Raw genomic sequence first — 276,456 nt, forward strand, 5'->3', positions numbered from 1 at the left:
ACGAAAAGCAAATACAATACAGACTTTTTGATGCACAGTCTCGACTCCACACAAATATCTTGACCTGGTAGGTTAGATGTGTACAATGAGAGATTTCGGGATATGTCAATAGTTTGACTTGTATAGACTATTATCATTATTATGAGAAAATTTGATTTCGAGGGGAAAGGCAATACCTAATTGGTAAAAAAAAAAAATTAAAAATGGGGGTCTTTTCAAAAGAGCAAATGTACCTCTCCATCAGGTCCTTTTTCAATGCCTAATTTTCCATCTGAAAGTGATCAAGGAAAATTCTCTCTTTAAGAAGGGGAACAATGACCATGAAAGACCCTCTGAAGAAATGGTTAAAAGGGGTTCATTACTTGCCCCTTTTCTTGCCCTGTCCCTTTTCTTGCCCTGACTTTTGGGGCATGAGTGGCAAAAAGTCAAATAGCTTTTGTCACTCAAAATGAATAGTTGATTGATGATGGGGAATCAAAATAAACATAGGGAAGAAAAGGAACCTGGGATCAACATTACATGGACCACATATTTTGGAGAATATTCAAATAGTACGTTTATTGTTGGTGTGAAAAATCCCATTTCTGTGAATACAACCAAATGTTAGCACATATAATGGCTTTATAATTCAGATCTTAGTCTGAAATTAGATAGCTTTTCCACATGGTCACCTCTTCAAAGGTGAGAGAAAGAAAAGATGGATTGATATTTCTTGACAAAGGACTCCATCTGACAGAAAAATTTATATGCAACATTATGCACAGATAATATACCTTTTGAATACTTTTTATAGCACCAAATATCTATTCGATCTCTACTTATTTTACTTAAAAAACTATGAACTTGTCGAGGCTCATTTCTGACAAGCAGGGGAGGGATCATTTGGGTGAAGAAACAAAATCAGAGAAAGGGAAAAAATTGAAGTGAGGAGGTGACATAGCCTTTCAGTTCTTCAATATCCTTAAATTTGAACAGTCAAGGGTTCAAGGAAGTCCCATGTTTGGATGCTAATTCATTAGAAGCCTGTCAAAACTCAAGCCTAACTTAAGCAATTAGTTTTTCCCTCTAAATGTATGCAGGATGGATTAACAGAGCAATAGAAAGCATTTTGTCTTATCCTCTATTTTCCCAAAGGATAATCACACAAGATCAAGATCAGATCATTGACCAATTAACTTTTTTGGTTTGGTTGGGGAAGTACTCAAAGAGGGAGCAAATAGAAGACTTAAGATTCTTAGGGAGTTGAAAGGACCAAGGAGTTACTCCTTTAAAGAACCTACAACAATAGGGAAGAGAATAGAGGCTTTTTACCATCATATTCCTGTTGTCCCAATATATTTGTTCAGGAGAACAACTTGGCATTTACTGCTGGGTTATCCTTAAGATGGGATGATAGCGTCTCAAACAAGTTCACACTATTTGAGCTGTGGTTACTTGATCTTTTCAGTTGAAAGTTAAACCTGAAGTTTAGGTATTGTGATGGCATTTTGTGATTTCCGTTGTCTTATCGGGGAACAATAGCTCACATTGGGTGGTAGTATATCTCAACAGTAAATAGTCTTTTGAAAAAAAATAATCAATTTTGGAGTGGGATGAGTTGCATTTGAGGGAAAAACTTGACAACAATGTATACCTCGACTTACTGTGATGGTTTTGACAATCATGGTTTTTCCTTTTGTTAAAACTGAAATTGGATCTTTGTTCTCAACAATAATAAGGTACAACAACCTGGTTATCTTGTTTTTGTCATTTTCAAATTAGGTTAATACACAAAAAGTGCTCTAAAAGATATACCAGGGATTAAAATGATCTTGGAAAACATTTATTATGCACCGTTTTATTGATGATATGAATGGAATTTCTGATAAAGATTGAATGAGATTTATTCCGGTCACGAAATTGCAGAAATGGTAGTTGTTAGTGCTGTAACATCACGGATATCTCCAATTCCGTTTAACCGCCTGTCAAAACCGGACGGTTTTCGGTTAAACGATTTATTTAAAAAAAAAAAAAAAAAAAAAAAAAAAAAAAAAAAAAAAAAAAAAAAATCAAATCATTTTTTTTTTTTTTTTTTTTTTTTGGCCGTGTGAAAAAGCAGGAAGGTGATTTAACTGAAGGTGCCGATTTGTGCTTGTGAACTTGTCACAAATAATAGAAATAATAGTAACAATGTCGTTTTAGAATAATGTGTAAGATCATTAAAGTAAATTAAAAAGAGTAGAGGACCTAGGATAGAACATTGTGGTACACCATGTGTTAAACTTGGATGAATATATATTGAGATCTATTACAAAGATTACTTACAAACCAAGATGACAGACAAATTGGAGTGTTGTTCTAGTTTCCAAGTGGTAAGTCATCACACCGATTACTGAGCTGGGAGACATTGCCAGGCATAGTGCCAGGCGGAGGGGCATAAATCGAAACTTTAAAAAAATAAAAAAAAAAAAAAAAAAAAATTATAAAAAAAAAAAAAAATTAATAAAAAAAAAAAAAAAAAAAAAAAAAAAAAAAAAACGGGATAACGAAACCGTCCAATTGAAAACGGAATCCGCCATGGGCGGTCGGATACCGGACGGTTAAACGTTTGACTACAGCACTAGTAGTTGTTCCACATATAATCACCAAACTCATGAAAATAGGTCAGTTCTTTTTTCACAACCCTGCCCAATAGCCTCTCCCTATCCTAAAATACACTGCAACAAGGAAGCATTAATTTACAGGTTGAACAATTGTCGCATGCTCAAAAGGCATTTCTCCTATTTTTCATGCAACATAATCGATGGTAATCCTTGAAAGCGCTATTTGCAGTATGGATTTGGCTGCTGTTTCACAAGAGCATGTAAGCATGTAATTCTGAAATTGTGGACATGAGCACAGTGATGAAAGGTAGATGAACTCTAACTTATTCTTTAAGCAGGGACAACTTACTTTCCTTAGATTTTCAAGCACCAAGCCTTTTACTGGCCTTTGTTTCATGGCCTCTTTTGCATGAGAAATATGTTGAATATGTTTATAAACTCTCCTTTTAAATTTAGAATCGGTTTTGAACAGAAAAACTAATTTTCATATCCACTTGGAAAACCTTGAAGGGGCTCTTCAGAACAGGTATGAAACTATGTTGAAACCATGAAAGGGACCCACAACTTCTTGTTTTTCGAATGCACTGTACAAGAGGCAATGTGAATGAACCATCTTTTATGGCAGCAGTCATTACCAATAATCTGGCCGTGGGGACAGCTCCCCATGGCATGTGGCCTCATTTCCCCATTCAAGAATGTGTAAATAGTGACACAAGAACATCTAGCGGATATGTTTGCACAGACAAACGATGACATGATGATGACCAGGGATGACCATCGGAGCAATGTCTGGTCACTCGATCAAGGCCTAATATCATATGACTGTTTGCCATCCCTTCTTCCACTCAAGTAATTGTAGCCTTAATCTCAGGCAACTTTTGACCCACCCTGTTCAACCTATTAATTCAAATTGGGTTGGGTCAAAATTTATCCATAATCGTTGATTGTTCAGTCATTTTTATGATCAATCATCCAAAATTGTGTCATAAAATTTAATCGTAATTTAAAACCCGATGGTCAAATTTTGCTGGAGTCCAAAAAGAAACATAGGGCATTAGCTTTGAAACCAGGCTGCCTTGATTATCTGTGAAGCCCAGGTCATCTTGTTAGATGTGTTGATGCGTCCTTGTCTATTGTCACAGCATCACTGATAGAGGCGATGAGGAGGGTTTGGGAGGAGATGAGAGGAGACAAGATAACTGGCTTAATTCCTCAACAAGGTTATTATTGGGTCTTAAGAGCTACAAACCCTTGGATAACAGATAACAAATTAGATACAGGCATTCACAATTTATATTTAAGTCGTACCTTCAGCTAAATATTTTGCCTAATCTGTTTTCATTTCTATTTACTTTTTTTTGTCCCTCTTGAATTTTAATGAGTAATTTTGATTTGATGGATGAACTGAAAAATGGGTCGCATTATTTTAGGTCTTTTAAAATAAATTAAGATTAATTCATTCTTTCTACTAATAAATGATTGAGGTGTTTAAATATAAACAGCTCAGTATCTGCAGGTAGCTATTGAAAAATGATATGTTATCCTCACTTCATTTCCTCCCAGTCTCAACTTGTTCTATGTGTGTCATCAGCCAGAGAGCATGTCTTTGATGACCCTAGAAAGATTTGTTTGACATTCTAAAAAAATGAGATGCAGATGATTTGGCATTGTTTCAAAGAAAGAGAGAGAGATAAAAACTCCAGACCAACCTACGTAGTCCCACAGCATCGCAATCCGCATTCTCAACTCCAAGTTTGTTTTTGTGGATTGCATCCCCGGCTGCGGTATGCATTTGTTTGAACAGCATGATTTATCGCCGCTGACGATATGAATGATTCCTAGCTCTTGTCCCAAAGTAAATTGGTGACAGTTAGAGGGAGGGCATTTCTTTTAGCTTGACAGAACCATTTTTACCCCTATCTCAATGCCCTTCTGCCGTTGACCCTGAGTCGATTGGAGACAAGCGAAGAGAGATGTCTGCCGACTAATTGTGATCAAGTCCATTTAGAAAATGCAGTTGTTTGTTTTCGAAAGGCTTCCCCCCTTTTCCTGCGCCTCCTGATAGGTGTATGAAGTCAAAGGTCGTTTAAAGATGATTTCATACCGAGGTCATGTCTCTAGTCTAAACAAACCCTGCCTCTGCCTATCTCCTGATCTTCTTTACTGTCATCTTCTAAGTTAAAGGTAGATAAAGATTCTGATTATTCATATCAAGTTGTTTCACAAGCTAAAGACATTGTCTCAGAGATCCGTTTCAATATATGACATACATGTACCACATTAAAAGCTAAAAAGACTAAATTCAGCCTATATTCCCCAAATACAAAGCTCATTGTTCAAAGATTTCAGGTGTATATTGCAGAGTACTTTAATGCACACGAACCTGTTATTAACAGCAACTTCAAGTTTGTGTTTAGCTTTCCACAAAAGGGGAACCAATATGATTGAATTATTACTATGCAATAAACACGCGATTGAACTATGAACTTGAAATCCTTTTTATCCACTTTTTTGCGGAAAGGGAATTGATTCAGGGGGTTATTATAAATCTTGTGGAACTGGGAGATAAATGGTAGGACGATTGTAGTCGGAGTGAAAAGGTGATTCAAGTGTTTGGTCTTTGTAGGGTAGGAGCTTAGCTAGTTAGTAGAACAATTTATGTGCACTTCCCCCTTGTTTTGCTTTCAAGCTTATGCCAAAACATTGGGGCTAAAGCATGTTACATCAAAGTGTGGGGTCACACAAAGTAAATACTTGTTAATTCTTTCTCAATTTTGAAGTAAATGGTTAACTAGATCCCATTATTTATATAGCTGTAATATACATGTATAGTGGGTGGTACTTTTTCTAATGCCTTTATCTGATTTCTGCAAAGAGGATAGTACACCATACCTTCTAGAAGATCAATTCAATGAGTTTATGAATGAAGTTGACTCAAAGACTTCATTATCATTTATACATTTTAACTGTCGTAGCCTAAGGAAGAATTATGAAAATATATTTGATTATATAACTTCTCTGTCAGTCACATTTGATGTGATAGGTCTAACTGAAACTTGGATAAATCAGGATGAAAATTTTTCATTATTTGTTCCTCCAAATTATTCTTATGTAAACTGTGGCAGAGTTGAAGGTCGTGGAGGAGGTGTAGGAATTCTGATACACGATAATTTAAAATATTTTCATCGTTCTGATCTTACTGTGGTAAACAAACAATATGAGATGATCTTTATTGAAATTCCAAGAGAGAGTGACAAAAATATTTTAATCGGAGCTATGTATAGACCGCCTAATCAATCGGTTGGAATGTTCATCAATGATATCTATACAGTGTTATCCAACCTCCAAAAAGAAAATAAAGACTGTTATCTTATGGGCGATTACAATATTGATTTAATGAAAATGGATGTGTGCCTTTATGTAAATGACTTTGCCGAACTAATGGCATCTCATTGTTTTTTCCCAATTATTTATAATCCGACTAGAATTACTAAGGAAAGTGCAACTCTTATCGATAATATTTTTTCAAATACAGTACATGAATTTTTAAAAATTGGTATTCTATTGACTGATATAACAGACCATTTACCTATATTTGCCACTCTCTCTTGGAATAAACCAGTGAATTCCGAAAGAGTATTTTATAAACGCAATATAACTGACTCTGGTTTTCAATTATTTAATAGAAATTTCAGTACCTTGAATTTTCAAAATATGTATAATACATCTGATGTTGATATGAAGTATAATCTATTCATGAATGCTTTTAAAAACATATATGATTCCTGTTTTCCACTTAAAAAGATTACAATTAAGGAAAGGAAAAGTGTTAAACTATGGATTACTAACGAAATTAAAAAACGGTGTAAGAAGAAGAATAGATTGTATAAAAAATATCTTTCCAAACCATCACTAGAGAGAGAACGTAATTTTAAAACATTTCGGAATAAGCTGAATAAAGATATAAGATATGTGAAAAAAGAATATTATTTAAATAAGTTTCAGTCCGTGAGAGGCAATATGCAAAAGACTTGGAAGTACATTAATGAAATAATAAGGAGGAAACCCCAGGGTGTCCGTCCTGAATTTATTTTAAATGAAGGTGACAAAATTTATGACAATATAAGAATTACAGAGTTGTTCAATGACTATTTTGTTTCTATTGGAGCCTCACTAGGCAATCAATGCTCTTCCATAAATGACTTTAATTGTTTTTTACAAGGTAATTATTCCAATTCTTTTTTCTTAAAACCTATTACTGAGGGAGAAATTGTCGAGATTGTTCGTAGTTTTAAAGCAAATAAAAGTGCCGGACATGATGATATTGAACCAGAGATTGTTAAGAAAACTATACATGTTTATGCCAAACACCTTTGTCATATTTTTAATGAGTCTTTTATTTCAGGACAACTTCCAGATCAATTAAAGTTAGCAAAAGTAATACCCCTTTATAAGAATCTTTGTAAAGAAAAAATAGAAAATTATCGACCTATTTCTATCTTGCCAATCTTTTCAAAAATATTAGAAAAATTGGTCTATAAACGTCTCATTAACTACTTGAATAAGAATGATATTTTATATGCTAAACAATTTGGATTTCATGAAAAACACTCAACATCCATGGCTCTAATTGAATTTTTAAATCTTGTTACTCAGGCATTGGAAAATAAGCTAATTCCAGTTGGTATATTCCTTGATTTATCTAAAGCGTTCGACTGTATTAACCATTCTATTTTGTTACAAAAGCTATCATTTTATGGCATACGGGGAACTCCTCTCAAATGGTTCAAAAATTACCTTTTGAATAGGAAACAGTTTGTTAAATTTAATAATGTTTGTTCTCAATCACAGATCCTTTCAACAGGAGTACCCCAAGGCAGTGTTCTTGGTCCTTTATTGTTTTTGTTGTTTATAAATGATCTTCACTTTGTGTCTGACAAGCTTAATTTTGTTTTATTTGCTGATGACACCAATATATTATTATCAGGTAAAACTGTGCAAAATTTAAATGAGGTTTTAAACCAAGAACTGAGTAGAGTTTGCAAATGGTTCACTGCTAATAAACTTGTTGTTAATATGAAAAAAACTAATTATATTGTATTCAGGAGAAGAAAGGTTGGAGGTGATTTTAATGAATTGAATGTAAAATTTGATAATGTGTTGCTCACCAGAGTTAATTCAACTAAATTTTTAGGAGTTTACATAGATGAGTACCTTACTTGGAAAAGTCATGTCAGTTACATATCTTCAAAAATTGCCAGTGTACTGGGAGTTATTTATAGTGTAAATAAACTGCTCCCCCCAAAAATATTAATGAATTTATACAATACTCTAATCTTGCCACATTTTTCATATGCCGTCTTAGCTTGGGGTGGATGTTTAATTACCTTAATGAACCGTTTGCAGATTTTACAGAAAAAGGCTGTTCGTGCAATAACAAACTCTACTTATCTTGCACATACTGCACCTTTGTTTAAACGCCTGAATATTTTGAATGTGAAATCTCTATATTATATGCAACTTGCTCAATTTATGTTTCTTTTCAAGAAAAATCAGCTACCATGTATTTTTAATGAGATGTTCATTGTTAATGCTGAAATTCACTCTTATGAAACAAGAAGTTCAAATAAATTTCATTTGCCCTCTGTTAAAACAACTTTTCTTCAAAGGAACATTTATTTTAGTGGACCATCACTATGGAATTTACTTCCCAATGATATTGTCAGCTGCTCATCACTTTATTCTTTCAAGTCAAAGTTGAAACAATATTTGATCTCGTATCCAACTCTTAAGATATAGTTTGTACGGTGTTTCTTTCTATTGTTCTCAATATTTCTTTCCTGTATATCATTCATTTCCTCTTTATATTGTATTTCTTGGTACCACCAACCCACTACTACTCACCCCACGCATAGATTTGCATGTAATATCTATATATGTTTTTGTACATGTATGTGTTATTGTTTAATTTAAAAAAACTATTGTATTTTTATATTGTAATTTTAAGCAGGGGATGATCCCCGATAAACCTCTGTGGTTTTTGATCACCCCCTCTGCAGGTTCATCTTTTGTTGTAATACTTTTATATTTGATTGTAATTTACATTGTCTTTTATGAATCTGTGGAAATAAATGAAATTGAAATTGAAGTATATTTTTTTTGGTGAGGATGAGAGGCCATTAAGGATGTTTTTGACATCCTTGTCTCATTATTATTGGTTGCTCTCTCATTGAGGCACCACATTATCAAACCCTAAACCCAATGACCCATACTCTGGGCAGGTTACTCAGGGATTAAAGGGGTGATTAACCTTCGATTCTAAAGGATTAAATAATAAATGACCTTATCTCCTGCCTAATCCGCTGTTCAGATATAAGAGCATGACCCCCCATGGTGGTAATTGTTCAACTCTCACTATAAGAGCATTGCTGAAGATGTGACCATTTCGTTCAGGAAGGACCTATGTGTCTAAAATAATAATTTGATGATTGTTGATGTCTTTACACCATCGTCCAAATTAGGTTGATTAAGATTTCTGTTTCAGATGTTATCAGTTCACAGGTTATCACAAGATGATCATCTAATTCTAGGCTTATATACCCATAAATATTGCTCCCAAAAGGAGAAGAAAAAACCCTCAGTTGTTGAGGGTAGAGTGTATTCCTTCAGGGTTCATTCCAAGATCAAGGTCAAGTAGTAAGAATAGGTTTACAAGATCTCCTGTGCTCATTTCCATATCAAGTCACTGGCGGTATGCAACCTTCTTTCTTTCCCTTCCCCCATGGAGACATCACAACCTTGAAAGATGCTGTCAAGTGAAGCAGTGTTTAGGATGACAAGCCAGAGTTCATCAAAATGTTTATATTAACAGGACATCCCACTTGAGTAATATCCTCACAAACTGATCCATCTCTTCATAAAGAACTACGAATTGATGAAGAAGCTTATATTTTTGTCCACAGAAGTCATGATAATTATATCATGTGGTCAGAATAATGGTAGTTAATGATGAGAAAATCACAGTTTATTTGGATAAAACAAAGAAAACGTGGACAATTGTCTTGTTTGAACATTTGTTCATGTCTCCAGGAAGTCTGATTGTCAGTGAACCAGTAAAACATATAGATTGTTCTCATATCTCATGGTTCCGTCAAGGGTGTGTATGTTGACTCATGATGTGGAAATATGGTTCAGTTACCAGTCTCCCACTCTCTCTCTCTCTCTCTCTCTCTCTCTCTCTCTCTCTCTCTCTCTCTCTTGTCTACATGGGTGACCTGTGCATTCGGTGAACTACTTGCCACATAATGCTCAGCATGTAAGCAGTAGACAGAACTTCCTCTTCATAGGTAGTACTCCTATGAGAGGGATAATTTTTCTAATGGACGTGATGGGCAGATAATCTTCGGAGATGGTACTGAGTTTAGCTAGTTGATAGGAACAGTTTGTTGACTTGAAGGAATCTGTTCTACTTAATTCTGATCTTTTCTTCATTAATCTTCATTAATCTACAAATGCTCAACAATTCTGGTCAATTGTGAAAGAGAGCCTTATATGCAACTGGTGTCAGAATCTCAGACAATAAAAGTACACCAATAATTGCTCAGTTTTCTCTCCCTCCAATTAGAGGATAATCAACACGTTATTAGTTATATACACCAGTTTAGCTAGATATTATTCATGCTTACACCACGTTGGTCACATCAAACCAAAAACCTAATTTCTTATCCGTTCCGTGATCTTAAAATTGGACAGGATTCACAAGATTTGGGTGTATGTGAAGACTGTATAAGGAGGGCAATTACGTTCTTAAGTTTAATTTTCTGCATGAGAGTTTCGGAGATAAGTTGTAAGACTTCGAAGTAACCCCCCTCTCCATCCAGTGAATGAACAAGGCAAAGATTGTTGAAATGTGTCGCTATAATATGTGGTTTCTTTTTTCTCAGCTTAAGTATTCATGATTTCTCAAAGGAGAAGAAAGATACAAAAGTGCACAAGAGGACATTTATAAACACATCCACATTGCACCAAACCTTTTTTTCACTTGAAGCTCTGCATGATAAAAGATGGCCAGAACATATCGAGAGAAGGCTTCACAGACTGTAATACTGTATTAAGTGAATCCTTATGTTTTTTTCTCTCCAGAATACTACTAATATTGGACAATGTATTCTGACCCTGAATGTTTGACCCATGTGGATAGAAGTTAATAAGATTATCTTATTTGCAAATGTGACCCGAAGATGTGATCCCCATGATTAATGAGACATTTGAAGAAACAAATTTCAGTAAAGAATACACCTTCCCCTTGTGACCAACATGTCATACTATTAAAAGACTGTCCATAATGTTTACAGTCATGTAGGGACTTGATGCAATATAGCCCTCCTTATATACATGGGTAATAGAACATACAACATGTATTACCAGTCTTGCGGATCTATCCAATGAGGTTGATATTATTATGGTTTGAACATAATATCAGCCAGCTAGGGTAAATAGAAATGATCTGTTTCATATCTCTCCGCTCCATTGAGCCTAGCTACGACCATGGCGGTGTTTTGCCAGTGCCCTCGTTGACCGGAATTCAGTTAAGCCGTTAAGACTTTATGGGATTAGATTGATATATGCTGAATGCCCAGCTGCCAGTGAATCCCTGAGATTCGTTACCAAGAAGATTCGGGATGAGTTTGGTAGTCTATCCTGTGGTTCCAATGGAAATTGATGCTTTTTCATGTGTTCCTTTGGGGGGGGGGGTGGAATGAAGGGGTCCTGGAGGCATCTCAAAATTATTAATGAAACTAATTACAGTGCATCACTGTTCCATGCCAGTAGACTCTGGCTTAAGAGCCTGAAAGAATATAATAGACAGTGACTCAAACAGGGTACATAAGTACCGCCATTCTAAAACCCAGGAAAGTAAAAAGGAGACTGGTAGACAGACCGGTATTTTGTGGTTATCCCTTTTTGTTTCCAGGTAGCAAGTATGTGCCAATTCTGGCACTTGTTTAGGGGATGACAATGGATAAAGAAACAATTGTTGATGGTGGATTTGGGCTTTTTCTTCTGGAAACCAAGGATATTAAAGTGCTTTAAACTTTGGACTTCTACAGAGCACCAATGCAGCAAATTGGTTTTGGGGTATTGTTTGGGTGGATTAAAAATGGACAGATTTCAGTTGTGGTTTGGGATATTCTCTTAAGATTATGAAGCTTGAAAGCTGCCGGTAATGTTCATTGTGGTGAAGTGATGGTTTATGATGCTTATTGAGTCCTAGCAATGGCCAGCTTTCTTCGAACCAAACAAGAGGTTGTCCAAAACACCAAAACAACATTAAAACATCCTTCATCTCGTGCAATATAAAGGATTCCCAACAAAACAACAACTAAAAAACAAAAAATTGGGGGGTGTTTTTTGAGATATTTACCTTTCTATTGGTTACCTGTCAAAATAATGTGCAAGATGGTGCCTTTTCTATCTTTGCACGAAGCTCTGGTTATAATTATGTTGGTTGATATATTGCATTTTAAGTGGTATTCAGATTACCATTACGTCCACCTAGATATCTTTATAGAGGCATTACAAAAGCATGCAAACTTTCAATTGGAGAAAATACAAAGTGAATTGTCAGATCTCATGATTGAGTTGAGAAGGGGAAGCTATATATGTGTCTGTTCGGAACCCAGAAGGGTGTTAACCAGTTGTTAATGAATACAAGATAATGCCTTTCTGCCTCCAAACAGACAAATTATCATTCTACATGTACTGTACATACACTATGTGCATTTAGAGAAATTCCCGTTGTCCTTCAAAGAGATAAAGAGTGTGCAGTGTTTGGAGAGTTTCCCCATTGAAAATAACAGTTGGATCACTTCAGAGTCCTCAGAGCCTTAGTCCCTAATGATGTCCTTTATGTCGGGTGACAGCTAATATTCCTATCAATAGATGTGGGATCTATGCGAGATAAACATGTTACATGCCTCGTTTGCAATCAGTGTTTCAAAGCTAGAAAGATAACCCAAACATATTTTGTTTGTTTATTGGTTGTTGTAAGATGGAGATGATTGATAGCTTTTTAATGTTTTTAAATTTTTCACCTTGGATGACTGATTTGCCTATACCAACTTGATAAATTATTCCCCACTTTTCAATTAGTTTCACAAGTTTTGAAGGTCATATGGATTTTCACAAAAATCCCTCAGAAGACCATATGAAAAGATCCACAATCCACTAACTAATCTTATAATTTCATGCAATGTTCACAACTCCGGCCCTCACCTCCTGCCCACTGCAAAAGAATTTTTGGATTGCCAGCCTGAAAGCAAAACCTGCAATGCTCCTGGATGATTACTGGTAGCCAAGAGCAGCATATCAAATCAAATAAAATCATTGCCTAATCAGGCTACATGGCTACAGCTACCTACACAAATCTGAACCAGCTGGGACTGTAGGGGTTCAACTCCATCTCGGTCACATTGACATTTAGGAGAGTGGGCTCCTGGTTGGATACATTAGAATTCAAGATCAATTTTTTTTTATAGAAAAAAAAGCCAGCACACCCTAATTTCAGACCTTTTTTAGAACCATATTTCTGTAGAGTGAAAGTATCAGGTGTTTCTAATAATCCAAATAACCTGTTACTCCGCACAGAAGTCGTGCAGGAAACACAGCTGAGACCTTGACTTTGACCATGGCAGGTGTTGTTCAGTTCCTTTGTCCCATATGTGATTGTTTTCTGTTGGCAGGTGGGGGTTCAAAACCTCAGTCCCACATGGGATTGTTTATGTAATTGATAGCACCTTTATTGATACTTGCACCAGATACTGCACCAATAGATATGTCTTTAGTTGAGTTGATGAACTTTGAAGGTATTCGGTGACAGGTGACTTTGAGTTGAGGAGGATGTGAAGTTATATTATTGATATATTAGAAGCCTATAATAACTATTCTATATAGCTTGTAACTATTCCCTGCCAATTCATGCTGGCCTTCTGTTGTTGTGTACAAATGTATGTACCCCTATGGCTCTACCTTATGTGCATACATTCTCTAGCACATGCCAACAGTGAACAGTCAAGTCAGAACAATTAAGCAGTTACATCCTTAGTGGGGCCACAGCATCCACAAGAGCACTCTAAAACATATGAACATATAGCCCCAGGGCTAGTTTGCACTAGCTGCAGCTTGAGAAAGAACATGTTCCGCTAAGGACATTTCTTCTGCAGCCTATGAAAGAAAACACTTGTCACACTGTTTGATCAGGAATCCACAGTTTCCGAAGTTGTTCTTGAGGAACTGTTCCAGCTGCCGATGCCTGCATAGAATCAGTCATTCTTTCTCAGGGTGCGATTGCTGGCTGAGACCCCACAAAGGTGTTAACTCTGCGGACATTCTGTTTGACTTAACACCTTTCTATCTTGAGGATGTGTCATGTATAGTCATTCGGTGGTGGCAGTATCCGTCTTTAAATTGAGGGAATTTTGTTGTTGTAAGGGCTTTAATATGAATTTTAACTTCGTAAACTTAAATAAGCACCATGATGTACATAGTAAAACATTAAATCACAAGGCTTCATACACGAATTGACATTGTGAGTTCATGTCAAACCTTTTTGTCCATATTAGGGAGCATTCAGCTAGAATTCCAGACACTGACTAAGAGCCTCATGACAGTGATGCATCCCTGAGGAGAGAAAAAAAGAGGGACTTAGACGGAATCCTAGATAATCAGGATCATTACCCTCGTCAAAGTCTTCTTCATCTTGTATTTAAACTTCCCATTTCATGCTCTGGTGATACCATTGTCCCAACTTATAATGGGTTGACACACAGGTAGTGTTGCCTTAAAGAGTGAAAGGGTTAAGTATAAAGGAGGATTCATGCTTGTGTGACTCAATTCCTGCTTGGAATAGAAGATCATTGGGGGAGGAAAAATAATCGGTATAAGAACACCGTATTTTGGCAGGAAAGTCAGCAGACAGATCCATGGAGGCAGAGTTTGTGAAATCACAGATATTGCCTTGCCCCAGGTTGATGATATCAACTCTGATGTAACAAGGCAATTTACAAAGCTTTGCTTGCAACCATGTTACACAATTACTTGCAAAACTAGCAGGACCCGCGGAAATCCGCGGGATCCTAGAGGGGGGCGGGGGTGTAAATAGATATATAGAGACTGTCTAAATTAAAACCACCAAGAATTTTATTTGCCATTCAGGCCATTAAGAAATTTACATGTTAAGCGTCCCCGCCCGCTTCCTTTTTGGGGGCCGCCTCCTATTTTTTTTTTTGAAATTTTTTGATTTTTTTTTTTTTTTTTTTTTTTTTTTTTTTTTTTTTTTTTTTTGAAAGAAAAAAAAACAGCGTCCCCCGCCTGCTTCCTTTTTGGGGGCCGCTTCCTGTTTTTTTTTTTTTTTTTTTTTTATTTATTTTTTTTTGAAAGAAAAAAAACATGAAAAGCACTGCTAAAATGTATTTCTGATTTTAAAAAAGAAAAAAAAAAATTGTCGGCCGCCATCTTGAAAAATAGCCTGAATGTCAGGAAAAATGTACGGAGCGACCATTTTGAAAGAAAATAAAAAGAAAAAAAAAGGGCCTCCTCCTTCCCATTTTTCAAAAAAACAGGAAGCTAAACATGTTTTTTTTTTAATTTGGCCTTATATAAAAATTTAAAAAACGATCCAACTGTACCGGTAGTTATTCTTTAAGCCACTGGAACTGCGTAAAGTTCCGTAGTGTTGCGTACCGACTACGCAGAAATTAGGCTGCGTATTAATGGGGAAATAGTCCCTGCGTAGGTTATGCGTAGGCTGGCGAAAAAAATTAAACAGGTTGAATTGTTTTCGTTCATCTTGCGTATCCCTTTCCGTCCCTCAGCATATAGTAACGTAGGCCAGCGTAGTTGTTACGCAACACTACGCAACTCTACGTATTGACCACACGCCAATTAGTGACCCGCAAGTGTCACAAATAAAGTATTAAAAATATGCTCATCTGACCCTATACGCCTAAAACCCCCGAGCTTTCGGGGGTTTATGGCCCCTTGAAACCCGTGGACCCCACGCCTATATTATATATACACTCAACTCGCTGCGATCTGATCTCGATCTCCCACACCCCCCCCCCAACTTTGAAGAACGTAACCCCCGAGCTTTTGGGGTTTTTATGGCCCCTTGAAACCCGTGGACCCCACGCCTATATTATATATACACTCAACTCAGGACCCGCGGAAATCCGAGGGATTCTAGAGGGGGGCGCAGGCAAAAAATTAAGTTTTTCATTTCGGGGGCTCCATTTCAAATTTTTGGGAAATTTTCGGGGACTACTTTTTCCAACTTTCGGGGGCTCTTTTTTCTGGGGCTACTTTTTCATTAATTCATAAAAGGATAGGCCTACACTTTCTTTAGATTTGTTTAGTAGGCTCAGGACAGGTTTCAGGCTTCCTATACTTCATAATTGCCTATTTAAAAAAAAAACATTTTTCTAGTTCAATAACTAAGTTTTCATGCATTGATTTGATGCAAGAACTGTAACATAATAGACCCTAGATTGTGATTATTTCTGACCATGAATTTCGATAATCATTTTTCAAAGTAAAATTTTCACAAGAAAATCAGACAGTCGTTTAAAAACGTAAACATTAGTAATACTTTTACTAATTCTAAGATCAGGTTTCGTAAATCTATTCACGAAACTATATTGAAATCGCGGCAATAATGATGCAAACCAACAGATAACAATTTCAAAGTGTCAAATCTATTCGACTCGAGCTCAGCTCAGCTGAACTCAAACACACACACACAGTGTAACTCCAGAAAGCTCGAACACCGGCGCCGCAGGCCTCGGACGCCTGCGGTGCGCGGAGCCGGTGTTGGAGCTTGCTGGAGTTAAATTGCAGCTCACACACACTGCACAGCAGCACTGCACTGACTGAAGGCAGCTTGCGACTGAATTGTCAGTCCAATGATTTTCTTGTGAAAACTTTCCTTTAGAAAATGATAATCAAAATTTAGTAGCATGGCCGTAATAATCACAAAATAAGCTTTCATTTCATACCTCCATTCACGACACCTATATAAAAATCGCGGCAATAATGATGGAAATAGGTCCCTAAGTTTGGACGTGGACGGGAAGCTTCGTGTGTATCTCTGTGGCTCGTGCAGCTACTATACAATGGATATCCTATAGAAAGATGCTTCACTCGGGTAAGCCCGACCCTGTGCGTCGTGCATTTAATACGCAACTTAATGTGAGTGGACAGTCATCGGTCGTGTGTCTACGGATGTCATGTTGAATATCCATGAGGTATCTCTGTCGTCACGCATATCCTGCATTATGCATGTCGCGTCTGTTTTCGCCCTGGACGTCGACACGGAGGAGGACCTCGGGCGGAGTATAGCCAATTCGCTAGAGTAGACTCTCCCGCGGACGACGGCACCGGTCACGGGTACCCCGAGGGGAGGGTTCAGGAGGAGATAGCCGCACCAACTTGGGTCGGCGATCTCATTAAAAAACAATAGAATACAAAGGCTCGCCGAGACGTCGCGCCCCCCGCGGAGCCTTAGCGTATTACTATTATAGATGTGTTAATAATCTAATCCAATGGAAGAGCTCATGTAGGGGTGACATCATGCCCTCACAGATTGTGTTGGATGAATGTATTGTGCAGAGCCTATAGCTCCGCAAATTGAGTTACAGGTTGAGGAAAAGAAACTACCAGATAACATCTCTTTAGGCTTTGGGTATACATTAATACCTCAGTATAGTGTTAATTCTTGAAGACAGCTCGTTCTGCGTAAGCATGGGAATGGATCATTATCTGTCAGTTTAGATGATAGTAGTTGAAACATTATGGCTCAAAACATGTGTTCACCCCCACCATGTTATGCACAAGGCTTCAGTATTTGATACAGACATTGTACTGTCAATGTGAAGTCTATAGTGGCAGAAAGCTTTGCAGTATCTTAATTGAACATGGCCTCTCTTCAGACGCCTTCTGACATGATAGCCGCCAGAGCCTTCCTGTCTTGTCCAAGCTCATTGTTGCCAATTTACATCATTTTGTTAGAAAAAATATCCCAACTTTGCCATGTCTGCTTCATGTTTGACTTTGAGATGCTCTATAGGCTTCTTGAAAATTATTCTTGAGTTTTACCAGAGGATGTATTTGGGAAGATTTGGTGAATGATGCCATTACTGTCATCATTGAGGTCAAAAGTCACAGTTGATTATACTTCACTTGTTGAAGCTCACCATCTTTACACATGTTCTCTGTCTACACTTGTCTCCATGTTCAGTCTTTGCTTCTGACTACCTGATGAATACTTCTTCTAAACAAATCAATCTTGAGCTGCAAAACTGATATTTCACCAAGCCCCCCCCCCCCCCCCCCCCACAAAGGGTGGAAAAGTAGAAGAACGATGATAGATCACAAAGAGAAAACTAGGAGCATGGATGGATGGTCTAGTTTTCAGTGTTGGCATGTGAAGTCCTGGAGAGCTTGCTATCTCCAAAGGAAACCAGTTTGTCAAGTTATTCTGGTGATGCCTGCCCTTGGTGGTCTGGGGATACTATCTGTACAGGGGAAGACGTCCTTGTTTATGTCTTAGGTTTGTTCCTCCTCACTTTCGATTAGCATCAGCTATACCTATCAGTCACAAGAACTGTTGTCCTGGGAGAGTACTCACTGGTTTAGTTTACCTCTTGCCCCTTCCTGCTAAAGCTGCCCTACTTTCCTTTAAATCATCTAGGGAAAAGGGAGATAAAAAAGGAAAAAAAATGTCCTAAGATGTCATATGTGTAGAACATAAACCAGGAATACATGATTAGTTAATAGGAAGCATAATCTAAGGATATTTACCAGAAATAGACTGTAAAGTAATTCACTTTTACTGACCTGCGTTAGCCGATAAATAATTCTAAATTCTTATATACTTCAAATATTTGAAGGAAATTCAAAGCACAACTGTTCTTCTTTGATAGAAAAGAGTTCTACTTATGCCTGGAAGTAGTTGAGCATCAATTGAAAGAAGGAAAACAAAATAAATCCCTGACAGAAATAACAACTGTCCTATTTCCTTGGATTGAGGAATGACGTTGCAGTTGTCATTTTCTGCAATATTCATAATAATTAAACTATAGTAAGCAAAGATTTAAACAATTTCAAGTAATTTCCTAATAGGAAAGAGTCCTAATTGTGCCTGGAAGTAACGAAGAAGCAAAAAAAAAGAAGGAAAAACTGAACAATAACTGGAAAGGAGGCACAATGATTGTGCTGAATTGCTCATTAACTCAAAGACGTATCATTTCATTAGAGTATCCTGGTAGCAATTTATCAACTGATACAAAACACATGTCCCTCCCTGACCTCCACTGATTTGGTAATTGTGGCAGGTTCATAATTCTGGGCTAAAAAAAGTAAAATGTAACCCGGCACGTCAAACCTCATTCTTCATTTTGCGTCTTCGTCTATCAAACCTAAGCCTAGATGGCATGAGTTGAAGCCCTTCTGTATTTAACAAGCTACTCGATATGCCCCTCTGTCACTGGAACTACAGAAAGACCTGTCTGGGAACCGGGAATGGGGACATTTTGGGTTAAACTTGATAGGGGATCTTGTCGGGGCGTAACGCAAGCCACATGGATGTTGTAGTGAGGTAAAGGGACAAAGAGCGCAGAGTGCGTCTCACTGCCGTTGACCTTAAACTACCCAATTCACCATGGCAACAACATTCAGAGTTTGTTGATATTTGCAGTGATTATGGAAGAATAGTGATGTCCTAGAAATACATTTGGTAGCTATTTCTGCCCGCCCGCATCTGGAAGAGTTCTTGCATCAAGGTTTTATTTCTTTCTGGTTGTGTTACTGGTTTTATTCATTTTGAAAGTATGTACAGGAATTCTTGTTATCAGTCATACATGTATATCAACATGTTGTTCAAATCTTAATGGATTGCCATGAAAACTTTCCATAGCTTTAACTTTTTACGAAAATGTACTGAAATACAACCCTTAAATTTATAGAATTAGGCATGATGATATTTTTAGATAGAATATAAAAAAAGGTAGAAGGAGAAAATTGTTACTGCTTTCAACTTCCATCCCTCAGATTAATTAGGAAGTTGAAACCCCCTGTTTGTCAGATGTAGTCTAGACCAGATGTGAACTTAGCATAATTAGTTGATATCCTATTCATTACATGGATTCAGCCATTAAATCTATGGGGGGAAGGCTATGCAATGAGATTATTATGCTGTATTTCTATTTCAGGCATGAATCACCAATGAAAACTAAATGTAATCACTCTGACTTTTTGAACTACAGGTAGATGATTCCTTTTGAGGAGTATAAAATTCCAGCTTTGGAAAGAAAAAAAAATCTCTTCTATTTGAGCATGGAAATATATGAATGAGACAGAAGTTGGATTAGAGGGGAGAGAGAAAGAGGAGTAATTTGAAAAAAATTGTAAAAATTGGATTTGATTCAATGTCTGGAGTTGATTATGTTATGATTTATGGATCAATTTTCCACACACTACCCCTGAGGAATAGTCTCAGTATGGTAGTGCCGAGGAGACAAAAGATAAAAGAATCCAGGTAAATTATAGTCTGGGGAATAAGAATGAAATGATGGATTCCCCTTTACTATGATGGTGAATTGAGAAAAGATACAGTTGATATGTCCAATTTTCCTTCATTGTAAGCTTTCTTCATTGAAATGAGCGTACAGATCATGTACAAAATACTACAAATACATTTCTGAAGAATCCAGAGGCCACCATGGTTGTGAGCATGTAGTGATAAAACATGGCATCAATGTACCTACATCTAATAAATGTTAGGACAAGGGTAAGAGTTCAATTATGAAGTAATATAAGGTTATTATTAGAGATAATTGATCATCCTTGGTATTTTCATATTTACAAAGCAGTAATCCGTTTCAAAATCCAATGTTCAGACAGGAGGATGTTATTTGATATCTGTTGATGAGAGCCACAACTGTGTTAACTCTTTGTAAAAGTAATTTTTAACAGATTTAATTTCCTTCTGGCTCTCCAGAGACAACATCATCTATTAACAAAACAGCAACAACAAGAAAAAAAGACACTTGTTCGCTTTCGATGAATCTGCACCACTCAACCTTTCTGACTCACACTGCATGGGAGCCGATACCTGTCTTTAGTCAGTAGTCAGACTCGGTAGTAAACATTAATCAGCTCACCTTTCTCTCAAAATGGCGAACATCCCCCCTAAGTGAGGGGCTCAGGAGGAAGTTACTTGATAGATTTCCCCTCCTCTGTAATTCCCCACGCCCTTGACATTTATCGGTTTCCCTGGCTGTCAACCAGAGATGATATTAAATCAGAAATAAAAACTGATGTTAAGTCAGAAAAGAGGATGTTGTTGCCTTCCATCTGCTTCAACGTCTTCCATGTCGCTTATTTTCTGTATAACGTGATTATGAATACCACCTACGAATTTCTTTGATTTTAGTATTTTTACTTATCAAATTTATGATGTGATTATTCAAGTGGCCCCCATATATATATATATAGTTATTTCCTTTTGTAAATCTTGAACTCAAATACCCCTCCAAATCTTTATGCAATAATCTAACTATTGATATCATAATGTGATCATTTATTAAAGGGGCCTACCGGGTATGTAAATTTACTCATAACATAATGTGAAATTTGAATTTCAATGAACATATTTTCAATATTTTGTTGTTCCTTAAAAGCAATCTCCATCAGGGAAAGCCTGAGCCTTGCTAAGTATGTGATCACACAAATCTTCAAGGACCTTGTTTGTCATTTTAAAAGTTTCATATCCATACGCGAACACCAATCCTAAACACTTAGTTACCCAATATACCCCCTTCCCAATCCCTTTTTGTCCAACTTGTTAACATGTTTTATTCACACTATTGTTGCAATTCTCAATAAGCAGGGGTATTATTCCATCTAATTGTCCCCTAAACTCATTCTAAATTTGCCCAAGCCCCCTCTCTGGGCAAACAAATCAGGACAAACATGGCCTTATGCAAGTCAAACCAGTTAGAAAGAGCAGGAATTATTTGGAAAGTGTAAAGAGAAGAAAGAACAACTTGGTACTTTGTGTGCATTTCTGTGAAACTTGGCTCACATCTGCCTGCAGTTGTGTATTACAAGCCATTTAAAAAATGATGGACACAAGAGTTGTAAATAAAGGGGAAAAAACTGGGCTCTTTCTTTCTAAAAATAGAACTTTCTTTAAACACAATTGAAGGTTGTCTTGTGTTGTGGTAAACTATGAGAAATTTTAAAGAGTACATGTGGTTGTCCAGGTACAAGTTACTCCTGAGGATACAGAAAATGGCAACAATTTTTTTTTAAAAATGTTTATTACTTTGAAAATTGTCCTAGGGGGGAAGGGGGTTGCCCCTTAAATTGCCTCATGGGAGTTGTCCCGAAATTCCGCCATTGATTTCTGCGTACTCCCCTTTTTTCAGATTCCTCATTTTCCTGCTGATCTGTCCAACTAATTTAATGATTATCAGCATATATATCAAATCCATGTCTTTTGCAATTTTAATGGGAGATTTTCTTTTATGCAAAGAAAACCATCTAACTGAATGCAACTTTAAAAGGAGATGCATGTTATATAATTAGATCCATCTTATATAATTAGATCCAATCTTTTATATCTCCAATAGATCTATTTTTAAAAGGTATTCAGCTGAAGTAAGTAGTGCTATTTGTCACAAAATAGAGTATACGGGTGAGTTTTTTAAAGAGGGTTAAGAGAGGACTAGGAGGATATTGTTGTGCTAGGTGCTCTTTTAGAACCCTATTTGTATTGTTTGAATGTTTAGGATTGTAATGGGGGGTATACAACATGTGGTTGCTAAGCGAAAGGGGTATTAAGTGCACTATTGGTCCTGCCTGCCTCCAAAGCCTGAAGCAGTACTTGATGATGATGATGATGATGATGACTGTTTCGAGATTAGTTCTTGATATGTGATAGCTTGTAGAACCTTACAAGTGAAAGAGACTTGTAATGCTGGCTAATATATGAGATTTGTTGTGTACCAGCTATCGCAATAGTTAATCATGATACTATTCAATTACACAATGGCACATGTGAATGTACGTCACACCAGTTCATCAGGATTCCCGCAAGAAAGGGAAAAGATCAACAAAACGCAAAATGGAGGATTACGGTGTCTTAGAGTGTTGGTTTTATACTGCACTATTAGACAATGTACAAATGAAAAGTTGGGGCTCTCAATAGAGGCTAAGTTTAGATATGACTGGGCGTCAATGGGAAAGGATTTGTGATTACATCAGTTGTATGAGATCTGCAAGTGGCTAATTGATTTGTTCTGCTGGCAATACAGTTGACCAGTTATCTTTACTTTCTTTTTACTCCTGTTCCTAATTCTAAGAACCCTTTGCCTCCCTCTCTCTCCCTCCCTCTCTCTATTTCTTTCCTCACTATATCCCCATCTTTCCCTATTTCTATCGCTCACTATTTCCCCCATTATCTCAAGTTGTCCTTCTGTCTTTGTGTACCTTTATTTCCTCAATCTACTTATCTTTCTTTCTTTCTGTTGCTCTTCATTTCTCTCTCCTTCCACAAATATCTACCTTATTCCTTTTCTTTAAATTCTGTCTTTCCTGAAGTAGAATTGACGTAGGGGGTGAAAGGCGTGTCACTATTTGAGTATCAGCTTTTTCCCCAAGTCCTTGAGTTTTCTCAACAAGCTCTGACCATGTTTGTTGATAGCTTACGTAAGAATTGAAAGGTCTGGCCTTGGTTGATATAGGCCTAGACCCGATTAATGTAGCCCTACATTCAAAAGCTGATATTTAAGACTCCATATGCATTGCTGTGGTAAATACAGTACTCCTATTTGAATAAAACAGTGTTATTTATTTAGAGTAACTTACCTGGGTAAAATGAAAATCTTGAAATGTTTAAACATTGTATCTAGGGAAGATTTTACCCGAGACGGAATGTTTTTATGTGGAAATGGGGAATGAATACCGGTAAGCATTTTGATAGAAACAAAATTACCTGGTATCTCAAATATTGACATTTGCCCATCAAACCTATTGCTGTGTACATTCATCTCCAACCTAAAAACCCTATTTTTGTGATGATAATAGACACAAGAAGTCTGATCTAGATATAGCACAAGTATTGAAATAAGTAGTAAAGTAAGAAAGGAACTTACAGATATATATGCAAGTAAGAAAGTTAATTAAAAATGGGTTCAAATATTGTTTCCTTGATACTTATACCTCTGATATTTGGAATTTCTTCAAGGTTCCCACAATGTACGGTCTACTGCAAGGATAAAGATATCCACATATCTATTTCAAGCTATTAGAGGGAGGGTCAATTGTATAATATGACGGCTACCTACACATGCATCAATTGACCATAATCTACTTATAAATTGATTTATATGATATGGTGATATGATTTGTATCCCTTCTACAAACAAGCAATTTCATCCCCTTGTTTTGATATTCCTTAATTTGTCCTCTTGGTCACTTTTATTGGCTCCATATGGGCTTTTCTGCTGTCATGACCCATCCGCAACGCACCGTAATATAAACAGGGAGTCGCCACTGAAATGCTCCAAATAGTACCGGTCACTTCTCCGGCCAATCCCGGCCGGGGCGGCAGTGTCCTTCCGTCCACTTAACTTTCCGACCAGAGACATGTCATCGCTATCATGAGATAAGGGATAAACCTTGGAGAAAGAAATCAAATAAGTTCAGTTTCTCTCCAGTCTGTCCTCGTGTTAAATGAGAGTTTCTGTGCTCTAGATAGCTTCCAGATGTACGCAGGTCAGTCGACCATTTTAGACCAGATATCATTGTCATCATTGTTTCTAAAAAACAACAATAAGAGAACGGAGAGTGAAAAAGTAGCGGTTGGTATTGAGGAAGTCCTGAGATGGAGTTTAAGAAATTGATGTTGAAGGACTTTACAGTGTGTCTAGAGCGGCTGATATCCATGTAATATCTGTTGAAGTATGAAAGATATTAAAAGGAATTTTAATGTGTAACTCTATAGTTACATGAAAGATTCGAACTATATAGTAACTATAAAAACAATCGAAAAATGCTGATTAGCTGAAGTAAGTTCTGAGTGCTTCAATCTTCAAACAGTGCACATTTTTTTCTATGAGCAGGTAGGCCTATAGGACAACTCCATTTGTATAGGTCGAAGTGGAGAGAAAAACCAATATAGAGTTTTATGCCTATCACAAACCTGATCTTGCTCTCAATTCATACATGAAATATGAAATACAGATGAGGAATAACTCGGAACCCCTTTGTGGTTCCTTCCCCATCTATATCTTCACCCTCAACCACTTAGCCTACCTGTCTACACCCGGACTAACAAGTTGTTACTGTACTAGAACCGACTGTGGTCTCAAGTGGAGTCGGTAATTGCTTACACTTGAACCTCTTTGGGACACAGTTTGACCCCGGCTGGACACTAGAGGGGGTCAAGATGACCACCGGACACGAGATGGACAGAATGACCTTAACCTAGGGATGACCATCTACATGTGTACTTCCAAAATGTTTTACAAGTTTTTAAAATATTTTCAGATATAAAATGTTTTCAAATCGTTCAACTACAAATTATTTTGGGATATTTCAGAATGTTTTGTCTTACCAGTAAAAAATTGCATGTCCTGATATTTAATGGTTTTGGATTTGTACTTTCAGCTCCATCCATTATATTTATGTTTTTAAAAATGTTACAACTGTTCTAGATAAGACTAGTTTTATGGCATTGCGTTGATTTTTCAAGACCATTTCAGTAACCCTTCCCCTCATTGGTCAATTCCATTGCAGGCGGCAACACCTTGGCCAATCAGCCATTCCGTCTTAACTGGTCATGGATCTCACTGGAGAGGGAGTACTACGAAGTGAACGAGACCGAGCGATACCTCAACATCAAGCTCGTCCGACGTGGATACCTGGGAGAAACCTCATTTGTTGGTAAGTTATATTAAAAACATTTTTACGATAAATTTGATTACCGGTAAGATGGGCAGATGTAAAACAACAACTCAATGTCTGTGACACACTAAGCTTTACACTGAGACAATTGTTTGATGAATCAAATTGAATCAAAATCAAAATCATTCTAAACAGGAAAATCAAGAGGAACTGTAAATACATATTTTTGTGTATCATTGGAACATACATTAATCTTGCATTATAATGTATCCGTACAGGCATCCAGACCGCTGACGCTACCGCCGTCGCTGATGAAGATTTCCGTGGCAAGTCCGCCCGCCAGGTGCAGTTCAACCCCGGCCAGACCGAAGGATTCTGGCGAGTCCGTATCCTCAATGACCGTCTCTTCGAGCAAGCCGAGGTGTTTGAGATCATCCTCCACGACCCTGTGATGGGCGCCCTGGAGTATCCCTACAATGCAGTTGTGACGATCTTTGATGCTGAAGATGGTAAGTGATGGTGGTGACGATGATGATAATGATTAGGATGATGATGATTAGGGTGGTGATGATGAGGGTGATATTGATAATGATGAGGGTGATGATTATAAGGATGAAGATATTGATGAGAAGAATGAAGGAAAATGATAATAGCTTTATCTGAAGTAATTATCAGATTTACTCTCGAGTATGTAGAGGTGGACATATAGACTCAGATATTGATGAGACGAAGGGAAGGTATGGAGGGGTGGAGGCAGTTGGTTCTATGCAATATTCAGTAGATTTATGAAAAGGCTTGATGCTTTTCTAAAGGCTGTTTGTAATTTGTCTTGGTGCATTACATTCATAGAAGTTAACAACAATGTACAGAAAATGGAAACCCATCTACGTTTTGGCTTTTTGTATGTGAAGTGTTTCAAATCCCATTTGGATAAGCCTTCCATTCTGGCTTCCTGCTACAGTAGCAGCCTCGGTGTTAAGTCCTGTGATTTATGCAGGCCGAGCTGTCGGCCCAGTGTAAAGTCAAGAGTCAGATAGGATTAAACCCATGCAAATGCAGCCGAAAGGGAATGGGAGTATTAGGGGGAGAATTCTCAGTATTTGAAAATGCTGTGGCATTCTGTACCTTGATTTAGTGAAAAAATACAGAGATGTCCCAAAGGAAGGAATATTGAAATGAAGATATGTAGGATAAAGAAAGAGCAAGAGAGAGAAAGAGAGAGAGATAGAGGGGAGGGAGCTGGAGGGGGAGGGGGATCAGGATTGAAATGGTATTGAAACAATGCAAGTCCGATATTATTTGATTTCAATTGCCTTCAAAAGGTGCCATGGACATGAATATGACAAACATAGAATAAAACACCCTTTGCTTGAAAAGAAAGCGAAATAGTGAGGCAAAGATGTTTGAAAGTAATAGGCTTACTGTGTAAGATTACATTATAAAATACCTCGGAAACTCTCAGGTATGTAAGCAATCCAGATTGGACTCTTTGAATAGCTACATTTCTAATAATCAGCTGCCAAAAGTGCAGGTTTGGGAGGGGGAGAAAGTAATTCTTAAGCTGTAATGGGCCTTTTTATTAACTTCTGACAAAGGTAATTGTAAATAGAACTGGACTACCATCTCATGCATGATGGAGCCAGTATGGATTCAATAAGCAAAGCTGAACCATCTTAACGGTTCTTGGTCTAAAAGACAATCCAAATCCTGGCCCCAAGGAGGTAATTGATTACTATTAAAATAAGACCATCTTTCTGAATAGAGGGATAGATGCAGAGAATTAAAGAAGATGAAAAGACTTGTTGGTCCTGTTGTGGATGCAAAGATATTGAGACCGAATTTATTAATCACCTTTTAGGTACTGATGGACAGATGAAAGAGAGAATTAAAAGGAATTTTAGTGCATCACTGGATGTATTGATGGTGGTTATCTTTGGTGGATTGGGGCCTTATGAATGGAAGATGAGATTTAAGCCCCAGTCCCATATAAAGCTGGACCAGCACGGACGAGCACGGACCACTCCGGACCATCCCGGACCATGGTCTGGGGTGATCCGGGATGGTCCGGGATGTTTTGTTAAAAAAAGTGTGATGCTTTAAAGCTACAGTCCCATATACGTCCCGGACCGTCCCGGACCATCCCGGACCCCATCCGGGGTGATCCGGGATTCGGTCCGTGTTGACACCGTGTTGGCACCGGGGTGGTCCTGGATGGTCCTGGATGGTCCTGGATGGTCCTGGGCGGTCAATAACTCACTCCCGGACTGCCACGGATCAACACGGACCGCCCCGGCGCCACTACGGATGACCCCGGACCCAGCACGGTGGCTACACGGATCACCCCGGATCAAACTATTGTCCCAGACCGTCCCGGACCACCCCGGCAGTTTTTGACCGTCAAAAACATCCGGGGTCGACTCCCGGACCGCCCAGGACCATCCAGGACCATCCAGGACCATCCAGGACCACCCCGGTGCCAACACGGTGTCAACACGGACCGAATCCCGGATCACCCCGGATGGGGTCCGGGATGGTCCGGGACGGTCCGGGACGTATATGGGACTGTAGCTTAAGAGGAGTGGTGGTGATGGTGACTTGATACTTGTGGTGTTAATGATGATGATGATTTTGGTGTTATAGGACATGATGGTGATTATCGTATTGATGGTAATGATGGTATTGGTATTGGTATTGAGGTGGTGAAGTGATGAAATTATTATGATGATGATGAATATGATGGTGGTGATTATGACAATTTTAGGATGACAGTGATGATTAAGATGGTGAAGATGATGATTAGGGAAGGGTAAAGAATGGTATTTGTTATTGTCATGTGGAGGAATGATAAATGATATGGAAGGGATAGTTCATGTTAATACTTAAAGAATTATGAAATGAAGAATAAACAAAAACACAGAAAACGCTTTTAAAGCAGAACTTGTCATTAAAAAAGTTTCGAAGAAACAGCTACTATATGACCCCTGGGTGACCGAGAAGGGTAACTTAGGGCAAAAACTGTCTTCATTTCTTGACTGACCTAAAATCATGAATGTGTAACATAATTCCATTGACATAGCTTCTTTATTTCAATATTGTCTGGTAATAGAAATCTGATAGGTTGGATGGCTTCTATAATAACATCACAAAAATTATTAGTCTGCAGGGAAATCAGGAAAGGATGAAATGTGGAGTCATGTGGAAAGATTGTCCCTGTTCTAGGGGTTCAGTGCCCTTTAGGTACATTTCCTATGCAAAGAGAATTGGAGTAGAAACCGGTTGAAAGCATATTAAATGTTTTATGTTCATGTACAGGCTGGGAGGAAATCAAGAACATGGTCATAAAGTCTAAAGTAGAATGTTGCCCAAGATGATGCTTGTCAAAATAGGTTAGGAAAGGGGAGGGGTTGGATTTCAGAAAGAAAAAATAGATGCCAGCTGTTATAACCTAAAACAATATTAGCTAAAATCTCATTGATTGGTGAAAGGGGAACATTAAAACAGAGTTCAAGAACCTGGTTCTAAGAAGAAAAAAGGAAAAAGGAAAAAAGAAGTTTGTTCTTGTCAAAATTTGCCTCTAGTGCATGTTTAGAGAGGGATTTTTGGATGGAGTACTTCTTTTCGGAGTAAAATTCAAATAAACAAAATGAGATGAAGGGAAATATGCAAGGAATGTCCACATTTTATGAGTGAAATGTGCATTTTTTATGGGAAAAATGTACCAGAAAATATACTATCTGAGATTTTATTTCTGAAATTCTGACAAAGGACTACTCAATGGAATTACAAAGAAGATTAAAGATTAATGAAGATATCTTAATCACCTTATACTGAGCTTTTAATCCAAATCTTTATTAGGAAGCCAGGTAGTGTAGATGTTAAATTCCTTCCAAGGTTTACAAACTGAGCTAGTTGTGTTATTTTCAAGGTGTAAGATGCTTAGTAGCAATACTTTGTGCATGTAGATGATAATACCAAATAGTGATAAATTGAGCATAAATAAGGGATTAATAGAATTAATAACCATATCAAAGTAGAAATGACTTCCTTTTAATGATAAAAAAGAGAAGACCACCACCACCCCTCTCTAAAAAAGGAGACAATCTGCCTTCCATCAAAAATAATTTGGTTGATTTATTTTGTCTCAATTATGCCAGTAGTTCTCTATGTGGCGCCCTCAGACCCTACATGCATGTATATGTCCGAGAAACAAGAAACAAAATAGACGTTTTGAGGAAACTTTTGCGGGATACCTTTTAAATATTCAAACTTCTAGAAGACCCCCACATTACTTGAAGTGCCCTCTATCTTTTGACCCCCTTTTCCAGTTCTCTTACACAAATTTTTGAGTAGCTTACCATCCCGTCTTACAAAAATTGTGCTGGATTCTCACGTCCTGAAATAATTAGGAAGTGATTTGATTTGACGAGTCGACAAGTGAGGCTCTTGTCTGTGATGAATTGGGGATTATCGCACCTAAAGTACCAAGGACTTTTTCAGAGGGGTTACAAGTTGACTGCCGATTGTCCTAATGGAATATCCAGGCTCCTTATTATACCCATCTTATATCAAGGTGGATATGCAAAAGTGATGAGAGTAGATTAGTTTAGTTTAGGACATTACGGACACAAACGTCTGTCTGATAATACAGAGAAATCGTTCAATCAGGAGCCAAATTGGCAACATTACTGCCACTTTGGTCTTCTTTGAGAGTAATGTTACAATGCCATTGCAAAAGAAAGTGAAGTAGGCATTGGCAATATGGTGTAGCAAATGAGAAAGTAGCAAACTGATGAAGTCTTACAATGTGAAAATTTGAACTTTGTACTAAATTCAGAAATATAAAGGTTTATTCATGATATTCAGTTTAAACATTGTCTTGCAAAACTATCCTTGAGGGGTCAGTTAGGAGTACATATAATGCAGCTGAACAATCAAAAGAAAAATTTATGTTAAATGTTTCAAGCTCTTTGGTTGTTGTAAATGAAGCGAATTTTACTTTCTTCTTGAGCAGTTGACATTCATAGGTGTCATTCAGAAAGGTGCAAGGATTTTGTCTAGGAAACTTTTTTGGGGGTATGATCTAGGTTAATAACGATGACCATGAACAGATGGATGAATATTGTTTGTTCAACTCCACCATTGTGACTGCTACCTTTACCAGCGTGTAACAAAGAAAGTATGAAAACTATCACGGATGATGAGTAAAATCAGTTGAGCCTAGCCATTTGGAAAACATTGTCTTTGTGCATCACTGGGTTTGGTTTATTGCTTAACTGCATATTTGTTTAAAATCTTTAAATATTCAGTGAATATGAATTCACAAGTGAAGGATTATAGAAGGCTGTTTGAAACTTTTCGGTTTTCAATGAATTTTTTCTTGAATACCATACCTTTTTCCGAAACCACATGCCAGCACTGAACTTGCACTGTCCCTACATTGGTAACCTCAATATATCTGTTTGGAGCCAGACTATTGTTCAGACTATTTTTATGTCTAAAGATTTTAAAGATAAGAACAAGGTGCGATGGTGATTCAAATGTACATAATGATCATGAAGTGACAATTGTGATGATAGTAGTAGTAGTAGTGATGATGATAGTTGTGATGATAATGGTGTTGAGGATGATGATAATGATGGTGGTGTTGATGATGACAATGACAATTATTTTTATGGTAATAGTGAGATGGTGGTAGTGGCAGTGATGATGAGAACTTAACTCCAAAATGGAGCATGCCTGATTGATTTTAAGAAAGAAAGAAATCCACAGAGAAAGAGGATTTCAAATATATCTCTCAAATATATCTTAACCTGTCCATGTTCTATTCATTTTTTTCCTCCAGAATCTGGTGTATTCATTGACCTCCCAGACAACTACGTCATCGAAGAAGACATCGGAGAGTTCCTGGTCCCCATCAGGCGTACAGGAGATCTCTCACAAGAACTAATGGCCAGCTGCTCCACCATGCCAGGTAAACAAACAAACAAACAAACAAATAAATGATGCAAATATATGTTAAAAGTAGCAATGCATCCATAATCCCATTTCTCAGGTAGTTATTGTTCAGTAAGGCACTTCTTCAAAAGTGCAGCTTGCATATACCCACAGTTTGAAACCAGTTTTATTACCACTAAATAAAGGACTAGGATAAGTAGAAATGGATTTAAAAAAAGTGATATAGGAGTTTGGTGCAGTATTTTTGGCCCTTATCACATTCCTACGACTTCAGTTAAATAATGATATGTTTACAGGTATTGTTTTTGAGCAAGTATTTTCTCTCTGCAGCCAGCATCTGCAGAACTTGGTTCAATGCACTCGCTCAACCAGTAACTCAAAGAAGTCATTCACCCCATCATTTTCTATAGAGGTGAATCTTGAAAACTGCACTGTTACATCACAATCCTATCCCAGCAAAGCAGTAAATCAGCCATTACACTCCCTTTTAATCTCCAACTCCAAATGATTAAGGGGGTTTCGTAATCACCCCCTCAATAATCACCCCCTCAATAATCCCCCCTCAAAAAGGACAGACTACTGTTTGAGATTTAAAAGCAGGAGCCCTACTAAAATCTTACATAAACAAGTCAATATCCCTTCAAAATTTCTTTAATTCAATGGTAACTTGAGTAAATGTAGCCTAAATAAACATCTAAATAAACCTATTGTGATCATGTGTTTAGTTCCTCCACTCTGAAAATCAATGTAATATATGTTTTAAGTGCTGAAAATTTCAGACCCCTTGTTTCATATTTGTGAGCACCAGGCCAGCTAAAATCTTCTTTAATAGGTCAATAGCACTCTAAATCCATCCCAATTATTGTGAAATAGAGGAAGTTTAGCTTTGCCTGCATGAACATCTTTAGAATCTGTCAATAGGAGGATAAATCTTTATTTTTGGTTTTGGACTTAGAAAATCAATTAAATGATAGGTTTAAGTACTTTAGGTGGAGTTTAACCCTACTTTACCATCTTAAACATTGATTATCAGGGTTTGTTTCCTCCAAATGAAAGCTCCTTTTTTTTCTCCATTGCACAAGCAACTTGACTTGCCAATGCCATGGTCTGTTAGTTGGGTTTTTCTTGCTCTTTTTAAGTCGGGGCTTTGATGAGCCGATATTTGGAGACTGGATGGTTTCAAAAGAACAACAATAAGCTGAAAAATGTAGATATTTGTGGGGGGGGGGGGGGGGTGCAAGGAAACTTACAATATTTTGTCATCCAAAGACTCTATTCTTCATATTCAATCTACCATAGATCTTAAGGATTCTGTATAATAAAGCGCCATATTGTTACCCTGATAATCTTCTGGCAGTATCAGAGACATGTCTTAACTGTTAAGCAAAGATCATCCCCCTTTTCACCCTTGAAAGATAAAGATGAAGGAGAAATAGCTACATATTTTGTTACATTTAAGCAAAAATAACTCTTTCATTTCTTTATCTGCTATTCTCTCTATTCCCTTCATGATTCCAGGCTCTGCCACCGGATCTGACCCATCTCCCGTCCTCACCTTCTCCGACTACATCAGTCGAATGGAGGAGGACCCCGACAACATGGTCGCCTTCGACAAGGGAGAGGACCTCGCCTACTGCCGTATCCTGATCATCGATGACTCCCTCTACGAGGAGGACGAGACCTTCCAGGTCAAGCTCAGCAACCCTATGGGCGGCAGGATCGGAAGCCCCTCATCGATCAACGTCATCATTTCCGGTGATTCCGATGATGGTAAGTACCTGCATGGAAATTTTCTACAAGTTGTGTGGTTTGAAAAATATGAATTTGATATACACCATGTAATCCCACTTTACCAATGTACATGTGGATCATGAAAACATAAATACAAACAAGAAAAACAAGTTTTACATCGATTGATATACAGACATGAAATCTCAGATACTTTATGGCAAAGAGCTTTTATTATAAATAATCACGACACAAACTGATTTGAATAAAAATTTGTGAATATAATAAACTCGTCAAGACAGAATATCTTTCCATCATTTCATTTTATTATGACACGCATCTACATAGACTTAAAAAAAAATATAAGCTTTCTACATCGAAAAAGCAATTCTTATAACATGTTCTCAACAAATGAATTCAGGTTGTTGGGAGTCAGAAATCATCACACATGTTAACATTTTCATGATGGAACATGATTCCACATTCATAGGATAAAGGTCTTCACCAAGGTGTTGAGAGATCTAGTTTAATCGCGAAAAGTGTTTTTAGGGAAAAACCATAAAAACATGGGTCTCTTTCATGGGGCAATCTTTACCCTTCCAACCTGCTCTCCAAATCAAGACCAGGCCTACATCAGGCATTGGATCCTGACTCGCCATGACAACATAACACAAGCCACATGTTGGAGGACAACATTCATGTTGTGTCGAGGCCCTCGTGTGTCACGATTCCACCTACGGCAGCCTGCAATGCTCAACGTGGGGTTGTCAAAATATGAGTCGGCCACCGCTCATGACACAGGATGGGGATAATTAGACCGACGCGCTCACAGCGTTATGAGTCCAACATGGATTTGGTTTGAGGTGCTGTGCAGCATACAGGCCCCCAATATTAATTACAAGTAGTATACACTCGGAACAAGAACATGTCTTATGGATAACAATGGATCACAAAAATGTATTAATTACATATACGTAGCTACACTGAAAAGTCCTATCTAAAGCCCCCAAAACTGAAGAAAAAAAAGAAAGGTATAATTGTAAAACTTTGATTTAGCATTTGATAGAAATAGGTCATCCATTAAAAAGAGTGCTTGGAATTTGAAAAGAACTAGCAAAAAGTTTGAATTGGAACATTTAATATGGAGTCAATAAAATTCAGATGTACTTCTGCCATTCTTTGCCCACAAGAAAAAGATTGAAAAAAAAATTGAAAAAAAATTGTAGGTTAGAGGTGATGAAAGTTTGAAACTCGTTGCCACAATCTAGCTTTCCCTGACATTCACTTATTACAGAAAGTGTTTCTAATTTGGGCTTTATGACAAAGAAGGGAATTCTACGTCGGGGATAATCCCTTGCCGCCAGTGACCCTCTAATGCTTCCCCCATCAGAAAGCCATTGTTGTTCACTCATATCAATCCGTGTGTATTTCATGGTCGGCCACAAGTCTAGGTGCATTATCAACCCCCTTCCCCCCCTGTCATGAAGTTTGATTTTGGAAGGCGAAGTTGAGTGACCGACAGTCGCAAAGAATAGAGGCCTGATATTAAAACTTATGCCCCACAAGCCTTGTGGGATTGACTTACATGATTCATAAAAAAGCAATTTGATAAATGTCCCCCTAGTATAAACAAAATTGACAATTTCCACATTTTTGTGGGTTTTAATCTGTTGGTTAATCAGTGAAATGTGATCGCTCTCACTGTATAGTGTATAAATAGGCTGAAAATATGACACTTGCCTGAAGTAAAATGATTCTATAAAAAATTCTCCAGAAAATGCTCTCATTCTTTTGATCTCAAAGGGGCATGTAACTTCTAAGAAAGGTCATTTAAGCTGATGTGGAGTAATTGATTTATAGGATGTTAAAAAACTTTTATGATCCCAAAATGTAGCATTTGTTGCTTGTTTGTAGCCAGATTACCGGCTTATGTATTTTAAACTTGAAAGAGAAAAGCCGCTGGTCATGATTAAGAGTGGCTGAGCCCCAGACACAAAATCCCAGATTTAGCCATAAAGCCCCTCCCCCCCCCCCCCATGACCTGACACAAATTGTAATGTGACAGCTATATCGAGAGTGCCCTATGAATATGGCTACAATATCTGCCGAGATTGTGAAGGGCGTTTATAGCACATTACAAAGATCCTAAGACCCTCCTAACTCTTAGCAGATAGGTAAAAAGATTTATTTATTTTAAAAAATGAACAGTGAATTCCAGCACTCTCCAAACATACTAGAAGCTATTAAAATCATTCACACAATTATCACAAATGATGAAATAAATAGGATAAAGACCCACAGCAAGAATTAAAAAAAAATAAAGGTACAAAAATGACATAAATAATCCATCCCTCCTCAAAAGTAAATGTTCAAATTGTTATTTCTATTACAAAAAAATTCATTTGGAACAGCTACAACATTTATACAGAGCCATGCACTTCCTGCGTGTACTAAGCTAAGGCAACAATATCATGGAGCTACAATAACCCACACATGTATGCTTTCTGGTCTGGGGATAACACATGAATCCATCATCAGCTCCAGCTCTGTGTATTACCTAGAGAACATGAACTCCCATACCTCTCCTTATTGTTTATTTTCATGCTGTCTATTCAGTTAATGGGCCAGACACCCTTCCCACCCTCATGGCTTGAGCCCCTCAGGTCATTCCTCAGAGGTGAAAGGTCATAGGAGGTCATTTGGTAGCTCTTCATTTTCCAGTTGGGTTCATGACATAAAAGAATATGGTGTATAAAGAATAGGCAAATATGATACAAAAGGGTATTATCTATTGAAACATTCTGATGAAAATAAATTCAGCACAAAATTAAATCAGTTAACTGTCATTTTGACACTTCGTTCATTCATTATTTGTACAAATCAGAGTTATCATCACAGCTTCACAAATAGCTGATCTTTGTTTTTGCTCCCCAAATAACTACGCTTGTCCTGACGAAAACCTCCCTGTCAAGTTGGTGACAAAAGTTGGCATCAGCGGTCGCATGCCGGTGATGACTGCATGAATAACAAGCATATGATATCCAAATCGAGTCGCAGACAGATGAAGAGAAGAAAAGAAAGGAAGAACCACAAAAGGAAAGAGCGTGTGAGCGAAAGCTAACAAATTACAAAAGGTCAAAAATGAGGAGAAAAAACGTGCATGCAGTGGTCAATAGTAAAACATCCTTGTACATTTCCCCTCCCCAAATTACCCAGTTAATTCAAGGTAAATGTATTTAACTCAGAGAGTTAATGAATAGATGAAAGGGATTGCTTGCATTTAGCCCTTTTCTTCTAAAGCCCTATTTAGGAATGGAATTACTGAATCACAGGAAGCAATAATATTTCCCTTTCGGCTTCTGGAGGTTTCTTTTGCAGACTCAAAAAGAAAATAGATCAATAAAATGAAATAATGAGTCACACTTCTTTGTAGAGAAAAACTCAAATTACCAGAACACTTAAAATAACTTAGTGTACAGATAAATGAATTTATTCATCAGTTAAAGATTTTATGATAAAAATCATGAATGTTTGAAGTGATTGATTAAGATAATTCTGCAACTGGTCAGTCACCCTTAATTTAAACTATGAAAATTCTTATCCCAGACCTATGCCAGTGTCCTTCACCTGCCAGAGGTCTTGTGATTAAATTATATTATAAAAATATGAATAAATGTGGCAGAATCTTCGTTAGAAAGGATTGAAAATATAATGATGTAAATAAGCAAAATGTATGTTACATCATAATCAAATATGTAGAGAGCCGAGTACAAACTTGTGTTGGATAAAAATATCAGCATCACATTCATTTTACATTGAAAAAAAGAACAGAATCAAAGAAAAAGAATGACAAAACAGCAACAGGAAGCTGTTGAAAAAGAGTGGACATTTAAAGGAGAGCTTCATATAAAAAAAAAAACATTGACTGAAAAACAACAAATCAGGAGCAAGAAGCTGCGGTAGCAAGTATTTCTGTCAAATTTCACATAAAAAAACACATTTTGCGAGGAACCCCTTACCAGACCTGAAAAACGGTGCATCCTTGTCCCCCGGGCATGATGTGAATTTCCTCGTCCGATTCGCTCATCTTCCCTAATCCTTTGAATGATGCTTTCCTTCCTCAAATTGACTACTTTTTGTGACATCGTCATGGTGATGGGAGCTGAAATTGACAGTTACAAATACACCCATGTCTAGCGCGGAAATTGGCAAGTTCAACTTTTCTTTAGAAGCCTCTCTCACTTTGTTGATCCATGAAGTAATCCTCATCATAGCCTTTGCAGAGAAACATCCCAAGTTAAATTGTCTTTAGGTATTTGTGAGTAGACCCATCACCATTTAGCCCTCCTACACCCTTGTCGCCCCCCCTTTGAACATCAATTAACTCTTTGGATCTGTCTGTCACACTAAATAAATTTGCTTTTCACAATATCTTTATATTTTGTCTATGCCCTGTGTATATCACCACATCCATCCTTCAATATTCAATTTGACTGATGTCTTTAACTAAAAATATCTATTATAAAAAAAAATACAATACCCTCAAATACTTGTGGTTGTCTTCGGTCTCCTAAAAGTATCACCAATCAGTCTGGGTTAAATCCTTGCACAATTCTATACCATGTCTCCCCCCTTCCAGTTATGTGGTCCCCTCCCCTCCCCTCCCCTGCCCTGCCCTGTAAGAATAAACTATGATTAACAAATTCTAGTCTTCCCTCCCCCTCTCATGAATTAATGCTTCCTCTTCCAGTCTTGTCTCATACCCCCTATCCCTCTTCCATTCATGATGTCTGCCTACCTGTTCTATGGCATCATCCATCTGCCCTTGAACGTGAAAGAGTTCACACAGAGTTATTCAGAACATGAATTCCTCCCCCCAAACCACCGAACCTCCAAAAGTGACACCTACAGACAGTAGCCCGGTGGCATAACCTTTGAGAAATCCCCCCTTTCAAGCTGGGAATCCTTGAGCACTATTTCCCCCCTCATTTTTATTTCATTCAAACATCTTAATAACTTGAAGGGAAATCTTTTGACATTTTCTGAGTTGAAGCGGGAGATATTGCACAGCAGGGGAGATAACAAGGGTCCAGACTATTCAGTTTGCGAGCTTGTTATCTAGATATAAATCCTTCTACAACAAAAGATCATGAGGAGTGCACTTGTTTACATAGTCTATTTTCATATTTTCAAAGAATTCATATGGTCTGCCCTTCTGGCCCTGAACAGATGCTTGCTTTCATGTCCTGAGTCATGAATAAAGTTTTGGAAATGTGGCATTAAACTATCAACGAAGATTACTCAAGATACTTTAGAAAGATGTGCATAAACAAAATCAACTGTGGAAGAGCCTTCAAGTGGTCTTCAATCATACACATTCTGATTGTAAAACAGACATTACAAGAGCAAAAGTAAACATACAAAGTTGGCAACCACACGGATGATCAAAAAGGGCAAAAATTTGGTAGAAAACTTTACGAAACCCTACTGAAAATGGGATTGATTCACAAGCTCTCTTCTATAATGAAATAACCACCTTACAGGTCTAAATTAGATTTCACTCAGCCCAAATTGAAGATGGCTTTTGGCTCTGACAATGAACCCATCATTCTAGGTCTGTCAGATCTATTCCAAATCAACCTCAGTGGGGGGGGGGGGGGGGGGTTTCGAGGGGCACTTTCAACCACCCAGAGTCCCAATTTAGATGTCTGGTCTGAGTATCGCATCATATTAGGAATTAGTAATGAGTTTTCGAGTCCTTTCCAATCAACTTTACGAGGGGGTGACTTGGGGTCCACAGGGGCTCATTCCCACCTTCATCACACCTACTGGTATAACCTTTGACCTAGCCAGGTGACCCCGTGTCGTATCTGGGCTCATCTGGTCCCTCAGTGATGAGATGATTTGGGTGATGAGTATTTGGGTAAGGAGTAGAAGCTAGTAAGTCGCATAGGGGCTATATCTAATGGTTATTGGATATTTAAAGTATTTAAACTTCACACAGAACATGCAAAACAATATTTGCAGATGTAATAACTCCTTAAAATTAAATGAAATTTGCATTGACAGAAACATATTAGATTCATCATGCATGAAATCCAATTACAGATAAAAAAGACACCTGTAATTTGAACATATAACCTTGTAGTGCGAAACATTATCTCTTTCTATTCCAATCAAATTACTTCAGGAAATGTTCTTTTGGATTCTCACTATCACTTTAATTTTACCTATATTTTTCCTTCTCCAAGAGTCTAAATGTTGAAGAAATAAACACTTAAGATTCATGATCCATAAAAATGTCCTCCATTTTAGGCCCTAACAGAAACCTGTTGATCAGAAAGGACACTCTTACCCTAAACTTCATATCTTAAAAGTGATTTACCACATGGAGAGAACCCTAGTGGTGCACTCTGCAGAGACACTTGTTAGATAGTTGCCAAAATGTGCAGTGACATTTTATGGAGATTCAGTTTCAGTTTTGGAATCTCTTTACCATCACACTTCAACTTTAGGTTGACTTTAGACATAAAACTTGACCCATTAGTATGGCCAATGTTTCCAGATGCTGCATGTGGATAACTGTTGAAACATCTGTAAAATAAGATCACCTTCCCATAAAAAGATACACTTATCTCTTTCTGTCTGTCTGTCTGCCCCCCCCCCCCCCCGCCCCCCCTCTCTCTCTCTCTCTCTCTGCATCTCCTCCTACCTGTACATAGCTTCACATTGTACCAAAACCTGTCCAAGCAATCTACTTCAGCAGTCGGTTTAGTCCTGTCCGTGCTACTACCGACCGACCCGCTTTGTTTGCATTTAATTTTGAGACGTGGGTTGGTGACTGCCATGCCAAGGTCAAAGTGCCATTATGATTATGACTAATTTGGCCCAAAACAAATTGGATTATTCGATGGGAAATGGGTCATAAAGCTTGTCAAAAAAAGCTTCTGAAGCAAGTGGACACAAAAATGAGCATGTAACATTTAGTTTGCCATATAGGCCTAGCTCCAACATTGTCATAACAAACTTTCATGGAGCTATATCGTTTTTGTTTTTATTTTTATGAGAATAGAGAAGAAAACCAGTTCTTGATATTTATGTTAGATCTGCCATCTCCCTACTTTCCAATAAAACTATAAGCAAAAGTCTGAGCTATTTCTTTGAAGATATTTTCTATATTCAAGATGCAAAGCAGAATCAAGACCCAAAATACATCAATATAGGCCTGGTCACAACCTCATTGTGTTATCCTAAGGCAGCATCAATGCCTGGTCACCTACACTTGTTTGTTGTTTGTTTGTTTTTGTTAGGTAGGCCTTCCTGAAGTGGTATACACTTTTCTTCAGTCTTTTTGTCTTGTTCTATAGCATACAGTAGGTGACTTTCAAAAGTAGGGTATGAATACCGAACAGTGTCGGTAGTTCAAAGTTTCATTGTGGTATTGTTTCAATACAGAAGTTGGGTTTCTTTCAAAAAATGTTTACACAGGGCAAGAGGGCAAAGGTAGCAAACAAAATTATAAAAACCTCTCAAAATAGCGGTAGCAACAATTTGACCATGCATACAAAGGTCCTATTTTATGTTTTTTGTGCACAAATCGGAAGTGTTCTGAATTGCAAAACAAGCAAGGAAAATGGCAAGCAGGTGTAAAGTGGAGCTTTACTTCAAGACAACCGAATTCTTAAAAATATGCATGAATGAGTGTTTTGTTTATACTTATTTGTTAAACAGTAAGACATATACAATATTCAAACAGTTTGATGTTTCATTCATCCTTCACACATATAAAATCTGGTACCTGTACCTGTAAAGCTTTTTCTGTATTAGTTCTTTTATTATCGAAATCCATCCCCAGTTCAACTTCTGAACATTGCACACAAATAGGCAGCACATGGGAGGTATTTTAGTAACCTGATATGATACATGTCTTTCAAATGTTGATAAAGATTGAATTTGATCAGAAGGTGGAAACACGTGTGGGGTTTCTTTTCTTGGTTTTGGGGTGAAAGAAATCAAAGAATTCCCGATAATGAAGGGTCCCCATATCTCAACCCCCCAATGGGGTTAGGTTACTGACTGGGATGTCGACAAGCTGTTTAACATTCGCTGGAATAACGGGGAACATTGTCCTCCTAAAACTGGGATGATGTAGATTTAATTGGGACCAGAACTACATAATGTTTCCCTCAGGGTTCGGGAACTCATGAGGAGAGCAAAACAGGCACATTCATCTTGGCTCTTAAAAGTGGAATAACATGTTCAGGTGTGTACTGAATGTGGTGTATAGTACTTGTCCATCCAGATTTTAGCTCTTAAAAACCACCTCTGAATAACCACCTCTGAATTTATTATGCCTATATTGTTTGTAAGGTCATGTGTGAGCCTATATCACTTTATATAAAACACATTTCTTCATAAACTCTCAATACATGTATTTACCCTAGTATGATAAAAGACATCTGCAAAGCCATCACATACAATTGAGAATATTATCTCTTTAATATGTGATACAAATGTTTTATAATGGCTTTCACAAATAGCATCATTCATGAGGGAAGGCATTTTACAAAAACACATTGGGAGAAATAAAACTACCCAACCAAATCCATAAATCATTTTCTCTAAATCCCTATGGTAGACTAAATAATGTCTCCTTTTTGACAGGTAGAGCAGAAATGACCAATTATTCTGTGGCCCATTGTCATACAAAAGCAAACATATAAAATAAAAATGCTTCCTAATGGAATACATGTCCTAATGTCTATGTTTCTCATTGCACATGTATTATAGGCAACTGCTTAAATAGACCACCTGTTACTGTTAGTGACACTTTATTTATTTCTCTCTGCCTTTTTATACAGGTTTTGACACTAACTTGAGATTAATTAAGCAATTTATTCATTTATACATCAATACAACACACCTATATCATGCCATCTATCAAGTAAAACTACATCTTATGCCTCGGTTATTCAAAGAACTCTTGGGTATCTCAGATGAGCAAATCTTAAAGTGGGTGACTTGAGTCACCCCCATGTTATCAGACGAGGGCCCCTCAATTGATGGTCAAATTGTGAATAAGCAGGAAACACTCTGTAACCAATTCAGACTTCTTTAGAGTAAACCAGTTTCCTCAATACCCCCTCTCCACCCCTCTTCCCTTTCCCCTTCCCCTCATCCTATACCAAGTAGTCTTGGCAGACATGCTCAATTCCAAAATGAGCCAGGAGAATGCACATCAACTGGTTTATACAAAAAAGTAAATGATGTACCTTGACTTCTTACCATAATGAACACCATATTATATTTAATTATTTTTTCTCATTTAATACTCTTCAGCAAGTGATGAATATTTATGTTGCACATCTTTGTGCTGAAATATTGATGACATTTGATACATTCTGGTAAAGAGACTATACCCCCTTTTCACCTGCTGAGGTCAAATCCTTAATTCACGCAATTATCGATATAGATTTTTGGGAGAGAGAGAAAAAAGGGGAGGGGGTGAAACGGATTTCACGATAATATCCTGAAATTAGAACTTTACTAAATGAGTTGAGTCAAAATTAGGTTAATTAAATTAATAGCTGAATCAGGTGCTAACTGCTCCTAAGCTGACTTGAACACATCCATTCACATATTGGTAAACAAACTGAAACCAATCACCCTCAAACACCTTAGTATTCAATTAGGGTATCAATTCTGCGTCCATTTTAACAATTTAAATGTATTCTTGCTTCCAATTTTGAATCGGGATTTTTGTAGACCCCAGAGTGCACTTTCAGTGAGAAGAGTTTACCCCTTCATGAAAAATCATATGATTTATATCAAGGTTGTGGGGATTTAAACCCTGCTGAAAATGGCCCCCTTTTCCAATTAGAAGAATGAAACTGATCCGCAGACTAAATAATTGCCTCTTGACTAGATGAATACTCCTCAAAATTGCAACTGTTACCAATTACTTACTTAGGGTTTGTTAATTTTTCAAATTAAGCTGAAGCTTTCGTCCCTGTACAACAAAAAAGAGCTGATTGCAAAATCTTTTGACTCGAATTGAAAGGAAGACCCACCAAGAATTATTCCTTTCTTTCCCCCATATAGGATTTGTTTATATCTAGGGGATAATAATAATTAGTGGTCCCTGGGGTACTATTCTGAGCTGGCCAATTTAGAAACACAAAAGTGTAGGAAGAAAATCTGTGTTGATGCAAATTAGCAACCCCTCAACAGCAAACTGAATATTTACTCAATTATGTATTTCACAGAGGGAAGCCATTTTACGGAAATGCTTACTGGTAAATGAGATAGTTCTTTGAAATATCTTGGGGGCATTTATGTGATACTATAACTATAGAGATTAGCTGTTGATGGATCTTTAAAAAAAATTGTAGTCATTGAGATAAATATGTTAGAATGATAACTGAATATCTTCAATTTCTGAAAATGCTTGGATGAATGAATGTATGCCTTATGCAAAGTGGAAAACGGGAACAAATATCGTTTATACACTTTAGAAATTAGGATTTATATATCAGACATGTACCTTGACACAATTGCAAAGTTTACATAAGTGTATGAAATAAGGATGCTGCTAAAAAAACACACTTCACAATAGCATTGAACCCTTTCATTAAATTAGTAACAGTTTGATTCACACTCCTTAACGATTTGTTGTCACCTTATTGTGTACATGAAGTTGAACGCATCAAATCAAATCATATGTAACAGAATAAACAATCGCAACAATAAAGTCCCTCACAGCTAGATAAGCAGCAGTGCACCTGTTACTTTTTTAATGACACCGTTGACATAAGATCATATCTTCTTTTGTGTTGTTCTATCAATCAAATTCTCAAGTGATGAAATGTTATAATAATTTACAAACCATGCAAATTTGGGATCACTTGCAGTTAGATGAGCAACTATGCACTTTTATGTGCTATTTTAAGCCTTTGTCCCATATTTGCCTTTTGTATGTTGCCCTTTCAATAAAAAAATCACAGGGAAAGGGGTCAGCGTCCGGTCACTGAATCTTAAGAGTGATATAAGAATAAAAGTCTGATGAGATACTTAAGAATGCATTTCAATGAATGGATTGCATCAGTGGTGCGTAGCATTCCTTCCTCTCACTTGGAGGAACTGGAGAGAGACGCTGGCACAAAAAGAAACAAAAAGACGGCCTTCAGGACCAAAATAATGTAACAAATGAAGTCACTAACAGTTCATCTTAGTATTTGATGTGATTCCAACAAAAATGAAGAAAGAATAGATACAGAGAAAGGGATACACAAACTGTGCATAGAATCAACCAAAGAGGGCGCAATCTTGAAAAGACATGTGAAGAACACTAAGATTTGTTCACAATGGTCCAAAATGTCTGTGAATCTTATGCCCCTTTGCTCCATACAGTCCACAAAGTGCATGTTTTTGTTTGTTTTTAATACAAGTTAAAAATATTACAAATTCATTTTCATAATTAACAGAAATACATATATATACGGTATATGTATTTCTAGTCTGGTATGTTACCTCTTACAATGGATAAAAGTTATATTCAATCTTCATTTGATTTTAAGGCGATAAATTGTAACTAAAACCATCTCTTTGTCTCTCTGTTTAGTTCCATCATTCTACTTCGGCGAGCCCGAGTACAAGGTTGACGAGAACACCCCATTCATCGAGGTCACAGTCTTCAGGACTGGTACCGATGTATCCAAGATGGCTTCTATCACTGTTCGATCCCGTGCCTCCAACCCCGTCTCTGCCATTGGTAAGTATTCATTCCAATAATGATGTATCATAGTTGTTCAGGTTTTAGGAACAAAGTGTTGAGGCGTTTCATCTGAAAAGCTTACACTTCTGGCTTAGTGTGAATATCCAGGGTCTTTAAACATAAGCACCAAGATTTCCCCCTCCCCTGGACAAGAAGCATCCCCCTCCCCATCTAAACCCTTCTCAAAAGTTTCCTTTTGACCTTTGCTAGTCTCCCTCATCCAGGAGTTTCTTTCACTTTTTGAATACTGTTAGACCAGAAACTTTGTGGATTTCAGAATGGCCCTTTTTCTGTAAAGATTCATGATGCAAACCATTAATAGAGCTATTACACTTCCACACATTCTCCAGACCCTCTCCATAGAAACTTCTAAATCATTTTATGGGGTGTATGTTAGCTTCGGGACTGGCTAGGGGTAATAACAGGAGCACAAACTCCGATGAAGACGCAATCCTTTTGGCTCGAGAGATCTTGGCTAGGAGATCACTTCAAATCGGGGCTGATCTAGAAGTGATTTCCTGTCTTGAGTTGAAGGGATTCTCATCCCATTATGCCATCAAAGAGAGATGTCCAAAGCACCATTTCCTTCAATTTTCAATTTCATTTTAAAATGGACACAGTTGGATCAAGGCAAAATGCTAAAATCGCTTTACCCCTTTTAATTTCAAGGCTAAGTAGGGATTGGGTGGCATGGAGAATGTGGCAAGTTATGTGCGAAATTGGAAAAATTCTAAATTCTTTTTTTTCTTCTTCAAGGTTTTGGATACTGGTTGATCATTTGAATATCAATACAAATTCCAAATTGTGTGTACATTTTACTCTAAAAAGTCTTTTTTAAATGTATATATATTCTCAAAGCTGAATACTAAAGTTACACAGGGGAAATGAAGTTTATGAAAGATCATAACTGTATTTTTTATTAAGCTGAAAATTTGAACTATCTTAGATTGTAATAAAAATCTGTTAAGGAGCAATACAGACCCAACTTTTAGTACAAAGTTTTTAATAAAGAATGAGAATATCCCCTTCAAAAATTTGGGATGACTTTTATGTTCTGTTCACTTCATATCAAATTATCTTCATGACTGAGAGCAGCACTTCCTTTATCATCTTATCCCTTGCCAGTAGTCGTAATAAAACAACACCCAGATAGCACCTGACAGTTTAGACACTTGCTAGCGTCTTGAGAAAAGGGGCCCCCTCCTCGTTGAATATTTTCATATTCTGAGTACATAACCCCCTTTCCAACTTGTATGGTAATGTTTTTTTCTGATATTTTTTCTTTAATCCTGCTTCATGGAAAGAATATTGGTAAAATATGATTATTAGATTTAAAATTGTATTGTTCGGTTTGTTATCTTTTGTTTACATTGATGTGCTGTATATTCTCAGCTATAAATATGGTTCCCTTTTTTCATTTTTACTTTTGCTTTTTAAAGAGTTATATTGAGTATTAGTAGTGTATAAAGCTTGCATGCAGTATAGTCTAGAATTTGTTGATGTTGTCTTGTTGAGTTTTGATTCAGGCATTACCAGTACATTTTCCTTAATGTTATATAAAAGTAATGGCATATATCAATGGCAGCTCGATGTGCCATCTTAAATTCAATTTGAAGATGTTTGATACAAGGAAATTTTCCAATGATTTGATAACTCGAAAGATTAGGGGAAAAACATTCCCTGGGAAACATTAGCTTATTATATGTCTAATCATCTGATGACATTGTGTCATGATGTGGTTGCACACACCTGGACCCTGTTTCACAAAACCCATTATTACTATCAAGTTCCATAATTGATATAAGCCAACAAAATCATAACATTTGATTGGTTGCAAATTTGCGGTAGAATCATGTCTGACGTTTTCTTCAATTTTTCTTAATGAAGCAAGCCCCTGGTCTTAGTGACATTGTATCAATGTAGCTGTGCAAAATAGTTGAGGTTGCATGAGTAATGCATCGTTAATTAATGAAACATGTCTAGCAGACGGTTCTATTCTTTCATCCCGATGTATAATCCAAGGAAATCATATTCTATGACAACATACCGGGAGTGTGTCATTGGATTTATCAACACCTGTTGTTTTCACCCCTAGTTGACTTTTCCTCAATTTTAAAGGTATTTTGTTTTGTTTTTGAACAAAACCAATTCAGTGCTATGATGCAAACTCCACTTTAAAACATTATGGCAAGATATAACAAAGAAAAACCAAAACTGCCTGTAATATACTTTTAAAAGTGAATATTTCATATGATATAGGGGATATCTTTCACATGTGCGTATAGATACATTTTACGCGGTGCTCTCTCGGTTATTGTACTGTTCAGAGTAGCACTGGATTGATTCTGCATTATAATTTAAGAGGCTCATTTTAAATAGTTTGCTTTGATTTTGTAGACAATTACTTATATGACCATTATATGTCTTTAAGTGTTGTATGCATCATCTGCTAAGAGCCCTAAGAATCTTGTCTGTTTTGTATCCTCTCGTTGGCTTGTCAAAAAGTTTTATTGAAAAGGTTGGAACATGATCTGATTAGAACAAATGTTCCACAGCTGATGTTCCGTCATTTAATTTCCATGTGTTTTCAGATAAAGATGCATGCCTCTATGTTTTCTTATGTCATCTTTCTTTCCTGAGGATGACAAAAGATAAGCACGTCTTCCCTGTCAGAATAATGAATGTTAGTTTCTTGAAGCTATTCAACGCAAAACTTAATGTTTTCTTGCAATTTTAAAAGCTTCTTTCTTTTAAGCATTTTGTTTCAAGAAACTTTAGTAGATGTTAATTGTGTTTTTCATTCAGTTTTGTGAATGTTTTGTATTCGTTAATCTTATTTATTTTTCCTTTTTTTGTATTTCATATCAGTTTAGTATTCACACTTGTCTTTTTCATATATACTTATCTTTTATCTTCGTATCTTTAGAATATAATCAAACAATGAATCTATAAATTATTAAACTCATTGATTCCTTGGTTTGAATGACCAACTAATTAACCTTCCACAACCTCTTTTTACTTCCAGCTGGTGAAGACTACGCTGGAATCAGCCGCAACCTGGACTTCGCTCCCGGTGTCAACCAGCAGACCGTAAAGGTTTACATCATCGATGACCGTGGTCAGCCTCGTCTTGAAGGACCAGAGACCTTTGAGCTCGTCCTCAACATGCCCATGAACGGCGTCCTCGGACTACCATCCAAGACCGTCATCACCATCAATGACACCATCTCTGACTGTAAGTGGAGTATAAGGGAGCTGGGAGAGGATTGGGGGTTGGAGGAAGGGGGGTTGGAAGAAGGGGCAAAGGGTGCAAGTGATTAGATTGGTACCTAGGGAAACTTGAAGGATGATGGCAAGTGAGAACAAAAATCTTCCATCAAAACAACATCTTTGAGGATGATTGCAGGATGGGGTAACTGAGATGGGGTTTAGGATACGCAGAATGGTGCAGGGATGGTGGGATGGGAAGGAGTAAATTGGTGCAAATCATGGCAGAAATGAAAGAAGAAGGTGGCAGGGGATTTTCCAAAACCATATCCTGACAGTTGCTCATTTCAAGTACATGTAGTTGTCCCACTTCTTGAGCAACAATCACTTGTAGAGCCAAGATAATCCAGCACACTGCTGGATCAAAACAGTCCAATTCTTAATAGGTTTGATTGCAAACATTTGAATACCTGCCAGAAATTGTCAAACTGGTACAAATTAGTTAAACACTGGCATCTGCCCTATCCTCCCCTTTCTACCTCCTAATATCCTCTCAATTGGATTATTTAATTCCACACATCAGGAAAGGCAGGTGTTATAAATGGCCAAACACCAAGAATGACAAATTTGTCTCGAATCTTTTGATGATTGCTTCAAGGATGTAGCAAGAACAGGCATTTAGTCTTCAGTAATGTATCGAATACCAGGCTTGATGTAGGAAGTGTATGTTGCACCAGATGTTGGTCTATTGAATTTGGATAGGAGGGGAGGGGAGGGAGGGAGGGGGGGTACAGAGTAGAAAGTAACTGCCGTTCAAGTGCATACATGTGATGATTCATGATTTTTATGTTACCACTTGTTGACGTGAACATGTAGATGATATCTTCAAAGAATTCCGAAGGCATCCTAGCTATGTGAAAACCAATATGGAAAAGAGAATCTGATAGCTCATCTTTATCTCAATTCCTTACTCTAATAATACTTGAAGCCCACACGCTATCTCGTGTGGTGTAATCACTACCTCCAAAACGACCCTCAGAGACAGAGAGTTCATGCAAAAAATTAACCCCACCACCTAGAATTTTGAGTGGGAGGGGGACAAACAAGACATGAGAAAATTGGTGGAGTATTTGAAACAGCTCCAAATTTCCGTCAAAAACATGCTGCAGTCACTTCTACCTTCGCAGCCACTTCTACCTTCGCAGCCAAATAGTACTTTTATTGGAAACAAATGTTTGACACCAATCATATCGTCTTGAGGTTTGGACTAAGATTTCGACAGAAGATGGATCATGATCTTGACATAAACTGTCTTTCGTGACATAAGTGTATACCTCACAATGTATCAAGGGGAATATGTGTAGACTGTATAGTAGCAGTGCAGTTAAAATGTCACATACTTGTTTTGAAATGCCGGATTTCCTTCAAACTGCAGGTGTAACTAATTCAGTTAGTTTCTGTTTTGAAGTGGAACTGGGGTATAAGAAGGGGTACATATAAGGCAAGAAGGGGGTGAACGAAAGGGACTTAAGATGAGATGGAGGGTTTTTAGGGTTAAGATTAATAATTTTGAAATAAATTTCTAGTACTGAATCCTGCCCTGGAGTTCAGTGTATTTATCCTCACAGCATAAAATTCATACATTTAAGACTATTTTTAATTAAACCCACGCTTTATCTTTCTATCTGATTTCAGTGCCCAAGGTTGAATTCAGACACCCCACTTACGAAGTCAACGAGAATGACATCAGAGTCACCGCAGAGATTGTCCGCACTGGAGATCTGTCCATCGAGAGCTCCGTCCGTTGCTACACCCGCCAAGGATCCGCTCAGGTCATGATGGACTATGATGAGAGACCCAACACAGAGGCTTCCCACATCACCTTCTTGCCTGGTGAGTAGGAGGGTTCAGGGTTCAAAGCCTTTGAGAAGTTGCTCATGTAGACATAAGGTCAAACTGGCTGGGCTTGAATATTAAATCAAAGTAAAACAGTCCTTACAAAAGTTATTACATTTCTTCAATAGAGGCACTGCACTAGTCTGGAGATCATTAGATTACAGTTTTTTTTTAAAATCCCAATTTCTCTTCATATGAAGATTTCTAAAGGAAGTGCAAAGATTGATCTAAACATTACAAACATTAAGTACCTTTGAAAATGCAAAAGCTTAAGATGAGGAGGAGATTGTTAGTTTGGTGACCATAGTTTGCTTCTTAATTGTATCATTTTGAAATGAAAACAAGCTTTAATAGCAAGCCCTTACCCTCAACATTTTAAATCTTAACTTTATCTTCCAGTAAAGACTGTGTGAACATGCATCTAGTATAGTGTGTACATGACAGGGAAAGCTATTGCATAGCCATCATTTATATTGTCCTACAGTACTACACACTACTGCGCTCATCACACATATACCAAGTATATTTTCTTGTCATTAACTCCTTCATTCTCTCTCACTTTCAGGCGAAAGGACCAAGACCTGCTCCGTCCTCCTGATGGGAGACAACATCTACGAGCCTGATGAATCTTTCCGTCTTGTCCTTGGATCACCACGTACCGCTTCAGGCGTTCCTGCCGTCATTGGCGAACAGAACGTAACCGTCATCACCGTACACGATGTTGGAGATGGTAAGTAAACTCAGAAAGATTCACTTCACTGCTGGACTGAAATATTGTTTGAAGAACTTAGTCGATCTTGTATTGTAACGCCTATGTTGAAAGATCTTTTTGTCAACTCACTGTGTGGATGAAGGAGCTATATCAGCCAGCCTTAAAGAACTTAAAAGCATTTTGGTATCCTGAGTGACAGAAAAATACACAGTACCATGTTTAATATTAGAATTTCCACTTTTGAGGTTTGGGTAATGTCAAATTGACAGTAATTAGCACAATTCACATTAGTTGAAATCTAAAAAAAAAGGGGAAGAGGATGATAAGAGCGAGATTTTAATACTGTCCTTTAGATGAGTCTTTGTTTGACGAGCAAATGGAAGTTGGAAGGTACATGAGTTTTGGAACATGTGCTCCAAATAGCACAAATATGTCATTCTCATTCTCTTTCTCATTCAAACCCACACAGCTCCAGTCATCAAGTTCCCCGAGACCAAGTTCAGCGTTGATGAGCCCACCGACCTCGACTCTGTCGCCACGGTAACCATCACTGTCATCCGCATGGGAGACTCCTCCCAGACCTCTATTGTCCGTGTCTTCACCAAGGATGGCTCAGCCAGGAGTGGTCTGGACTACAACCCCCTCTCGCAAGGTAAGAACGCCAACATTGGTGTAAGACTTACTTCATTTATCCATAAATTTTCTCTGACTCCCCCCCCCCCCCCTCCCTCTCTCTCTCTCTCTCTCTTCCTGTCTCTTTCTCCCTTTCTGTCACTTTCTGTCCCTTTTTCTTTTTCTGTCTCTCTCTTTCTCCCTTTCTTTTTTGTTGTTCCTTTGAGTTTCTTTCTATCTCTCCACCTCTTTAACTCGTGCTATATTATCTTTCTCTCTGCCTTCTTTTCTTTCTATCGCTTTTTCTTTCTGTTCGCATGTCTGGCATTTCTTCATCAACTCTTCATCAATCATTCCTTCCTTGAAATAATTCCCTTTTCAAAAGCATTTTGTTGGACATGTGCATGTAAAGGAAAGAGGCCACTCTCTGTTAGCAAAGAGCAAGAACCAGTCCTCAAGAACCCTGTCACTCCTTGAGGGCAAACCTTTGGAAGTTCATGTCAGAGTCATTGGTAATCTCTGGAGCTAATCATGTCATTGCGCAAGCCCCCCTCCCCCCCCCCCCCCCCCTCCCCTGACAGCACCATATCAATCATCTAGCTACACTTTGTTATCACCAGCCAACCATTACTCATAATTCAAAGCAATTCCAATGCTTTTTCATGGTTAATCTGCCTGGTATCTTTCTAAGAAGGGAGTTATAGTTGGGTCAGTTAAGGTCTTAGTTGTAAATTTATCACTGCGTACATCTCCAACATTTCTCTTGCCCCCAAACTATCCTTTTCCCATCCTCCACATGGTAATCGGTAAACCAAATTGGTCAAGCTGTTCTTTGCCATGTAGCTTTTATATCCTACTGCACATAGCCAATTTGAGCAGTTTATATAAAAAGATAAAATAATTTGTAAATGGACATTACCACTGACCCTCGCTGGGTCTCTCATTTTCATTAGACCCCCATTCCCACTTCCAATGTAATATGTTGAATGCCAGAAGGGCACTAAATCTGCAAAATGATGTGAGCCAACACTCTTTTTGGCTCTCAGCAATCTGTTTGGTATTTCCACATGTTTCAATTGCCTTAACCTCTCCTGCCATTATTTGAATGATCAAGCAATTTTTTTTTTCTCTCACTCTTCCTGACTATTGAGAAACAAGAAGTCACGTTTGAGGCCATTTGTCTTATATCTGCCTGAGTTGGCATCCATGTGCAGTCAATACCAAGAAAAAGAGACAGGCAAATTTAACCGTTTCCTGTCTGAAAGCGTCGCAGGAAAATGTTTGGAAGCCTTTGTCACGCAAGTTCTTGTAGAGTATTGTAGGGGATTGCGATTTACATTGTCTGAATGACGGTTGAGAGGCAGAAAGATGGAGTGGTGTTGACCAGAAAGAGAAGAAATGTAGGAAGGTAAACAACAGGAAGAAAGGGCAATTTGTGTGGGTTTACAACACAGAAATGAAATATATATAGACAGAGACACACAGACAGAGGGAGCAATGAAAAAGATAGTAATAGATAGGGGAGAATTCATAAATAAATGAATAATAGAGGGAGATAAAGTCAACAGAGACAAAAAGTCTAGCGCACAAGTATAATTAAAATGATTACATTAATATATTAATCATTCTGATTCAACTATCGAGCCTGAGTAAAGCTTTGGAGATTTGGTATGTATGTCTGAAAGAGGGGGTAACCAGGGGAGGCTAAAACTGAACTTTATTAGGTGCAGGCTGCATATTAGGGTGTGGCATTCAGGGGGATTGGCTCTTCGAATGAGTAACCAAGCTGGGAAGGTGTGGCCATGTTAGCAGCCTCTAGTATCATCAGATGTGTTAAAAATGTGTTACGGCTGTACAATTCACCCCTTTCTTTCTCCAATCCCATATATGACAAACCTGATTATTTTCTTTTTTAAATGAGGAGTTTATGATTTGAAATCAAGATACAAAGGGAATGCATATTCTGAGTAATATCAATAATTTAAAGAGAAAAAATGAGACTAGACCAACTACATATCGAATAATGAAATCAAATGTGTTTTCTTTTAAAATTCTGTAGCATTCATTTCCGCATGACCCTTAACCCTAATAGGAATATACATGCAGGATCATTTTCAAAGAGAAATTCAAAGTAGTGATTGTGACCTGAATTGTGTGTTGGAGCTGTCAAAGCATTCAAACGCTAATTGCATTCAATCTTTCAGTAGTCCCACCCCCTGATTCTTGTGTGGTGTCCGTCCATGATATCTCTGAATACAAATCTCTCATCATTTGAATTGTGAAAACTTAACAGAAATAAGAAAAAATCATAACTCTCCAGTTTGCTCCCCAACAACATTTAATGCTCTCCTCCTGTTCATGAATCTCCCAAGCCAGTAATATTACCTGCCCTGTACACTCAACACCACTGTTCTGACTTTGACCTGTCAATCAAGAGGTTGTAAGGTCACGACCCCGACAGTAGAGGTTCTGAATCCCGAGGATGAAGAGGCTTGAGAGTATCTTGCATATATCTGTCATAATGCGATAATCATTTAGATTCTTCAGAGGGGGACTTGAATTTGGAAATTGAGCAGAAGAATGTAATAATGGGTCTTTTCGAGTGCATAGGTCAAGGGTGAAATTGAGGAGTTTAGTGGGATAGCTGGGTAGAGGTCTCTGAATGATTCTAGTTCTCAAACCTCAGTCACACCATTAAGAACATTGAGATTTTTTTTTTTTTTTTTTTTTTTTTTTTTTTTTTTTTTTTTACTAAAGACTTAAAATGAAGTCTGTCTTTTATGGGTTAGCAGACTTGGCCCGATTGTGCTTGGATTCTTTTATGCAAAAGGAAAGAAGAGGAAAAAAATGAAAAGCACCTTTATAATTATGACAAACAAATGTCTGCTACATTTCAAATTATAAAAATAATGTAAGCTAAATAGCAGAGGTGTTCACAGAGTACATCTATCAATAATTGACATCTCTCATGTCATAGCACTTCCTTTTTTTCTTTCACATCTTCTGTTCAAAATATTTTGCTTCCAAAAAACTCCAGATCTATTTCTGCGATTATTACTCCGAAAATCAGATTAGATTTCCACTAATAGAATCAATTTTGATAATTCTTATGCTTTCATATTTTCCCTGCTCACTTTTGTTGACTGAAAGTTTCCTGCCCATGAAATTGAGCATGGAAAAGGGTTAAGTAAGGCCGGGATAACGCGATCCATCGTCATGGGGGAGGGGAACGGAAAAGCAGACGTTAGTTGACGATAAAATCATTGCCAGAGCTGGCTTGGGTTTGACTGGTGCGTGCACGGTTCGTTCGCTCTCTCCTCACAAATTCAATTGATCAAATCGCAGTGGGCAATTTCTAAAGCAGCCTGGTTATGAGTTTTTATAACTTCAATCAACAGTTGCATAGTGGGACCTCGTCATGCTAATTTGGTATTGAGTACATGGGAGTAAGGAAAAGCAATTTCAGAGTGGAGTTTTGTGGCGAGTTGCTAGTATTTTAGGCATAGGCAATGAAGCTTCATGAGCATTCCTAACCATCATTGACTATTTTTTAACCAAATCAGTTTCTTTAATTAACCACAACCACCACTGAAAAAAAATATGGAAGGATGGAGTCATGATTCATGTAGCTTGTCTGCAAGCTGTGGGTGTAGAGTCAAATGACTATATAGCTATTATGACTAAAGTTTTGAAAATTTGAGGGAAAATTTATGTCTCCTTTTGAATAACTTTTAGGCTTATTTAGGGGGCTTATTTTGTGAAAAGAGATCATGTGTTTGGATGAAAATGTAGGGAGAAATCAGAGTGATCTTGACCAAGAGCTTAATAATACAAACTTTGCCTCTGGGTGGAATTTTCTGGAAGAGCAGACAAAGTAGAAAAAAGGATGGTAAAATGTGGTTGCTTTGGGGCGAGGTGTCAGATTATACTTCAGAACATAACTTCCTCACTCTTTCTTCTGAAACTGAAACTGATGAGATATTTGAACTAGTTATCTGTTTGATGAGATAATGAATCCAATAAATTTCACCCTTCTGCTTTCTGCTCCAGAGAGAGACAGACAGAGAGAGAGACACACAGAAAATGAAAGGGGGGGGGGGTAAAAATAATTTAAAATAGTGAATAGGACTGTTAAAGATAAAAGATTGATAAAATGGGTGCATGCATTGATAGGTAGAAAGGAGTATAGAGAGAAAGAAAGAGATGCTTATCAGAAAGAAGGTTGAAATAGATTAGAGGAAGTTTTCCTGATAGTTACACCCCTCCCTGATACTAGCCAACAACTGAACTTCCAACAGGCTCCCCCCTCCCCTCCCCCCCCCCACACACGTTTTCTTTACCACATAATAAGATTATCAGCTTTCATTTCATGTCACCGTGTCCGCTCATTATCATATTTCATTTCCCAACACCATTCATATATTTCAAAACTAACCATCATGCAGTATACATGAGTAATACCAGGACAGCCAATCAGTGAAAGCGAGTGCTTTAACATGTCAATTCCAATAGCAGCTTGTGAGTAGAGGACACTAAACAGAAGAGGGATGCATTGATACAGTCATGTGACCGCAAGAACCTCTCAAGGTCATTCGTGAATCACAGAAGGGCTGTATGTCACTACCAATACATGTAGTGGCATGAGAAATGATATGTTTAGTGTCTTCTACTCACGAGCTTCATACACTGGTTTCTGATGTTTGTATACAAACCTACAAACCGTTGTATTTTGTAAACAAATGTGTTTTGTTGAGAAAATGATGTATTTGTAAACATAATTATGTATAATTATGTTTGGAATATATGATTCATTTGATTCAAGATTTGGTTGGTTATTTTCAAATCGTATGCATTTCACTTCACACCAAAAACAAATATAAATCTCACAGGAGACATCCCTCTTCGATAACAACAGCTTCACAAACAGAGAACCAATCATCGAGACAAGGGGGAGAAAAGATACCGAAAGGAAAATGTCTGAATTGTAAACGATGAAAAATACCCATTTCTCCTCCCTCTTTGTGTCGTCTGGTGCTGTGGGGCAAATGAAACAAGTGGAAACCCAGGTTTATGCAAACACGTACTTAAGAGCTTTCATCGTAGCGTCAGATGATGGGTAGAGAGTCTGAGGTTGACCCATGGTTAATCCAGGCTTACATCCCTTCCTGGTTTCTCGAGTCCTACATTTTCTTGGGGAAGGGATTGACTCTTGCCTTCCCCCTAGCCTTAGAAAATGGATCAAGCGACTTCCCTTATTCACAGGGTGAAGGGAAGGGAAGGAGGGCAGATTGGGTGGGGGGGGGGGGGGGGGGGGGGGAGAGATTACAATTTGACTTGTAGCGAAGCTGCCCTCCTTCTAGATGACCAAATTTAAAGGCCTTCGATTCCAATAGAAACATATAGCTAAGTATTATAGACTCCCCAGTATATTTCCAAGTTCTTTTACCATAAAAATTATGAATAGATTTGAAGACACTGGTTTATTATTATCTGTTTAAAAAATAACTCACAAAATATTTCCATTTCTATCATTCCCCCAGTGCTTGAGTTTGGCTTCAATGTGACCGAGCGTGTTGTCGAGATTGAGATCCTTCCAGATGAAGACAGGAACGAGATGAGAGAGGCTTTCACCCTTCACATCACCCCTGACCAGATGATGATTGCTGACGTACAGGTTAGTATTCCTCATAAGGTTCTAGGTTCAAGACCCAGGCTAGCTGCGGCAAATAATTCCCAGGGAATACATTGGTATATTTCTGAGGGGAGGCTTGTTTCCTCTTGACACGTTCTATCATCAGGCTCATCATTTGTTCTTTTTCTTTTAAAAATTAGATAATAGACCAATGTTGAGTTATTATTTCCATAAGGAAATTAGACAGATATGTTCTGTCAGATGTATTCTGTCTAAATTTCTCAGGGATACACTAAAATAAGACATTTAAAATCTTGTTTCATATCTTCATGCAAGAATTTAGGTCAAGTCATGTAAGAATAGCAGAACTCATCTGTACAGAAAGGTAGTCTCTATTGCCCTTAACCTTTACTCTGATAGTCTGATCTGTTTGAATCTCACTCCCGAAAGAAATGATTTTGAAAGGAAAACCCCCAAAAGTAGAACAGTAGCATCTAGAATGACATAAAAATGATCTATTCTCTCAACAGACCTACATGATTGACTTTTAACCCTTTTACCTATGAAAGTGTAGCATTACTCCCTGATTTCATACATCATTCATAAATGATCTTAGTTATCTGGGTTGATACCCAAAAAGGAAATGATTGGGACGTCTTTTGGTAACATAATCGGCATGTTAACATGAAGGGGAAACTTAATCCTTCCCCAACGATCCCTCAATGACCCCTAGAGAAGCGGATAGACAGTTCTAGTTACATCCTGCATCCATCGCAAACAGACAATGAAAAGAATGTTAGCGACCTATGGTTTTTCCAGTTGTTAGGGGGGGGGGGGGGTCATGGGTGATGAATCTTGGGGCCCTGCTAGGGCAGGGGGCGCCACATTGAATGGTTGTCAAAGAGAGGATTATTAGTTTTAAAAGACATAATAACATGTAGCTGATAGATTAATAGATCAATACCCAAGATACTTATCTGCATCATTGAGATGCTTATAAGTTTGTTGACTTGAGTTACATACATCAAGGTAATCCCCTTTCACCACCTTTCTTCCTTGTTCTCTGATCTCACTCATGCAACCCTTAGTCGCACAAAGTCCCTGAAAAATACAGAGGCATGAAAAAAGTGGATGAGAAGGGAGACATCTATTTAATCAGGCGTTAAATTCTTTTGGTAGCTGATCAAGTGACTCACTTCTTAGATTGAAATTTCATTTCTGGAAGAAACATCCATGCAGATGATCGCTATTCACTTTCTGTTGCTAATCGCCTAGTCTACTGACTACTAGAGGGTTTTAATGCAACATGTTTTGAAGGAGCCGGGGGACACTTATCACAAATTTAAATCCTCTTAATGAATCAAGTGACATTGCTTGATACCCCAAAGCTTGTTATCCTCTTTAGTAAGGATCCCAGGAAGATTAATGGTAGAATCCGTAATCAGGTTGAGCTTATGAACAGAATAATAGTACAAGGTCATATAGGACAAACGATGAAAGTGATGAGAGTTTAATACCACATGTCTAAGTAAGGCATTACAAGTCATTTAAAGCCCCACTGTCCTACCTGTAGCTACTTGCTCCCTCTATCTAAAAAACTTCCCCAATCGGTGCCTGTTGGTCCCCCATGATCCTCTTTTTCTTATGTTAGTTGAGAGCTGAGTTAATGAGATAGCCACCTGTCAGTGACCTTGCTGTGTGGTCTAATCCCTCTTGGCCCAGTAGTATTGACGGTCTTTAATGATTATTACTGGTAGAAGATGAAATCTAATGTCTTATTTCTCTTTCTTCCTCCCAGATGAACCATGCCATCATCTACATCGAACAAGAAGGCCAGGCCTCTGGAGTGACCTTCCCATCCCAGCCGGTGGTCGTGTCCCTGCTCGACTACGATGACATCTCCAACGCCAGGGATAACCCACCAAGAGGTTACCCACTCGTCTGTGTCTCTGTAAGTAGTCTGAAGTCATTCTTTGAATTCATGTCCATTCTATACTCTATCAAAATTTTGTAAGGTGTTAATTATGAGGGTGTAATGATAAGAGTATTATAGAAAAAGGAGTCCTTACAATAAAATGCTAAGATTTGGGGGTTATTTTTGTTTCCAGAGGATATAATTCCACACATAAACATTACTAGGACATCAGTATCAATTTAAAGAGAACTATCACCAAGCTACCTACCGTAATATGAATGTGGGGCCTCATTGATCAGGCAGTTGTTTGATTGTTTGTTCTAACCTGTGCTATCCCTCTCCATTCCCTACACAGCCTTGCAACCCCAAGTACCCTGACTTTGCTACCACCGGTCCTATCTGTGATTCCGAGGGTCTGAACGACACTGTAACCCAGTTCAGATGGATGGTCTCCGCACCCACCTCCGAGACTGGTGTGACCTCCCCTCTCAGGCAGGCTGATAGTGACACCTTCTTCAGCACCACTAAGAGCGTAAGTAAATCATGCATTTTTTTGTCGTCTTGTTCCACTTCATTGTGCTATTCCACCTCATGGAATCTTCTTAGTTTCAATGGTCATGTTTTATCCATTATCAATGAAGGAGAATGGTGTTGTGAGAGTATATAATCATTTTTCTATTTTGCAATTCATACAAGAAGTGTAAAACTTACAGACAGACTCTCTTAATGTTTGCCAAAAATATTTTGGATTTCCCTCGGTACTGTTCCTTGCGTTAAAATAAAATCAAATTGGTGTTTAAATGATTGAAGTGGTACCATAGAAGTGTTTGACTCGATCACCCTGAAGCAAAGTAATTGACCTCTTGACCTCTCGCACTCCCTCCCACAGATCACCCTGGACAGTATTTACTTCGGACCTGGTTCCCGCGTCCAGTGCGTAGCCCGTGCCATCGGATCAGAGGGTGATGCCGGCCGTGAACATCCCAGTCCTGCCATCATCATCAGCTCCACAGACGGCATGTGCATGCCACGAGTGGCCAACGCCATCGGAGCAGAGCCCTTCACCGCCAGGATGCGTTACACCGGACCTGCTGACCCAGACTACCCCAACAAAGTCCGTCTCACCGTCACCATGCCTCATGTCGGTCAGTATTTTTAGCTTTTTTCTCTTTCTAATGTCCACTTTGATATAACAAATGACCCTGTCCATACCCTAGGTACAGTCAAATTCTGTCATATCTTTATTAAGTTTGTAGGACTGAAAGTGACAGGTTAGGTGTGCAGACCTCCAAATTAGTTTACAATTCTAATGTATGCTTTGTAGAGCATTGAACTTGCTCCAAGAAGATGTGCCATACTAAAAGATGACTTGAGATGGAGTAATCACAGGATATTCAGTACCACACCTAACTTAACTTTTTATCTTCAATGCTCATCTTCGTTTTCTAGATGGTATGCTTCCCATCATCTCCACCCGTCAACTCTCCAACTTCGAGCTTGCCCTCAGCAAGGACGGCTACCGTGTCGGAGTCCACCGATGCTCCAACCTTCTCGACTACGATGAAGTCCCAACCGACTTTGGTTTCATCACCGAAGAGACCAAGAACCCGAACGTCGTCGGAGACACCTACGCTTACCAATACTCTCCTGAGCTCCGTGGAGAGGAGACCCTTCGATTCTACCGTAACTTGAACCTTGAGGCTTGTCTGTGGGAGTTCAACGCTTACTATGAAATGTCTGAGCTTCTGGACGAGTGCGGTGGTTTGGTCGGCACCGATGGACAGGTAAGATGGCTGACCTTTTGGCGTGTGACCCTTGACCCTAGACGTAAAGTAGACTGGATAGATGTTGTTTGGGGCTAAAGATCTGATGTGGTTGATGAAATGGAGGATGAGGATATCACAAGTTCATAAAGTGAACATAGAATCAATTCAATTGTGGGAACGATACTGATGCAGAATATTGATCTTTAGCTTGTTTTCTATTCTCCTTGGTGCTTAGTAATAGCTTACAAAGAAGTAAAGGTTGTATCATCGACAAATTTGTCAGTTTTTGATGCATGTTTCAGATTTATTGATGGTGAGACTATCATGTTTTACATTGTATATATCAAAACGTACCTATTTCAACCGTAAACATTAATGACCTGTGAACTCTGCTCTAAATATAAATGACTAAATTGCTCTTCTAATGCACCCCTACATCCACAGGTCCTCGATCTGGTCCAATCCTACGTCAGCATGAGGATCCCTCTCTTTGTCTCCTTCGTCTTCCACTCACCCGTTGCTACTGGAGGCTGGCAGCACTTTGACCAGCAGTCCACTCTGCAGCTGACCTTCGTCTACGACACATCTATCCTTTGGCAGAACGGAATCGGATCTCAGGTCACAACTGGAACCCAGTCACTCCAAGGTAAGGCAGGAAGCTATAGTAGTGGTTTTGTGATTCAACAGTTGCTCCATCAACATTTGCTTCTGGCTCTATTTTTGCCTAATGAAAAAGTGTTTGAGTAGCATTGCTGTCAGATTTTGGCTTAGGGGTAGGGTAAGATAATATATAGTGTGAGCTCTAGGGTTGAAGCCAGGGATTAGATTGGTGTTGGAATTTGATTATGGACGAATTGTTGCGGCATCATTTCTCATTCAGCTGATAGGGAAGGGAATCACTTACAATTGCACATATATCTTTGATTATCACTGAAGAACTTAATATTGGTGTTTCAAGTTACTTTGAGCGACTCACAATTGTGACCTCCTATCCCAACGATATTATCCATTTGTAGAATTATTCATGTTCAAAATCCCACCGCTGCCACCAGTTTGTAAATTTAAAGTTAAGCCTCTATTGGTTGACTCACAACAGCAAATGCCATGGGCGCTGAACTTTCACCCCTACAACAACTTTCCTTGACCATTCACTGTACATTTGTTTTGTGTTTCCAATGTCACAATGTCACATGGTAATCATAATTGTATTGTTTTCTTCTGATTGTAGGTAACCTGTACCCAACCAGCATGAGGATCGATGAGGATGGCCGTCTCGTCGTCAACTTCAGGACCGAGGCACTCTTCAATGGTCTCTTCGTCCAGGCACATCAATGTAAGTCAACTCCTTCCTGCAGACATTAGGGACTTTCAGATTTGCGTGGACTAATACGTGTGACGTCCATTCAAGGCAGTGCATTAAAAGGACGTCGGTCGTAGCAATCCCCATTGTCTTTGTGCGAATCTATAAGTCCCTATTTGTTGTCATCATCAATAGTATATTCCCTGATATGTTATTTTTTTTAATACAGCATTTTTACAGAAATATTTTCCATTATTATAAAGACAGCTGAAATTACATAACACTGCTCAGATGTTTCAATTTGTAGCTTGGTCCAATGAAGCTTCTGTTGATTGATTTAAGAATTAAAAACATTTGGTATCTTTGTAATCCTTACATTAAGTATTTTAAAAGATGGCTAATTCTAATTCCATGTTATTTTCCCTTCACAGCTACCGATGTTGTTTCCACTGTGAACTCCATCGACCATGCAGGACTCACCTACTCCCTGTCTCTCCTCAGGACTGAACCAACCTACGCTCAACCTGAACAGCTCTGGCAGTTCATCTCTGATCTATCCGTAAGTTGTCCAAACTATTCTTTTGTCTGTTCATCAGATCAGGGCTTGATATTTGTCGGTCTTTTTTTACATGAATAGAATTTCATATGTCGACGACCAACGTAAGAAACAAATTCCTTGAAAAATCAGTGTTCCTGATTTGAGATTTGCTTGGATAATATAAGCCATTCTTGAAGCTATTTTGTGGTCATTAATTGGTGTCTAATGAATCAGACTCACAAAATATGAAATTCAGCTATTAATGTAACATGTCTGAGCGATAGAACCCGTCTGAAATTATACATCTCCTATTTGTAGAGAATGCATAAATCGCCTGTGGGTGCATTGGAACCTTCATAAGGGCTTTCAAATCCTAGTGTATACACCCAAGTGTATGATAATAACTGTACCCTATGATTCTCAATTGTACCTTTTGATTTTCAAAGATCTCTATCATTTGTTCTCTCCACCATACAGGTATCCGACTACAGTGGAACCTACACCATCCAGCTGATTCCTTGCACCACCCTACCCAACACCGTCTACAGCCAGCCACCTACCTGCAACCCGGAGGACACCATCACCTTTGAGCTTCCCATCAGATTCCAACAGGTCAGTCAATCAATCTGCATTGGATCTTCTCTTCTTAACTCATTGGCCATGGGGGGAACCAAATGGTCCTGGGTTAAGAACATATGGGGAATGAGAGGATGCAGTGGTCAGTGGGTTTAAGTTAAACATCTCTTCGAGATTTATCAAATGAAACTTCTAGAAAATCTACTTGAAGCAGTATTAGTGTCTATGAGAAGGTGTGTATTGCATTGAGGTATTCCAAAGGCAGAATACAGTTGTACAATGCAACTGAGATCAGTTTTCGATCGCCTTTTAGATCATGGTTGCCTTATAATCACCAAGGGAATAATCAACAAGTGCACTTCCTTGAAACCAGGCGTCTCTCTATGGCAAGAAGCATGTCAGATACATAAACACGGAGATACTTGGTCTTCAATGAATGTCAAAATAATTGACTGTAGCTTTTAGAAATTGTCTCTTAGCACTTCTGTGTGAATGATTCTATCATAAATGATGAATGGCTGGTTTTACAGCAGATTTACAATGTATTAACTTTCCCTTGCTCTCAAATTTCAGGTCAGCGACCCAGTTCCCGAGGAGTACAGCCTCAACACCGAGTTCGTCCTTGTGGGCAAGGAATCCATCTACTTGTCTGATGGCTCCATGGGCTTCGGAGAGGGCAGTGATGTCGCCTACAACCCAGGTGATACCATCTTTGGACGTATCCATGTCGACCCCGTCCAGAGCCTTGGTGCCGGCTTCAACCTTGACATCCAGAAGGTATTCCTCTGCACCGGACGCGATGGTTACATCCCCAAGTACGACCCTGCCGCAAACGAGTACGGATGCGTGGCTGACACACCTAACCTTCTCTATGCCTTCAAGATCTTGGATCGTGGAGCACCAGATACCATCATGCAGGAGTTTAACGGAATCGCCTTCAACGCTACCCTTGCTATCGACAATACCAATGATCTGGAGCTTGTACAGCAACCAGGCGCTGATGGCTTTAGACTGGCTAGTGATGCTCTCTTTGGGGTAGGTCTCTTGACATTCTGTGCTTATTTGATCACATTGATCGTTGGTTCTTGGCCCCGTCTTATGAAAAATTGCATCTGATCCGATGTGATCGTAATTCCCCACTCAATTGCCAACTTATAATTGCAGAGTTGCAATTGATTTTAACAATGTGTTTGCTCTCGATTAATTACAACTATTTATAAGCAGATTTTGAATATTGTCCCTAATGTTGATATACATGTACATTCGCCACCAAATACTTCTTTTTGACAAGTTTAAGACCAGGTTTAAATGATTATAGAACAAAAGTCTGATTATAATAATAGTTTATATATTATTATAATATAATATTTCTTCTTGATTTGTCTTTAGGTTGACTATGGCCGCACCTGGTATCTGCACTCCATCTATTCCATGCGCTCATCTGAGACATCTGGCATCGGCAAACGAGACACCACCGAGCACCACGCCATCGCCAAGCGACAGGCAGACTCTCTGGTGGACCCTGCACAGGGTCAGGGAACCAACATGAAGCGCATTTCTCTACAGACATCGTCAAATGACTTCAATAACGAAATCGGCGGCACTTACGAGCTGGCCCCTGCTGGCACCAACGTGGTTATGATTGCTGTCATTGTAGGTGTTATTCTTATTATACTTCTGGTCGCACTTGTTATAGGAGTGGTTGTAAGGCGGCGTCAAGCCAAGCAACAGCCCGTTGTGGTGGTTAATGGCAGCGCAAAGGTTGTCTCAAATGTCCATTTTGATGACAACACAGAAGTCTAATGGATTTGCGCCACTTGGATGTAATTATTAAAAAAAGAAAAAAAAAAGAAAGTTATTAATGGCAAAAGAGGAGAAAAATTCATAGGGCTTGCATCATACATTATCACTTAATAAGAACGTTCAATTAATTTTTTGTTTTGTTACGAAAGACTTCAAAATGCTGCCGGACTTTTGATATAAGATTCCCAACTCTTTTCTCTTTCTCTATTCGCCCATATCTGTAGCGATTTGTTATTCTGATCCCTGCATTTTGGGGAGTGAGAATCTGCCATATGAATTCATTGTGTTTCCTAGACATGGTGTGACAAGTGCCCTAGAAGTTTGTTTGTAATTTATATATTTGTGTATGCTTTGATCAAATTGTTTTTTCTCTAATATATATTTACTTGATGCTATCTTTACAAATGAATGTAGAAGAAAAAACTCTTGGCTTTAGCCAGAGTAAGAGGTTGACAAGAGTCTTTTATTTTTTTTCTCTTTTTTTTAAGCAAAAAAAGAATCGTGTGTATTTCATAAAGGTGCTCATTTTGTAAAAAGATATTATAGTCTGTAATTGCGAATGAATTTGTAAGAAATAAGTAATACTAGGTCATTAACTGGTAGGCTAGTCAATAATTAATATCTTATTGATATTAGTAGATGGAATTCTCCAGTTTTTATATATCACTCTTTCTCCACAGCGATTCCACCTCTATTTTTATCTTAGCATCATAGTCTGATCTAGTGCAATTTTTTAGATTAGAAGTTGCTTTGCTTTTTTCTCACCTTCCACCAATATACAATGAGTTTGATAGACAAACAAGGTATTTTGACAATTAGTTTTACAACTAACAGGCTATTTTAATCATGTGTAGATAATTAATGTGGTATCATACAAATTCATATTTGAAATTGTCTACTTTTTTAAATGCAGCACTTCATTTGTACATTTTTATCAGAGAAAATTGTTCAAATTTCATGACATTTTTTACATTAGAGGAGTTTAGTAGCATTTTTAGAAAGCAATTTGTATAGCCATGTAAATTCAATAGCAGTGTACTTAAGCGTATATTAGTATTTTGCTAATGCATAGATTTGTTTGCGCAAAGTTGGAATTTTTCTCTCCATTTGGAGCATAAAGTATGTCATTGAAACATACATCAAATAGATAAATTCATTGTATTTACATTGTAGGTAATCTGTATTAACATCAAAATTTTGTAGCATATTTGTTGTGTATGTAGGTTGATATATGCAAAGGCATTTTTTATATATTCTATGCAAGTCTAAATTAACTTAACATGATGATATTGATCTTTATTTTTTTCTGTTCTGAATTGGTGCTTCTCTAATTAATTTTTAAGTTCTTTTTCATTCTTTTTCTTATTCTCCTAAAGATCCATATTTATCCTGATATAGTAGTCATTGACTTGTAGATAATTCATATCTTATCTTTATATGCTGTTAACAAGCATTTGAAAGTGCCTTAACCCTATTTAACATAAACATACTGTTGGTAACAGGGTTCTGTTTTTTAAGAATTTGAGGGATCATGTATTTCTTTTTTATAGAATCCCCTTATGATGTTTATAGTCCAAGCATACCGTAACCTGACACCATCAGCATTTGTATATCATATTTTCCTGTCTTATATTATTAAAGAGATTTGGTAGTCTTTGTGGTTCAGATAGTGTGTTCAGACGGCTGCATCGCGCAGCAGTCAGTCACACTCATCTGAACCACCTTGCCACTAAGATTGATATGTGTTTTTAAACCACCTCCTTCAACACATAAGTGAGTATAAGGAATAATTGCCATTGTTTCTCTTTCACATGCAAAATGCTGCAGATGTACATTGTAATGATGTACTAAACTCATCCCCCGGTTTGCCTTTTTAAAAATTATTTTCTCTTTTACTATACCATTATTGTTTTGTTTTTTACGTTGTGTGTGTAACCATTGGCTGTTTTATGTATGTCTCTGTTTTAAATTGTGTTTCAGTTTCTCTTTTTGATATGTTTGAACGAGAGCTTTTGCCCTGCTCAAGAAAGTATGTCTAAATGTGTTTGATCTTTCATAAGTTTAGAAATGACCGACTGATTTTTGTCACAATTTCAGCCTGTATCGGGCTTCCGCTGTGAAAATAAATCATTTTGTCGACTTATGAGAGTGGAAATCTTTCGACATATTTTCTCCAACCCAACGTGCACTGCTCAATGTAGACAGAATTAACCAACTTAAAAAGTATAAACAAAAATAGGATCAGTATGATAGGATCATGAACATTATGGAATCAATTGATTTCATGAAATTCTCACCGATAACAATCCTACGTCTAATTTATTAGAAAAGACACCTGTCACAATGCCTTTACAACATCAAAATCTTCCAAGTAATTCTTCCAATCCATGACATTGCAAAATGAGAGAATGCAAACTATAATTTTGTGTTGTATTTCTGTTTATTGAACCATTTTTATTTTCTTTGTTATTAACAGCTTAAGATGTATGAATTTATTATTTAATTTTTGCACAAGTTGAAACCATGAGAGACTGAGGAAATATGTACAATTCATTTATTAATACAGTTACTGATTTTTATCAACTTGTGCTCTCTGTATGTCTCTTTTGAGGTGGAGGGTACACGGTGTATTATTTACCGTATAAATGTAAACAAAACGTATTCTTTCCAAATTTCAAACCATCGTAACCTATATGAAGGGCATGCGAGACAGACAACATAAATGATTGTTTTCTTGTCTCTGTGTTATGTAATAGACTCACCTATTCCGACAGTTTGAATAGATTCTAACATAATGCTTTGAATTTGAAGATGGTTCTGAAAAATTGTCAATAAATTGTATCGGCCTGGCGGGGAAAAAAAATTGTTCATAGTCCGTGTGAGTTTTGTTGTTGCGCGTCTCCATTTCCTTTTAAGGTAGTGTACCAGGGTATCCCTTGTGCAGCTAAAATCAAATTCTGTAAGACCTTGCAGGAATTTTAATTTTAAGGATCTCATATGGAGAGATGAAGAGAGAGAGAGAGATGTATGGCAGTAGATAGATATAGAGAAGGAGAGGTCAAGTAAAAATACATGAGCTGGACAGAGGGATAAAAGAGGTTTCAGAATGCATGCACTTTGAAGAAGAGAGGATACCAGTGGTAAGAAAACATGGTAGGGGTAAAATAAGAATGCAAAGGGAAGAGCTAGAGAAAATCAAAGAACGTCCAAAGACAAAAAAAGAGGGAGAACGATTACCAGAAGCGGGAGAGACAGAGAGAGAGATGCATTCAATATTTCCAGTATTAATAAAATTTGGGTAACATTGCATATAACTGGAAAATATAAACGTCTGGCATCTAGCATCATTTCATAGAAATGAGACGATTTGATAGAAAGTTTTGGAATGGGGGTCGTGAATTTGGTTCAAATGAACATATTGGAAGCATATGCGATCCTACAATATTCAGGGATTGTTGTTGCTGTTGAAAAATTAAGCTATAAAACAATGTTTCTCGACTAAAATCAACCAATTAGCTATCCCCGTTTGGAAATTTTATATCACAACTACATATTCTGAGATTTTCAGGGTCACAGCTACCATTGTAGGCGCTATATGAAATTTATGAAATTTACCGGAAGCACATTAAATTTTTATATTCAATTTTTCTCGAAAGGAGAAGTGTTTTAGGGGCTAATTTTCTTGTGCTTATAATACATCTACAGGGGCATCCAAATATCAAAATTGTAAAGAATCACTTTCCCAAAACTTTGTATTACCTTTAATACACAGCAAGGAATCAGATTTCCCATATCCAGATTGTGGAAGACTGTCAGACACCATTGAGTATAAAACGAGCCTTAATAATAATAATAATAATAATAATGTCAATTTATATAGCGCACATATCCATTCTAAAAGACTGCTCAAGGCGCTCTTGTACAACATCAAAATAATTATACAATATTAAAACTACAACATAATTATACACTATACAAACTACGACATAATTTTACAATATTAAAACTACGACATAAACAAATGGTGCATAAGTTTCTTCTTAAATGTTTCGACTGATGATGATTGTCTTATTTCTAGTGGTAAAGTGTTCCATAGTTTGGGTGCAACGTTAGCAAAAGCCCTGTCCCCCCATTTGTTATTGGTTTTGGGTGTACATAACTGGAGCTGCGAACCTGAACGTAAATTCCGTTGTGGGGTGTACGGTTTCAAAATCTGATACAAGTAATGGGGTGAAGAATGAAGAAGTGTTTTGTAAGTAATGAGTAACAGCTTATACATAATTCTTTTTGAGACTGATAGCCAATGAAGAGATTTTAATATATCTGAAATAGTGTCTGATCTACTGCGGAGAGTGACGAGCCGAGCTGCCATGTTCTGAACTCGTTGCAGACGGGCTATTTGATTTATAGGAAGGCCAATATACAGTGAATTACACATATCCAAACGACATGTAATAAAAGAATGAACAATCTGCTCAGTGGCTTTCTGATTCAGATATTTTCTGATCCTCCAAATATTGTGAATATGGAATGATGCTGAACTAACAACATTTGAAATCTGAGATTTCATGGTCATTCCAGCATCAAACAAAACTCCAAGATTACGAACCTGATTAACACATTTTATTTCTGAGTTGCCAATCATGATCTTTTGTGCAGAAAATTTACTCAACTGCCTGGCAGATCCAATCAACATGTACTCAGTTTTGTCTTCATTTAACCTCAGAAAGTTATCATTCATCCACTGACTAACCGACCTAAGGCATGACTCAAGAGTTTTTATACCAATATCAACATTACATTGGGATGGTTTTAACCGTAAGTACAATTGAGTGTCATCTGCGTAAAAATGGTACTGTACATTGTGCTCCATTATCACATTACGCAGAGGACTCGTATACACTGTAAACAAGACTGGCCCCAAAACAGATCCTTGGGGAACAGAATAATCTTGGTACACAGGGTTAGAGATTGAGCTACCAATACGGACATACTGAGGGCGATATAATAAATATGATCTAAACCATTTCAAAGCTTGTCCATCAATTCCCAGATGACTCTTGAGACGTGAAAGGAGGAGTTTATGATCTACTGTGTCGAAAGCCGCGCTGAGATCTAGGAGCACTAGAGCTGATACTTCACCATTATCGAATGCACACATAATATCGTTGTGAACACGCAAAAGTGCTGTCTCTACGCCATGGTTTGGCTTGTATGCAGACTGGAATGCATCGCTGAGATCATGTTCACTGGCATGTTTATGAATCCTTGCACAGACAACCCGTTCAAGTGTTTTACCAAGAAATTTCAGATTAGATATTGGTCTGTAATTTCGGAGAACTTCCTCATCCAGTCCTGCTTTTTTCAGCAGAGGTCGAATGTAGGCGATTTTGAGGCTATCTGGAAATATGGCTTCAGCAAAAGATTTGTTCACCAGAGAAGTAATAAAAGGAGAAAACACATTGACACATCGTTTGATCAGAGACATCGGGACTGGATCTAGTTCACAGGACTTGCTAGGAGCCTTCATAATGACCGCTTCAATTTCTTTCTTTGTTACTGGGCAGAATGTATCCAAAGTCGGAATCTTTGTAGCTGCTGTTGAGGATAGCTGTATATCCTCCATCTTAGATTCAGCAACATGCAGTGTAAACACAGAGCGAATATCAGCAATTTTGTTTGAGAAGTATTCAGAGAAAGTGTTGACTAAGGTCTCATCAGATTCAGCTGTAGGCATTACACGTTTACTTGTAGTGTTGAGAAGCCCTTTCACTATACTGAATAACTTCTTCTGATCACCATGACTTTCATCAATTTTTGTTGAATAATGTTCGGTAATTGCATGGTTGATCAATTTATGAACAGTATCTTTTTGCAGATTGAAACTGTCCCTATTAGACGTGGTCTTGGCTTTGCGCCAATGGCGTTCACATCTTCTACAGGCCTGTCTAGCTAAACGGATATCCTCGGTAAACCAAGGGCTTGACGGCCTCGATCGAACAGTCCTGGTGCTGATCGGTGCATGTCTGTCTAGAACACCAGTGAGCTGTTCCTCGTAATATATCACAGCACAGTCTACTGAATTAAGTTCAATGTTTATCCCTGCAAGTGACATACACACATCATCTGAAAATTGTTTAATGTCCACTTGTTTCAAATTTCGAGTTTTAAGCGTAGTTGAGAGAAGAGGTATCTTAGTAAGGTTAATCGTAGCCATGATTCCATAATGATCAGAGAGTCCTGGATGAAAATTAACCTCCGAAATCAGGTCTGAAGAGCTTCGAGTAAGCAGGAGATCGAGGCAGTGGCCGCGTATATGGGTAGGCCCATTAACATATTGCACAAGGCTATGTGACTGCAGTAAGGACTTAAAGCGATTTGCATTACAATCAGTAGGATTGTCTACTTGGATGTTGAAATCACCACATATCAAAATGTCAGACGGATGAAATAAATAGTCCTCAATCATGTTTTCAAATTCTTTTAAGAACTGATCAAAAGCGACAATGTTCCCATGTTTATCACGACCAGAACGATAAACGTTTATGACCCGGGCTGATTTTGAATTACATGTTACTTCTAGGTGAATAGACTCAAAAGTGTCAAATTTCAAATGATCACTCTTTTGACGCACAGGTATGTTTGATCTGTGAAGAAATCCAACCCCGCCTCCAACTTTGTTCTGTCTAGGTACATGAAGAAATGAGTAGCCCATGGGAGTGAGTTCAGCAATCACTGCGCTGTCATATGGACGCAACCACGTTTCTGAAACGGCAACGATATCTAAATTATGCTGCAGTACGAGTTCAGTAAAGTCAATCGATTTGTTCCGTATCGACTGAGTATTTATTGAACAGAAATTCAACTTCGATTCATCATTGCATGGCAGAGATCTCAGATTGGCATGGCTTGTGTCTACATAAAGATAACCCACAGCAAATGGGACATAGTACCTTTAAAATGATTCAACAACTAACAATAGCTAGATATTCTTTCGTGCACACTCTCTCATCCTCATTTCTTTCTTTTACATTCAATCCAGAATTATAAAAAAAACATTTATTTAAAAACTAATGACGCTAAAATGTTTAATTCCAGACAAGAGTACAAGTACAAAGCAATAATTATTATTTTAAAAACACATCTAAAAACAATAAAGAGGTATTCAAACAGAGTTGGAGAAATTCACAAATACTATTAATACATAGATTGAAAAGGACCTTTGAAGAATGCAAAGTATTTCAAATTTACATTGAAGCAGTTATTTCTTCACATGCTAAAAAATTCAAAAACATTAAATGTATGGTGGTGGTGGATCACGTGCTGATGACAGCATACATTTTTTACAATTGATATTAATCAATAATACTGAGCTAATTCAAGATGGAAATCCTTACTGCACCTCCTCAATGTTGATGTAATTGGACCAAGAAACTTGATTTGCATAAAATCCCCAACACACATACGGGCCATCTTAAAAAAAAAAATTGATTGATAATATCTTAAAAACACTAATACACAACAAGGATTATCCCAATGATATTCATTGAAAATGATCAAAAGCTTGTTGCCTTTTTTTTTCTTCTTTGAGGCACCCCATATGGGACTGCACGCGTGTCCACACACAAGCTAAGAAACATTGTATAAAGAAATGTATACAGAAACTGATTTTGACGAGATCGGTTGACATAACAGCCGTCCAATCATGAGCGTGTGGTCACGTTAAGCCCCGCCCAGTTATACCATTCTAGTTTGACCATACGTCCACACACAAATTCTGTGATTGTTTATCGATTTCTAGTCAGAAACGGTGCCCAGACCCTATACCACGGCCCCCTTGAGTAAAAATAAAAGGGGGAAAAAATGGCACTTAACAACATTCCCCCCTTTTGATTAAGAAAATTGGGTAAAAATAGGGAAGAATAGAGAACATAAGGGAAAATTCTGGAAAAGAGGGAAAAAATTGGGAAGAAAAAAAAAATCATCAGGAAACCGATTTAAATCGGGTTATTATCAGGCCTGTATATGACGTATCGTTAGTAAGCGTACACACACACACACTTTCATCGTACAGCTATCCCAAAATGGGATAGCTATACAATGAATTTTGTGTGTGTGGACACGGGTGTATGTACCAATTCATTGTGTCATAGCAACAATACTAATTATTCTGTGGGATTCTCTGTGTGAAGATTTGTTGTCAGCACCAGAAGTTAGAATAGCTCTGAACCTCTGAAAACATATAATCAAATTGGCAACATACAAAAAAGCTCTGATACTTGTCAACATAATCGCACATAGTTCTCTTACCCATGGAATAAATTCATGAGAAATACTATTCACACAAAATATCAAATCCTCTCCTCAAATTGCATTTGTACAAAAGGCATTAACAGGATGAAGATTTTTTTGTCCATACATACACACAAAACATTTGCTCTTTTTTTTCTTCTTGTATAAAGAGTGCTTCTAAAAACATTTAAGAACTATACAGAGAATTTTGTACACTTACCCCCTCAAGACCCCGACCCCACACCCCCCCCCCCCCCTTTTTAAACTTTTGGCAGCACTGATCTTTTTTTATTTCTGACATGTATAAATAAGAATAAATAAACTGACCCCAAATCTTGTAGCTTTCTTGAATTTGTATGAAAAACAGTGATTTTGAACTTTTCAAAGAATTTCTCACTATGAATTATCCAATAAAAGCTGTGATGGAGCAAAAACCAGTTACCACTTCACCATTATGTGAATCTCAATTTTTACACCAAGTCATGATCAGATATATCTACAGAGAAATTTATCTACAAAAAAATTTAAGAACATTTGATTAAAAAGAAGAACAGAACTGGGGTTCAATTCCTTCAGAAATAACAAAATAAATTTGTAAAAAGCATCAATTATTTTCACAATTTAGTCCATGAGGAGTAGTAAAAAAAGAACACTAGAGCACATTAACTCCCATCAAGCACTAGTGGCCCTTATCTTCTTTCTGTGACCTGGAACCGCTAACCACTGCTTCTTGTCATAGACCTTGATGTTACAGAGGGAGGCGAGGGCGATGGGCGTAATGTCCAAAGGATTTTGGAATATGAGAAAGCACAGAGCTAGTCTTGTGCATCCAGTCTCTTAGTGGGTAAGTGATTTATAGATGGCCGATGTGTCCTTGTCTCCTAGCCCCATATTCTTTGCTCTCTTAAATTGCTGCAAAACAAAATCAATGTAAATTTGTATTAGTTATTTGCTGAAATAATATCATGCTGAAATTTCTGGCAGAATTATCAAAAAGTATTTTGCTGAACCGTCGTTTTTGTCAAAAATGTGTATTTTTTGAATTTTTCAAATTCTCCCTACCGCATACAGCGACTTCACTCTCAATAGAAATATGTGATCCTGCTGAAAATTGGAAATTTTTAAAGATTACCGACAAGTGTGCCAAATTTTTCTGAGATAATTTCTCAAAGCGCTAGTATATTACTTTAATCAATGCTAAATTTCAAAATTTGTAACTATCTAAATTATTACCATATATCGTATTACAACAATTTCATATTCACACACTTCCTAAAACCATTGTGTATTAAAATCGTCATGATCTCCAGTTTAGATAAAATTTGTCTGCTGAAAGCCACAAGGAAATTGCAAAATTTCTGGAAATAATTTTAAACTTTGAAACTTATACAGAAACCCGTTCTTAGAGCAATCTGTCTAAAAAGACCATTTTTTGTCTCTCTTAAGACGTCTTCATATACAGGTTTCACAGTAATTTAGAAATCAACAGCAGACACTCTTTAAAGACCAAAGAAGTGATTTTTTTTATGTTTTTAATTTAGGTACTATGTCCCATTTGCAGGCCAAAAAAATGAAAAGATTAAATTCCAATGGCATTTGAAAGATAATACTAATTTAGAACTTCCCTTAAAAAAAGGAGGGCCTAGTAGTTTGTTGAATCGGCGTAAGTGCTACCAAGTCAGTAAGTGATATTCTGATTTTCAGAACAGTGTACCGAATGGTCGTACGTTTTGTGCTGCACTTGTGGCTCTGATTAGATGCCTGAAAAGTGAGTGCCTTACCTCATTGACGGCTGATGCGACGGGGAGGGGTTGGTCTACCTGCTCTGACATAGCTAGGGCCAGCTTCAGATCTTTCTGTTGGTATTTCAGGGGGAAAGCTGGTGGGTACTTGTTGGCTAGGATTGCTGAAAGTCAAATAGAAAGACAAGACATTTAAGGCTTATTCAGATATGACACAGTGAAAAAAACACTTTAAAGAGACTTGTTAAGATGAGAGAAGATGGTGCTAAGGTAGTAAGACAATCTGAAAGTTTGAGTGAAAACGGACCATTATTAATGATAAACATTGAGAAAAACTGATCTGATCGATTCCAGAATTCTCCCGATCTGATCGATACCAGAATTCTCCCAACTATATTTTTATAATTTAATTAAATTTAATTTTAGATGAATGTAAATCTTCACAAAGCAATGAATTGGCTTTTTATACCATTCCAGACGTTGAAAGATTTTTAAATGCTTATTTTCACGTAAAAACAGTTGGGAAAAATTTAATGTTAGAGGGTGCCACACAGTCTTCAAAGAAAACGATATATATCTTTGTGGTTTGAGAATTTTTTCAGGAATTTTTTTTGCCTTTTAGAGGGTTAGTACAGTAGAAGGAATATAAAGTGCAACATTTCATACACAAATTACGCAGTATTTTTATCAACCTTCAACAATGTTACAGAGACACTTTAACAAAAATATATGAATGGCTTCTGGACTCAACAAATGTCCTGCATATATTCAATGAACTTATGTACTGAAGTTACAGAAATGTGAAAGGTATTGAACTTTACGCCATACCAACAATAAAATATCATCACGGTTTTGCCCCATCAAATCCTTTATGAAGGTCATAGGATTGGAGGTGGTTACAAGCTTTATCAGTTTTAGAGTATGAATAGAAAACTACAACAAACTATATGCAGCTATATAAATCATCTCGAACTGTGAATTGGCACACAACACATGCCACTAGACCACGAGATGACACAACAACTTTATATCTCTCATTCCTTTTCTGTTTGTTGGCTACGGTCATTTTCTCAACAGAGATACACTGTACCATCTTATTGCAAATAAATAAACATATATTAAACTTTCTAGACAATGAGTTTAAGAGCAGTTGACAAAATCTATATTTCACTCTCTTTGCACTTACCTTTTCCCTTTCCACTAATAAGTGGGTTTGCGATTGATCCAAGATTGAGAATGTCTAATAGAACGCTTTGACTGAGGCCTGACTTATCAGCCAGGGCCATCCCTTCTGCAAAGCAGCACATGACACCGCCTATGATCATGTTGATCACCAGTTTCATCCGAGCTGCATTGCCCGTGTCAGCTGGAGGATGACAAGAGAAGAAAACATCTTTGATAGTGGTGTTCATGAATGGTACGTTAGCCAAAAGCTTTCGTTGAAAAGGGGTGTATTTCCACGATACCATTGAAACTTTAAAAAAAAAGTTTTTATTGATGTTATTTTAACATTATTCTGGATAAGCTGGGGTAACTTTTACTTTTACATCTAGGTTAATGGAGTAACAACCCCCCCCCCCCCCCCTCCCCGGACAAGTTTACAAAGATTCATTACAATTCTCAGAGGTATGATTTACAAAAATAAAGATGAAATACACTCCTAAAAATGTTTGTAATACACCGACTGACCAACCATTAGTGTAGCTAAAGGTGATCACCGGGGTTAGATAAAGAAGGCAAAGGGGAAAGAAAAAAATAATTTTAAAACACCCTCCCACACCCTTCCCCCATTGGTAGCCTTGCTAATTCAAAGTTGATTCATAATACCAGTGCCCCGTAAATGCCCAAAACCAAGCTACACTACACCATTGTGACCAACTTCATTATCCATACTACTTCAAACATCATTTGCATGGATACAAGGTCTAAAAAAAAAAAATTAAAATGTTGTATTGCCATTTAGTGGTCAAAACTTGGGTCAGTCAGTCAAAAAAAAAAAATTCCCCTCTTTTGGCTAATATTTCTCAGTTTTTAATGCTTTAATACATATTTTCTTATATATTAAACATTTTTTTATCAAAAAAAATTAAGAGAGTTCAAGATTTTTAGGTCAATTTCAAAGGGCAATACAACATCTTTTTGTTTTACACCCTATGGCTTACAAAGATAGAACGCCTTCTTTCCCATGGCTTGAAAACATGATTCACACTCATCATAGAGCTCTTTATCTCCTGCTGCGATGATGATGAGAGAGCCTTCCATTGCTGGCTGAACGCTACCACAGACCGGGGCCTCCATGAAACGACCATCTCGTGCTTGTACAGCCTACCGGGATAGAGGGATTTTAAACAGGTCAATGACAAACAGACAGGTATTGATCAAACAAGACTTACTTCAGGCAAAGTTTAAACGCCACTTGGTGCCCCATAATTCTGTTGATTATGGTGGAAGTCCACCTTAGTACTTCTAAAGATAGTTGTAATTGTAATCAGTGAAAAATTGAGCAAATTTTGATACAATTAAAATATCATGGATCAAATACAAATTTGTATCTCTGTGAAGCATCTTTCGAGGTCCTGTCCCATTTGCTTTTTACTATAAAAAATAAAAAAATCACAATAGTACACATCACATGGGAGAAGACCTTGTGAAGTATGTCACAGAGTTGCCAATTTGTGTTTGATTACAACTTCATTTATATAAGATTTTTCTAAAAATGTAACTGACCCTTTTCTCTGATTTTATTAAAAACCAGTCAACCAGGGTGGACTTTAATTTTACTTTTAGGAATCCCAAGCCAAAACCTCTGCAGCATCGATATCAGAAAGCAAGCTGCCTGCATAAATTACTTAATCATCATTCAGGTTTATTTTTTATAACTTTTTTCTTTCTTTTAAATTTCAAATTTTATGCTATTATCCGATTAGAAGGGATTTGGGGCAATATCTTCCTTTGCTCATAATATGTTGTTTTTCCTATTTAGAACAATATCTTATTAAGTATTTTTCTTGTTCAGAACAATATTCTATTTCCTGTTCCTAGGGATGTAATCCTCAACTTAATTCTATGCTTAAATTGTCTCACCTCTGAAACTCCTGTCACTGTGCCTATATCCACCGTTGACATGTCAACAAATGCCTTTCCTTCGGTGATGCCTTCTAAAACACCATTCTCACCAAATACAATCTATTAAGGAATAAGAAAGGAATTGTTATCTTATCTGTATTATGGGAAACTTTGGTAATCTGTTAAGTACAACTAAACCAGTAATGATTATTTGAATACTTTTACCTGTATAATATAACATGTGTAATAAATAAGTTAGCAGAATTATGAAACATGGTTGAAATCCTTTGCACAAGAAATTTTTTACAGAGTGTCTTTTAGATTTTCTAGGGGTCTTTTTAATTCCTATGACAATTGTAATAAAACTTTTTTTTAGGAGGGGAGGGGGTAACAGACTTACCAAGGGTGTCACCACTTAAAAGACTATTTTTAAAGATGATTAAATTTATTAAAATACCCTTTGGGACCTAACAGACAAATATAGTTTTCACCATAGACCCCTCCATAGTTTAGCTTTCCAATTTAATGCATTCACAAAAATTTATACAATTTTTGTTAGTCTCTCAAAATAGAATGTTTATTTATGTCATTGCAAAATGTCAAAAATATATGAAACAACTAAACTATCTGCAAACGAAGAGGGTTTGGGTTGAACCATGCATGCTAAGAACACAATGCAATACTCATATTTAAAGTGAATCCCACTGCAGTCGTATACTTATCCTGGAAGGAGAGACCTGAGGATTATTTTAATGTTCACTACCAACCCCCCTCCCCCCACCCCTCCAGCACACATAAAACCATCTACATACCGCTCTGACTGCCTCTGAGTCTGATACCATTGAGAATGTGATGTCACAAGATGCTACAAGGTCTGATACCGTCTCAGCTTGTGTTGCGCCAGCCTTTACAAACTCTTCACACTGTAAGATATAACATACAACAACATGATTAGAATCAAATTCAATATAAATACTAAACTATTCTTTTTTCTTTTTTCTGAGGAGGCTGTCACAGGGGCAGATCTAAAAAAACAGAATGCAATGTCATTTCTCACTACTTATTTAACCTGTTTACTTGCCCATGGATTCCCCTAGTTCCACTAGTAAATACTAGAATAAATACACTGTATGTATATTTAGTGTGCACATTAAACTTTGTTAGTATGCTGCCCTCTCCAGGCAGGAAAATTGCAATATCAGAGAGCCAGAGTGATGGAGATTTCCAGGTGTTCATGAACAAATATCTGATTACAATACATGTTCTATAAATTATCTTTTGCTAACAAGTATTATCACTTTATAACAAAATGTATACCCTGTCAAATGTATCTAATCAACACCAACAAATATCAAGTTGATATTACCATATTGTTGAGACCCCAAAATTTATTTGCCACATTTGTAAATTCTTTTTTACTAATTCAAGACTATAGACAACACGATCACTGAAGCAGAACACAATACAACGTATGAAAATATGTCATCACAGAATCAAGTCTGTGCAACTTAACTAAAATATTCTCATAGAATGACTAGATGCTATGAAATGTAATAAATGCTAGAAATAATTATCGCTATTGAAATTCTTTGAAGAAGAAAAAAAAAAAAAGGTTTATGTGTACTGTTACATGGACTCCAAATCAACAGAAATGTTATTGTGATATCAATGAGATAAAGAAAACACTGCAACACTATATCGTGAATAGAGAAAAATATGAACAAATAATTTGTTGAAAAACAAACTGTGATTCCAATCAATTTAAAGAATATTCAAATCAGCACATAGACTAGACCTACAGTACTTATTAACAATGCTGCATTTTTTTTGCCAGAGCTCATTTTGATCTTCCTGAGTAAAATTACCCATTTTTTCTACTTGTAATTTCATCACCTAAATTTAAGGCCAGTCTGAATTTAATTTCCCTTTAATACATGTAAAATCAACCATATCATTCTTCATACAAAATCAACAATATCCAGTATCTATATGAAGATAGCAAAGTTCAATATCTTCTGCAAGTCTGAATTATTATCTCTCAAACGTTTCCACAGCAAATAAATTGTATGATAAAAATCTATATGCTTTTGTGCTGATAAAGCTCACAAGCCCAAGCCCACGCCCACCCCCTCCCCTTTTTTAAAGATAAATATTATAGATATCATCAAAAATCACAATGCAATGCCAAGAAAATTAATGATGTTGTAGGCTACAGGCTACAGACCAACAAAACTGTCTGACAGGGATGTACGTGTAGCAGAAGTCCATTAACACCAGAAGGAAAAGATGTAGACAGATATATTTTCACAGCACTCATGTTTATATATACCTCAGCATAATTTTCTGAGAAAAATTCATCAGTTTCTGGATAAAGACCATGTGATTCCTATGCAAGTCAAAGAAAATTACCAAGTTTTCAAAATTATATAAGCTACAAAACTGTTCATCGAAATAGATATCATTGCAAAGATTAAGATAGACATTTAACTTCTTTTTTTCTTCTCCTAAATACATGTAGACCCATTTACACTGTGACCCAGACATCTAGATACAATGGAAGTTGAATAGCATTGTAATGTTTTGTAGCACAACTTGTAAATGGGCCTTACAAAAGTCTGCTGTATTATGTAATTCAATTATTCAGATTCGAGGAACTTCAAACGCTCTATAATGGTATGAATTACCCTTTCTCTCCCTCTCTAGGGGTGACTGAATGAATTGTCCATTTGTAAATTGTTGTTAACTATCCTTCAGACTGAGTAATGCGAGGTACTCTTCTGTACCAGTCCAAGTATAATGGCTCTATTCTCCTCTATATATTTCCCTTAAAAGCCTTTAAATCAGCATGACTTATATAAACAGATTTTGCCGCCTGCCTTTTCTAATTATATCTTTACGTATTGGTCTTGTCTGACCTGTCTCGAACAGGTTTCTTTTTGTATATTACATGTACGTACATATTTTGCTCTTTCTATTTGTCTGACTGTCTGCATTTGCGTCTATCCATCTTTTAGCCACTTTACATGACCTTTTCTTTTGAAGAAAAATATACAGTCTTGATCATATTTCAATTCATATGGGCATATTAATCACTAGTATTTACTTTTTTTTAAAAACAATTGTGGCAGACTGAATAAAGCAAGGAGGGGATGAGAACAATTATTTGTAGGCTAAACAGCTTTGGGAATAACTGTAGAATACTCCAGTTACACAAGTGACCTTAGGGTCCAAACCTAACACTTACGTGGTGACGTATTCTGAAGCTAAATCCAGTTTGGTTATTAAAAAAAATACAGTATCAGTAACGAAAGCTTACATTCTATTGTCAACTAAATAAATGGTGACGAGGCATGAGCAAATACCCTTTGCTCTGACAAGGTTTAAAGACGAGTCTGTACCAAGCACCAGCTTGTATGACAGACAGGAGGTCCCTGGGACATCCAGGCTGCTTCATCTCCCATTAACTTGGTTCACGGTTCAAGTTTGCAAAACTTCAAGGAAATCACATTCATAACAGCAATTGTACTTTAGTTTCCTTAGGCTGAAAGTCTGCCAATCTACAAAGGAAGTGTGATTTATTGACATAAGCTCATAAAGGGTATAGTTACCTTTTCAAAAGCTATGGAAAAAGAAAGGGGGCAATTCTTCTTCATTTTTTGGTGGGTGGGGGCAGTAATATCATGGTGATCAAGGTACAAATTAAAGGACAAGGTAATTCAGATTATTGATTAAGATTACAAAACGATTGAATTTTAAACCAGTTCATTTTATTTGACAGGGACAAGTTATATAAAAGAAGCAAGCAGATGAATTTCAACAAACGAGGAACTATATACCGGTAAATAAGAAAACAGACCTATATATTTACACCACACACAATTTAAGGTGCTTTCCGATAGAGATGTTGATGAAAAGTAAGTCTGAGTAAACAATGTTATTTGATAGGATGTAGGTGCACTGTTGCAGCTAGTCTACACATATTAAACAGACTCCATTTTGCCACTATAATGATGAGATTCACTGTGGAGATTTAACTACTAAACAAAAATTGGAAGTGAGGTCTGTATGTGTCTTGGCTAAAGTTCTGGATTGGAGCCTTTGGGTGATAATTAGGGGAATGACAATTGATGGATTGCCCTTGAATAAGATCCACCTGTTGATTTCAATCTTTCCTTATACCTTGCTTGAGACTTGCTGACAATGCAGCCTGCATTCCAACTGCTGAAATACAGGTGAATGCAACACCTTAAGAAAAACTACTTTGATGAAAGTAACATACAAATATACATGAATAGGGCTTCTACTTGAATAGGCCATTTTTCGTAATGTAACCAAATTTAATGCATAAGTCTTTGTGAAGTGCCTCGATACAAATTATCTTATTCACCTGATAAGAAAATAGTATTTCAATAGTCAGAATACAAACTGCAGATATCAAGTGTTGCTAGGTAGGTCAAGCAGTAATGTTAGCCCTACCCAGCAACAACTAATGTACGCAGTTAGGATTCTGTCTATTGAAATACTATTATTCTTAATCAGGTGAATAAAATAATTTGTATTGAGGCACTTCACAAAGACTTGTGTATCAATTTTGGTTACATTACCAAAATGGCCTATTATCAGGCAAGGGTAGTGAGATTGATAGGTTACATAACATTCAAATCTGCTGATTAATATCTATTTATTCACATGACACATATTTATGCATGAAATTTGCCTCTGGGGTGTCCGTTTGCGGTACCAACTGTACAAAATGTGTATCATACTTTGGGAGGGTATATTTCTGGCATGTGCTCCATGTCCTTGTATGAGCAGTTCAGCTAACTAGGCCAGTGTATAGACAAACAGCCACCTATAATGCCATCAATAACTACACCATCATCTTAACACTACATATTGACACATTTTAACCAAAATCGATATACTGGCCCAGTTTATTATTATATTTGTGCCAGCTGTTTTCTTCTGGCATAAATCTGGTAATGCTAAGTGGGGCTGCGTTTTCAACTGGAAAACAGTTTCAAGGTTAGTTTTATTGGGGCCCAAGTTAAATATATTTAACTTTTACACCCAAAATAGGTTTTTAAAAAGAAGTCCACCCTGATATTTATAGAAGCAGAAAAATGAGAGGAACAGGTCAGTGAAATTTTTAGCAAATTCCAAACAAAAATAATTAATTTATGAACTTTTGAAGTACACGAATTGGGATGTATCTTGTGGAGTATTCTCCCATTTGCTATGTATATTAAATTTCATTTTCTTATTTATTGGTGAATTTTATATCATACAGGAGTTGCATATAAACACATTTGTTATGATCATATTTTCTAGAGGAAAAACAAACATTTCTGATTTTGTTTTAAATAGAAAAGAGCTTGCAAGACATAACTTATTTTTAATCAGAATTTGCTTAAACTTTCACTGACCTGTTCCTCTCATTGTTCTGCTTCTATTAAAACCAACTAAATACCAGGGGGAATTCCCCTTTAAATTCTCAATATAAATTTCATTTTCAAGGTGTGGGAGTGCAGGATAGAAAAAAGGCTATGCACTACAAACAAAAACAGCACCTTCACCTTGTTTTTCTTTCAAATATGCAACTGCAGAAGCTACAGAGATAGGTAATCACAAAGCATCTGGCAGGTAGCAGATGTGTGTTTATTTGTTTGTGTTGTTGCATGCTATCTTCGCATATGACGTATGTGAATGAGTGTGAAAAATTACCACGAACTACTACTAGGACTAGGTCAACAGACTTTTTTTATTTATCAATTGTCATTTTCATGTTCTGACTAAGAGTAAGAGTCTAGAGTCTGTCCCATTGTCAGAGTAGTCAGTTATTATTTCCTTTACTCTCTGACTGCCAAATGCAAAGCTTTTATCACAATATTCTAAATAGAGCAAAAAATGGATGCTACTGTATGCTGCCCCACGATTAAAAAGACTTTCTTCGTATTAAAAAAAAGTAATTGGCAATGAATTGTCTAAATATTTATCAAACATTAAACACTTTACTGTATACTTTTCATAAACTAGTTTTCATTTTGTGTGAAAAGGGATCTATCTTCTATGCTGGCAGCTCAGTTTCTGTAACAGTGTGATAAATCAGACTACAACTATATAGCATAATAAGGTCATTAAAGAAAGAAAAATGAATTCATTTCTACATCTAGATTCTTATCAAACACACTAGAAATTAATATCATGAATAATAAAAAAGCATGTTTCTTCCTCGAAGACAATTTATTCTATAAATAGATGCTAGTGTACCTTTTCTTACAGTCTGGATAAAGATAATCCCTATCCCAAATAAAACTTTTCCCAGTCTACTTTACTTTCTCCCAAATAAATACCTTCTCTATGTTTCATAATTTCTCTCATTTCTTCTCTGTACATAGCATAGGACTAAATCAGAAAGCCATTCAAATGATCCCACAATTGTCTAATTCTTATCACAAAAGTTAATAGAATACAACCTTCACCTTCCCAATCTCTTTATTTAGCCAATATTTAATAAAGCCCATCGATAACAACGCAATGAATGGTACAGGCAATCACCACTTCTATTCTTTATTCCCACCCACCCCATATTTGTACACCAAACCCTGTCTCATTTGCAAAAGAAAAGTCCCTAATTATGCATGACAATAGCTCTGGTACACATGAGTGGACCGAGCATGTGTGATGTCACTGGCTCGAGTGTATGCATTGGTAAACAATCCCTGAGTGTGTCTATGTGTGTGTGTATTTGCGTATGTGTGTATGCAGTGCATTGTGGTACCTGCGCTGTGTGTGCACAAGAGCCGTATTACCAGGAGATGGTGTAGCCTGGCACCGGATTTCAATAGCGGTTGGTCTTTTTTCCCCCACATTCACATTGGTTGCTCGTACAGCGTTACGCGGAGCTTTCGGTGTCAAAAGAGAACTGCTTCAAAGAGACCAGTCAACCAACTGTCGCGTTATAGTTAACACATGACCAGGATAGACTCATGCGGTACAGTATTATACCAGAATACATCAGTGTAGGATATTAGAAGTGAATTTACTAGCATATTGTTTCTATTTAAAAAAAAATAGAAATGGAGAGATCTAACTTACTATGATGATGGCACAATCACAACTTTGGAAGGATTCTGAAATCATGATGCTTGTTTTTAATACTGGAATGACCTCAGTTTCACATAATAGTAAGTATGCATGCCATTACAGTGTGTCTTGATTCAATATATTCATATCCATTCCTCTTACTTATTTGTAATTGAAATTATTTTTCTAATATCACATTTGCTTCTAACTAAAAAATCCTCAGAAATTTCTACACACACAAAGCTTCCCTCCACCTTTTTGCACTCAAATTTACGGGGAAAATATATTACAAATCTTTTAGCTAGCTAGTTGACCTACAGTATATGAGCATTTCACTAAAGTTTCAAATGAACAAAAATATCACAAGGCAAAAATATGATACCTCAATGCCATATTCAAAGTTTCATATACTATGCTGGGATATTTCATGATATGAATCGGGGCAAAAGCAGCAACAAACATAAAAGTATGAACATCATCCAGAGGTCTCATGAACCCTTGTGAGAAACTGATCAATACGAAACCTATACATGTAGGTTTTGTATAGATCTGTTTCTTAAGAGGCTATAGGCTATAGACATGCAAGTTAAAGGCCCACTGCACTACGGGTAGCTACTTGCGCCCTCTATATAACAAACAATGCCTAATCGGTGACCATTGGTCCCCCATGATCCTCTTTTTCTTATGTTAACTGAGAGCTGAGTTGATGAGATAACCACCTGTCCAGTGACCTTGCAGAGCGGTCTAATCCCTCCTGTAAACTACGGCAGATAAGCTCTAAAGGGTATAAAACCATAGCCAATTTTCTTTCTAATTTTTGAATGGATCAATTAAATATGTAAATAAGTTGCAACGATACAGATTGAGGGTACTGTATTAAAAATAAGAAAATCACATGTCATTTAAATCATGCTAATGACTATATTAAAACTTGATCATATAGACCTATACATACATGTACATGACCATGGAAAGCCTACATGCAAATATCCTTATAAGGACATGCGATGTAAGAACTAACATCCCTACAGGATGTTATTGAAGATAAATTGATGGTCACTGTATTTAAAAGAGGATATGATATGACAATATCAGATGAGGAAATAATGGGATTAATTTGCATATGAATGAAGCCAGGTCAACAGGTATGCAACCACAAGCAATTTTGAAAGTCACAAGCACAGATAATACATTCTGCAACACTGGCTTGATCTTGCACAATAGCCCTAAAATATAACCATCAGAATTGATCTACATGTATATATACACCTATCTATTTGATATTGACCACTACTTTGAACATCATGATTACCAAGCAATAGCAAGAAATATTTTCTGGCCACTAGCTTTTTTCTCAGATATTCAACAATCCCTCTACATATTACGTATGCCTTTTTTTTTTGCTGATAGATTCGACATTCAAAGAGATCTTACCAGTACTTGAAACTGACAGTGCACTGTCAAACACCGTGCTCCAGATAATTTGCTGGAATTCAGAATTGATAGTTTTTACAGGATTTGCCTGTTTTCCTGCATGACCTTCGTGTACTTTTGTCTAGTTCAATCAATTCCAAATCAAATGAATTAAAGGTCTGTAAAATCAGGGAATCACGTACATGTAGCTCTACAGTCTTTTTGTAGACTCAGATACAGTGCGATAAAAGAGGTGGAATTGAAAGTTTTTTAGCTATTAATATTTATATCTTTTTAAATATAACATGCAAAGGCATTTGCCAAATCTATTTGAAAGCAAATGCAATTTATGGCGCAACTATGTTAAAGAAAATTATCATACACTAGAAATCAATCAAATATTTGCCAAAGGCAAGTCAATAATGGATATGAATGAATTGGTCAAATAAACCGAAAATAACAGGGCCTCATGATATTTGTTTTGGAATTTGGTCTGACCTTTAAACTATGATTTGGCAATAATTAGTGGTCATTTGGACACAAGTTAAACAACTAAACAGAACTTGTAGGATTACCATAAAAAGTAATGCCTGTTTATGAGGCTTACACAAATATTACACTGAAGTATACTAATTTCTTGACATATTGATATCATTGATTTATAATTTAAAAAAATAATAATTCACAGAAGCAGAGAAAGATAAAGCTTTAGAACTCCAGGGGAGGGTAGGGGAGGGGAGGGTAGGGGAGGAAAGGAAAGGAGGGGGAAGAAAGAAAAGGAGGGGGAGGACAACAAAGGAAGAAATAGATCAAATGCAATGAAAGCTTCAGCCTCTGATAACCTACATGTATATCGTAAAACATTCACCAATATACATTTCTTTTTTCTCTTCACAGAGGCAACAAGACCAAGACAGCAGTGATACACCGTGATGCTGAAGCCCCAAGGATGGCCGTGGTACTCACTCTCATAGTCCTCAAGAGCATCATGCTCCTCCTTGTGTTCCATGCATACGTTACTGATGGGAGAACTCTCGATACAGCGATGCAGAGGAGAGATGAATGCCCCATCCCATGTTCTTGTTACAACCGCACCGTCATGTGCAATGATATGCACCTGAGGGAGGTGCCTTTCAACATTCCCGCAAGTACGAAAGCATTGTATCTAAACGATAACGCTATTGACAAGTTAGATTTTGGGCTTTTATCGAGACTCAGTGGGTTGGAGGAGTTGCATCTACGAGGTAATAACCTGGAGGGAATCAAGGAGAAAGACATCGAGTTCCTTCCCAGGTTGCGACATCTCGATTTGAGAGATAATCCTTTAGTGTGTGATTGCCCACTTGCCAATGTGGTGGGAAGGAAGTTGGACGATGCGATGCCTTTGGATGTCATATTGGGAGATACAAAATGTGTTACACCTATGCAAGATGAGAGACGAGCGAGTAATGTGTTACGAAGACTCGACTGCAGGCATCGCAGTAGGAGAGGCGAAATGCAATGTCATCCTCAGTACTGCCTCAATGGTGGTACTTGCAGTCTCGATGGGCCATACTGTGAATGCCCAGATTCTTTTGTGGGTCAATACTGCGAGAGACCTTATCCAGCCTTGCAACTTTTTCTAGACGATATTACTCCTAGCAGTGTGAAGGTATCGTGGAGGTCACCACATCACGCAGACAGGTACTATGTCCTTTTCCAAGAACATAGCCTTGATGCTGAACCTAAATATATCTGGACAAAAGAACATTTCTACATCTTTTACAGACTATCTCCTGGGGTATTTTACCAAGTGTGTGTTACAGGATACATAAGTGATGAAGTTAATTTAGATGAATGTTGCAAGGAATTCACCACTCAGCCTCATCCTAGCCGTCCTGAAGTCGAGCACCCGGAACCTCCACCTCCACCTCCCCCACCAGGTAACGGACCCAAAGAGAGGAAAAGTGTCATTCAAAAAGCAGCTGTTATTCTTGGATCAATCATAGGTGTCTGTGCCTTTTTCATCATCTGCCTAACTCTGGTTTACAAATTCCGCACCCTGAGAAACCCTAGGAACTGGGGTGGAAGATCCCCTTCTCCTCCGATAGATGACGAAGCTGAGGCCGCAATAGAGGCCGAAACAGAGGCCGAAACAGAGCTCTCTCAGGATCGGGGACATGACAACAATGCTAGTCACGATGTCTTTGTGGTTTCGGTTCCTGCACCGGACCAAGCAACAGCTCCACCTGAAGATGATCCAATTGAACAAATGAACAGAGTTCTGCAAGCCTTGCAACCATCAAGTTCACGAGGGCAGCATGAGACAGCCTCACCAAACCCTCTAGTATTATATCGTTCTGAACACAGGAACAGGAACACAGCGGCGGAGGACGTCACGGCTCTGTCTCGGGACAACCCCTCAGGGACCACGCCCATCTTCCTTGTGGCAGATGGGAACCACTACCCCCTAGATCCAGCTCTTTCACAAGTTTTATGCAGTGCAATGTCCAGAAGCAACGTTCCTAGGGAGCCCCTCCCCAATGAACCTCCCCCGCCCTACTCGGAGAGGGCAGAGGATGCCCATCCCACCCAGCCTCAATTTGAAACAGGATAGAGGTGGATTGTCCATCTAATGATTAGTGTGAACTAAAATTTGATGCATCTTTAGTTGAAACTCCAGATGAAAACAAATAGTACTTCTGTCACCTCATCTGGTAAAGATGAAAAGCAGAGTCATGAAAGTTTCGTAAATTTGCTTACACATTTTGTTTCAATTCATTGTAAGATTTCTAAGCAATTAATAGGGTCTTTAAAGAAGTTCATCTCAAAATACAATTCAGTTACTAAAACTCAATATCATTTTTTAGCGCATTTTTCATGCAGGATTAGTGTGCAAAGAAAAGCATCAGTAATCAAAAAGCAGACAATCCACACACACAAACTTACTTTAAAAATGAATGTATAGATTATGAAAAATGTGTACAAGTAATTTAGAAAACAAGTTGATTCTGTCAATTTCCAATTGCCTTAAGCGTTAAATGCCTAATAACTGTATGCAATTTTTCAGAACATGTATTGTTTACTGGTATGTGTATTCAAATGAATGCAGTTGGAATAATGATATAATGATACAGAGAGGGTAGAGAGCCAATTTGAAGAAATAAAAAAGAATCATAAATCAAACATAGACTGTGGGGGAGAATGGCAGAAAATAGTTAAAAAAGAGAGAAGGGGGTGGTCTCCGATATTTCCTCATCTAAATCATTTGAAAAATAACCATCAAACAAAATAATTAAGAAATTACAAATAAATTTCAGCATTGCTATGGTATTGTCAAAATTAGCAGCTTACATTTGAACAAAATTCAAGGTACTAGTGCCATGAGCACGCAAAGTCTAAAATATGAGTGTTATATTCAAGATTCAAACATTACCATTGTCATATATTGTTATCCATATCTAATAGGGATATAAGATCAAGGGATATGATATTGAGGCACAGATGCACACTCTATCTACGTCATATTCATGTAATGATATTTGAATTCCAATTTTTCCCTTTATCTAAAATAAAATGGTTATTTTAGTAATGTGAAAAACATGATTGTCGTTTTTTGACAAATTGAGAGAATTCTGCATTTTAGTTTGGTTTATTCCATATAAAATTGTAAATCAGGGTATAATTTTAGAAGAAGCAAGATACTTCACATTGTGCATACATGTACTACTTAATGCCAAAGGTTACTATAATTTGATGCGATTTCACAGGTAAGAAGAATGTATGTCTAACATATTCATGTACAAACTGTACTAAATGTGAAAAATTGACTGAGATATTTATATGCTGTGAAAATTTATATATTTTACTTCAAGAAGATTATGGGTTGTGTCGATTGGCATGTTAAATTAAAGAAACAAATCAAACGCAATATTTCAAACATGTTATTTGTATTTTTTTTATAGGGCAAAATGTGTATAAGGTGTGTTTGAGGGTACTATTTAACTGTTCAAAAAACAAACATGTATGTTCAGAAGATTATGGGAATGCAATCACTTAAGTCGATTCGACAAGTAATGGTCGTTATTCTCCCACTAAAAGCCATTTTCAAGCACCTTTTGTTTTGAGGAAAGTTCTAAATTAGTATTGTCTTTCAAATGCCGTTGGAATTTAAGCTTATCATTTTTTTTGGGCCTGCAAATGGGACATAGTACCCAACATTCACCCACTTTATCTAAATTTCCAAGGAGTTTTTTTTCCCTTCTTCTTCTTCATATGTCTTATATTCTGAGAAAGATTGATTGACAATTTCAAAATTACTTTCACAGCCATCTAAAGATAATAAATAGTACCTTCAAAGCAAAAAGAAATGTGATGTATGACCATGTAGAGAGCAGGAAGGGCAAGAGAGGGAAATAAGAAAAAGTGATAGAGAAAAGGAAATTGGGGAGAGAGATAGAGAGGGTAAAGGAAAGAGGAAGAGAGACAGAGAGAGATAGAGATGGATAGAGAGAGAGAGAGAATGAAGGAAAGAGAGAGAGAGAGAGAGACATAGAGATGGATAGAGAAAGAGAGATAGAGAGAACGAAGGAAAGAGAGAGAGAGAGAGAGAGAGAGACATAGAGATGGATAGAGAGAAAGAGAGATAGAGAGAATGAAGGAAAGAGAGAGAGAGAGAGAGAGATAGAGAGAGGTGGTGAAGGAGATAGAGGGAGAGATACATGTACATGTAGAGGGGAGGGAGAGAAAGAGAGAAAGCAAGCTCTGGGTTCAAACTACGCACTCAAGTGGGCTGTTTGGAGGAGTCATGACTTTTGCTGATAAGACATTCCTACATGTACAGCAAGAGGCGAACGTGGAAGGGCATTGGATCTACATAATTATACATCTCTGTACTGCAAGAGAATTGTCTTATAAATCTTTCTGCTCGGGCCCAGATGAAAGTAAAATATGAGTCAAATGTACTTCCTTAAAGGTAATATGTCCCATTTGCAGGCCAAAAAAATGAAAAAGTTAAATTCCAACTGCATTTGAAAGATTATACTAATTTAGAACATCCCTAAAAAGGTGGGGCTTGGAAATTTCTTCAAGTGGGAAAATAACGACTATTAGTTGTCAAATCGACTTTAGGGCTATAGAGCCCCAAAGTAATAGTCTTGATTTTCAGACAATTGTACCGAATGGTAATACGTTTTATGCTGCGCAAAGATTCAATCAGTTTAATCTTGGCCATCACAAGAAGTGGGTTATTGATGTTGACAAATGCTCATGTACCCTTTACAACTCTTTTCATGTATGTTATTACCAAAGAAAAAAACAAGCCAGTCAGTCACTCAATAGTGTCTGACAGTGAAGTCTAGCAAGTAAACAGGTTTCCTTGCATAATTTGAATATGAGGACACTGCTAACGTTTAAATTTCACAGATAGGACATACATGACATATTCATAATTCCTGCAAAGTTCTACAGAATTTGAGGTTGGCTGCAAAAGGGACATAGTACCTTTAATGCATTGGATTCAAAGCACCATTAGGGCCAGAACTAATGGGAGTAACTTCCTTCAAGCACTGGCTTCCCTACCAGGTCCCAGATTGAAGTAACATGAGATACTTCCGTCTAGCACTGGCCGATAGCGGCAGGATGTCGAGCAAGGATCTAGGTATCACTGGTTACGCTCCTGACATGGTACAACCTGGTACAGACTTCCATATCCAGTCTCGATTAATATGCGGCATGTTCACATCCAGACTTTTTACAACCTGGTACAAACCAACACAGACCTACTTTCACATCTAGATTTGATTAAAATGTGACATGTTCATAGTTAGACTTAATCATTAAATCATGTTTTGTGCTCTTGATGTGGTACATCCCTGATTAAGGCCATTATGATGTGCGAAACTTGATACAGACTATTGACCAAAAGTGATCTACTTAGATCATCTCTCTTTTAATATAAAGGGGCATATTCACATGCAGACTTGATCAAGATATAACATAATGCAGCCTGGAACAAATCGACGCTTTAAATCTACTTCAACATCCTGACTTGATTATCACCTAGGTCATGTTCTGATTTAGGCTTTATCTGAACATGTTTCAGCTCTTGACATGGTAAACACGCAGCCTCGCACAGATCAACACAGATCTACATACACATACCTACTTGATCAAGACATACAGTATTCACATCCAGACTTAATCATGATGTGAGATGATGCAAGCTGTATGGACGTCCACATCTTGACTTGATTAATGCAGGGCAAGTTCACATTTAGATTTAATCATGATATGTGATGCAAGCTGGTACAGACCAACATCATTCTCCTTCCACATCCAGTCTCAATGCATACAGTGAATGTTCACATTCAGACTTAATCAGGACATGTATGTGTATCTTCACACTTGACACGGGACATTCTTGACTGAAGTCATATTCACACTCAAGCCTTACTTACTTATGCCAATACTCGATACAACTTGGTATGGAACAATAATAATCTACCTCCATATTCATATTTGATTATCAATAATAATAATATTCTGTTTTTATATAGCGCTCAATAGATCGATCCAACGATGTGCCTAAGCGCTTTACAGATATATTCATATTATATTATGACAGATCATGTTCCGATTCAGACTTCAATCAGGAAGCCTGGTAATGACAAACGGAGATCTACTACCATATTCCTCCTTGATTAATACCGGGCATGATACAAGCTGGTACCAACTAATAATTAATTTTTTTATTTTTTATTCCAACTTGATAACAAGTTCTGTTTCGAATGTAAGGCTTCCGGGGAGTAATCTCAAATGGTAATGGACTTTCTTTTCGGCTAGCATCCAGTATTAGTTCACATCTAATTGAACTTTATTTGATTCCAATCACAGTAAAAAATGACATAATACAGTGTTGTAAAAAATAAATCTGTATAATATGTCCTTTGGAAAAACAAAAATAAAAAAGACATGGTTATATCTCCTATAAGTATAGAATGGAAAAAAGGTACATCCGTAAAAGCCACAAGGGCTTGATGAATGGGCGTACCCTGAGCTCGTCACAATATAAATTAAGAATAAAAAGCTTAGTCTGCTGAAAATGAGTAAAGGAACGAACAATGCATTCAAGATATCATTTAAGAAGAACTAAAATAAGATACAATGACAAGAAGTGCTGCTTACATTTACACTTAAATGATTTGGTGAACTGAATTGATTGAAAAGAATGAGGTAATGTGTTATCAATAACAAAATCAAGCATGCGATCTTTATTTACTGGGTGCAAACCAAAAATTTCTTGACAAAAAGTCCTGTTTCGTTTTTGATTAAATCAGAATATTCATGTTGAGCTCTTGATCTCCCTGTCACACCAACTAGACTGACACCAGACAGACAAAACAAATACAATTCCCTTATTGGCTAATGATTGGTCGGTTTGAAGTGCAGGGTTTAAAGTTGGCCTGGCGGTGTGCCTGAGGTCTGACATGGTACCCTGGTACTGACCAACACTGATGTGTTCCCACATCCGTGATACATCAATACATGGCATGTTCCCATTCAGACTAATCAGGATTCTATGTACCCTTGATGTGATACATGAACAGCCACGTGCTGCCCAACACACATCATGCTACGAGCAGTATTGCTGTCTGGCAGTGTCCTGTCCTGTTTATATCAACGAATTGCATTTCTAATGTGTATGGCATCGAGATCAGGTTTTGATGATTAAGTACTTTCAGTCTCTCATTCATTCTTTCTTTCATACAAATCTACAACAGTTCTGATTGAGGTCATGTTCACATCAAAACTAAATTAACTTCTATTGACCAACATTAATCTCCTTCCATGCTCAGGGTCAGACATGATCATGATATTTTCCTGGACGGTTCAAAAGATGACATTTTATGTCTTTCGTAGAGATCTCTGATTCCTTATTACAAGGCATGTTCACTTCAGGAGACAATAAGTTTACTCTAGCCACAATGTGTTATCATTAAGAGATTACAATTTACATCTTTTTCTAAATCCTCAAAAAACAAGAACTGTCAATCCTCTTTCATAACTTTGCTCAGATAGATTGTTTCTGTAGTATTTCACAATAATTTTTCTGAAGGTTTTCAGAGTTCATTCATTTTTTGTTTAATTCTTCGCTCATTGTATCACATTTTTATGGAGGGCCCTCAAATTGAAAATGGCATAATATTAATATTTAGCAATGTAGAGTTTTTCTTTTTATGAAATGGCTCTTTAAAGGCTGGCTGTACAACTTCAGCCAGAAGAGATTAGACCACACAGCGAGGTCACTGACAGGTGGCTATCTCATTAAATCAGCTCTCAATTAACATAAGAAAAGGAGGATCATGGGGAACCAACAGGCACCGATGGGGGAAGTTTTCTATATAGAGGAAGGAAGTAGCTACCAGTAGTATAGTCTGGCTTAAAGACCATTAGTGGCATCAAAACCAACAAAACCACAGTTACAAATACATGTCATATGTTTTACAATTTACAGCTATATAGAGATAATAATTTTCACGTAATTTTGGCTAAATGATTAAAATAATTTGTGCTAAAATTTGTCACACTCCCCCCCCCCCCCCCCCCCAAAAAATGACATCAGAAAGTCAATATTCTAGACAGCACATGAACTTAAACTTCTTGCGATATAAAAACCTGTCATACATGTACCCAAATAGAACAAGTTACATCATTCTCAAGTGCATACGTGGGAATGTCAGGCTATATTCCACCTTGCAAATATGATACGATAATCTTATCTTTAACCTGGCATGCCATTTTCCCTGATAGCAAAAATAAAGATAACCCTCTAAGTCTTATGGAGCATAAAGAAAAATACATGTATGACTCATAAGATAGTATTTGCTGACACATATGCTTTTGAATAGTAAGATATATGTTTCAAATTTCTCAAGTAGGCCTGCAGGTTTATCAACTTGAGTAGCTCAAATAACATTTCATTAAAAACTTTATTGCAATCAGTTCCTATGGTCACCCATAAACAAATTTTTTTTTCAAAAGGTGATTAACACATAGTTTTTCCCATATATATATATTTTTTTATTTTTGAACATCTGTGAAATGTGAATCCATCATAGATTTTTTTTTTTTAACAAACATTAACAAACATAACACACATTATATTGTAGCTTTTTGCTGAACATTTTTCTGTTTCCTTTTGCTGTGAAGAATATCAGGAACCTTGCAAATTCCTGTAACTTCCTAAATATATCTAATTGTGCTGAGACTTACTTCTTTCTCTTCAAATCTACAGAATTAGAAGGAAAAAAACGTTTTTACTTCAAATATTAACCATTGCACTATTTTTATCAGCCAATCTGTGATAAGCCTGATACAGTCTGCCCACATTATTTTTTTAGTGCATATTACAATGTATATTTAAGTGGATGGCAGCTCCATAAAGTTTCAACAACTGTAATCAATCTTTCCAAAGTTGTGCCACATTAATCTTATTTTATCCTACAGAGAGTAACAAATTTGGCAATGATTTTTGTGCACATTCAAAAGCAAAATCATACACGAACACAGGCACATATGGTAGACACAAACTTCCTCAAATAATATTTATGTGTATCACATTCACAGGTGCAATATAAACACAAATATTTTGACATGAAATTTCACATTCAAGATTTATTTTACCCACTTGATTTCTAGTGAAGTGGACATGATTTAAAAAGAAAGAAAAATATTGCTTGGTTTGCAAAGGGCCTTGCCCGTTGTATAAACATTACCTTGTCAATTGACAAAAGGTTTCCTCCCTCATAAAGGTGACATGCAACCTTTTCTTCCTCCTTTGTTTAGATTGGCACACTTTATTTGAACTTGGTGGTTGGAAACTTTCATGTAAAAAGATTAATGTTTGTCACTAGTGTGTAATGTCTTAAAATTGGTCTCATCCGCTACATTGAGATATAATACCGTGTGAAACTTGCTATATTTATCTTCATTTCGTAGGAAGATGTCAAAAGCAAAATGGGAAAATGTGACTTCTATAATTTATTTGTTTTCTTGGTAATATTGCTGGTAATCTTATTCTGGCCTATTGCATCATTCAAATAAAAAACTATAAATAGAATCTTTAAATCTAAATAAAGAGTGTGTATTATTCCAAGCTAAATATAAGAACTTTTACTTTGAAATAAATTAGCAGAATCTTCTTCTTCTTCTTCTTCTTCCTCCTTCTCTTCTACTTTTTCTCTTCTTCGTCCTCTTCATCCTCTTCTTAATCTTACCAACCTCGTTTCTATGCTTTCTTAACTCTACACCACCATCATGTTCTTCTTCACTTTTCTTTATCTCCCTTTTATATAAAAATGAGTTAGGGAGATCAAATACTAATAAGAAATAAGAATTTTGAAGTTAGATATTATTTTTAACAATTTATTCATTCAAGTTCAGTTCATTAATTTGATGTCATTTAATATGAATGTTTTTATATATTGTATTTTACATTTGTAAAACATTGCCCAATTCGGCCTTGTAGGCCGCGATGCATTGTTGTTCTTTTATTCTCAATAAAACCATTATCAATTCAATTCAATTCAATACGATATATGCTCGTGCTACAATAACTATGCAGCAATTGCCTACATTAACTTAATTCCATTAATCCGCCTTTGACCCAATACTATACCTAACCCTAACACTAAAACCCAACCGCAACCCTTTACCTTTAGTCTTGACTAAATAATGCCCGGAGCAATTATCACCAGAATTAATGTGCCAGCAATTGAAAAGATAAGCATTAAAAAAGATAAGCATTCGGAAAGGCCGACAAGGCAAGTCTGGGCAATGTAACATACAGCAAAGGCAAAATTTGTCTAGGCAGCTTCTATATGTACACACAGGATCATCGTAGTTTTAATGTTTGCAAAACCTTAGAAGTTTTAAACAACTATCACTCACAATGAGGGTTGACGCGGGACCGAAAACAATGAGCATTGAAAGCTGGGCGAGCAATTATGACCGTTGTGACCTTGCAGTCATCAGCAAGGCACATAACCGTGAGTGAGGATTTCCTGCGGCTCGTAGTTATTGCCCTAACCATAAGATCGCTCATGGTTAAAAACCTAAAATTAATGTAAAGTTGCAGACATTCAAAACCATGACCTAAACCATAAGTTTGTGGACCCTTCTGTTTGTACATGTACACTTCTTATAAAGATATCAGGTTGCTTAATCTCTCTCGTAATTCTTAGAAAAACAAAATGTAGTTCTTATCTATCCAATGACCAATAAAGGATGAATGGTCTTATTTGTTGAAGAAGTCGACACATTGTCATGTATTCAAACCTACAATACCTGGTTTTACAGGTCAGTGTATTATTTGGCATTCTTAAATATCATTATCATCTAGTATTGATGGGGTATGATCTACTAAATATCATTCACCCTCCTGGTCATCCATCCCTGGAAGGAATGTTTCCATGTTTGTGCCACTGTTTAAAGCCTATCTGCACTAGTTTGGCCAGGAGGGATTAGACCTCCTTGCATGGTCACTGACAGGTGGTTATCTCATCAATTAGATCTCAATTAACATATTAAGAAAAAAGGGCTTAGGTTTGCTATATAGAGGACGCAGGTAGCTATAAGTAGTGCAGTGGGGCTTTAAATGATATAGTGAAAAGAGTAAGAAATTTTGGGATACAAGATGCAAGGAAAAAGTGACATGTGCAATTTTACTAATGTAGACTAGAAATTCTGGAGCATTGTAAGTTTGAAACCACCTAAAAAGAAAGTCCTTCCAATAAGATTAATATCTTGATCTTTATCACAATGCTTGTGAAAAGAAAAGAAATTGCATGTTTAAGACTAACAGAAACAAAAAAAGGAAAGAGAAAAAATATAATTGTCTACATTGCCCAACAATCCTCGCACTCAAACATATGCTATTAATTATCCCTTGGACCAAGCTTCCTGCTACGTAAGTTATGAATGGGTCTAGTGGTAAGACCTTTGTCTTCGCCTTTGTTTATACAGACCGACTCTGACAGATCCTGGCTCAAAAATTAGTTGCGTCTTTTGGATGGGAACTTGATTCATACATTGCTCTTTCTTTCTTAACAAATTAAATTGGATCATCAAGATAGGCAGTAATCACGTGTGCCTTATTTCAAATAATGCAGATATAATGGAAATTAGATTGACATTGAGGGAGAAGCATTTTATGAGACTTATTGCATATTACACAATATCAGAAATTCTGTTGATGAGATCTAAATTCACAGGAATGTACTCAATCAAAACAGCAAACAGAGTGTAAATTATAGGTTTTAAATCCAATCAATCAATCCCCCCAAAATGTATTTTTAAACGTAACAGTGAAAAATGCCTTTCTAGCAAATTTGCATAGAGTACAATATAATCTATACGACTTGTGGTAGTCATACTTGGAAATATTTGGAGATTTGATTAATAAAACAAAAGCCAAATAAATAAGCCTATGCAAAAGCAAGATTTATTGAAGGAAGTGTTCTTATAGAAATGGGGGAGGAGGGGGAACTCAAGAGTCATTCATGGAGCACTTTCAGACGTGATTATGTTTCACTGCACAAAGTGGAACTTATTCATGTCAAAAATATAATATTATTTCTAATCATAGTAGAGTACAACCTGTTCATCAACCAATTCCCCCTGAACAAACCAACTGCAGTATAACACTTATGATCCATTATCAAGTTCAAAGTGATTCATTAAGCTCCTAGTACACTACAGGAGCAATTATTAAACAGCATACACAGCGGAATATATCTAGATGCAAAATATTTTTTTAGATATTTAGGTAATTCATGATACGTGCCATCTCTGTACATGTCTACTGTTATGTATTTCTAATCACAGTAGAGTACACTGTTCACCAATCAATCACCCATGTGAACAAAACCAACTGCAGAATTACACGTCTTGTCCATGCATAGAAGCAATTCCTGGAGCACCTAGTACTACAGAAGCAATTATTTTTCAATGCAGGGTGTGTTTAGCTCAACCTATCCATGTACACAAAATAGACAATATTTGGGGTCATATGTGAAGGAAAGATGGGTGATAGGAGAGTAGAGTCTTACTATTTCTGATATCCTTGTCTAGACAGTAAGGGGTGGGTGGAGTAAAAGGAAAATGAAGGGGTGTGTACATGGCAAGAGAAGGAAAGATGGGTGATAGGAGCATAGAGTCTTACTTTTTCAATTTTCTTTTTCTTACTTGATCCTTATCTAGACATTAAGAGGCGGGGGAGGGGGAGGGGGTAGGGGAGTAAAGGAGAAATGAGGGGGAGAGTACATCGCAAGAGAAGGAAAGATGGTGATAGGAGAGTAGAGTCTTACTTTTTCTGATGTCCTGTTCCAGACAGTGACTTTGTGACCTGCTTTGATAAGGTTCATTGCCATACCGGTACCCATCAGACCAAGACCAATGAAACCGATCCTAACAAAGATGATGGAGAAAAGAAGAGGACAAAAAAGGGTTAGATACTGTGAAACACATAACAGCACATGCATGTTGACACACAATGTACTTGGTACAATGGATTGAAATTGATAATTTCCCAAAATTATTTAGGAAATAATAATCTAGAAGAATTTACTTTACAGTCAGCAAGAATTAATAATACTCATGGCAGAGTAATACATGGTGAACAAGTCAATGAACCAAACAATAATATATCTATTTAGATAGCGCAGCTACTATATAACTATACTCTACTGCGCTTAACCCTTACTGTACTGGGCTATTTTGAGCACCTCATGACTGGGGGAGGGGGGCCTAAGAGGCCTAACAAAGATGATGGACAAAGAGGCCCCCCCTCCCTATGATATCGGCCATCGAAAGTCCGATGAACACGACAATGTGCATGTTTGTAGATATTTACGTAAGGAACAAAATGGTATAATAAGTTTTTTCCTAATATGCAAATTTTTGTTGTTATAGCCTAATTAATTATGCAAAAGAATGTTGAAAATGTATTGAATAAATGTTTCCTTCATCTCAAATTCATGAGGTTACATTATTTTTATGATATTTGAAAATGCATAGGTTAATTTGCATAAATTAGGAATACGCATTAATGAATATCAAATCTGGAAATATACAGGGAACTAGAATCATTACAAAAATTTTCAGACTCAACTTTTTGAATGTTAATTGAAACTCGTTATTCATATAAAACTTCTTTTCTAAAGGCCCGGTCACACAGAGGGGACGCATGGGGGACGCACGGCCGGTGCATTGGAAATTTGCAATTTTGGCCAGTGCGTTGTCGTTCGCTAAGTGTGCGTTACTCGTTCGTCGAGCGCGCTGGTCCAACGCTGGTCCAACGCTGGACCAACGCTATGCATTCGTCGTCATTCGCTGTGTGCGTCGGGATTTTTTGAGCATGCTCAAAAGTGTGCGCGGAGCTCAACGCATGAATGTACACGCCAAAGGCACGCCAGACATGCGTGGAGCGCGCTAGACCAGCGCCAGACATACGCAGATCACACGCCCTGTATACGCACAGCGCGCTAGCTACACGCCGTGCATTTTGTGTCAGCTCGCTAGCTTTTCCAGAATTATGACAAAAGTTAGGCACACAGCCTTTTCCGTGCGTCGTAGAACACGGTGCATGTGTGGACCATTCGTCCAGCGCGCCAGCAACACGCTGTGCATTCGTGGAAGTTGTTATCATGTGCGCTCTGTGTACGGTCTGTATGCGCACTGTATGCGCTCAGCGCGCTAGCAACACGCTATGCATTTGGTGTCAGCTCGCTGTAGCTTCGACAAAAGTTGGGCGCACGACAACGCACTGGCCAAAATTGCATATTTCCAATGCGCTGGCCGTGCGTTCCCCATGCGTCCCCTCTGTGTGACCGGGCCTTAACACAAAATAGTTATTTAGGTGTAATTAATAATGATAATTTATGCAAATTTGATGCGATTTTCAAATATTTATTTTCTTTTGTATTTTATTGTTTTATATTTCTTATTATATCTATTGTTTTATTTTTAATGTATTCTTCTGTTCTGGAAACCCCAAAAATTTGAAGGCAAAATTTCACTTAAAATGTAACATAATGTGAAAGAGGATGTCATTTAAGACACAATTTCAAGGATTTTCAAAACAAATATTGATGAAAGAATACAAAATTTAGGTTTTCTGTGCACAACAAAAAAACAAAATTATGTAATTTTTAAACAATATTTGTCTTCAAACACATTTTTTGTTTGTTTGTTTGGGGGGGGGGATCTTTGCAGAAGTGTGTTTTAAATGACATCCTCTTTCATATTATGATACAATTTAAGTGAAATTTTGCCATCACATTTTTGATGAATTTAGGGCTCCCAACTCTTTGGAGGGTCTTGAAGGTCTTGGCAAAGGACAGTAGTGCCTCAGCTGTACTCAAACTGTGAACCGTGTGATCCACAGTCCAGTGGCAAATCCCCTAGACCACGAAACTTCAATCAAATGTTATTGAAATGAATATATTGATTCATCTTTCATTATAACAATTTTTTTTTTCTTCTTCATTTTTTCGTGGAAGGGAAGGGGGGGGGTGTACTTTACAATACCGTCCATCTTTCCTAACTCACTTTTTCTCTGTAGGTTTGATGTCTTTCTTAGTTGTCTCTCCTTTCTGAGCGAGATGAGCCTGAAAACTGTTGTACAAGTTGAGGGACAGGAACGACATATCTGAACGGGACTTTTTGCCAGGAACTGCTGTACTTCCTCCCATACTCGGCTGAAGAGGAATAAAACAAAGTTTGTAATAGATTATTTCATGCAATGAAATAAAAGGCATCATCACATGGCTCAACACTAGAGGCATGGCTCACTTTGGCTAAATATTTATTTCTGGATCCCCCCCCAAAAAAAATCTAAAAGTAGATATGGGCCAAAGGCACACAAACTACAAACTGTCATTTTTTAAAAATGGATTAATCTTCAAATTCAGACTTAAAACTGTGAAATATATAACACAAAAACTGAAAACAAATAACATATTTATTAGTTTTTCCCCTTTTTTTTACATTCACACCAGAGTAATCTAAAGAAAAATCCAGCCTTAATAGCAAATTTCTCTGAAATAAAGCAGGAAAAAATTAGAGGAGCAGATTGGTGAAAGTTTGAATTAAATCCAACAAACAATAAAACGTAATGACCTTTAACATGGTTTAATCACTATCACAAGGAAATTTTAAATTGGCCAAATTAGTAATGCCACTGTGAATGTAGTGGCAGACAACTCTTCCCTTTGTTCCAAAACACACTACTCTATTCTTACTCCATTCTAACTTCATTCTTACTCCATTCTAACTTCATTCTTACTCCATTCCTACTCCATTCCTACTTCATTCTTACTCCATTCCTACTTCATTCTTACTCCATTCCTACTTCATTCCTACTTCATCTTTAATTCATTGTTACTCCATTCTTACTTCATTCTTCCTCATTTCCTCCTTCATTCTTACTCCATTCCTACTTCATTCTTACTCCATTCCTACTTAATTCTTACTCCATTCCTACTTCATTCTTTCTCCATTCCTACTTCATTCTTACTTCATTCTTACTCCATTCCTACTTAATTCTTACTCCATTCCTACTTCATTCTTTCTCCATTCCTACTTCATTCTTACTTCATTCCTACTCCATTCTTCCTCCATTCCTACTTCATTCTTCTTCCATTCTTGCTTCATTCTTATTCCAATCCTACATCAGTCTTACTTCATTCTTACTCCTTTCTGCCTCTCTACCCCTTCTCTTCTACTCTCCCCTCTCCTCCCCTCTCCTCCCCTCATCTTTTCCACCCTCCTCCTCTCCTCCTTCCCTCCCATCCCTCCTCTCTTCTACTTTTCTTACTAGTCTCCTCTCATTCCCTCCTCCCCCCCCCCCCCCCTCCGTCTCTTCTGTTTTTTCCTCCTCTTCTCCATCAGCTCTTTACCCCTCTCTCTCTTTCCTTCATCTTCTCCTCTCTTCCATCTCCCCTCTTCCTCTCTACTCTTCTCCTTTTCTCCCTTCCCTTCCTGTACTTCTTTCTCCTCCTGTTCTCCTCCTACCCTCTATTTCTCTCTCTTCCCCTACTCTACTCCTCCCTCCCTCTTTTGCTCTCCTCTCTCATTCCCTACATTAACTCCTCTTTTCTCCTTATCATGGTAGACCAACATATATGTGAAAGAGCCTTTCGAGAGGTAAACATCATGCATACTATATACAAGCTTCATACAATGTTGTATGAAATACATCGCTAAAAGTACAAAAAATTGTAGTTCTTACAGGAAGATGTTCTTTGTATGTATTGGTCACAATAAGGTGGATTCATCATTTACAGCGCCATCTAGCAACACGAGTGTTAAGTCGATTTCATGTGATGCATTGTGTGAAAAAAAGTTGTCAAATGAACCCCCATCAACAGCAGTATGGTCATTTTGGTCACTTTGGGCCAAAAATGGCCATTTGTATTTTTTTGGTCCAAAATCAGGCCAAATTTCTGTCAGAAGCAATTAACAGGTGGGTTTTGACATTCAAATTCAATATGAATCTAATGTCACAACAATAAATCCTGATGAATAAATTTCTTACAGTTCGGACAACTTTTTTCATTTTGATCTGTGGCTAGCGTTTTGCTGTGCTGCGCTGGTTGAAAGATGTCGACCCAAGAGTTGAAAAATTGGCCTATCCTCCGCAGCTTGCTGGTGAGGGAGCTGTTAATTGTGAATCCACACTATTGCATGATTAGTATGCTTACCCTCTTTTTTGGTGTGGCTTTCTTGGTCACAGTCTCTCCATCTTCCATGGGCTTGGGAGGCCTTCCTCGTTTCTTGGGGGATGCCAGGTGTGAGCTTATCTTGGTGAAGGGGGAGCTGGAATTTGACCCCTTCCCAGGTGAGCTGGGGGATGATGTCTGTGATGAATTCAACTAGGAGAAGAGAAATGGAATTTAAATCCAAAAATGAGGATTTTGCATTGTTACACTTGCTTGAATTTGCTGCAAATTAAAAGAGATTTACGCAAAATTTGAATACTTGAATAAGTAATAAAACTAATTAAGTAAAGAACATTTTAGAATGTGCAATAGGGAATATTATTTATACACTTACATTTACATGTATGAGATATATACTGTGTTTTATTGTTTTTAATTTATTATTTTTTTCATGCCATGACTTGTGATACTAGAAAGAGTAACTTCCTAATAATGTAGCTCACAAATAGATGTGCAATTCAACAGCACATATCACAATGCTACAGAAAACTATCATAGAATTCAGATTCAGTAAAAAAAGAAAAGAATGAAAGACATAAATGTGAATGTAAAGGATACACAAATGGACCAGAAGAATTGACCTATGAATAGAAACTAACAAAATATAAAGTAGATCTCTGTGACCAAAATTTCAGTTGGGGGGGGGGGGGGGGGGGGGGGAGACCCCGAAACGAAGAAAGTTTAGAGTGTCTCACCTTCTTCTTGCCTGCCATTGGTTCTCTGGAATAATCCTTGCTTGGTTTGCTGATGGACTTCAAGAAAATATCATCATCGTCATTGTCATCATCCTCATCCGAGGGAGGGTGGTATGGGGATGTGGTCTGGCCCTATGTGGGGTACAGGAATGAAAGAGAAAGTTGACTACTTGTGAAAGTTGAGAAAAAAAACTTGCTATATCTTTCTCCTTCTTTCTGTTCATGGGCATGTCTAGTGTGGTTTGTCCCATCTGTTACAGTCTACATCTCGATTCTAGTATATCCGATAATTATAATTTATACCTAATCAGTGGCCCTACTGGAGCTTGGACTGCTTGGTTCAGATCGAATATCACAGGAAATGAAAATTTAGATGTCAATTGCTGTTTGGTTTTCAATATACTTAGTAACATAACATATGGAACAACAAATGACTTGCCCTCCTCGTATTATAGGCAACTTTTTTAAACTTAATAAAACAAAATTGAGCTTGCAGAGGATATAGAGTGGTTTGTCGCAGACTCCCTATATATCATGTCTATGTCTAGCATGTGCATTCATTCATGTAGGTCTCCTTATCAATGAATATCTCCTGAATCATTTATGAGCAGGTGAGTACATAGTTTGTTTAAACTGCATAACACTCCAACAGAAGGAATGTCACATGAAAGACACTGTTCTAGAATTATTATTTGTTTAAATTTAAATATGTCTAGGAGATGTTTGTGAGTTCCCATGTTTGTGATTCTCATAAAATGCTAGTAAATATAAAATTTTGATGACTGAAAAAATTACTTAATACACAACAAATCTTGTTGACAACAATTTAAAAACTAGTAATTCAATATTAAATTCAGGTGATAGAAAAACCCAGAATAACATCTTTCTTGAATAACGGCTCCCTATTTTTTAATTTCTATTGCTTTGTCAATAGGCAAGTACAGGTACATTTTATATATCACAACAAAAATTGAAACAAACGTAACAACCAAAAACTCAATCAAACCAACATACTGTGTGTTAACAAAAAACATTTCTTCCAATAAATGAGATGCAAATATTAGATAAAAACCTTCACATGTATTTTATGGGATGTTTCTTTCCTTGTTAAGACAATTTTGTTTTCTTTCTTATTCAACCTGTTGCAACTATTGCAACTATTGCAACTATATTGGATTTTTAACAAAATTACTTTACATTCCAAAATTCCTGCAGTTATCTTCATGACAATGATAATCATGTTGACCATTCTATTTCCATAATACTACAATCACATGTCCATGAATGTCATTCTTGCTTTTGTGAGTAATTAGACAACTAATAAATTGATGCCCATCTCCCCTTAAGCTTTTATTTGGAGGGGGAGGAGGCAGGCTACAAATTCATTTAACAGATGATATTATACATATGAAATACCTTTTAAAGGTATTACAAAAGTTTGGGAAATTTTAAAAATTGGGTGGATACTGTTAAGTAAAAGAAGAAATGCAAAACACAAGATAATTAGTAAAAAAAAAAAGAACATGATAATCAGGTCTCTAAAACATTTATCAATACCATTTCATCTCAAAATGTCTTTGGTTAGTGCAAGAGAAATAGTCAAGTGTAAGAACTGGAAACTTAGTAGCCCAATAGGGCAACTAGCTGTAGTTAGTGTTAGCATCAAACACAGTAACATACACTGACCTCAGTTGGTGTCCCTACAGATTGACCATTGGCATGCGATTCCACATCAAACTATGGACATAATAAAATCTACATTTAGCATGGGTCTTCATACAACAGTTACCAAATTAAATTATTATAAGATTTACATTTATTTATTGAACTGTAACCATTGCCCTTCAAACGCTCTTCAGTAATTTACATTGTAAGTCTTTTACTTAATTGCAATTAGCAGGATATTTGGTCGAGATAATCATCCCGAGATATCTTGGGCTTGTTTGCAAAACGTCCCACTATTTGGCAAACTATCCCGCTATTTGTACGGTGCGTCTTCACCAGCCCAAAGACTCGCACTATGCGCGAACGCTGAGCAAAATATTTCGAGCTAATAAAGATGCGATTTGTAACTTCGGATGTATTTCCAAAATCAGAAATAGCTGGATATTTGGCAATCTCGAGATGATGAAGACAAACCTCATGTCATCACAAATCCTGTAGCAAACATCGCAGGTCAAATGTCGGCAGATCAAATGTAGGATCGCCTCCCCCCCCCCCCCCCCCCCGGAAAAAAATATACGAGGGTCCCGAAATGCCAAAAAGAGCCCCCCAAAAATTTGCTTAAGAGTTCAATGCCAAAAAAAATGAAAGAGCAATATTTTCATGCAATCAAGCTTGAAAAGAAGTCTCCAGAATTGTTTTAATATTTTTCCCTGAGCGCCCCATATCTTACCTTATTGGCCTGGTCCTTGACAATAGCCTCCTCGATGGCATCGATGGCCTTGGTGAACTTGGCTCCTTTCCCTGCCTTTGAGAGGGTAGCCTTGTGCTCATGGTAGTGCTTCAGACTCTCCTCCTTCACCCAGGCACTGGAGAGAAAGAAAAAGGACAAATTAATATTAGATAGTAAAAAAATTGATGTATAATTTACGCGATGAAAAGTTACTTTTCATAAGCCTTAGCTTGCGATGATGACTATGAGGAAACATTCTCATGTAATCTCTTTAAAAAGACATACAACATGAAGTAATACACTGTACATGTAAATAATATTTGTAAGGCACCAAAATCCACTCGAAATTAAATGCTCAATGAGCCCTAGAGCAAAAGATAAAATCATTTTAAAAGCATAAACACTGTACACAAAAACAGGGTAAGATAGAACACACAAAAATGAAATAACTACATGATTATCAAACAGAAACATTTTTTATATTATTTTTGAATACTTCAATAGATCTGCTATCATGAATCTCTCGAGGGAGAGCGTTCCACAGTAAAGGCCCTCTTCCTACTTAGTAGGTATTGTGGTCCAGTGGATAAGTCACCCGACTGCAGATAACAAGGTACGGGTTCAAATCCCAGCTCGACACCAATGTCCTTTGGCAAGACGTTAATCTACATTTGCCACTCTCCACCAAGGTGTTAAATGGGTACCCAGTAGGATGCGAAAGTTAATGTAGTTTGCTCAGCATTGTGAGCGTCCGTAAAATGATGACTGGCTGGAATACTCCCCAGGGAGTGGAGAATGTGCATACATTGTGTGCGGGCAAGCCTGAATCCGATGACAGGGGTAATAATATATTTGTAAAGCGCTTAGAGACATCATTGATGAATTAAAAGCTATATAACAGCAGAATATAATTATTAGTAGTCAGCTTAGGAAAAACAAGTAGATGAAAGATGAAACAATGATGGTAAGAGACAGAGAAACAAAGACAGAGAAAGAGAAGAGGGTGAAAGCAAGAAGTCAATGGAAAAAAAAGTGACAGAAGAAAGTCAAAAAGAGACAGTAAAAAAAAAAAAATTTAAAGTGAGGGGGGAGCAAATAGAGGGGTTGAAAGTTGGTCCAGGCCGACGATTACCCGTGCCAGGGAGAGCGGCGGCCGCTGGCATGGTACCGTCGGTAAAAATGTTTCCCAACCCAAGCACTGTCAAACTCACCACTCAGAAACTGGGACCAAATGTCCGGATTTCTGTTTGGACTCGGAGGATAATGGACTATTCTGCCATCTTTGGTTTTTAAAACAGCATCGTTTACTGTTATTATTATTACTAAATTGGCGCCTTCAACTGCAACTCGAATTAAAATTGCATGCGTTTTCGGCGATACTGGGATATTGCACCAGTGGTATGATGGTGGCAAAAAAAAAAAAAAAAATTGAAAAAAGAGAAAAAATAAAGAAATAAACAAATTCAAAAAATTCAAAAAAAATTATAAAAAACATGGCGTCCGAATATTTTAGTATTCACTTGTAAGCCTGGGAGTGTACTCAGGTACCTCATTACACTGTTGTGCACAGCCTTAGTACTCAGCAACTGTTACTTACTGATCCTCTGTTCCAAAGAAGAAGACGAAACGAACAGCCTTCTTGCCTGCTGGCTTCTTTACGTTCTTCCATTGCTTCACAATCTGTAAAAAAAAAAGAGAAAAATTGTGTTAAAAGGTAGTGTCAAATCATTATTCAGGAATAACCATTTGGTTTTACCGATTTGGCCTGAAAAGAGGCTCAAACCTGTTAACCCCTATACATTTTCTACAAGAACAGAACATAGGAGGAAGGACTGAAATATATAGATGACAGGGGCTAGTATCAAGCAAAAGCTGAAAACTAGTACGCCTGATAATTGAAGTGAGAATATTCTACTTTACATTACATCCTTCTCCCAGGATAGTGGATTCCAGTAGTACTCAAACCTTTTTACTTTCTACAAACATTTTGAAATTGATGACAACAACCTAAGAATATCATTACTGCTTCATACTCTCTGTCTTATGTGTGAAAGGAAGGAAAAGCAGTCACGTACAGACACTTGATGCATATGTCTTTGCTAGTGCCTCAATATGAATCATTTCATTCACCTGTTATGAACAATTGTATTTCAAGAGTCAATACCTTATGTGTTGTTGGATGGTGCAAGCATGTTTGTCTGACCTAGCAGTAACTAATGTATTCAATTTGCATTCTGACTATTGAGATACAACAGGTGAATGCTCATGGCTAGGTAATAATGTACACATTTGAATACCTTTAGAAAAGGTTCCAGTCATTCTACAAGTTTCATTCGAAATCCAGAGAGACAACGGAATGTTTATCAGTATCACAAAACACATGATCTAAAACAGACCCTAAAATTGCTTTCACATTTGTGTTCTTCGTGGATAATCACAGAAGACACAAAAGGAAATGAATACTTACTCGGCCTGGCCATGCAGGGAAGCTGCTCATCTTAGCCCTGTGAAATAAATATCAAAAGGAGAAGTAAATAAATGAAGTGGTGCATCACTTTATGCATGGCTTTTGTATGCAAAGACAATCATTTTTACTTTTGAAATTCATCCACCATAAAAAAAAAAATTCATCTCTCAAACAAACTGATTTCACATTTAATCAGAGAATAGGAAATGATTGGTATTTCTTCTTCATTTCTCTTTTTTTCAAATTTCAAAGTTGCTCTAAAAACCCATCTCTTTCTAAACAGTGCTATTTAACAGCAATGAGCAATAGCTCATGCAATAACGATATGGGAATAAGATATTTCATCATCCTACGAAGACCAAAGTAATTATGAACTTCTGGTTTAATGATGCCAGAATCGGCACAGACCACAAACAGATAGTTCTGTGAGTGTTGTTGATATATTTATGGTTAGATCGATGGGTTTCTGATCTTTTGAGCATACTGATGTGTGATGTCCGAGACAATCCCTCAAATGTGAAATTGATTAAAAGTGATCATAAATTCTTTAAAAGCAAGATTGAAAAGTATTATATTAAAAATTAACAAGGGTGATGACTAATGTCACATAAAATTGTGATCTGCTGATGTCTGACAAAGTACCACATGAAAGACTCCTGAGAAAAATAGCCTTCTTTGGTGTCCAGGGTAACCTCCTCTGTTGGATCAGAGCCTTTCTCACAGATTGTGTACAACAGGTTGTACTGGATGGAACAAGTTCTATTCCGGCAGATGTGACCTCGGGCGTACCCCAAGGGACTGTCCTCGGGCCCCCTTCTCTTCTTGGCTTACATCAATGATCTGCCAGACTGTGTCCGTTCAGAAGCTCGGATGTTTGCAGATGATTGTGTACTATACTGACACATCAACTCACAAGCCGACGCAGACACACTCCAAGAAGATCTTAACCACCTGCAAGACTGGGAAACCAAGTGGCAGATATCTTTCAACCAAGCAAGTGTGAAGTCCTCAGAGTGACCAACAAGGTGAAAAATGTCATCCGTTCACCTCACTCACTCCATGGAGTTGAGCTCCCAACTGTAGACAATGCCAAATACTTTGGAGTACACATCAACTACAAGCTAAGCTGGAAGACACATGTATACAACACATGCAAGAAGACCAACAGCACACAAGGATTCCTTCAGAGAAATCTGCATGGCTGCCCCAATAAAATAAAGGAACAAGCATAGATGACATATGTACGCCCATCCTTGACTAAGCTTCAACAGCTTTGGACCCTCACTGCCAAGATCAAATTCGAAAACTCAAAATGGTTCAGAGGCGAGCTGCTCGGTTCACTCTAGGAGACTATCGCCCGAGACACAGTGTAACCGAAATGCTCCACCTTCTAAAATGGCAGTCTCTCTCCGAAAGAAGAGCTCATCTGAAAGTTACCATGCTATATCGTATCTTGCATGGATTGATTGCCATTCCTCCTGAACCACCCTACATCTACCCAGTATTACGATCATCTGGAAGATGACAAGCTCAATACCGACAGCAACTCTGCAGGACCTCTGGGCTCTGCATGGGTATGAAACTCCTTCTTTCCCAGTGTCATCTGCTTATGGAACCAGCTCCCTACCACTGTGACAGCAGCTTCTTCTCTGGAACAGTATAGGAGGCAGCTGGTTGGGGTGACTCTGTGTCAAAACTAGCTGCAGAAGGAGTTATTTTTACTTGCACAATGAACCCTTTTTATTTTTTACTACTCAATTCTAAATCCGTTTGGGACCTCTTTTTTGGAGGCTCGCACAATGCAGCATGGCACACTCGTTCACAGTTACACAACAGAACGAAAAATACTCTACCCAGAGCGAGAAAGAGCGAAATGAGAAGACTCTAAGACAGCAAGTGGAAGAGCTAAAGAAAAAACATGACTATAAGGAACAACTTTTGGAGCAACTTAAGGGTGAGACCTGGAAGCTGAGAACCAAAATTCAACTAGAAAGTGAGATACGATCAGCAGAGCAGGCAGAGGACTGTACTTGCACTGGAAGAAGAAGAAGAGTGATGTTTTGCCCCAAAATACACTTCACTATTTTTGGAGGATGAGCGTGTTTGGCTTGAGCTCATTTAAGATCTAAAAAGACTAAATGCCAGCATTGACGGCCCCTGAGCTGCGATGGGTGCGGTTGCAGCTTTGTCTTTGAATTGACGCTGATCAAGAGTTTCCCACACCAATCACAATCCTGAAACTGGTGACAAGATGATACAATCACACAAACACACACACTATAAAACATCAGATTTTGTAGAAGTTAAAAATATATCATGACCATTAACAAACTGCAGCTGATTTTCTTAGACCTTTTTTACAAAAATGATCAAGACAAGCTAGGCCTAGACCTAGGCCTAGGCCTAATCAATCATTTTATTTATCATGTTTATCTTGATCAAAATTTCACAAATCACTCAGAAACTTCCTCATTCACACTTTCATACTGATCATTCATTAACAGATAAACAATTCTACTCCTATCCAACCTCCAAAATATGTGGTCAACAAACAACTACAGGCAAATTATTTCAGTTTGGTAATATAACTTCAGAAGAAATGAAGCCAACGTCCTAGGTCTGTCGTCTGCGCCTTGATCACAAGCCGCTAGCCGTGAGCTGAGGCAAGGCACGCGTGGGACTATTGAAAAGCAAACAAGAGACGCTACACTGTGCGGACACAAATTACAACTTCTTACCAAACCAGGTCCCCTAAATCAAAAGCCTTATCATCCTTGTTCTTCTTAGGAGTCTCAGCATCATTATCCTTGTCATTTTCAGGTGGATCTGAGCTTGGAATTTCCATTTCTTCGGTGGCTTGGGGGTCAACTTCGGCCTGTGGTTCCGCCATTTTTGTTAACTTTTCCAAATTTCGCGTGCATTTCGCGTGGGTTGATGTACCCCATCTGTTGTCAGCTACAGTACAATGTGACGACGGAATTATTATTTTTCTGATCCTGAGTTGTTCCGATTTGTATCGAGAAAAAACTTGCTTAGGGGGTCCCATACATATTAATGCACCCTGATGTCTAGAATCATTTTTAAAGAAGAAATAAATCGAGGAATACTAGACACATTTCCCCCAATTACAGATGACAAATTAGATTCACGTTGGATCAACACAACGCTTTTAAATTTAAAATAGAGAGGATATACAACCAAAACATTTGCAACATTTTGGGGATTTTTTTTTTCTTTCTTCATGTTTTGTGACTGAAAACTATTTTCACCTCTATTTCACCTTACATTAAGAATTTGTAGTGCTGAAGACGCACTGATGGTAAACAATCTTATTTGGCTGCAACTATGAGGCTTTTACAAAAAATATAGGGCTGCATTGTTGTATATCAAAATGCATGAAAATGGAGGCTAAACGAAACCCGAAATGGGTTGGATCATTTATTTACCAAGAACTATACACACCCTGTATCTCGGAATTAGCTAATTTCAAAAGAAATGCCCTTAATGAACGATATCAACATTTTCATTTGATAATAACATATTTCTACACTTCTTCAATCTTGTATGGTAACTTATAAATTGAAAATTAGATTAGTGGAGAGTCACCGTCGGGGGAAATAGCTCCGTGTTTCAATTCAAATTTATTTCATTTCGGACAGGATAAACAAATTTACTACAGATATTATTACAGAAAGTATGACAAAAAATGTATGTACATAATATTTTTGATTGGACTGACTGACTAATCTATTACAACATACTAACATTAAACGAATAATACGACTGAAACATCTAGAAAGTAAATCAGTTACAGTACGTTGCGTTAAATTAAATGATTCTCATACACTGAATCGGGGCTTGATGGCATGAACTTCCGTTACAAACAACAACAAAAACGAAAACAATTAACAACAACAGAACTTTTACACATTACACAAAAGAGAAAAATTGGAGAGAAAAAAGCTTGTATTTTTTTAATTACATAAAGGGTGTGGGTGAAATGAGATGTGTGAGTGTCAGGAGGAAAATGTATCCAGAATCATAAAGTGTTACTTTGTAGATGAGAAACATAAGAAATTAGTACAAAATTAAGATGTCTTAGGTGTCATTTCGAAACGTATACAATTTGAAATAATGTAAATTAACATTCAGAATCAGATATTTGAATCGTACATTTCCCATAATTTTTAAAACTTATCAAGAGGCTCTTTTTGAAGAATTATATCTATATGCTAGTCCTATAAATGTAATAATTATGTTTTTTCGTCTGCGCCTATAACCATAACATTCTAGTACTTCCTTTATTGATAGGTGGTTTGAAGAAAAAAAATAGGTGCAACCCATTTTTAACTGAACAATTTTGCTCGAGATATTGTTCGATTTCCTCCCATCTTTTATTTTGGAAGAGCGCCAGCATCAGTCGGAAGGCTTACAGTGTCGTCTGCTTGAATAATATTATTATGAAACCATTCTCTCTATGGGTTTTGATATTGAAAGTAGTGGTAGTTATAATTTCATAGAGGCGGCGCACCGCCCCAACAGTTTTCATGGAAACTGCCTGCGTTTTATTGGAATATGTCATTTATGTGGAAGAGCGCCAGCATTACATGGAAAGCTTACAATGTTGTCCGCTAGGGTCGTATGTAAGGGTTCAAAGGCGTGTTGGGGGAGGGGGGGGGGGGGGGGGACTTTGGGAACTGAATCCCCCTTATGCGCCATCCCTCCCCCACCCCCACCCCCCAAAAAGAAAGAAAATGAATGCTCCTTAGAGACCAACAATTGTTGTTAATAACGTTTAGAAGTTTTTAAAAATGTGAATATAATTTGTTTTAATCACTATACGGTCAGTGAATCATTATAGGCCTAAGCAAATACACAATCAATACATAAAACGAGTCAATGACTAGTTTTGTTTTAATTTATTGTTTTATTTTTTGTTATTTGGATGAGTTGAGGAATCCATTAAATATAGAGCAAACTTTTGAAAGAAGTGTCGATCACATCGGGGCGGGGGCAGGATGCCACAAACAAAAATAGGAAGCCTTTATTGTCATCATCATACTTCAGAAAAATGTAAAAATGTGATACTTTTAGATGTGGGGGGGGGGGAGGGGGTTGAGGTCACTTTTTCCCCTCCCCCGTCCCCGTGGCAGATTCCTTTGACCTCTCACTATCCAATCGCGATCTTTTCAGGTCAAGTCTGATGCATTGTGAGTTTTGTGACGTCGAAAATAGTCCCGCTCTCAAACTTTTTCTTCTGTTATCTTCTTTCCTTTCCTTTCTCTTTTTGTATAATATTAATACTCATGGGAACGGTCATTTTAATACTATTGATATTCTCGAGTTACAAGCATTCACAAAGAAGTCCAACAAAGAATTATGCTGATATTTCTCCCTTTGGGATTAACCTTTTTCAGGAAGAGTGAAAAAGTGGTTAATTGTTTGAATAACTTACTGACATTAAATGCGAAGTGCAAATTGAAAAAGGAAACCTGACATGATGGAATTGGGAATTGAAGAAAAAGTTAACACCTGCGCCATTTTTATTTGAGTTCCGAAAAGGGGCGACTTAGCACACTTTTGCTAATAATCACCAATGAAATATAAGTGTTATGACATGAAAAGGGGAGAAGTGTAAAAGAAAATATGCATTCAATTCGGCGAATCATCCAGCCTGTTTGTAGTCGGTTATTGTCTAAAAATTGGACAAAGTGTCGTTGCACCACAAAAAGCACACACATCATCGCAATCCGATTTCAACGTCTATGTAATGCCGCTTGTATGAAATTTCTATTGTTAAAACCTAAATGAACTTTCGTACTGCTGCGTTCTATGCAAATAAAACAAAGAAAGGCGACGTCACTTGAAGGCCAAATCACGTGATTGTTTGGCGATCAGATTTTTCTGTTTGATCGTGAGTACGTCCTCGAGATCCAATGCAGAGCGCAGTACTCAAACCAGATTTAATTCAAGTCTATGTTTGCTAAGTTGAAACTATGATCGCGTTGATGCGGTGTTTCAAATGAGAAGAATGCATTTTGCTCTGCTGCCATCACTTAAAAGTTTTCGTCGGCTGTTCTGTACTTAAACCAGGCACACCAGAGTACGCCGTAATGGTTCACTGGCTATGCAAGCGGAGACGAGCCGAGGTGACAAGCCGTAGCCAACCCGACGTATTGAGTCACTATATTTGACGATAAAGTCGTGGCTGTCGAGGTTACTACACAACAGCTAGCGAGTAGCGGTAAATACTATTTCTTTGTTCTTGACTGCCTAAATCGTCTTGTACATTATCAAATATTTGTGTAAAACTGTATTTAGTTGTGAAAAAGCATCGTCAAATCAACATTTTAAACGTCAAAGAGAACTTGAGGCCAATTGCTGGTTGCTTGGAGTTCGTCGGGTCACGAAGCGGAATCTAACTTTGTTTGGCAACCAGGCAGACGACAGCTGATGGTATCGCGATCGGTAGTGCTTCGCATTGAATCGGATTTGTAATTTCTCTTTTATTACATCGGCAGATGATCCTCGCACCATAATTCACTTCCATATAATTTCTTTGAGTCTTTGGAATGATGAGTTATTTCTCCTGTCCCACTTGAAAGGTCGATATTGTATACATGCAGGATTTACGACCAAATACATCGCTCGAGTATATTTTTCTTTCTACCAACAAACTCTGTACCATTGGCTTTGCACCAAGTGGAATACACGTAGGAGAAACATAGGAGGAGAAGATCATACCGTACTGTGGAATATAATCCTCATCTAGAGCCAGGATCGGAATTCGTTCCTTGCAGGTATGTGCCATTTCTTTATTGTCACTTCATTCTGATTTCATTGAAGTTCTGTGCAAAAGTTAGAAGTGGTGGTGGTGGTGGTGGTACACCCTAGTAGTCGTATTAGTAGTAGCGCATGGCGGTAAGAGGCAACAGCAGCAGCAGCAGTACAGTAATTGTTTGCACAAGACTAGTTCATGATCATATAATATTTACCTGTTGGGAGAGGATGATATAGAATGTCAAAAGTAGAAACAAAGTTTCATAGCTGAATTATAAAACGAAGTTGTGCCTTGATTTGTTCATCATGTTTCTCCGTGAAAATATCAATGAAACTCCTACATTACAAATGTGATGTAAGATTTAAACTGCTATCATGAAAATAATAATAAGGTCTCTATTGCATCCTAAAGCTACTGATGAATATATCACTCATTCTGTTTTTCAAGGTATATAGAACTTGATATCTACCTTTGGCTTGTGTTCCTTTTGTTAGACTTGGTATTTTTACTCTGTCACGTTCCAAGAAAAAAATATTGTTAAATGTCCATTGACTTTTTACATGTATAGGAGTAATGATATAGCACAGCATTTGATTTGACTCTCCTTATTTGCTAATCATTTCTTTTTATTCAGTGTATACCTTTTAGTTTTTTTTTAAATGCTCCTGCCCTATTGTGTACTATCTTTATACTTTCCGTCTCAAACTTTATCTTTCTACCTGCTACCATGTACTATTTCTTCTTACATCAGTAATAATTCCCCCTCCCTCATCTTTCTATCTCTCTTTTTTTTCTTCTCCCTATCACTCCCTCCCGGCCTATCTTCCTTTTCTCCCTTTCCTATGTCCTCAATAGCGTTTCTCATGTCCATTTTCTTTTTCACAAGAGCCCAATATTTTTTATCTCTTCATCACCCTTTCTCCCCTTCTTTCTTTTCCCATCTCCCCCTCCTCTCCCTTCTCCTCTCTCTTGCCCTTGCTCTGTAATTGGACCCTCTCTTCACACCTAATACATTATACCACTCTGTTACCCTCATTTCCAAGAAAATTTAACACATTATAAACTGATCGATATTGGTTACGAAACTTCTTATTACATAATATTGAGAAGAATGGTGAGAAAATCAATACAATCTTCCACCCAATTCATGCTATAAGTATAATAAAATTATCGATTCACGACAAATTCTGATTAAATGACCATGAAGGCGAAATTCATCTACCGTTCTTGTAATATCCAATCAAAACTCAAATCGAAACAAATTGCTTGAACATCTTATACATCTGGAAAATGTATTCTATTCAAATCCAAATAATGTATGAATAAAATACCAAATAAAGATACTTTGAACGTGAAAAATTAGCCTATGATTTTGCTAAAGAGTTGATTTGGTAAAAATACACCTTTTGAAAATCATTTGACTTCTATAGATTTGTAGAAATAAATTGAAGGCGAGGTCATAATTTAATTTGTCATTTTCATTGATATCATAGTTCACTACAGATTTAGAAGCTTAAATTTCATTTTTATTTCGTATTTTAGCTGTGACTTAAATCGCCAGTTGTGTTATTCCAAAGTCGGAGTTGAAGATCTTTGTTAAAACTTATATCATTTCGAAATGGCCGATATGAGTGAAATCGACTTCAAATGATCAAGTTGACAACCTCATTTTTCACATCTATGGTTTTGACATGCACGTGTCAATAATGATTGCTGTCAGAAACCCTTAGGCATCAACGATAATACCTTTAATCCTCATGTCTCCCAGTGAACAGCGAAGGAGAAAATAATCATTCGAGGCCTCTCAGTCACGAAATTTGTCTCGTTTGAACTCGGGATGATATTAGTCTTCACCTGACGATATAATCCTGCCCGTCAAAGGTGGAGAGTGGTCCCAGCCGGGGTCGAGGTGGGGTGATGGGGGGGGGGGGGGGGTCACCGTACTTGACCGTACTTGCTACAAGATGCAATTGATGCAAGTGAACAGGGCAATCGAGTGAAGGACACTTTATGAATGGGGGCGGGTTGGAATCATCTTCTTTTCATGATGCCAACCCCTACTTTTGTCTATTCTCTCTTAATTATTTACCTCGTACCATTTATTGAATGGGGGATATGTGCCCCTTGCCCCCGTAACCATACGCCACTGCTGCCTATCACAATCTTTAAGTGTACTGACAAGACAAATCCAGGTGGGTTCAGGAATAGCACGGCGTGCAAACAAATCGATCGATGTACATATTAATATGTATACATCGTGCTTAAACTCACCAATTTAGAAATAAGTGGTGCATGTGTTATACCCATTGTTGAAATATGATTTGATATTTGAAACAGCGGATTGGATAGAATTGAGAGGTGCAGTATATTAGAAAATAAAAGTTTTTTAAATAGTGTAAGATTTTGTCTGAATTAGAAAATTATGTAGAACGTAATATACGCTTAATTTTCTTTAGAAGAGGCATTTAATCTGCGTTATGGAATGATTGCTGGATGATATATGTGACAATGATGGAAGATATATGTTAATAATTAAGTATTTATTTGGATCATTATGAATTATTTATTTGATTTAAAAAATAAAAAAAATCTAAAGGAGGTATTCAGACGTGAGGAGACATCGAAAGGTATAATGAGAGGGACAATAAGTCAGATGACTTAGGTTAGATAATAATATGTTAGAGGGATATTAAAAGGATATATATATTACTACATCGCGATATAAATTTTAATATTTTCAGGAAGGTTTGGACCAAAGATTTAGGCCAAGCATTGAAATCTGGAATGCAAGAGCAAAATCAAATCCAAAATGGTGTATAAGGTAAAAGATAAAATGCTTGTTCGACCATGCCTCCTTTCCCAAGGGATTATCGAGTGATATTCGTCCCAGATGGGTGATGAAAACTCTCTTTGAACTTGGTCTTTACTGGTGGTTTTAGCCAAACTGACCATGATTGTTCTCTAGGGAACCCCCCCCCCCCCACCTCCTGAATATTATTTGAAGTGACCCTCTGCAAATACCATGATATTGTTGTGCGGTTTATATGTGAACAAACACTGGGGTCGGCCAGAGCTTTGAACAAAAAGCAAGTGTTTTCTCTCTCCAAAGCCTGCAGGTATAGACGTGCTAAGGGTGTATGGGTGACGGTTGTAAGCCCGTGACCTGAACAATTACAGTTTCTTACTTCACTCGTCTTTGTACTTTTTGAAACCACATTTTGTAAATATGAAATTAGCGTGTTTACTCTGTAAAATTTGTGGATTATTTGTGTCAATCACTGGCGATTATTTGAGGTCTGATTATGGATAAGGTACACGTGTATAGACTTTGTGCCCATTATAATTCCCGTGTTGATTCTTGGCAGATGTTGAAGTCTTTATACCGTATGACCCTCCATTTGTACGGCTGTGATATACACAGCAATTACTGTCGGCAATTATTATAATTATTTGAAATGTTGAATGCTGCCATTATTATTCTCACAGTAATCATCTTTATTTATTAGTAATGAGTCTAAACGGTTTTGATCGAAATTAATGTTTTGTCGTCTTCATCATACCAAGTCACTCCATTAACTGTGCATCTACTTGACCCCCCCCCCCCAAAAAAAAAAAAAAAAAAAAAATAAAAATAACAATAATAATAATAATAATAATTTAAAAAAAATAATAAAATAAAAAATAGAATAAAAGGATAATCTTCAAGTTCCATCTACTGGTATAATTTATGCTTAATGATCTAACTCATACTCAGCACCATTCTTTTTTTTTAGATGGTAACAGTATTCCCGTAACAGTGTATGACCCCTTTACATCTGTCTTCATTGTCATCATGACCACTCTTATAAAAACACAATGCTGTGAGGTGGTGGAAGGATGGGGGTTGCCCCCATTTTAATGGCAAAATGCGGAAGCAAAGGACAGAAAGGAAGGAAAGAGAGAATAGGATTCTATAACTATTCGGAAGAGGAAGAAGAAGAAGAAAAAGACGAAGAAAAAGAAGAAGAAGAAGAAGAAGAAGAAGAGGGGGGGGGGGGTGTCATGACCCCTCTCTCTTGAAGGCAAACACAAAGATTTTTACATGCGGAAACATTCAATCTCAAAGTTACAATAGGGAATCAAAATGTTCAAATTGTTGACGTCAAGCAATGTAAACCTGTCCGTTAGACAACAATGTTTGAAACAATAATTGCAAGCAGTGAACGTGCTCAGAGAGTCAACTTCCTAACTAAATTCGAATGTTGTTTATTTACGCTTTAGTGAGATCAAATAGGAACATTTGGAACTTGTGAACATTTTCCAAAAGCATATAATTTGGTGCAATAAAAAACGTGCTCAGAGACCGACGATGATACGTTTCTCCTCCCTTACAAACTTCCTGCCCATTGTGAATGTGTTTCATCGACATCGTATAATGTATGAATGTATGTTGATACATATTTATTTAGCTCATAAAGCAACATTTGCTTCTTGCAAACGTTCCCAGACCTTGTAATCGGTCGAACCATTTCGAAATCCCCTCACTGAACTTTTTAAAAGTGCATTAATTGTTTTGTGCTAAACGACACAAACAGACATTGTTTAGAAGGACAGTGTGTCGCAGTCACGAAAAGACATAATCCTATTTGCTTGCACTCTCCGAACCTTTGATTTTCTGGAAAAGGAAATCTTTTTAGTTTGGAGGTCAGTGTTTTATTCATATTAGGCGACAGGTGAGTTTAGTTAAGCTGGTATCGGTATAGATTTATCTTTGCTCCGATGGTTTTGTTACGAAACACGAAGTTTTGAGCTGTAAGTGCGATCGTTTTTGTATTTTAACCAATGAGATATAGGATTAACCAATGCAATGCTTTGAGTAAATGGACGATAAAAACAAACAGTAAGAGTTGCAGTTTTTATATTGCTTAACAGGCCTAAATCTCGTCTAGGTCGAAATGTATAGATTTGCTAATGGCTTTCATTGGGACATTTAAGACCTTTGGTAAATTTTTCTTAGAGGAATAATAACCATTTTGTGTTTTGGAAATGAATGTTCACCTTTACTTGGTATATTATTCTTCACATAGTACTATGTCAGTCACCTCAGAGAATTCAAGATTTAACCTAAATGAGAATCTTCTAACAATGCTTTATGATTACGTAGTTTTACCTCATATTAGACCTTTAGAAGGCAAAACACTATCTTGTCAATATATGACTATTTGTAAACATGATTTCCCCTCCACTGACAAGAACTGTAATAGATGAATGGGTAAGAGAAATGCTCCTGAATATACATATGTATCTGTAAAATCTAGTAACAATTTTTGCTTAAGATTTTCTATTGTTTGCCATTAAAATGGAATGTATGTTGTAAAAAAATGTCTACATCTGAAATGAAATGCACGTAGAAATGCACGCTAAGGTAAGGGGTGTCATTCATAGTTTGCTGTGTGGGGATCACCTCACACTATATTGGATTAAATATGCATTTAAAACAGTGTATACTACTTCCGATCAATGGTTTTTGCACCCCCTCCCCCAATCCTTAAAAATTGGTTTACGCCCATGTCTGCCCTACTTGATGTTGGCTCTTCGAAGGACAGAGTCTCAAGCTGTTCTGTTGTGTTTCCAAAGTGAGCGAATCGTTCCTTCCAAAACAAATTTGTATTCATCGTGTACACCCACTACCACCACACAAACACACACGGTTCAACACCATTATGTACATGCAGTTCAAATACCCTTTTTATGAGCAATAGACCAGAAATAATAATGTTAAATAGCAGTAATATACAGGTGCAAATCCACACGGCGATGCTTTGAAATCGGGAAGTCCAAAGTTCGGGGGTAAGTTTACCATGCCGCTTTACAATTCAGTTCTTTCACAGCGATTTTTGTCACCCTGATCAATACTGTTCTGTGACTACAGACACAATATTTGATATGTTGTCGCTTTAATGATTTTATTAAAAAAAGAAACGATTGATTTCGTTTGCTCAGGAAAAAATGGTGTACATGTATTTGTGTCTCGTTGGTCTAGACAGTGCTGGTTGCTTCAATTGAAAAAGAGACATAATTATGTCATTAAATTTAAAAGCACATTATGTGAAATAAACCTGCCAAAAAATTGTTCATGTCTCCCCCAAAGTCTGATATTTAAGTACTCTGTCTTATTGACATTCAGTTTTTATTTTACAACAACTTACTCAATTTTTAAACTAACAGCATCATAAATAGGAATAAACGAAACTCTTGAATATGACTTCATGAAACCATTATTATAACAATGTATATAAATACATAATCGTTGGTAATAGCAATCAGAATTGACTAATTGTAAATGTGATACTTAACAGCAGCAACAACATAGCTAAAGGGGGCCTCATCATTTACATTAATTTAACGTTTCTATATGTGGGCAACCTCTCCCCAGAGCATGAAACATACATTTCTTAATCATACCTACAATCAAATAATAATAATATTAATAATAGATATAATAATAGTACTGCTACTACTACTACTACTACACTTTTGAGAGTGCATTCTTACGAGTTTGAGTATGGATGATATTCTTAAAAGAGTGAGTTCCACTACAACAGTGTATACATTTAGAGAAAACAATGTCGGCATGTTATAAACTATAACGTGTAGTTAAATATTTCGTGTCTTCCAAAAAGAGAGCTTCACGTCCAATCCTTTTCATGAGGCATTCCTGCTCTAGCTATATTTCCACATGGCATAACACGAGTGAGATCGCTCTCAAATTAATTTCACCTTTTCAGAACTCGTCTTTCTCTTTAAAATGAAAATCAAGGTGTTGAACCAAGCTCTTGGGACCTGGTTTTAAAGCAATGAACATTACCCTCAAGATCTTGAAAGCTTTCCGTGCTACCCAGACACCTCGGAATGCAGTTAAGGACTTGTCTGCGAGTGATTTACTTGAAATGTTTAGCTAATTAGTAACGAGGAGGTAAATATGGCGACGATCTACTGTTTACACTCGCAATCGAGAGAAGCTAGACCTTCGCAACCTTGGATAAATGGCTTTCAAGTGAAGTTATGCCTCTTTCATGAGTTTGCATGTTTAAATGCATGGAAACCAAACTACTTACTCATGAACTTATTTGCTGTCATTTCGATTTCTTACTGAATCTGTAATTTGCATTTGTCAATTGATTTGTTGATTTATTATTAGTTTGTTAACTTTAATTAGTTTATTGCTTGTATTTGAAATGGTAGTAGTGAATCTTTTTGTGCGCCTTGTGTGCCATTTTAGGCAGATATATGCGCTATACAAATCTTGAATTATTATTATTATTACTTTAACAGGAAAAAGTTATTAAATCATATTTATAGTATCAAATTTTTCTTTTTCTTTTTCTATTCGACGAAGGGCAAAAATGGCTCTAAAGTGAATTTTTGCTCCAATTTGCCCCAGGTTTATTACGTGTTTGAATACATGATATGGCCATACAGAAAAGTTTATTCAGTCACTTGATTTGATTTGATTTGATTCGTCAATTACAAATACATTTGCAATAAAACAGAGAGGATAAATGAAAACTTTGGCTTCAACTTTCTACATATTATATACACTTTAACAAACACTGGAATGGTTAAATACGGAATTAATCTGTGTGTACAAAAATGTTTACTAAGTAAATTATATTTCATCAATAAGAAGCAGAAAGTAATACTGAACTGAAGAAAATCACAGAGAGGTGATTGAAAACAAAACATAAAGAAAGCTCCATAACACGGTTGAATGATTAATATAGGAATAAAGATTTATAAAAACGGCCTACCTTTTTTTATTTACTCTTTTACCGATCTTCTTTTATAACTATGATTAGATTAAGAGAACTGATATTTCATAAACATAGCGATAACTTTGTATACCTTTGATAGATATATTTGCTTTCGTGTCTATTACCGATTAATTAATGCCGATAAAACATAAGGATGTTGACTGAATATCATTGTTATCATACAGTGGCGTTTATACGGGGTAATGGGACACGTGCCCCTATCTAATGGCGGAAAATGGAAGAAGGGAAAAGGGGGAAAATAATCATAATATCTTACATCTTAGTTGATGAAATTCACTATAAAGAGATAGAAAGGGGATAGAGGAGAAGGGGGATGTAAACAGAAGACGCCACGACTGACTGTATAAATGGGAGGGAAGCTATGGTTTTCACCTTTGAACCTGGCTACCCCAATCTGGTATCGATATCGTCAATCGATGATTGATAGTTTGTTGACGTGATCTATGGGTCGTCTGCAAAGAAGATCTTTCGTCGAGAAAAGGTTCACTGACACCCAGGAATGCTAAAGCCAAATCTTCCCACAATATCATATAGCTGACGTTACCATTTTTTCTGATCGCAGAATCGTTCGTGAAGATCAGCCTGCCTTTAGAAATATTATTATAAAGTTGCTGATTTAAAGGAAACGTTGGGTGTGACTAAATTAAAAGTTTGTTTATTCATGTAAGGAAATTGCACGTTCTTACACCATATAGATGCAATCCGAGGAATTCATGATATTGCCATTACAATGCAATAATGAATGCACGAAATTATATGCTCGCATTTATTTTGCTGATTATTTTTTAATCATGCTATTTTATGATGAACAACGACTTATGGGGGCATCACTGGACCGTTTTTCATTTGGATGTCCACTCAATTCGCTAACAGGTTACCATATTACCGACAGACGATTTTGAATGTGTGAAGGAGGGGGCGGGGAGGATAGTGTCACACCCTATACCCATCTGTAGTGAAAGGCTTAGATTTATTATTTTCATAACGTTGACAAAATTGGAGCAATTGCTGGCATTCCATTTTACATTTCTGTAAACTTCAACACAGTTCGTGACCATTGAGCCAACATTAGTTTTCAAGAAGCCTCGACTGACCCAGCAAAGACAAACCAATTATATAGATTAAAAATTATTCCCACAGTTTTTTTTTACCATTGATTTTAACGTAGTGATTGTAATGCAAGTACTAATGAGATCGTTTAGGTAGCCTTTATTTAAAGGTGTGAGGTTTACACAAGGAGTCAATTCTCTTTGGGGTTTGCTAGATAAATATATAAAGTAGACCAGTAAACAAGGCACTCGAGTAAAGCTTCTTTCCTATCTGCTACAACTATATAACATGTGTGACATACGTCTTATTTATTCAACATTTAGTTAACACTTGTCCTTTGTGTTATCGCAGGAGAGATGAGAAAATCGGTTTTGTCGAATTAGAGATAATGGTCTTAAAAAGAAAATCTCATTATCAAAAGCCGAACAGCATATGGATGCTAAGATGCGGAATCAAGGCTTTGGATCCCAAAAATGGATTTGCAATTGAGGGCGCTTCGTTTTTTTTTTCTCGTGTTACACTCTCAGTCATCACATGTAATTTGCCGAATCTCAACGAGTTATTTTACATACTATACCTGTGGCTATCTATAAACATTGATAAATGGAAGGGGGGAATACATCTGGGTATTTTTAATTTTCTATCTATTCATACGGGAAAGTGGGCATAAGCCGATGCCACCCCAAAACTGGATGCACCTCAATATACAGTTAAAACGATGAAAATTTAGCACGCATGCATCTAGAAATCTATCAAGTCATCGACAGCAATCTTTGTTTTGGAGAAAAAATGAGCAGGTTTATGGAATGGTCAAAAACAAGCGGGAAAATCGTTACCACCAGCTGACGATAAAAATCGGAGCCTATCGATCGCTAACGTCCGATGACCGTCTGCGCCTCCAGGTCTTCCAAAAACAGAACAATACCAAAGACATCGGAACAATACCCGTCGGCGTCGAACCGGTATAATTGGTAGAATACCATCATTATTTGTTCGATATCATAATTACCCGTCTGCATTCATACATGTGTCTCCGATTCGATGTCTTTATCCAAGCTGGTGGGGGTTGATTGACGTTTATGTCGATCCCGTGTAGGGGCATATCAGGGCGTAGCCTTGGAGGGCTGTGTTATAAACTGGCAACATGTATCAGATGTATTCAGGACTCTTTATAATATTGTTAATGTTCCTGTAAACAAGGGTAGGTTCCATACTCCGATGAATATTTTGGAGTGGTTTAAGTTCTTTAAAGATTATAAAAATAAAGTTTATTTAGATAATTATGTAGGTCAATGCGGGAAAAAATAAGAACAATAGAATATACCAACTAAGTATCAGATGATGCTTCTTTTAATACCATGTTATCATTTATTTGCCTTTGATCTTCTCAAAGACATTTGGCTTGCATTCTTTATATTATTTGTACAATTAGTTTGCAATAACTTTTCATCAGAGAATAGCTTCTTTATCTTTCAAACTATGTTCGAATCGGTTGGCATGGGAACTCAAGATGGCGGTCGTTGTAGGTTCCCCTTGCGTGAAATATGCGATATATGGCTACGCCGCTAATGAGAGGTTGGCGGAGAAACTATTGTCCTCATCAAGAATACAAAGGGACAGTTATTGGTGTCTGTGAAGACATGCCCTTAGGGTGTACATGATTTGAGAGAAGTCAACAGTCGCTCGTTCATTCACCCCTTCTTGACATTGATTTGCAAAAGAGAATGTTTATCTGTACATTCATGATTTTTAATGGTTAAAGTGTAGTTGTGAGGTCGAGGAGATAGTGATAATGAGGGAAGAAGAGAGAAAGCTAGTGGTGGAAAGAGAGATGGGGTGGGGATGTGGAGACCGAGAGAAGGAGTGTGCGAAATGTAGAAACGAATGGGGAGAACATGGATAAGGGATATCATGAATAAAAGACAGGAAGAGGACGAGGCAGAAAGACAGAGAGAGAGAGAGAGACAAATTCAATTTGAACATTGGAAACTGATGAAAAACAAGTATTACAGGAACAGACGAGATTTAGATTTATAGAATGCTGAAAAGGTGAAAATCACAAAATGATAAGAAAGAGAGAAAGATAAAAGTTATGCAGCTATGTTAGAAAAGAGTAAAACTACATTTACTAACATTGTGGTGTATACATAGGGCAGATTAGAAAAGAATAGAAAACAGATTAGTTTGTAAAACCTCATTACTCAATTGAGAGCTTGGAAAATGGCATAACGAACTTTTTAGTAATTAAATTCTCCCAAAACTCGACTGCTTTCATAAACGTAGGATAAGGTTTATTACTGCCGCATCACATCTATGGGCAGCACGAAATTGAAAAATTAAGCCCATAAGCTCTAAATATTCCCGAACCATATTGTGTGTATACCATCTCTCTATCTATATCACCGATGGCTTAATTGATTAAAGCTATTCCGTGATGAGCATGCAGCGTTTCGCCCTTGAAATCAATTCGATAATTGATATTCTTGATGCATTAGCTACTATCTATACTTTCGACCGGGCAATTTCGTCCGATCCATGCTCATCAATTTAGACACAATGTGCTGGAAGTCACAATTAGCACGATTGAAGGATAGGGTAAAGAGAGAGAGAGAGAGAGAGAGAGTAAAACAATATGGCCAATTTGCAGAGCGCTTTTCATTTAACCACATCGTTGGGTATGTTTGTTGACATATTTTCTGAAACATTATTTTCAATCAAAAACCCTTGCTTGTTATCAGTGAAGCCATACTAATCCAACCTCTTATATTCGCACAACATAAGAAATGAAAAGAATAAAGGAAAATAAGTTATTACACACAAACAGGATTCGAAAATGAAAGCTTTTAGCATGTTCAGGGAGAGTTGGTAGAAACGATATTGTATTTTGTTTGATGAAGTTTTTTGCAAAAAATCACCGGAGCTTCGATATCAGCACCAAATTTACTTCATTCTATGTGAACTGTTAATCTAGTCATTCACAATGTATTACCTTATTAATTCCTAACTGTCAATTTGTTTCTTTACACATTTATCTTGTTCAGTCTTAACTGTCACATTGTCAAACTACAGTTGTTATGATATTCCACATACTAAGAATCTTGCTCTACGATTGGTCAAAAGTAAATCACGTGATGAAAGATAGGTCGCCCATTACTGATGGGAGAAGCAAAAAGTTCGTTACACTGTGTAGATAGTACTACTATCTACACAGTGCAACGCATTTTCACTGAAGATAGAGGTACTATTTACAAAGGGCAACGCACTTTCACTGAAGATTATCCAAAAGCGCACAAAAACAGGCGTAATTAAGCGCGCATTACTAATGAGCGCAATTAAAACAAACACAAAAAGTCATGCGCGCACCGTACCCTCAAGGGGTTGGTTTAAACTACTGTTTAACTTTTTTGGTGTGAATTTGGGCACGGTGTCTTTTATGTAGATGCATACACGTCCTTTTCTTTTTGTAGTTAAATTGCTTTAGATGTGGAATATAAAGCAAATAATCACCTTTTGGTTTCAGGCGATGGCAAACTATCACTTCCTCGTCGATCAGAATGTATACGCTATCTTTCCTCAGCTTTGCTTCGGAAAGATAGCTACATCCAGATCGCCTCGGAAGTGATAGTTTGTCCCATCACCTTCACCAACGGTAGTTATTTGCTTACCATCGCTTATTCGGCCATGACCAAATCCTTTCCAGTAACAGTCATCTGACTATTGCCTTGTTCAGTCACGGACGTCACATTGTCGGTCATTACCAATACCTTACTCAATCACAACCATTACCTTGTTCAGTTCAATTACAACCGTTTCCTTCTGTAATGTCACAACCCTCACCTTGGGTTTTTGTCATAACTGTTACCGTTTTCAGTCACATGCTTTATCCTGTCATGTATGACAGGACACATCCGTTACAGTCGTAACAGATGCAAATTTTACGTTATATGGGCACTTCTGTTACCTTGTTCAGTGGCAACTATTTCCGTGTTGAGTCATAATCGTTACGTTGTTCAGATATAAACGCTGCATCGTTTAGTCACAATTATTTTCATATTGTTTTGATACAACCGTTACCTTATTTTGTCACCTCCACAGCCTTATTCAGTCACACTGTTTGGTCTCAGTCGTTACCTTTTCAATCGCAAATGCTAGCTTGATAAACAGAATCGTCGAATACATGACGATTCATGTATTTTACACATTGACATTGTCACATGCAATTATTGAGGGCTACACACCTTTTTCTCGATATTGCTGTGATAAAAAATTCGTAATTAGGCGAGGGGAACAAAGACGTGCTCTGGAGACCAGTCCATGAGTTAAGGACCAAACCATCTATCAGGTTTGGCGCTGAATACATGTCACATAAACTTTTACAGCGAATTAATCAAGTCTACAATGCACATTCATAAATACTTCAGCTCGTAATACTGGTTCTAATTGATTTATATTGCAACATCAGCTACGAATCGTTACGCGTGCTGGTCATAATAAACGAATTTCATGTAATTTAGAATGGAGCGATTCATGTTTCAGGTCTGTTAAAAAATGTGATGTATGTATTCGGTTTGTTGACTGCTTTGTAATTTTGCCTTTATTAACATTTGATGATCCAAAGAGCGGGCATAGTTTTTGAGAGAAAAAAACACACAGGGTATATAAAAAGTTGGTCAGTAGAATTTCAATACAATTTCACAAAAATTGAATTATGTTTTTCACAACAAGTTGTTTGAATGTTCACATTTTCTCCCAGCCTGTGTTATATTAAGTTTTCTCAAGGAAATACTACGTTAGGTAAAAAACTAAAGTGTACACCTCACTGTATATATTGAAGATAATAAGCCAGGTATCCTAGCTCGTTTTTTTTTTTATTATAAATCTATTGTAATTTTTGTTTTGAGGGGGAGGGTGGCGAAGGGTGTTAGTGCCATACCACCACCAACAAAGTATAGCGCACTACCGACAGCCGTGTCGAAAAACATTAACATAGTGTTGGGGTTACCCCCCTCTCCCTTCCAACGATGCCGTTATTCACTCACAGTTCATCCCTTTTATGTAAGACCGGTGCCCCCCTCTACTAGTGCCCCCTGGTAAGACCCACGCTACGCCATTGCCGGCCCATAACAAGCAACACGCTTCTGATTATAATTAACGATTACACCGGCACTTCACACCCATTTGTTTGAGCAAGGGTTTGAGTAATGGTGATTGATACAACACGGGGCACTTTCTCTTTAACCCACTTGCAACCGAGCAAGGCAAACGGTCCCATAGGGGTAATAGTACATTTTGATACACGGTTGCAGAAGGGTTAATCGTGTTTTGTCGGACCGTAGAGACTGCGTTTCTGTTTGATGTCAAATCAAGGAGATACCATAACTCCTTGGTCAAACACTTTGTACTTGCAATTGTGTGTAATTTGTCCCTTAACCCATAGAAGGCGACCGAATACACACATTATAGTTGAATATATGGCATGCAGTGGATTTCTAATGGTCACAAAGCAGCCAATATTACAAACGTGTTTTTAAACTGTAGGATGGAAGGGGTCCAATTTCCCAAAAATCTAAAGAGTAAAATAAAATAAAAACTCTTAAAAGGCAAAATGAAAAAAGATGAAATAACAATAATACAAACCGAAAAAACACACAACAACAATAACAAAAACATTATCCAGCAGAAAAAGGGAGGGGGGGGGGGGGGGCTTCAAACCAAAATCTCTGACATGCCTAACAAGCAATCAAAAAAGGAGGGGTCTGGACCCCTGATCCCCAAATTCTGAGGGGTATTTAGTAAGTGAAATCAGTGTTCTGCAGGCGAAATTATCATACGTGCTTTTTAACTTTTTACAGGGCACTGATGGGATGTAAAGAAGTTTGTAATGTCTTGAGATTGGATGTGTTAAATCAGTGATGCCGCCTTTCCTTTCAGTGACCGATTATCAATATTTAGACAGAGTCTAGGTGTCACCAAGGTCAAGTGTATAGGATGGCCAGAGAATGAAATGAGAGAGCACCAGGGAGGGGGACGAGGGGAGAGATGGAGACGGAGAGTGAATGAGAGAGGGAAAGAGGGGGTAGAGAGAGGGGGAAGGTAGAAATAGAGGGGAGGAGAAAAGTGGAAGGGAGAAATGAAAATGATAAATGGGTATAGATAGATATTAGGGGTAGAAAAATTCCATCGAATGAATGAGAAGGCACCAGGGAGGGGGGGGGGGTAAGCGAGAGAGAGAGAGAAAAAAAATAAGGGGTGTGGGGATAAAAGGGGCAATTATGTCGTACTTCGGATGATTGCTTTATTAAAGATGGTTGCTGTAATCGTTTACATCATGAGATAGGTCGAGGGGTTGCCTATTATTTGTTTGTATATACATTGTTTAATCTGGAACAAAAAGGGGTTAGCTCTTCATGAGTCTCGACGGGCATGGAGTGTGGAGCACAGGATTGCGAGTGGTGAAACATGTTAAATCTTCCCCATGATTGCCTTTTGATACAATATACATCGAGAGCGCCAAATGTGGTCCTGTTGACAGCAATGGTTATTTGTATGTGGCAGAGCAGTCGGGGGAACATTGGTGCCCCGATGACAGGGGTTTTGTTGTTGTTTTTCTTTTGTTTCTCTTTCTCTCTGTCTTCCTTTCACTCTTTTTTTTTCTCTTTCGTTTTTCTCTTTTTTTGTTTCCTTCTTGTGAAGAATAGCATGGGATGTCAGCTGTGGTGGGGTGCAATAGAACATTTTGACTGAATGGGTACATAAAGGGTAGCAAAGTGGTTCGAAGCCAACAGAACGGTGTATAAGGATGCTCTTGTTGAAATATATTTAAAAGGTCTCTATGCAAATGATGCTGTGAAATTGGATGTACGATCAGGCAGACCATATTCTTCATAGGAATTTGTTGATGGGTATATGATGCGTGTACGGAATATCTTGTCTTCTTACAATCAGTACGATTCTCATACGGTATTGAATTGAGAGAGAGAGAGAGAGAGAGAGAGAGAGAGAGAGAGAGAGAGAGAATAAAAGAAGGAGATAAATGGAGGAAAAATATGAATGTTCGTGCCACGAATTCTAGTTTGGTTTTAAAGACAACACACTTGTCTTTTTCAAAGGATATATACGGTTAACAACTAAATTATTCATACCCCTTGTAAATGTGATGTCTTTTGTGTTTTTCTCAACTCAAGAATGAAAGGTGGACTGGCTAAATTAGGGCCTTTAAAAACACTTAGATAAAAGCTTTAAAATGTCATATTCTTAAGAAAAATAAATGGGGGCAAATCAATTTTGAACATACATACAAAATTGCAAAACTTTGGTAAGGGTATGAATAATTTAGCTGTTAACTGTACCTGTATAGAATTGTAGTACCCCTCCCCAATTCCATCCCTGCACCCCCTGCAAAAAATGTGCAATTACATCTCGCTGTCTTAATAAGACGAGAGTTTTGCGCTGGAGGAGCTTCAAGAGCATTTGAGAGGGGTATGAGAGGGGCATTGAGAGGGGCAGAGGAGTACTGGTAGATGATCCACCAGGCAAACACTTGGCCCGGCTTAGAGGGGCAGGTGTCGAGTAATACCCCTTTGCTCTCCTCTCCCTGGGGGCCCTTACAAACCCTGTTGACCCCTTTTCCTTTCATGGAGGGGGCGATCGGGGGACAATAGGATACTTATTTTTGGGTGAAACTGTTTCAGAGTATGTGCATGTATTGCACCCCCCCCCCCCCCTGCAGGACTATTGTGACAGTATTAGAGCAGAGCAAAATTGACGTTTTTCTCTCGTTGGAGATGGGAAATTGGAAGTGGAAAGGATAAGAATGGAGATGTATTTGGGTGAGGAGGGTGCATGCGTCTGCATGTGTGGAAAAAAGAACAATATTTAGAGAGAGAAAGAGAGAAAGAGAGAGAGAGAAAGAGAGAGAGAGAGGGGGTAGCGAGAGGGACAAAAGCGTATAAATGATGGGGGTTGAGAGTAGAAGAAATGTTAGTGGAAAATGTAAGTCAAATTTTGCCATCGGCAGGTAAAAACTCATTGCTAAACCATAACAAAGAGTGTGAATGCTCATGAAATAAAACTCGGTCAAGTCTTTCAGCTTTGAAATTACGCCAATGAGGCTAGCACTGTGGCAGCCATTTCACCTGAAAATTGGAGTCAAATGTTGCCATAGGCGTATAACTAAGAAAGATATCCTGTCAAAATGAAAAGCAAAACATGCGTACAAAAAAGAGAAAATGTTTAAATAGGAAATAGAACGAAAAATTGATATTTTCACACTCATTTTAAGGTCTCCGGTTTTGCAAAATAACTTTTATAATTGCATTTGGATACGACCTGAATCGATCAATGCGTTCTGTCATACATGTAGGTTACCACTGATCAAGCTTGTTTGTATCCAGAATCAACACCCTTTCTCAATATAAATTTCATACAATTTGATTAATGTACTTCATTTTGCTGGATTATACAACAGTAGATATTTCTATTAATTCAATGCATTTTGTGGAAAGGGGAAGTGATTGTAAAGATAAGGAATTTTTTAAGAAAAAGGCAAATTATTCTTAAATTATAATTAATATTGCTTAGTTATCGACTTTACACTAACAACTTCTCATCGCGAAATAGAACGCTAGACATATAGACATACATTGAATTTGGAGTTGACCCTTCTGGTATCCAAATGGTATTTGGCTCTTTTGTATCGAGAATCGAGATTGAGACATAAAGTGTGATAAAAGAAAAATCTGCTTGAAAACGAGCAAGCAACCTCTCAATAGTGTAGGGTTATGATCATAGATGTCCTTTTAATAATTGTTTTCGTTTCTGAAAGACGGATTATTTAAAGCGATAGGAAGCACTTAAGATTCAATTCAAAACCATGAGATACAGTTTTCATTTGATTTCAAAAGAATATTCAAATAACAATAATATATATTGCCTATATTAACGAACGTGGTCAATGCTGGAGGCTTGTAAATATTTGATTCCATTTGATTGGAGATAAAAATCAGCATTTATGCCATCTAGATAACTATTCAAATGTTAGAAAATCCAGCTATCCCACCTTGTGCATTACTCGGCTCAATCCTATCTCGAATTCATCTCTAATCCGACAATACATCAAACTCGTCTTTCATCAGATTAAAATTCAATAATGACATTCGAAAAGAAATCCTCTTTTGACAAAAAGCTTATCTGAACTTGCGATCACCCCTCGGAGGAACTTACACCGATCCTATTGAAGAATTATCAATAGCGCGCTGAGTGATAATGGATTAATATTGGAATAATAATAGCGCACAATTGAAATGAAATGCTTGATTTACGAGATGTGGTAAAAAGAGTGGGCATACAAGTCATATCTTACGAATGCACGGTTGGGTTGTTACGAATTCTCATGTAGCAAAATTGTGAGGGTAGAGACAGTTGTTTTGTGTTCATATTTGTTTAATTTTAGAAGTCATGTATACAAATATGAGAGGAGAGGCATTCGTCTTGTGTTCAGTGCTTGTTTAATTTTAGAAGTTATTCCGTGGTAACGGGGGAAAAGCAGTATAGGGGCTTACAGTACATACAATAGAAATGATGATGGAAAAATGTATATTTTCATTTCCATTGGCGTTTGTATACTGTATACACTACGTGATCTTTTTTTTTTGGTTCGCAGTCGGTTGTTTCGATACAGATTCATAAATGCAAACTGAATCACATCTGAGATTTTTCCTTTTCATATTTCATGAATCATTAATGTAATGTTGATATTTCCATGATTATGCCCCATTTTCCAAAACCATATTTGGCCGGGAGATGTAATTTCATTTTCCCAACAGTGATTTGAGCAAATTTTACCCTAAAACTTATCCTAATCCTAACCTTATTCTAACCCTAACCTTATAATAATATTGCCAAATGATATTTCTTTACGTCAGTACTTTTCCCACTCACATTATATTCAAATGATACAACGTAAAACATGTGTACCAATCATGGTAATAAATTGAAAGAAGACACATTGAATCACATAGAATCACATTGAACAAAGAGCTTGTGACGGGTGCAACTATCCTGATAATCCTGATTCTGTCCCAAATACTGATCATAAGCATGTCTTTCCATAATCATATAAAACTACCCCTATCCGGTTAATTGATATTTTCATAGACTACCACGCGCTCATGCTCTTATAAGACAGGGGCGGGAGTGGGGTTTCTGATGGGTGAACAATATTATTATTCACAGGGACCGATTTTATGCTTGAAGTCCCCTTGTACAATTCACGTACCCAAACATACTCTGGCAATGACTGATACTATCTTTTGTGTATGAACACGACTATTCTCCTGACAAAATAACGGGAAATGAAAACATTTTTTCTTTTGCAGGCCAGGAGTCAAATACTATGTTCTCAAACGGAGTATTACCAGATGAAATATTCATGAAAAGCTGGCTCAAAACCACTTTCAGAATAAACAGTTTGTATGTACTGACATTATTGACTGCATCATTGGTACCTTTTAAAAATGACATTCGTGTATGAACACGATACTCATGACAGGTCATGAAAACAAACAAAAAAGTTTCGCAGGCTAGGAGTCAAATACAGCTCGCATGGATGCATTGTTCTCCAGCGGAGTGTTACCAAATGAAATATTCATGAAAAGCTGGCTTAAAGCCACTTTCTGTATCTATGTAGCTGGTATGTACTAGCACTGACTGTATGTCTCGTATCTTGCATTGAAAAGCATTATTGTATGTTTTGCATTGTGACTTTTGTCAAAGAGAGACGCCATTTTTGTAAGGATTATGTGCATTGAATTTGATCACGATTATATACGGAAGCTTTATGTTCACAATATATTGTGGTCGAAACACAGCGAGAATAATAATCTGTATATAATACTCTGTATCAAAATATTGTTGATATGAATTGCAAAATGATGGGTTCTAAAATGATAAGTTAACCATGTTAGAAAGTGAGATAGGAATGCACATAATAGGATGAAACAGAGAGGAGAAGTACTGTACAATTCAGCCCGAAGAGAGACAATATAAAGGTAATTGAAGGCCAATAAGAGGAAACCAAATATGATAAAGTACAAAATTATCTGGTCTTATTGGATGATGTGGATGTAAATACTTGTTTATGAAGGTAAAATAGAGAGGAACGACAAAGACCTATACAATTCTAGAAGTTTCATAGTTGAAATAGAAAGGAGAGAAAAATAATCGGAAAGGGATGGACAGAGAATAATAGTGGGAGAAAGCAGAGAGAGAGAGAGAGAGAGAGAGAAAAGAAAACAGGTAGAGAGGGAGAAAGGATGAAGATACAGAGAAGGGCAGAAAGACAGGACAGAGATACTATAAAGGAGTAGAGGAAAGAGAAAGGCGGAGAGGAAACTGACTGAATGAGAGAAAGGGGGAGAGGAAGAGAGAAAGAAAGAGAGAGAGAGAGAGAGAGATAGAGATAGAAAGAGGGAGAGGAGGAAGACGGAGAAGTAGAGGAAGAAGAGGAAGAAGAGAGAGAGAGAGAGAGACGGAGAGAAAGAGAGGGGGCAGAGACAGACAGATTATAGAAAGAGATGAACAAACATTTCTGATGAGGTCGGTAGAACAAAGGACATTACAGACACCATACAGGGTCACTTGGAGGTTAATGTACTATTGCCATGGGCGTATCAAATAATTCAAATGCACATCATTATGAATATGAGTAGTAATACATCACGATAAGTTTCATACTCACTCATTAACAAAGGCAGCATTTTCACAGTCTGTGTCTCTTGAATAATACGATAAAATAACGATACTGTAACTTGAACTTCTTTCACAAACAACGCTATCCATGACTGTACTTTGTTGCTGGTTAGTTAAGATATTGTATGTAATTCAAAAATGCTTGTTCAGGGTAATGGTTCTCTATACAGATTGCATTGTTTTTCTCCAGTAACAAAATCTTAACATATTTCATTTAATACTTGGTACTTGGTTGTTGTTCCTCCAAAAGATTCCTAGTGGAATTTAAACTGGAAGTCGTGGTGGCAGAGGGTGGACTTATTAATGTGATACTAAAACTCAACTGAAGGAAAAAAAGAACTTATCACTACATCACTAAGCATACAGAGGTAATCTTTTATGATACTACTACTAGTCATGAGTTACTGCTGGTGTTGTGGACCTGAAACCAACCAAATCAAATGTTGGATGTTATTTTTTCTCGATTTCACCCCATAACAATGAATATCTGACTTTGATTTATATCTCCCTCCTCTAATTCCGTCTGTAAGCCTCCTTTTTCTGTGTCTCTAACTGTCTGAAAGAAAAACAAATCACATTATCTCTCTCTCTCTCTCTCTCTCTCTCTCTCTCTCTCTCTCTCTCTCTCTCTCGTTTCGTTCTTTCCGTCTGTCAATATGCATCTGCCCCTGTTGCTCCTTCCCTCCTCCTCCCCCCCCCCCCGCTCCACCCTCCCTCTCCCTACCTCCGTCAACCCTCTCCCTGCTCTCTGCCCCGCTTATGATGATTTATAACATCTTTCTTCACATTCATGTTCTCTTTGCAGACGGGGGTTATTACTCAGGGGAGAAACCTTCCGACTTTTACCGCATCAATCTGCCAACTACGGATATCAGAAAACACTCGAAAGGTCGTACAGGTGAGCTAGAAAATAATAAGTTTTAGATCAAGGAATTTATCCTTTATCAAAGTTTGTGATCATATTCTTGATATGGTTTTGAGAACTAGAAATTGATTTTTGTTTGGGCTCGGATGTGTGGGATGTTTTGACGATTCTGGTTGAAAGATACAAAGTTTTTATATTCAGGTGCTTACTTCTTTTCTTTTTTTTGACATTCGATGTAAAAAATAGAGGCTCAAATCGCACATGGTTTTTGCTGTGACTATACTGTCCCGCATTATCAACTCATGATTTCAAGATACGAAATGTTACACATCGTGCAGACGGTTTTGAACTTAGCAAGATTTACAGATTTGTTAACAGTACGAATAAACCAAGGTACGTTATATAGATTGATCATTCGTAGATATTAATTTATAGACCTAATTCAAAGTCTAGCTCGTGAGAATGAGCTGTACGAGCCCTAACTATGCCTAATACTATGGTTTTTCTATTACGACAGCAGAGGAATTCTGCTCAGAAACCAGGCCTAGTCTCTTTGGTATAGAAGTCAGACGAGGAATATAGCTTGCTTCCACGATCTTTAGAATTGAATAGAAGGAGTAACTCTATACTCTGTGGCCACGTTATAAGGAAATCTAGTACATTCTCCTATTTGACACATAATACACATTGTGACGAAATTTATTTCCATGTGAGGGCGAGAGTAAACGTTCCAACCCGACGAATAATGGCTCTCGGCTTGTTGTCTAACAAATAAGGCGGACCCCCATTAACAGTTTCCTTTTGAGGCGATTAGACGCACAATGAAACAGTTTGAAAACCGTCTTAAAGTTGGGTAATTGTATACGTCATGTAGACCTCTATTTAGCAGTCACGATATCCCTTTAAAATGGCATTCCATTCCTATTGATTTGATGGTATTCTGTTTGCTATAAGGAATTGGAGTATAATGAGTATTTGGAGTCCACTGTGTTGGTAAACTCGTCAAGCATAATCATGAAGGAGGAGGGTGGGTGAATGCTGGAGGGGCGCCATTTCCCTTCTCCAGTTTAAGACATTTTGTAGACAATAACTTCTCATTACCCTCCTAATATTCATTTCCACTCTTTTAAAAGAAAACAAAAAACATAAATCAATACAATACAATACAAGTACACAAGTAAAATAAATCTGGAGATGGAAATGTGTGTTAGCTTAATGGAGATTACTCCCAATTGTGGTGGAAAATTGTACATTCTGAAGGAAATATGAGAGCCTAATGTTACTGTTCAAGTTGTCGGCACATCGCTTATGGGCTGCTCCTCTCCATATTCACCAACCCTCATCCCACCACCATTGTGTGGAGATGTCGTGGTATAGTTGATCAATACCTTGACTCTCAATCCAATGGGTAAGGGTTCGAATCCCAGCCCGGCACCAACGTCCTTTTGCAATACTTTAATCTACATTTACCACTCTCCACCCAGGTCTAAATTGGTAGCTGGCAATTGCTGGGTTAATAATGAATATAATTGCAGGGCCCGCAGTAAGAGCAGTAAGAGCAGTAAGAGCAGTAAGTGTTATTTACTGATGTGGCTACTGCAGGTAAAGAAGACCAAGTTATTATTTTATTACTATTATCATACAAACTTAATGCACTATTCATTGCTCAATATTAACGGCTATAGCGCGAGATGACTTACAGTGTTATATTTTAGTAAAATATGCATTTCTTTCATCTCCTGAAAAAAAGCTAAGCCAATGAACTTCAGCCTCCTCTTTTCGTTTGAAACTCTGCTCTTAAATTATTAAGCCTCTTTTTTTTTTTTATATCTTCATAAAAGCTAGTGCACCAAGACATCCGTCTCCAACTTGTCCTAATTTCCAACGAATAATATATCTAAATTTCTTTATGGCAATCTAAAAGCTTTGAACCAACTTTATAGATAAAGCGAACCATGCATCGTTAAATGCAATAAACAGACCTAGCTAATGAAGTAAAAAATTTATTGCAGACAAAAATGCGCTTTCGTTTTAAAGGAAAGTCTCGTCCGTGTAGCGTCGCTTAGAATTTTTATTGTTTCACGAAAAGGCTGTAAAATTAGAGACTGACTTCTGACGAATGATGAGAAGGCAACATTTATCAGTTATAAAAGCTAAATTTCTTGTGTCTGAAGAGATAATTGATGGTCTCAAGTCGCCATTTGAATGCCAACAGTAGACGCTATTGGTGAAGAGGTAAGTTTGATTCTTGGTTTGCTTAAATGAAGAAAGAAAAAAAGATTAAAATTAGATGTGATACTGATATTGAGTCTCTTCATCGCCGTGACTGCCTGACTGCAGACAGTATAATACCATACAAGTTCAAAGGGGCAAGACAAGTGTAGTTATTGCATGGTGATAAAACGGATGGGATGAAAAAGATGAGTAAGAGAGAAGAAGAGAGAGAGAGAGAGAGAGCGAGAGAGAGCAAGAGAGAGAGAGATAAAGAGAGAGAGAGAGAGAGATGAATCTAAATTTATGACTGAATGTCACGCGGGAATATTTTTTATTGAAGCGCCGTGTCATGAGGGGTGATAGGTTTGGCATGCAAGTCGTGCCGTCAAGCATGCGAAACAGAATGTCTCTTAAAGGCACCCTGAGGTAGGAGGAAATATGTGTATTATTTGTATCATCCTTCATTTACAAATAATTCACTTATCGTAACCACACTGGACCTTGTCACGTTCTCACACATCTTCTGGGTAGGGAGCAGAATCTTTAATTTAAAAATGTTTTAGGAGAAGAGGTGTCACTTTATTTAGTCGAAAACATCTCGTCTGTATTATTTCCTCAAACTCTTCTATTATTAAGTTAGTGAGGTTTAATGTATGCATATTACAGGATGAATATTGTCTTCGTTATTTTTATCGTGTATCTGTTTGGCAATTCAAATACAATGAAATATTATAAGAGAGACAATTAAAAACCTTGATGTTCACAAACTTGCTACAATTTTTGCTATTGAATCTTATTTATGTATTTTTAAAATAAATAATCACTTTAGTACTTAATTTATTCATTTATTTGTTTCTCGTAATGAACGTTTCTTTATCTAAAATAGAATAAAGTGACCGGAGCTGAAGTGTGACTGCCCTTTAAAATTCCACCTTCAGCAATATCTAATAAACAAATTCAAATTTTCCTATTTCTTAAATTGGTCGTAAACCGTTTTAGGCGAATTTAAATCTATTTCCTCGCTACCTTTAAATCTGGACGCGGCCCACCAAAAAAGTTACAAATTGCAACATGTGATAATAGACGACAGATCGCGTCTGCTTGGCATTTTCTTTCTTCTTCTTCAAAGATTGTGCAGAGAAAAATGAAACGGGAGAGTAGTGATTTCTTCTCGTGGGCACTTGAGAATTCCAGAGAGAAAATGGCTCCAAAAATAATGGAAATGGTCAGCTGTTACTGCCTGTAAAAATAGGTTCAGGGCATCACTTTCTTATGTCCACTACTTTTTACATTTTGGTCGTGATTGAAAAGGAGAGAAAGTGCACATCAAGTTCAGAATAGACTATATTCGCAGACGTTGTGTTAATATGTTATTATGATTCACCACTGAAGAACAAAGTGTTGACTGTAGGTTAATAAAACTTCTATTTTGTAAGCGTACCCTCCATGTATGATATTTTATTCAATTTTGTTGTTATAATTATGATGGGAAATGTCGATGACCCGAATTGGTTAATAATATTTCTATGAGTAAAATAGTTATGGACATACCTAAAGAAATATACACTTAACATATACGATTCCCAATTACAAAATAATCATCTATGCTGTCGACAATATAAGAAGTTCAATTATTCTTATGAATCGGTGATTACGAGTCGGCACTATATTGCAAAATATTTTTTATCACATGAATTACATTTTCCGGCAAATTTACTACATAAAGCTTGTAATCTATTGCGACAATTTCAGACAAAAGTTGCGTATTCATTCACAAATATACCAAAGATTTACTGAACGGAATACATGTATATAATTTATTGCATTTATTAGTTTTGACCACAAATGAATCCCTTTTCGGTGATGGGTCACATTTTCCTCGGCACCCGTTCCAAAAAAGTAACAAAGTGGCCGTCATATTCATTAGTCATCCATTCTTAACACTAGAGTAAAAAACCTCGTAATAGATTCGATTTCACTGGCCATTACACACATCATTCACTTCTCAAATAAACTGTTTTTGTTAGGTATTCAAAACTGATATTGATATAATTCACTTTTACCCATCTTATTTTTTTGTCAACGAAATACAATTTCCATTTTGTAACGACTTTCTAGATCGTTAATTTTACACATCACCCACAAATGTCTACTGAATTGCTTGCGATTTCACCGATCATTACACACACATATTTATATTTACCCAGATTACTATAAAATAAAATAAAAATAATTATGCTTGCTTATATAGCGCCTAACACTTACTTTATCAGAAGTCTCTAAGCGCTCTACAATAATGCAGCATAATTATTATTATGTATTTGTTATGTAATTTGTATATGTCCTTGTTATCATGCTCTCACGAAATATCACTTCCTACAGTATTGTACCCACATTGTAAATATAATATATATTTCAATTTTATGCTAATTGTGATTATAAGAATGAGTTGATTGTTTATTGAATATTATTACGCCTTATACATTTTTTGGCCATGCAAGTTAACAAATGTGTTTTGAAAGCCATGAAACATTTCAAAGGAAAAACAGTCATGGCAGTCTATGTTGGATGATATTGTTATATCACAATCATGGGTTTGATAAAAAAAAAAAAGGTATATAATGATGTATAGACCTTATCCTGTTTTAGGTAATTCCTCAAGTATTTGTTTAACTGTCATACCGATTAGGAGAGAGTTGGGTATGATGGGGGGGGGGGGGGGGGGGGGTAGATGGATGCATCTGGAGAAAGGAGAAGGGGAATGGCAGAGGACAGAAAGTAAATAGACTGTGTACATAAAGAAGTACACCACCTGACATTTCGTAATTTAGTAATGACAGTTCAGTTTACATCTCTCCTGCGACATGTGTATATAGAGGTTGAACTTTGAAGAAGAGGTTATGGAAATCCAAAACTATCCACAAGTTTGCTAGCAAAAATGACTGTGATCACTGTAGATGCAACTATCGATACTGTGTCAGTTCTATCAAGCTCTTGTATTGAAACAGACCATTCACTAAACGCATTATTATGCAACTTGTTGCTCTGAAATGAACCTTGATATTAGTCAAGGAGGTGATGACATCATACAAAGTATGTTCTAAATAAAATTAATACTTATATAAAAACAGTGGTATAAGGCAAGAAAGTATTTGAATTTGATAATCCTAAAGGAGGCAATGGCGAATAAGAATATAAAGATGAAGTGGGGCATCCTCCTCATACATGATGATACCATGATTACAGAACATACGCATGGTAAATGGAGAATGTTTGGCTATCTGCATTGAGGTATCGAACGAATAAATGAATAAATTCCTTCAGGGCATTGCTAATATGAAAAACCACATACCACCTGCATCTCTCCCTCATTCCTCCTTCCATATCCCCCCCCCTCTCTCTCTCTCTCTCTCTCTCTCTCTCTCTCTTTCTCATCCCTTCTCTTTCTCTATCTCTCTCTCTCATCCCTCCCATCTCTCTTTTTTGCCCATGATAGTCGGATGGAACATCCATTTTCATCAAGATGAAAAGAGCTTTACCTTGATATAGCCGCTGGGAAGAAAAGAAGATGGATGAAACTTAACGCGCTGTCAGGAGCATTTCAAAATAGTTTATGCTCTCTTCCAGAATCAGGGTTAACGTTGGAAACAGTACCCTCACTGCACTTACAGTGAAACATACTTTTAAAACTGTTGCCTAGCAAAAGTAGGTAAATAAATGATATACTAAGGTCATCATTTATCATTCGCACGGGATAATCTTCAGTTATGAGCTAGTTAAGCTAGTGTTATGCCACCCTATCCATTATAGCATCTAAGACTTGATGTGCAGTAGGACCTTTTCGGACATTATAACTAGCATCGATTTAGGTATTTCTGCCTTTTAAAAATGCTCTTTGTACATTACTATCATTATTTTTTTCTTCAAGACTATTCGGAAATTTTAAACCGTAAGTGAAGGAGAGTCGAAATATTTTTGAGTCAAGTAAATAAATGATAACGGAATAAGGCAATTTCGGAACTTAACGCATTTCGAGTTATGAATTTGGAGAAACCAGCTCATCAGCATCTCGTATCCTTTTTCACGTTTCCATGGACACCAGATGATCGGAGGTGAAGACACTGCAGTAATGATGACAGAGCATCTTCTTCGGTGGTTTTACGGTTCTTCAACAAAATCGACACACGTTATAGAGCTAAAAGAAGTTGAATATTCATGATGTTTTACCTGCCCCTACCGAATCATCCTTCCGTTCATCCTCGAAATTATCTCCTGATGATCCCCTAACTCTGCATGAGCATTATTTTGAAACATGAGATGGAGATAGAGAATAGGGAGGAGAGAAGGGATGAGAGACCGATCTGGTCTTCTGCATGCTCATGTTGTCGACTTGTCGGTCAATGAACTGAGAGATATCAACGCAGGGGATCTGCATTCTTTGGGTAATATTGAGTTCCTCTCCTTCTTCAAGACATTCACCCATTACATTCAGTGTGATTTCTTCATGTGGGAGACCTTGCTGTCATGTGTGGACATTTTCACAACAAGGAATATGTAAGGACTTGAGTGGCATAAATCATTACGCAACATTCTAATCTGGACAATTCTGGCAATGTTCAGATAGTCAAATAGTTATGGCACACATTGCAAGGCTCAAAATGGTTGTCCGGAGCATTATGGTAGGCCGACAATGATCTTTTTATATCATGATTTAAACAGATATGACTACCATAAAACACGTCAGGTACGATATCACTCGCCATTTCTCAATTTGCAGAAGCAGACTGTCCATAACGATTTATACTTGTCGCTGTCATCAATTTATTATAAAGACTGACGATGTCTCAAAAGATTATCCAACCCTTAGCTTTTAAAGTGCATCGAGCTTATACAAATTATCCCTGTATTAAATGCGAGCATGTTCTGTTGAAGTTATACTAGAATTGAGACAGGAAATAACCGAAAGTGACAGTTTTGCAAAAACTCTATATTTTTCCCCATGACCCCGAGAAATATGGCAAACCCTTAATTTTGCGTTCCCTAAACATGAGTGCTTCTATACCCTTTGGGCAGTGCATAAACACTGACTTTGTATATTTGTTGTGATTTCCCCCAACTATGAAATCAAATAAACTGGCGCCCAACAGGTGAGAAAGATCGGGGAAATATGTGAAAATATCTCGAATATGACAGGTGGGATAAAGATTGTTGTCAATGGTAGATTATGGTGCCCTTCACTTCTCGCGTGCTAAATGGTCGGGGCGGCGTTGCGGTCAGTGACCGGTCGGCGCCGGAAGGCCAGGCGACAGGAGGAGGGGGTGGTGTTGGTCTTTAGGCTAGTTTTGATGCCTCTGGAAGCAGATGTGTGATCATGATGTCTCCCATGCCTGTTATGTGGTTCTACTTTGCTGATGGTGTGCAATCCATATATATTGATGGATGGAGAGTCAGGCAGAAAGAGAGAGAGAGAGAGAGAGAGGAAGAGAGAGAGAGAGAGTGTGTGTGTGTGTGTGTGTGTGCTTGTACGTGTGCCTGCGTGTGTGTGCCTGTGCGTGTGCGTGTATGTGTGTGAGTGTGTGACAGGTAACACAGTGAGAGGGATAGAGAGAGAGCACGAATTGAGAGAGGCAGAAGAAATACATTATTTAAAAAAGAAATTGGTGTTGATAAAAAAAATAGACGGATGGAAGGTATATTCAATTTCTTAAAAAAACAACTCTAGAATTAGAAAGAGGATTCAGGCACGAAAAGATTGATAGGGAGTTTTATATATCGGTATATCTCAGGTAAAAATATCTGGATATTTAAAAAAATTCGTATCCATGGTACCAACACATATCACAACATTTTCATTTGTACAACGGCATGCTGCACTGAAAACGATATACCTTGTTCTAAAAAGGAGGGCGCCGAAAAAGCACCATACGTGATATTTACACGTTTTGACTACCTTTTCTCTTCACTGCTCTTTGCACGAGCAGAAAGATGTTATCTGCCCTACATTCTTTTTTAGCTGCTCTGATATTTTCCACTTGTGTTATATACCGGGCAAGGGCTGGAGTTTGAAAGAAAATATAATAACATCGTTTGCCTGATGACAAAATATTCAGCTAACTTGTCAGCAAATTCCCCCTGTTGAAGTATGATTATCTTCAACTGAACTCTCATTTTCTAAACAGGACATTTATCTTACAAAACCTTTATTCAGTATAAAAATAAGAACACTAAATGAAATAGAATGTTTTTAAAAACACCATACATTTAACCCCCAACAGAAAAGAGAAAATATTTTTCCAAATATCTTTCCAACGACCTTTCCAGAGCATAAACTAAAGAGCACAATTCACAAAAACCTATTTCCTAAGGTCTACAAAATATAACACAAACTTTTCTTTTTTTTTCCCTACTCATCCTACAAAGATGATACGATAAATGGAGGAAAGAAAGAAGGAAAGCCTGCTGCATTTCAAAAGCTGCTCATTTTATCACCTGCCTCATCTTTTTAATAACCATTCTCACGTCCCTGTAGCCCACTGGTGAAATAAGGGGGAGCACAACCAGGCTTTTTTAAAAAATCATATGGCACATTTTAAGTAAATAAAAATAATTATGTGCCCCGCAATTCGTCATTGTATTTGTATTACGCCTCCCCTTCCCCGTTCAAGTTTCAGAGTCGATTTCTTCAGAGAATTTTCGGCATCCCCCCCCCCTCACCTTCCACAATTTTGAAAGAGTCCTGTATCCGCCCCTGCCTTTTGTCACCATATTCATCATCGCCAGCATCCCTCTTGCATTACCTTTACCTTTACTTCCAACAGGGAAATGTTACAGGCTCACATTTTTCTATGTTATTGGAAGACATTACCCCGGGCAATCAGCTCCATTATTGCAATAAATGCCACGTAGATGAGTGAACCTGGTTTCTTTCATTTAGTGTGAGCCCATTTCACATTTTAAATCTGTCCCAACGTGACATTGCCTTTTTGGAAATATATATGGATGTGACATGCCTTCCGCATGTGTATCCCTATGGTATTTGATAAGTCTCCTTAGGAAACGGCATGATAACTTAAAATTGCTTTTTATTCCTGAAATTGAGATTGACATTTTCTAATCCTAATCCATTTTCGAATTTCTATTCGTGTGTGTGTGTGAAAAGAAACACATTTCGATGCTAATTATCGAATACCGATCCATGTAAATATAGCACACGAGCAAATATATTTTGTTAATTTTCTGTAATTATATGGATAATTACAAAACGTTCAAACAATGGATATCCTATACTTGATTTTATGTTCGTTAATCATAATGCTTGATTAATGGGCCTACAAATCTATTGAGTTTTATGTCGGTTCTACTTGGTGGCATTGCTTATATGAAAGCTTGCATGATCTGGAATGGTGCACATATTTCAGTGGTTTGCCGATCGAATTTGTACTTCAAAATGATAGCAAACAGTCTGTGGACAAAAATGAAGGTACATGACTGTATTTGCCTCTTAGACCTGACGTGTTATGTTGGAGAAATGCATGTGATTCTAGATACCGTCTGTTATACATGTAGAACTTCAGTGATTTGTAATTCAATCTTTCGTGGAAGAAAAAAAGAAGAGAAGATAAATGATAGGGGCTGCACGGAGAAAAGCATGTGAAGGGGATGCAGAAATGGAGAATAGCCGCAGGTGATCCATTCTCGGTGCGTCCGATACCAATCCATCAACGTCAATTACATATTGAGATGCGACAAATTTCAGTCTCTCTTTATCCCTGAACAATGTGCCCATAGTCCCGCCTACCCTGGTCGGCGTCGTATTATTTTAGCTGCTGTATCATACCAGTTAGCAAAATAAAGGGAGAGAACTCGACTTGTTGTAGGTGTACAATCTCTTTTCGAAATAGTAATATATAAGGCTATTAATTTTATTTTTAGTTGTAAGCCCTAACAAAGAGGAGTCCAAACTGACATAGACTTGAGTAGTTCTGAATAAGATGACCTCAAATAGCCCTTTGAACCTTTATTCGACTTACAATGTAGATGATCAATTACGTTGTACCTATATCTGTTTTTTTTTATTATGCTAGTGGGAAGCAGTATGGACTGCCAATTCAAAAAAGAAATCCATTCATAATTTATGATTAATATATTCAAGTAATGGTTTCATGGGAAGTCATGGATTTGGTCTGTTAAACTTTAAAATTGAATATTAATATAATCAATGGAAAGGCAAGACTTGTCTTTCCATTACATTGTTGATTGTTACTTTAAATTTCTTGATTTAAACGAATCAGAACATTTACCCAGAGCCCTAGGTGATACATAATGGAGAAGGGAAAGGTTATCAAAAATACATTTTTTTAAAAACTTTTAAACCTTAGAATGTCTCAACAGCAGCACTAACTTTCATGTCAATATTGGACTCCGTCAGGGGCTTTTGCACCCTAGGAGAAATGCACTATTTGGCATTAGTTATTGAAACTTGCATACAAAATTAAAGTGGTCATGGACTTTAAAACACAATTCACGTCAAGGATATACTATACTAGAAAATCATCTCATGTTATTTCGTAAGAAATTAACTTCCATCGCCCATGCAGGGGCACTTTAATAACATCACATAAAAACGAACCCTTTAGAGCTTTGAATCTTATAGCGCTTTGTGGGGGAAACTCGTTTCAGCACTTTCCGTTAATTTAAAAACACTCTAACGTGTTAAACTTTAACCGAAAATAAATATTATAATGATGTCACATTCCTAGAAAAATACTTCTCATGAGATCAGTGTCAATGAAACAGAGGAAATGAGTCGGGGATAAAATGAGCGAAATTGGAAGCATACGAGGCCTGTGACCGGACATAGAGATTAATCCCTTACGGAATCACTGCTTTCAATGTCTTTCGATATCTCACATAATTTTGGTTCAATCTACCAATCAGTAATTAAAAACCTCAAAACCTTGCTTGCAAAAAAGCATGCATGTAATGATACTGTGTGTGTGTGTTTTGTTTTTGTTTTTTTTGGGGGGGGGAGGGGGGAATATTAAACTAGAAAGATGATAGATGGTTACGGACTGGTATAGTCGATTGTATCTCTTTGTTCCCAAATTAATTTGGAAGGATTAGCTATGTCTTTAAGGAGAATCGTTTTCTGGCACTATCTACAAGCATTTTAATTTAATCAATATACTTGTTTAGAAAATTCAAGTCGTGTTTTCCATTCATTTCTGCTTAGCGTATAAATGTATATTATTATTACCTCAATTATTAAAGTAACATTTATATATCACCTGAGAGACGTATGTGTATGGAAAATAACATTATTTGATGTAACATACATCATAGATCTGAAGATAAGCAGTTATGGAATCTTGCGAAACATGATTTTAAACTCTTTCTATCTAGAAATGAACACGTGCAGGTGGTAGTGGTTGAGAGCAGGGCAAAATCAATTTTCGGTCTGGAGGGCTGAAAGATATCGCATTCCGCCAATCCAGCCGATAATTTATTGGAGATCGTTTCCGCAAATTTACACGGCGATTCTTCAATCCCGAATGAGTCCGAAAAATACTTCCACAGAAATCTCGCTCGCGTTTCCAAAACGAGCCCCGAGCAATCATGCGCAAGGAGTTAAGTGTCATTCCGCTCTTTAAATTGGCAATCTACCGCGGAGGGTTAATTTTCGTCAATATGGAGGATCATGTTACAAATTGCACCAGTTGACGAAAGCAAGCCTGTTGGTATTTGTTTCACTTAATGTTCGTAAGTGCATGAATGTTGCATAGTGTTTGAATTTATTAGCGTATACCTTAATGATTTTGTTGTTTTGTCTCCATGTCGAATTGTTTGCAGACCCCTGAACATTTTAGGCCTGAGGTAATGTAGAACAAAATTGAAATTACGAGTTTAATTATGTAAAAGGCAGAGTAACAAAGCGCCTAGGTAAATTATCCCATTATAATGTCACAACAGAATGTGTGAGAGAGAGAGAGAGAGAGAATAAAGAAATGGTGAGGAAATAGTGAGAAGATAAAGACAATCGATCCCTGCATGCCCTGTGTATGCATCACACCCCATCCACCATACACCCCCCCCCCCCCCGCGACTGGAACTAAGTTACGCCAATGTAACGTACAAGAAGATCCATATACAAGATTAGGACAGACTCGCAACATAGCATTATTTAAAAAAAATTCTATTAACAGATCCTAATTCAACATCTAACGTAGATAAGCAGACCCAACTTTTCACAGGAATGAAACAGGGATGAACATTAGTTAATTTTGTCCTTGCTGTTTTGTAAGAAAAGGCGTGGCGAAAAGATGTCACTGGTATCAGAATATTATTTTCATCATCGGAAATAAATATGAAGAGGCTTGTAAATTTTGTTACAAATCAACACAGCTAAAGTGAAATAATATTTAGAGAATGTTTCTAAATGCTTCCTTTGATCAATGACAGTTGATTAGTCTTGGGGAATTTTTATGGTAAAATGGCGCTTATTTCTAAATCATCTGATAAATTACTCAGTCAAACCGTTTTCCCCATATACATCTTTGATATCCTTGTGATGTTGAAATCAGAACACTTGTCGTGTAAGGGACTGAATACAAATACCCCACCCCAAGGAATTCAATGTTTTCCCACATACATTGAATACGTGCGTTCATCGAAGTTCTACATTATAACCCAAAGAAATAATATTCACTTTATCCCTTTTTCTTTATTTGTTACTCGATTACAGTAATGATCGTCCGCAAGATATGCTTTATATCATTTAAATATTTTCAAGAGTCCAAATCAGTCAAACTATACCTTTAAGTTTAAGATCACATGTCTTGGCCGTAACCTTGCACTCACTTCATACGCTCCTTCCAAACAAACCAAATACTCTTGTCTACCCGGCTGAGCTAGGCCTAAACCATATAAACAAACTGGGTTGATAAGGTGGCCTTAAATGAACTCAGTGATGAAAAGCAGCGAATTAGTCTAGTCAGGTTGGAAATAAACAGCGGGCAAATTTGTCAGCTATATACTGTAGTCGTGACTTGGGTTTAAAGAGAAAGTTGAGTTTTTGGGAGAGGTGAAAATAATTAGTGAGCGTTTTCATCGTTATTATGCAAGTGTGGATGAAAATCAGAGAAAAATGTTGCCTGGAAAGCATGGCTCTTCAAATGCCTTTATATTCTAGATATGACATGTAACAGCTTTAAAATGTGGGCCTCATTTTTATGCCACATGTTTATGTAGTCTCATATACATCTTTATATTTACAGTGCTTGCTACTTTTACCAAGACTGGGCCAAATTTCTTATCATTTTGATGATTCCAGAATCTTGGAGTACACACCAATACTCATACGCTACATGATCAACTTTTTTTGATCGATACCGTACCGCTTCTTTTACAATGCAATCGTATGACCAGAACTCAACTTCATCTTTAAATCGAACATGGAACTGTTGGGTGTACTCCCATTTAGGGGTAATTGGTGTAGTCCCGTATACAGTTGTTATTTGTAATCCTATATAAAGGAATTTAAGCATGGCAAAAGATTAGATTAATAAGAGTCTGAGCAGGATATGGATTTACGTCGTACGTAGATATGAAGTAACTATACAAAAAATACTTATTATTATGCGCACTTTGGCCCTGTTTCATGAAACGAGCTTAGTATCCAAAAAAAAACGATGTATGAATGAAAACAATCGCTATAGCTAATTTGTTGATAGCAAATAAAATTGAGTCATTTAAAGGGCGAGTCACCTCTATTTGAAAGTTATATTAAATAACTAAAGAAAATTAAACAAAACAGTGAAAGCTTATCAATATCAGATGATTTAAGGAATTTCAAAGTTTCGCATAATTTAATAAAACAATGATAATGTATCGCATATAGGCTGTATACAATATGTGAGTTGGTGATGCCATCCGCTCACTTTTCTCTTTCCGTTTTGTAAATAAACTTTATAAAAACTCAAAATTGTCCTGAAGATGGATTTTCGATGCAAGGACTTAATGCGATATATCATATACTGCTTAATGTCAAACTGCAAAAAACGAGACAAAATTTTCGTAAAGGGAGTTGTTTTGTTGCTTTTTCCAAAGGATATTCTGAACAAAGTTTCAAACTCTATCTGTGACCTTTGTGCGTTGGCGGCCTGTGGCACTTAAAGCACGACATTTTGTGTTCTATGTTTCCTGTCGAATTACACGGTACGTAGGCTGACTAAAAAGCCAACACACCATGCATCGCCGCTCAGTATTAGACCAGTCGTGTAGAAATAGAGGCAACTTGGGAATATGGTGAAGCTATAAATGGGAAAACAAATCAACATTTGCGAATACCCTGATCCCAACTCATGAATGTTAGAGTACCTGAAGAGAAGCAAGCGGCAGACAGGCGAGTAATTTTCTTTTTCTACCGCAGGGGAGATTTTTTTTCACTTGAGAAGTTACTTAACTTTCCACGAAAGGTTGCAATAGCAACAGCGGAAAAGAATGATATGTGAAAGAGGCCTATACATAATAGGTTTATAAGCGGATATATATCTACATATGCCTCCTTATATAGCATGTTAGATTATATCAAAAAAGTACGTGCCTGATACCGTAAATTTAGATTGTAATGGTTGTAATGATTTTAGAAAATAGTGTGCTCCTTAACTATGTATTAAAAAGACAACAAACAACCATTAAAAATTTAAAATCATTCAGGCCCATTTCTATTAGATGGAGGCAATGAATTGTCCAAACTTAATTTCTTTTTCAAATGACAAAATGGTCGAACTATAAAAACCCCAAACAATAGATTCATCAAGGTTGTTTACAAAATTGTAATGTTGTGTATTAAAGTGAACATCTACAATCAAACCTTTTTTCCCTGCTCGATGACGGATTAAAATGATTATCATGGATTAATGTTTTTGCTTCGAATGGATCAATTAAGTGACATAAGTATTGTGACAAACGTGAAAGTAAGAGAGCGAGAGAGAGAGAGAGAGAGAGGGGGGGAGAGAGAGGGGGGGAGAGAGCGAGAGAGAGAGAGAGAGAGGGGAGAGGAGAAAGTCAGGGAGAGGGTGAGAGGGAAAACAAAAACAGGAGAAATTTACAAAGAGGAGAGAGTATTAGGACGAGAAGAGAAAAGAGGCATCAACGAAAGCGAAAGAAAGGGAATGGGGGTCCGAGAGAGAAAGTAGAGATGGCAGAGGATGAGGGGTTCAAGATGGAATGGAATCGGGGGCAGGTAAAGAGAGTCTTCAGTCGTGAGTATGTTAGGGTTGTGGTAATTGGAGCGTGACTCGATGATTAGTTTATGATGAAGTCATCCAAAAAATGGTCTGCCGCTGAGCATTTAACCGTCTGTGACAGATTCACCTTATTGGGGAGACAAACCTGGGAGGGACATAGTTGGGATGCTAGATACGATATTGATTGAAAGATTGGGTAGAAATCATATATTCAAATTTAGAAGATATTGAATAAAAAAATATTAATGACGGAAAGTTGGGTACAAAGTGAAACAGGTGGTTCTTCCAAAATGGGAGTAACGCATAAAAATGTTACAGGACTCAAAATATCATTTCTATTTTATTTCAGATTTATAAAAATGCACAGGGATACTTTTTGTCGCTAACATCACATACTTGCGTAAGTCGATTTTAGTGTTAAAAATTAGAATTGGGCGAGAACTTGAATACTTGGAAGAATAATGGCGTCGAAAAGCACACTCTGTGGATGTAAATGTGGACAAAAGAGTCTACAAAAAAAGAGAGGAACCGTGGTACTTGCGTAAGTCGATTTTAGTGTTAAAAATGCAAATTTGGCGAGAACTTGAATACTTGGAAGAATAATGGCGTCAAAAAGCACACTCTGTGGATGTAAATGTGGACAAAAGAGTCTACAAAAAAGAGAGGAACCGTGGAGATGCATTGGACAAAATGGAGAGGGGGAGAGATGAGGAGAGAGAGAGAGAGAAAGCAAGAGAAAGAGACAAAGAGAGAGAGAGAGAGAGAGAGAGAAAGAGATGGAGAGGGGAGAAAGAGAGAGGATAAAGAGAGAGGGAGAGGGAGAGTGAGAAAGCGAGAAACATTTGGCATGTTGGGTGGAGTATATAGAATTGATGCATCTTCTTCGCTCTAGTTATCTCACCATCTCACACCAATATTCTCCCGGGCTAAGTCAGGCCTACGATCAATACAAAAGTGTATCTGCCATTCATTTCCTCCATCTCATCCTGAACACATCACCTTACCATAACCAGTTGAAGAAAAAGAAAAACCACATCCCTGCTTCTGCTTCTTTTTCATTCACTCATTACATTAGCGAGCGAACGTGCGCGGACGTTGAACCAGACAGAAGTGAAAGTGGCGCCAAAGAGTGGCGCCTCAGGGGAATTTCACCTGGGTGTCGTCTACATCTGTGGCGGCGGTTTACCGGGGTCTCCCCGCGTCACCGTTTTTAGATTTTAAAGGTGTGATCGAAGTTTGTATAGGCGTGTGCGTGTGTTTTGCCGTGTGTGTGTGTGTGTGTGTGTGTATTCTTGTCTTTATCTATGTGAATATCTACAAGTTAAACTTATGATAGTTGGAGAGAACGAATCGCTTATTCGGACTTGAGATGTTTTGAAATTCCATTATTTTACTCTCATGGAAATGAGTAACCTCACCACCGTCACCGTTTATCAGAAGATGCGCCAAAATCACATCTTGTATTTCGCTAATAATAATTGTATTAGCCTAGGAAAAAGATATTCTCAATTCACATTTGCAAATGCAACATCGTGTGTTGATATAAAACTCTGCTATGCGTTGGTGTAGTGGTCAATTGTGTGTCTTCATGTCAACTCACACGGCTTTGAATCCGAGTCATATATTTCGGATGGTGGAGGTTCTCTCTTAAGTAAATAATCAGATCTGAATGATGATTTTTGTAAACATAGGCCTATGTAAAAAAAATATATATATCATTACACAAACGGGCACAAACCAAAGACGTTTAAATATACAAACCCATTATACAAACAGCGTATGCCTTTATTTGCCTTGATGTCTAAAAGCAATTGGTCTTTAAAATCAAATGGTCTTTCGAATCAAAACTTTTTCAATAACCAATCGTTTTCTGAAAATACTCGTAGTAGGCTAAACTTCGTTCAAGCGACCACTATTTGCGTTTATGTCCGAAGACCACAACGCACCTTTAAGCTGTGTCATTCCAATACTCTGACCATTGACGAGAGTAGTGTACACCATGCATATGCATCATGTCTGGCTTACCTCTCCACCTGAAAATCTTGTCTCCACTATCCACTTTTTCCCTCCTTTATTTTACCCATCTTCTATTTGCTTTTTCATTTCTGCTACTTCTGGTCACACTCTGAAACAGAATCTTCAATTACAAACACTTGCCGCATGCGTGAGTCATTCCTTCAATTCTTTAATTCACCTATTTCTTCGATCAAAATCATATAAATAAAAAAAGTGTGCCCAAATCCCTCTGGTGTCACGTGTCCTAGGTACAGTTACAAGTTTCTTTCCGCTAGTGTTTTAGTGATTTTGCGCGCCGGTGTATGGATGAGTATTTTATTCATGAGTATGTAAGGTAGAGATGAGTAGCATTGATTTTCACAAGCTGCTCTCTTGAGCTCTCTCAAGCTCTCGAGATGATCTTGTTTAATGAGAGAGAGATGCATGATGGGTAACATGATGAGGCGGAGTTAGAGAATGATTTGGTCATGCAAGTGTGTCATCAATCATCCATGAAGTGGTTTTTTATATTTGTTTTATCGACTCGAAATGCAAAGAGAAAGCGCTAAAGCAGGTGATATTAGGTTGTATAACATATTTCTATGTTCTCGTGATGGAAAAGGTTGATCATATATGATTAGAGTTACAATTCGATATGCTGTGCTGCAATTTAATCAACATAATACTGCAGTTACAATTCATAGTATTTGAATAGAAGTATGACAGCGTAATATAAATTCTCGTAGATATCTTGTAGCGTGTCGAAAGTGTCAAATTATGTGCATTTGTTTTTATACTTCTTATTAATATTTATGAATAAATTATCTCATCTGTATTTTTCGAAGAGTTAAAAATGTAGAAACCTTTTTTCAACATTATCAGTATTTTTCAAAGAGTTTCAAATGTGTGGAACTTTTTTTTAAATAGGAACCATCTCTCCAAATAATATTACCATCTATTTAACATAGAATGCCCGATTATATTTATTGCGTAATACCGTTTAGCGAGTTATGATCACCATAATTAGATTTACCATTGTCTGTAGCTGTTGCATGCACCATTGTCGTTGAAATACTGTCGAAGGTGCAAGAAAATTCAATGGAATATTAGTATACCAGTGGAGGGGAGTGCGGTATTTTATTTTTGACATCTTGATAATTGACAAGCTTAACCTACGGCATGCCATGGTGTTGAACGATATGCGCTCGAAAGTGATTGACTAATGTAAACCAGCTCGCATAAACGGAGCTTTGAAAAGGCGCCAATTAGAGAAATATTCACGGCATAATATTATGAAGAGCGACAAATCCGTGAACAGGTGCGCAAATATGAAAGGGGATTGAGGGTGATTTAAGGAACCCTGTCGCCGCTTCCGCTGCCCGGATAATGAAAGTTGGTGGTTTCTGCTCTCCCCCCCCTTCTTTCTCCAGTTCAACATGAATGCTTTACGAACAGTTTTAGAAATCCTTCGGTCTATTGAAAACTATTAAAAATCGATTTGTAGTGTAGACCTGCAGTGAATTTCTGCCACTTCTAATCATTTTTTAAATGTTTCAAATTGGTTCTCAAAGAGATAATACCAAAGCAATGTTTATAAGCTTCGGTATAATCACGCGTTGATTTATAAAAGTTAAGGATCAGAAAGCTAAAGACACTTCTCGCTTTCATCACATGTTGACATTAACCGTAGAACAAAGCTAGGATTGCTTTTACATTTGTTGGAATGTTCAAACAGTTTTTAAATCGTTTTAGTTTTTACATGTTTCAGATGAAAGCCTACATCGTTGTTCTCATTCACAGAGTATTTACATTTTGTTTTGGTCGGTTTTCGAATGTCAGTATTTTCACTTTTTTAGGCTTTCTAGCCTCCAACTTGGTTTTCTTCTCATTAATACTTCTACCTATCTCTCGCATACCAATCTCTCCACACAGGCACACGTGAAATATAGACGAGGCGTACACCACTCCACCGCAATTAGCCAATCACAACCCTCATGTGACATCACATGCTCGTAATTACTCACGCATGCTGTACAACCAGTCAACTTTTCGTGGGAGATACGCAGACGACACTTTGAGCCAAAAGCATCCCGCCGATATCTCCCAGTTCGCGGAGTGCACATTTTTGGAATAAGTCAGGCGTCTAATACTTTTTCGTGGAGTGTTTGCGTACCAGGGAATTCTCGCTTTCTATTTGGATTTACTATACATGCCGAAGTAACTGGATTCAATACACCATCGTGTTTTGTGGATTCATTTTAACTGGAAAAAGGTATGTGCATTTGTCGATTTATTAACCAAATTACACTTGAAAACAGTAGAATTATAGTTCTTTGTCCAGTCATAAGCCCACTTGAATTTTTTTTAAACAGCTGTTGATATGTACCTAAATGAGAAAACATTAAGTTAAGTAGGCCTACTTTTTTCTAATTTAGATTTGTTACAAGTCGTATATTTCATTATTCACCGTAGGGATTTACTTCTGATAGGCCTTCATGTAACATTATAGGCTGTTCACATTAAAGACACTTTTGACATTTACTTGATGAAAAACTTCTATATGTTGCCATGGTAACCTTAGCAGAATCCAAGTCCCTAGCTCTAGGAGAAAAATTATCACCTTTCTCCATCTCCTTAAAGTATTCGTATTACCATGGCTTCCCCGTCTCTTCTGCCCGTTTGTATTTTACCATCGGATATCGAGTATTGACTTATCCTTTTAACAATTTAGCCTGCAGCATTATTCTCATTCTACCTTCTGAAAGCATCAATCTATTTATCTCTCTATCTATCACTATCGTACTATCCCGTATGTACATGTATTATCCGCTCTTTCTATCTCGCTCTCCCTTAACTGTCTTGCATATTTTCTTTCGCCATTTTCCTTCTTACTTCCCTTTTAAGAGGGCAATTTTTTTTTCTTTAATAATATCACTCATATTCCCTATTTTCTCTACCCACATAATTATGTCCAGTCTTTTCTTTCCCTCTTTCTCTATATTTTGTGTGCGTCTTTCTCTCCACCCCTCTCTCTCTCTCTCTCTCTCTCTCTCTCTCTTTTACCTTTTCTCTCTATTGCCCCTTTTCAGTTCTTTTCGTTCCTTTATCATCTTGCTCTTCTTCCCCCTTACTCCTATATTATATGGACACCCCTCTGTGGATCTCTCTCTCTCTAGTCTCTACATCATCTCAATGGCATGTGCCCTCCCCCTCTCTCTAATTATTATCTTTCTCTCTCTCTCTCTCTCTCTCTCTCTCACTCATTCTGTTTCACTCTCGCTCTTTTTATCTTTCAATTTCCCCCATTTCCCCCTCCTCATCACTCCTTCCTCGATTCACCTCGCCCTAACCCTTTATCTCTCTATCTTCATATATTCACCAATAATGACTTTTCAATTGGTTCTGAATGGAGAAAAATCGGTTGCGACAAATCAGGAAGAGACTGAAAAGGGACTCCCGATGTTCTATAATGCATGGCGGCCCTGGCTTGAAAACTAAAAAGTACGATGAACCCGGTGATGTCCCTAGGTCGTTGGGCTAGAGCACCTTCTGCAGTAGAGTACTTCCAATTTTGAATTATTAATTCCAAAAGTGATCTCTGTACTGTAGCTTTATCTATGGGAGCAATGCCCAAAATAAGACAAACTTGCATGATTGGATTACGCTATCTTCTGCATATTAAGGAGAGCCATGAATGACTTTCAAATCAATGAGCGGCATTCTTAGTTACAGTGGATATAGTTTCAAGATGTATAAGGCTATGGCGAAGTCTAAAACAAAATAGCTTTTTAACAGGATTTGTTGAGGGGATGGAGATGGCTGATGACCATGGAAGTGGTGGGCTTTATTTCTGCACCTCTACACTGCCTCTGACAGACCCTGGTTTGGGACGAAAGACGCGTCTTTGGGATGATTAAGTTAAACCCAGTACTCAGATGTAAAATCTGGGCCTTGCGACATGTAATTAGACGTTGTAAGCAATCGTGAATATTTATTGTTTCTGCTGTAATCTGTCTATGACTTTAAACTATCATAAGTTACTTTTCACTGTAGAGTTATAATGGATTGAAGGAGATACTATTTATTTTGGTAGTATATAACTATATTAATCGTAACTTGTTATGGTGCAAGGCCCAAATCAGATTTATAAACGTCTGTAAAACCCCAAAACATTCATATCCAGCACACACCCGCTCACACCCACACGCACGCACACACGCACACATGCAAGAACTCAGTGTAGACAAAATAATTAGGGGTGTGTGAGCATTGTGCATGGAAGCATAGGGAAGCCTTTTGAATCATGTGCTAATGTATTGCAGAAATTGAATAAAAGGAGTCACATTCCTCTAACTCTCTAAGGTACACCACTAACGATCCCTGTCAGTGATACCCTACAAAAGAAGAAAATTAATGGTAACATTAACAAAAAGTGTCACTTAACATTACAAGAAACCGTTTGAATTCATGTTATGCTTGTTTGATGGGAGAATTACAGTCGGGAGTTAGATCGAGGCCGTCGTTTCTAAATCATCTCCTTTGTTATTTACTCGTATTTTACTCCTTTTCATTGAGCAAGATCGGTCTACTAATTTCTGTGCCGATAGCCGACAAAGCATCCCGCGGGAATTTTTGTATGTGTTTATTCTCATCCATTCAGGGCACAGAGGAGGAAAGAATAAAATGGAGGTAGAGGCATTGCAAGGGGATTGAGGAGATAATCTAACACATAGCTGCAAATGGATCCTATATAGTCGTGCTTTCACTTTACAGGATTTAAATGTTTTGTCATAGTATAAAGGTACAAAAAGAAATAACTTGTGTAAAGGTCATAGGTACGTTTGGGATTTGTTGTTGTTGAAAAGTCAATATAATTACGTATATATATGTATGCTCAGAAGATACTCTGTAATTCCTTTTTATACTAATAAAACTCGATGCATTTTAGTCTAAATAGATCAATTATTATGAAGCGATTCAAGTCATGCAAATAAATTCTTGTAATATATTATAAGCGATCACGATGAACCATACTTTTCTTGAAGGTATATTTAGATGGCATAAGGGCTACCTCTTTTTAGTTTTTAGTACCCCGTTAACAATTTGATACTCCCCCCCCCCCAGAAACACGCACACATACAAACAGGGGGGGGGGGGACATCAACACTTGCAACTCGTGTACTTTAACCCGAATGATACCCCCCCCCCCCCCCCGCAGAAACACGCACACAATAAACAGGGGGGACATCAACACTTGGCATGCAACTCATGTACTTTAACCCGAATGACATGCAAGTGTCAAAGCTTGCAATCTTAACAACATAATCTACATCTGCAACAGGGAATTTAAAGAGTGATTAGAAGTCATTAACGCCAAATTGCGCTCATCGATAAATCATGAATTTAACACACCAATACCATTACCGTGGAGGCACCAACCAAAATGGCGTCAAATGTGGCTTTGTCATCGTTGAGATTTCTTTGGAGGCAGTTGATGATTCCACTGGTGGTTCACCATGACGTTGACAGATAGGTGGTAATTATGAGTCGCTCAAGATGAAAACCTCCCGAATGTTTCACGTCTTCCACACGAATCTAGAGTACGGCTAATTGATGCAGTCATTGGCTGCTGTCACGCGGTCACGTGATGGGTGGTTGGCGCCACAAGCCAATTATGGACAATCTGTATTAATCTTGTTTTCATGGCCATGAGTATGATGAGGTATATGATACTTTTTTCACCCATCGTCTATACTGTAGTATATTATATATCTGTTTCTTAACGTACTTCATGACTTTGATCATTAAATATAGGTCATTTTTGTAAATAAAGACAAAGGTCATTATAACATCATGAAAAATAATAAACTGACCATTACAGTGGGTAACGTTAATGGTCAAACTAATATGTGATTGTAATGTTATCATTGATGTCCCTCAAAAGCAAATGACACAAATCTCTTGCCATAAGCCGTATACTAATTGCGTTTTCTCCTTAAATGCTGCCTCATATTATTGCGATATACGATGTATGAATTTGAGGATTTTAAATATGATTGTCATGACTATATTCTTCGGCTCCACCTCTTCAACAAGTGCATTCGCCATTAGGTATAATTACTTGATACAGTATATCAATGCTAGATCGTAGCCTATCCATGATGACTCAGTAATAGTCACTGCAGTTATGGTGGCGTAAAACGGATCTCTACTAATTATTGAAATCGTTACCGAGGGCACGGTGAATCGTCAACTGTCAAATAAAAAATGCAAACCAACCCCATAAGAATGACAATACTTCCAGCGAAATACTCTCAGCGACTCTACCAAAGTGGCCATGCAAATAGTAGGTAATCTCCATTCGCGATATGAATGTAAGTCCTGTAAGTGGTGGCTAGTCATCACTGCACAAGTGTTCGGAGTGTCTTCCGAAGCACGTCATGTAAGGGAAGTTCCCTTTGGCGAGCCAGGTTGGATAGGAAATCAAGGACATCCCCACGTATCTGTTTCCGAGTGCTTTTGTTCCCGGTAGTACATGATACGTCTCATACCCATCGTTGCAGTAACATGGTTTGAAAGCAATCTTGCATTAATGTAAAATGATACGGAAGGAGAGGGTTTTATCCGAACATGACAGGAAGTCCTGATCCATCTGCGTGCTCCTGACAATCAGTCTTCACTTCCTCTATCTGAAAGTAGTGCAACATTCGTTTAGAGCGCTTCCAAGTAATTGCCGTCTCTTTTGTAAATAATCTAGAGTCCTTTATATTTCTTCATATTATCATTATATTTTGCATATAGTATTTTGCTGAGGAAATTTTATGCCAGTTGTAGCTGAGCTGTCCGACGACCTATGATTTGCAATCGTATGCGAGGGACTTGTTAATCGAGGTTTGAAGCCGTTTACCCAATGAGCACACTAAAGTGGTTGCGATTATATACTGAACACATCTTAGTAGATATATACTTTCTATACCTCAGTCAAGTGTATTCTTTAATAAAGTATGATTTAAATTAATCATTTTGATTGAAATCACATCTTAGAATAAGCAATCATTCCTATAGCAGGGAAATATTCCAGGACTGTCTTTAATAATAAATAAATAACATTTGGAATGATTTTCTTCCCGGAATTTCATATTTCTAAACTCTCAAGCCCTCTCAGACTCCACCTCTGTAACATGTTTTCAGGAATACCGTACTAAATACTTTTAACAAAAAATTTCAGGATCCATACGATGCTGTGTTCCTACAGTACATTTGGTAAGAGTTATAACTGCGTTATTCTCGTACCCTTCAACACAGTGTGAACGCCTTTTGACTCTTACTTGCAATAAGCCATCTGTCATAAGGGAATGTAAGCAGGTTTATAAATCTTGCATATGTTCAGTTCAGTTCATTTCAATTACTCACGTTGTATCTCTACCACCGAATCAATAGGCCTGTATTAATATTGCAAACAGCTGTGGTCCATTTAACTTGATTGTGAACTCAATTCAGAGACAAGGAAAATCATATCAATAATTCACAACATGACCAGGCGATAATCATGAGTCCTATGGGTGCAATTTCGAATGCAAATTCCGGTCAGAAGTTTACGAATACTGATCATACTGATCTTTTCACCACAGTGGACCTCTAAATTGATTGTCTCAAAATTATGGATGTGGGCTATGTGAAGCATTTAGAGGTATTTGGGGGATGAAGATGCAGCAAAAATACTTTTGATGACGCCAGAATGATACTTAATTGAAGGAAACGCTTTGTAAATATGATCACATAACTACCATGAACTGAGGTAGTTCATTTAATTACTCGGCTACATGTTGCGTATTAGGAAACGTGGCACTACTTTAGAGGTGCATTGGTCGCTATTTTAATTTCTTTATCTGGGTCAGATGTAATTAACATTGTCGCCCCATTACCGGTTCAGCTTTAACAGTGAATGACTTTGAAATTTGTCCATGTAGCAGGTTTGTAAAAAACTATATCTTTAATCATCAACTGATACGAGTTTCGCAATTTAGTCAGCCAGCAATATCGCAAATTGCAACGGGGTGGGGCGGGGGAGAGGGGCATGTGGTGAATTGTATGTAATAATAATAGTATTTCAAGAAAATAGTATTTAAAATATCAAAATATTTTGTACTACTATAGTGCCATTCATGTCGAGCAGTACACCATCTATATCGTCTTGATAGGAATTTGACAGGAAATTAATATTCATACATTACTGGCACTCGGAAGTTAGTACAACCATAGCAAATTGGTCACCATGTACCGATTATGTGCTAGACAATGAAGCCCATTTACACTTTTCTTTTGAAATAAACATGTTCAGTCGTTCTTCACAATATCACTTATTAGGCTTGCATATCACAATGTGATGTGATTATTTGGATATCAAATTTCCACCCGCGAATGTACTGGTAATTGATACCACACGTAATGATCCGTGTGGTGTTTTCATATCTACCGCTGACGTGCTTTGCTTGTAGCGGATAAACAGTGCCTGTTCGTATAGAAACATTAATCAGAGGGTGTGACTACTGCGAATTATTTGACATGCTTTACAGGAAGTTGAAAGAGAGCTACATTGTAATAGGGTAATATCACCTATTGATGACACCGAGTGGATGGTAATCATATTATGTAGCTTAACAGATATTGGCACAAAATTTGAGATGGTATTTCGGTCGATTATTTCATATTTTGAGTTTGGTATAATGATTTATTATCAATTTCGAATATTTCGACATTTAATTGTTATATAACTTGAAGCATGTTCAGGAATAATCTGCTTCGTGTTATGCTTATGAGTTATTAACAAAGTGACTGGTCTCTCACTTCATTTAGGCATAAAGATATTTTTAAGATGTATTCAAATAGAGAGATTTCATTCTACACACAGTCAGAAACAAAGGACTACTCCTGTATGGACAGAACTGCCAGAACTGAACACATGTCCACACAAATGATACTAAACGGGCGAACGCGTAACATATGATTTCAGATGGCACCACTAATGTATCACGCGATCCGGTTTCCTTTATTAATTTGAACCTGGAGGGAATTCCTACCTCGCTTTTAATCAGACCAATTTCCGAGGCGTGCGGACTCCAAGCCCCCAAACCTCGCTAGACTTCTTTAAAGCACGTCCACACTTCCTTTATGAATTGTTAATACAAATCATGACCCTGGTAGGCTCTTGGTCGTTTAGGGCTTCATGAAGCCTTCCAATCAGTGTCGTGGGTTTAAGCTAGTTTGAATGATATTTTGAGCATTTTTCCGGAATGTAGAAAAAGTGTATGTACTTTAGGTCATCTTCCTCATCGTCGTCGTCGTCATTTTGGGAGCACCGTAGTGTATTGGTGAGGGCCCTTCACTCTCACACGAGAGGTCCCGGGTTCAAACCTTTCTTGATGCTTACATCCTTAGCAGGGTACTTTGTCTACTTTCCTTCTCGACTCAGGGGTATTTATAAAATGTTGGAGTGATAGTGAGGGCAGGGCCCTCCAGAAGAGCAGTGTTAACATTTATTTAGCTACCCTTGGTAAAAAAGAAAGAAGACAAAATTATAATTATTGATAACATTTTAATCACCATCATCTTCATAGTTATCTTCGTCACCATCACCATTTTCATTTGAATGGACGTAAAGGGGCTTGTTCCTCGATACCATTCTCCACCCCCTCATCTGTAGCCAAAGCTAGTTTTTGATGATACCTTTTGTTCTTAATATCAAGGGGACAGTCCTACATACTTATATATGCATGATACCCTGTGATAAAGAACATTTTGCGATATTCGTGCATTTGAAACCTAACGTTTCGTTATACCAGAAACATTCGGCAGTGGAAAGATGTTGGGGTGTTCCTTTTTCAGGTGCATTTGTGGTGAGTCAGTCCATGCCCCTGGCTTTAATTTGACTCGTTGGATACTTAGCAACACGTTATGTGCCATAAATGGAACCGGTAGAAATGAAAAGAGACATTCTAGGGGCTTTTCTTCTCGTCGGCTTTATGTTTTCAGCTATACCAGTGATTATATCTGGAGGCAGTTTCACCATGCGTACATTCTAAAAGCATTAGGTCTTGGGCGATTCCTCCTGGAGAAGCGAAATTAATGTAAAAGGTATTATTTCTGTCATGACAAAGAAAATGGTCTTAGAATTTGAAAACCCTGTGAAAGTTCGTTGGCTTCCAACTGTGAAAGATGTCTCATTAAATAAATTCACATCATCTGATAACATTCTACTTTTTTTTATAAATTCGCTGAAGTAACTGGTGATCTAATTGCGATTTAAACTCCATGCATATATTGGAAAAAGTGATTAATTCATATTCACGACAGTTTTGATCTATAGATAAATTAGAATTGATCAGAATTAATTCCAATTAATAATTGTGAGTGAAACAGATTCAATAGTGAGCTGGATGTAAGTGAAAGTTCGTTTCTTCAATGAGATAAATTACTCGTTGAAAAATCAATGAATCTGAGGCACTTGTTATATTGAATATTCTAGAAAGAAACTTTAAAGTTAGTGTTGGTATACTTATAACTTAATTTGTTTTTTCATACTGGGTATCCCTTTCAGGATCAAGTAAAAACCTTATGAATGTATTCGGAATGCTTGCATTTTCGAGAAATTACATCTTTAGTGTTATTTGAGGAAAATTGGCGATAGATTTAAACTTCGAGCACCAAGCACATTTTCATCAAATTCATGAGCTCAACAAACACAGTTGATTACCTTTAGGGGTTACCCCATGCCAAGGGAGTGTTACATTATTCTGTTACATCTACCCGTTCCCATATGAGAACGAGAAGGCAGTGAATAATACTCTTTGAATTACATTTATTAATTGAATTCATGGTTCTTAGGACGACATGGCTTGACTTCAAATGATGCCACTCTCGTAAATCCCAATTGACTCGCTTCCAGCGGCCCTACCGACTCCGCCATTCCAAATTTCACGATGATTATGTTTCTCTTGGCTGTTTTTATTATCATCCTTCGGGCATCATTATATTCAAACGCCATGAACACGTTATCAGATATTTCTGATATTACGTAACCCATTTTTGCGAAACGAAAGAAGGCCGTCATTGTCTCGAGCTTTCGGAAGATGCTTTCCCAAAGTCCCCAAGCAACTTTTTGTCTTTGCAATAACTTAAAATGAATAACCGGTAATGAGCATAACTAGCTCAAATCACCTCTCATCTTGAGAATTGATCTCATAATTTCTTCTGACACGATTCACTTTACAATCATCACACACAGTGAGGTCAAAAAAATTACACCGTCTCCTTTCTGCCATGAATCTATCGTAGTTTTTCTTCTCAATGTTTCGACCTCGCGAGAGAATGATGGATGGCAGTCTATAATCATCGTCACTTGCAGGCGAAGAAATCCTTTTAACCTCACCTAACCCGTCACCTAAATCCTATGATTGGATCTGTGAGATTTTTATCGTCACCTTATTTATTTCATTTCTGCTCTCGAGCTCAGGGAATATATCTGTCATGGCAGTTTTATCGCTCCGAATAAAGTCTCCGATGATAGTTGAGCATTGAGCTTTTGTGATGCCCCCATTTTGTCACATTTCAGCAATAGAGATCTTTGTCATATTCCTTGGAGAGTGGTGGGGAGGGGCAAATCGCTTGGTATGGAATACTTTGAGATAATTATGTAGTATTTCTTGAAAATTTGAACCAATCATGTTTTTGTGTGCATAATCAGATAATTAAAGCGACAATGGAAGTTGCAGATTGTTCATAAAAAAAGTATCATTGCTGTTTAACAGTGTTTATGAAATACACATGATCTTGCAATGATAGTCGTCAAGACGTTAGGTTTATTGATGGTGGACTATTTTGAAATCTGTACAGGTATACCGTCCCGTATTAATGAAAAAAGTTGCAAATAGCACAATTCATATTATTGAACTACTGCAGAAATCCTTTCCGATGTACAAATATTAAATTATTAGAATAACCACTCGAGAATATGTTATGGCTTGTTGCTTCAACAGGAGGTACCGTTTTATGATTCTTTTGTGATTTCAAAAGCACTCATGTTTCAGATATCGATGCAACTTTCACAACGGGGAAATCATTGGAGTGTTATTTGAAATTTGATTTGGGAAAATGGATGGAGTAGAAATATCTTATCTCCATCTCACTCTGAAAAGTGAAGATGGTGAGTGACAAGAAAGGGAAAACACAGGCTCCGGAGGAGGAGATGATAGAAGACCTGATCTAATCTGGCGTATACTGAGAGTTAGATCCAAAAGGGCACTAATTCTATGCAAAGCACTCTTCGTAAACGTCCTTTTGGCTCTCAGTAGACGATATCGTCATATATCTGACGTAGGACTGCGTCAGTTGCTGGTGCGGTCTTTGACGCATCGTGAGAATGGCATAGTACAGACGTGATTGCAGAATGATCACCGATGATTGCGCTGAATACTTAGCGCATAGGATAATTATCTTCACAGTCTATATTAGCGCTGGTACTGACGCAAGCGGAATGACGCATAGTATGCAACGCCAACGGCATTAACGAGCTGTGCGAGGTCTTTACTTAAAGTATTGACGAGTGTAGATTACTTCATGTAGGTCGTGTAATGTAGCCGTTAGTTATATCAACGCAGCCATTAGGAAGCTTTTTAAGAGACGCTGCGCTCTAATGTGCTAACATACCAGACGAGAGTCTTGTATGGCAGACTATATGTCACCTTCATCGTTCCATTCATTTCTTGATTCCCTGATATAAATATCCAGGGGTGCCGAGATGATGGCTGAACTTATCACTTATTTACTTTACTATACTAAGCTATTCCGGAGCCAGCAGATCCATCTTACAGAGTGCAAGCAAAAATTGCCGCTAGCTTCAGGGCGTTTTAACCTCCTCGTAGTGGCATGATGTTGAATAAATGACTCCCCTGCGCCCAACTAAAACCTTAACTAAACTCCACAAATAAATCGCTATACCTGGAGGCTGAAAACGATTGAAAATACTTCTGAGATATCTTGAAGTGCACATACCCCGAAGACATTTACATTGTCTTGAGTCAAGATAATCGCAGAGGGGGAAAACGTCGTGACCTTTTAGGAGGCCCAAATGGAATATTCAGAACTGTTTTGGTTTTGCTGGCAAAGGAATATATTTTACTGCACATATTCTATCTACCAGTGAAGTATTTTTCGTTATTTTGTAATTTCCGTTCCGGATATTAATTTTCCGCGGTGTCCTCGCAAAAAAGTAGGCAAATTCGGTTTGTTTCACGAAATGGTCATCTACCATATGAAACAAATTTCGTGCAGATGCAACAGTCACATCAAGTGATATTTCTTAAAATACACAAGAGTAATTTTTTGTTATTCCTTTTGGGGGACACAACTATTGATGTATTTGCCATGTTCATTCTAAGGTGCATACTGTGTTTTTAATAAATAGCCATGTAGCTGTTACATGTAAACTTTTTTTTCTGTCAGAGTTTCATAAAAATTAATTCATTGATTTTATCACTTGATGAAATTGAGTTAAAACCCCAAATTTGTGAACGTTCGATCATTCAATATTTGACCCTCATCATCTCTGACTATTTTTTGAATTTCTTTAATTTTTTTTTATTCGTCTCGGCCTCAGCGTGGAGGGGGGGGGGCGTCGTTCCTCGTATGAGGGCAGATAGCAGGGCCCATAACTAAGTTCAGAGATCATATGCCGCTAGTTCATTAGACTAACGTCTCATCGCCAGCATTCTGCTGACATTGGCTCTATGCCCCATACGTCATTAACATAGAGGTCAAAGACATTTAAATATGTCTGGTCTCCGCTAAATATTATACTGCTCCAGTTTCAAAATGAGGATATTGGTAGCCGACTTTTTAAATGATCCTCCCGTCTTGAAACAATATACTTGTAACTGAGCAGTCTGCAGAAAGACGACCACTTGCTCATTTAGGTAGCGACATTTTAGATGATCATAATCTAAATCTCGGCGGTCTATTTGATTTTTCAATGATATCCAACATTTTCTTTTTTAACCAGAGAGTACAATTATCTTTCGAAAGCGTTTCCGCTTTCATGTCGTGCGCACATCAAAGGCATTGCTTAATTTCCCGCGTTGTCCTAGACTTGAATATTATTTCGTATTATAGTTATCTGAGCTCGTTTCGAGAAATTAATAAGTCGGGTCGTCTGACCGATTTGGGGTAAAATTGCATTCTGACAAATTATGAATAAGCAAGGAATAATAGAGTGCTTAGCGAAGCTAAATTCCTTCACGATCATGACAATCAGAATGAAACGTTATACCAGAGCCGAGGGAATGTGCTAAGATGTTAGGAATCTCTGAAGATCGAGATCGTTTTCTTTCTTTTTTCTCTCGAGGGGCGTTTTTGAGCAAATATTTGAAAGTATCTGTAGGCTGAAACAAATAATGGCGTTCAAATAATTTTTAGTTGTGTGAATTATTCTAATTTCCCCTTGAATTCACCGTTCTAAAGAATAACATACAATAAAGTCTTTCCTTCTTTTCAATCTTCCCAGCGTTGCCTTTATGAAAAGTAATCATTTAATTTATTTTCTTCATAAGTACGTCACTTCAAACTCGTTGCTCATCACGACCTATGTATTTTATACGTGGTAATCAAACTCGCATCTTATTAAAAGTTTTAAATATTTATTTTGAAAAAAGGATGTGTGATAAGTTTGGGAGACAAAGAAATCGACAGTAATTAATTGATGATAATTGTGTTAAATAATTGATAGTGATATGAGTACATTATGCTTATCGAAATAAGAGGGGTTATTTCATCCTAAAATGGCATGTAGTGTTTGCAAGAATAACCACAACGCCAGTACTTTGACATTACATTCTGTCAACCTCGTGTTATCTGTGTATAGGCCCCTATGTTACCATGATTACGACAAATTATTTCACACAGTCCACTTATGAGTTTGACGCCATTTGAGTAGCACAGAGGCGCCATTTAGTTGAAGGCCTCCATCAGTTTTGTTTTTCCGTGTTCATAAAATCCTACGTTTATGACGACAAATGGCAATCAAAATCTATATACCAAGAGAGAACAATGCCAATATAGACCTGTACTTTACTTGTGGATATTTTATGTTATTCTCTCATTTCCTTTCGGCTTACGTGTGTATGTATGTATGTAAGGGTGTGGGGTGTTTGCGTGTGTTCATGTTTGTATATATATGTTTATATATAGATATATAGGGAATAAGATGCCTTTCTGTAAACTTGATATGCATTCTGTTTCTTTTTTCTTCATCATAAAGCACATCTTAGGTCAGCTGAGGTCAAATTTGGAGACAGACAGGGATTTAATATATGCTCTTCGTCCTCGCTTATATAACATAAACATAACATATCATCGATCCTTAATTAAAATGTTTTCCACTTCCTTCTCTCATGAATAATTGCCCAGTTTATAAAAAGCGAATGGATGTTAACAGCATGAAGCAGCAAATCATTCACGATTCGGCAATTATGATTTGTTTCATTGATTATCTTTGTTCTCCGCTCAATTTTTCAGACTGTTGATGGCCTCATTTTATTTTAGCGACATATGCACCTCTATCATTTTCTTGGTCGTTTGGAGGCCTCCTCTTTAGTTCCTCTTCCGTTTGGCACATAAATCCAGTCGCGATCCGATGGCATTTTCCAATTATGGGAATAATTCTGCATGCCGGCTACCATGGCTCATGATTGAACATGACCCCTATATGGCTTCATTGGCTTGGGCTCAATAAATCAACGATTATCGTGACATCGCATGGAGAATGAAAACCCTGATGTACCCATTTCCACCCGTGTTAAACTATTTCGATTCATGATCTTTTTTTCTTTCATTATGCGAGTATTGGGAGGAGATTAAGAGAAGCAGGGATGGAACCAAGATTTTTGTAAAAGGAGGGGGCACAATCCCGAAACTAAAATGACAAGCAAAACAATTGAGAAACTGGTCTGAATAACCTTTCCAATTCAAATTTACTCCAAATATATCTCACATGGAAAAAATTATAATAATTTACCTCATTTTGATAATCATGATAAATATTTGTCATAACGAATGAAAACATTATTCACAAAGGTACACCGCATTTGCCTTGAAAAAATAATCAACACTCCTGGGCAATACTTCTGGAGTACAAGTACATCTTGAGCATCCCCTTGCTCATTGGCGTAGAGTGGGTCGAAACACGAAGGGGGGGGGGGGGGGGTACTGACATCAGGGGGTGGTATCAGTCTTACAAGGTTGATGTGAATTCACAAGCCTACCAATAAAGGGTGTTGAATGTGACCGTGGTATCTTTTTATCACATTTCCTTTTCCCTTCTCCCCTTTTTCTATCTTTTCATCTCTCTTTTTCCCTCCGTGCGATGGGGGCACGTGCCCCTTTGTAGCTACGCCACTGCTCCTAAACGAGGGGTACCCTGCAATGTAAAGAATGCGATCAAGGGGGGAAGAACCAAGCCGTTGAGGGGCATATAGAAAGACTCCTCTATTTACATTTCAGCTCGTCCAAGCTGCAGCCTCGGGTCCGTCCCTCTCATATGCGACTGAAAATATTTATGCTGCCCGATTTGCTACAGTATTGAAAGTATCAAATTTCTAACTTCAAGCCAGCATTTCAAATGAAGTGCAGAAGATGGAGCATGGAAAAAATATGAAGGGGAGGGGTGATCGAAATTTTCCGAGGAGAATGCCCAGTATATCCATGTGGTCGTGAAATTTTCTCATGTGCTGACGCAAGCTTGTATGTCGTTGAGTTTCAAATAATCTTTGTGTAGTAACATTTGGTAAACCATAGAAATGCCAATGATATTAGCATATTTACTTTATGTTACTATGAGGGATAGCTTTAATACAAGAGTATAGGCCCATTCGTAATAAATGATATATGGCAAGTAAATCTCTTACAGTGGATTATTGGAAACAAAATACATTTGCTTTACTCATAATTAATCTTTCAGACGTACCCAACAAGTTCTTAGCTACACATGATCTAAAGCCTACTTACTTGACACCAACAATAAGGAAGAACGTGATGTTTTTCTTTCATTTCAATTATTCAGTACTGAATATATTATATATGTAATAAATATACAAAGTAACAAAGTAGCACTTTTAGGAGTTTTGTTTTCATCTAAGGGTAATAGAGTATATTTATCTAGTAGCAGCGTTATACAAATTGATCTCATTAATTTTTGTAGTATTTAATAGATTTACATAAAAATATGATGAAAGGTATAAACCTTTTAAAAAAGGAGAACCATGAGAACTCTGGCTCCAAGATAAACAAAGTTTGATGCCTTGTAAGCTCATCCAAAAAATTGCAATTATTATTTGAATTCTTTTGTAGATTTGTTTTTAATGACTTGACAAAAAAGAACGCAGTTAGTTTAAAATCCAGGTTAAAAAAAGAATCGTCTTATAAAAATATTTTTCCATTGTCTTGACCGTGAGTATTCTGTACATGCATTAATACAATTTTTTATTTGATATGGTTTATTGATTAAAAAACATTCAAATAGCAGCCAGAGGCTGAAACAAATTGAATTTACAAAAGATATATTCAAAAGCATAACATATACATATAAATGGCGATTCACAATAAATAATCAAGGATATGATCAAAGAAAACAAGAGAAACAAGAGAAGAGATTGAAACGGATGACTAGAGGATAATTGAAGGAGAACGATCGAGTAACAGAAGGCAATAAGACAAATGTAACAGAAGATTAGAAGGACTGGTAAGATAATAACAGAGAGGGGAGAGAAAGAGAGGGCATAGAGAAATGAGAAAGAGAAGCTGGCAAAGAGACTACACAATAAAAGGGACAGATAAAGAGTAGGACAGATAAATAGGCTGAAATGGAGAACTAGATATATAATCGGATAAAGTGTAATAAACTATGATACAAATATAATACTGTACAATGTAAATGCAGCATAATTTTGAGACCAACTTAAACCGACTACAAATTAAACAATGAATCCTAAAGCACAAACCGCAATGTCATTGATATATTCATTATAGATATTTAAATATAAAAAGCTTTGCATGATTAGGCAAAACATGGTTAATACACATGTATTTGCTTCAAGATCCATATTAAGATATATAATTATTATTGAAAATTGAATTTACAAAAAAAAATGAAATTTTCAAACTCAAGGTAAAGTGAATATACAAATTCTATCTTTGAGAATTATGCTTGATCACAACACCATTGATATCATGGCATACCTTTTGGCAGACAACACTAATTTGCCTCTATGCTATCCAAAGGAGAGTGTCTTTCGCATCTTTTTTGTTGTTGTTGCTGGGGCCCACTTTCCGTGTGGCGCCACACTAATGCGTTTAAGCTCTCTGATTGGCTGACGAAGTGACAGTAGCCTTTATGAGCTTGATTAAATATTCATTAGCAAAGGAAGTGCGCATCGCCCATAATCGCAAAATGTCGTTTGATGCGACCTTACATCTCGCGGCTCAATATGGTTATAACTCTTTTTTCCCCTTTCTTATTTGTGGGGGTGTATGACAGCAAACATAAAGCATGCAGAGATGGCAACCATTTAATATAATTACCAGTATCATTATCATCACGTGTACGTATATTGCTACTGATGCCATTCGGTAATGGGTAGTTTATAGATCCATTCCACAGCCGCCCTTTCATAATGGCACAGATCAAAGGCCGTACAGGATGTATGTCGGTATTAATTCCGCTAATTGCACCCTCTTAAATGCCGAACATTAATGACTGGGATTTGTTAAAATGGCTAAATGAATGAATCTCTCTTCCTCAAATTGGCAACGTTGGTATTATTTAACTTCTTTCTGTACTCTTCCAACGAATAGTGGTGTAAACGTGAAATATAATTAATCCATTGATATTATTATGAAAGAAATTAATTCACATGAATTAGGAAGTAGGTTTATCAAGTTATCCATGCGTAACTGGCTTTAAACAAAAAATTAATGCTTTAAAATTGAACTGTAACGAAAACTGGCGTCGAGTTTTTGTTTTCTCGCTTATGCTCAGGAAAAGGGCACAAGCTGAACAAAATCAGTATGTATTATGTCTTCTCGTGTATGTAGTATACATGTATTGTCAGGACCGTGCACATTTTTTTTAGTGACAAACCACAAAATGAGGAATAATGTCTTGATTGTCACTGATGGTTTTTAACCAATCTGCTTTTCTTTTTTCTCTCTCGTCTCTTAACCCCTGTCTCTCAGGATGTGGTGATGAATGGAATGCCCCTATCATTAGTTCAGGACTGCTGACCAAACTATAAAGACCGACCATCGCGAGGATAAACAACTATTCAAAAAAGGTACAAATCTATGTATATATTTTACGTATTTACAATGTCCGGTGCTGAAGTATGGAGGTTAAAAACGTTTAGCACTGGGGTAAAAATAAACATCAATTAGTCAAGAGTAAACAAGCTGTTTCCATGAGTCATTGTACTTTCCAAATATTTTATTAGTATTATTTTGTAACTACAGGAAGAGTATATCATTCTACCAATATTATCATGGTAAAGATACAAACCTTCTAACCAAAATAACCTGCAAATGTGATAATAAGTTTCAATTTTAATTCAACGAACTCTTAGTTCAATGTGAAAGAGATATGGAAACATATATTTTGGTGTAGTCAATGCTTACCGAAAATGTAAAGAAGGGTGTACTGAAATAGATTTTGTTTAAACAGCAAAATAGTATTAATTGATCAGCAATTAATTACTACTGCCCAATTGTGATACCACTTTAGATCTGCGTGGTTGTAGTTAAAACCTTGACCAAACACAATAATCATCGTCAGTCGTCTGTGGATAATGAAACAGTTTGATATCACCAAATGAAGACAAGTCCAGAAAGGTTGCCAATTTACGAGTCATCAGACACGTCCTCATAGTAAAGATCTATAACGTCTCTTTAAAAGGGTTCCCAAGATTCCCTTGCTTACACGAATGTCAGTTTTGGCGCCGGATCATTCGCGAGATCCTTCACAGAACGGAACCCGCCCTCTCCACTGATTCGCTATCGTCTGCTAAGCAATGTTTGTACAGAGTGATGCACACAATTGGATATCATTAAATCATGTTAGCCGTTCGATGGAATGATGCTCGTGGAGTTGGAAGGAGATTTATCTGTTATTCAGTTTGATGAGTTTCGTTAAGCTCTTCCAAGAAATTAACGGAGTTGTTTTCTCTTCATGATCCAATGAACGCCAGATATTCGAATATGGTGGAATGATATTTTGTAAACATTGTTATAAGGTTAGACTAAGCTTCGTCATGTTATGTATCCTTTCTATATTAAAGATGATTCAATGACTGATAAAGAATATTCAGTGCAAAGTCATGGATTCATTTTGTTATCCATTTCTAGCATTACCATACATATTTCATATCCCTCTTGTCAAATAGTTCAATGGTCATATTGTTGTGATGCCTTGTTGGATAAACATTATGACCAACTGACCGTCTGTGTCACTAGACGTTTATAATAATGTGGATATTGTCACTGTTACCATAGTTACCGTGTGAGTACCCTTGAAGAGCCGAGAGAATAAGAAAAAAAACATTGGTTCTTTCTCCCAGGCTTTAGGCATGTAAAAAGTTATTTAGTTTATGTCTAGTCCATGTAGAGTCCGTGTTTCACTCAAGATTTTGTGTACAGATTGAGGAGAAACGAAACTTCCAGCGCACTAGTCGCTCTAATCACCTCAATAAAAGCGAGTCAACACCGCCATCGAACCGCATACACTCGAACGAAGTCATTCATCTTCACCGGGGAATTTCCGGCTGAGGAGACGACCAGGGTTTCGTTTGCTCAGTGATTTTGCGATGCTTTCTGTTAGAGCATGGTTTAATAAAAGTAACATCAATCAAGCAGGCGTGTGTGTTCGAGGATCGCAAAGGATGCCCTCTGCCTTTTCCCGCCAAATACGATGGGGCAGAAAATAGGGATGCCGGGCATCTGTTTGCAGAGGGCAGTGATACATTGTACATAAATTTGATAGGTGTATTTACTTTGTAAAATGCACCATGCATTATGTACACTGATGTATACAGTGATGAGGGGAAAGAAGGGCGACATGAGTAATAACCGCATAATAGTGGAATCATATCTGGTATTGAATTATCACAATTTTCAATATCCGTGTAGGTTTCATGAGTATCGCCACGAATGTTCGTGTTCATAAGCACATAAACGTCTGTGTGCAAGCGGTCTACATAATTTATAAACCTGATGAAACCGAAAGTTTCCACAACTTTAAAAGCCCTTTGATTTGGACACAATGGTATATGGCAGAATTTCGAAATTGTGGGAGGGGAGCATAAGGCTAACAGGAGTAAAACAAGATACCTTTTATAGAAATCATTGGAATTCAACAAAATAAAACTCGTATCTTAATCAGATGATGGTATAATCCTTCCATTAACAACATTCGATTGCTATTTGAAAACGAATAGAATGACGTTATTGTGTAAAGTTTCACAATTTTCAGCTCAATAGAACTTCCATTAGAGCCAGCTAAGGTGGTAATTATACCCCAATAGATTCTCACAATCTTTGTCGAGATGTCAATCCCGAGACACATTTCTAGGTCATGATAATACCTTAATCCATCCACGGAATGCTCCCAAATAGATCAGTCAATCAAGTCTTCCACTGACCCCCATATCGATCTCTCAACCCCCTCATCAAACCCAGCATAAGACCCTAAATGGGCTATCATGAACCCCTAATCGCAACATTGCTTTGAAGAGCGTGTACAGAACGCAATTCATTCATGCGACCGGTATTTTGTTCCGGGCCATGCAGGAAGAAAAGAGGATAGGTCCTTTTCACCAATCAATACCCGGAGGCTAGGAGTGAAGTCACGGCTGAAGAGCTTACTAATGATAATGTAGCCAAGTGGATCGATAAATGAATGTACGGTAATACACCCCCAGACGCTCTTAGGTACATTGTATCATATGAGTGGGTCCACAACGATGACAATAGATCGCATTGCTCTGTGAGCTCTGGTATAGTTTCGGGGGTTGTTTGGTTTCGAATGGCTGTTGTTGGCAGTTGTTTGTGAGGAACGGTGGTGGATACATGTCCCAAGATGTTATGCTAGACTATACATGTGGAGCTGAATTTGGGGCAAACTTCTGCCGGGATTGATGTTTCGTTACTGTGACATCCAGAGGCATTAATGCACATATTAATGGAATAATACCAGGAGAGTTGCAGGTGTGTATTAAGTGTGGATGACTGGGTGTATATTGATAATCATAACAGCTGTTTTTGTTTGTATTTTTCTGCATAATAATGAACGGATGCACCTTGATAAAGTGAGTAGTGAGTAGTATATAGCAGTAGTAGTAGTAGTAGTAGTAGTAGTAGTAGCAGTGGTAGTAGTAATAGTAGTGGTAGTAGTAGTAGTGGTGGTGGTGGTAGCATTAGTAGTAGTAGTCGTACATGTAGTCGTCATAATAGTATTATTAGTAGTAGTTGTAGTAGAAGTAGTAGTAGTACTAGTAGCGGCAGTAGTAATCATATGTAGAGATAATGACATTCATACATAATAGGATTTACTCTTTAATTGACAAAATCTATAATTGGAGCTGCCAAGTTTGAGTTTATAATCATGGTTATAAAAAGTCTTGAAAAACAATAAATAATAATGCAATCTGTGGATTTGATATATTTAGGAAATTTGTGATACACTTTGATTTGATATCATGCATGCTGCAGCGTTCTGATTCGTAAATATAGATTATTAATATGAAATTATGATATAAAAACCATGATGAACACCCGATGTACATCGATTGTAATGCAGACGAATATAATAAAAAAAAAAAAAGCTCTTCGACATACACTATTGTATAATAACAAGGTGTTATTAGGGTGCGCCTCAACATCCCACTATCTACTTGCGACGTATACTACTCTTATCAAGGCATTTCTGGGAAGCCCCCTCGACCTGTCAAATCTCTTACACGTCCTAATTAGTGACAAGAAGCGACAGATTTCACACTAACTCAGCTGGGTCCCGTCAGCTTCATCATGCCCATTTCTTTGGAATTTTTAACGAGTATCATTTCAACAAGCTGTCGAAAATGAATTTCTCTCATTAGAATGTGCTCATCAGGGGGTCAATCTATAGTCACTCGATAAACTGTCACCCATGGGAATAAAACGTCCCCGTGCCGAAGTGTTGATATTACAAAATAATCGTTCATTAAGCCATGTTTAATCGCATGTTTGATATCCCCCTTCATCGGAGAATTAATCTGTCTTGCCACTTTCAACAGAAACATACTTCTTCTCTCAGTAATTATAATTTACCTATTTTAAGACTCTTATGTTTCTCTTAACATTCTGTTATTTCGTAAGCGCTGCGGTACTTTTTTTCTTTTTTTGCGCTCCTGACAATCGATTTTATAATTATTATTAATATCATCCCTATTATTATTATCATTATTGTTATTATTATTATTATTATTACGTTTTTCAACCGTTTTTTCACAAAGTTGTAAAATTGTCTGACTGTTTTGATCATAAATCATACATCCTAAAGATAATAAACATTAAATAGGATAATGTATATTTTCTATAAGATCTGTGTTAATCTGTACACAAAAGAAACCATATCATCTACAAAATTGTGTGTTAATAAAGCAATTTCCAATTATATTATATTTACTCATGAAATTAGTGTGGTATGAGGTAAATAGTCAAGTATCAATAGTATGACATGAGTTTCCATTCTTCCGCAAACGAGGATACATGACACCTTGTTTTGCGATATGTATACTAGGTAAAGAGATGAGCGTATTTCATAAGCATCATTCAACTTTATTAAAAATCTCGAAACATAAAAAAGGGATGTTACAGCAAGATTTATTATGTAGGAGACGTGTACGCTTAATGGCATCATTATGATCACCATTTTAATTGGCAATTTTAAAGTTAATATCTTTCGTTTTTACTTTTCGTCTGCATAATGATATAGGATGACAGCGTTAGTTCCTGAAATGGATGAAACCTTCTAAATATGTATCATCACTCTATACAGTATGTTAAGAAATATAGTCTTAAATCGCCCTAATGGTCATCACTCAATTGACAACTAGTTGATTAGTTCATGCAATTATTCATTACGGAACTCAAAATGAGCTCCTCGAAAATAATCTGGACGAATTGCACATAATAATACGTCTCACGTCTTATAGTAATTTTTCAGTTTCCCCACTTCGAGTGCCATATTTTCAAACGACGAACTCAAATGCCATCGCTGTCTTCTGGTGACGGGGTTGAATAAAAAATTGTCAATCATTTTCCTCCCTCTTTTTGCTCGTCGAGCGTACCTGTTATTTCTTGGGACTAGATGGAACATCACAGAATTACCGGCACCATGCTGCTCGTCTGTCGAAACTCGTCAACTGTTTTCTTTCTTTTCTTATTTTTTTTTGTTTGTCGTGAAGAATGCTTGATGGTCTGAATATCTCTGGAAAAACGGTGTGCCACAACAAAGGACTAGATTCGATGGATTATGGAAGGTGAAAGAAAAGATTAGTGTTAGTCCGACGAGGGCAGGTGTGGGCTTCGATATCTGTATAATTATACTGTTGCTGATATTCTTGTAAATGGTGTAGAGCTGGAATGGTTTGTGGACCTTCAATAGCTCATGTACTCATCGGAGCACATTGCAGATGACATTGTCTAATATATTTCTAATGTATACTCACAATGTAATTATATTATCAGGTGGGCTGTATATCGTACAGACCACCTTATAATTTCGTTAGAATTGCCTTTATTTATTTATCAGGTGGGCTGTATCTATACAGACCACCTTATAATTTTGTTAAAATTGCCTTTATTATTATTTATTTATCAGGTGGGCTGTATAACGTACAGACCACCTTATAATTTCGTTAGAATTGCCTTTATTTATTTATTTATTTATTTATTATTATATATTTTTCTTATTTCTAACCACTTTTTTGTTGGCAAGATAACTTGGAAATGGCTCGATCAAATGCCTTGAAATTTGGCACACATATGTATAGGCATATGTACAAAGCACAATAACGTTTTCAACATTGAACTTCACTGATGACGTCATCTAGGCGCCATTTTGTAAAATTTTACGAAAATCAACTCATGATCATATCTTCATAACCAAAAGGTATTTCTCATTCATATTTATTATGATCAAGGTCAATATCCGTCCGGTCAATTTCGGGTCAAATAACGCGCGCGTGCGCGTACGTCCGCGCGTAAATGCGCGCGCAAAATTTTAAAATGCTCAAAATCGTCTCAAAATCATTTTGCATACGTTTTAGGCCATTCTAAGCATTTTATAAAAAAACTGCTCACACGCGCATGCGCGCGCGTTTTCGCGCGTAAAACTTTTACACAACATAGAATCGCCATTTTTTTTCTTTCATAATATTCCACATATTTTTACAAACAAATTGATACCATGTTTGTCTCTTAATGACTATTAATAACGGAATGATCGACCGTTTAACATAAATTTCAGTGCGCGCGAGCTCTTGTAATACATAGCATATATGGGCAAAAACATGCCTATACAAAATCCATTGTAGCTCTTTAGGCTGCAAGGTGACCCCAATTTTGTTTTCATATTTTGATAGAAAATAAATTGGAGATATGATTTCATGTTTCATTTGACCCTCAATTAACTCATGACGTCATCATAATGACCTCCGAACTCAAAATTTCAATTTGCATATTATGATGTCAGCATATTTTTTTTAAATTGACTGTATCTCTAAAAATATTGATCAATTTTCTTCCAAATTTTGATATGTTCTTCCTGAGACAATGTTCTACAAATATGACTGCCATAAATTTTCATTTTGACAAAGGCATCAGGACGTATTTGTGCGATTAAAGGAGGCATGTCAATTTTTCACTTTTTGCGTGTATTCTCTAAGGGACATGAGTTTTTCTCAAAACTGGATTCTACATTTCCGTCTTTCGCGAGCAATATCTCTGTCGTTTTAGCTTTGTTTACGCTGAACTTCGAGTATGTTGTAGCTGAGACAATACGCTATCTCAAATAAGCCCTTTATTTTGTCTTAAATTTTAGTTGGACCAGCCCACCTATACTTGTTTCAAACAAGTATTACAAATCTAGTTTTATTTCTAACCACTTTTTTGTTAACAAGATAACTTAAAAATGGCTCAATCAAATGCCTTGAAATTTAGCACACATATGTATAGGCATATGGACAAAACACAGTAAAGTTTTCAACCTTGACCTTGACTAATGACGTCACCTAGGCGCAATTTTGTGAAATTTTCTGAAAATCAAATCATGATCATATCTTCATAACCAAAAGGCATTTCTCATTCATATTTGTCATGATCAAGGTCAATATCTGTCCGGTCAATTTCAGGTCAAAAAACGCGCGCGTGCGCGTACGTCCGCGCGTCAATGCGCGCGCAAAATTTTAAAATGCTCAAAATCGTCTCAAATTTATTTTGCATACGTTTCAGGTCATTTTAAGCATTTTATAAAAAATCGCGCGTACGAGCATGCGTGCGCGTTTTCGCGCGTAACACCATTAAAAAACAGAGAATCGCCATTTTTTTTTCTTTCATGATATTTCTCATATTTTTCCAAGGAATTTGATTCCATGTTTATCTCTTTATGACCATTATTAACAAGATGAGCGTAAATTCAAGGTAAATGTCAGTGCGCGCGAGGTCTTTTAATACATAGCATATATGGGCAAAAACATGCCTATACAAAATCCGTTATAGCTCTTTGGAATGCACCGGGATCCTCAATTTGTTTTCATATTAAGATAGAGTATGAGTCGGAAATATGATTCCATGTCTCATTTGGCCATTAAGTGTATCGTGACATCATCACAATGGCCTTGGAACTCAAAATACGAATTTGCATATTATTACATCAGCATATTTATGTAAAATTGATTGTATCTCTGTAAATATTGATCAATTTTCTTCAAAATTTCGATATGTTGTAGCTAAGACAATTCTCTACAAGCGCATTAATAACCATTTTTCATTTTGATGACGTCATCATAGTGAAAATTTTGATTAAAGGCCTCATGTCAAAAACTTCATAATTTGCGTGTTATGCCTATAGAAGGTGAATTTAGTTCACGTTATGAATCTACATGATATTGTCTTTTAAGAATTTGTAAGCAGTATGTCGCTTATTTTTGCTCTATTTTGTCTCAAATGTTAGTTGACCAGCCCACCTATACTTGTTCCAAACAAGTATTGTATGTCTAGTCAGGTGGGCTGTATCTATACAGACCACCTTATAATTTTGTTAAAATTGCCTTTATTATTATTTATTTATTTTATTTCTAACCACTTTTTTGTTAACAAGATAACTTGAAAATGGCTAAATCAAATAACTTGAAATTTGGCACACATATGTATAGGCATATGGAGAAAACACGGTAAGGTTTAAAACCTTGACCTTGACTGATGACGTCATCTAGGCGCCATTTTGTGAAAAAATTTGAAAATCAACTCATGATCATATCTTCATAACCAGAAGTAATTTTTCATTCATATTTATCATGATCAAGGTCAATATCAGTCCGGTCATTTTCAGGTCAAAAAACGCGCGCGTGCGCGTACGTCCGCGCGTCAGTGCGCGCGCAAAATTTCAAAATGCTCAAAATCGTCTCAAATTTATTTTACATACGTTTCAGGCCATTTTAAGCATTTCATAAAAAATCGCACACACGCGCATGCGCGCGCGTTTTCGCGCGTAACACCATTACATAACATAGAATCGCCATTTTTTTTCTTTCATGATATTTCATATATTTGTTTGTACAATTTGATACCACGTTCATATCTTTATGACCATTAATAACAAGATGAGCGTCCATTCACGATAAATGTCCGTGCGCGCGAGCTCTTTTAATACATAGCATATATGGGCAAAAACAGGCCTATACAAAATCCATTATAGCTCTTTGGAATGCACCGGGATCCTCAATTTTTTTTTCATATTTAGATAGAGTATGAGTCGAAGATATGATTTCGTGTCTCATTTGGCCATTAAGTGTATCGTGACATCATCACAATGGCCTTGGAAAGCAAAATACGAATTTGCATATTATGACGTCAGCATATTTATGTAAAATTGATTGTATCTCTGTAAATATTGATCAATTTTCTTCAAAATTTCGATATGTTGTAGCTAAGACAATTCTCTACTAGCGGAGTAATAATCATTTTTCATTTTGATGACGTCATCATAGTGAAAATCTCGATTAAAGGCCTCATGTCAAAAGGCCTTCATAATTTGCCTTATCCCTATAGAAGGTTAATTTCGTTCACGTCATGAAACTACATGATATTGTTTTTTAAGAATTTTTAAGCAGTATCTCGCTTATTTTTGCTCTATTTTGTCTCAAATTTAAGTTGACCAGCCCACCTATACTTGTTCCAAACAAGTATTATATGTCTAGTTATTAAATATTTTTCTTATTTCTAACCACTTTTTTGTTAGCAAGATAACTTGAAAATGGCTCAATCAAATGCCTTGAAATTTGGCACACATATGTAAAGGCATATGTACAAAGCACAATAACGTTTTCAACATTGTCCTTCACTGATGACGTCATCTAGGCGCCATTTTGTAAAATTTTACGAAAATCAACTCCTGATCATATCTTCATAACCAAAAGGTATTTCTGATTCATATTTATCATGATCAGGGTCAATATCCGTCCGGTCAATTTCAGGTCAAATAACGCGCGCGTGCGCGTACGTCCGCGCGTCAATGCGCGCGCAAAATTTTGAGATGCTCAAAATCGTCTCAAAATCATTTTGCATACGTTTTAGGCCATTCTAAGCATTTTTTTAAAAATCGCGCACACGCGCATGCGCGCGCGTTTTCGCGCGTAAAACTATTAGACACCATAGAATCGCCATTTTTTTTCTTTCATAATATTCCACATATTCTTACAAACAAATTGATACCATGTTTGTCTCTTTATGACTATAAATAATTGAATAATCGACCGTTTAACATAAATTTCAATGCGCGCGAGCTCTTGTAATACATAGCATATATGGGCAAAAACATGCCTATGCAAAATCCATTATAGCTCTTTAGGATGCAAGGTGACCCCAATTTTTTTTTCATATTTTGAGCGAGTATGAATCAGAGATATGATTTCATGTCTCATTTGACCCTCAATTAACTCATGACGTCATCATAATGGCCTCCGAACTCAAAATTTCAATTTGCCTATTATGACGTCAGCATTTTTTTGGAAAATTGATTGTATCTTTCTAAAAATTGATTAATTTTCTTTAAAATTTTGATATGTTCTAGCTGAGACAATTCTCTACAAATCCAGTTGTCACAATTTTTCATTTTGACAAAGGCATCATGGCGTATTTTTGCGATTAAAGGAGGCAAGCTAATTTTTTCACATTTTGCGTGTATTCTCTATCGGACATGACTTTTTCTCAAAACTTGATTCTACATTCCCGTCTTTCGCGAGCAATATCTACGTCGTTTTAGCTTCATTTACGCTGAACTCCGAATATGTTGTAGCTGAGACAAAAAGCTATTTCAAATGTACCCTTTATTTTGTCTCAATTTTTTGTTGGATCAGCCCACCTATACTTGTTCCAAACAAGTATTACAAATCTAGTTATTATTATTATTTATTTATTTATTTATTTATCAGGTGGGCTGTATAACGTACAGACCACCTTATAATTTCGTTAGAATTGCCTTTATTTATTATTATCAGGTGGGCTGTATAACGTACAGACCACCTTATAATTTCGTTAGAATTGCCTTTATTTATCAGGTGGGCTGTATCTAATACAGACCACCTTATATTTTTGTTAAAATCGCCTTTCTTTATTATTTATTTTTCTTAATTCTTACCACTTTTTTGTTAGCAAGATAACTTGAAAATGGCTTAATCAAATAAATTGAAATTTGGCACACATATGTATGGGCATATGGACAAAGCACGGTAAGGTTTTCAACCTTGACCTTGACTGATGACGTCATCTAGGCGCCATTTTGTGAAATTTTCTGAAAATTTACTCATGATCATATCTTCATAACCAAAAGGTATTTCTCATTCATATTTATTGTGATTAAGGTCAATATCAGTCCGGTCAATTTCAGGTCAAAAAACGCGCGCGTGCGCGTACGTCCGCGCGTCAATGCGCGCGCAAAATTTTTAAATGCTCAAAATCGTCTCAAATTTTTTTTGCATACGTTTCAGGTCATTTTAAGCATTTTATAAAAAATCGCGCGTACGAGCATGCGCGCGCGTTTTCGCGCGTAACACCATTACAAAACATAGAGTCGCCATTTTTTTTTCTTTCATGATATTTCTCATATTTTTTCAAGGAATTTGATTCCATGTTTATCTCTTTATGACCATTATTAACGAGATGAGCGTAAATTCAAGATAAATGTCAGTGCGCGCGAGGTCTTTTAATACATAGCATATATGGGCAAAAACATGCCTATACAAAATCCGTTATAGCTCTTTGGAATGCACCGGGATCCTCAATTTGTTTTCATATTTAGATAGAGTATGAGTCGGAAATATGATTCCATATCTCATTTGGCCATTAAGTGTATCGTGACATCATCACAATGGCCTTGGAACTCAAAATACGAATTTGCATATTATGACGTCAGCATATTTATGTAAAATTGATTGTATCTCTGTAAATATTGATCAAATTTCTTCAAAATGTCGATATGTTGTAGCTAAGACAATTCTCTACAAGCGCAGTAATAACCATTTTTCATTTTGATGACGTCATCATAGTGAAAATTTTGATTAAAGGCCTCGTGTCAAAAACTTCATAATTTGCGTGTTATGCCTATAGAAGGTGAATTTAGTTCACGTTATGAATCTACATGATATTGTCTTTTAAGAATTTGTAAGCAGTATGTCGCTTATTTTTGCTCTATTTTGTCTCAAATGTTAGTTGACCAGCCCACCTATACTTGTTCCAAACAAGTATTATATGTCTAGTTATTATCAGGTGGGCTGTATAACGTACAGACCACCTTATAATTTCGTTAGAATTGCCTTTATTTATTTATTTATTTATTATTATTTATTTTTCTTATTTCTAACCACTTTTTTGTTGGCAGGATAACTTGAAAATGGCTCAATCAAAAGCCTTGAAATTTAGCACACATATGTATAGGCATATGTACAAAGCACAATAACGTTTTTAACATTGACCTTCACTGATGACGTCATCTAGGCGCCATTTTGTAAAATTTTACGAAAATCAACTCGTGATCATATCTTCATAACCAAAAGTTATTTCTCATTCATATTTATCATGATCAAGGTCAATATCCGTCCGGTCAATTTCAGGTCAAAGAACGCGCGCGTGCGCGTACGTCCGCGCGTCAATGTGCGCGCAAAATTTTAAAATGCTCAAAATCGTCTCAAAATCATTTTGCATATGTTTGAGGTCATTTTAAGCATTGTATAAAAAATCGCGCACACGCACATGCGCGCGCGTTTTCGCGCGTAAAACTATTACACAACATAGAATCGCCTTTTTTTTTTCTTCATAATATTCTACATATATTTACAAACAAATTGATACCATGTTTGTCTCTTTATGACTATTAATAACGGAATGATCGACCGTTTAACATAAATCTCCGTGCGCGCGAGCTCTTGTAATACATAGCATATATGGGCAAAAACATGCCTATACAAAATCCATTGTAGCTCTTTAGGATGCAAGGTGACCCTCAATTTTTTTTCATATTTTGATAGAGTATGATTCGGATATATTGTTTCATGTCACATTTGATCTTCAATTAACTCATGACGTCATCATAATGGCCTCCGAACTCAAAATTCCAATTTGCATATTATGACGTCAGCATATTTATGAAAAATTGATTGTATCTCTGTAAATAGTGATTGATTTTTTTCCAAATTTTGGAATGTTCTAGCTGAGACAATTTTCTACAAATGAAGTTATAACAATTGTTAATTTTGACAAGAGCATCATGGCGTATTTTTGTGATTAAAGGAGGCATGTCAATTTTTCACATTTTGCGTGTATTCTCTATGGGACATGACTTTTTCTCAAAACTGGATTCTACATTCCCGTCTTTCGCGAGCAATATCTCTGTCGTTTTAGCTTCGTTTACGCTGAACTTTGAGTATGTTGTAGCTGAGACAAAAAGCTATCTCAAATGTGCCCTTTATTTTGTCTCAATTTTTTGTTGGATCAGCCCACCTATACTTGTTCCAAACAAGTATTACAAATCTAGTTATTATATATTTTTCTTATTTCTAACCACTTTTTTGTTGGCAAGATAACTTGGAAATGGCTCAATCAAATGCCTTGGAATTTAGCACACATATGTATAGGCATATGTACAAAGCACAATAACGTTTTCAACATTGACCTTTACTGATGACGTCATCTAGGCGCCATTTTGTAAAATTTTACGAAAATCAACTCATGATCATATCTTCTTAACCAAAAGGTATTTTTCATTCATATTTATCATGATCAAGGTCAATATCCGTCCGGTCAATTTCAGGTCAAATAACGCGCGCATGCGCGTACGTCCGCGCGTCAATGCGCGCGCAAAATTTTGAAAAGCTCAAAATCGTCTCAAAATCATTTTGCATACGTTTTAGGCCATTCTAAGCATTTTATAAAAAATCGCGCACACGCGCATACGTGCGCGTTTTCGCGCGTAAAACTATTGCACAACATAGAATCGCCATTTTATTTCTTTCATAATATTCCACATATATTTACAAACAAATTGATACCATGTTTGTCTCTTTATGACAATTAATAACAGAATGATCGACCGTTTAACAAAAATTTCCGTGCGCGCGAGCTCTTGTAATACATAGCATATATTGGCAAAAACATGCCTATACAAAATCCATCGTAGCTCTTTAGGATGCAAGGTGACCCCAATTTTGTTTCATATTTTAATAGAGTATGATTCAGAGATATTTTTTCATGTCTCATTTGACCCTCAATTAACTTCTGACGTCATCAAAATGGCCTCCGAACTCAAAATTCCAATTGGCATATTATGACGTCAGCATATTTATGGAAAATTTTGATATGTTTTAGCTGAGACAATTTTCTACAAATGCAGTTGCTATTATTCTTCATTTTGACAAAGGCATCATGGCTTTTTTGAGATTGAAGGAGGCATGTCAATTTTTCACATTTACCGTGTATTCTCTATGGGACATGACTTTTTCTCAAAACTCGATTCTACATTCCTGTCTTTCGCGAGCAATATCTTCGTCGTTTTAGCTTCATTTACGCTGAACTTTGAGTATGTTGTAGCTGAGACAAAAAGCTATCTCAAATGTACCCTTTATTTTGTCTCAATTTTTTGTTGGATCAGCCCACCTATACTTGTTCGAAACAAGTATTACAAATCTAGTATATTTTTCTTATTTCTAACCACTTTTTTGTTGGCAAGATAACTTGGAAATGGCTCAATCAAATAATTTGAAATTTGGCACACATATGTATAGGCATATGTACAAAGCACAATAACGTTTTCAACATTGATCTTCACTGATGACGTCATCTAGGCGCCATTTTGTAAAATTTTACGAAAATCAACTCCTGATCATATCTTCATAACCAAAAGGTATTTCTGATTCATATTTATCATGATCAGGGTCAATATCCGTCCGGTCAATTTCAGGTCAAATAACACGCGCGTGATTGTACGTCCGCGCGTCAATGCGCGCGCAAAATTTTGAAATGCTCAAAATCGTCTCAAAATCATTTTGCATACGTTTTAGGCCATTCTAAGCATTTTTTAAAAAATCGCGCATGCGCGCGCGTTTTCGCGCGTAAAACTATTAGACACCATAGAATCGCCATTTTTTTCTTTCATAATATTCCACATATTCTTACAAACAAATTGATACCATGTTTGTCTCTTTATGACTATAAATAATTGAATAATCGACCGTTTAACATAAATTTCAATGCGCGCGAGCTCTTGTAATACATAGCATATATGGGCAAAAACATGCCTATGCAAAATCCATTATAGCTCTTTAGGATGCAAGGTGACCCCAATTTTTTTTTTCATATTTTGAGCGAGTATGAATCAGAGATATGATTTCATGTCTCATTTGACCCTCAATTAACTCATGACGTCATCATAATGGCCTCCGAACTCAAAATTTCAATTTGCCTATTATGACGTCAGCATTTTTTTGGAAAATTGATTGTATCTTTCTAAAAATTGATTAATTTTCTTTAAAATTTTGATATGTTCTAGCTGAGACAATTCTCTACAAATCCAGTTGTCACAATTTTTCATTTTGACAAAGGCATCATGGCGTATTTTTGCGATTAAAGGAGGCAAGCTAATTTTTTCACATTTTGCGTGTATTCTCTATGGGACATGACTTTTTCTCAAAACTTGATTCTACATTCCCGTCTTTCGCGAGCAATATCTACGTCGTTTTAGCTTCATTTACGCTGAACTCCGAATATGTTGTAGCTGAGACAAAAAGCTATTTCAAATGTACCCTTTATTTTGTCTTAATTTTTTGTTGGATCAGCCCACCTATACTTGTTCCAAACAAGTATTACAAATCTAGTATATTTTTCTTATTTCTAACCACTTTTTTGTTGGCAAGATAACTTGGAAATGGCTCAATCAAAAACCTAGAAATTTGGCACACATATGTATAGGCATATGTACAAAGCACAATAACGTTTTCAACGTTGACCTTCACTGATGACGTCATCTAGGCGCCATTTTGTAAAATTTTACGAAAAACAACTCTTGATCATATCTTCATAACCAAAAGGTATTTCTCATTCATATTTATCATGATCAAGGTCAATATCCGTCCGGTCAATAAAAAGTCAAATAACGCGCGCGTGCGCGTACGTCCGCGCGTCAATGCGCGCGCAAAATTTTGAAATGCTCAAAATCATCTCAAAATCATTTTGCATACGTTTTTGGCCATTCTAAGCATTTTATAAAAAATTGCGCACACGCGCATGCGCGCGCGTTTTCGCGCGTAAAACTTTTGCACAACATTGAATTGCCTTTTTTTTTCTTTCATAATATTCCACATATATTTACAAACAAATTGATACCACGTTTGTTTCTTTATGACTATTAATAACGGATTGATCGACCGTTTAACAAAAATTTCCGTGCGCGCGAGCTCTTGTAATACATAGCAAATATGGGCAAAAACATGCCTATACAAAATCCATTGTAGCTCTTAAGGATGCAAGGTGACCCCAATTTGTTTTCATATTTTAATAGAGTATGATTCGGGGATATTGTTTCATGTCTCATTTGACCCTCAATTAACTCATGACGTCATCACAATGGCCTCCGAACTCAAAATTCCAATTTGCATATTATGACGTCAGCATATTTATGGAAAATTGATTGTATCTCTGTAAATATTGATCGATTTTCTTTCAACTTTCGATATGTTCTAGCTAAGACAATTCAATACAAATGCAGTATACAAGATTTTTCATTTTGACAAAGGAATCATGGCTTTTTTTGCGATTAAAGGGAGAATGTCATTTTTCACTTTTTGCGTGTATTCTCTACGGGACATGACTTTTTCTCAAAACTCGATTCTACATTTCCGTCTTTCGCGAGCAAAATCTCCGTTGTTTTAGCTTCGTTTGAGCTGAACTTTGAGTGTGTTGTAGCTGAGACAATTAGCTATCTCAAATGTGCTCCTCATTTTGTCTTAACCTTTAGTTGGACCAGCCCACCTATACTTGTTCCAAACAAGTATTACAAATCTAGTATATTTTTCTTATTTCTAACCACTTTTTTGTTGGCAAGATAACTTGGAAATGGCTCAATCAAATGCCTAGAAATTTGGCACACATATGTATAGGCATATGTACAAAGCACAATAACGTTTTCAACATTGACCTTCACTGATGACGTCATCTAGGCGCCATTTTGTAAAATGTTACGAAAAACAACTCTTGATCATATTTTCATAACCAAAAGGTATTTCTCATTCATATTTATCATGATCAAGGTCAATATCCGTCCGGTCAATAAAAAGTCAAATAACGCGCGCGTGCGCGTACGTCCGCGCGTCAATGCGCGCGCAAAATTTTGAAATGCTCAAAATCATCTCAAAATCATTTTGCATACGTTTTAGGCCATTCTAAGCATTTTATAAAAAATTGCGCACACGCGCATGCGCGCGCGTTTTCGCGCGTAAAACTTTTGCACAACATTGAATTGCCTTTTTTTTTCTTTCATAATATTCCACATATATTTACAAACAAATTGATACCACGTTTGTTTCTTTATGACTATTAATAACGGATTGATCGACCGTTTAACAAAAATTTCCGTGCGCGCGAGCTCTTGTAATACATAGCAAATATGGGCAAAAACATGCCTATACAAAATCCATTGTAGCTCTTAAGGATGCAAGGTGACCCCAATTTGTTTTCATATTTTAATAGAGTATGATTCGGAGATATTGTTTCATGTCTCATTTGACCCTCAATTAACTCATGACGTCATCACAATGGCCTCCGAACTCAAAATTCCAATTTGCATATTATGACGTCAGCATATTTATGGAAAATTGATTGTATCTCTGTAAATATTGATCGATTTTCTTTCAACTTTCGATATGTTCTAGCTAAGACAATTCAATACAAATGCAGTATACAAGATTTTTCATTTTGACAAAGGAATCATGGCTTTTCTTGCGATTAAAGGAAGAATGTCATTTTTCACTTTTTGCGTGTATTCTCTATACGGGACATGACTTTTTCTCAAAACTCGATTCTACATTTCCGTCTTTCGCGAGCAAAATCTCCGTTGTTTTAGCTTCGTTTGAGCTGAACTTTGAGTGTGTTGTAGCTGAGACGATTAGCTATCTCAAATGTGCTCCTCATTTTGTCTTAACTTTTAGTTGGACCAGCCCACCTATACTTGTTCCAAACAAGTATTACAAATCTAGTTTTACTTGTATTGCACCTGATTTGTTGAACCATCCCAACAAATGTTTAACATTGATCGCTTGCCATTCATAGAATCTCATGGTCGATCCAATTTTTAAGGAAATTCTATAAAGCTTCCACTTCAAAGTTTCAGCTAACTTTTTAAAAATATCTTACAACTGTTACGATTTTATTTTACCACTAATTAGATATAAACGCACGATTACGAAGAAACTGTTTACAATAAGAAACTGTTTTGACACAATATGGTATGTGTATGAATCCTGAACTCTTGTATCCACAAGCTTCTTTCTGCTTCATACACATGCACTGCATGAGAGTATTTTAATTCACGCTCTTTATCTGCCCAGCTTTTTTCGTGAGCAGTCATTGTAAGAAATTTCACACCTATGAACCCCAAATTCTTCGCTCTTGAATACGGTTTGTGGTGTTCCATTGTGATCTTGTTATCTAGCCAAGCTTCTTGAAGCAAAACATAATGAAATAGGAGAGGATAATCGTAATAAAACTGCTTTCTTTACCCCAGATTATCTCGCTGCTTGAGAGTCTTGGTTCGAAACCAAGAAGGTGGAAAATAGGATCGCTTCAAAGCAGACACCGTTCTCTTTTGTATGGAGAATAATTGTTACGGTTTCCCCATAGAAGACATTGTATCTGTTTCGTCTTTCGGTCGCAACGGTTTCTAACTGATCAGAATTTGCTTTGTGTATACTCTAGGGGAAGATATGAAAGTGAGAGCATATTAGTTGAAGTGTGTGGGTAATTGCCTACATTAATGGCAGGAAGAAAGAGGACCACACAAGGAAATTTGAATGACTTCTAGTTCTTCAAGGTATATATACCCACAACAATTACGATAGTAAATGATCACGAGTTGAGCTGAGTTTCCGTAAACACTCATGATGATGCTACTGACGACTATCATGACGAACTTGTAACTTTTCAAAGTCTTATTTTCGACTAATGTACCGTGGGCCTTGAGGGAAATATAGTCACTGACAATGTGAACGTCTTGGTATATGAAGTAATGATTCAAAATCATAACTTTGCTTCCCTGTGTTAATATACATGTAAATGAAAATATATTACCCTTTCTGCAAAGTTGTTGCGTTCAGTGTTACATGAGACAACATTTTTGTTAAACATAACGGACATCCTATTGTTTAATATAATTACAATTAAATGTTTGTCCCAATTAAAACTCCATGTGCCGAGATGTAAACCTATATGTCTTAATATAAAATGATTTAAATTGAATACTGTTCACCGGGTGAACCATGACATGAGTCAAAGGGTCATGTTTGAAATCTAGGAAGAATATCTGACTTTAACTATTTGAGGTTTTGTTTAAAGCGGTGCCGCTTTTACCGCAAGTTCCAGCAGACAATATCAATCTCATATTGGTTTCACCATGGTTTCACGGTTTCCGATCATGGTTCATTGTCTGCTTTCACAAGGCGGCACATTTTACGCGCCTAATCAATTAGCAAAAATTAGCATTGTTCTGATTCATGAGAGTGTATAAAATATTTCCTGTGTGTGTATTTATATGGAAGGCGAAGTCGTTTACAAAGAAAATGACACAATATATGTTTTTCTATACCAGCGCTGTCTCCTGCTGCGGCGACACCTTCCATTTGCACGGTGGTCGTCTGGTAGTGAAACGAGAATTCTCTGCGTGCGTCGATGGGTTGAATTGACGAGTGTGCTAAGCCGGTGACCGTGCGAAAATTCGTATGGATCATATCATAATTTGTGCAGTCTCTGATTTCATGATCTCCTAATTTGATGAAATCACCCCAAAATATGTCGTAGATCATAGTCGTATGGGCATGTGCGTTCCAATTCTTGAGCAACAGAATCAGCGTATGTTGGTTGTATGTTCAACGGGGCATGTGCGTCGTATAGATTGTTGAAATCCCTGGCCGTAAAATCGTCGTAAAGGCAGAGTACATGAATTGTGGGTTTCAAATCCTGTTTCAATAACATTCGTGGATTCATAACTATCGCGTTCATGTTCTGTGATTCGTTTGTGGATAATAACGTGAGAGACTAAATCATTACGTTTTTGTCATTGAGCGTCATGCACTGTATAGGTAAGTACTACTTCCTTATTTTCTGGTTATGGGTGTGGACGCGAAAGAGGATTGTTGTGAGAGCTCCTCATATTTTATAAAGTTCTCATGGTTAAAACTCATGGACGGCATCAATACTTATGCCGCTTTCAGATTGAAACTATCTTGTCATGCTCACGACCTGTATACTCATTTCTAAAGTCGGTTGGATCCAGATACCAGGTTACCTGTCCTTCGTTTCGATTATACCACGTATATCTTCACTGTTTGATAGGAGAAGGGATAGAGGATATAGGGAGAGAATAAAGCTCAACAAGACAAGTCTATTATCTAAAATCATGCTCCTCAAATTCCCGTTTATGACAATTTCAAATGTTTTTAAGGGTAATGTGTACTTTGCGGTCTCGTGTTCTGCATTAATGATGAACCGTGACTGGGCTATGTTATTTCATTGAATCATTTGAATCATGATTGTTCTAGCCGCTCGAGATTTGAGATAACACATTCTTTTTATTTAGCCCACCCACCCCTATCATTCTCATGATGTGTTTGTCAGTGGTTCTTGATTTTCACTTTCAACATCAAAATACCTTTACTTATCAGCCATCGTCTATAGGAATGTCGAACAAAAACGCCAATCTGCGCCTAGAGAGAGAATGTCATGTTCATGATGTTTTTTCTCGTTTACCTCACATTTCCCCACAATTTACCAAACAATTTTAAGCTCTTGTCATAAACATTTGGATTTGCTGTTTATCAAACACATAGGTGGCTGGCTTGTTCTTCTAAACATTTTTTTTGGTTTCTATTCTTATTAGTCCATAATCTCATAAAGACAAGGGGATTTGCTTATAATCCCCTCAATTTATTCTTCAAAATGAAGGAAATTATTTTACGCCACACCCACGCCCTTAAACAAACCCATATGCGAAGCAAAAATACGCAACAACACCCACATTGATCCCCTTATAAAACTTAAAAGATTTAGCATCATATCATCATCGCAGAAGTCTTATTATTCTGTAGTTTAGAGTCGGGAGTTGGGATGAATGTGAAATATTTCATGAAGTGTCCCAGCTAGCTCGCTTGGTTTGGAGTTAATGTTGGTCATCAGTCATACTCGTTCTTGTGAGGTCCGTGACGCGTGTGTTTCAGTATGGGGGTAACAAGAGACCAGTAGTTAAAACCATATATGAGTCAGGAGCGTTGCTAGGGTAGAGGGGTGTTGTGACAACACCATTGATATTGTTGTTGTCTCTCTTTACTATGGGTCGGAGATGGTTTTCGCGAACTCCATTACGACCTTTTCCTTTTAAAAAAGTATTTTGATGATCCAGCAGGTATAAGTAGTACAAGAAGTAGTATTATTTGTAGGAGGAGCGCCCGAATGTTTTCAAGCTCCCCCCAAAAATCGCAGGGCACATGTTTAAAATGAATGCAAGAACCAAGCTTCCCCAAAAAAAATAAAGAAGTGAAGATGTAGGCCTATATAATATTCTTCAACTGTTCCTGAATCCTGTACAAGTTACTTCAAGAAGCACAACACTTTCCCCTATAATTTCTCAATTGATCTATGACCACCCGAACAAATCCTAGCCCCTACAAACCAATATCGGGCCAGCGCCCCTGGTATTTGACACCACCGAGCAAAAGACGTGGGAATGTCATATGACACAGGGGTTGCCATTGCAGGGTTTTACAAACCAGGTATGGCAATGACCGCATTGCAATGTGGGCAACGTTAAGTTTACCCAACATTTTATCGTCTCGAGAAAAGTCCTCCTTGTCGCACGAAGATCCATGTAGATCTATAAGATCTTTCTCATCTTCCACGATACCACATCAGGGGCGTAGCCTGGATTGTCCGGGTGGAGGGAGTGACAATTCCCCCCCCCCCACAGTATAGTTTCTCACAGGGATCATGATGTTGGGAATCCCGTCGACCATCTCCAGGCGATGTCACTGGTGGGATAGGGACAATGTTTCCCGTGAGAATACCATCAACCCCTGTAGGTACAGAAAATGGGAGGGGCGTCATTTTACCTCGAGAATGTCTTGTTTTCCGTGCATTTTCTTTCACACGGGAAGGAGTGCATCCATGTCGACCCCTGGATCCGCCTCAGAGATCACGTCTGAAAGTCGTTTTGAAGCCATGATTCCCCTTGAAATGTCTCCTCAATTGAAAATAAGCTTTCGTCTTTGCCTCCCGATGAAGATATTACAATAGTTTTGATGAGTGACGCTGTCCGTCGGATACTCTGATGATAACCCTAGCTGAGTCTCGTTTATCGACAGAGCAATAATTGATCGAGGAAACCTTGAAGAAACAAGAGATCCGAAGCATCCAGTAAATCTTCTTTTGAGTTTTCGTTCAATATTGTGAATGAAAAAAGGGGTCTTAGAATGAATATGTATCTTTATATCCGTCGGACATTCTGATGATAAACCCTAGCTGAGTCTCGTTTATCGACAGAGCAATAATTGATCGAGGAAACCTTGAAGAAACAAGAGATCCAAAGCATCCAGTAAATCTTCTTTTTGAGAAACCTTATTATTTTTGCAGCATACATCTGTAGCTCTAAATACTATAGTGGTGTTTACCTCACAAATAATTAACAGATTAAATCTTTAGATGTTTGTATTATAGTAATGATTGTGAAAGACCTCACCTATGCCCATATTCATTTGAAAACGTGCACTTTTGTGACTTACAAACCCTATGCATGCTTCATAATCGAGATTAGTCTATTTTTAGAATGTTTTTCTTGTCATTATCATCAAAATGTGATTACCCTCGTCAAGTGTGCACCTATTGAGCGTAAGGTACACATTCATGTGCAGCGTGACATGTCTGACCCCCATGGCGTGGAGCACAGATGATTGTAAACACGGGCGTATCAAGAGCTCAGATTTTTCGAGATGGAAGAGGGTTGGGTGGGGCAGGCTGTGAGGTGGATCGAAATCTCTAGAAACAGTCCGTCTTATATTATAGAGTGAATCGTGACTTGTTGACTAATGACTCAGTCACATCAACAATATCGACAACAGACCGACAACAAACCGAACCAACAACTGCATTACCACGAATGGCCGAACATTGGTCTGTTTGTATTCGGTTCGGAGTCGGTCCGGCGCGGCGGTGTGACGGAGGTCCTCACCATTTACATCTTGCATTATTTCAAGTATTGATGCTGAGATATCAAGTTTTCTTACTAGTCAGTCGGTGATCTAAGCATTTCTTCACATAATACATCAATGCAATGCGTTCTCGGTGAATATTTGTACAACTGATTGTGATGTTATTATTACTTTCCTCAAATGCATCCAGCAGAGGGCAGGACCACTGTACGCCCCCTCCCTCCCTGTTTTCGAGCTCCCAAATTACATCTTCGTAGCAGTGTACAGAGGATGTGTCAGATTGGAGTGAAATGGCTTATATTGCGAATATGTCCCATGAATAAGCCCATGTATTCTAGCTTTAATCAATGCATGGATGATTGAAATCAAAACGAACTAAACAAAATTTTAAAACTACGATGATACATCGGCATTCCATTTGTAAAACAGATATTACAATTGCAGAGACTTTGCTCGTGAGAAAAACTGACCTACTTCCAACCTATATCATGTATATGATATTACAGCAATATGGGTATACGTAGGGACATGCCAGAGAGAAAGAGGGGGTGTCTGATACTCTGATTCTATTCTCGCCCCTTGTCACCCTTAACTTTGCATGCAACGCCTGTGTTGCCGTAAATATAGACGACAAACTTGATCTCTTGACATCTACCGGTAACGTCGTGTAAGACCAAGGGAGTCTCGGCATGTCTGCACGTGGAATGGGTGGTGGCAAGGCACGGGTCCAAATGTTTACCCATGACTGACACATGCATGGTACTAGCTCCATCAAATGTAAGGAATCTTTACTACATGAAAATCTTACCGTCATTATACTAGATCGACACTTCGTCCTTTGAGTATCATTATGAATTATTGTGCCCAGTGACGTAGGCACGGACGGACATACCCTGTCAACCCACATTCGAATGTCTATCACACTGACTTATGGAAGGTACTATCTCTATATTATAAACCGTCGTGAATCTTCACTACACGCATATTTTTGGTGCCACACAAATGTATTATATATATACCTATACGGAGCCACTGTATGCATGTCCACCCCCCATCAAATGGCCGAAATGTGGAATGAAAAAAGGGAAGGAAGGAAAATGAAAGATAAACAAAAGAAGATGATAGAACGCTACAAGATCTTACACACTCCTTTGCTTTTTGCTATTCGTCTTCCAAAACGATAATCTGTTGCTCTCAGATACTTATTATTCCTTGTTTTATAGGATATGAGATGATAAGATTTGAAACATCTACCTGATAATTATGTCTAAAGTTTCTTTCAATGCCCATGGAAGTCATCGAAATTGATTTTAGGAAACGGTACCCTAGCTAACTGATCCCAAGCAAAGATGCCCCAAACACATATTGTATGTTAAGTTAAGTATGAAACACGTGATTAAGATGGAATTATAAACAATGGTTGCAAAATTGTTGTCGAGTTACGTCTTTAGTCGCGATTTATTACACATTGTCCAAGACTTAAGGCCTGTCATTCATCTTAGAATATATATTTTTGTAATTATTTAATTTATTACCCATCTTATCATTTACAGTTGAATGTATTACCATGATTAAAATCGGTGTATAAATGTTAATGTTTGTTGTGGAGAAGGAAAATAATTTGTATGATTGAGAAAAAAGGAAAACATATACAAAAATGTGGCAACATTTTGTTGAAAAGCTGAAGGGAGCGGTGTCACGACAACAGCCCATCAAAAGTGGAACGACTTCATATAAATCAAAATGAAGTATCTCTCATAGAATAAAGATAGGTATAAGCCATGGACGGTAGGGGGTACAGTTTCGAAGTGTTGACATGTCTGGAGTTCATGACCCAGGGCCATTAAGATATCACAAGTAACGTCAAGGTGCTAGCGATACCGACATGTACATCTAGAGGCGTCGCTAGGACAAGGGGGGGGGTCGGACAAACTTTACCCACGGGGAGAGAGAGACCATCAAATATTTCAAAATTCCAACCAGGTTTTAAAAAGTATAAAAAAGGATAATAATTTAGGATACGACGACAGATATTCGAACTGGCTGTGTCCACCTCACCCCCCCCCCCCCCCCTCCTCTCATCCGACCCCTACATATAACATCTACAAGGGACATTCCCTGGAAAAGATAAAATCCATAATTTGTAAGTGTTTGCTACATGATATATGTCGATGTTATCGAAATTCAATCCACACCTCCAACGGAATATTTTTTTACTTTGTCATCGGGACTTGTGGGGGTGAAGCTGGGGTCAAAACTGTCAAGTGCTGTAGTTCTTTTTTACTGCGGTGGTATGTGATTCGTACTGATTAGTTTGAAAGCAAATTGCATGGGAATCGCGTGACGCTTGCCCGAAGCGACAACAGCTCCAATTGCGCCCTTTCCAAAAATGAGATTTCTTATTGCTCAATTATCGACATTTTATTTCGGAATTATAGAAGTAATGAAAGTTTAATGGGGTTCTAATGATCACAAATGGACTGTTACCACCTCAAATGTTATGCTTTATAATCATTGTCTGAACTTGATAAAGACGATAACAATGAGGAGTGCCCATTCGCCCTATATATAGGTCCTCCCGATAATAGTTTAAAGGAAATACTAACTCATGGTAATGACGGAAACTCAACTTTTCATAGAATCGAAAGAAAACTCTTTGGAATATTTAAGACTACAAATTATTTCTAACTACCAAACAATTTGTGTAGGAATCGTAATGGTGAGTAATGATTTTTAAAAAGCAACGGCGAATTTCCACTCCTTCAATATTGCCCACCCTTCTCGTCCTCGGCGCACAACTGTACATCGGTAAGGTTCAATGCTGCACCCTTCTCATGCAGGGTGCAAATTTGCCCCTCCTCAGGTTCAATACTGTACATTGTACCATAGTGCACAGTTGCAGCTCTTGTAGTTCAAATTTACATTGTCTCATACAGAGTACAAATTTGCACCTCTTGAGGAAAAATGCTGCACTCTTCTTGTGCACGATATGAATTCGCACCATTTGAGATTCAAATACAAATGGAAAACCTTTCTTTTAGTGGCTACGACCGCAGATGCTGCTGATGATGATGATGTACATGAACCATACATAAGTATTTCGTTATTCATTACTTATTCATTTCTCTTATGTCCTTCTTCTTCTTGTAGAATGCTGCAGAGAAACGAAACGGTCACTGATTTCCTAATCGATCTTCATAGACGGTCCAGCTGATGACGACATCCCCCTTCAATGATTACAGCCAGGAAAATGTTGAAAGAGCCATCATGGATCGCCCTCGACGTCGTTGCCTTCATTATATTAGCAGGTAACGACCGTGATATATAATCGTAGTCGATGGCGTAGGTACAGGGTGTCAGGGGTCTACCGCTTCCCCCCACCCCCCCCCCCCCCCCCCCCTCTCCGAAAAAACGACTCCCTCTCACACATCCTCCCATTCCCGGATAGCCCTTCTCTCTTGTATTTCACCCACCTGGTAAGTCCGGTTCCGCCCCTCCCCCATGACAAAAGTGCCCTCAGTAATTGGACACATGCTATACCACTGATGTCGGATATCTTGTCTGGGTGCAGTCTGAACAAGATGATATATGCAAACTTTATTCCTGTGGAGGTTAAACTAGTGACAATATCACATCAATATTGATTTTTTTTTTTAATCGGAAGCCATGAAACTCATTTCTCAGACACGAGGAAATTAACTTTATCATAATTATTCAAAAAATGAACTTAATTGCCTGCAATGAATTTAATCTTGTCATTAATAAAAATAAATATAAGCATGTACAAAATGAATATAAACTAGAAATGCAATCGTGTAACAACGATGTGCGTGCAATGACGCCGTGTTTCTACGTGTCGAACGAAAGAGCTTCTCTCGGACTATCCAGAGCAATTTGTACGAAGTCTTTAGCTTCTGTAATATTGGAGACAGGTAGGGCGAAAGAAAGGCCTCAACAGTGACCTTGATGGGATGGTAGTGACTATGCCTACGATGTTTGAAAGAAATTGGGATAGGGGAAAGAACCTAGAAAGGGCTCGCAAGCACCGCGTGCAAAAACAAATGGGATTAGTTGCATGCGGCGTCATTGCAATCAAGATCGTTCTAGGGGTCAAAAGCGTGAACCCGATTTGCCCCATAGACAATGCGTGTAATGCATGGGCGGAAAACATACAGGATCTGTATTATGACCGGAGTTAAATTGTTTTTTCTCTCTCTCTCTTTATGTCTCTTTATGGGCCGTATATGGTATCATTGGAAAGAGAATTTCATGGTCGTTATTGTAAACTACTCTTTTTTTTTCTATGATAATCCTATCGAAACATGTGATGTAAAATAGATTTAAAGGACAAAATGGCGTCTTAAATGGCCCCCTTGACCAATTTCAAAAAATCCGGCCACGAGGTGCCCTGCGTATTGCATCTCGGAATGTCATTGCAAATTTTCAAGGAAAAAAAAAGATGTTTAGGGGGCGAAAAGTAGTCTGAAAAAATGACGTCATGGCCGATAAGTGTTATAATCGGGCGGAATTCGTATAGTGATCGACCCTTGTTCAAATGCGATTTACTCACAATTTTCTGTGTAAACATATACCATACTTGGTATCATTCGAAAGGGCACTTCATTGCGGTCAGTTTGACACCATTGTCATCTGCACGCAATGTACTACACGCATTAAAGGCGCTATTACGTAATGCATAGCAAATTCATCATTTTTGGCGTTTACTTTGCAACGAGGGCATTACAATTTATTTAACTTGGCAGACAGTTGTCACGTATATGGATACATATGTGTGCCAAGTTTCATTGATGTAGGTATAAAGATCGCCATTTTAGAGCAAGTTGAAGTTATTTTGGAATTTTCTTGAAAATGGCGAATTTGGAGGGCATTTTTCTCAAAGTCGGTCAGTGTTAGGGTATATAATGTTGTATATGGCTGGAAAGGGCATATCTTCAAGTATCTAAATCCAAAAAAGGGTACGGGTCTGCCAAGCCATAATGGAAATACGGCCACAGAAAGACAGCCAATTCCCAGAACTTTAGAGGGCGCTATTTATGTTTTGCAAAGCCAATGTAGCGTGAAATTTGGCATGGCGATGTGCAATCATGAGATAAAGATACTGTGAGATTTAAATACAAAACGGAATTCATATGAGAAAGTTATGGCAGTTTTAGATTATTTAGGGGTCAATTTTTCAAGAACTTGAGAGATTTTTGACGGAGTCGGTTTCAGATTTGCATTTTGAGTACGAAGATGGCATTTTGAAGGTCAGGTTATACGTCGCAGATAAAAGAACATCTCTTAGACTATCTAGAGGAATTTGTTAGAAGTTTGTAGGATCTAAGATAGTGGAGATGGGAAGGAAGAAAGAAAGGCCTTAAAATGGACCAGAAACGGACAAAATGGCGCCTGGACGGTTATGCATGAGTGATTTCGAAAATCGAAGAATGTAGTGACCTTGATGAGATGTTAGAGACTATGCCTATGAAATTTGAAAGGAAACGGACATGAGAAAAGGGCATAATTAGTGATGACAAGCACTACGTGTAAAACGAATGGGATTTCAGGACGAAAAGGAAAATATTAATGGGGCAGAATGTGAACGAAAACAAGGCAATGACGAAGGTTCGTCATTGCAAAGATACAGAGTCTGAAATACGTTGGCTAAAAAGCGTGCTTATAATGTGAATTACCCACGTAAATGAACACTCATACTCTTAGGCCCGAATTTACAAAGGAGGTTAGTCGACAAACCAAGGTTTATATACGTCATATGACGCGTTTTGACGCGGTTTTTTTACAAACCTGGTTTGTAAAAAAGCGTCGAAACGCGTCATTATGACGCACGAAAACAAAGGTTTGTTGGCATACATTCTTTGTGAATTTGGGCCATTGGGTGTGTAACATTTTCGTTGTGTAATGTCTAGCTTGATTTATCCAGGTCAGTAAACTTTTAGATCTATATGTGAATCATTTAGCATCGCTATTTTGATAATACATGTATGTTACTTCTTGAATATCGTCACGCTTAAAATAAATTATGTGCAAACTTAAATTTTACTTTCCTGAAATAGTCAGAGCTTTTTCATTTACATGGTTAAATCATCGTGGGAACCTAAAAGCTAAAAATGTTTGTATTAGTTCAACACAGAGATTATAGCGAAATTCGTAATCTGTATAATTCATATCCATTATTTCAGTAACAGAAGTCTCAAGTTGGTTAAACAAATTCACATATCGTAAACTGTGCTCGTCTCTTCGAGATATCGGGTGAACACGTGCGATTTAATACGTGCCTCGAATCTCCGCCCTCACGTAAGCTCCTTATCACTTAGATAATTAGGTATTCAAATATTTAATGGATGACCTCATCTTAATCTCTAAATATTGACACCGCTTTGAACTACGTGCTTGGGAACGCAATACAAGATAAACAAGTGGCATAAGTATGTTCGTGCATTAAGCTGATAATTGATATACATGATAACTTGACGATAAACTCAAATTCAAGTGAGAATTGTGTAGCCGTTTTAACTAGATGAATATAGATCTGGCTGACGCGTAAGAGCTGGCAGTTCTGCCTGATGTTTACGAGGTGTCATTTCAATTACGTCATTACCTACGCTAATCATGAATCCGAGATGATATGGGTCCATGGCGGCATGGCCCTGTTGCATAAAACTTACCATTGATGGTAACCTTGACATCAATGGCAACTACCATGGTAACAAGGCTCAACAGCCAACCAAAATCAAGGTTTCCATGGTAGTTACCAATGATGGCAAAGTTACCATCAATGGTAAGTTTTGTGCACCGGGGCCCAGATGTAATTAAATCAACGCATTGTTTACACTGTCTATTATGCATTCATTTTTTTCTACGATGCCACCCTTTCATGGTGCGTCAAAAGCCGCGCCAGTTGCTGACGCGATCTAAAATCAGCTAAATTGACACCTCGTATATGCTACAGACAATACCACTTAGACAGGACATTGTTATGAATACTACTATTAAAAATTGTATGATGTTACGCTTTCTTATGGTGCGTCAAAAGCGTCAGCTAAATGACGCATCATATACAACGGGCGTGTGTACTGAGAAGGGCTATTGTATGAACACTGTTAATGACTTTTTACATTCAATGCATTGCGAAAACTTGCAATATAAATTATATCTGTAAGAGCTCTTGCTTGTAAGTCTGACATGATGACATATTGCTGTCAATAAGGGGTGCGGACAGAATCTTTCACGTACCTGGGGAGAAGATTTCATCTATGCGGCCCCGCGTGGCATGGACCCACTGTAAGTTGCACGAATTTTCTGGAGGGTCACGACACGGGGGTTGTGTCAGCGCCACTGCGAGAGGGGGGGGGGGGGGGGCGTATGAATCTGAATTTGCTTTGGATGTAAATGTTCAACAAATATATTTCAAACTTCAAACTATTGACGAAACGGTGGAAATATGTTGATATTCTCCGAGCAAGTTGGTCCAAGTTTATATTTAAAGAATTCCCTGGCAAGAAAAGGTATTGAATTTTGAAAAATCGTATAAGGGAAATTGATTTTTAGTGACAGATAGATAGACCTAACTAAAGATTAATGACAGTACAAAAATAGCTGCATTTATTGCGTGTTGGCAGTTGACAATTCGATGGATTTGGATGGAGTGATGGACAGATATCCGAGTAAGACTGACTTAAAGAGAAAAGAAAAAGACGGAGGGAAATGATCATCGTGTGTCTATGAAATCATTTACAGCAGTGATGTAGTGTGGGTCAAGCCACTGATGGGGGAGGGGCACTGGTTTCATAGCGATAAGGGAGGGGGTCGGCACCGGTTTTTTAAATGTGAGTGAACAGGACCATTGCGTGAGGGAAGTATTAGGGAGGGTCGTATCACCCTGTTTTTACGTTGCCTTCTCCCTACCCCTTTCCTTTGATCTCTTTCTCTTTTATCTTCTTTGTCGTCGACCGAATATAGGGCTAGTGCCTCTATACACCCTGCAGCTTCGCCACTGTATTAAAGGCAAGTGGCAAGTGGAATAAAGCACAGTGAAACGACAAAAGTAAGATCACTTCATAACCAGCTTCACAAGACGATACCAAAATCAATTTCAGATTTGTTGTGACAATGCAATTAATCAAAAACTTGAGGAGATGCCAACGCTGCGCTGCTTCCCTGTGCGGTGTTGTGTTTTCATCGGAAAATGCTTGGTATCTGGGCCCAGCCAAAAACCGTCACGCAAACATAACCCGTTCTTGTTTATCTCTATCATCAGCCAAGTACGACAGCTGATGTAGCCCCATGAGGCGTGTTCAGACATGAGGTATCAACGACATATACCTCTTCGAGAGAAAAAAATATTTTATAATACAATGAAATTAACTTGTTTAAGTTATTTTCTAATTTGACGTACTAACATAGAAACCCAAGCTTGTGTTTTGGTGACCTGATAAAAACCCGATTTAAATCGGTTTTCCCGATTTTTTTTCTTTTTTTTTTTTTTCTTTTTTTTTTACCAGATTTTTTTGTCTTCCCTATTTTATCCTAATTTTCCCGATTCCCCCGTTATTTTCTCTATTCTTTCCTATTTTGCCCTATTTTTTCCCCAATTTTCTTACTTGAAAGGGGGGAATGTTGTTAGATGCCATTTTTTCCCCGCGAATCCTCTTCTTTTTTTTTTACTCAAGGGGGGCGTGGTTGAGGGGAAAACAAAAACCTATTATTTTTTTAGTGGTCACTATCACCCCTGAATAGGCCTCAAATGAAGTAGAAATGTATTCATGTCGCAACATAATCCCCAAAAAGAAAAACGATATAACTATTTGTATATACAAAGTCATGTTACATGTAGATGCGTCTCTAAAGTCCTGCATATGCCCCATTAGTTCTATATCCCACAGTTCTTTATCCAAATTGTCCTGAGTCCTATTAGGGTTAGCATCAGGGTTTCCATCAGCTCAGCAGCATGTAGACAACAGTGGGATTCCCCCCTTGATTTAGGGGGTTCTCCCGTGGTGGTGGAATAAGATAAGGGATAACATCAGGATTGGTATTAAGTTACGTTTGATTTGGGATTAGTCGGACCCGTGGGGTGTTGAACCAATGTCGCATAGGAAAAAAACATAGACTTAACAAGAAAAACCGTAATTAATTGATATATAATTCTGAGATTAGTAACAAGTATCAGATGTAATACTGTTTTTCTAATTGGAAAATTTATTAATATTAGTAAAAATTCAGACAGGGTCATTTGAAATACAACAATACCAATCCACTGTTCAATAACACTGTTTGGATGATCCCCATGACAGTCGGACGTGAACACGGAGGATGATAATGATGACACTATCATCATTCATGTTTTTACAGTGGTCATGATAGGCGTCTGTCCTGGACTCCTGGGAGAGTTATGACACGCGAACATACCGCATCTTGCATTCCAGCATTATTGGTATATTCAGGCATTGGCGTATGAGGGGCGGACGGGTACAAAGAAAAGTGAATAGAAAGAAAAACGAACAGAAAGAAGAGGGAGAAAGGAAGGGATAGAGGGACAAAATGACATGAATAGGAGGTGACGAAAACCCCTTCCAAGGACTTTTCCCCCTCTCTTGCATATTTTGTTCATCTAGAAAATAGACCAAGGTTTAACCCACGAGCATTTTAATTCAACAAAATACATAGATTAAGGTTGTTAAATCTCTCCTACCATGTATCTTCCAAACTAAATCAACTCGCAATGCTTTGCAATCAAATTTGATGACAGCTGACGAATATCAAGCATCTGTGTTCACGATCCTAAAATATTGTATTCTCTCATGGGGTTACAAACAATATTATGAAACTTTTAAAGCATTTGCAAGTATAGAGCTGCATGCCCTTACCCAGTCATGCTTCGAACATTCTGCCATACTGTTATCGACCGTTACGCTTTCTTTTTGTCCCGTTTTCCTGCTTCTCTTGTTGTATCGATCCTGTAGGGCAATATTGAACTTTAGGTTTACTGGATTCTCTTCTCATTTTTGTGTCCATAATCCTGCAATTTCTCCCTCACACAGAGTTCGCCGTATAAAGTAGCGATCTTGTCTCGCCCTTCACCCGTCTCTCGTTTCAACCTTCTACCCCCCTAAGCCAATGCCAAAAAACCCCTTTCGTCCTTTTCAATCAACCGGGTTCCCCCTTTTTTTGTCTAGATTTGAACTTGAACGGGTAGCGGGGTAAGAGCACGTTCACACGAACGTTTTCTTTCTTTTGATGAATGAATAGTGGTTTGGAGGCAAATTTCGACGTATGATATATCGAGCTACTCCCCTAACGTTTTCAAAATTGTCTGAACCCCCAACGACTTGTAACAAAATGTTACACAGTAAAAACGCTGCTTAAAAAAGTGATGTTCACTTACAGTTGTACACTATCTTAAACAACAGTTGAACAAATTGTAAACAATGTTGCTCGAAACGAAAGTAATTTTGTTAAACATTAGCTGTTTAAAATTTAATGACTGCTATATTTACTATACGAGAGCTTTTAGACAGTGTTGTTTACATATGACGTCATGTGTCTCGTGCCAGTAAAGTGCGCGTTTGCTAAAAGCTTTATTTCATATTGTTATGTTTAGAAACAGGTTCCTTGAAACTAAAATGCAATTGAAATTAACATGCCACTTAGAAATGCAGTGCAGCTGTTTAGGCACAGCTCATTGTTATTCATATTAGATGCATACACACAATGCAAGTGTATGCAAGGGTCTTCTGTTGACTACACAGATTGATACATATGTAAAAGCACATGGATATTGGGTCTGGATTAAACTACCAAAGCAACCACACGTGTTTCTGCAGGCTCCATTTTGTTTGTCTCTATACTTACATTTATTTAGCTTAATAGTTATTACTTTCCAACCCACAACACAACACACATCATGGCCGACCAAGCTACCGACGCGCTTCTAAGTGACTGGGGATTCAATGGCTTAATTGAAATCACTTTTCTATTAACCAATTTGAAGTTTTTAACTTATAGCGTAAGTTCACAGTTAAAATTTTCAGTATCTGTACGCAAATGTCAGAATATAGGTAGACTTAAAATCGTCGCGTCATGCAGTGCGGCACTGATCGCGCACTCGGTTATAACGTGTGCTAAATTCTTTGCCATAGAGATTGCATGCATCCCTATAATATACGTGCGCGCTCATGCAAAATGGGCACTGTTTTGGCGCTAATTCATGAATTGCAGAATTACCCTACCATATTGTTAGTCTTCATATACCTATAATATAGAGACCCAGAAGTAGTGGTGCACTTATTCAGAGTATCAAACCCAAATTATACGCCATTATACAACCCTTTTGTTGTAAACAACCCCCACTGAACAACAGCTCCTTTTTAAACAACTTTCTTTAAACAACCCAGTTGGTGTAAACAACCCCCACTGAACAACAGCTCCTTTTTAAACAACTTTCTTTAAACAACCCAGTTGGTGTAAACAACCCCCACTGAACAACAGCTCCTTTTTAAACAACTTTCTTTAAACAACCCAGTTGGTGTAAACAACCCCCACTGAACAACAGCTCCATTTTAAACAACCGTCTTTAAACAACACCAGTTGTTTAAATTGTGATTTTAAACAAGTTGTTCAAAATGTTGATCAACTAAGTGTTTAAACTTTAAACAACTCGAGATGCTTAACATTTTAAACAACTTTCAGATCAGGTCACCCGTTAATCAAGAGTTGTTTAAACTTTTAAACAACTTGTTCACAAAATTTTTAACTGTGTATAACGAATGCGCTGCTTCCTATTTTTGGCTGAGGCATAGGAAAGGTAGTAGTAGTAGTAGTAGTAGCTCTATACAGAGCGAATTCATTTTTCATTTCTTTTCACATAATATAAACAATGACAAACAATAATAAACGTAATGATATAACTGAAGTGAGCATTGAAATATCTTTGACATTGTTTTTGGTCATTGTAATGCAAAATGATTTAGTTACAGAAAACGAAAAAAACGAACCTACTTGAAAGCAATGCTTGTTAGGTGTAGGTTCGCACATTAATAATTGTGTTTATCGTGAAATAGTTGAATATACACATAAGGATTTTAGGAGTTACTTTATGCCTTATTCCAGGAAACCTGCGTCATGTTCACCTTCCAATCATGGAATCATGTAATCCTCTATGGCGAAAGTGCCTTCCAGCGTTCCTTGACACATTATCATCAAGCAGATGGTGTCATTAAAGAAAGAATTCGTTCACGATCTCGATCGACGTCGTACTCTATGCCCACGATACTCCTCTTTCATGAAATGAAATATGGGAGTTTCTTGAGAGAGGAAGTGGAAATGCACCTGGTAACCCTTCAAGTTTATCCCTAGAACGATCGATAATGAATTGACCAGCGGTCCAAGGGTTCGTGATCCCAAACAACACGAACTGGATTTAGAGTCTTTGCGGCGAGTCGGATCGCATGTCCGACTCTGGATTAATCCAAAAACACGGTTCTTGCACGAACCAAAGTCTAGTATTTTGTGTATCGAGGGTTTGGAGTGTACGGGGAACTAAGTTAAAGAGAATAGTAATTTGCCTTTATGGCCCGTGGAAAACGGGGCTCAAGGGGTTCGAGTTTCCTCACTTTTCTACTAATGTATTTACCAAAGGATTTACATAAGAAGATAATGCCTTTTTGAATATGTGGTTTATTGGTACAAATTTGTATTGGCTATTCTTTGTCATTATCTATAATAATTAGAATCGACTAAATGAAAACATGTTAATTCAGTGAAGAACTTGAAATCGGTGCAACGCTTTTGATGAAGTGAACGAACGAATATATTACCATTAAAAAATGTATATATATTATTTGGTATGCATCCTGCATGGCAGTAATACAACGTTGCGTTGTTTTATTTATTCGTTATCACTTTCTTCTTCTTCTTTTTTTAGTCAAACTGTAGCTGTAGTATACCGGAACTTTCTTTTGAATGTTCAAAAACTTCTTAAAAGAAACATTTTACGTCCGATTGAATAACACATTCATATCATTTATTTTTCTTCTTCTAATTCATGCAGTCTTACGATTGGTCAGTGGCCAGTACAGCCTCCAGGCTCCGACCAATCACGTTGCGCTTTCCGGGAACGTTCGAGTGTCCTTCACCATGCCAGGTATAGGACTATCCTACCCTCCGAACGTCCTACTGATCGACCTGAGCAACAATGCCCTGCGGAAGAGTACATCCGTTCCATTGTCACTCACCGGGGATGTAACCTTTGAGTGTAGCTACTTTGACCATGCAGGGACTTTTCAATTTCAGATGCAATCTACAAGAAACAGGAGTGAAATCCTCGCGTATAGTAATATCATAGATGTAGTATGGCCCGACGTTGAAATCAGTGTCCCCACAGATCTGGTAGCGTCAACAAGGGAGTTTCAAGTGGAAGCTGTAGTGACTTCGAATCTGTGCATAAATATGAGGCATAACCGCTATGTTATCGATATGCTGCTGGTGTATCATGGGAAGAATTTACCATCGAATGTGCAGCACGCCTTCCCCGATGGACACGGCGTGGTGGCGGATTCGTTTCCCGTCGGTGAACTCACGCTAAATGACGTCATCACTGTAGATTTTGGGTGTCGTTCGGCGGATCGTGCCGGGCTCTACACGGTGCTTCTTCAGTCCGATTTTGATCAAGACACTGTCGAAAGAAGCAGCGTCTTCGAAGTGACGCGGAATGAAAATTACGGTGTGAGCGTGTCGACGCGGGGAATCTATCCGAACTGTTCCGGAGCCGGCCGAATAAATCCGATCCTCGTTCGTGTCACCCAACCACCTTGTGCCAACGATGACGACACCGTGAGAGTCCTGGGGCAGACCGAATCCTTTTCTTACACGCCCTCTCCGTCAAGCCTTGTACACATCATGGAGAAGCGCATTTTCAATCCCGATGAAAGCTTACAATTTTTCTGCAGCGAGTTCAGCGAACTCTATTCAGGGTTCTGCTTCCGGTATATCAGCTTAGCAAGGTCAGGCGCTGTCGATGACCAGGCAACGGTCTGCATACCTCTGGAATATGAAGGTATGTATCTAGATACCAGTCGATCCATGAATACACTCACTCAAACATAAAATTTCCGGCACTGGCTATGCGAAGCAGATTGTTTTCTGATCAATCGATGTTACCAATATTTAGGATAGCTATCATTGTTCCGAACTTTGTCCTGGGAAAACGTCGTGACCTTCCATTCTTTAGCAATGATTCTAATAAAGACCAAATATTGTCGATAGCGGAAAACGTAAGTTTCAGTAATGACATTTGCTACCTTTCCCTGGCACTCAGGAAACAGCGGCAGTAACAGCGCCATATGGTTTCCAGTCATTGAAATGGGTTCATTTTTACAATTAGTATCGACCAATATAGTTCCAGATTACATTAGATTATTATGGCCCTTTTACACCTCAATACTAGTACCTCCCCCGAGGCGTACCCGAGACAGGTTGCCAAAAAATTGGCATGGTACGTCATCATCATCCTCATCATCAAATGTAATGTTAATTGTTATTGTATAATTGTGTTAAGTGGGGGCACTCTACAAGAGTCCTATCTCGCACCCCGGTTGTAGCAACTACTCCGAAGATAAAGATATATTTACCTTGATCTAAGGAGACACGAACGAACGATCCTCATCATAGTCCTTGTCTTTTATCTTCATTAACTCTCTCTGTTTCCTGCCGTATGTTTAGGTGAGCCGGTGGACGGGCGTTGGAGTGAGTGGTCTCAGTGGGGTTCGTGCACAGCGACCTGCGGGCAAGGAGTACGTCATCGATCACGATCGTGCACCGACCCGTCACCGGCGAACGGCGGGGCCGAATGCTCCGGCAACCTTCTCATGACCGAGATGTGCTTCTTGGAGCTCTGCTTGACAGGTATGCGCGCTAAGCGAATATTTGTAAATTGTAGTTAACGGTAGAGATGCACCTGTTCCACATAATTTGGTTAGAATATTGAAATCCTCTCTGAATGCAACCATTGATTATACACAGTTTAATAGCATAGATGTGAGAGGCGCGGGCAAGGACTGGGGGTTTCATTACTAGAACAAAGGTTACTTTTTTCAGGTAGCGAATTGGCTTATTTGTGATATTTGTAATATTCATAATCATCTTATGTAGTATATTTTTGTACTATACATAGGTATTATAATAATGTTTCAAACTTTGCTCGCTAAAATCAAAGAAAGTGACTTTCTACAAATTTACAAAATGACGACTTGTCATTCGATCATGGATCAAGCATTGTAATGAAGAAAAAAAATACTGTTCTCACTTTTTTCAGAGCCTGTTCTTGTTACACCCAACTCTCTCGGACCCACCTGCTATTGCGGTTGCACCCTGACTACCGAAGAGGGTAGTATCCTATCCAACCCCTTATTCTGCGAGAACCGCAACCTCTTTAAATGGGTCATCATCGCACCGGACAACCACAGCATACGCCTCGAGTTTGTCTCCTTCTACCTCGCTATCCATAGAGAGTATCTGCGCGTGCGCGATGGGGAGGATGGGGATTCCCCGCTCCTCGCGTACCACACGGGCGTGGCTCTACCTGGACCCGTGTCTACCAGTGGTAACACCATGTATATCGAGTACAGGGTGGTGAGAGGGGGCAACTTGGACCAAATGGGCTTCAGTGCTGTATTCAACTCGCAAGGTGAGTGGGAAGGGAACGTTGAACTAGATATCCTCAGGACCTCTTCATATGTCTTATTTGTGCCATCAGGCTGTGGTAAATACTTTTGTGAGATTGACTGACTGGGCAACAGATTTATTCACCAGAGTTGTGGATGTTAAGATAAGTAATATCTTAAGCGATTAAACCTTCAACTTGCTGGGAAAATCTGAAACCATTAACATCAGGTTTACCAACTTGAGAGAGCGAGAAGGGAGATAGAAATGTATAGATGCACACTGAATTAGCAATAGAGGCAAAAATAAGAAGCCCTTTTTAATGATAGAAAGATTATTTCCATTGCAGTGGTGTCAGAAGAATGTTTTAAGAAGCCTTTGAAACATTTATCCCTCGATATAACAAAGATTTAAATACAATTGAAGTGGACATCACTATTGATTTACAGATATTACGATGCGAAAAGAATGATATAATTCAGAAGCATATGAATATACAAGATACAAGATATTTTATTTGGCGTTACACTGGCGTTACAGTAATATTCAAGAAAATATATAATTACAAGAAATAAATACATCACGTGTATAGAATGAAATAGATGCAATAAGGAACAAATACATGCAAAAGATAATGAAGCGACAACAATGGTCATTGGTACTTCAAATTATGAGTTTCAAAATTAAGCCTTGGTCATTGGTATTTCAAATCATAATAGTTTCAGTATTAATTAATTTCCGACGCAGAAGTTTATCGTTTAACCTGTAAATTGAATTTATGAACAGAGTCGGGTACAAATGAATATCTGAATATAATATAAACAGCAAATACCATCTACCCTGTGTAATTATATTTATGTTATATATCTATATAATTTATAAATGATAAAAGGGAAGAGAGGTTCCTTACAAACAAATACAGAGTGCACACTCTCGGTTGCTCATGAGGGTGTAAAGTTCCAAGTTCGTTAGCATTCGTGACAGCGTAAAACATGTAATACAATCCTTCGATAGTGCGTGCAGCCGCAGTACACAAACCAGCACATGTAGTTAGTACCGGCATCCCCATGGCAACGCGTTCAAACGTTGTCATGCCGACCTTCAGTTGCTGATACCCTACCGCGAACTCGGGTCGTGACACCAATTACCCCTACGATCCTCCGATAGGGCTTTCCCATGCTAATGGCTTTCTCTGAAATCATTTTAGAAAGATGAATTGTTTTAGCCTTGAATCCTACATTAGGCATTGCCCTTGTTGTAAAGGCAGTGAATAAAATGTTTGCTTAATCTGTGCTCTTCAATTACCCTCGTCATCAACCAATTATGTTCAGCTGTTTCTTTGCGATTACGATCACCGACAGACAATTCTGACATTTTGTTCAAATTGATATTGGGGTTAAGTTGAGGTGCATTGTTTTAGCCTTGAATTCTAATTTAGGTATCACCCTTATTGTAAAGACGTTGGGTAAATGTTTTCTTAATCTGTAGTCTTCAATTACCACATTCATAAAACAAAAACGCTTTTCAGCTGTTCTTTCATTTCACAGACAATTCTGACTTTTTGTTCAGTTTATTGTTTCGAGATGATGAGAAGTGTTTTGAAACAAAACATCGATGTATGAATTTCCCGCGAGTGTCATGATCGTTAACGGCTCTCCACTGACGAAATACAAAACTTTTAATACGCCGATTCCTTAAACGATCTGACATCTTTGCCAAAAAAGTACAATCAATGTCAGATTTCGAAGACGCACTTTGGAGAGAAAAAATAGTGAACTCAGAACAAATGGGGTCGAAGAATAAGAGGAATAGAGAAAGAGAAAGAGAATAATGTTAGAACACTCTTCGAGGTTTATTTCATATTCAAGATAAAGTGCATAGACAACATTTGTCTAATGCCGGAAGAATTATGAATTTTCAACATACTTCTATTTGCGAAAATCTAGGAAAGATACTATACTATGATAGATGTCACAAGGGTGTTACCTCTGTTTTAAACACCACTAATTTATACCCCTCAGCTCTCAGCACAGGATATATCGTTTGTTCAATATTGCTACATTGGTATTTATTTATAAGTTTATTTATGAATTAGATTATTTGACGTTACATACAGGAACGAAAGTTAAATAGATAATCGTATTTGAAATTAGAAATTCGCTTCTCTCAGTTGTGTTTTTTTTTGTATTTTCGTTTTGAATTTCTTTTTTACAAGAAGAGGACCATCAGGTTATAGTTATTAAGTTTTTTCTTTTCTTTTCCCGGTATCCATGTGACTCACATCTTACTTTTCTGTTTTTTTTATTCACTGTCTTCACTGTCTTATTGATTTGCCGAAAAAATGAATAAATTAAAGATGATGTTAAAATAAATAAATAAATGAAAATCTACATTATAACAATAATAATGATGATAATGATAATATTGATAATAATAATAATAATCATCATCATCATCATCATAATTAATGCAAGATACTACTATTACTAAAAATGATGATGATAATAATAATGATAATAATAATAATGATAATAATGATAATAATGATAATACTACTAGTATTAATAATATAAATAAACTAATATTAATAGTATCTTAGCCAATCCTCAGCTCTACGTACGAGCTAAATCACAAAGAGTGTACCATGTATTATCAAGAAGTAACTTCTTGGTATTATACAGAATCATCAAGTTGAATGGCAATGATAAACACATCCCAATCAAATACTGAACATAGTGTTACGCTCTAAGCTAATTATAGTAACGTTCGTAAGTCCTAAGGAATAAATCATGGAGTGACAACCGAGCTAACATTCTCTCATAAATCATGGAAACAATCATAAACTAGTAGACAGTTGGCTATAAACAGAGACAGATGGTGCATCATTCCCCTACTGTGAAAAGGGATGAAGAGGGGGAGAGGAGGGGGGGGGGGTAAACATAGGCTAAGGACAAAATACCCCCTCCCCTACCCCATCGAAAAAGGGGGCATAGAAAACTTCCAACTACCTTTCGGGGCCTTGGGAGAGCGAGAAATGAGAGAATAAAATGCTCCTACAACTCCTCCCACTGAATGAGCCTGGAGAGGGCCGAAGGCGTTGTACCTGGGCGAAATAATGTCGGTTTTGACTATCTTGCCCCATGGGATAAGGTACCCCTTCCTACCTCAGAACCAAGAATGTTCCGCGAATTATGTTTAATGATTTTTAACCGGGGAAGAGGTGTCGCGGTCTAGTGGCTACGTCGTCGGGCTGTGGATCCCATGATTCACGGTTGGGTGGTAGAGGGTCTCATTGTAAAACATTTCTTTTCAATTTGCAGATTCAGACCAAGGCTATAGTAAGCGAGAATCATAACTTGCACCACACTTGTTCCATTTCAAGACTTATAGGAGTCAACCTGCCGCTAGATGATACTATAATCGAATGGATATGATTTTCCTCCATTATAATAATTAAGATTAAATCAAAGCTCATGGAAAACCAATTGGTATGAAATTAATACTACTATAGACCTATGTTTTTCCTCGAGTGGTTGCTATTTGTAGGTAAAAATGTTATTAGCTGCTTTCGCTCGTCACTCATGCTAATGTACCTGAAGAACCCATCCATTATTTGATGACGTCGCAGCCCTTTGAATACATCGTCCTTTTACCCAGAATGTTCTCCCGTTCCTGTTCGTCTATTTTGAATTGAAGAAGAAGAAAAAATCCGTATTGCCAGGAAGTAATTGTGATATCTGTTTTTGGTTATACAGTCTTAGCCGTGTCACGATGACTTCTTTGAAGGATTTCATATTTTATTTTGTGACCCCATTTCTACTTTCCCATTATGCCGTGAAATTTAAGGTAAATGTTTTTTTAAACATCGAACCAAAGTGTAGGAAAGATTACTGAATTGAGTACCAATTGAGATTAAGAGTAGGGGAAAAAGAAGTTTGCATGCCGGACAGAAAATATAGGGGTTTATAAGAACGGGGAAAGTTTGCAATACAATATGGGTGAATGACAGATTACTACATGGAAATGAAAACTAATGACCTGTACTTTATCTACTTTGCGATGGCTTTTACTAACCTTTGAATTTTTATCACGTTTTTGTTCTATTTTATCATTGTAGCCTCTGATGTGGTACCTCCTCCTCCTCTACCCGTGGGCAACACAAACGAGTCCCCAGTCGACGTTGGTGAGCTGAACAACACGGCTATCCTGATCGCCGGCATCGTACTGGGCGTTCTCGTCGTCCTGTTCAGCATTGTCTTCGCCGTGCATGCCCGATGCAGCCGGAAATACGACTACAAGCCGGGCATGCCGCATGACGACACCGCAGAGACGCAGCTCCGAGGCATGGGCATGGGGACATCAAGTGTCAACTCGTCATCGACGCACCATAGCCGACCGTGGGGAGCGGCTCCGATTGGACGTAGCACGACGTCGCAGTCGGAACAGTCTAATCAGAGCACCAGCAAGCGTGGATGGCCGGATGGGGATCGGAGCCAACTCTACGTGGTGCATGACGAGAGCTCGAAGTATTACAACGAAGCGAGCTTATCATCGTCCCACCGCTCAACCAAAGAGAAGTTACCAAGTATACCCAGCCCCTACCACGAGGCTGAGCTTGAGAAATGGACCAAGCGACATGGGCATAAGATCGCTGTACCTTACCACGCTGGGGATGTCAGTCGAGGATCTGCCGGCGAACTCTCCACCAGTAAACACAGTGGAAGGACAGATCGTAATACAACACACCTTACTATGAAATCCCCACAGGAATTTGCAATGACAGGAATACACGACAGTAGGACTAGTATGTCCAGCTCAAAGAGAAATCAATTTCAAGAAACGTCGCACAGCACTCCCCAGGTGCAGGCAGTAGCGAAAGTCGAGAATACTGACAATACGTCCCCTTACGTGAACAAAGATGGACAGCTTACGCCACTGGGTCTAGCAGTGTCGAAATTTAACGATAATGGTATGGCGTTTAGAATACCAGAAGGGGCCGAAAACCCCGATGAGGAAAAGAAAGAACACAAAGAACGTAAGCATCATAGAACTCATCGGCACAAAGATCGATCAGACTTGAAAAGTCCCGATTCGATGTATAGCGACGGTAAAAAGCGGAGAGGGGTTGTGCACCCAGAAGAAGCAATGCAAGAGGAAGTGACTCCTGCGGAAAATGAGCGAAAGCTTCCAGTAGCGCCAAAAATGGCGTTTTACTCGGACGACGAGCCGGACTGGCGACCGGCGCCAAATCAACCCGCCGAAGAAGACATTCGAGCGGAGACGTTGCCTCGCGAAAAGGCACGCGAAAAATCTAGCCATTCAAAAGGCTCAAGCTCGCGAAAGAACGACCCGAATCATCTACGCAATGGTGCAATGTCCCCTCATAGAACTTCAAAAGAAGATGGCCTTGGCTCAGGGCATAGCTCGACACTGAGAAGTGACAAATCGGGGTCTTTAGATCGACACGGTCGGCATGATAGAAGTCGAAAGCCGCCAGTGCCGGCGCGGCATGGACAACGCTCCAAAAAGCATGCTGAGAAACCGGCGATCCCACCGCGACCTGATCCCCACCGGTACGCCAACCATGTAACGAACTCGCTGGAGAACTCGAGGCAAGACGCACCTAGTTACAGCTTACCAAGCGATCACCTCCCGTCTATGTCCGACTACAGCGGTCAGATGTCCGTCGAACCTTCCCCCGTGCGGTTACCGCGACCGCTCAACCGCAAACAGAACCGCGCTCAGCTCACCCAAGTCTTTATCAGTGACGAAAGTCTGATTCGGCCGCAGTCGGGAGCCGAGAGCTCTCGTTCGGGAGCCTCCCATCGGCAGCTCCCGGAGACTCCTCCCTATGGGTTTTCCCCTTACAGGCAACAGAGACCAAACGCCCAGCGTCACCAGAGTGACCTCTCACTCTCGATCTCTCAAGATGAACCAGAGTTTGACTATTACATTCCCACCGTACCGGGTTCATTCTTTGAGAACCCCTATCCAATGAGCCCGTCTGAACGAACAATCAACAAAATGAGTAAACCAAAGTCTCCATCGGCTTCGCTGATCTAGATGAGAAAAAAAATGAAAGATATTTCAGAACACAATCGCATAGATTGTCAAAAAGCAGCTACGGACATTTCAATACTCTTTTGATATCCCATGGAATTCATGTTCTGATTACGTAATACATCAACCGGTTAAGAACAAGGCAACCAATATTGCCTGAAGTTGAAGTTTTAAAAGTTTTTGCAACCGTGTTTTAGTAAGAACTAAATAATGATGTCAACATTAAGCATTGTACTGATCCACGGAATCACACAAATACAAAATACCTATTTCCATTAAAGGTAATACAAAGTTTTGGTATGGGGTCACGAATTTGGTTCAAATAAACATATTGTAAGCATATGCGATCCTATAATATTTAGTAATCGTTGTCTCGTTTGAAATCGAGTCTATGAAATGTTTAATTGTTAAGAATAAACTCTTTATTTTGTATAGCTCCCTCTCAAGGTCAAGATATTAATATTTTGAGATGTTCATGGTCGCAGCTACCATTGTACGGCCGTATAGGCGCTATTTGAAATTCATCAAAATTTACCGGGAGCACCGGTAAATATTTATATTCAATTTCTCTCAAAATCAGAAGTGCTCATAATACATCAACAGGGGCATCCAAATATATCAAAATTTTAAAGAATCACAACCCACCCAATTTTCAAAATTTCCCAAAACTTTGTATTACCTTTAATCATTAGTGATGTAGGTTTACAGAAAAGAAATCGTTTTGCCAATTGCAAGTTAGGTGTCATTTCCTAACGTAGCGGCTGGCGCGGTCTTTGACGTGCCATACGAAGGTGAAATACGAAAAGTAAAAATGAACATTGCAAACATTGTGTTTTATAACTAGTGAATTTACTTATTGCCTTCAATGACTTGACTAAGGTATATCAAAATGACCCTTATTCAAACAGAGTTGTTCATATGGTCACGAGAAAATGTTCTCAGCTGAAATATAATGTGATATAAAGTATATTGCTACGTTATTTTATTGCATATGGTGCAGGAAAGATGACACTTGTAGAATCTTTGTAGACTACATTATACTTGGTTTGTAATTAGTTTTCAGAAAATTAGTCGGTTTGTATTAAGCATGGGTAAATTTTCTTTTAATGACATTTTTGGGGAACTATGGGTATTGGTAAGAAAAATACAAACCCTCAACCTTATCGTACTTAACACATTGCCTACGGGAACCGGGTGGTCCCCGTGTAAAGCCAATGGGAATGCAAGAATTCAGTACTCAACAGGTTAATCAACGATCACTGTGCCTCTTTGATCCTTTGGTGATGGATGTTGAAATCTAGTCCATGCTTCCTTTCTTTGAAATACTGTCTAAAAGTGAACAGAAAAGGGATATTTTTATGAAGGTAACCTATAACTTTTAGCAACTTGTCTGGCGCGTTAGTCATGATATGTTGAATTTTGTAATAACGTTAACCATTTATCGGGTAAAAAGGTAAAAGCATTTCTTCTTACGGAAAATATGAAGCCCAACTTCTGTGTGCCCAACAATTTCGGTATTTAAAACAACCTTTGCCCAAACAGCGTATGTAGACAATACGAATATTGCGAAGTAAATTTCAGACCCTGGACAGCGGGCGTCGCAAGAGGGTTGTTGGGGTGTGATAGAAAATTCAACATTTGAAATGTTCTCTTTCAATTAAAAAACTCAAAATATGTTCTGTTCCGAAACCTGTTAGCTAGCAGAAAGTTTAATTACTTTTTTGTTGTTGCTTGATGGAAGTTTTTTTTTTCTCCGACTTTTTCACCATAGATTTTCCAACACCGTTCCCTTCTTTTCTAAAAAATGTAATAGTCTTAAAATGCACATTAGTCATTCCCTTACTTATCCAGCCTTACATAAATATATTTGTTATAACAGGTGCTATAAGAACTTGAGATATTACTTTTGTGATGTTGAAAGCAAACTTGTAAAGATTTGACTACATTTAGCTAAGTTTCCGTATGTTGATACATTTTCTGCATTCGTCGCAAAATGTGTGTTCCTACAAGAAATTTATTGAAATCCGCAATGGACAATGTGGGAAAATATTTTAAGTCGATAGTTTAAAATGCTCGTGAAATAACTCAGAATAATTCATGAAATGAAAATCTGAAGAAAAAATGAATTCATAATTAGCATTCTGATGTCATATGAATATAATATACTCGTTATTAAAATTTATGAAGTTTATTGATTGGATGAATTTAAATTGCATTGTAATACTTTTGTTATGACAATTACTCATTTTGAAAACGTTGGGATATTATTGTAAATATTGTCAGATTTTTAAAACTATCAAAATGTATGTACAAAACATGCTTGTAAAAATTGCTTGGTCCTATATGTATAGCTTGTAAAACGTTCAAAAATATTATAACATTGAGTTGCTGCCACCGTTGAATTACTTTATTGGATTGTACTGTCGAAGAGTTTGTTCAGAAAGTAACGCGTGTTGTATTCAAATTTATCATGGAAGAATTGTGAAAACAGACAAAATATAAGAGATGTTCTCGAATAATTTGGTTGTATTTGCGTCTTATGTCTGGTGTGTGTGCAGTTTAAAGTCATTTGCATATTCTCGCCTACCAAATATTAGTATCAATTCTCAAACACTCACTGATCAGTTAAATACTACATGAACCCATCAATAGATGATAATGATGTTAATAATAACAACAACAACAATTATACTAAATGATAACAATAATACTAATAACAATACTAGTCATAATAATATTCATATTATTATTATTATTATTATTATTATTATTATTATTATTATCATTATCATTAAAATGATAATAGAAGAAGAAGTAGTACAGTTGATTCCGTAATTTACGAATTCTCTCTTGAACCCTCTAAGATGCCATGACATTCCCTTTACAAATTTGAATATTATATTTCTGATTCGAATTTTCAAATTGAATATGCCTCGCAACTCAAATCGATTTTGAAATAAATACATGAGGCTAAATGTAAGTATAACTTTGGAGAGACGCTTCGCCCCTCCCCCTTTCTCTCTCTCTCTTTCTCTTCAACTCTCCCTCTCTCTGTCACATTTCCTTTCTTTGGTTTAATAAAATCACATTAATATGAAACACGCCATGTATCGATTTTGAATATGATCCAACTGAACTGATCATTAACTTGTCAGAAAGAAACTGCCCAATTTCAAATGAAAATGATGCAAAAATTACCATATTATTTAATTTTCACCTCCTTTATCGCTTCAGTTAATGCAGAGATCCAATGTAAGAATTCAAAACGGGGTTATTTATGTGCTATTTTTTTTATAGTTTGATTATTATTTGATAAAAAGAAAAAAATCATTTATAATTTGACTCTTTAAAACTGTTTTAGAGGTAGCCTATATACAGGGGCGACAGAGCGTCTTTCAAAGTGGAGGGAGGGGGGGGGGGCACCACAAAAGGGCGATTAAAAATGGGCAAACTAAGTCGCGAAAATATCAATTTTGTAGACATTTGTAGGACTTCATTGTGATTGGATTATCAGGGATGAGTTTATTGTTTGTTTCTCTATTTACATGTTCCAAGATATACTGCTTAAGCATCATTCTTTGCAGTTTGGAGTGATGGTCTGAATATTAATTTCATGTGCGAGCAATCGAGCAAAACAGTTAAGATTTGTGAGGTCGCAGTGCGAAAATTGCATCTTATCAAGAGGACAAAATATTCCTTATCATGAAAGACTAAAAAAACATCTTTAATAAGAAACAACATTTTTATTAACTTCAAATGCTAGCGAGCGTGAAAAAGCTGCTCAAAGTCGCTTTAAATTAGTAGCACATATTACGGTGACAGGAAAAGGGGCACACATCCAGTTAAAAGTTAAAATGACACTTATTAGAAAAGAAAAGAAGCTCGTATAAAGTAATAATCGGAATGATCACAGGCGAAAATGGGGCGCTACTCGCATCTGATAAGGGGCACTCACCAGAAAAGGCAGTTATCAGAACGGAAAGGGGGCACTTATCAAAATGAAATTGCACTAACTAGAAAGAACAGGGGCACGTGTCAAAATAAAACGGGCACTCACCGGAGATGAAAAGAGGCACTTATAAGAGGTGAAGGGGCACATATCGTAGGCGGTAAGGGGCATTTATAAGAGTGTGGAACGGGCACCTATTAGAAATAAAAAAGGGGCACTTATCTGAAGTAAAAGGGGGCACTGGTACTTGAAAAAGTGGGGGTGGGCACTGTGCCCCCCACCCACGGCTTCGCCGCCTCTGCCTTTATATACTTCACGAAACAATATGATGACATTAACAAACGCCAAACACTAATTTCATTCGGCAGAAACCTTACAATAGTTTTCCAAAGACTTTTTGAATTGGATCGATAGAACGCTTAGCATTTCATTATCATTTTAATCATAATAATGTCGTTCTAGAGCCATAAAACATGCAGCTTCATACAATTTCATTCATTTTGTTAATGGAGAATATTGATGAGGAGCACGACATCAAAATAAGACCGTAACCCATATTAAAATTAATAATGCAAACCCGTATCCTCTGCTTATTCGTGTTCGAATTTCTCGGTCTAATCATAGGTCCATGGCACTAATTACAAAGGATAGGGGTACATGTCAAAATAAAAAGGGGCACTTATCAGAGACGAGAAGAAACACTTATAAGAGGTGAATGGGGCACTTATCGTAGGGGGTAAGGGGCACTTATAAGAATGTGGAACAGCCACCGATTAGAAATAAAAAGGGCACTAATCTGGAGTAAAAAAAGGGGCACCTTTCCTTTGTAGAAAGGAGCACTTAAGAGGTACTTGAAAAAATGGGGGGGGGGGCACTGTGCCCTACCCTTCCCCCCCCCCCCGGGTTCGCCGTCTCTGCCTTTATATACTTCACGAAACAATATGATGATATTACCAAACGCCAAACACTAATTTCATTCGGCAAACACGATACAATAGTTTTCCAAAGACTTTTTGAATTGGATTAATACAACGCTTTGGATTTCATTACCATTTTAATCATGGTAATGTCGTTCTAGAGCCATAAAAGATGCAGCTTCGCACAATCCTATTAATTTTGGTAATGGAGAAAATTAATGAGGAGCACGACATCAAAATAAAACCGTAACACATATTAAAATTAATAATGCCAATCAGTATCCTTTGCTTATTCGTGTTCTAATTGCTCGGTCTAATCATATAGGTCCATGGTCCGATGACCTCAATTCTGTTTTTACAATTTAAAGGTAAAGTTGAGTTCTGGGCATATAAGTGTATCCGTGAAAAAAACCTTTCGAGAAGCTTTTATGGAATGATTGCGTAGATAATTAAAATGATTGTGTATCGTGGGGTTGAAGAATCGTCAAAATGGTGACAGATTTACTCAACATTTCTATCATTTACAAACATAATGAAAGCAATGGACAAGTACTGCTAATGACTACTAGTGGACTCAGGGGCGTACGCAGGGGGGGGGGGGGTTTGGGGGTTCAACCCCCCCCCCCCCCTTTGGTATTTTTATGTATGTAAACCCCCCCTAAAAAAACCTAAAACCCCCCCCCCCCCCAACGACCAAAAATGTCAAATTATGAAATTTCGAGACCAAAAAAAAAAAAAAAATGTGTCCGCTTACCCCCCCCCCCCCCCCCCCCCCACTGAGCGACTTTTCGGCCGGCGCGATTTTCAAATTTTCGGGAGCAAAATATTTTGAAACCCCCCCCCCCCCCCCCTTGAAAAAATCCTGCGTACGCCCCTGAGTGGACTACACATTCATGTGGCAATTAAATTGACCCAAAGTTCATGAGGGCATTACTAAAGTACACTGTAGTCCTATTATGTGAATTTACTAGGGTGATATTCTTCCACGTTTCAATAGAATCCAAACCAATCTTGGATTTTGTAGAGCACCAATATCTAGTGCCTAATCAAATGACTCAAAATGTCTTTCATGATTCATCTAGGAAAGACTGGAAAAGTGGCTAATTGTAAGCAATTTGGAATAGGTATGTCTTTAACTGGGCCTTGCAAGTGGATAGCAGACCACAAAGGATGAAGGTACTGAGGAAGACTGTTCCACAACCTAGCGGCTCTGAAGCAGTGAACAAAGAGAATGCTAAACCTTTCTTTATCCAAAACGCGACTTCTTCTTTAACCGCCCTGGATTGGGAATAGTGTTTTTCTCCGTATCCAGGCATGACATGGATGCATTTTTAATGATGTTTTTTCCTTCATATTTGGCAAATGTCGAAGTATCACAATTAGTACATATTTGACGTTTGAATTTTGATATATATTATGACGCATATCGAGAGTATCTGATCAGATCTTGTATCGTTTGGGATCGACGGCTTTTCGACAAATTTCGTTCCTCTGATTAGGGTGTCATTTCGATAAGTGTGACGTCGTGTGATCCAAGAATGCTGGTCTTTCTAATTATTCTGCTTGGTTCTTCAACCATTCAACGCACAGGTAATTAATATTGTTACACTTAAATGCACTATTTATCGTTTTGATATGGTTGTCTTAGGTTGTAGGAATATACCTACCTAAAAGTAATTTAAAAAAAATCAGAAGTTAAATAAAACTGTATCCTAGGGTAAATTTGGATTAAATAAGATGATTTTAATCATTCTTTTTTTCGATAAGAATAACTGTAAAATCGTTAAAAATATAGGCCTATCAATCAAAGTGATGACGAACTTAACGAGATTTTTACCATCCATAAATTATGATGTTGCTGCCCACAAGTTTTGAAACGGATTTTGGAACATGTATATTCAAAGTTGGATTGTACCTTTTATCTTATTACTAGTATTATTATTATTATTATTATTATTAGTAGTAGTAGTAGTAGTAGTAGTAGTAGTAGTAGTAATAGTAGTAGTAGTAGTAGTAGTAGTAGTAGTAGTAGTAGTAGTAGTAGTAGTAGTAGTAGTAGTAGTATTAGTAGTGGTAGTATCATCATCATCATCATCATTATCGTTATTATTATTATCATCGTCGTCATCATTATCATCACTAATATCATCATCATTGTTGTTGTTGTTGCTGTTGCTGTTGTCATTGTGTTGTTTATTCATACAAAAAGTCTTTTCCCCCCTAATTTTCTTCCTAAAGATGCAGTATGTCCCAGTGGATGGGATAGCATTGGTCAAGGATGCTACAAGTTATTGGGCGAATGGATAACACATTCCGAAGCGGTTTCACGATGTAACTCGATTGGTGGGACACTCTTCGTTCCCAATAGCAACGATGAGCTTTATGCTGTCACCAGTACATACCTAGACGATTACTATTGGGTTGGATGTACGTATGAACCTATGGAGGGTACCTTCCCATGTGAAGACGGGACACAGTTAGATGTCAATATTAGTAAGTATAACGCCAACGTGTTATGTTCATTTCAAGACTTAAGAAAGCAAACCAAATCGCAGCTGTTGTATCTGATCTGAACGATGAGACGCCAACAAAATGTTGGTTTATTAATAAGCCTAGAATGTCAGAAAATAAGATGGGGTGAATTTTTTTACGCCATCGTTTTTTCCCAGGAAAAAACAAAAATCTGAAATATTGACAGGCCTCTCCAAGTCCTCTCAATAAGCGTCAAGGGGTAGTAGCGCATGGAAAGAAAAAAAATACGAAATCCACGGGCCAGCCCAACTCTTTACAAAATACAAAAATTGCTCAACATGTGAGTAATGATGTGTCCAACTAACTTTTGGGCAATATCATACCCAATTTTTATTTTAAAAAATGCAAATCACAGTTGTCTCTCACTAAATAAAATGAGCAAAAGTCTAAAATATAACTGCACAAGTGATGGTCACACATATAATTACCGTCATATCATTTTTTTTCATGGACCTACTACACTATGATTTGTTTAATACAGGGGTAAGCCCTCCTCCGAAAGGGGGGATGGAATACTCCTACTTTTGTTCTTTATTTCTATTTCAACTGGGGCGTATGCATAGTTATCACTTCTTGGAGTGGGTTAAGGACAGTTCGGTGCAAAAATGTCAAAGGCTATTACCTCTGAAAGCTAAAACGTTTCACTTCTCCCTCGTATTTTGTTTTGATGACACACTTTCTTACAGGTTGGTGGGCAAGCAGCACCTCTCCCGCCAGTAGCACCTACAACTGCGTCGACTATTACTCCTTCTCCTCCTCCTCCTCCTACACTGGTTTGCATCATATTACATGTACTAAGCTAGGTAACGCCCTTTGCGAAGGTAATGTCATGTTTCATTTAATATTTTTCTCTTTGTTTTTCAATTCATCATTTTTGTTTGGATTAGATAATAAGAATAAGAATGAAACTAAGAATGAGAATGAGAATTGGAATGAGAATGAGAATGAGAATGAGAATTAGAATGAGAATGAGAATGAGAATGAGAATGAGAATGAGAATGAGAATTGGAATGAAAATGAGAATGAGAATGAAACTAAGAATGAGAATGAGAATTGGAATGAGAATGAGAATGAGAATGAGAATGAGATTGAGAATGAGAATGAGAATGAGAATGAGAATGAGAATGAGAATGAGAATGAGAATGAGAATGAGAATAAGAATGAGAATGAGAATGAGAATTGGAATGAGAATGAGAATGAGAATGAGAATGAGAATGAGAATGAGAATGAGAATGAGAATGAGAATGAGAATGAGAATGAGAATGAGAATGAGAATGAGAATGAGAATGAGAATGAGAATGAGAATGAGAATGAGAATGAGAATGAGAATGAGAATGAGAATGAGAATGAGAATGAGAATGAGAATGAGAATGAGAATGAGAATGAGAATGAGAATGAGAATGAGAATGAGAATGAGAAAGAGAACGAGAATGAGAACGAGACATATACATTGTGTATGTCCTATCTGTGAAATTCAAACATTAACAGTGTCCTAGTTTTCAAATTATGCAAGGAAACCCGTTTACCTTCTAGACTTCACTGTCAGACACTATATTGAGTGACTGACTGACATCTTTTTTCTTTGGTAATACCATATATAAAATGAGCTGTAACAGGTACATGAGCATTATTTTGTCTACATCAATAACCCACTACTTGTAATGGCCAAAATAAAACTGATTGAATCTTTGTGCAGCACGATACGTACGACCATTCGGTACAAGGGTCTGAAAATTATACTATTACTTAGGTGATTTAGGTGATTTTAAAGCCCTTCGTTTTGAGGGAAGTTGTCTTTCAAATGCCGTTGGAATTTAACCTTTTCATTGTTTTGGCCTGCAAATCGGACAAAGTACCTTTAAGGCCTCCCAATAATCAAAAGGTTTAATCATTAGTCATTACTTTAAGTACTTATATTGTTTTGAATTTATGGTTAGGGTTAGGGTTAATATACAAGTTTTTATGATGTCCGGTTAATGTACCATGTAGGGTTATATATATATTATGTCTGGTTAATGTACCATGTTGGTATATATATATATATATATATATTATATGTATGTATGTAGGCCTGTGTATGTATGTATGTATGTATGTAGGCCTATGTACGTATGTATGTATGTATGTAGGCCTATGTACGTATGTATGTATGTATGTAGGCCTATGTATGTATGTATGTAGGCCTATGTATGTATGTATGTAGGCCTATGTATGTATACAGTTAACAACTAAATTATTCATACCCTTACCAAGTTTTGTCATTTTTTAAGTATGTGAAAAAAATTCATTTATCCTGATTTATCTTTCTTGAGAATTACAGCTTACATCTAAAAGTATTTCAACAAAGGCCTTACTTCAACCAGTCCACCTTCCATTCTTGAGTTACAAATTCATTATTTTTAAATGATCAAATTTACAAGCGGTATGAATAATTTAGCTGTTAACTGTAGTTATACATGTATTTATATCTGTTATGGCCGTTTATTTCTCTATTTTCACTTCACAATCAAGTTAAACCGAAGAAGACCCCCGTCAAATCTTCAGGCTTCTTCTCCGTTGCTAATGACGACGGGGGACGCCCTCTCATTGGCCACTGTCTAACTGATCACGTGATGAAGACAGTGCCAGCGAGAACCAAGCTGCGTTGCGCCGCAGAATGCATTCACGAAGTTGGTTGCAAGTCCATCAATTACAAAGACGGAGTATGCGAGCTGAATGAAGAAACACGAGCGAGCGTTCTTTCTAGCTACTTCTCCCAAAATGATGGATGCAGTTACTATGAGCTTATCTAAAAAGAAATAGAGAGCTAGCACTGTGTGACGAAGTCGAAGTTCGAATCTCTTTTTTGTTTTGTTTTGTTTTTATAATATCATTTTAAACTTACATAGAGTAAACAATATTATATCAGAGAAATTAAGCTGAACAATATAAGCATACTTTCATTTATTATGATACTATATTGAAGTTGTATATGAGACATTTAAATGTTATTTACCTATCAAAAATGTATTCATTCACTCATCCTATTGACATGAGCAAATTGTACTTGTTAATATTGCATCCTCATAATTACCCGTTTCAGTCAAAATATATTCTTTAATGTTCACGTGATGGACTTTAAATTATGTTAGAGGATTTAAATTTGTGTATCCTCTTTTATATTCATTGTTTAAAGAGATTATGATACTTCATAGAAAACGTTGATTAATGATTTTACTTGTAATATCCTTATTGTCTAAATATGATTAATTATTCAAATAAGTTGATTTAATTCTCGTAATTTTGGAATATCATAAATCACAAGGTGAAATTGATGATTATACTGATTTCTCCAACCTTTTAAGTACAACTCTTCTTTACTATTAACAATTTCTTTTTGGATATACAATTCAATACATTATGGTTTGGTATTGATATTGTTCTTGATTTGTTGATGTCGTCGTAGTAGTAAAGGTGAAGTCAGTGTTCATTATATTCAGATTGCTGTGAGTGTTTGAAAACATCCTTGGTAGTAAATCATCAAAAACTTCTATAAGTATTTGTATCAATCCTAATGGTTAATGAGTTCCCAGACCTTTGTAGCTACAACTCACAGTTGTCCTGGTTATGCTGTGTTTGCTTATCTAGTCGTGTGCGTTTAATTAATTTATATTAAAATACTAGTTTGCATCATTTGCAAGGCTTAATAAACCAATTTAGGCTATAAATATGTATAGTATATAATTTATGCGGACTTAAATGCAAGGGAAAAAAAGTGTCGCTTTGTTATTCAGAGGATGAAGTCACGGGAAAATACCTAAATGTCAAAAGGGATCACAATGCGTATACAATGCATTTTTTTTTGTTTACTTATAGTTTTTCTTCTCCATGCGCCTCGAACACATAAGTCATGTGGAGTTGGCGCATTACAAATACTCTATATTATTTATTATTATTACTATACAATGTATATGCGCCCGTTGAACACGAGGTGTCATATCTATTGTATTATTACCTGCATGTGGTTAAGTGGATTGTGAGCCACAATGAATGGGGTTCGAATCCCTGACGCAGTATAATAGGTATTTTCATCAGTCATGATGGTTAATGAGTTCCCAGACCTTCGTAGCTACCAACTCACCGTTATCCTAGTTATGCTGTGTTAGTCTGCGTTTTTTGTTTTGTTCTATATTGGAGACTCGTTTGCATCATTTGCAAGGCTTGATAAACTAATTCAGGCTATATATAAAATAATTTATGCGGACTTATATGTGGGGAAATAAGTGGCCCTTTGTTATTGAAAGGATGAAGACACGTGGCAATATCTAAAATGTAAACTGGGATCACAATGCTTATACACGCCCGTTAATCACGAGGTGTCATTTCGATTGTATAATTACCTGCATGCATGTGGTTAGGTGGACTGTGAACCACAATGCATGGGGTTCGAATCCCTGTCGCAGTATAATAGGTAGATGGTTTATGAGTTGCCAGATTCACCGTTATCTATGCTGTGTTTGTTTGCTTATTCATATTTTGTGTGCGGTGTTTTACAAAAAAATACTTGTTTGGATCATTTGCAAGGCTAAATAAACCAATATATATAATATCTTATGCGGAGTTTAATGAGAGGAAAATGGGTTTTGCTTTGTTATTGAGAGGACGAAAACACGTGACAATATCTAAAATGTAAAATGGGATCACAATGCTTGTATACGCCCATTGAACACATGGTATCATTTCGATTGTATAATTACCTGCCTGCATGGGGTTAAGTGGACTGTGAACCACAAGGTATACGGGATTCGAATCCCTGTCGCACTATAAATAGGTAGATGGTTTATGAGTTGCCAGACCTTTGTAGCTACCAACTCACCGTTATCTATGATGTGTTTGTTTATCCAGGGCATGTGAGTTACCTCCCTGGTTTATCCATATTTTGTGTGCGGTGTTAACAAAAAATATACTTGTTTGCGTCATTTGCAAGGCTTAATACTAATGGTTTGTGAGTTCTCAGATCTATATAGCTACCAACTCAGCGTTATCCTGATTATGCGATGTTTGTTTGTTTGCTTAATAAACCAATACATATACTACCGGCAAAATAATTTTAATGGACTTTAATTGGAGGAAAATAGGTGTCTCTTTGTTAATAAGAGGATGAATACACGTGACAATCACTAAATGTCTAAATGATTCACAATACTTATACGCCCGTTAGACACGAGATGTTATTATTTCGATTGTATTATTACATTTAGATGTTAAGCGGGTAAGTCTCAGGACTCTGAACCACAAGGTTCGGGATTCGAATCCATGCCGCAATACTAACGCCCTGTCAGGCCAGGCGCGGATCTAGGCGAGAGAGAGAGAGAGAGAGAGAGAGAAGGAAGAGAAGAAAAAGAAGGGAGATGGAAAGAGGAGAGAAAGAGGAAGAAAGAAATGGAAAAAAAAGGGCGGAAAAGGAAGGAGGTAGGAGGATGAAAGGGCCTTGCCTCCCCGCTCATAAAAAATAAGAGAGAAGGAAAGAAAGGGAAAGAAAAAAAAAGGAAAAGAGGAGATAAAGGGAAGGAAAAAAAGAGGAAGAAGTAAAGAAGTGGGATATCAGTTGCAATTTTCCGGCCAACAAAATGTGGATTGGTCGGGGGGAACGGCCTTTGACTCCCCCACCCCCCCCCCCCCCCCGCCCTCGCTAAACAAAAATAGAGAAGGAAGGGACGGGAAAGGGAAAGAGGAGAGAAAGGGAAAGGGAAAAAAGAGAAAGAAGAATGGTAGGGGAGATAAGTTGCGATTTTTCCTGCCAACAAGGTGTAGATGGGGAGGGGGAGGGCCACTGGCGTACCAATTCAAACGTGGTTTATTTCTAATTAAATACCGGTGATTTACAAATGTTGCTGAAATGACATAAAATGTGAGTGTCACAAAATAATGAGGTATCAAATTATGCTCATCTGACCGTGCTTAAATGCCTGAAACCCCTGGGATTCCGATGGCTCTATCCCCTGGATTCCACCGAGGTCACCTAAGGCGGGCCTCTGGATACTCATCTGACCGTAATTTAAAGCCTTAGACCCTTGAGCTTCAAGAGGGCTCCGCCGCCTGGACACAACGCCAATTAGGGACCTGACAGTGTCACAAATAACGTATCAAACAAATGCTCATCTGACCGTATACAATTACACGCCTAAAACCCCTGAGCCTCCGGGGGCTTTGCCCCCTGGATCCAATAAAGGGTCCTAAGGCGGGCCCCCTGGATACTCATCTGACCGTAATTAAATGCCTAAAACCCTTGAGCTTCAAGGGGGCTCCGCCCCAGGGACCTCACGCCAATTAGTGACCTGACAGTATCGCAAATGAGGTATCAAAATATGCTCATCTGACCGTAATTAAATGCCTAAAACTCCTGAGCTTCCGGGGTTCTGCCCCTGAACCCACCTAGGGCCCTACGGCGGGCTCCTAGATGCTCATCTGACTGTAATTTGAAGCATAAAACCTTTGAGCTTTAAGGGGGCTCCGCCCCCCGGACCCCACGCCAATAAGTGACATGCCAGTGTCATGAATAAGGTATCACAATATGCCCCTACCCCCTGAGCTTCTGGGGGCTCCGCTCCTGGAACCCCACCGGGGCTTTGCTCCTAGACCCCACGCCAACTCACGCTACGCTCTCCCTGATCGTAAACACTTTAGCCATCCCCCATCCAATTTGAAAAACGTTTAGCGGGGCCTGCATATAAGAGTGGGGTGATGCAGATTTTTTGTCTCCCTCCTCCAACGTTTTTGCTCATTACGCCACTGCTGGTCCCCATTACGTACCAATATTTGGCTCGCATGATTTCAAATTTGACCCCCCCCCCCCAAGAAATCCTGGATCCGCGCCTGCGTCCTGTATCTGGAATATATTTCTATGTGCCTGTAAATACAAAATGATAATGATAAGCAAAACCATAACAAATGAAGAACCTTGTCCTAAATAGGTTATAACGACATGTCTATTGTTCAGGCAAATATAGAAAGTGATCAAATTGATTAAATAAATTATACGTAGATGAAATTGAAAACTGAAAAATGTCCATACCATAACATCCACAGGGACACTTCGCAAAATTAAGGCAATTATGCAGACTGGTATTCATAAAGAGTTGCGATGATCTATTTAATCAGTTTGTGGCAAGTCGAGACAGAAATTATTATGTGTGTGGAGAATTGTAACTGAAAACATTACAGCAACCATCCACCTCAACAGTAAGAGGATGTCTCACCGAGGGAGACTTATAATTATTTTAAACTATGGATATAGAAAATGACCCCCTAAATATGAGAAAAGGGAAACAATATAAAAAGAATGGAAAAATAAGGAAAACAGTACTAACATAAATTGGAAGTAATTTTCCAATTTGAACAAGAAAAGCAAAATATCATCAACTTTAAAGTCATTTCCGAAATGAATATCAGGGATGCGAGTTGGTCCACTGGTCAGGTTTGTCTGGGGCATGTCCCCAAAATGTGCATTTTTAGAAATAATTTGATCACATTTTCCCCATTTTCCTGCGTAGACTCCATTTCTTCAGGACAAACTTTTCAACATAGATTTTCCGACGCCGTCCCCCCCCCCCCCTTTTTTCTAAAATAGCCTAACAACGCCATAGTAATCCCCTTACCAATCCAGCCGCAAATCAAATTTTTTTCTTCACAGGTGCTATAAGAACTAGATTTTTGTCATTATTATTCTGTAATGTTGAAAGCAAACTCATAAAGATTTGACTATAATATATAGGACAATGTGAGCCAAGTTTCCGAATGTTCATAAATGTTCTGCATTCGGCACAAAATCTGTGTTGCTACAAGAAATTGATTGAGAACCGCGACGGACAATGTGAGTGAATATGTCAATAGTTTAAATGCAACGCTCGTGAAATAACTCAGAATAATTCATATAATTAACACCTGAAAAGAAATTAATTCAAAATTAGTATTCCGAGGACATATGAATATTTATGAATATAATAAGCTCGTTATTGATTGGATGATAGTGATATGCATTGTAATACTTTTGTCATGACAATTGCTCGTTTTGAAAACGTTGGGATATTATTGTAAATATTGTCAGATTTTTAAAACTATCAAAATATATGTACAAAATATTCTTGTAAAATTGCTTGGTCCTATATGTATAGCTTGTATAACGTTCAAAAATATTATAACATTGAGTTGCTGCCACCGTTGAATTACTTTATTGGATTGTACTGTCGAAGAGTTTGTTCAGAAAGTAACGCGTGTTGTATTCAAATTTATCATGGAAGAATTGTGAAAACAGACAAAATATAAGAGATGTTCTCGAATAATTTGGTTGTATTTGCGTCTTATGTCTGGTGTGTGTGCAGTTTGAAGTCATTTGCATATTCTCGCCTACCAAATATTAGTATCAATTCTCAAACACTTACTGATCAGTTAAATACTACATGAACCCATCAACAGATGATAATGATGTTAATAAATAATAACAACAACAATAATCATATTAAATGATAACAATAATACTAATAACAATACTGGTTATAACAATGTACATAATATTATTAATGATCATAGAAATAATAATTATGATGATTATTATTATTATTATTATTATCATTATCATTAAAATGATAATAGAAGAAGTAGAACAGTTGATTCCGTAATTTACGAATTCTCTCTTGAACCCTCTAAGATGCGTTAAACATTCAACGTTTTACAAATTTGAATATTATATTTCTGATTCTAATTTTCAAATTGAATATGCCTTGCAACTCAAATCGATTTTGAAATAAATACATGCGGCTAAATGTAAGTATACCTTTAGAGAGACGTTTCGCCCCTCCCCCTTTCTCTCTCTCTCCCTCTCTCTCTCTCTTTCTCTCTCTCTCTTGCTCTCTCTCTCTCTCTCTTTCTCTTCAACTCTCCCTCTCGCTGTCACATTTCCTTTCTTTGGTTTAATAAAATCACATTAATATGAAACGCGCCATGTATCGATTTTGAATATGATCCAACTAAACATTAACTTGTCAGAAAGAAACTGCCCAATTTGAAACGAAACTGGTCCATAAAATTGCCATATTATTTAATTTTCACCTCATTTATCGCTTCAGTTAATGCAGAGATCCAGTGTATGAATCCAAAACGGGGTTAATTATGTGCTATTTTTGTAATAGTTTGATTATCATTTGATAAAAAGAATAACATTCATTTACAATTTGACTCTTTAAAACCGTTTTAGAGGTAGTCTATATACAGGGGCGGCAGAGCGTCTTTCAAAGTGGAGGGGGGGGGGCACCACAAAAGGGCGATTAAAAATGGGCAAACTCAGTCGCGAAAATATCAATTTTGTAGACATTTGTAGGACTTCATTGTGATTGGATTATCAGGGATAATTTCATTGTTTGTTTCTCTCTTTACATGTTCCAAGATATACTGCTTAAGCATCATTCTTTGCAGTTTGGTGTGATGGTCTGAATATTGATGTCATGTGCGAGCAATCGAGCAAAAAAGTTAAGATTTGTGAGGTCGCAGTGTGAACAATTGCATCTTATGAAGAGGAAAAAGTATTCCTTATCATGAAAGACTAAAAAAACATCTTTAATAAGAAACAACATTTTTATTAACTTAAAATGCTAGCGAACCTTTGGTACAATTGATGAGAAAGTTGCTCATACTCGCTTTTAATTAGGAGCACATTTTATGGTGAAAGGAAAAGGGGCACATAGTGATCCAAAGTTAAAAGGGCACTTATTAGAAAAGAAAAGGAGCACGTACATGTATCAAGTAAAAATCTGAATTATCAGAGGTGAAAATGGGGCACTACTCGCACCTGATAAGGGCACTCACCAGAAAAGGCAGTTATGAGAATGGAAAAGGGGCAATCATCAAAAGGATATTGCGCTAATTAGAAAGGATAGGGGCACGTGTCAAAATAAAAAAGGGCACTAACCGGAAATGAAAAGAGGCACTTATAAGAGGTGAAGGGGCACTTATCGTATGCGGTAAGGGGCACTTATAAGAGTGTGGAACAGGCACCTATTAGAAATCAAAAGGGGCACTTATCTGAAGTAAAGGGGGTACTTGAAAAAGTGGGGGTGGGCACTGTGCCCCCCCCACCCACGGCTTCGCCGCCTCTGCCTTTATATATACTTCACGATCAATATGATGACATTAACAAACGCCAAACACTAATTTCATTCGGCAGAAACCTTACAATAGTTTTCCAAAGACTTTTTGAATTGGATCGATAGAACGCTTTAGATTTCATTACCATTTTAATCATGGTAATGTCGTTCTAGAGCCATAAAACATGCAGCTTCACACAATTCTATTAAATTTTGGTAACGGAGAAAGAGGAGCACGACATCAAAATAAGACCGTAACACATATTAAAATTAATAATGCAAACCCGTATCCTCTGCTTATTCGTGTTCGAATTGCTCGGTCTAATCATAGGTCCATGATCCGATGACCTAAATTCTGTTTTTACAATTTAAAGGTTAAGTTGAGTTCTGGGCATATAAGTGTATCCGTGAAAAAAACCTTTCGAGAAGCTTTTATTGAAGATTACGTAGAGAATTAGAATGGTGTGTAATGTGAGTTTGAATAATCGTCAAAATTGTGACAGATTTACTCAACCTTCCTGACATTAACAAACACAATGGCCCGAATTCACATAGAAGGTTTGTAGACAAACCTAGGTTTATGTGCGTCATATGACGCGTTTGGACGCGTTTCAGACCAAGGTTTGTCTGAACCTTTATGAATTCGGGCCAATGAAAGCAACGGAAATGCTTCACATTCATGTGGCATTAAAATTGGCCCAAAGTTTATGAGGGCATTACAAAAGTACACTGTAGTCCTGAAATGTGACTTACTACGGTGATATTCTTCCACCTTTCAATGAAATCCAAACCATTCTTCGATTTTGTCAAGCGACGATATCTAGTTGCCTGCCCTTGAATCAAATGACTCAAAATGCCTTTCATGATTCACCTCGGAAAGACTGGAGTAGTGTCTAATTGTAAGCCGTGTAGAATATATAGGTATGTCTTTAGCTGGACCTTGAAAGTCGATAGCGGACCACAAGGATGAAGGTACTGAGGGAAACTGTTCCAGTGACTCTGACGCAGTGAACAAAGAGAATAAAAAAGCTCGCAAGAGATTTCTCACCTTTATCCAAAACGCGACTTCTTCTTTAACCACCCTGGCCTCGGAAATAGTGGTGCATCCAGGCATGACAAGGATGCGTTTTTAATAATGTTTTTTTTCTTCATGTTTGGCAAATGTCGAAGTATCACAATTAGTACATATATTTGACGTTTGAAATTGGCTATATATTTTACGCATATCGAGAGTATCTGATCAGATCTTGTATCGTTTGGGATTGAAGGCTTTTCAACAAATTTCGTTCCTCTGATTAGGGTGTCATTTCGATAAGTGTGACGTCGTGTGATTCAAGAATGTTGGTCTTTCTTATCATGTTGCTTGTTTCTTCAACCATTCAACGCACAGGTAATTACTATTGTTACACTTAAATGCACTATTTATCGTTTTGATATGGTTGTCTTAGGTTGTAGGAATATACCTACCTAAAAGTAATTTTAAAAAAAATCAGAAGTTAAATAAAAACGTATCCTAGGGTAAATTTGTATTAAATAAGATGATTTTAATCATTCTTTTTTTCGATAAGAATAACTGTAAAATCGTTAAAAATATAGCCCTATCAATTAAAGTGATGACGAACTTAACGAGATTTTTACCATCCATAAATTATGATGTTGCTGCCCACAAGTTTTGAAACAGATTTTGGAACATGTATTTTCAAAGTTGGATCGTACCTTGTATCTTATTACTATTATTATTATAATAGTGACGTCACGCTATGAAAGAGAGGTGACGTCACGCTATGAAAGCTACAGGTTGTGCCGCTTAAAACTTGCTGATAAAATCCGTCGAAACCTCATCGATCCGTGATGTTTTACACCCGGAAATATCAGAATTAGCATGAGCAACCGTCGAAACAAAAAACCATTGGAAAGGGAGCCTTATTCTCTTCGTCAAAAACACGGAAAACGAGATTTAACATCTTCCCAACCTAGCAGCGGTGCCGCACAGAAACCAGCAACCCAAATCACAGAACAAAGCTCACGCCCTGTTAAGAACGACATTATGGCGTCGAATGGTGAGTCTGTTAGTCGCACTGAATTCCTTGAATCTATTAACAAAATTATAGAGAAACTTGATAGTGTTAATTTGAATGTAACATCAATGAGGAGTGAGATAGCAGAAATCCGTAAGACGCTAGCCGATGTGGAAACTGCGGCCACGGACACAGCAGCAAGGCTGACAACCATAGAAAATGTCACTTTGCCTAAAATGGAGGAAAAAAGGAAAGAATCTGAAATTGAGTTGAGAGAGATTATGCTTGCTATGGAGATTCATGACAGGAAGATGAATTTGTTAATGTACGGCGTCGCAAAAAGCAACGATCAATGTGTGGCTAATGTTGTTCGGAAGAGCTTTGAGGAGATTGGGTTTACACATGAGGAAGCTCAAAACGTCATAATTGTGAATACACATCGACTTCCTCGACGGCCGTTTCAACACGTTCAAGGAGAGGAGCAAAGGATGCCTACACCTGATCCCATCATAGTTCGGTTTGCCATCACGCCTGATCGCGACGCGGTCTTGTCAGCATACCAGAAGTTGCAAAAACCGGATACAACGAGGAATCAAGGAGCACCCCGCCCTGCTCGCCCAGCGTTTAGAATAGTTACTGATCTACCTGCAAAGTTAAAGAAAGAGCGGTTCTTGTTAGAGAAAACAGCATATCAAATCAGACGAAATGATCATAAATCGACCAGAATCCGGCTGGTGGGCACCAAGTTGCGACTAGAAAGTAGAGAAAAGGGAACAGCAATGGCATGGAGGCAAGTGGTTGATTAAAGTAAAAAAAAATGCTTTAAGCATAATTATGTCAAACAGAATTCACTGAAGAAACGAAAACACCTTATATTTCGACATTGTAAGATTAATGAAACTGTCCTGAAATGAGGACTTACATGAGCCATAATTATGTCAGGAGGCTAAGGACCGACTTTTTTTTCTTTCTTTTCTTGTTTTTGCCTTCGGAGAAAATAAATCGGAATAAGTCTTCCTCAGAAAAGAAAATAGACAGGTGTGAATGTTTGTTCTACATAATGTATGCCAGTTCGAAATACCTGGAGACGAGTACATAAGAAGTGAATATTAATGCTGTGTATACACTGAATCGGTTTTGTGCGGTTTTTTGTTTGTTTCCTGTTATAAATATGAACGAGATTTCGAGTACCTATGACTTGTGAGGCGGTAAACTTCAATCGAATCTTATAGGACGACTCAGCATTTAATGTCAAGCAGACAAGCACCCACGGCACTGGAGAAATGAATAATACATTGTCCTTATTTGAGAATACTATACAAAATGACTGTCAAGAATTTGAATTCTCTGGATTTTTATTTTTTTCATTTTAAAAGTAAATACTGAATTGCTTGTTTGTCAGTGCTGAAAGAAATGACTTTATTCATTTAATGTATTGAATTGGTTCTTTCGTTAAAAAAAAGCGATGTGTATCGATACAGCACTATTCTTTTTGTTAAGTGATAATATATATATATATATATTGTGGAAAGATATGAGATCATATAAATTGATTTCTCTTTATGCTGTGAAGCACCAGTAATACTATAAAATTTCGAATAAGGTAGCAAGTATTGCAAATCTGAATGTGAGTGTTTAAATTTGATATATCTTTGATTTTCTAATGTAATCAATATATCAGGGTAAAGTAAAACAATCAGCAACTTCTGTGACATAGATCAAGATCATAAAAGAGTACCCATCATTTGCTCGTGTTATATATATAATATACAACTTATGTGTTTAGTACTTATTGGTGTTCCTATTGGATGGATGCCTAAAAACTGATGTTGAGTACTAGTATATGTCTATTACATAATCTGCTAAAGATTTACATGTAATAAGAATAGATATAAGAGCATTTTTAATGATCCTTTTCCTTGTTATTATGGATGCATATAAGAAAAATGACAAATCTTCTTGAACGAAGCTGAATGTTCTGTTCTCTTGTACCTCCGGAAAAAGGTACGAAGAGAAATTGATTCTTATTAAAAAAAATTAAAAAATGCTGTCTCTTTCAAAGAGACGACGTTATTTAATCAATAGTTTTAATCATATGAAAGGAACGTGTTCTACACAGATTAAATCTTTTTTGAAGATATCAGAATATTGATGTGAGACTTATGAAAGGCAAGAGATCATACAGTTTTCTTGTTCTTTAATTCTCGGAAACAGTTCCACTGTATAATTTTAAATACGTTGATAATCATTATAAATCCGAATATGGAGGTTAATATTTTAATTATCTTTGTTTTTATATCTTGTTATCCAAATCCAGGTTAAAGGAATATTATATAGCAATGTATATACATGTATGATACGTATTAAGACTATGATCAAGGGCTAGTCGTTTCCGCAAAAGTACTACGGTCAAGCTATCGATCTTTTTATTATATTTGACCTCTTCTGTGAAAGGGGAGTTTGTGTTTAGGTTACCCGTGTGAGTCATAGGAGGTCGCACATTTGTAAATATGTCAAATAATTAAGTGTATACATTTCCCGGACATAACAAAAGTTATCATACAATACAGGATTGTGTGTGATTATTTTAAGCCGGTGTGCCTTCTTTTCAAGGGGGAAACGTTTGATACATTTTCCCTCTTAGTTGGATTGGTGGGGTTTCGGGGATCCACAGCAAATATGTGGTCACCTGTGGCTTTCTTAGTATTGCGTCTTGTCTCGCTATCAGAGACATATGTGTTTTTGTTTTGTAGTTTCGTTTGTGCTAGACATCGCTGTAATTGTTATAGGTGTTGCAGTGTAAGCTGTTTCGGTGGACTAGTGCTTAGTGCTGTCAGTGTTATTTGTTTGATGTTACAAAAGAAAAACTCCACAGGATTTGATTTTCATAGTACCGAGGTAAAGTTAATATTCAATGGCTAGTTTCAATATAATTTCTTTGAACTGTCGAGGTTTGGGAAATAGCGAAAAAAGAAATGATGTTTTAGAATTTGTTAAGTTAAAAAAGTTCCAAATATGTTGCTTGCAAGATTCACATTTTGTAGCTGAGGAAGAAGCTTCTATAAAACGATTTTGAGGAGATAATTGTTTTTTCAGCCATAAAGCGTCAAATGCCAGAGGTGTTGCTATTTTGTTTGGGGAAGGGGTGCAATTTAATGTAAATAAGATTGAGCGATCAAAAGAAGGGAATTTTGTTGCGTTAGACCTACAGATATATAGCTATGACATAACATTAATATCCTTGTATGGTCCTAATCACGATAGAGTTAGTTTTTATGCAGATATTGAAAGACTTGCTTTGGATTTTGATAATCCATTAACAATTTTATGCGGAGATTGGAACTTGGTTCAAGATTTTGATAAAGATACATATAATTATATTCGCCTTAATAATCCTAATGCCAAGAAAAAAGTCGATCAAATGAAGAATGATCTAGATTTGATAGACCCATGGAGAGAATTACATGTCCTGGAAAAAATGTTTACATGGCGGCAACCTACTCCCTTTAAGGCGGCTAGATTGGATTATTTGTTGGTCTCCACTGAACTACTGTCACTCGTTAATAAAATAGAAATTTTACCTGGGTACAGATCCGATCATTCCCTGGTCAAGCTATCTTTGAATTTAAATCATTGTATGGTAGGTCGAGGTTACTGGAAATTCAATAATTCGTTGTTAAGGGATGATAGTTACGTGGAAAAAATTAAAGATGTCATTCAACAAACGATTGAGACCTATTCTGTCCCATATAATAACAATGTAAATAGATTTGAGGTAGAAGGACAAGATACACAATATGAATTTACTGTAAATGATCAGTTATTTTTTGATACGTTGTTGACCATAATTAGAGGTGAAACAATTTTATACTCAGCCAGAAAGAAAAAAAGATTGGTAAATTTAGAATATGATTTAGAGAAAGAAATTATAGCTTTGGAGAAGGCATTGATATCAAAAACAGACAAAAATAGAGCTTTAGTCATATTAAATGAAAAGAAAGTTCAGTTAGAATCACTAAGAAAAGAAAAAATGGAAGGAATAAAGATGAGGTCTAAAATTAAATGGATGGAATATGGCGAGAAACCATCAAAATATTTTTTGAATTTAGAAAAAATAAATGCTGTGAATAAACGTATATGCAAATTGGTCACTACTGAAAACAAGGAGATAACATCGCATGATGATATTATATCAGAAGTTGTATTATTCTACTCTAAATTGTATAAAAATAATCCTGTTGTTGATGTAGACTTAAATAAAATATTAAATGATCCAGATATAAGTAAATTAACTGCTTCAATGTCACAGAAGCTCGAAGGAGAACTCTCCATCGATGAAATTCATCAAGCACTTATAAATATGAAAAATAATAAATCACCTGGTCTAGATGGATACACCGTCGAATTTTTCAAACATTTTTGGAAAGAATTACACATATTTTTAGTGAGATATTTGAACTCTGCATATTCATCCGGAATGTCCTATACTCAGAAGTTAGGAGTCATCACTTTAATTCCCAAAGGAAAAAAAGATAGACATTATTTGAAAAATTGGAGACCCATATCTTTATTGAACGTGGTGTATAAATTAGGTTCCTCTTGTATAGCAAACAGATTAAAGAACGTACTTCCTTTTCTTATACATGAAAACCAGAAAGGCTTTATATCAGAGCGCTTCATTGGAGAGAATATCCGTTTGTTATATGATTTATTATTGTATACTGATATCAATGACATTCCTGGTTTATTGCTGCTTATAGATTTTGAAAAAGCATTTGATTCTATTTCTCATGATTTTATTAGAAAAGTATTGCACTTTTTTAAGTTTGGTCCCTCTATTGTAAAATGGGTTAATGTATTCTATGAAAATGCTCAATCCTGTGTATTAATCAATGGACACCTGTCTCCAAGATTTTCAATAGAGCGAGGTTGTCGTCAAGGAGATCCCATGTCAGCTCTTATCTTTCTATTATGCGCCGAAATACTAGGTCTCTTGTTTAGAAATCCCGATTCCATTGTTGGTTTGAGCTTACCTGGTAGACAACTTAAAATAATTCAATATGCAGATGATACTCTTCTAACATTGAACGGGTCAGTAATGGAATTAAACAGTGCATTAAACATTTTAGATAAATATAATGCAATGTCTGGTTTAAAAGTTAATATACAGAAGACACATGCGATTTGGATTGGAGGATTTAAAAACAAGAAAGATGGTGTTCTTTTGGATAGAAATCTAAATTGGGTGTTTGATGATTATTTCAGATATTTAGGTATAGACTTTTGCACGGATTTGCCCAAATTGATAATTCACAATTATAATGAAAAATTTAAAGAAATAAAAAGTCAAATGACATCGTGGTTGAGACGATACTTAACTGTTCTTGGAAGAATCACTGTCGTCAAGTCATTGTTGATATCCAAATTAAACTACCTTTTTTTGTCCCTCCCTAATCCTGGTGAAAATCTTTTGAAAGATATAAATGCTCACTTTTATAGATTTATATGGGGGGAGAAACCTGATAAAATAAGTAGAAATCAAATGTCACAAAGTTACTCAGACGGAGGGGTTAAAATGATAGATATATACACACATTGCCAATCATTAAAAATTTCCTGGATTAAGAGATTAGTAATTGGCTCAATAGATAGCAATATCCTCTGTCTTTTGCAATCTTTCTTGTCTGAACGGCAAGATTTAAAATTATATATGGGAAACAATTATTTTCGGGAACTGGCAGGTAAAACAAAGAACCTTTTTTGGAAAGAAATGTTCATGGCTTATAGTACGCTCTTGTCCATGCATCATGATAACATTTCTTGCCAACCCTTATGGAATAATGATTACATTAAAATAGGCAATAGCTCAATATATAATAAAAAAAATTGTGTCAAAAGGGAGTTCGTTTTGTTAACGATATTTTAGACACAAATGGTGATTTTTTCTCTCTGGAAAACTTTCAAGAAAAGTATAATATTCAAATAAATTTTCTTTTTTATCGTGGATTATGCGATGCAATTAGACAAGGGTTTAACAATTGTACTATTTTTAACAAGGTGCCACAACCTCTTTTCCCAGATACAATGGCATTTGTTATGAAACGTATTAAAGGATGTTCACATATCTATGCAATATTATTAAAGAGAAGAAAAGTACTATGTACAAGTTTTCTTAAATGGAAATGCATTTTTGACCTGAATGATAAGAGTTGGGAAACATATTGTTCTATTGGATTTAATTGTACCATTGATGTGGGCTTACGATGGTTTCAGTTTAAAGTCTTGCAACGCATATTATATACGAACGATCTATTGTTTAAAATGAATTTAGTCCCAAGAAAAGAATGTACATTTTGTAATGAACAGATTGAAACAGTTATACATTTGCTATGTGATTGTACGCATGTTAAAAATATTTGGGGTAGGTTAGAACACTGGATTAATACTGGAACCGGAAATAAATTAACATTTTCATTACAAGATAAATTATTTGGTTTAAAAGGTTCAAATAATTATGCATTGAATTGTATACTGATTGTGGTGCGACAGATGGTGTATACTTGCAAAATAAAGAAACAATTGCCCGACTTTGATAGTATTAGAGTTTCGATTATAAATTACTTCAAAAACGAAAAATATATTGCAAATTCGAATTGTAGAAATAATAAATTCACAAGAAAATGGTTTCAATTCAGGAATTTGTTTACTTAAAATGATATTTTTTCTGTATTTGTTTTTCTTTCCATGAGTGTTAGAAATGAATAATTGATTTGTTAGTTTTCTGTTAACTCAACAGCTCAACAATACTTGTATCTTGAAAAGCCAATTTTATTTTATTCATGTTATTATGTAAATTACCTTGAACATATATTTTTGTATGTGTTTGAAATGAAAATCAATAAAATCCCTGTGGAGGGAAAAATATGGAAAAAAAAAAATTATTATTATTAATAGTAGTAGTAGTAGTAGTAGTAGTAGTAGTAGTAGTGGTAGTATCATCATCATCATCATCATTATCGTTATTATTATCATCATCGTCGTCATCATTATCATCACTAATATTATCATCATTGTTGTGTTTGCTGTTGATGTTGTTATTGTTGTTGTTTATTAATAGAAAAACTCTTCCCCCCCCCCTAATTTTCTTTCTAAAGATGCGGTATGTCCCAGTGGATGGAATAGCATTGGTCACGGATGCTACAAGTACTTGGACGATGAATGGTTCACATATTCCGAAGCGGTTTCACGATGTAACTCGATTGGTGGGACACTCTTCGTTCCCAATAGTAACGATGAGTTTTATGCTGTCATCAGTAGATACCCAGGCTTCTCCTGGGTTGGATGTACGTATGACGCTATGGAGGGTACTTTGCCATGTGAAGACGGCACACAGTTAGATATCAACAGAAGTAAGTATAACGCCAGCTTGTTATGTTCATTTCAAGACTTAAGAAATCAAACCAAATAGCAGCTGTTGTAACTGATTAACTGATTGGAGCGATGAGACGCCAACGTAATATTGGTTTATTCAAAAGCCTAGAATGTCGGAAAATAAGATGGGTGATTTTTTTTTACGTCAATATTTTTTCCCAGGGGAAAAAAAAATCTGAAATATTGACAGGTCTCTCCAAGTCCTCTCAATTAAGCGTTAAGGGGTAGTAGCGCACGGAAAGTAAATCCACGGGCCAGCCCAACTCTTTACAAAACACAAAAATTGCCCAACATGTGAGTATTGATGTGTCCAACTAACTTTTGGGCAATATAATACCCATTTTTTTTTTTTTTTAAGAAATTGCGAATCACAGTTGTCTCTCACTAAATAAAATGAGCAAAAGTCTCAAATATAACTGCACAAGTGATGGTCACACACATAATTACCGTCATATCATTTTTTCATGGACCTACTACACTATGATTTGTTTAATACAGGGGTAAGCCCTCCTCCGAAAGGGGGGATGGAATACTCCTACTTAATGTTCTTTATTTCTATTTCAACTGGGGCGTATGCATAGTTATCACTTCTTGGAGTGGGTTAAGGACAGTTCGGTGCAAAAATGTCAAAGGCTATTACCTCTGAAAGCTAAAACGTTTCACTTCTCCCTCGTATTTTGTTTTGATGACACACTTTCTTACAGGTTGGTGGGCAAGCAACACCGATCCCTCCAGTAGCACCTACAACTGCGTCTTATATTATTATTATTACTCCTCCTCCTCCTTCACTGGTTTGCATCATGTTTCATGTACTTACCGACGGCAGACCCTTTGCGAAGGTAATGTCATGTTTCATTTAATATTTTTCTCTTTGTTTTTCAATCAATCATTTTTGTTGGATTAGATAATAAGAAAAAGAATGAAACTAAGAATGAGAATGAGAATGAGAATGAGAATGAGAATGAGAATGAGAATGAGAACGAGTCAACGAGACATATACATTGTGTATGTCCTATCTGTGAAATTCAAACATTAACAGTGTCCTAGTTTTCAAATTATGCAAGGAAACCCGTTTACCTTCTAGACTTCACTGTCAGACACTATATTGAGTGACTGACTGACATCTTTTTTTCTTTGGTAATACCATATATATAAAATGAGCTGTAACAGGTACATGAGCATTATTTTGTCTACATCAATAACCCACTACTTGAAATGGCCAAAATAAAACTGATTGAATCTTTGTGCAGCACGATACGTACGACCATTCGGTACAAGGGTCTGAAAATTATACTATTACTTAGGTGATTTAGGTGATTTTAAAGCCCTTCGTTTTGAGGGAAGTTGTCTTTCAAATGCCGTTGGAATTTAACCTTTTCATTGTTTTGGCCTGCAAATCGGACACCTTTAAGGCCTCCCAATAATCAAAAGGTTTAATCATTAGTCATGACTTTAAGTACTTATATTGTTTTGAATTTATGGTTAGGGTTAGGGTTAATATACAAGTTTTTATGATGTCCGGTTAATGTTCCATGTTGGTATATATATATATATATATATATATATATATATATATATATATATATTATATGTATGTATGTAGGCTTATGTATGTATGTATGTATGTAGGGTATGTATGTATGTATGTATGTAGGCCTATGTATGTATGTATGTATGTATGCGTGTATGTATGTAGGCCTATGTATGTATGTATGTAGGCCTATGTATGTATGTATGTATGTAGGCCTATGTATGTATGTATGTATGTAGGCCTATGTATGTATGTATGTATGTAGGCCTATGTATGTATGTATGTATGTAGGCCTATGTATGTATGTATGTATGTATGTATGTAGGTCTATGTATGTATACAGTTAACAACTAAATTGTTCATACCCTTACCAAGTTTTGTCATTTTTTAAGTATGTGAAAAAATTCATTTATCCTAATTTATCTTTCTTGAGAATTACAGCTTACATTTAAAAGTATTTCAACAAAGGCCTTACTTCAACCAGTCCACCTTCCATTCTTGAGTTACAAATTCATTATTTTTAAATGATCAAATTTACAAGCGGTATGAATAATTTAGCTGTTAACTGTAGTTATACATGTATTTATATCTGTTATGGCCGTTTATTTCTCTATTTTTACTTCACAATCAAGCTAAACCGATGGCCACCATCCAATCTGCAGGCTTCTTCTCCGTTGCTAAGGACGACGGGGGACGCCCTCTCATTGGCCACTGTCTAACTGATCACGTGATGAAGACAGTGCCAGCGAGAACCAAGCTGCGTTGCGCCCTAGAATGCATTCATGAAGTTGGTTGCAAGTCCATCAATTACAAAGACGGAGTATGCGAGCTGAATGAAGAAACACGAGCGAGCGTTCTTTCTAGCTACTTCTCCCAAAATGATGGATGCAGTTACTATGAGTTGATCTGAAAAGAAATAGAGAGCTAGCACTGTGTGACGAAAGTCGAAGTTCGAATCTCTTCTTTGTTTTGTTTTGTTTTAATTTTATAATATCAATTTACAATCACACAGAATAAACAATATTATATCAGAAAAATTAACCTGAACAACATAAGCATACTTTCATTTATTATGATACTATTTTGAAGTTGTATATGAGACATTTAAATGTTATTTACCTATCAAAAATGTATTCATTCACTCATCCTATTGACGTGAGCAAATTGTACTTGTTAATATTGTTTCCTCATAATTACCCGTTTCAGTCAAAATGTATTCTTTAATTTTCACGTGATGGACTTTAAATTATGTTAGAGGATTTAAATTTGTGTATCCTCTTTAATATTCATATTTTAAAGAGATTATGGTACTTCATAGAAAACGTTGATTAATGATTTTACATGTAATATATTTCTTCTCTAAAAATGATTAATTATTCAAATAAGTTGATTTAATTCTCGTAATTTTGGAATATCATAAATCACAAGGTGAAATTGATGATCATACTAATTTCTTCAACCTCTTAAGTACAACTCTTTTTTTACTATTAACAATTTCTTTTTGGATATACAATTCAATACATTTATGGTTTGGTATTGATATTGTTCTTGATTTGTTGATGTTGTTGTAGTAGTAAGTCAGTGTTCATTATATTCAGATTGCTGTGAGTGTTTGAAAACATCCTTGGTAGTAAATCATCAAAAACTTCTATAAGTATTTGTATCAATCCTAATGGTTAATGAGTTCCCAGACCTTTGTAGCTACAACTCACAGTTGTCCTGGTTATGCTGTGTTTGCTTATCTAGTCGTGTGCGTTTAATTAATTTATATTAAAATACTAGTTTGCATCATTTGCAAGGCTTAATAAACCAATTTAGGCTATAAATATGTATAGTATATAATTTATGCGGACTTAAATGCAAGGGAAAAAAGTGTCGCTTTGTTATTCAGAGGATGAAGTCACGGGAAAATATCTAAATGTCAAAAGGGATCACAATGCGTATACAATGCATTTTTTTTTGTTTACTTATAGTTTTTCTTCTCCATGCGCCTCGAACACATAAGTCATGTGGAGTTGGCGCATTACAAATACTCTATATTATTTATTATTATTACTATACAATGTATATGCGCCCGTTGAACACGAGGTGTCATATCTATTGTATTATTACCTGCATGTGGTTAAGTGGATTGTGAGCCACAATGAATGGGGTTCGAATCCCTGACGCAGTATAATAGGTATTTTCATCAGTCATGATGGTTAATGAGTTCCCAGACCTTCGTAGCTACCAACTCACCGTTATCCTAGTTATGCTGTGTTAGTCTGCGTTTTTTGTTTTGTTCTATATTGGAGACTCGTTTGCATCATTTGCAAGGCTTGATAAACTAATTCAGGCTATATATAAAATAATTTATGCGGACTTATATGTGGGGAAATAAGTGGCCCTTTGTTATTGAAAGGATGAAGACACGTGGCAATATCTAAAATGTAAAATGGGATCACAATGCTTATACACGCCCGTTAATCACGAGGTGTCATTTCGATTGTATAATTACCTGCATGCATGTGGTTAGGTGGACTGTGAACCACAATGCATGGGGTTCGAATCCCTGTCGCAGTATAATAGGTAGATGGTTTATGAGTTGCCAGATTCACCGTTATCTATGCTGTGTTTGTTTGCTTATCCATATTTTGTGTGCGGTGTTTTACAAAAAAATACTTGTTTGGATCATTTGCAAGGCTAAATAAACCAATATATAAAATAATTTATGCGGAGTTTAATGAGAGGAAAATGGGTTTTGCTTTGTTATTGAGAGGACGAAAACACGTGACAATATCTAAAATGTAAAATGGGATCACAATGCTTGTATACGCCCATTGAACACATGGTGTCATTTCGATTGTATAATTACCTGCCTGCATGGGGTTAAGTGGACTGTGAACCACAAGGTACGGGATTCGAATCCCTGTCGCACTATAAATAGGTAGATGGTTTATGAGTTGCCAGACCTTTGTAGCTACCAACTAACCGTTATCTATGATGTGTTTGTTTATCCAGGGCATGTGAGTTACCTCCCTGGTTTATCCATATTTTGTGTGCGGTGTTAACAAAAAATATACTTGTTTGCGTCATTTGCAAGGCTTAATACTAATGGTTTGTGAGTTCTCAGATCTGTATAGCTACCAACTCAGCGTTATCCTGATTATGCGATGTTTGTTTGTTTGCTTAATAAACCAATACATATACTACCGGCAAAATAATTTTCATGGACTTTAATTGGAGGAAAATAGGTATCTCTTTGTTAATAAGAGGATGAATACACGTGACAATCACTAAATGTCTAAATGATTCACAATACTTATACGCCCGTTAGACACGAGATGTTATTATTTCGATTGTATTATTACATTTAGATGTTAAGCGGGTAAGTCTCAGGACTCTGAACCACAAGGTTCGGGATTCGAATCCATGCCGCAATACTAACGCCCTGTCAGGCCAGGCGCGGATCCAGGCGAGAGAGAGAGAGAGAGAGAGAGAGAGAGAGAGAGAGAGAGAAAGAGAGAGAGAAGGAAGAAAAGGAAAAGAAGGAAGATGAAAAGAGGAGAGAAAGAGGAAGAAAGAAGTGGAAGAAGAAAAAAAGGGAGGAAAAGAAGGAGGTAGGAGGCCGAAAGGGCCTTGCCTCCCCCGTCATAAAAAATAAGAGAGAAGTAAGGAAAGGGAAAGAAAAAAGGAAAAGAGGAGATAAAGGGAAGGAAAAAAAGAGGAAGAAGAAAAGAAGTAGGATATCAGTTGCAATTTTCCCGCCAACAAGTTGTGGATGGGGGGGGGGGGGGGGCAAAAAGCCCTTGACTCTCCCCACGCCCCGCCCTCGCCAAACAAAAATAGACCGTGATTAAATGCCTAAAACCCTTAGCTCCCGGTGGCTTCATCCCCTGGATTCCACCGAGGGCCCCTAAGGTGGGCCTCTGGATACTCAACTGACCGTAATTTGAAGCCTAAGACCCTTGAGCTCCCGGGGGCTCCGCCCCTTTGACCCCACGCCAATTAGTGTCATGCCAGTGTCACAAATATTGTATAAAAAAAATGCTCATCTGACCGTTATTAAACGCCTAAAACCCCTGAGCTTCCGGGGGTAGGGTCCCAAGGCGGGCCCCTGGATATTCATCTGACCGTAATTTAAAGCCTAAAACTCTTGAGCTTCAAGGGGCTCCGCTCCATGGACCCCACGCCAATTAGTGAGCTGACAGTATCACAAATTAGGTATCGGAATTTGTTCATCTGACCATAATTAAATGCCTAAAACCCCTGAGCTTCCGGAGTTTCTGCCCCTGGACACCACCTACGGCCCTACGGCCCTACGGCGGGCCTAGATGCTCATCTGACGGTAATTTAATGCCTAGAACCCCTGAACTTCTAGGGGCTCTGCCTCCTGGACCCCACGCCAATTAGTGTCTTGCCGGTGTCAAAAATAAGGTAAAAATCATTTCCGAAATGAATATCAGGGATGCGAGTTGGTCCAATGATTAGGTTCGTCTGCATGGGGCATGCCCCCAAAATGTGCATTTTTAGTAATAATTTGATCACATTTTCCCCATTTTCCTGCGTAGACTCCATTTCTTCAGGACAAACTTTTCAACATAGATTTTCCGACGCCGTCCCCCCCCCCCCTTTTTTCTAAAATAGTCTAACAACGCCCCTGGTAATCCCCTTACCAATCCAGCCGCAAATCAACTTTTTTTTTCTTCACAGGTGCTATAAGAACTAGATTTTTGTCATTATTATTCTGTAATGTTGAAAGCAAACTCATAAAGATTTGACTATAATATATAGGACAATGTGAGCCAAGTTTCCGAATGTTCATAAATGTTCTGCATTCGGCACAAAATCTGTGTTGCTACAAGAAATTGATTGAGAACCGCGACGGACAATGTGAGTGAATATGTCAATAGTTTAAATGCATGACTCGTGATATATTCTCGCCTACCAAATATTAGTATCAATTCTCAAACACTCACTGATCAGTTAAATACTACATGAACCCATCAATAGATGATAATGATGTTAATAATAAAAACAACAATAATCATATTAAATGATAACAATGATACTAATAACAATACTAGTCATAATAATATTCATAATATTATTAATGATGATAGAAATAATAATTATGATGATGATTATTATTATTATTATTATTATTATTATCATTATCATTAAAATGATAATAGAAGAAGAAGTAGTACAGTTGATTCCGTAATTTACGAATTTTCTTTTGAACCCTTTAAGATGCCATGACATTCCCTTTACAAATTTGAATATTATATTTCTGATTCGAATTTTCAAATTGAATAAATATGCCTCGCAACTCAAATCGATTTTGAAATAAATACATGCGGTTAAATGTAAGTATAACTTTGGAGAGACGCTTCGCCCCTCCCCCTTTCTCTCTCTCTCTCTCTCTCTCTCTATCTCTTCAACTCTTCCTCTCTCTGTCACATTTCCTTTCTTTGGTTTAATAAAATCACATTAATATGAAACACGCCATGTATCGATTTTGAATATGATCCAAGTGATCATTAACTTTTCAGAAAGAAACTGCAAAATTTGAAATGAAACTGCTCCATAAAATTGACATATTATTTAATTTTCACCTCATTTATCGCTTCAGTTAACACAAAGATCCAGTGTATGAACCCAAAACGGGGTTAATTATGTGCTATCTTTTTATAGTTTGATTATCATTTGATAAAAAGAATAATATTCATTTACAATTTGACTCTTTAAAACCGTTTTAGAGGTAGCCTTTATACAGGGGCGGCAGAGCGTCTTTCAAAGTGGAGGGGGGGGGGGACCACAAAAGGGCGATTAAAAATGGGCAAACTCAGTCGCGAAAATATCAATTTTGTAGACATTTGTAGGACTTTATTGTGATTGGATTATCAGTGATGATTTCATTGTTTGTTTCTCTCTTTACATGTTCCAAGATATACTGCTTAAGCATCATTCTTTGCAGTTTGGTGTGATGGTCTGAATATTAATTTCATGTGCGAGCAATCAAGCAACTAAGTAAAGATTTGTTAGGTCGCAGAGCAAAAACTTGCATCTTATGAAGAGGAAAAAACAATCCTAATCATTAAAGACTGAAAATATCTTTAATAAGAAACAACATTTTTATTAACTTAAAATGCTAACGAGCCTTTAGTGAAATTGATGAAAAAGTTGCTCATAGTCGCTTAAAATAGTAGCACATTTTATGGGGAAAGGAAAAGGGGCACATATCCAAAGTTAAAAGTACCCTTATTGTAGAAAAGAAAAGGAGCACGTATCAAGTAAACATCGGAATTTTCAGAGGTGAAAATGGGGCGCTACTCGCACCTGATAAGGGGAACTCACCAGAAAAGGCAGTTATGAGAATGGAAAAGGGGCAATCATCAAAAGGATATTGCGCTAATAAAAAAGGATAGGGGCACGTGTCAAAATAAAAAGGGCACTAACCGAAAATGACAAGAGGCACTTATAAGAGGTGAAGGGGCACCTATCGTAGGCGGTAAGGGCCACTTATAAGAGTGTGGAACGGACACCTATTAGAAATTAAAAGGGGAAATTATCTGAAGCAAAAGGGGGCACCTTTCCTAAGACAAAGGGGCACTTTAGGGGTACCTCCCCGCAGGCCAATATTTCGCTTAGTGGGAGGGGGGGAGGGTATTGAGCACTATTTTTAAAATTTTTGTTTTGCTTCCGGAAATTTTGAAAATCGCGCCGGCCGATAATTCGATCAGTGGGGGGTGTGGGGGGGGGGGGGGTGTAGTGAGCACAATTTTTTTCTTTTTGGCCCTCGAAAATTTGAAAAATCGGACTCCCCTTAAGCGCCAGGGGGGGGGGGCGAAGCCATCTCCAAAAAAGGTCAAATTAACGTGCTTTTACACGTTTTTTTCCCAGGGGGGGGGGGGGGGGTAGTGAGCACTATTTTTTTAAATTTTTTTGCTCCCGAAAATTTAAAAATCGCGCCCCCCCCCCTCTGGATCCGCCACTGCTTCCCCGCCTCTGCCTTTATATACTTCACGAAACAATATGATTACATTAACGAACGCCAAATACTAATTTCAATCAGCAAAAACGATACAATAGTTTCCCAAAGACTTTTTGAATTGGATCATTAGAACGTTTATGCTGTCATTACCATTTTAATCATGGTAATATCGTTCTAGAGCCATAAAACCGGAGCTTCACACATTTTCATTAATTTTGTTAATGGAGAGTATTGATGAGGAGCACGACATCAAAAGAAGACCGTAACGCATATTAAAATTAATAATGCCAACCAGTTAGTATCCTTTGCTTATTCGTGTTCGAATTGCTCGGTCCATGGTCAAATGACTTCAATTCTGTTTGTACAATTTAAAGGTAAAGTTGAGTTCTGGGCATATAAGTGTATCCGTGAAAAAACCCTTTCGAGAAGCTTTTATGGAATGATTACGTAGAGAATTAGACTGATTGTGTATTGTGAGGTTGAATAATCGTCAAAATGGTGACAGATTTGCTCAACCTTCCTGACATTAACAAACACAATGGCCCGAATTCACATAGAAGGTTTGTAGACAAACCTAGGTTTATGTGCGTCATATGACGCGTTTGGACGCGTTTCAGACCAAGGTTTGTCTGAACCATTATGAATTCGGGCCAATGAAAGCAACGGAAATGCTTCACATTCATGTGGCATTAAAATTGGCCCAAAGTTTATGAGGGCATTACAAAAGTACACTGTAGTCCTGAAATGTGACTTACTACGGTGATATTCTTCCACCTTTCAATGAAATCCAAACCATTCTTCGATTTTGTCGAGCGACGATATCTAGTTGCCTGCCCTTGAATCAAATGACTCAAAATGCCTTTCATGATTCACCTTGGAAAGACTGGAGTAGTGTCTAATTGTAAGCCGTGTAGAATATATAGGTATGTCTTTAGCTGGACCTTGAAAGTCGATAGCGGACCACAAGGATGAAGGTACTGAGGGAAACTGTTCCAGTGACTCTGACGCAGTGAACAAAGAGAATAAAAAAAGCTCGCAAGAGATTTCTCACCTTTATCCAAAACGCGACTTCTTCTTTAACCACCCTGGCCTCGGAAATAGTGGTGCATCCAGGCATGACAAGGATGCGTTTTTAATAATGTTTTTTTTCTTCATGTTTGGCAAATGTCGAAGTATCACAATTAGTACATATATTTGATGTTTGAATTTGGCTATATATTTGACGCATATCGAGATTATCTGATCAGATCTTGTATCATTTGGGATCGAAGGCTTTCCAACATACTTTGTTCCTCTAATTTGGGTGTCATTTCGATAAGTGTGACGTCGTGTGATCCAAGAATGTTGGTCTTTCTTATCATGTTGTTTGTTTCTTCAACCATTCAACGCACAGGTAATTACTATTTTTAAACTTAAATGCACTATTTATCGTTTTGACATGGTCGTCTTACGGTGTAGGAATATACCTACCTGAAAGTAATTTTTAAAAATCAGAAGTTAGATAAAAATGTATCCTAGGGTAAATTTGGATTAAATAAGATGATTTTAATCATTCCTTTTTTTCTCGATAAGAATAACTGTAAAATAGTTAAAAATATAGGCCTATCAATCAAAGTGATGACGAACTTAACGAGATTTTTACCATCCATATGATGTTGCTGCCCACTAGTTTTGAAACAGATTTTACAACATTTGTTTTCAAAGTTGAATTGCACCATTAATCTCATTATTATTAGTAGTAAAAGTAGTATAGGAGTAGTAGTAGAATTAGTAGTAGAAGTAGCAGTAGTATCATCATCAATTCATCATCAGCATCATCATCGTTATTATTATCATCATCGTCGTCATCATTATCATCACTAATATCATCATCATTGTTGTTGCTGTTGCTGTTGTCATTGTGTTGTTTATTCATACAAAAACTCTTTTCCCCCTAATTTGATTCCTAAAGATGCAGTATGTCCCAGTGGATGGGATAGCATTGGTCAAGGATGCTACAAGTACTTGGTCGATGAACGGTTCATACATTCCGAAGCGGTTTCACGGTGTAACTCGACTGGTGGGACACTCTACGTTCCCAATAGTAACGATGAACATTATGCTGTCATCAGTACATACCATGTCTTCTGGATTGGATGTACGTATGAAGCTATGGAGGGTACCTTCCCATGTGAAGACGGCACACAGTTAGATACCAATAGTAGTAAGTATAACGCCAACTTGCTATGTTCATTTCAAGACTTAAGAAATCAAACCAAATAGCAGCTGTTGTAACTGATTAACTGATTGGAACGATGAGACGCCAACGTAATATTGGTTTATTTAAAAGCCTAGAATGTCAGAAAAATTTTCCCAGGAAAAAAATCTGAAATATTGACAGGCCTCTCCAAGTCCTCTCAATGAAGCGTTTAGTGGGAGTAGCACACGGAAAGAAACAAAATCCGAAATCCACGGGCCAGCCCAACTCTTTACAAAATACAAAAATTGCTCAACATGTGAGTAATGATGTGTCCAACTAACTTTTGGGCAATATCATACCCAATTTTGATAAAACAAATTGCGAATCACAGATGTCTCTAACTAAATAAAATGAGCAAAAGTCTAAAATATAACTGCACAAGTGATGGTCACACATATAATTACCGTCATATTAATCATGTTTTCATAGACCTACTAAACCATGATTTGTTTAATACATGGGTAACCCCTCCTCTGAAAAGGGGCTGGATTACCCCTACTTATGTATGTTTTTCATTTCTATTTCAACTGGGGCGTAACAAAGTTAACTCTTTTTGGAGTGGGTTAAGCCTAGGTTAAGGACATTTCGGTGCAAAAATGTCAACGGTCATTACCTCTGAAAGCTGAAAATGTTCACTTCTCCCCCGTATTTTGTTTTGATGACACACTTTCTTACAGGTTGGTGGTCAAACACCACCAAACCCGCCAGTAGCACCTACAACTGCGTCCTCTATTCTCACACCTCCTCTGGTTTGCGTCATTGTCCATGTACTCTCATACGTTACACCCTTTGCGAAGGTAATGTCATGTTTCATTTAATGTTTTTCTATTAATCATTTTTGTTTCGATTGAATAATAAGAACAAGAATGATAATAAGAATAAGAATAGGAATGAGAATGAGAACGAGAATGCGAATGCAAATGCGAAAAAAAAAAGGGAAAAAAAGAGAAAAAGAATAAGAATATGAATGAGAATGATAATAAGAATGATAATAAGAATAAGAATGAGAATGAGAATAAGAATAAGAAGGGAAAAAAAAGAAGAAAAGAAAAGAATAAGAAGAGAATAAGAATACAAAAAAGAATAAAAGTAAGAGTAAGAGTAGAAGTAAGAGTAAAAGAAAAATGCAAATAATAATAATAACAATGACAATGGTAAAGGTGAAAATCATTTGATAAGTCCGTATTATATGTGTATTATCTTTGTAGGAAAGTGGGGATACATATTTGTCGCGTATTATATCCCCCATTCCCTAGATTCTTCGCCAATGCTTTATAAGACGGGTTTCCATTATAGCTTAGAATTGTTAAGGGACAGCTAGAATGGGTGGGATTTGAGACCAATCAAGATAACTGGCACTTTACCCCCCCCCCCTCCCAACAAATTAATTTAGAATAAATAAGAACATTTGCGATTTTCCTTTTATTTTGTTTATCATTATTTTTTATTTTTTTGTCCATGCCTTTGCCTAAGTTTAATATGACATTGTCTTTAAAATATGTCAATATTTTATACATATATTATGTATAAACATACATGTATTTATATATATATATTAATATGCAAGTATGTATACAAATATGCAAATATGCAAGTATGTATGCAAGTATGTATGAGTAATATATTTAGCATTATGTATACAGTTAACAACTAAATTATTGATACCCTTACTAAAAAAAAAAATTTAAGTAATTTTTATGCAAAAATTCATTTTTCCTGATTTATCTTTCTTGAGAATTAAGCTTACATCTAAAAGTATTTCAACAAATGCCCTAATTGAACTAGTCCACCTTCTATTCTTGAGTTACAAAATCAAAATTAAACATCAAATTTAGTTGTTAACTGTAGTTATACATGTATTTATATACGTTATGGCCGTTTATTTCTCTATTTTCACTTCACAATCAAGTTAAACCGAAGAAGACCCCCACCAAATCGGCAGGCTTCTTCTCCGTTGCTAAGGACAACGAGGGACGCCCTCTGATTGGCCACTGTCTAACTGATCACGTGATGAAGACAGTGCCAGCGAGAACCAAGCTGCGTTGCGCCGCAGAATGCATTCATGAAGTTGGTTGCAAGTCCATCAATTACAAAGACGGAGTATGCGAGCTGAATGAAGAAACACGAGCGAGCGTTCTTTCTAGCTACTTCTCCCAATATGATGGATGCAGTTACTATGAGCTTATCTAAAAAGGAATAGAGAGCTAGCATTGTGTGACGGAAGTCGAAGTTCGAATCTCTTTTTTGTTTTGTTTTGTTTTAATTTTATAATATCAATTTACAATCGCACAGAATAAACAATATTATATCAGAGAAATTTACCTGAAAAATCTAAGCATACTTTCATTTATTATTATACTATTTTGAAGTTGTATATGAGACATTTAAATGTTATTTACCTATAAAAAAATGTATTCATTCACTCATTCTATTGACATGAACAAATCGTACTTGTTAATATTGCATCCTCATAACTACCCGTTTCAGTCAAAATGTATTCTTTAATTTTCACGTGATGGACTTTAAATTATGTTAGAGGATTTAATATTCATGTTTTAAAGAGATTATGGTACTTCATAGAAAACGTTGATTAATGATTTTACATGTAATATCTTTCTTGTCTAAATATGTTTTAATTTTTCAAATTGATTTCTTTTTCGTAATTTTGGAATATCATAAATCACAAGGTGAAATTGATGATCATACTAATTTCTCCAACCTCTTAAGTACAACTCTTCTTTACTATTAACAATTTCTTTTTGGATATACAATTCAATACATTATGGTCTGGTATTGATATTGTTCTTGATTTGTTGATGTTGTTGTAGTAGTAAAAGTGAAGTCAGTGTTCATTATATTCAGATTGCTGTGAGTGTTGTGATTGGATTGCTGTGATTGCTGTGAGTGTTTGAAAACATCCTAAATCATCAAAAAACTTTTATAAGTATTGTTATCAATCAAAATGGTTAATGAGTTCCCAGACCTTTGTAGCTACAACTCACAGTTATACTAATTATGCTAAGGTTTGCTTATCTAATCGTGTGCGTTTAATTAATTTTCATAAAATACTCGTTTGCAGCATTTGCAAAACTTAATAAACCGATTTAGGCTATAAATATGTATAATATATAATTTATGCGGACTTAAATGTAAGGGAAAAAGTATCGCTTTGTTATTCAGAGGATGAAGTCACGTGAAAATATCTAAATGTCAAAAGGGATCACAACGCTCGTTGAACACGAGGTGTCATTCCGATTACCTGCATGCATGACTTTGAGCCACAATGAATATGGATCGAATCCCTGTCGCAGTATAAAAGGTATTTTCATCAGTCATGATGGTTTATGAGTTCCCATACCTTTGTATTTGCAGCTACCAGCTCACCGCTATCCTGGTTATGCTGTGTTTGCTTATATCTATTAGTCTGTGTTTTTGTTTTGTTCTATATTGGAGACTCGTTTGCATCATTTGCAAGGCTTAATAAACTAATTTAGGCTATATACAAAATAAGTTATGCGGACTTATGTGTGAGGGAAATAAGTGGCCCTTTATTATTGAGAGGATGAAGACACGTGACAATATCTAAAATGCAAAATGGGATCACAATGCTTATAAGTTATATACTCCCGTTGAACACATGGTGTCATTTCGATTGTATAATTACCTGCCTGCATGGGGTTAAGTGGACTGTGAACCACAAGGTACGGGATTCGAATCCCTGTCGCACTATAATAGGTATAGATGGTTTATGAGTTGCTAAACCTTTGCAGCTACCAACTTACCGTTATCTATGCTGTGTTCGTTTATCCATAACTTGTGTGCGGTATTAAAAAAACACAAACTTGTTTACATCATTTGCAAGGCTTAATATGAATGGTTTGTGAGTTCCCAGATCTATATAGCTACCAATTCAGCGTTATCCTGATTATGCTATGTTTGTTTGTTTGCTTAATAAACCAATACATATACTACCGGCAAAATAATTTTCATGGACTTTAATTGGAGGAAAATATGTGTCTCTTTGTTATTAAGAGGATGAATACACGTGACAATAACTCAATGTCTAAATGAATCACAATGCTTATACGCCCGTTGGACTCGAGATGTTATTATTTCGATTGTGTTATTACATTTATATGTTAAGCGGGTAAGTCTCAGGACTGTGAACCACAAGGTACGGGATTCAAATCCCTGCCGCAACACTAACGTCCTGTCAGGCCAGGCGCGGATCCAGGCGAGAGAGAGAGAGAGAGAGAGAGGGGAGAGAGAGAGGGGGAGAGAGAGAGAGAGGGTGGGAGAGAGAGAGAGAGAGAAAGAGAGGGAGAGAGAGAGAGAGGGGGGAGAGAGAGAGAGAGAGAGAGAGAAAAGGGGGAGAGAGAGAGAGAGAGAGGGAGAGAGAGAGAGAGAGAGAGAGAGAGAAGGAAGAGAAGGAAAAGAAGGGAAAGAAAGAAGTGGAAGAAGAAAAAAAGGGGGGGAAGAAGGAGCTGGGGGCCGAAAGGGCCTTGCCTCCCCCTTCATAAAAGAATAAGAGAGAAGGAAGGAAAGGGAAAGAAAAAAGGAAAAGAGGAGATAAAGGGAAGGTGGAAAAAAGAAAGAAGAAAAGAAGTGGGATATCAGTTGAAATTTTGCCGCCAACAAAATGTGGATTGGGGGGAGGGAGCAAAATGCCCTTGACTCTCCCCCCCCCCCCCTCACCCTCGCCAAACAAAAATAGAGAACGAAAGGAAGGGAAAGGGAAAGAGGAGAGAAAGAGAAAGAGGAATGGTAGGGGAGATCAGTTTCGATTTTTTTTCCTGCCAACAAGGTGTAAATGGGGAGGGGGGCCACTGACGTACTGATGGGGGGCTTGCCCCCCCCCCCCCCCTCCAAAAAAGAAAAAAAAAAGAGGTTTATTTCTAATTCGATACCGGTGATTTACAAATGTTGCTGAAATGACATAAAATGTGAGTATACGGTCACAAAACAATGAGGTATCAAAATATGCTCATCTGACCGTAATTATACGCCTTAAACCCCTTGACCCAACCAACGGCCCTTAGACGGGCCCCTGGATACTCATCTGGCCGTAATTCAATGCCTAAGACCCTTGAGCTTCAAGGGGACTCCGCCCCCTGGACCCAACGCCAATTAGTGACCTGACAGTGTCACAAATAAGGTATCAAAATATGCTCATCTGACCATAATTAAATGCCTTGAACCCCTGAGCTCCCGATGGCTCTGCCCCTAGACACCACCTAGGGCCCTACAGCGGGCCCCTAGATGATCATCTGACGGTAATTTAATTCCTAAAACCCCTGAGCTTCTGGGGGCTTCGCCCCCTGGACCCCATGCCAATTAGTGTCCTGCCGGTGTCACAAATAAGGTATCAAAATATGCTCATCTGACCGTAATTAAATGCCTAAAACCCCTGATCTTCTGGGGGCTCCGCTCCTTGAACCCCACGCCAATTCACGCTACGCTCTACCTGATCGTAAATACTGTAGCCCCCCCCCCCACCCCATCCAATTTGAAGAAAAAAAACGTTCAGCGGTGCTTGCATATAAGAGTGGGGTGATGCAGATTTTTTGTCTCCCCCCTCCAACGTTTTTGCTTCTTACATCACTGCTGGTCACCATTACTTACCAATATTTGGCTCACATAATTTCAAATTCGCCCCCCCCTCTAAGAAAGCCTGGACCTGCGCCTGCGTCCTGTATCTGGAATATATTTGTATGTGCCTGCAAATAAAAAAGGATAATGGTAAGCAAAACCATAACAAATGAAGAACCTTGTCTTAAATAGGTTATGACGACATGTCAACTATTCAGGCAAATATAGAAAGCGATCAAATTGCTTAAATCAATTATTTGTAAATGAAATTGAAAACTGAAAAAAGTGCAGACTATAACATCCACAAGGACACTTCGCAAAATTAAGGCAATTATGCAGACTGGTATTCATTAAGAGTTGCGATGATCTCAGTATTTAATCATTTTGTGCAAGGCGGCGAGACAGAAATGATTATATGTGTGGAGAGATGCAACTGAAATACATTGCAGCAACCATCCACCTCAGCGGTAAGAGGATGTCTCACCGAGGGAGACTTATACTTATTTTGAACTATGGATATAAATAATGAACCCCTAAACATGAGAAAAGGGTATAAAATATATATAGAAAGAAAGGAAAAATAAGGAAAACTTTACTTACATAAATCTGTGTAGCTACAAGATTATTGATTGAAAACCGCAACGGACAATGTTGGTTAATATGTTGATAGTTTGAATGGCTAGTGAAATAACTCAGAATAATTCATATAATTAAAACCTGAAAAGAAATTAATTCATAATTATTATTTCGAGGACAAATGAATGTTTATGAATATAATATACTCGTTATTGAAATATGAAGTTTATTGATTGTATAATTTTGATTTGCATTGTGATACATTTGTCATGACAATTGCTCGTTTTGAAAACGTTGGGATATTATTGTAAATATTGGCAGATTTTTAAAACACCTAAATGTATGTACAAAACATGCTTGTAAATTTTTTTTCGTCCTATTTGTATAGCTTTCAAAACGTTCAGAAATATTATAACGTAGGGTAGGGAGATGTATATCATTAAGTTGCTGCCACTGTTGAATAAATTCAATTTAATGTACATCTGTCGAAGAGTTTGTACAGAAAGTAACGCGTGTTGTATTCAAATTTATCATGGATGCATTGTGAACACAGGAAAAAAATATAAGAGATGTTCTCGAATAGTTTTGTTGTATTTGCGTCTTATGTCTGATTTGTGTGCAGTTTGAATTCATTTGCATGTTCTCGCCTACCAACTATTAGTATCAATTTCTCAAACACTCACTGATCAGTTAAGTACTGCAAGAATCTATCAACAGATAATAATATTAATAATGTTAATTATAACAACAAAAATAGACATAATTAATGATAACAAAAATAGTCATAATTGTAATTATCATAATAGTAATAATGACGATTATACTAAGAATAACAATAATAAAAACAATTATAGTTATGATGATGATGACTATTTTTATCATCATTAATAATATAATTATTATTATTGTTGGTGTTGTTGTTTTCATTTTAATGATAGTAGAAGTAGTAGTTTAGTATGTTCGTTCTTTCTCTTTTAAACCTTGAAGGTGCTTCAAAAAATATTTCAATTGTTTCAATATTCCATTCCCTTTACAAATCTGAATACGTATTCCGGATTCAAATTTTCAAATCAAATATTCCTTACAACTCAAATTGATTCTGAAATAAATACCTGCGGCTAAACTAAAACTTTTGAGTCTCTCTCTCTCTCGCTCTCTCATGTTATCTCCCTCCCATCTCTCTCTGCCACGCTGTCTTCCTCTCTCTCTCTCACCAGCTCATTTCCTTCGTGGGGTTTAATAAGATCATATTAATATGAAACACATCATGTAGCGATTTTGAATATTGTCCATCTGATCATTAACTTGTCAGGAACAAATTGCGCGATTTCAAATGAAAGTGGTGCATAAAATTACCATTATTAGTCCATCTTTACCTCATGTATCGCTTCAGTTAATGCAGAGATCCAGTGTATGTATTCAAAACACGGTCAATTATGTGCTACTTTGTATAGTTTGATTATTATTTAATACAAAAGAATAAAATGCATATAATTTGACTCTTGAAAAACATCATAAAGGTAGCCTATATGTACTTCATGAAACATGATGCCATTTATAAACACCAAATGCTAAATTTATTTGGCAGAAACGATACAATAGTCTTCCAAGGACTTTTTGAAGTGATGGAGAAAATTGATAAATAGCACGACACAAGTCCGTATTAAAATCAACAATGTACATCCATATCCTTTACTTATTCTTGCTCGAATTGCTTGGTCTAATAACCTGAATAATTTTTGTATACAATTTAAAGGTAAAGTTGAATTCCGGATAAGTGTATCGTGGAAAAAAGTTGTCAAGAATTTTTTGAGATTGATTTACGTAGATAATTAAAATGATCGTGTATTATGAGGTTGTGGAATCGTCAAAATGGTGACAGATTTACTCAACCTTCCTGTCATTCACAAAGCAATGGAAACGCACTGCTCATGACGTACTATGTGACTACACATTCATGTGGTATTAAAATTGGCACAAAGTTCATGAGGGCATTACAAAAGTACACGGTAGTCCTATTATGTGACTATATTCTTCCACGTTTCAATAGAATCGAAACCAATATCTAGTTGCCTAATCAAATGACTAATCAAGATTGGAGAAGAGGCTAATTGTAAGCCGTGTAGAATAGGTATGTCTTGAACTGGGCCTTGAAAGTGGATAGCGGACCACAAGGGTGATGGTATACTGAGGAAGACTGTTCCCCCAACCTAGGTTTAGAAGCAGTGAACAAAGAGAATGAAAAAGCTCGCAAGTGATTTCCCACCTTTATCCAAAACGCGACTTCTTCTTTAACTGCATCCACGACACAGATGCATTTTTAATGATGTTTTTTCTTCTTCATATATGACAAATGTCGATTAGTCATAATTAGTACATATTTGACGTTTGAATTTGGCTATATATTTGACGCATATCGAGAGTATCCGATCAGATCTTGTATCATTTGGGATCGAAGGCTTTTCGACAAATTTTGTTCCTCTGATTAAGGTGTTATTTCTATAAGTGTGACGTCGTGTGATCCAAGAATGTTGGTCTTTCTTATCATGTTGCTTGTTTCTTCAACCATTCAACGCACAGGTAAATACTATTTTCACCCATAAATGCAATGTTTATCGTTTTGATATGGTTGTCTTAGGTTGTAGGAATATACCTACCTGTAAGTAATTTTTTTTAAATCAGATGTTAAATAAAATTGTATCCTAGGGTAAATTTGTATAAAATAAGATGATTTTAATCATTCTTTTTTCCATAAGAATAACTGTAAAATCGTTAAAAATATAGGCCTATCAATCAAAGTGATGACGAACTTAACGAGATTTTTACCATCCATAAATTATGATGTTGCTGCCCACAAGTTTTGAAATGGATTTTGGAACATGTATATTCAAAGTTGGATCGTACCTTTTATCTTATTAATATCATTATTATTAATAGTAGTAGTAATAGTAGTAGTAGTAGTAGTAGTAGTAGTAGTAGTAGTAGTAGTAGCAGCAGCAGTAGTAGTAGTGGTAGTATCATCATCATCATCATCATTATCGTTATTATTATTATCATCGTCGTCATCATTATCATCACTAATATTATCATCATTGTTGTGTTTGCTGTTGATGTTGTTATTGTTGTTGTTTATTAATAGAAAAACTCTTCCCCCCTCTAATTTTCTTCCTAAAGATGCAGTATGTCCCAGTGGATGGGATAGCATTGGTCAAGGATGCTACAAGCACTTGGACGATGAATGGATTACATATTCCGAAGCGGTTTCAGGATGTAACTCGATTGGTGGGACACTCTACGTTCCCAATAGTAACGATGAGCATTATGCTGTCATCAGTAGATACTCCCCTTACTCTCACTGGGTTGGATGTACGTATGAAGCTATGGAGGGTACCTTCCCATGTGCAGACGGCACACAGTTAGATGCCAATAGTAGTAAGTATAACGCCAACGTGTTATGTTCATTTCAAGACTTAAGAAATCAAACCAAATCGCAGCTGTTGTATCTGATCTGAACGATGAGACGCCAACAAAATGTTGGTTTATTAATAAGCCTAGAATGTCAGAAAATAAGATGGGGTGAATTTTTTTACGCCATCGTTTTTTCTCAGGAAAAAACTAAAATCTGAAATATTGACAGGCCTCTCCAAGTCCTCTCAATAAGCGTTAAGGGGTAGTAGCGCATGGAAAGAAAAAAAATACGAAATCCACGGGCCAGCCCAACTCTTTACAAAATACAAAAATGGCTCAACATGTGAGTAATGATGTGTCCAACTAACTTTTGGGCAATATCATACCCAATTTTGATTTTAAAAAATGCAAATCACAGTTGTCTCTCACTAAATAAAATGAGCAAAAGTCTAAAATATAACTGCACAAGTGATGGTCGCACATATAATTACCGTCATATCATTTTTTCATGGACCTACTACACTATGATTTGTTTAATACAGGGGTAAGCCCTCCTCCGAAAGGGGGGATGGAATACTCCTACTTATGTTCTTTATTTCTATTTCAACTGGGGCGTATGCATAGTTATCACTTCTTGGAGTGGGTTAAGGACAGTTCGGTGCAAAAATGTCAAAGGCTATTACCTCTGAAAGCTGAAACGTTTCACTTCTCCCTCGTATTTTGTTTGGTGGCTCACTTTCTTACAGGTTGGTGGTCAAGCAACACCTCTCCCGCCAGTAGCACCTACAACTGCGTCTTATATTATTACTCCTCCTCCTCCTCCTCCTCTGGTTTGCATCATATTCAATGTACTTCTCATGAAAACGCCCTTTGCGAAGGTAATGTCATGTTTCATTTAATATTTTTCTTTGTTTTTCAATTAATCATTTTTGTTGGATTAGATAATAAGAATAAGAATGAAACTAAGAATGAGAATGAGAATTGGAATGAGAAAGAGAATGAGAAAGAGAATGAGAATTAGAATTGGAATGAGAAAGAGAATGAGAAAGAGAACGAGAATGAGAACGAGACATAATACATTGTGTACGTCCTATCTGTGAAATTCAAACATTAGCAGTGTCCTAGTTTTCAAATTATGCAAGGAAACCCGTTTACCTTCTAGAACTTCACTGTCAGACACTATATTGAGTGACTGACTGACATCTTTTTTTCTTTGGTAATACCATATATATAAAATGAGCTGTAACAGGTACATGAGCATTATTTTGTCTACATCAATAACCCACTACTTGAAATGGCCAAAATAAAACTGATTGAATCTTTGTGCAGCACGATACGTACGACCATTCGGTACAAGGGTCTGAAAATTATACTATTACTTAGGTGATTTAGGTGATTTTAAAGCCCTTCGTTTTGAGGGAAGTTGTCTTTCAAATGCCGTTGGAATTTAACCTTTTCATTGTTTTGGCCTGCAAATCGGACATAGTACCTTTAAGGCCTCCCAATAATCAAAAGGTTTAATCATTAGTCATTACTTTAAGTACTTATATTGTTTTGAATTTATGGTTAGGGTTAGGGTTATTATACAAGTTTTTATGATGTCCGGTTAATGTACCATGTAGGGTTATATATATTATGTCTGGTTAATGTACCATGTTGGTATATATATATATATAATATGTATGTATGTAGGCCTATGTATGTATACAGTTAACAACTAAATTATTCATACCCTTACCAAGTTTTGTCATTTTTTAAGTATGTGAAAAAATTCATTTATCCTGATTTATCTTTCTTTAGAATTACAGCTTACATCTAAAAGTATTTTTAAAAGGCCCTAATTCAACCAGTCCACCTTCCATTCTTGAGTTACGAAATACATTATTTTTGTTTGTATTGTGCACACGTTGTGTGCGGGCAGCGCGTTTCCGTTTTACACCCTGCCCTAGGCTTTTCGGCAAGAAATTACACGAAACATGCTGTATCCGAAGTCTAAGTTTGTTTATATCGACGTCAAGAATAGCGAAGCCAAAGCTTATGTACAATTTCAATTGGGGATGCGAGGGTCTTCTTGTTCAAGACGGTTTTCCCGATATATTATTGTTTTGTTATCGCTGGGCTAAATTTTGCGAGCTGATCACGCATCCTCACGCTCTTAGAGTATTGCGTATTAATGGATAAAAATAAATGATACGACTAGGAAGATCAACTAGTTAGTATAGAGAGTTAGCTAGCGCTACGTGACGTTTTCAGAGTTCTGGTGGTGTGCAGAGCGCCGAGGCAAGATGTGGACGACTAGACTCCGAATACCAGTCGGTTTGTAAAATTTTATTGGAGAAAAGCCTAGGGCAGGGTGTAAAACGGAAACGCGCCGGACGCGCACTGAATCCAATGCGCGGAGTGCGCATGTTTTTTTACACAACATTACTGTTTAGCCACTTCAGTCAAATATACTGTGCAAACGACTAGAGATAGAGTCTAGCATTACCCGTGTTTTGTTGGATTGCTGGAGATGTTCATGCATGTATACATACTCGTTATTTGTTTCGAGTTAAATCTATCCCCTCTTCTCTTTTATTATGTATTTCTGTGTTCTCCTTCAATCTATCCTCTTCTCTTTTGTCATGTAGACCCATTTCTTCTTTTTTTCTTCAATTTATCCTTTTTCTCCTTCGATATTTCTTTGTTTTTTCTTCAATCTACCCCCAGTTCTCCTTCGTCGTTATGTATTTCTTTTGTTCTCCTTTATTCTAACCTCTTCTCTTTTGTTGTATGTATTTCTTTGTTTCTCCTTTAATCTATCCTTTTCTCCTTCGTCATCTATGTCTTTGTTTTAATCTGATAGATTCCCTTCTCCTTCTTTATGTATTTCCCTGTTTTTCCTTAGTAGATCTATGATCCTCTTAGCTCTTCAATTATGTATTTCTATGTTCTTCCTTTGACTTATCCTCTTCTCTTTCCTTATGTATTTTCTTGTTTTTCCTTCTCCATATCCTCTCCGCTATCCTCGTTTTCCCCTTTCTATCATCTTCCGGCTTCCCTGGGTGTACGTGCTTGCACATATTAATAGTGCGCTGACGACTTTGACTCTTTCACTGCAGAGCACTTCTTGGAATTTTTTCACGAAAATGGCTAAACAGTACTGTTGTGTAAAAAAAAATATGCGCGACCGGCGCAATAGTATTTTGTAAAGCGCTTAGAGACAGTTTTATTAAGCGCTATATAAAAATTATATATGATTATTAAATGATCAAATTTACAAGCGGTATGAATAATTTAGCTGTTAACTGTAGTTATACATGACTTTGTATTTATATCTGTTATGGTCGTTTATTTCTCTATCTTCACTTCATAATCTAGTTAAACCGATGGCCCCCATCAAGTCTGCCAGCTACTTCTCCGTTGCTAAGGACGACGGGGGACGCCCTCTCATTGGCCACTGTCTAACTGATCACGTGATAAAGACAGTGCCAGCGAGAACCAAGCTGCGTTGCGCCGCAGAATGCATTCATGAAGTTGGTTGCAAGTCCATCAATTACAAAGACGGAGTATGCGAGCTGAATGAAGAAACAAGAGCAAGCGTTCTTTCTAGCTACTTCTCCCAAAATGATGGATGCAGTTACTATGAGTTGATCTGAAAAGAAATAGAGAGCTAGCACTGTGTGACGAAGTCGGAGTTCTAACCTCTTTCCTTTATTTTTTGTTTTGCTTTTATGAGACTATTTTAAGAATTCAAACGCTTATATTGTAGAAATTTACCTAAGCAAATCAAACGCTTATATTGTAGAAATTTACCTAAGCAAATCAAACGCTTATATTGTAGAAATTTACCTAAGCAAATCAAGCCTACTTTCATTTCTTGTGATACTATTTTGAAAGTTGTATTTAAAACATGGAAATGTAATGTACTTATTACAAGTTTACCAATTCAGTCATCCTATTGCCGTAAGCAAATTTACTCGTTAATATCGCTGCCTCATAATTTTCCCGTTTCGGTCAAAATTTATTATTAAACTTTCACGTGATCGACTTTAAATTATGTTAGAGGATTTGAATTTGCGTGTCCTCTTTTAGATTCACATTTTAATGAGTCCATGGTAAGGATATATTGACTGCTTTGAGAGGCATAGTGGTTTCTATAGGGTCAAGGGAAACTCACAACCTGCTATGACCCCAAGGCGCTTGCGCCGCGGGGTCTATAGCAGGTTGTGAGTTTCCCGAGACCCTATAGAAACAACTATGCCTCGAATATTAAAAGCAGTCAATATATATTTTATATACCGAAAAAAAGGAAAATGTTGACTCACCCATTTAGGTTTCCATCTCTTTGAAGTCATGAATATTAACACCAACAATAACTTGTGTACAGTATGAAATCCAACAAGCTGTGCTCCAGTAGAACAGGGAATACCAAACACGTTTACACGAAAGTATTGAGAAAGTGACGCTGAAGTCCGAATCTGATCGTTAGCATTGATTTCTTGCTGTAATAATCGCCGTTCTTCTGCCTGCAACCCGCATAGAATTTTTGAAGGATCTTGTCCAGGTCTGCTTTCGGAAGTCTGTTTAGATCTACATCTCCGAGGTCCGTGTTGACATTTCGCAAGAACTCTTCAAATATTTTAATGCCGTATTTTACTGCATACTTCGTATTTTTGCTATCAGCAGACTCGATTAAGTCTTGCAGCTGAATGTCATCCATAAGTTGAAATCTTGGCATAGCTGTGTCCTCCATTTTGCCTCTTTATTGACAAAATATTGGAAACAAAGAACCCCAGTATTTTGCGATCGAGACTAGTACACAAAATGGCGATCGGTCGTCTGCGCTGCGTGGATTGGTAGATTCGTCGCCTGAATGCAGCGACCAAAATCGAATTGCACTCAAACACCGTTAACGGTATTGCGCATCGGTCATCGCACAAAAGAAACTTATACGGTAACACGTAAACCAAAATGGGGATCGCAGCAAAATGACGTCACGTTTCACAGCCATGGAAAAAGTGCTATGAAAAATGGATATAAACCGGTAGAGCCGGGAAAAATGACTATGAATTTCAATTAGCGGGCATGGTTAAGAACATGACTGCATTTTCAACCAATCAGAAGACAGGATTAGTAAAGAATCTTAAAATGAGGTATATAATACTTTATATAAAACGTTGAACAATGAATTTACTTGTAATATCTTTCTCGTCTAAATATGATTAATTTTTCAAATTGATTTCTTTCTCGTAATTTTGAATATCATAAATCTCAAGGTGAAATTGATGATCATACTAATTTCTCCAACCTCTTAAGTACAACTCTTCTTAACTATTAACAATTTCTTTTTGGATATACAATAATTATGCTTTGGTATTGATATTGTTCTTGATTTGTTGATGTTGTTGTAGTAGTAAAAGTGAAGTCAGTGTTCATTATTCAGATTGCTGTGATTGCTGTGATAGCTGTGATTGCTGTGATTGCTGTGATTGCTGTGATTGCTGTGATTGCTGTGATTGCTGTGATTGCTGTGAGTGTTGTATTATATTCGGATTGCTGTGAGTGTTTGAAAACATCCTTGGTAGTAAATCATCAAAAACTTCTATAAGTATTTGTTATCAATCATAATGGTTAATGAGTTCCCAGACCTTTGTAGCTACAACTCACAGTTATCCTGGTTATGCTGTGTTTGCTTATCTAGTCGTGTGCGTTTTTTAATTTTCATCAAAATACTCGTTTGCAGCATTTGCAAAACTTAATAAACCGATTTAGGCTATAAATATGTATGATATATCATTTATGCGGACTTAAATGTAAGGGAAAAAAGTATCGCTTTGTTATTGAGAGGATGAAGTCACGGGAAAATATCTAAATGTCAAAAAGGGATCACAATGCATATACAATGCATATATACAATGCAGTTTTTGTGTACTTATAATTTTTTTTCTTCATGCGCCTCGAACACATTAGTCATGTGGAGTTGGCGCATTATAAATATATATTTAGTTATTATTATTATTATACAATTTATATGCGCCCGTTGAACACGAGGTGTCATTTCGATTGTATTATTACCTGCATGTGGTTAAGTGGACTGTGAGCCACAATGAATGGGGTTCGGATCCCTGTCGCAATATAATATGTATTTTCATCAGTCATGATGGTTTATGAGTTGGTAGGCCTTTGTAGCTACCAACTCACCGTTATTCTGGTTATGCTGTGTTTGCTTATCTATTAGTCTGCGTTTTTTGTTTTGTTTTATATTGGAGACTTGTTTGCATCATTTGCTAGGCTTAATAAACTAATTTAGGCTATATACAAAATAAGTTATGCGGACTTAATAATTATATGTGAGGGAAATAAGTGGCCCTTTGTTATTGGAAGGATGGGGACACGTGGCAATATCTAAAATGTCAAAAGGAATCACAATGCTTATGTACGCCCGTTGAACACGAGGTGTCATTTCGATTGTATAATTACCTGCATGCATGGGGTTAAGTGGACTGTGAACCACAAGGTACGGGATTCGAATTCCTGTCGCACTATCATATAGGTAGATGCCAGACCTTTGCAGCTACCAACTCACCGTTATCTATGATGTGTTTGTTTATCCATATTTTGTGTGCGGTGTTTAAAAAAAAATTCTTGTTTGCATCATTTGCCAGGCTTAATATTAATGGTTTGTGAGTTCCCAGATCTATATAGCTACCAACTCAGCGTTATCCTGATTATGCGATGTTTGTTTGCTTAATAAATCAATACATATACTACCGGCAAAATATTTTTCATGGACTTTAATTGGAGGAAAATAGGTGTCTCTTTGTTATTAAGAGGATGAATACATGTGACAATAACTAAATGTCTAAATGATTCACAATACTTATACGCCCGTTGGACACGAGATGTTATTATTTCGATTGTATTATTACATTTAGCTGTTAAGCGGGCAAGTCTCAGGACTCTGAACCACAAGGTCCGGGATTCGAGTCCATGCCGTAACACTAACGTCCTGTATCTGGAATATATTCTTATGTGCCTGCAAATAAAAATAAAAATGATTAGCAAAACCACAACACAAATATAGAACTCTGTCCTAAAAAGGTTTTAACGACGACTCCACTGTAGAGGCAAATATAGAAAGCGATCAAATTGATTAAATCAATTATGCATAAATGAAAATGAAAACTGAAAAAGTGCAATTAGTTCTTGCAGATAAATTGATGTCCATTCATGAATACATTTATAAGTTAGAACCAAGAGTTTTTACAAAATGCAGTACATCACCGGCAACCAATGCAATTTGCGAAGTACTGGAGTGATGTGTTCACAAGAACAAGAGGACTTAAATTTAGATAGGGAGGGAAATATGATATGAATTCTGCAAATTCAAAGTAATTTATAAATGATTCTCACGGTTTATCTGTTGAAACCTGAAGTCGGGCACCTGGGGGCGATTTTTTTTCTTCTTCACCGTTATGCTCTTAAGGCAAGACTTTCACTTCAAAAATGTATTATTTGGGTGATGGTCTTTCCAATCCAAAATTTTCAAACGAGCGCACATATTATTATTATTATAAATAACGGTTGTATCCCTGACACCAATAAGACCTCTATAGGGGTGCGTAGGTGGTGCTCAAATATCCGTGCATGAAGTGGAAAAGTCCAAAGAAACTTCGTCATCATGATATCCTTCCACAATGACCATAGCGTGTGTCCATCCAGGGGAAAAGAATTACTATAAAGAGGCTGGTGTGCTCCTATATTATAGCAGGACAGAGTCTGGCGCGCATCCAGGGGGTCGAGGGAGCCTTGCCCCATCCCCCCACCTAAAAAAAAACAAGAGAGAGAAAGAGAGAGAGAGAGAGAGAAAAGGATAAGAAGGGAAAGAGAAAGAGGAGAGAAAGAAAAGAAGGAAGAGAATTAAAGAAGAAAAGAAAGGGGGGAAATTAAAGAGATCGGGGGTGGGGTGAAAGGGCCTTGTCTCCGTGGCTGTTGCCTCCCCCCTCCTCCCAAAAAAGAGAGAATGGAGGAAAGGGAAAAAAAAAGGAAAAAGGGAGATACAGGGAAGCAAAAAAGAGGAAAAAGAAAGGAAAGAAGGGGGGGGTATCAATTGCAATTTTCCCGCCAACAATTTTTTGATCGGGGGGAGGCAAAAGGCCCTTGACACCCCTCCCCCCTCGCCAAAATGAAGAGAGAAGGAATAAAAAGGGAAAAGAGAGAGCTAAAAGGGAACAAAAGAGAGGAAGGAGAAAAGAAACGGGTGAAAATAAGGAGAGATCAGTTGCAGTTAATCACGCCAAAATCGTGTGAATCGGGGGCGGGGCGCGAAAGGCCTCCCCCATCAAACTTAAAAGGGAGAGAAGGAAGGGAGGAAAAGGGAAAGAAAAGAAAAGGGGGAAAAATGCTTTTGCGCCCCTCTCGCCCCCCCTCCCTACCTCAAACGAGACCAAGCGCCAGATACGCCACTGGACACCACTGGTGAACTGATGGGGGGGGGGGGGTTTATTTCTAATTCGATTTCAGTGATTTACAATTGAGTTAATTTTTCGGAACTTGTATTTCCTAACTTTCGTATGCGTTTGTTGGAAAATGACAAATTCCCAAATATACAGTCAGGCAAGAATTATGCTTGTCTAGAGACCTACATGTCAGCGCCTGCGAAACGGCGGGGCTCGGGGCTCGATCCCTCCTCCCACTAATTATGCGATGTTTTTTTGCTTAATGAACTAATGCATATACTACAGTCAAAATAATTTCCATGGACTTTAATTGGAGGAAAATAGGTGTCTCTTTGTTATTAAGAGGATGAAGATACGTGACAATATTTTAATGTCTAAATGAATCACAATGCTCATATGCCCGTTGCATGGACACGAGGTGACATTTTGATTGTGTTATTACCTTTAGCAGTAAGCTAGTCTCAGGACCATGAACCACAAGGTACGGGATTCGAATCCCTGTCGCAATACTAACGTCCTATGTCTGGAATATATTGTTGTGTGCCTGCAAATAAAAAAAAAATAATAAGCCAAACCAAAACAAATTGTAGAACCCTGTACTAAATAGGTTATAACGACTTGTCCATTGTTCAGGCAAATATAGTAAGCGATCAATTATTGATTAAATTCATACGTAAATGAAAATGCTAAATGAAAAAAGTGCATGCCATGACGAGTCATGCACAAGGACACTTAGCAAAATTAAGGCAATTATTCAGACTGATATTCATAAAGAATTCATTGCGATGATCAATTTAATTAATCATTTTGTTGCAAAGCGAGACGTGGATGATCAGACCTATCTTGCACCCCCCCCCCCCCCGTCTGCATGGCCCCACACTACGCCACTCGATCGTACTAACAGGAAAAAAACATCATGTAATAACGATGATGTGATGATGATGATGATGATGATGATGTTGCTGCTGATGATAGTGGTTATGATTATGATGATGTTATGATGAAGACAATTATGATGATATGATAATGATTATGGTGAGCATGATGGTGATGATGATGTGGTGACCGTGGTGATCTTGATAGATATGCTCAGTGG

The 276,456-nt window shown here is 37.2% G+C and overlaps 5 protein-coding genes across 7 annotated transcripts; 4 read left to right on the forward strand and 1 right to left on the reverse strand.

Moving 5' to 3' along the window:
- Positions 1-25,413: 25,413 nt before the first annotated feature.
- On the forward strand, positions 25,414-67,823 carry LOC579397 (extracellular matrix protein 3). Its single transcript, XM_030980664.1, has 20 exons — positions 25,414-25,586; positions 25,826-26,056; positions 31,390-31,518; positions 33,021-33,272; positions 44,851-45,000; positions 48,029-48,238; positions 49,906-50,103; positions 50,672-50,836; positions 51,288-51,470; positions 56,971-57,104; positions 58,861-59,013; positions 59,333-59,509; positions 59,867-60,122; positions 60,427-60,761; positions 61,188-61,389; positions 61,972-62,076; positions 62,475-62,602; positions 63,059-63,193; positions 63,731-64,192; positions 64,547-67,823. Exons 2-20 carry the CDS (start codon positions 25,999-26,001, stop codon positions 64,958-64,960), a joined length of 3,846 nt encoding a protein of 1,281 aa, XP_030836524.1. The 5' UTR covers positions 25,414-25,586; positions 25,826-25,998; the 3' UTR covers positions 64,961-67,823.
- A 4,211-nt stretch (positions 67,824-72,034) lies between these two features.
- On the reverse strand, positions 72,035-112,808 carry LOC588915 (putative oxidoreductase GLYR1). 2 transcript variants are annotated; one of them, XM_030980665.1, is made up of 15 exons: positions 112,614-112,808; positions 109,876-109,912; positions 109,006-109,088; positions 107,409-107,544; positions 106,700-106,750; positions 105,014-105,145; positions 104,301-104,471; positions 102,148-102,296; positions 99,906-100,005; positions 78,873-78,983; positions 78,079-78,180; positions 77,157-77,319; positions 76,181-76,360; positions 75,034-75,158; positions 72,035-74,164 (listed from the first exon to the last, which is right to left on the reverse strand). In XM_030980665.1, the coding sequence occupies exons 1-15, from the start codon at positions 112,763-112,765 to the stop codon at positions 74,090-74,092; spliced, it is 1,767 nt and encodes a 588-aa protein (XP_030836525.1). In that variant the 5' UTR covers positions 112,766-112,808; the 3' UTR covers positions 72,035-74,089. The 2 variants fall into 2 exon arrangements, with proteins under 2 accessions (XP_030836525.1, XP_030836527.1); XM_030980667.1 differs by lacking the exon at positions 106,700-106,750.
- On the forward strand, positions 84,772-90,469 carry LOC115922230. The gene is made up of 2 exons (XM_030980668.1): positions 84,772-85,247; positions 87,457-90,469. The coding sequence occupies exon 2, from the start codon at positions 87,509-87,511 to the stop codon at positions 89,153-89,155; it is 1,647 nt and encodes a 548-aa protein (XP_030836528.1). The 5' UTR covers positions 84,772-85,247; positions 87,457-87,508; the 3' UTR covers positions 89,156-90,469.
- A 3,038-nt stretch (positions 112,809-115,846) lies between the features above and the next one.
- LOC100888702 lies at positions 115,847-219,665 on the forward strand. Of its 2 annotated transcripts, XM_030980669.1 has the most exons (9): positions 115,847-116,675; positions 138,074-138,166; positions 157,522-157,861; positions 174,871-174,968; positions 201,048-201,205; positions 210,967-211,971; positions 212,637-212,819; positions 213,229-213,600; positions 217,693-219,665. In XM_030980669.1, the coding sequence occupies exons 5-9, from the start codon at positions 201,130-201,132 to the stop codon at positions 219,636-219,638; spliced, it is 3,582 nt and encodes a 1,193-aa protein (XP_030836529.1). In that variant the 5' UTR covers positions 115,847-116,675; positions 138,074-138,166; positions 157,522-157,861; positions 174,871-174,968; positions 201,048-201,129; the 3' UTR covers positions 219,639-219,665. The 2 variants fall into 2 exon arrangements, with proteins under 2 accessions (XP_030836529.1, XP_003724644.2); XM_003724596.3 differs by lacking the exons at positions 115,847-116,675; positions 138,074-138,166; positions 157,522-157,861; positions 174,871-174,968 and adding an exon at positions 177,610-177,888.
- Positions 219,666-265,895: 46,230 nt separating this feature from the next.
- On the forward strand, positions 265,896-270,557 carry LOC115922364. Its single transcript, XM_030981283.1, has 4 exons — positions 265,896-266,091; positions 266,686-266,943; positions 267,666-267,749; positions 270,280-270,557. Exons 1-4 carry the CDS (start codon positions 266,040-266,042, stop codon positions 270,555-270,557), a joined length of 672 nt encoding a protein of 223 aa, XP_030837143.1. The 5' UTR covers positions 265,896-266,039.
- The last annotated feature ends 5,899 nt before the right edge of the window (positions 270,558-276,456 follow it).

Source organism: Strongylocentrotus purpuratus, unplaced genomic scaffold, assembly GCF_000002235.5.
Source record: "Strongylocentrotus purpuratus isolate Spur 01 unplaced genomic scaffold, Spur_5.0 spur5_scaffold_11, whole genome shotgun sequence".
NCBI classification, from domain to species: domain Eukaryota; kingdom Metazoa; phylum Echinodermata; class Echinoidea; order Camarodonta; family Strongylocentrotidae; genus Strongylocentrotus; species Strongylocentrotus purpuratus.

Excerpts from the sequence above, each read along its gene's own strand:
- LOC115922230 (XM_030980668.1), top strand. The coding sequence starts at position 87,509 with ATGGCCGTGGTACTCACTCTCATAGTCCTCAAGAGCATCATGCTCCTC.
- LOC115922364 (XM_030981283.1), top strand. The coding sequence starts at position 266,040 with ATGTTGGTCTTTCTTATCATGTTGCTTGTTTCTTCAACCATTCAACGC. Across the intron at positions 266,092-266,685 it reads TTCAACCATTCAACGCACAG|ATGCAGTATGTCCCAGTGGA; the intron begins GTAAATACTATT and ends TTCTTCCTAAAG. Across the intron at positions 267,750-270,279 it reads CTCCTCCTCCTCCTCCTCTG|TTAAACCGATGGCCCCCATC; the intron begins GTTTGCATCATA and ends TTCATAATCTAG.
- LOC100888702 (XM_030980669.1), top strand. The coding sequence starts at position 201,130 with ATGATTACAGCCAGGAAAATGTTGAAAGAGCCATCATGGATCGCCCTC. Across the intron at positions 211,972-212,636 it reads CATACCTCTGGAATATGAAG|GTGAGCCGGTGGACGGGCGT; the intron begins GTATGTATCTAG and ends CCGTATGTTTAG. Across the intron at positions 212,820-213,228 it reads CTTGGAGCTCTGCTTGACAG|AGCCTGTTCTTGTTACACCC; the intron begins GTATGCGCGCTA and ends CACTTTTTTCAG.
- LOC579397 (XM_030980664.1), top strand. The coding sequence starts at position 25,999 with ATGGGCGCCCTGGAGTATCCCTACAATGCAGTTGTGACGATCTTTGAT. Across the intron at positions 31,519-33,020 it reads CAGCTGCTCCACCATGCCAG|GCTCTGCCACCGGATCTGAC; the intron begins GTAAACAAACAA and ends TCATGATTCCAG. Across the intron at positions 60,762-61,187 it reads TGGTCGGCACCGATGGACAG|GTCCTCGATCTGGTCCAATC; the intron begins GTAAGATGGCTG and ends CTACATCCACAG.
- LOC588915 (XM_030980665.1), bottom strand. The coding sequence starts at position 112,765 with ATGGCGGAACCACAGGCCGAAGTTGACCCCCAAGCCACCGAAGAAATG. Across the intron at positions 76,361-77,156 it reads AAAGAAGGCGTTCTATCTTT|CTGACACGGGCAATGCAGCT; the intron begins GTAAGCCATAGG and ends GTCATCCTCCAG. Across the intron at positions 75,159-76,180 it reads TATTAGTGGAAAGGGAAAAG|CAATCCTAGCCAACAAGTAC; the intron begins GTAAGTGCAAAG and ends TTTGACTTTCAG.